Raw genomic sequence first — 288,358 nt, 5'->3', positions numbered from 1 at the left:
GACAACCACAATCGTCTTTGAAGAGACCTAGTCCTGCAGTTAATAGAGAAGGAGATAAACTGAATATCACTCCTTTAGGGGCTAGAAATGAAGTGGGACGGTCCTGTGTTTACATGAATTTTAAAGGGAAAACAAGCATGGTAGGCTACACACTTTGTCATTCTTTTTATGGGGCACAAGTTGTGAACTTGATTCACTACTTTTGATGTTTTTTTGGCAGTTTGACTGTGGCATTCATCCAGCTTACTCAGGCATGTCTGCGTTGCCCTATTTTGATGAAATTGATCCTTCAACTATTGATGTTCTTCTTGTTACCCAGTAAGTTTTCTGTGGCAGATTTTCAGTGCTATGATGCTCGTTTTATTGTTTGGAAATTGGAAGATTGTATCTCAATTTGACACTGTAGCACAAGTTATTTTATGACTGGTACCAATTTTTTTTTTTGGTTTTGTTTTTTCTCTTGGTGGACAGTTTTAAATGTCGAGTGTTAGATACATTTCCATATTCTTTGTACGGATTGCATGAGTTTCTCTATATTAAGACATTTCTCTTATCTCTGCTTCTCTACTTGGCTGTGCGAATTTCTGGGGAAGAGAAGACCTGTTCAGGGAGTAGCTGGCATAGGAATGTGAAACAATATGCTGATTATCCTTTTAATCATTGATCTGAGCCAACCTTTTGTAGATGATAGGACAGCCAATTCTAATTTGTTGTTTTCTTCCAATATTTTTACGCAACTTCTCTCTCCTCCTCGTCTTCTGCTCTCTTACTCTGCTCTCTTTGCTGTATATGGCCATTATGCTGCCAGTATCCTTTTGCTTCTCTTTTACCTTTTCCTCATTCCCTTGTTGGTCTTCCCTTTCTTATCTTATTATTTTTTTTAATTATAAGATGCTTTTTTACCCCGTCTGTTCCAGCTTAAAATATTTGTGGAAGTATAGAAAAGAAGAGGAAGTAAGAAAGAAGGAATTAAAGGAGAAAACAACTTTGCTTAGAGAGGAAATAGGAGGATGTTAAAGCTGAAAATCACTTTCCTTTCTCAAAGATCCAAAGCCAAGTAAAGATAGCTGCTTAATTTGTTAATTCCTCTATCTCCTAAAAAGAGAGAAAAAAAGGTTTTGTGGCCCCTTAGGTGATATTTATTTTTGCGCGTTGCAATTTCATTTGTATTTTCTTCTGTCAAAATAAAGAGGGGACAAAAAGCTTTTTCTGACATCATGTGGAAGAAATTTTCATGAAATGTCTTAAAACCACTCAGAATCAATGCAGACTTAACTTAGAACGGAATGTAATGGAAGCAAGGTGACACCAATTAGTTGGAACTAAATTAGATCTTCTTAAGTGAGTGTGAGATTTAGAAAATCCGTAATTTACCTTCAAAGAACAATTATTTAGTATTGGATTTAAATGAACATGAACAGAAACAAAACTTTACCTTATCCAAAAAAAAAAAAAAAAAAAAAAAGCAAAAAAAGAAAACATGAATCGAAAGAATTATGATTGAATCCGATAATCCAATTGACTTGTGATTATAAGACTGTCACGACCCAACCCCGTGGGCCGTGACTAGTGCCCGAATTGGGCACCCGAACACAATCACAAATCCGAGTGGCAAACAGATGACTTATACCGACACAAATGTCAAACCCTGCCTCAGATTATATCAAACCCATCAAGGTATATAACAGAAGCCGACAAGGCGGTGTTTCAAAGTTATAAGATTTTTAAAGAAAATTTCGGCAGAGTTTCCTTTGTTTTTCGGACTATCCAAAATAACCCTGTACACAGCAAATACCAACAAAGGCTACACAGGGCCAACAGAACAACATATACATGCGCGAGCCGACAAGGCTGCCATAACGAAAGAGATCATAGGGATACAACTGTACAGAAGTAGGCACACACACCCACAAATAAGTCTACAGACCTCTAAACAGACCGAATGAATCATATGGCGGGACAGGGCCCCGCCGTACCCCATAACAAATGTACACATACATAGCGAACAAAAGTATATACCAAAAGTGTATGCTCTGAATAAAAGAGCACTCCAAAATAGCAGAATAAGGTCCTATGCGGGCGGATCAGCAAACCTGTCGTCTGTACCTGCGCGGCATGAAAACGCAGCCCCCGAAGAAAGGGGGTCAGTACGAAATATGTACTGAATATGCAAAGCCTGAAGTACAGAAACAAAATCATAACCGGAAACAGAACGAACAGAAAAGGAATGCAAAATCCAGAATATCAAATGCATATTTTCAAACATAAGAAGTGTGTACAGAAACATATGTCATATCATATCCTGCCCCCGCCAAGGGACTCGGTAGACAGAACGTGGTCACCCTCCCGACACTGGTGCCACTACACATAAGGATCAGAATAGGGGATAACCCGTAACATAATGTATCATATCAGATCATAACATATCATATCAAATGTGTGTACATGGCACATCATACTCCACAACCCATGTACACGTATACCTGCCCCCTCACATCGAGGCACGGCGAACAATGCAGAGAAATACGCTTGACAACATATCCTGGCCCGGGCTCAGTGGGGGAAACATTGAGGCATCCACGAACGGAGTAGTGAGAAACTAAATGCAATAAAAATAACATATATATTTCCAGAGACTCAATGAGGCATATCCAATGACAAATCAAATCAATGAAATCGGACGGAATCATAGTAAATGAATTTCGAATGTCATAATGGGTTACGGAGGCATAATCTTTTCTGAGATCGTTTCCAAGATCCAAAACAGTTTATAAGACTTAACGGAATATTTAAAACAATTTTTGAATAAGAGATAGAGGAGTAGTTCAAACGTTTCCTTTAAAGCAGTTCGAAGACAAGTCATAAATATAAAAGGGTAAAATCGGAAATAGTGGCCCACCTCGGAACAAATGAAGCGGTGGGCTCAAATTACGTATTTTTAGGCTTATGGGGTCACCTACAAAGGTCCTAGGGCATTCCATAAGTTTCTAGGCAATTTGGGGAAATTTGCATAATTCTCCAACAAAGGATACTTAAAGAGTTCAATTCTATTGAACGAAAATGCGACAATTTCAAACGCGGATTCCGATGGACAGAATATTCCCCGAGGCGTAATTCCAACCCTAGTACATCTAGGACATGCCAAGAGAAGAATCGGGATAGCTTTACATACCTTTCAAGCTCCTTACGCCTTCCAAGCTCACTTCCCGTTTCGTCAAAAATCTGCAAATGGTCACATTTACCAAATGTCACCCATAGGGCCTTAGGGCTTAAATCTCAATTCAACACTTTTCTACAGAAATTTGGGCAGCATTTCCCCTATACACATAGCACCCCCGAGAATTCCACTCGGCCAAAACAATCAACAACAACAACAATCACAATATAATGCAACTAGTTCTACTTTCCGACATAGTGCAATAACGTTCATTCCGACTTCACACTTCCAACCCAATCTCAATGTTTTCATATTCATCATTAATCAAGATCATCGCAATGTAATTGGAAGCATTTCATATCATATTTACAAAATATTCGCAAAATAAATATACAAACTTTCCATCAAAATCATATTTCCTTCAAAGCTTCTAATCTATAACAAACATATTCATAACATGTTTCTATCTTCCAACTTCATCAACAATACTCATAATTTGCATCTTAACAACTTCATTTCCATAATGTCATAAAATCGTACTAAAACGACATAAGCTTCTACATTCCATTTCAATACAAACTTACGTCATTTTATCTTCATTACATTGCAAGCATCACAACAACACACTAACATGTTAAACAAACTTAATTCATTGCCATTCCACCAACCCCATACCACACGGCCAAACACCTATTTTTTTCAACTTCAACTAAATTTATTCAACTTTCATTTCCAATGTGAATTCCACCATAACCACAACTAGAATACAACATAATTTCAACTCACCATATATACAAAACATATATACACACGGCCATATACAATATTTCATACCCACTTTACAAACTTCCATTTTTCCATACAATCAACTCATTCCCACATACTACAACACAAACAAGACTTCATAACACAACTAAAAGGGATGAATTCTTACCTTTTTCCCAAGTCTTCTTCACATGAACTGCTCCTTCTTCCGAAACAACTACACCAAGTTGTAGAGGGACCTTAAATTAGTAGGAATTCAACAAGAAAATAATTTTAAAGGTAAGATTTTGAGGGTTGAATTTTCTATGGCCAAACCCGAAATGGGTTAGTTGTTGTTCTTGTTTTGTTTGTTCTTTCTCCTTTTAAGTTTCTTGAATCATCTAAGGGATAATGATCCCTTTATAATTAATATAAGCACATGGGGAAAATATTCATTAAATCGTGGGTTGGGCCAAGTGCTTTGGCCGGCCACCCCTTGAAGTATTGGGCCTCATTTTTCCATTCCATTATTTTGGCCCAATGACTTATAGTCCACGTTTTGTAATTTCCGAAACTAATTTCTGAAATTCCAATTTTTGCCCTTGGCCTTCTCCAACACTTCCTTATTAATATTCTTTCATAAACAACTCATGTGTTAACTAAAATTAATTATGACCTTATTTCTCACAAGTCACAATTATTTCCAATTTTCCAAATATGCGAAAACACGGGATATAACAAAGACCTCGTTGTTATGATATCCCTTCCTTGACCTTTGGTTCCCTACATCCAAAAGAATTTTTTTGTTAGTGTTGAACACCCTTCTGTTTTGGGATTCCTAAAATTTTTGACATATTACTTCTAACAGTAGCATAGTATTAGTTCTTTTAAGGATTAAATTTCCTTGAACATCTCAAATTCAAACTAGGATGAAATGTTTTCGTTTTACAGTTGGTTACAAATTGCCCCAATTAATGTAACATTCTCTCCTACCAATTCAAAATGAAAAATATTAATGAAAGTAATTCTTTAATTATTCTACTCACTTGAAATAGTTCAAACATAATATGGGACAAAGGAAGTAACTTTTGTAATGTTTACTCTGCGCTGCCTCTTAATATTTTCTATTTTCGTGATTACATAGTTATAATAAAAATTAAAAAAATTCCGTTTTCTGATTATACTCTCACATGTTTGGATGTGCACAAATTTCAATTCATTTGAATTACTCAGTAGACTAGTTTATAGATGGTCCAGTCGTACAGATGGTGGACAAAAAAAATGATTGATTAAAAGAAAAATGGCCATAGTCAGAAAAAATCTTTAATCGCAATTCACTATTAAGAGCCCGTTTGGATTGGCTTATAAGTTGACTTATAAGCTGTTTTCAGCTTTTTTGAGTGTTTGGCTGGCCAGCTTAAAGTCATTTTATGCTTAAAATAAGCTCAAAAAAATAATTGGACCCATTTGACTTAGTTTATCTAAAGCAGCTTATAAGCTGAAAACAGCTTATAAGCCAAAAAAAATAAGTTGGACTACCCCAACTTATTTTTTTCAGCTTATAAGCTGCAAACAGCTTTAAGCTGTAAGCCAATCCAAACGGGCTCTAAGTGTTGCGCACCCTTCCAATTGCAAACATATCATTTAGTACGAAGTTGTGGCTTTGGTTATTCTTTTTTTAATTAGTGTTAATATTTTATTAAATACGTAACAGCACTAAGAATATGCTGATGAAGCCTTACAAACAGAGTGAGGCACTGAGCAAATTGATGATATCATTTACAGAAGAAAGTCTGCTCCAAAGCACCCAAGGCTGTAAGCCTAATGGTCAATGATGTGGGTTGAGAATCATGAGGTCTTAGTATCATTTCTCAGTGGAGGCAAAAACACTAGGTGATTTCTTCCCATCTGTCCAAACCTTGGTGAATAGAGTTACCTGGTACCTGTGCTGGTGGGAGGTAGCAGAGGCCCCGTGGAATTAGTCGAGGTGCACGCAAGCTAGCCCAGACACTACGGTTATTGAAAAAAAAAAAATTCTGCACCAAAAGGCTAAAAAAATTAGGTTCTATTCTTAAGGCTAATTACGTCTTCTTGCCTTCCAAAATTCTGCTATTCCTCTCTGTTCCAACAGTCCACCAAATAATAAGAGGAATAGTACTCCATGGCTTTCATTATTTTAGTGGTTGCTGGATAGATTTTTTTTTCCAATATTTATTTTATTGTTTAATGGAGCAGTCGGAGGACTATGGAGTGGGAGCAGTGGACTGGATCAAGTTTCAGTTTATTATCTATTTTATGTGGTTATGGTTTCTAGCAAATCTGTATCCGCTAGTTGTCTCTAGAGTGCCATAGTCCCTTGTCATGTATAATAACTGTTGACCATTTCGTTGGTTATTTGTTTTTATCCTTATTTCATTGGTTTCTATTCCTGTTTGTCTTACTTTGCTGCTCACTATAGCTTGCTCTAATGCATTGCAGTTTTCACTTGGATCATGCTGCATTCCTTCCTTATTTCCTCGAAAAAGTATATTCAGGGGTTCATGGTCTTTTTATTCTGGACATTTTAGTACTTTTGTGCTGATTCATATTGGCTCCTTTTATCTTCAGACTACATTTAAAGGGCGCGTTTTCATGACTCATGCCACAAAGGCCATATACAAGTTGCTTTTGTCAGATTATGTTAAAGTGAGCAAAGTCTCGGTTGAAGATATGTTATTTGATGAACATGACATTCTTCGCTCCATGGACAAAATTGAGGTTTGTTTTCAACATCCCATGCTTGATCTCCAAGCAGTGTATGATTGGTCATTCAGATTATAAAATCATTTCTCTTGTGAGGTCTTAGTTTGAAAACAAGTTCTACGCTGAGCAAAATATTTTCACTCCATTACCTGTTTGTATTAAACATCTGGTCCACATATAGATCTCTTGGACGTTCTGTCTAGGTGACTGTAGATTTGTAGTTTTTCTAGCCTTCTCTTTACAAACTTTTTGGCAGAGACACCCTTTTTTTGTTTAGAGATTTTCTCAAGTCCTGTATTGGTTTTCCCCCTTGAAATAGTGGTTAATAAGGTCTAATTGCTGACGTGTTTATATTGCCAAATTAAAGTTTGGGGGGAGAGAGAATATGGGAAAGATGCGTTGTTCTGGATATTTTTCATAATATTTGCAGATTCCCCTCGTGTTTGCATATCAGATATGGCTTTCTGCAACAGAAAAACTTGTAATCAGGACTTGTGGAGGTTTGCTTGGTCTGAGAATATGATATATGAGAGTAAATGCTATGGGATTAGGGCCTAGGGGTGAATTATCTTATTGTTAGATTTTCTAGTTTGATAGTAAATTGTAGCATTGTTGAATTGGTGATATGACAGACAGTGAGTTGTTGGCAAGGTAATTGTGATTGGGATTTGGGAGTAGATAACTTCATCGATTCATTAGATTAAGAATGTCTCAACATTCATGGTATAATTAAATTTTCAGAATGATTTTTCAATAACTAAAATCTCAGTAGTATCACTTTTCTTTATTTCATTTAGGTTAGAATCCTATATAAAGAGCTTCCGGTACTTTTTTATTTCATTTAGGTTCTTTTTTTTTGTGTTAACAGTGTTAAGGGCATTTCGGTCATTTAACAGAATGGTGCTTATCAACACTTTTTTACCTAACTCATCAACTACTTATTTTCAACTCCAACACTTTATCCATACATGTAGCTGCTTATTAGTAAATTCACCTCCAACACTTAACGTGCTTTACGACACTTGCCACTTGGTGCTTAAAAACTACTTAGAGCCCGTTTAGATTGGCTTATAAGTTGCTTATAAGTTGTTTTCAGCTTTTTTGAGTGTTTGACTAGCCAACTTAAAGCCATTTTGTGCTTAAAATAAGCCCAAAAAATTAATTGTGCCCGTTTGTCTTAGCTTATCTAAAGCAACTTATAAGCCAAAAAAAATAAGTTGGACTATACCAACTTTTTTTTTTGGCTTTTTTAAGCCCATCCAAACAGGCTCTTAAATTCAGCTAAACCAAGTGGACTCTAAGTTCTAAATCGAATCAATAAAAATTTAATTTGCTTAAGTATTTTTTTCTGGTAGGATCTAATTTGCTAAAGTATTCGATTCTGGTGGATGGGTTGCTTGAAATGTGAACACTAACCCTAAAAAGAGTTTTCCTTGGCCTACCGCCTACAAGCTGGAAATTGAAAGCAACTCAATATGTTATGTCTTCATCCAGATAGTATGATTCTGATTGTATTGTTTGATCTCTTTGAATCATAAGAGGTTGTGCTGCACAAAATATAATTCTTTTGGCCACTTTTGGGTTCCCTTTTGTTTACTTGTCCCGAATGAGTGTTAAATGTAACTTACAATCTTTAGAGAATGAGGATGGACAGTGCGTTTCATTTAGCTAAAGGAGTCTCAGACTTATGTGTGTTTTCGCTGCGCCTTCTGTGTGCTTTGGAATGAATAAAGTTAATCTTCTAAGGGATATTAAAAACATTGATATTCTTACTGGAAAACAAGAGGGATATATTGTGCTTTGAATTGGTTTCATGCCTCATTGGACAGCTGCAACCTTGGAGAAATACATGTTTTACGAATGTCATAGAGTGTACACAGTGATTCAACTGCATTTTTAGCCTTGAACTAGTCTTTTCTTGCTCTTTCCTGCTAAATAAAATTCTTTTCCATCCTTAAAAAAAAAAGAACTTAAAACTCTTTTCAGTCTTCTGGAAATGCAATTGACCAATTTGTTGCTGTTGAGCTCATTAGAACTATTGGCTTAGGTGCCCCCAGCTTTGGTCTACTAGTAAGAGTATAGCACGTGACATGCGTGAGACACATGTCATGGGTTCGAACACTACTGCAGACAAAAGCCTGGTATTTTAAGGGGAGAAGGGTGGAGCGGTGGGGCCATTACCAACCGAGTTTAGTACCGTGTCCCATGCCCTCGGGGATTCTCCATTATCACCAAAAAAAAAAAAAAACGTTGGCTTAGGTCCTGTGAGTATTCTTACTTAGGTTGATCTATGAGAGAAAAAACTAAAAAAGGACATTCATGTTATAAATCATGCAACTATTTCTGGAACTGGTCTAATGTGTACATGCTTTGAGTTTTGGTTAGCCCAATTTTATTAGACTAAAATTTTATTTTTATTTTGTGGGGAACCATGTTCCGTGTAGGTTCACTTTTTGTATACCACTTGTATTCTGGAATTTTTCCCACCATATCAATGAATTATTACTTACCATTTTTTAAATTAGGCAACATATTTCGTTAGGCTTATTTTGACAAGTGAAAACTTGTTTTGTAGGTTATCGACTTCCATCCGACTATGGAAGTAAATGGTATTCGCTTTTGGTGTTATACTGCTGGTCATGTACTTGGTGCTGCCATGTTTATGGTTGATATTGCTGGTGTTCGAGTTCTCTATACGGGAGACTACTCCCGTGAAGAAGACAGGCATCTCCGCGCGGCTGAGACCCCACAATTTTCTCCAGATATTTGCATTATAGAATCAACTTATGGTGTTCAACTCCATATGCCACGTCAGATAAGAGAGAAGCTTTTCACTGATGTGATACATTCAACACTCATGCAAGGGGGTCGGGTGCTGATTCCTGCTTTCGCCTTGGGACGTGCACAGGAACTTCTCCTTATCCTGGATGAGTATTGGTCTAACCATCCTGAACTAGCTAATTTCCCCATATATTATGCTTCTCCACTTGCAAGAAGATGCATGGCTGTATATCAGACATACATCAATGCCATGAATGAAAGGATCCGCAATCAATTTGTCAGTTCTAATCCCTTTAATTTCAAGCATATATCTTCCCTGAACAGTATTGAAGATTTTATAGACAACAAGCCATGTGTGGTGATGGCAAGTCTAGGTAGTCTTCAAAGTGGTTTGTCAAGGCAACTGTTCGATAAATGGTGCTCTGACAAGAAAAATGCTTGTGTTATACCTGGGTATGTAGTGGAAGGGACCTTGGCGAAGACTATCATCAATGAGCCGAAGGAGGTCACCCTCACAAATGGCTTGTCTGCTCCACTTAATATGCAGGTGCATTATATATCATTCTCAGCTCACGCAGATTATGCTCAGACAAGTACTTTCTTGAAAGAACTTATGCCTCCCAACATAATTCTAGTCCATGGAGAGGCTAATGAGATGGGAAGGCTCAAGCAGAAACTTACCTCCCTCTTTGCCGATGGGAATACTAAAATTATTACTCCCAAGAACTGTCAGTCAGTTGAAATGTACTTCAACTCTGAGAAAATGGCGAAAACTATTGGAAAGCTGGCTGAAAAAACCCCGGAAGTGGGCGAAATTGTCAGTGGTTTACCTGTGAAGAAAGGTTTCACTTACCAGATCGTGGCACCTGATGATCTCCATGTTTTTTCTCAGCTATCCACTGCAAATATCACACAGAGAATTACTATCCCATATTCAGGTGCTTTTGCTGTTATACAACACAGGCTTAAGCAGATCTATGAAAATGTGGAGTCCTCAACAGATGAGGAATCTGGTGTCCCAACCTTACGGGTGCATGAGCGAGTGACGGTGAAGCAGAAGTCAGAGAATCATCTCTCCCTTCATTGGCCAGCAGATCCAATTAGTGACATGGTATCTGACTCCATTGTGGCATTGGTTCTGAATGCCAGCAGGGAGATGCCTAAAGTATCATTGAGTCGGAAACTTCCATTAACGAGTAGGACGATGCAAAGAAAGCTGAGAAAATAGTCCATGCACTCCTGATTTCTCTGTTTGGTGACGTGAAATTTGGGGAAGATGGTAAGCTGGTAATCAATGTTGATGGGAGTGTGGCTCATCTTAACAAACAAACTGGTGACGTTGAATGTGAAAATGAAGGTCTGAAGGAGAGAGTTAGGACTGCATACCGGCGAATTAGAAGTGTTGTGAAGCCAATACCGCTTTCTGTGTCTTAGCCACTTCTACTTTTTGCTTACCGTGTTAGAGTTTGTATGCAAGAAATATGTTGTTTATTTTCAGCTTCATAGACAGGAAGAAAAATTTATTCTAATCCCCAGTCTTTTCAGTAAATTCTATCTTTCCCTCTAATTTGTTTGATCTGAAAATTCTTCTATTTCAAGTTCTAGATATTGGTGTTATGCATTTGGGTAATTTTGGTACTTCAAGGTACTGTCCCGTACCCCCAGGTCTAAAACTACAAAGGGAAGTTTAAATATACTCATCTTCATACTCAGATTCAGATCTGTCTTTTTTTCCTCTCCCTACCCTATAACTAATGCCAACCTCCCAAACCCCCCTTTTTGCACTTGTGGCTCATGTTCTCAAAATGATAGGAGGTTTTTGTCCACAACCTAATTTTTTATGGTGATGGTGAGGTGGTAGGAAGCTCGTGTAATTGAAGTGTGCTGCAAGCTGACTCATACACTACTCAAGTGCAACGTTTGTTCTCACAACTCAAGTTCAAATTGGTTCAAATTCACGAACTCATCGTTGGTCTCCATGTTAGCAATTTCTGCTAAGATTACTCCCTCGGTTTTAATTTGTTTGACTTACGCGTTCATCTTCATTTGTGTGTCTACAATATTCCTTCTGACTATGTCGATGAAATGGGGCGAAGAAAAACCACCACTAGAGCTAGCTTTGCTCCCTTTTAAGTCCGTTTCAAAAAGACATTTTGGTACATTTCACATACCTTTAGTTTAATACTACAAGATTCAAAAGTCTTTTTTACTTTATTAAATTCCGTATCAAGTCAAAACCATACAAACAAATTGAAACGGAGGGAGTACTACTTACACAAAGGGGATATTTTTGGTTCAGGGACATCAATAAGTTAGGATCATATTGCCATCATATAGAGTTAAATATTTTTTCTTTTGTTTGTAATGGTTAACCAATTTTGCTAGAGTTAAAATCTCTAAAATAACGAATAGACACCAAATCATGACATTTGAACACTCGTGTGGTCTCTGTCTTCTGTGGAACAACTTTCAGGTAACTAATATTTGTTCTGCATTCTTTCTTTACATAGAATCTCTTGTTTTTGATCATGTAAATGATTGTAGATTTTATTGAATCATTACGTCGCAAAGAATAATGGGATGAATTGTTAACTAACTCAACTTTTTTTAAAGCAAACCCGCATAGCATCATGCTTGTGGTATTATATAAATAAAAATTGTCTAAATCATAGTACAGAAAAGTAGAAAAATGTAAAAAAACCAAAACCAAAACAAGCTAAAATCTAAAAAGAAAGCTAAAGCCTAAGTCTATTGAATGCCAACATGTCTCCAACAGACTATGCATAAACGAAACTTAATCTCTAAATGAGAAGATTTCTGCAAAACAAACTCATCTTGCTTTGGTTACATTCCATCATCAATCACCTCCAAGCTCTCACCAGGTGCTAAATAAAAAACCTTTGAAAATTCTTCAGGCAGAAAGATGTTGCAGCTTTCATCTGCTTCTGAGACTTTAGTTTCCTGAAAATCAACACTTGTAACTTGTATATGATCCTTTAGTTTCCTGACATAACTCTGGTTTGTATCCTGTGATTTTGATAACATGTTTCTTGTAAAATTGAACTTAACTGTCTATTGATGTCTTTCCAATACCCTGTTTCCTGACATTACTGTTAGTAGCACACATTGGATAGGAAATCATTAGATAGCTATTCAGTTATATGGCTAGAAATCTGCTCAGATTTTAAGGGATTTATTATTTTGTTGTCCTATAGAATTACAATGAAGACATCTGAATGCTGATGAACATTAATCTAATGTCTAAAGTAAGACATTAGAATTAATGTGATAAGTTTTAGAATCATGTTCTTCAGTTTGGTTCCCTTCTCTTGAAGGATTTGAATCTCAGGTTAGGAATCTGTGCTTTGTCAGTGTTCAGAATCTTCCTTGCTTCTGATGGCATGTCCTGGAATGTTTTGAACTGTATGGTACCTGCAAAATTAGAAACTAGGTTAGCTAAAAAAATCTGCCAGTGCATTGCTCTCAAGATATGGACAAACTGCACTTGACCTTTTTCCCTCCAGAATTTGATTCTATTAATCTCCATACTGATCTTCCAAAGTATCTCCTATATAATATTTCTCATTTTTAGGGAATATGTTTCAATTATCAGATGTTGTAGTTGGTTGTTCATACAGTATTCAATGCCATCTTGTATGGCCCTAGCTTCAGCACGTATCTTTGTTTAACTGCCAATCTTCTTGCACTTGCATACACCAGGTCTCCTCCACTATTTCTAACAAAAAAGGCAGCAAAACATAGGCCAGAGTTGCCTCTGGAAGCCCCATCTGTATTGCATTTGAACAATCGTATAGCGAGTCAACTCCACTGTACTATCTTACATTTTACTTGTAGCCTGTAACCTTCAAGGAATTGAATCAGTTGTGGCCAATTTAATAGTAAATTCTTTAGCCACAGATACTCTTTCTAGTTGATACATATTGTGATTGATTTCATGATTCACTTTCTTCCTTGTCATATTGCCACCATGTATAGAGGTGTTCCTTCTCTTCGATAATTGCCCGAAAATAAGAGCTTGAGCTTAGGAGTTAAGAGGGCACTCAACATTCCACCATTGTATTACAACTTGATGTTTTTGTACAAATGGACCAAGTATACCTGCAACACTCGTGAAGTATTTCCAGATTGATGCATCAAATGAACCTGTAAGAAAAAGGTGTGAAATAGTTTCTTCTTGAGGTTGAACACAACACCTGCACCTCGATACTATAGATATTCTCATCTTGTTAAGCACCTCATCCACATGTAACTTGTATTTCCAAAGCCACCATATATAAAAAAAAAATGAGATTTTAAAAGGAATTTCTTTTATCCACAACTTGGTATAGAACACAGATTTGTGTTCCTTTTGTTTTAGCAACTCCCCGGCACTTCCTACATTAATTTTTTTAGTGCTAGTTGAAATGAAGACTAAGTAGTCTATTTATACTAAGCCTATTACAACAAAGGCCCTAAAGTGGTACTTTGCACAAATTAACCCACACGGGCTCTTCTTTACTTGAGTTGCAATCCTAGCCTCGTATTTGCACTCCTAGCCACGAATTGTATTCCTAGCCACAAATTGCACTCCTTAGCCACAAATTGCACTTCTAGCCATGTTTGCACTTCTAACCGCTTTGGGTGGCTTCTATCAATGGACCTTCATCTCCATGTCTCTCCCAAGCAATCATCCACCCCCTTGTGGCTTGCTCTTCAATGGCCTCCAAAAGCCTCATCTTCCTCTTATAAGGGTGTGTTCTCAACTTGGTCAAATCCATTACTAAATTGAGGTTCATAAAACAGATCGCAAGATTCCTCAATTAGTGGACTATCACTTCAAGCAAGTTGAGCAACACAAGTACTCACACTAGTTGGACTCAAATTGATCTTACTAGATTAGTCAATCCGGTCATCAATAGGATCAACTAGTGGGTGAGAATTCAGATCATATAACAATGCATCAACAATCGAATCACAAGTGTCAACACTAGGTGGACACAAATCGACCTCAAAAGAAGGATCAATTCGGTCATCAAATGGATTAACTAGTGTTGGGACACCTATATCGACTACTTTGTCAACAACCACTAAAGAACTAAGCCCAACACATGGTAAAGATTCATTAAGCTCACATGAAGCTAACAGTGCACGCCGACTAGGCCGTTACATATGTTGTATAACAAAAATAAAATCCAACGAGACTACATAACTTCCCAACTACGTACAACTATCTAAAGACCTCTATGGAACGTAAACTGTATAGGGGACGGGACAAGGACTCGTCATACCCAAATATACAAATCAGAATGGCATACCAAAAGAAACTGCAGCTCCAAACCAAGTGGAGCGCACTGGCTACAGCTGAGTGGATATCCTACTGAGCTGGGCTGCTGGCCTGACTGCCTGAACCTACGGGGATGAACGCAGTATCCATAACAAAATGAAGTCAGTACGAGCAATGTACTGAGTATGTAAGACATGAATAACAACACAATATAGATATGAAAAGTAACATGGAATAAGAAAGAGATAACCTGTACATCTGGATGCCTCTTAAGGCGGGTGTCATGCATGCTTCGCTTTTTTAAAAAAACTTTTTCATACATACATATATATATATATATATATATATATATATATATATATATATATATATATATATATATATATATATATATATATATAATATCATCATCATAACGTATCTGGCTCTTTCGGGACTCGGTGTGTAACATACCCACCCCTTACGGGATTCGGTGTGTAACGTACCCGGCCCATTCGGGACTCGGTGTGTAATACCAACTGATCAGTGGTTGCACAATACGTGTTGTACCCGGCCGACTATAGCACGGCTTGGTGTGAGAAAATACATATATATATATATATATATATATATATATATAAAGCATGCATGAAAGCCAAATACAAGCTATAAATACATCGGAGTGATGTAATGTCAGTAACCTCCGATTTTCATTATGGAATTATCATCATGCATATATCTCACCTTGAAAGAACAAAATCATAAGATGAGATCAACATCAACAAATATAATCAATAATCTTGAAACCAGCTCAGTAATCTCATAATGATATTAAAACCATAACTGTGGAATCTCCAGAAATTGGATCACCATAATCATCATCATGGTCGTTATAGAAAACATTCATCTTTAGCATCATAAAAACTTGGAGAATCATAAACTTTTAACGTGGAAATGAGGATTTTATGGAATTCATGCAAGGGTTCGTAAGAAGAGAATCATGCCTTTAGAAAGAAAAGGGATTAGCCTTACATACCGTTCGGTCTCATTAAGTACTGAATGTTTATCCTTCCACGCTTGTAAATCTACATAATAACCACTCATACTATTGTTAGGCTTATTGTCACATGTTTATCTTAAGCCTTCAATTTAAATCCATTTCGAATCTGCCGAAATTCGGGCAGCATCTCCCCTGTTTATATGCCTAGCTCGAAATCATAATATCAACAACCAATAACAACAATACCAATACCAACATCAACAACATCATTATCAATACCAATATATTCCCTAAAACATCCCACACGATGTTTTCCGAATTTCTCTACTAGCCAACTTGTAATACGTCTATTTAATAACTTTATCTTCTCAAATAAATCGAAATTAATATTAATAAGGAGATATTCATACCTTATTCTCGCTAGATCCGCAAGATCTTCAATATTTTCTTTGAATCCAAGCTGAAATCCACCGAAAGAAAATATTGAAGATCTTGCTGATCTCGCGAGAATAAGGTATGAATATCTCTTTATTAATATTAATTTCTATTTATTTGAGGAAAACATCGAGGCTCGCGAATTTGAGGAAAACATCGAGGCTCGAGAAATTTAGAAAACATCGAGGCTCGCGAATTTCACAACTACACGTTTCCCAAGCCTCGTATATAATCGCGTCACTTGAAATCAGTCGAATCCCTCACTTTTATGTTACACACACACCCATGTATGTTGGCTGAACTTTTGGGTAAAATTATGGGTGCAAATGAGGGCTTTCCCCTTATATAGGGTGTTTAAGTTGGGTTGGCACCGACTTAAATTTACCCTTCACGTTCGCGGCCTTGGGTCACGTTCTTTAAGGGTTAATCCCTTCTCCTTTTTGCGTTCGCGGCCCTTTGGTCGCATTCGCGGCCCTTTGGTCGCGTTCGTGAAGGGTTAATTTATTCTCTGGTGGCCTAACTTGTAACGTCCATAACTCTCTACTCTGATGTCCTATCAATGAACGGTTTCTTGTGTTGGAAACTAGACTTCATGAGCTTCAATTTAGGCTTTTTCTTTGCTCCAAAACTCCTCATATACTAAGTGATATTCTTTCTCTAATTTGGACCAAAATTGCCCCTCATATTTTTTCCAAAATCCGACAAACTTAACTTCCTTGATTCACTTGCCCTCCAATCCTTCCGTAGCTTATTATATGAACTTAAACCCTCATAACTATACAATAAGCGCATAGAGTCGCGTATATCCTTGGAGGTAAATCCAATGTCCATACTTAAAACAACCAACACTTAACGAATCACAACATTCAAAACTACGGGGTGTAACATTCTCCCCCCATTTAAAAACATTCGTCCTCGAATGTTGTAGCTGGGGCTTACAATGTTATCATTGGTTTCTTGAAATGGTTGTCTTTCTTTAGACCCTCATCTCCATACGCTTATAATATGAGCTCATCAGTCTTCTTTCATATTTTCCTATTTCTTGTCAAACTTCTCCATTAGTTTCGGGTCCTCATGTTTTTTTTTTTGTAAGTTGACAGTGGTCAGTCGATGTCCCATTATTGTCCTGCCCCATTAAGATTATCCTAGCTCATGATTACAATGATTTTTCGCCGATCTATGAGTACCTTAGCTGTTGTACCCGTTTTACTTGTTCTTTATTTCTCTACTAATAAACAAACTCTCTTGTTCAGACATGGTACCTTTCCTTGCTTTCTTCTCCAATATTTGTTACATCCTGTATCTTCAAAGAGCACTTATCAAATTTGATACATAAGTACGTTGAGTTGGGGTTAAGCAAAACCATTTTGGAATATAAGGAGCAAGCATTGTTAAGTATATTTAATAAGTGAAGGATGTATATAAGGTATACCGGAAGGTTATAGAAGGAAATAAGTGGAAGCAATAAAGTAGTACGACTTTGGAAAAAGGATGGGTAAAGTTTCATGTGAAATTTTTTGTCCAAATTGAGGGACGAATATATCTTAGCATATGAAGTGTTTTGAAGTGAAATAAAAGCCTAAAATGAAGTTCTTCGAGTCTAGTTTACGACGCAACAAGTTCAGCTGACAGAATAGAAACGTGTGCTACAGTCGCTACAGTACCGACCTGTTACAGTGCTGCTACAGTAAAATGCTACAGTACCCCCCGACCCGAATTTGACCCTTATAAAAAGGGTAAAAACCCCTTTTTTTTCACCAGATTTGCCGAGAAATTTCCAGAAAATTGAAAAGAGAGAGAGATGGGGGATCACAAAGTGAGCAATTTTCAAGCGAGGAGTATTAATCGAAGCTCGGATAAACGCATGAATGTGATTCTAGTATTGTTTTGCGGTGGATTTGAGCGTGGATATTGAGGATATTGCTGTCTTAACAAATAAAGGTATGAATCTTTCTCTTTTGATATTATTTAAGGTTTATTTACGGAGATAAAGTCGTTAAATAATTGTATAGCGAGTTGGTTGGTTGTGGCAATTGGGAAAACATCGTGTGGGATGTTTTATGGTACATATTGGTGTTGAAAATGATGTGATTGTCGTTGTTGTTGTTGTTGTTGTTGTTGTTGTTGTTGTTGGTTGCTGAATTATAATTTCGGGCTAGGCATATAAACAGGGAGATGCTGTCGAAATTTCAGCAGATTCTAGAAAGAGTTAGTTTGAGGGCTTAAGACAGGCCTATGAAGATGATGAGTCTAACAATAGTATAAAATTTCTTGAATATAGATTTATGAGCCTGGGAGGCCAAGCGTTGAACAGTTAGAGTTAAGGCGACCAAAAAGGTATGTTAAGGCTCGTCCCCTTTCTTTCAAAGGCATGGTTCCTATGTTATGATTCCATAAATGTTTCCATAATAGCCTTGTTTTCAAAAGCTCGAAGTTCATGACTCTTAAAGCCTCTTATGATGTTAAATGGAATATGTTCTATGATGACCGTGACGATGATGATGATTCTCTTATTTTGAAACTCCGAAGCTATGATTTGTGGGCATTATGAGATTATTGATCCATTCCATGAATCCCTTAACCGTACTTATTGTTGATGGTCTCGCCTCACGTTACTTGTTCCTTCGAGGTGAGATATAGCGATGATAACGATTCTATTTCCAGTGCTACCTAAGTTCATGATTCTCGAGACTCCCATTACATCATCGATTTCATCTTGTGATGGTTGATCCTTCAAGGATTGATATAATGATAATGGTAATGCTAATGACGATGTTGATTTCATTTATGTATTTTTATGTGTATGTATGTATGTATGCATTGCATCCCACTGATCAGTTGGGGATAACACTGAGTCCCAAAAGGGTCGGGTAAGATGATACCGAGTCTCGAAAGAGCCGGGTAAGATGATACTGAGTCCCGGGGCCGAGTAAGATAACACCGAGTCCCGAAAGGGCCGGGTAAGATGATACCGAGTCCCGAAAGGGCCGGGTAAGATAACACCATGTAAGATGCTATATGTATATAAATATATGTATCTATATATATTACCGCGCTTTAATGACCAGACGAGATATTATATATGTATAGATATGTATGGAAAAATTCTTGAAAAGATAAGCATGCACGATATTCTCCTTAAAAGGGCATTTAGAGGCACAGGTTGATCTCTTTAATATTACTTCATCCCTATACGTCCATTATATTATTTTCCGTGTTCGGTATTTCTTACTATGTCGTTGTTCATGTCTTACATACTCAGTACACTATTCGTACTGACGTCCTTTCTTGTGGACACTGCGTTCATGCCCGCAGGTAGACAGGTAGACGGATCGGACACGTAAGTGATTTATCAGCTGATGCTCAGGAGCGGGAGCCACCAGCAGAAGAAGAAGAGGGTCAGTTTCATAATTATGTCCCATCTCGGACCTCTCCCACCTTGCCCATTTCAGAGGAGCAAGAGGGGGCCTCAGTGTTATATCCCGCATTTTTGTACAATCGGATTATTCAAGGTGATTGCGGGGAGATGCCAAGTAAGGACTTACTTTTATTTTGTTAAGCATATGAGTCGCTTATGAAGAATTTCGAAGTGAAAATATTAAGAAAGGCTAGGGGCGAGAAGGGAAATGCGCAGTATGACCCGTGGAATTATGGAGGAAGACGAAGGGTAAAATGGTAATTTCACAAGTGTTCAAGAAGAATTCTTGGAAAAATTCCAATATGGCCGTGTGGCATGGGTGGCATATGCCCACATTTTTATTAATTAGTGGGGGCTAATTACACACTATAAGGAAATGTGGACTAAATCTTACAAAGGAAGACATTTAGTCTTCTTTATTTATTTTAAGAAAATCCAAGAAAATGGAAGGATCTTCTAGAAAAGGAGAGAGAGGGATCATGTGACCATATTTCTATTTTGGGGGACCTATTTATAAATAATGAAAATTGGTGAAAGACTTGTGGATATATATGTAGGAAGTCATCTTAATTCATAAAATTTTCTAGAGAATTCAAGAAAACAAAGAACAAGAAAAATAAGGAGAAAAACTTGAAGGCCATTCGGCCAACCTCAAGTTCCACAAGAACTTTGGAAAAAGTTTCTCCAAAAAATAATTTCCTACCAATTAAAGGGTCCCTAGAAAGTTGGAGTGTTCATGGGAGCAAGAAATCACATGTTCTTGTGAGTTGCAAGTTGTATTCAAGAAGGAAGATTAGAAGAAAAGGTAAGAATTTATTATCCTTTATATATTTTGGATGTTTATGTATGATGTGGTGTATGAAAATGGATGAAATTCATGTGATGGAAGAGTGTAGGTGTGTGGCCGTGTGTGTGTTGTGTTTTGTTGTGTGTTGGTTATTGTTGTGAATATAGATAATATGGAAATTCATAAAAACATTCATATGCGGTGTGTTGGCCGAATGGTGTAGGTTATGGAAAGGTGTGGTGAATTAATTTTACTTGGCATTGTAATTGTTGTTATGGTAAGTTCCATGATGTAAAATAAGGATTCAATGGTTAAGGAGTGAAATTGCGTTGTTGTGGATACTATGTTGAAAATGAAGGTTGGATGACTTTAGTGAAATGGTTGTAGTTGGAGACTTGTTTTAGAAGTTTATGTAAAATTTAATATAATGTCTTGCATGTATGGAAGATAATGTTGATAGTATGGTGTTGTCGGCATATGAATTATAATGTTGTTAATGTTCTTATGAGAGTTGGAAGGTTTGGAAGGAAGTAGTATATTGATTGAGTTATTATAATGCAACTTGGAATGAATATGGAAATTGTTAGTATGGTCGTTGATATTGTGTTGTTAGTTTGGCCGGGTTGAATTCCCGGATTGTTGTTGATTGAAATTGGCCAAGTTGAACTTGGTGGGATGGAGTATTTACAGAGGAAATGCTGCCGAAATTTCGGTAGCCAAGTATTATCTTAAGATTTCCAATGTTAAAAGTTCTAATAGAAGTTTGGTAAATTTGACCAATTTGTAGATTTTGGCGGATTTGCGACTCGAAATTGGAATAACAAAAAGGGCGGAAAGAGGTATGTAAGGCTTCACCCTTCTTTCTATGGCATGTCTTAGACGTAATAAGTCGGGTACGAGCCTCGAGGACAACCCTATTCCCCGGAATCTGCACTTAAAGTTTTCCCTTTTTCCTTCAGTAGAATTGAACTAGAAATTGAGCAAAATGTTGAAAAACCTTCTTGAACCTCTAGAACTTGCATAAAGAGGACCCGATTACCTTAAAACCCTCACAAGTAACGCCATGACACGTAACATATGAAAATTTAGTATGCCGCCTCATTTGACCCGAGGTGGGCCCATTGATCCCGGATTCTTCCTTAATGTTCAGTTATTACCCGATAAGTGTTACAATTATTCTATAGAGAGTATTCTATGATAAAAATGATAGCGGTGATGTCAAGAAAGAAATATGTCTATGATGAGTATGACAAGAGTGATTCCACGACTAAGAGCCTTAAGTTAAAGACTCAAAATAAGTATGAAAGTGTCAAGCTAGTTATTGATCTTTAATGCTACTCCTTTGTTATGACTCTAATTTCTAAAGACTTCAAGTAAGTGACTTATGATGATGATGACCTTGTCCTATGTTTTCCCTTAACGCTATTCTTCGTTGATAGTCTCGCCTTATATTACTAGTCCCTTCAAGGCGAGGCAAAGTCATGATGATTATTCCATAATGCAATCGGAGGTTTCCGACCTTATGTCACTCCGATAGAGTTGTAGCTTTCACTTGGGCCCACATGCATGCTTTATACTTATGTATTATTTACTTTATGACACCGTGCCGTCCCACGGGCGGCCGGGCAGATATACACACCACTATAGTGGGCAGCTTATACCCCGGACGCGGGAGGCCTGGACGCGGGCTCACACACCGATCCTACATGGACGGGCAGTCTATGCACCGTTCCTATTGGGACGGGCAGCATTACACCGCACCTATATGGTCGGGCAGTTTACTTACAGATTTTTACATATTATTTTTAAAGCTAGCATGCATGGCATCCGCCCTAAGGGGCATTCAGATGAACAACTTATTCCTTTACCCCATGGTATGCTCAGATAAAGTTACACCGTACCTCTATGGTCGGGCAACACTACGCCGTACCAATGGGGTCGGGCAGTATTACACCGTACCTACGCGGTCGGGTAGTGTACTTGAGATGACTATATGTTATTTCTAGAGGTAAAGTTAAATTGCATAAGTATCTGCCTTAAGAGGCAAACAGAGGTACAAATTATATCCCTCCTTCTCTATGCTATGTTTTATGCTTTCTAGTATGATCTTATTTTACTATTCATGCCTTACATACTCGGTACACTATTCGTACTGACGTCCCTTCCTGCGGACGCTGCGTTTCATGCCGCGCAGGTGAGCAGGTTGGCGGACTTGATCCTTAGGAGCTCCACCAGCGGTATATTGAGAGTGCTCCAGTTCTTTCGGGGCTCCAGCTATTCGGTACTACTTTTGTGTACATGTCCGGACTCGGCAGTATCCGGTCCTTTTCGAGATGCTATGTATCATACTTAGAGGCTCGTAGACAGATATGTACAGTCAGGTGTTTTGTGCTTTTGTGGTTCTCATCACTGTATAAGGTTCTAGTAAAGTTTAATGGCCTGTATTTATAATTATGCTGCTAATGCTAATGTTAAGTAACAAAATATATATATATATATATATATATGGTATAGTTCATGTGGCCACCTAGTAATAAGAATATGACACGAGATAAGGGGTGCTCGGTAGAAGTATCGGGTACTCGTCACGGCCCCTAGTCGGGTCGTGACACTCAGGCCCAGCCCCAATATCTCCAGTTCCCTCATCTGATGCCTTGGACCAGGAGATCAAATAGGCCATTCTTTTGCTAACTCAGCGGCAAAGTACGGGACTTGGTGACAGGGCTGTTAGTGCTAGAAACCGTGATTTTATCAGTTTAGACCCTCCAGAGTTCTTTGGGTCGAAACCGGAGGAGGATCCGCAGGGCTTTATAGATGAGATGTCGAGAACGTTACGATTAATGCATGCTTCTGATACTGAGTCAGTAGAATTGGCTTCTTATAGATTGCAGGACGTTGCGGTACATTGGTATGCAGTTTGGATGTCTTCTAGAGGAGTCAATGCTCCTCCACCGGTATGGCAAGAGTTTGTGGATGCTTTTCTTCGACATTACTTGCCGCCAGAGGTTCGGCGGGCCAGAGCTGATGAGTTTTTGAATCTTAAACAAGGTAATACGAGTGCCCGAGAGTACCGTCTTCATTTTAATTCCTTGGAAAGGTATGCCTCGGCTATGGTAGCTGATATGGGGGACCGTGTACATCGGTTTGTGAATGGATTGGGGCCACATCTGATTAGGGAATGCTTGACGGCCTCACTCCATGAAGGAATGAGTATCTCTCGTATTCAGGCCCATGCCAAGAATTTGGAAGAACAACAGCAGTCGGAAAGAGGTGAGCGTGAATATGATAGAGGTTGCACTAAGAAGGCCAGATCTGCAGGCGTCGCCAATGAGTTCAGAGGAAGTCAGGTACTCAGGTCATTCGGTGGCTAGTGTGCCTCCTCGATTTGCAGGTAAGAGGTTCGATCATCCTAATTATTCTGGATGAGGTCGTAACTTTGGAGTTTCGGGTTTCCAGTATGGAGGTGAACTCGGTCAGATAAGACCGCCCTTATTGCGGTGTAATCAATGTGGTAAGTCACGTTTCGGACCGTGCCATTTTGGTTTGGATGTTAGCAATGCCTGTGGTCAGCCAGGCCACATTATGAGTAAGTGTCCATTTCTAGATCGTCAAAGGATAGTGCAGCCTACCAGACCGGCAGCAGGATCGTCGTCATCGGTGTGCCCTCTAGGACGATACACTAAGACATCAGTAGGTCGTGGTGGAGGTAGAGGGAGAGCATCCAACTTAAGTAGCCCTCAAAACCGTATTTACTCATTGACCGGCCAATAGGACTTGGAGTTTTTGCCCGATGTTGTCACAGGTATATCGTCAGTATTTTTTTATGATGTGTATTCATTGCTTGATTCGGGTTCTGCGTTGTTATATATTACTCCTTATATTGCTAGTTGGATTGGGGCAAACCTTGAGTTGATCAAGACATTCAAAGTGCTTGATTAATAAGATGTTAGTATGATTAAATGGGGGATAAGTACATGTTTAAGTACGACCCATGAACATAAATTTATTAATGCCTTACAAAAGGGGTAACAAGGAGTTATGAAGAGGTTGAAGTTTGAAATACGTTGTACGAACGGTGTGGCTCGTTAAGTTATGACGAGAATTATGGGAACAAGCTAGTGACTAAGATAAAGGTCGGGAATATCTGTGAAGCGTAAGAAGGATACACAAAGATCGAAGAGAACGAAGCAATTTGAATTCGCTGCAGGACAAAGACCCTTAGTTAAGAGTTCACTCCTAATTTATTAGCCGAACTAAGGAATCATAAACTTTAAGGGTAAGTTGAAGGAAAGAATCATTAAGGAAGAGATTTGTGATGTTTGATATAAGCACAAAAGCTACCGTCAGCAAGCGCAAGTGCAAGAAATCCAACTAAGAGTAAGAGGAGTTAGGCAAAAATTTCGATGTTAAACTGATTGTTAAATAAGGTATCGCAAGGATTAATTTGACTACTATGGAAAACAAATGATGTTGTGATATGACTAGTTAAGGATATCAAAATGGAAGGAATGAGAATGAAATGTAAGAAACGTGCATGGAGGACAACCTGGTCGTGACATCAGAAAGACAGATGATGGCTCGATGAACGAGAATGGAGAGGGAGTACGTTGTAAGGATTCTGTGCTAAGAGTAAGAAGTAGCAGGACACTCGAAAAACTTGGATGCATAGCTGCAACACAAACGCGTAGTTAAGAAGGATTATGAGTAAGTGAGCTAAGCGAGCGAAAGGACTAGTAGTGGATGGAAGGGTATGGAAATGTTGGAAAAAAATGATGATATAGATATAAATGGAAGAATAAATGGAAGAATAACTCAGGGAAAGAAGTTTTAGATAGGTTATAAGCAAAGTCGGGAAGAAAAACGAGGAGTAAGGTATAATCAAAGACTTCATAAAGGACGTAGTGAATCTCGATGTCCCTATTAACTTGCAGGTCCGGAAAACCATTAGTCATAAAAGACAGAGGTGTGAAGAGACGGAAAAGAAGGCAGCGAAATTGGATCTAACCCTTATAAGTATTCCGATTGGATACAAGACTGTAACTAGCAAGAAGATAGACAAGTCAGACCATACGATGACGGAACCTCGGCCCTAAGAAGATCGTGAAGGACGACAGATAATTATCGAAGGCGACGGTTACTCGAAGGCTATGGACGTATAAGGACCTTCTTAATAAGGGGGGAAGAACATACTAGACTTGAAAGGAGCTATGACGTTTCAAGCCCCAGAAAAGGAGATTTATTAGCTCGGGCTAGAGTTCGAGGCATATCGGGAAGGTAACGGAAAGACGTAGAAACGAATTGACAATAAATGTACCATGATGTAGACATAGTGAGAAAGTATGAAACATAACTCAAGAGAGCGCTTTCCGCCCACATGAACTACGATATTTTTAGACAATGATTTGAATCCCTCGTATTGAACAAAAAAAAATTGCGCCATACCTAAGTATGCAGCGACATAGTTATGCTGGGTAAACAATTGGAATGTAAGGGTAAAAGAGATGGCGACAAGGATGTAAGGAATAGAGAGCCTGACTAATGGACTACAAAGAAAAAAAATCAGTACAGTGTATATCTAAGATCAACGGGTATTAAAAAAGGATAGCCTGAGATGGTACCGAAGAGATAAACGCAAAGAGTGCGCCGTATATGAGCAAGGTAATTTCCCACTAGCAGGGAAACAAGGAGCAAGAAAAAGAGAATACTTACAGGCCGATGAATAGTTGTGGCACGATAAGCAAGACTACAATAATGAAGACAAAACGAGAGCGAGGTGCTAGTTAATTTCCGACCATGTACATGAAGACACAGAAGTGAAAGAAGCCGACTGAAGACAATGAAAGAGTTAAGAGAAGATGAGAAGAGACTGAACCAAGTTATAGTCTAAGCAAACGGTAATCGGACCCTAAGGGAAGAATAACGGTTCTAAGGAATCAAAAATGGTGTCGTGGGTTGGCAATACTACAACATTCGAGGACGAATGTTTCTAAGGGGGGAGGATGTTACACCCCGTATCTTCGAAGAGCACTTATCAAATTTGATACATAAGTACGTTGAGTTGGGGTTAAGTAAAACCACTTTGGAATATAAGGAGCAAGTATTATTAAGTATATTTAATAAGTGAAGGATGTATATAAGGTATACCGGAAGGTTTTATAAGGAAATAAGTGGAAACAATGAAGTAGTACGACTTTGGAAAAAGGATGGGTAAAGTTTCGTGTGAAAATTTTTGTCCAAATTGAGGGACGAATATCTCTTATAATATGAAGTGTTTTGAAGTGAAACAAAAGCCTAAAATGAAGTTCTTCGAGTCTAGGTTCCGACACAACAAACCGCTCATCAATTGGACTTCGAAGTAAAGAATTATGGACGTTACAATTTAGCTGACAGAACAGAAACGCGTGCTACAGTACTGCTACAGTACCGACCTGCTACATGTTACACCTCGGAAATTTCTCCGTGAACGTACAATGAATAGATCAACGAAGAGTATAAGTGTACGATGTTTTACTAAGAAGGGGATGACTACTTATGAGTTTTGAAAATGCTAAAGTTGCAGATTTGCACTTCAGCCCAGTTGGTCGTAAAATAGAATACGGCCCGTAAAGTGGTTTACGGACCGTAAACTGCTATCGTCTTTCAACATTCCAAAACTTCAACTTTCTGCCAAATGTCTAAATGGTTAAATACGACTCAGAATACGGACCGTAAATCGAAATACGGCCCGTAAACAGTGACCGTAAACCCACATGACTCCAGCAAACCTTTCTGGTTCTGTTATGCTTAAATATGGTCGTGAAAGACGGACCGTAAACCAGAATACGGCCCGTAAACTGGGTTTACGGCCACTGTGCACTTCGACTACTGTTCATAAAAAATCAGATTTTAAGTTAAGTATAAGAAACCCTTTTTCATTCCATTCATTTCATTTTCACTCCACACTTCAAGAAACATCTAGAATACTCTCTAATATTCATCCATAAGAGAATCAAAGGAAATTCAATATCAACAACGCTAAAACCATGAAATCAAGAGTGTGAAACTCATCAAAGTTCATCTACACCAAGAAATTGCAAAGGAAGTGAAGTAGGGTTTTTGGCATAGAAGAGCATTGCTACTCAAGGCTCATTCCTACCACATCTAAGGTAAGTTTTATGACTTTCTCATGATGATTGAAGTATTTATACGTTGAAACACTTGGATTATAGAAGAGTGTAGTAAATGGGTCATAAAATGTGAATAGTGCCATAGTTGAATGATAGTTGGATTGAATTATGAATGTTGATGAGTTGGGAGTATAAATATGTTATAAATGACGTGTAGAACATAAAATAGGTGTGATGTATGAGAAAATGTGATGATGAGCTAAAACCCGTAAATGTGGAGAAATTGGAGAAAAATGGTGGAATGTGGTAAATGTAGATAAATGACGATTGTTGATACGATATTGTGAGTGTTGTTGTGAATGTTTGGTAGTTGAAATGAAACATGGGAAAAGTAGTAGAAACAAAGGGAATGCTGCCCAATTTTCCCTAGAAAATAGTCACGCGTTCTTATAGTCGATTAACTGACGTTGATGCGAATTCTCTTGAAGGTAAAGACGCGAATATTGAAGAGGAACGATCAAGCGGTAGAATAGCTAAAGGAAAAGGTATGTAAGGCTTATCTTTTCTTTCAAAAGGCATGAATCCTTCAAGTCTTATATAATCCTTCTACAAAACGAAGCCTATGAGTCCTTCAATATATTGAATTACATACGAATATGATGGTGATGATAATGAGCTAGAGTATAGCGATTCAAGAAATTGTGGCATGATGTTCCTATAAGGCTATTGATGTTATCTTTGTTAACACTCGCCGTATGCTCTATGTCCTTCAAGGCGAGGCAGGATACTCATAAACGTTCATAATATAAGCGGGGGCTCTCGACCTTACGTCACCCCGACGTTGTTATAGATTGTTCATAAGCCTCAATGCATGTCCTATGACCAATGTTTCGAGAAACTACGAGTCTATGTTCATAAAGGATTTCATGTGAGATAAAGATAAGAGATACGCTATAGAAATGATGAGCTTGAGCCCAAAGGTTATAAAGACTATCATACGATATTTATACGAAATTCATGCTACGAATATGATGTGATTTTCATAGATTGTCTTTAAATTTAAATGTGTGCATTAATGAAAGGTTACGATAAGCTTATAAGATGTATGTGATGGCAATGATAATGATGAGATATATTGATCCTTGTATGATGCATGTGATATGGTCGAGCCACTACGTGGCCGAATATGGAAGATATGTATGTGATATTGTCGAGCCACCATGTGGCCGAATACGAATATTGTCGAGCCTTACGTGGCCGAATACGGATAGTGTTTTATGTGTATGAGAAGCTACGACACTACGATGATGAATTATATGACATGATGATGTATACACTATGATGGTTCATGTACGACGATTATGTATATGTGATATATGTATGAAATGTATTCACCCTTAAAGGTCGCGCAGGTTTTGCCTTCACCTCATGACTTATGATTTCTCTATTATGTTTGTTTCATTCATGCCTTACATACTCAGTAAAATATTCGTATTGACGTCCGTTTTCTTTAGACGCTGTGTTCATGCCCATAGGTAAACAGGGAGACGGCGCAGACCTTTATGAGCTATCAGCAGATTTGCAGAAGCACTCCATTATTCCGGAGGTGCTAATCGGGTTTATACTTTTGTGTATATATATATATGTATAAGTATTTTGGGCACGACGACGTCTTGTCCCGTCCATACGTCTAGTACTCTAGTAGAGGCTCGTAGATACGTATGTGTGGGTTATATGGTCTCACAAGGTCACTACTGTATATACGTAGATATGTGTACATTATATTTTGATAGCCAAAGGGCTTATGTATATAAAAGTATTTATGTTCTTTAATGAAAATGACTTTCTTATGATTATAAGTTTATGAACGAAAAAGGAGGCTTAATGAGTATGATGAGTAGTAGAACGAGCGGTGCTCGGTGGTTAGCCCCGAGTACCCGTCACGGCCCATAACTGGGTCGTGACACTACAGTGCTGCTACAGTAAAATGCTACAGTACCCCCGACCCGAATTTGACCCTTATAAAAAGGGTAAAAACCCCTTTTTTTCACCAGATTTGCCTAGAAATTTCTAGAAAATTGAAGAGAGAGAGAGGGGGGATCACAAAGTGAGCAATTTTCAAGCGAGGAGTATTAATCGAAGCTCGGATAAATGCATGAATGTGATTCTAGTATTGTTTAGCGGTGGATTTGTGTTACACCTCGGAAAATTTCCCGTTGGTACGCAAGTAAATGAACTAATGATGTGTGCGAGTGTATAATGTTTCATGGGAAATGTATGTAAAGGGATGTGGATGATTAGAATGAAAATTCGAGAAATGAGAAAAATTGAAAGTTGGCAAAACTGCCCAGTGGTCGTATAGTGCAAAATATGGACCGTAAAGTGCAATACGGTCCGTAAACTTGACGTCGTAAACTGGCATGTCCAACTTCAACTTTCTGCCAGCTGAGGAAATTGCTAAAATACGACCTGGTGGACGGACCGTAAAGTGATTTACGGCCCGTAAACCATGGTCATAAATCACCATGCATGCAGGCCAAAGTTTCTAGTTCTGCTTAAGTTTAAAAACGACCATGAGGGACGGTCCGTAAACTGAAATACGGACGATAAACCTCCATGGACGACCACTGTTCACCCATCACAGATTTTCCAATTCATTAAATATGAGGATCAAGACTTGTCTTATTGCATTTCCACATTACACCACTTCTCTCTAAAACTTCTCTCTACATTTATTATATGAGTTTTCAAGGATTATAAGCCATCAATAACATTAAGACAAGTGAATCAAGGATAAGGGAATCATCAAGGATCATCCAAGTCAAGAAATCCAAATGGAGAAAAAATATGGTTTTGCTCAAAGAAGAGTATTATCAACCAAAGCTTGTTCCTACAACTTCTAAGGTAAGATTCATGATTTTTACAAGATGTTTAAGGTATTGGAGAATTAAAATACATGGATTGTAGAAAATGTGGTCAACTAGGTCATGAATGATGAATAGTGACATTTTGATAAATAGTTTGAATTGAGTTATGAATGTTGTTGGGTTGTGATATGAATGTGTTATAAATGGTATTAAGATCATGAACTAAACACTTTAGACGAATGGACGAAGTTGGGTGTTATGACCATGAATATGGGTGAATTAGAGGCAAATTGAGGAATCTAGATAATGCGGATAATGTGAATGACTAATGGCCATTGTTATGATATTGATGAAGGTATAAACGCTAGCATTGGAAGGGAACGTGCAAGTGTAGAAAAGTTCGACGGAAAGGTATGTAAGGCTAACCCTTCTTTCATAAGGCATGGTTCTTGGACAAATTCCTAAATTCCTCTATATGAGTATGTTGTCTTCGCATGGTTGACATTCCGAGCTCATAAGCTCATGACCCTTGATATGTACTATGATTATACTACGTTCCTCGTATGACGAGTAAGTCTATAATGTAAATGTAACGATAATGATGAGAATAGTAATGATGATGAGAGTAAAATGATACTAGAGATGCTTACGAGCTACGATATATGTGTATGTGTGCCTATGAAGGGCTATGATAAGACCCCGAGCTTATGATGTCGGGTAAAACTATATGTATATAACTATGTATAAAGTATGTATATGATTACGTAACGCGCGCGCACTTCTGCAGAAGGTACGGATAACCCTGATGCCTTGGTAGGGCCAGGTATGTATGATCTTGAGCCTTGGTTGGCTAAGTATGTATGAAACACCGATCCTATCAGGTCGGGTATGCTATGTAAATGCTATGTATGTATATAAGTGTATGGCTATGTATATAATATGAATATGAATGTGATAAGACTATGTATAAGAATACGAATAAGGACATGTATACGAATATGAGCACAAGTATGGTACGAGTATTATTATGGGATACGAACGACGATGTATGCAAGTAAGCGACATGATGATGATGATATTACTGTCTCCCCTCCTATGCTATCTTCATATGATATCTATTATGCTTCTATATTGATGTTAATCATGCTTTACATACTCAGTACATTCTTCGTACTGACGTCCTTTTGTTTGTGGACGCTGCGTCATGCCCGCAGGTGCACAGGGAGACAGACTTGATCCATAGCTGCTTATTCAGAGATTGCATAACAGAGCTCCATTTCTTCCGGAGCCGTAGCTTTTGGGTACTTATTCTTTTGTGTACATAAAATTATGGGCATAGCGGGGTCCTGTCCCGCTCATAAGATATATCATACTCTTAGAGGCTCGTAGACATGTGTGTGTGTGGGTAGATGTGTTTGGCCTTGTCGGCCTATGTTTTGTATATCATTTTGTCGGCCACGTTGGCCCATGTATATTGATGTGGCATAAATGCCTATGATGATATAAATGTGCGGTTGTCCATATGGGACTAGTTGACGAATGAATGGAAATGCATGTATAATTATGCGGATCACCTAGATGTAAGTATAAGAGTAAGCTAAGAGGGTGCTCGGGTGGGTTAGCACCAGGTGCTCGTCGCGGCCCCTAGCCGGGTCGTGACAAAAGTGGTATCAGAGCAGTTCAGTCCTAGGATGTGTCTACGAGCCGTGTCTAGTAGAGTCTTGGTTATGGGTGTGTTGCGTGCCACACTTATAAACGAGAAGCTGCGGACATTTTAGGAATATATGACCTTCTTTCTTCATAAGAATCGTGCGATAGAGCTATGATGTAAGAAATTATTGTTCCTAATTCGTGTGTTGTGTATTTCAGAGATGCCTAAAAAGAAAAAGGCTACAGCATCCCAAAAGGGCAAGACGGTGGCAGAAAAGCAGACTGAAAGAGCACCGCCACCGGTAGTAGAGGAAGATGAGTCCCAGAGTGCGGCTCAATCTCAGTCCTCCCAGACAGTGCCTATTGCTGACGTGGGAGCCTCGGCTCCAGCTCCTCCACCGAATGTTTCGGGCCAAGACGTGAGAGAGGCCATTAATTTGTTGACTCAGTTGGTTGCGGCCCAGACTCAAAGGCCAAGCACAGGGCAAGGTGACAGGGCTGTTAGTGCAAGGGCCCGTGACTTCATTGCTTTGAAACCCCCGGAATTCTTTCGGTCGAAACCGGAGGAGGATCCCCAGGACTTTATTGATGGTATGCTAAGGACGCTCCGGTTGATACATGCTTCAGACACTGAGTCTGTAGAGCTAGCGTCCTATAGATTGAGAGATATCTCGATCCAGTGGTATACAGTATGGCTGGCTTCGCGGGGAGCCAATGCACCTCTGCCGGTATGGCAAGAGTTTGTCGATGCTTTTCTCCGTCACTACATTCCTCCAGAAGTTCGGCGAGCTAGGGCCGATAAATTCTTGAATCTGAGGCAAGGTAGCATGAGTGCTACAGAGTATAGTCTCCGCTTCAATTCCCTGGCTAGGTATGCTTCGGCCATGGTAGCGGATATGGGCGATCGGGTGCACCGGTTTGTGAAAGGCCTAGGGCCACACTTGATGGATAAATGCTTATCTGCGTCCCTTCAGGATGGCATGGATATTGCACGCATTCAGGCACATGCTCAGGAATTAGAGGAACACCTACAGCAGCGGAGAAATGAACGTGAGCAGGATAGGGGCCATAACAAGAGGGCCAGACCTTCGGGTTCGAGGAGCGAGTCCAGGGGCGGACACAGACAGCAGTTTCCCAGCCATTCAGGCTATTCTATGACCAGTACACCTCCACAGTTCACGGGGCAGAGATTCGACAGATCTACTCGTTCCGAGCCGAGTCAGGGTTATTCGGGGTCTCAGTTTATAGGTGATTCAGGCCAGTCAAGGCCACCCGTACCACGATGTTCTCAGTGTGGAAAGTTGCATTGGGGTCAGTGCCGATCAGGTTCAGACGCTTGCTATTCATGTGGTCGGCTAGGCCATATTATGCGTGATTTCCCCTCAGTACATGGTAGAGGTAGGACCCACCCATCAGGGTCTGTAGCCGGATCTTCGGCATCTGTACGCCCTACGGGGCCAGGCTCACATGCGCCAGTCGGCCATGGTAGAGGTAGAGGCAGAGCTCCCAGTACTAGCGGTCCTCAGCACCGTATTTATGCTTTGGCTGGACGCCAAGATCTTGAGTCTTCTCCTGATGTGGTCACAGGTATATTATCGGTATTCTCTCATGATGTATATGCTTTGATTGATCCGGGCTCCACATTATCATATGTTACTCCATATATTGCGGGTCGATTTATAATTGAGCCGAAGTCTATCAAACCTTTTGAGGTGTCTACACCCGTGGGTGACTCGGTAATAGCTAGCCGAGAATATAGGAATTGTGTGATTGTGATTTGTGATCATCGTACCATGATTGATTTGCATGAGCTAGAAATGGTAGATTTTGACGTTATTATGGGCATGGATTGGTTGGCTTCTTGTTACGCCAATGTTGATTGCCGAATGAAGATGGTTCGTTTCCAGTTTCCGGGAGAACCAGTCTTAGAATGGAAAGGGAATCCGGCATCACCAAAAGGTAGGTTTATTTCCTATCTAAAGGCAAGGAGAATGATCACGAAAGGGTGCATTTATCACCTAGTACGAGTTCAAGATGTAGAAGCTGAGTCGCCGACTCTTCAGTCAGTTCCGGTAGTGAACGAATTTTCGGATGTGTTCCCGGAAGAGCTTCCAGGCCTTCCTCCCGAGCGAGAGATAGATTTTGCGATTAATGTGCTGCCAGACACTAATCCCATATCTATTCCTCCCTATAGGATGGCACCCACAGAGTTGAAAGAGTTGAAGGAGCAATTAAAAGACTTGCTTGAAAAAAACTTCATTAGGCCTAGTTCATCCCCGTGGGGAGTACCCGTATTGTTCGTCCGGAAGAAGGAGGGCTCTTTGAGAATGTGCATTGATTATCGGCAATTGAATAAAGTGACAATTAAGAACAAGTATCCCCTCCCGAGGATTGATGATTTTTTTGATCAATTGCAAGGTGCCAAATGGTTTTCAAAGATTGATTTGAGGTCCGGGTATCACCAAGTAAGAGTTAGGGAGAAAGATATCCCTAAGACAGCTTTCAGAACAAGATATGGCCATTTCGAGTTCCGAGTAATGTCTTTTGGGCTAACTAATGCACCGGCAGTGTTTATGGACTTAATGTACAATGTATTCAGGCCTTTTCTGGATTTATTCATGATTGTATTCATCGATGATATCCTAGTGTATTCTAGATCCGAGGCAGAACATGCGGATCACTTGCGTGTTGTCCTTGGAGTTCATCGAACTCGAGAGTTATTCGTGAAGTTTTCCAAATGCGAGTTTTGGTTGAACTCAGTGGCATTTATGGGCCACATTGTTGCAGCTGACGGTATTCGAGTGGATAGCCAAAAGATTGAGGCAGTGAAGACTTGGCCAAGGCCCACGACCCCTACGGAGGTTCGTAGCTTTTTGGGCTTAGCCGGTTATTACAGAAGATTTGTTGAGGGTTTCTCTTCTATTTTTGGACCGCTCACCAAGTTGACTCAATAGTCAGCTAAGTTTCAATGGACAGATGCTTGCGAGCGTAGTTTCCAAGAGTTGAAAGACCGACTGACTTCAGCCCCAGTCTTGACACTTCCAGAGGGATTGGAAGGATATGTTATTTATTGTGATGCTTCAGGCGTCGGGCTAGGCTGTGTATTGATGCAAAATGGTAAGGTGATTGCGTATGCTTCAAGACAATTACGGAAACATGAGCAGAATTATCCTACCCATGACTTAGAATTTGCCGCGGTGGTCCATGCTTTAAAGATATGGAGACATTACTTATATGGTGTCCACGTGGATATTTATACAGATCATAAGAGTCTCCAGTACATCTTCAAGCAGAAAGAGTTGAATTTGCGGCAACGACGATGGCTAGAGTTGCTAAAAAACTATGATGTTGAAATCCTATACCACCCCAGAAAGGAAAATGTTGTGGCCGATGCTCTTAGCCGTAGGTCGATGGGAAGTCTAAGTGAGGTACGACCAGAAAAGAAAGAGATGGCCCGTGATCTTCAGCAGTTAGCTAGCCTAGGAGTCCGAGTGGTGACCTCAGGTAGCAGCGGAGCTACTATTCAGAATTCAGCAGTTTCATCGGTAGTAGCGGAAGTAAAAGAGCGACAATACGAGGATCCCATGCTAATGCAGTACAGAGATACACTCCCTCAGAAGGAGGGGTCATCATTTGACATTTCGGAAGATGGAGTTCTCCGATGTTGAGGCAGGTTATGTGTTCCCGATGTGGCAGGTCTACGCCATCAGATTTTGAGAGAAGCTCATTGTTCCCGTTACTCCGTTCACCCCGGAGCGACGAAAATGTATCATGATCTTAAGACTATATATTGGTGGAATGGGATGAAGAAAGACGTAGCAGAATTTGTAGCTCAGTGTCCTAATTGCCAACAAGTGAAGATAGAACACCAAAAGCCGGGTGGCTTATTGCAAGCTATAGAAGTCCCAACTTGGAAGTGGGAAGTGATTAATATGGATTTCATTACAGGGTTACCCCGTTCTTGACGTAAATATGATTCTATATGGGTGATCGTTGATAGGCTCACAAAGTCAGTGCATTTCTTACCAGTCAGAACGACCTATATGGCAGAAGATTATGCCAAGCTTTATCTTAAAGAGATAGTGAGACTCCACGGCGTTCCGGTATCTATTATCTCCGATAGAGGGACCCAGTTTACAGCCAAGTTTTGGGGGTCTTTCCAAGAAGGTTTAGGGACCCAAGTGCGCCTAAGCACGACATTTCACCCACAGACCGATGGGCAAGCTGAGCGTACTATTCAGACTCTTGAAGATATGTTACGGGCATGTATGATAGATTTTGGAGGAAATTGGGATGACCATTTGCCACTCATTGAGTTTTCTTACAATAACAGTTACCATTCTAGCATTCAAATGGCACCGTATGAGGCCCTATATGGGCGAAAGTGTAGATCCCCAATTGGGTGGTTTGAAACCGGAGAAGCTAAGTTGATAGGGCCAGACTTGGTCCAACAAGCAATAGAGAAAGTTAAGCTCATACAAGATCGGTTACTAGCGGCTCAAAGTCGTCAGAAGTCCTATGCGGATAATCGTCGAAGAGACTTAGAGTTCGAAGTGAAAGATTGGGTATTCTTGAAAGTGTCGCCAATGAAGGGCGTGATGAGATTTGGCAAAAAGGGGAAGCTCAGTCCCCGGTATATTGGGCCATACGAAATTGTGCGCAAAATAGGCAAAGTGGCCTATGAGCTAGATCTACCTCTAGATTTGGAGTCAGTCCATCCAGTATTTCATGTCTCGATGCTTCGGAAGTGTGTTGGAGATCCTACGAGGATCGTCCCAGTGAATGAGATCAACTGACAGAAAAGTTAACTTATGATGAAATACCCATTGCCATATTAGATAGGCAAGTACGGAGGCTTAGAAACAAAGAAGTGGCCTCAATTAAAGTTTTGTGGAGAAATAACAATCGAGAGGAAATGACATGGGAAGCAGAAGAGAATATGCGATCCAAATACCCACATTTATTTCAGCCCTTGGAAGACGTCCAAGATGAGACGTCAAAATCATAAGGTATGCATGTTTTCCTTTTATACATTCAGGTCGTGTGTGGCCAAATTTCTTGTGTTGTTGTATTATTGCCCTGTGAGGCATTGTTATTGTGGATTGTTGTGACAGGGTGGTAGTGCCACATTACAGAGGAAACTCTGGCGAAATTTTTATAGAATTCCCCAAGCCTTTAACATTCGAGGACGAATGTTCCTAAGGGGGGTAGAATGTTACACCTCAGAAAATTTCCCGTTGGTACGCAAGTAAATGAACTAATGATGTGTGCGAGGAGTGCGAGTGTATAATGTTTCATGGGAAATGTATGTAAAGGGATGTGGATGATTAGAATGAAAAGTCGAGAAATGAGAAAAATTGAAAGTTGGCAAAACTGCCCAGTGGTCGTATAGTGCAAAATACAGACCGTAAAGTGCAATATGGTCCGTGAACTTGACGTCGTAAACTGGCATGTCCAACTTCAACTTTTTGCCAGCTGAGGAGATGGCTAAAATACGACCTGGTGGACGGACCGTAAAGTGATTTACGGCCCGTAAACCATGGTCGTAAATCACCATGCATGCAGGCCAAAGTTTCTAGTTCTGCTTAAGTTTAAAAACGACCACGAGGGACGGTCCGTAAACTGAAATACGGACCATAAACCTCCATGGACGACCACTGTTCACCCAGCACAGATTTTCCAATTCATTAAATATGAGGATCAAGACTTGTCTTATTTCATTTCCACATTACACCACTTCTCTCTAAAACTTCTCTCTACATTTATTATATGAGTTTTCAAGGATTATAAGCCATCAATAACATTAAGACAAGTGAATCAAGGATAAGGGAATCATCAAGGATCATCCAAGTCAAGAAATCCAAATGGAGAAAAACTAGGGTTTTGCTCAAAGAAGAGTATTATCAACCAAAGCTTGTTCCTACAACTTCTAAGGTACGATTCATGATTTTTACAAGATGTTTAAGGTATTGGAGAATTAAAATACATGGATTGTAGAAAATGTGGTCAACTAGGTCACGAATGATAAATAGCGACATTTTGAGAAATAGTTTGAATTGAGTTATGAATGTTGTTGTGTTGTGATATGAATGTGTTATAAATGGTATTAAGATCATGAACTAAACACTTTAGACGAATGGACGAAGTTGGGTGTTATGACCATGAATGTGAGTGAATTAGAGGCAAATTGAGGAATCTAGATAATGCGGATAATGTGAATGACTAATGGCCATTGTTATGATATTGATGAAGGTATAAACGCTAGCATTGGAAGGGAACGTGCAAGTGTAGAATAGTTCAACGGAAAGGTATGTAAGGCTAACCCTTCTTTCATAAGGCATGGTTCTTGGCCAAATTCCTAAATTCCTCTATATGAGTATGTTGTCTTCACATGGTTGACATTCCGAGCTCATAAGCTCACGACCCTTGATATGTACTATGATTATACTACGTTCCTCGTATGACGCATAAGTCTATAATGTAAATGTAACGATAATGATGAGGATAGTAATGATGATGAGAGTAAAATGAGACTAGAGATGCTTATGAGCTACGATATATGTGTATGTGTGCCTATGAAGGGCTATGATAAGACCCCGAGCTTATGATGCCCGGTAAGACTATATGTATATAACTATGTATAAAGTATGTATATGATTATGTAACACGCGCGCACTTCTGCAGAAGGTACGGATAACCCTGATGCCTTGGTAGGGCCAGGTATGTATGATCTTAAGCCTTGGTTGGCTAAGTATGTATGAAACACCGATCCTATCAGGTCGGGTATGCTATGTAAATGCTATGTATGTATATAAGTGTATGGCTATGTATATAATATGAATATGAATGTGATAAGACTATGTATAAGAATACGAATAAGGACATGTATACGAATATGAGCACAAGTATGGTACGAGTATTATTATGGGATACGAACGACGATGTATGCAAGTAAGCGACATGATGATGATGATATTACTGTCTCCCCTCCTATGCTATCTTCATATGATATCAATTATGCTTCTATATTGATGTTGATCATGCTTTACATACTCAATACATTCTTCGTACTGACGTCCTTTTGTTTGTGGACACTGCGTCATGCCCGCAGGTGCACAGGGAGACAGACTTGATCCATAGCTTCTTATTCAGAGATTGCATAGCAGAGCTCCATTTATTCCGGAGCCGTAGCTTTTGGGTACTTATTCTTTTGTGTACATAAAATTATTGGCATAGCGAGGTCCTGTCCCGCTCATACGATATGTCATACTCTTAGAGGCTCGTAGACATGTGTGTGTGTGGGTAGATGTGTTTGGCTTTGTCGACCTATGTTTTGTATATCATTTTGTCGGCCACGTTGGCCCATGTATATTGATGTGGCATAAATGCCTATGATGATATAAATGTGCGGTTGTCCATATGGGACTAGTTGACGAATGAATGGAAATGCATGTATAATTATGCGGATCACCTTGATGTAAGTATAAGAGTAAGCTAAGAGGGTGCTCGGGTGGGTTAGCATCGGGTGCTCGTCACGGCCCCTAGCCGGGTCGTGATAATTTGAGCGTGGATATTGAGGATATTGCTATCTTAACAAAAAAAGGTATGAATCTTTCTCTTTTGGTATTATTTAAGGTTTATTTACGGAGATAAAGTCGTTAAATAATTGTATAGCGAGTTGGTTGGTTGTGGAAATTGGGAAAACATCGTGTGGGATGTTTTATGGTACATATTGGTGTTTGAAATGATGTGATTGTCGTTGTTGTTGTTGTTGTTGTTGTTGTTGGTTGCTGAATTATAATTTCGGGCTAGGCATATAAACAGGGGCGATGCTGCCGAAATTTTAGCAGATTCTAGAAAGAGTTAGTTTGAGGGCTTAAGACAGGCCTATGAAGATGAGTCTAACAACAGTATGAAATTTCTTGAATATAGATTTACGAGCAAGCTTTGAACAGTTATAGTTAAGGCGAACAAAAAGGTATGTTAAGGCTCGTCCCCTTTCTTTCAAAGGCATGATTCCATAAATGTTTCCATAATAGCCTTGTTTTTAAAAGCTCGAAGTTCATGACTCTTAAAGCCTCTTATGATGTTAAATGGAATATGTTCTATGATGACCGTGACGATGATGATGATTCTCTTCTTTTGAAACTCCGAAGCTATGATTTGAGGGCATTATGAGATTATTGAGCCATTCCATGAATCCCTTAACCGTACTTATTGTGGATGGTCTCACCTCATGTTACTTGTTCCTTCGAGGTGAGATATAGCGATGATAACGATTTTATTTCCAGTGCTACCTAAGTTCATGATTCTCGAGACTCCCGTGACATCATCGATTTCACCTTGCGATGGTTGATCCTTCAAGGATTGATATAATGATAATGGTAATGCTAATGACGATGTTGATTTCATTTATGTATTTTTATGTGTATGCATGTATGCATGCATTCCATCCCACTGATCAGTTGGGGATAACACCGAGTCCGAAAGGGCCGGGTAAGATGATACCGAGTCCCGAAAGGGCCGGGTAAGATGATAGCGAGTCCCGGAAGAGCCGGGTAAGATAACACCGAGTCCCGAAAGGGCCGGGTAAGATGATACCGAGTCCCGAAAGGGCCGGGTAAGGTAACACCATGTGAGATGCTATATGTATATAACTATATGTATCTATATATATTACCACGCTTTAACGACCGGACGAGATATTATATATGTATAGATATGTATGGAAAAATTCTTAAAAAGCTAAGCATGCATGATATTCGCCTTAAAAGGGCATTCAGAGGCACAGGTTGATCTCTTTAATATTACTTTATCCCTATACGTCCATTATATTATTTTCCGTGTTTGGTATTTCTTACTATGTCGTTGTTCATGCCTTACATAATCAGTACACTATTCGTACTGACGTCCTTTCTTGTGGACGCTGCGTTCATGCCCGCAGGTAGACAGGTAGACGGATCAGACTCGTAGGTGATTTATCAGCAGATGCTCAGGAGCACTCCACTTACTTCGGAGCTGCAATATATGGGTATTGGTCATTATAGTCACATGTATTCTATGTAGAGGCTCGTAGACGTGTGTGTACAGTAGATGTTTCATAACTTTGTTAGTCCATATTGATGAATAATATTTTAGTAGCCATGTCGGCTGGTGATGATGAATATCATTGTTGAAGATTATCTAGAGAGGTGTTGTTATGTTGTGATATATATATATATATATATATATATATCCTTACAGATTATGATATCCATGAGTTATCTTTATGGTCCACCCAAAAGGTGATTATAAGATGTATATTTAGAGGTGCTCGGTGTGTTAGCTCCGGGTGTCCGTCATGGCCCTCTAGTTGGGTCGTGACAGTATTAGTTTGGATTATCCCTTTTTTGTACTAGTTGGCCTTATATGTTTACATACCATATCATCTCCTTTTTATTCCTTGGTCGGGCTTCTTAATTTCTTACAATATCATCATAGTTCCACGTATGGCAGTGCCCGGATGATTCGCAATAGCATTTCCTTGCTGATGAATTATTATTCTCAGTGATCATTTTACTTTAGATTGTCCATCCAATAGATCAACATTACCATAGCCAAGATATTTATATTCAAATCGGACTCAAACCAGACCAGACTACTTTCCATAGTTAGTCTATAAAAACAATCGCAACACTATATCTCGTACGCTTGTGTACGATGCTTACTCGTCATTATTATTATTATTTCTCATAGCAGAATTATATTCATAACATACTAATAATTACAACTTAAGCTAATTTACCACTCAAAATACCTTCCAATTCATTTTTGGACTTTTCCTCCAATTTTCTCTCCCCAAACCTTGACATGATTACAAAATAAGCCCATAAGCATGGAATTAAGATAAAATCTTACTTAATCATAACTTCCTTTCCATACAGCCCTTGATCCTCTTGTACCGATAGTCATTTGATACTTAAATTAGTCCCTATTTTTTTAACGCATTATCCTTGTCCTTACCTTATTTTGCTGATCGTTTCATCACGACGACTGTTTATATGGTTCTATAACATATGTTCTTACATTTGACATAACTGGTGACTGGTGAGGTACTTTCTAATCCCTGGTAGCACTGCTGTTTTGTTATCCATAGGCACATTATCTTCGTTTCCTTTGGGGATTACTAAACCTCCTGTAAACACTCTTCTTGTTAAAACTTTCGTCTCTTCTTATACTAAGATTTATCTTTTTAATACCTTAGAATTCACCCTACCTATTGATGAAAAAATGGGATTTGAGAGGAGCTGACAGCTACTTAACTTGAAGGAGAGGACCACCAGCTAGCGGATTGGAAAGAAAATCCAATTTATCCTTTGTACTTATCTTTGGTCAGCTTGCATGCTCTTCTTATTTCTTCTGTTACCTTTCTGGAGTACTCTACTGCATGTTTAAATGTAACCGTTTTCTCCGGTGTGAGAGATTCGAACCATAGCCTGAAAGCATAATGTATTTTATTGACAAAAACACTTTGTTTTGTTAATTCTTCGTCATCTTGTCATGCCTCCTGTTCCATCTTTGTCCTACAATATACTTGCATTTAGTCCATTCTTACTTTTCTTTAGCACCTCCTTGATATATCGGTTCGTCTCGAATTTTGGCTCCTTCGAGTCAGTACATTTTCCTCTTTTGAACTCGGGAATATTGTAGTTCACCTCGGAACTGCATCTGTTCTTCCCCCTAGGGATATTCTTATATACTAGTAACATTAGCGTAATAACCGTCTCTGATATTCATCTGGCTAGCTTTAGCGATCCTCTAATTCTTTTATTCCATATAATACTGGAATTCCTTTCTTCGCATGGTTTAACTTATTTCCTTTTTACTAGCTGAACTTTTGTACTAAGTCAAAGGTTTACACATATTGCATACAATTCAGACCATTTCTTCTTTTTAATGATTATTAATCCTCTAGGCTAATGTATTAATGGTGACATCGAAATTCGTCAGGCTCTTTGTGGAGTTCCTCCCCATGCAATGCTCCTTTCCTCCCCATGCAATGCCCCTTCCGCCGCAATCTTCATTCGTAACTACCTTTTTACGAAGATCCTTGATATTCTTCTTGCTCTTAATTCCCGATTTATATCTATACTATACCATTCATTCTCGCGATTCCTTCATTACCTTAGCTTATGTTGTCTCGTAGTCCTTCTTAAAATTTTGCATCACAATCATGCATCATAGTGCTTCTAATTCTCTGCCAATTCTTGTTCTCGTCCTGTAATGTTAGTAAAGTACACTCTTTTCTTTCTTCCTTCATCAATTTTTTTATTTTCTTAATGCTACTACAACCTTTTCATGTTTATACATATCCCTCATACATTCTTCTATTTCCTTTATGATCTAATTTCTGTACTTCTTATTATGACTCTTATCTCCGGTCGTCGATGTCGCATCTCTTAGCCAGACTTATTAACTTATTATCACTCCTCTTGTCCTTAATGGTTGCATAATTTCCTCTTGCCCAGTCCATTATTTCACTTTCTTACTTTTGTCCTTAGAACTTTGCTTAATTTTCCTTACTCATAAAGCACTCTTCCCCACCTTGCCATTTTACCACTTTGGCCCCGAAATTTTGTAGAATACTCTATTGGAAGTACGAATCCGTTCCCTAGACGAACGTATCAATATCGCCTCATACCTATCCTCTCAGACGTTCCTTAAGAGTCATAAATCCCTTGACATTTTTTGTAAAATTTAATTATTCCATCCCGGATTACATCCATACCCATCGTTGTTATACTTTAACCCTGTTTATCTAGATCTGTTTCCAAGATCTTCACATTTTCCCTCTATCACATTTTTCCATACTCTATGCTTTCCGCTTACTTACTTTAGAAATTTATCTGAATGGCTCTTCGCTGCTACCACCGCCTTGATCCTTTTCTCAAAAATTCCACTTAACCCTACTAGAAACATACTTCTCTTGCTCACGCTTCTCTTCTCCTCATGACATCATAATCTTCCTACTCTTATATACATATATTCTTCTTTTCCCTATTACTTTTATATCATAATTATCCTACTTTAACATTCGGAGAAAACAATGTCAATCTGCCCTGTAGCAATTGCTGCCTTAACTTCAATACCCAGCTCAATCAATACCCTTAGCACCTCGCAAGATAAATCATAAGGGCACACATACTATTTAATATGGCCACACGTAAGTTATTATTTACATCATTTGTCAAGGTCTTGCTTACAAAATATCCCCATGCTATTTAAAATTTATCTGAATCTGTAGTTTTAATACATCTTCTCTCTCTCTTTGACTAGTTAGCCACACTCATATCACACGATCATTTAAAAATTACATTCGTAAGGCTCATATGCTGCTAATTTCCCTTGGGCGATTTTGGCTCCTCATATTTTCGTACGTCTGAATTTGTAGGACTTCTTAACACATTTTCCAAGTCCTTGGTTAGGAACCCCTGGCAATATAGACTTAATAATGATCTCCACTCGGATTTCTACTTTCCATTCCCTTTTATTCATAAGCCGACATCACTCCTATTATTTTCAAGTGGCCTTCACCACGTCTGTCTGAGAAAAATCAAGATACTTCTTATAAAAACCCCATCCATCCCTTTTTACTACTTCCTGGTCTCTTTGCACCTATCATTAAAAATCAATTTGAAGTTCTTATGGGGAACCCAAATAAAACTCTATAATGTCTTTCCCCCACGGATGGAAAAGTCCTTGACTTCCCTAGTTGGGTAAATACTATCATAACCTCTGAAATTTCCAACATCTAGAAAATTATCGTAGTCACAAATCAACACACGTGACTGCTTTTCATCCCTAGTCTCGGGGCTGTTAATGGTAACAAAGTGTCTTAGTCATAATTATCCATAATTACTTTAGTGATTAGCTTCCTCAAAATCCTTATTTGTCAACAATTAGATACTATCCCATAATAATCACACATAAGATAAGAAGTGTTAATAAAAGGGCCCATGTACCTGCAGTCTGCCCATCCTGATCCCGGTCTGGGGAGCTATGTAGTGAAACATCTCCTTCATCATCCCCCCGCCATCTACTAGTCTGCTCCTCCTCGTCTTCCTCGTCATAGTCCGTAGGGTATGAGTACTCTTGTAACTCCTGATTGACCGAAGGCCAAGAACGAGGGCTAGAATATGCTGTAACACTCACACTAATAGCTTCTCTAACAAAATGCTCAATCACAGCAGAAACTGAAGGAGCCAAATCTGGTATAACCTCAGGAGCCTCTTGCTCCACTGGGATATCGTACGAACCCTCAGATGGATCCGTGTCATAGCTAGCCTCTGATGGATCTTCCTCTATAGAGGTCATAGACTCTAGGGGAATCGTCTCAATGTCCTCAGTGGGATCAATCTCCATAGAATAATTAAGGCTCCTCCTAATCTGCCCGGGGGTGATGCTGGTCTAGCATCTACCCTGGGGGCCTTCCCTGCACCCCTATCATCTGAATCGTCCCTTTCATCTAAATCAATCTGCCCAAAAGAGAGTCAGAAACGATCTTGCGTAAACTTTGTCTCTATCGCACGATCTAAGATGAGAAGAAAGGTCAATCATTCCTAAATGCCCCGCAGCCTCTTGTTTATAAGTGTGGCGCGCTTCACACCCATAAACAAGACTCTACTGGACACGGTCTGCTAACACACCCTAAGATTGAACTACTCTGATACCATTTTGTCCCGCCCCAAACTGGAGAGTCGTGACGAGTGCCTAACCTCTTCTGATCAAGCACCCTTACATTCGTACCTGTACTGAACAACATGATGGCCTATATCGGACTTTTAACTGTATTATACATCTCTGTACTAACAATATAACCGACTATGCGCCAAGAACTCATAACCAACATATATATATATATATATATATATATATATATATATATATATATATATATATATCTGTGCAGAAGCTAACAGTGCACGCCGACTAGGCCGCTACATACTGTATGACAAAAATAAGAGCCAACAAGACTACATAACTTCCCAACTACGTACAGCTGTCTACAGAGCTCAATGAACATAAACTGTAGAGGGGACGGGACAAGTCCTCGTTATAACCATATGTGCAAATCAGAATGGCATACTAAAAGAAACTGCAGCTCCGAACCAAGTGGAGCGCACTGACTGCAGCTGAGTGGATATCCTACTGTGCTGGGCTGCTGGCCTGACTACCTGAACCTGCGAGCATGAACACAGAGTCCATAACAAAAGGACATCAGTACAAGCAATGTACTGAGTATGTAAGGCATGAATAACAGCATAATATAGATCTGAAAAGTAACATGGAATAAGAAAGAGATAACCTGTACATCTGGATGCCTCTTAAGGCGGGTGTCATGCATGCTTAGCTTTTTTTTAAGAACTTTTTCATACATACGTATATATATAATATCATCATCATAATGTACCCGGCCCTTTCAGGACTCGGTGTGTAACGTACCCGGCCCTTTCGGGACTCGGTGTGTAATACCAACTAATCAGTGGTTGCATAATAGGTGTCGTACCTGGCCGAATATACCGAGGCTCGGTGTGAGAAAATACATACATACATACATACATACATACATATATATATATATATATATATATATATATATATATATATATATATATATACATATGTGTATGTGTGTGTGTGTGTAAAGCATGCATGAGAGCCAAATAAAAGCTATAATACATCGGAGTGACGTAAGGTCGGTAACCTCCGATTTTCATTGTGGAATTATCATCATGCATATATCTCACCTTGAAAGAACAAAATTATAAGATGAGATCAACATCAACAAATATAATCAATAATCTTGAAATCAGCTGAGTAATCTCATAATGACATTAAAACCATAACTTTGGAATCTCCAGAAATGGGATAACCATAATCATCATCATGGTCGTTATAGAAAACATTAGTCTTTAGCATCCTAAAAACTTGGAGAATCATAAACTTTTAACATTCTTGGAAATGAGGATTTTATGGAATTCATGCAAGGGTTTGTAAGAAGAGAATCATGCCTATTAGCCTTACATACCTTTCGATCTCCTTAACTACTCAACGTTTATCCTTCCACGCTCGTAAATCTACATATAAACCATTCATACTATTCTTAGGCTCATTGTCGCATTCTTATCTTAAGCCTTCAATTTAAATCCATTTAGAATCTGCCGATATTCAGGCAGCATCTCCCCAATTTATATGCCTAGCCCGAAATCATAATATCAACAACCAACAACAATACCAATACCCACATCAACAACATCATTATCAATACCAATATATTCCCTAAAACATCCCACACGATGTTTTCCAACTTTCTCAACTATCCAACTTGTAATATGACTATTTAATAACTTTATCTCGGCAAATAAACCGAAACTGATATTAATAAGAAGAGATTCATACCTTATTCTCACTAGATCCGCAAGATCTTTGATATTTTCTTTGAATCCAAGCTGAGATCCTGTCACGACCCGACTAGGGGGCCGCAACGAGCACCCGGTGCTAGCCCACCCGGGCACCCCTTAGCTTACACTTAGGCTTGCTTCTAGGTGAGCCACATCATTAATCATACATTTCCAAACATCAATCATACTAGTCCCATTGGACGACAACATCTTTAATCATCATAGGCATCTATGCCACAACAATGTACATGGGCCGACGATGCCAACAAAATGATATACAAAAAAATATAGGCCGACAAGGCCAGACATGACTAACCACATACACGTGACTACGAGCCTCTAAGAGTATAACATATCACATGAGCGGGACAGGACCCCGCTATGCCCATAATTATATACACAAAATAATAAGTACCCGAAAGCTATGGCTCCGAATGAGATGGAGCTCTGCTATGCAATCTCTGAATAAGCAACTATGAGTCCAGTCTGTCTCCTTGTGCACCTGTGGGCATGACGCAGCGTCCACAAACAAAAAGACGTCAGTACGAAGAATGTACTGAGTATGTAAAGCATGATCAACATCAATATAGGGGCATAATAGACAACATAGGCAGTAACATAGGAGGGGAGACAACAATATCATCATTGTGGCACTTACTTGCGTTCCATAGGGGCATTCCGTTTCTATTGCGTATCCGTATACATACATCCACATGCGTACTTAATTACTCTCATAATGATTTACATCTCATATACATAACATATTCACATATATAAATACATATACATAACATGCCCGACCATGAAGGTTCGGTGTTTCATACATACTTGGCCAACCAAGGCTCAAGGTCATACATACCTGGCCCTACCAAGGCATCAGGGTTATCCGTACTATCTGCAGAGGTGTGCGTGCGTTACGTAATCATATACATACTTTATACATATTCATATACATATATTCTTACCCGGCATCATAAGTTTGGGGTTATATTATAGCCCTTCATAGGCACACGAACATGTGATAGCTCATAAGCATCTCTAGCATCATTTCTATCGTCATCATTATCGTTACATCTATGTCATAGGCTTACTAGCTCAGAAGGTCAATCATTTGAAGGAATCGTAGACTTATAGAGGATTTAGACTTTTGGCCAAAGAATCATGCCTTATGAAAGAAGGGTTAGCCTTACATACCTTTTCCGTCGAACTATTCTACACTTGCACATACTCCTTCGATGCTCACGTTTCTACCTTCATTAAGGTCATACTATCATTAGAATAGATAACTAGCATATATGGCTAAAGCTAGAGAAAATCGGACATCATCTCCTTTATTTATACGGCATTCCTCCATATCATAATTCAATTCCCAAACGTCAACAATACATTCACAATATCATAACAATAGCCATTAATAACCTACATTATCCACATTCTCAATTCACTTCCATTCATCCATATTCATGGTCACAACACCCAACTTCGTCCGTTCATTTACAAAGTCTATTTCATAGTCTTAAAGTCATTTATAATGCATTCATATCACAACACAACAACAATCGTAATTTAATTCAAACTATTTCTCAAACACGTCACTATTCATCATTCATAACCCATTTTGCTATTCTCTTCTAATGACCAAGCATTTCAACTTTCAAATACCTCAAACAACATGTAAATATCATGAATCTTACCTTAGAAGTTGTAGGAACAAGCCTTAGTTGATAATAGTCCACTTGAGGAAAAACCCTAGTTTTCCTCCATTTGGTTTTCTTGACTTTAGATGATCTTTGATGGGTTCTTACTCTTGATTCACTTCTTTAATGTTGTTGATGGCTTATAATCCTTGAAAACTTGTAAAATAAATGTATAGATATTTTTTTAGAGAGAAGGGGTGTCAAAGGAAATGAAATGAAATCAACTTAGTCCCTTACATTTATTGAGAAAAAGCTGCCCCGACCAAATATACGGACCAACATACGGTCCGTATAAAATCTACGGACCGTATGTCCTGGCTGTATGTTTGGTCCAGAGAGTTTGGCCAAGATGGGTTGGTTATACGGTCCAGACATACGGACCGTATAAATTATACGGCCAGTATGTTTGGCCGTATAATCCCTAGTGATTTTGGAACTTCGATTCGCCGTTTCGTTTGGTCTCCGATCCTTATGGAACCTTCTTAACACTTGTTCAACACTTCAATACCAATCTAAGGGACGTTATTACTCCTCTACAAGACATCATGAAGTCCTTGCTAACTCGTTACTCGTAATTCCTTTCCGATACTTATCAATTACTTTGCCTTCTCTTTGGAAATCCTCTCCCCCCATCTCTAACATCTTTGAAACCTTTTCTAGAGTTCGTCGAGCGCCATCGCTTACTCATGAACATGTCGCATACTCGTACTCCTTACTAGTTCATTCACTTGCGTACCAACGGAGGATTTTTTGAGGTGTAACAGATCCACCGTAAAATGATACTATAATCACAACTACACATTTCCCGAGCCTTGTATATAATCCGGTCATTTGAAGTCACTCCAATCCCTCACTTTTATGTTACACACACCCCCATGTATGTTAGCTGAACTTTTGGGGAAAATTATGGGTGAAAAATGAGGGCTTTGCTCCTTATATAGGGTGTTTAGTCGGTTTGGCACCGACTTAAAATTTACTCTTCGCATTCGCGGCCTTGGGTCACATTCGCAAAGGGTTAATCCCTTCTCTTCTTCGCGTTTGCGACCCTTTGTTCGCGTTTGCGAAGGGTTAATTTCTGCTCTGGCAGCCTAACTTGTAACGTCCATAACTCTCTACTCCGATGTTATATTGACGAACAGTTTATTGCGTTGGAAACTAGACTTCATGAACTTCAATTTGGGCTTTTGCTTTGCTCCAAAACTCCTCATATACTAAAAGATATTCTTTCTCCAAGTTGGACCAAAATTGCCCCTCATATTTTCTCGAAAATCCAACAAACTTAATTTCCTTGATTCACTTGCTCGCCAATCCTTCCGTAGCTTATTATATGAACTTAAACCTTCATAACCATAAGATAAGAGCATAGAATCTCATATATCCTTGGAGGTAACTCCAATGTCCATACTTAAAACAACCAACACCTAACGAATCAAAACATTCAAAACTATGGGGTGTAACACAAATGACGATAAACAAGCTCAAAACATGACAATTATATGGCGTTTCTCCACATCATTCACTCTTTCGAACTCCATAACATCAACAACACAATTTAGGCAGCCCAACAATAACTCGTACAACTACTAATAAGCTTAAAGAGAATAACAACTTCCGGTCACCATCCCATGAGTCCTAGATAATAAACGTACCAATACATCCTTATGAATCCTTCTACAAGGATAGAAGCAACTTACATACCTTAAACACGAAGAAATCAACCTGCTCTGCCTATAATCTTCACAAAACAATCAACTACTATAACCACGAGAGAGAGAGAACGTGATGAGTACAGGTGAAATTAGAAGAGGATAGGTCGAGAGAAAACCGATCAAAACTCACCTTAAAGCTCCTTGGAAAGCTATGAAGTGTTGGGAGTGTTTTTAGGAATTTTCGTTCTTGAAGAGTGAGAAAATGAGCTAAAAGATTTGATCCTTATCTTATATAGTGAGCCACTGACTCAACAAGCTTGCTGGGCGAGCCTCAAGGCGAGCAACACTCTCGCTACGGAGCTCACTCAGCGAGGTCCAATTCCTGCCCAGATAGTTCGTCATAAATTCTCATAACATCCTACTCCGATGTTATATCGACAAATGGCATGCTACGTTAGAAAATAGACTCGTAAGCCTTCGATTTTGTGCGTGGATCACCCCACAAATCCATGTATAATGGGAGAAAAGCTCAGTGGCATCTGACCCAAATGTCAGTGAACTTATAAACGTAACTTGCGAAAATCTTTGTCGTTTTCAATTTATAAATAGATTGACTTCAAAACTTAACATATGATACGACTATTATACAATTCAAATACCTTATGACATGACCTTGTGTCAAGCACTCCTAGTCTTACTACGATAGTATGAGCTATAAAAACTTGGTCATCACCATTTTGAAATTGGAGCACCGTCACGTCGCAGAGTCATGAGTAGGCTAGAACTATCACGCATGACTGATGCATCTATGCCATAGGCCAAGCACACAAATGGCATTATCTCACGCAACAGGCCCAATCACATGAGGAGCTAGCGCATTGTTCGGGCGGTATCATTATGATTAATTCTTCCACCTTAGGTACAGTTGCATTGAGGTAGAGTGACAACGCTATAGCCCGTGTTAGGTATAAAAATGAGTAGAAATGAGATATTTCAGGATATTTCACTATTGTTGAGTTTGAGGAGCTCAGATTTGTGCGACTAAAAGGGGGAGATTCATCATCAAAGCTTGCGTAAGTGATATAAACTTGATTTCATTAAGTCACAAAAAATTACCCATTGAATTTTACGCCTCGTTTATGAATTTAGAAGTAGAAATTGGGGGGTTTCTCCCTAGATTTAAGAGAGTGAAATTTAAGTACCGATTTGCAGTAGGACATGAAATCTAAGGATAAATTCGAACTTGTAGGGTTATGGGTTACTCAAAGACATAATAAATTTTGGATTTTTACCATAGAGCCTGACTTTGACTTTTTAGGGTTGACATTTATTGATTTTTTTTTAATTTGACCTAACCGCATATTAAATTATTGGAATTGGTTCCTAAGCTTTGGTTGATGTTGTTGAGTATTCTTATGACAACAGATGCACTTGGACATGGAAAGACAGTCATGAGAGGTTGAAACTCACTTGATTCTAGGTAAGTCAAGACTTTGACCTCAATTGGATAATTTTTCCAACTTCCTGTGTTTTATGTGCTTTGTAATGTGGGGATAGCGTATATACGACTATAGAGTATTAAAAGGGGAATACTTAAATTTCTACTTTGTGGCCTTATTTATAGTATTCGTGTTTTGATGAGTTCAGAATAATATCTATTCCTTGTTGAAGAATTTGGACTAGTTATAGACTAGAAGCACATGATTTCTCCCTCCCTATATTTGTTGAAATTCATGATTTAATAACTATTTCTATACCTGCTCCTTAATTGTTAATATGATATTGTTGTGTAGCTTTGAAATGGAGATTTGGGGACCCTGTGAGTCTGACTCTGATATTGACATAGTGATGGGGTCGCGTAAGATCTGATGATGATATAGTAATAAGGACCGTGTGAGTCCCACTTGATATATAGATGTGGACTATTGAGTCTGGTTGTGAAATTGAGATACAGGGACCGTGTGAGATCATTAATATGATTGATATGTGTCTGTAGATATGGTTCCATTCCTCACAACTCACTAAATTGGTACCTTCCTTGCAGTGTGCATACTGATTGTGAAAGAGTTGGCCCACTGAGTTAAAAAGTGATTTCTGTTGATAAAGATTCAATCTTTATTGTTTTCCTTAACAATTACTTGCTTTTAATTGATTACTTGAATTGTAATTGTCAATTATTTTCCCTTCACTAAGTTAGTTCTTAATCAGTACACATTACTCATCAAATTGCCTATGTTTCCTGTTTCTCCTCCCTTTTCTCCCGTTATTTCTCTTAATATACTGCATAGGTTAAAGGTAGTGATTGTCCTTCATAGTATAAGACTCACCAGTGCTCTATTGCAAACGATCGGTGAAACTTACTGCTACATATTGATGTACTTTTAATACACTTCTACACATTTTAGAGCGGGTTCAAATCCTAGTACTAGCAGAGACAGTGATTGAGTTCATGCTTTAGTGGTGAGCTGCTTGCATTGTGTCGTAGTGGTCACAATGTCTGTCTTATTCTAATTTGTTGTATGTTTATTCTGTCAAACTATGTACTTTTCTTTTCAGACTCAGATGTTTTTTCCGTTCTTAGTTTTCTAAGGACAAGCATAACTAGTCCATGGGGTTATTTGGGAGTTTTCATTTCGCATTGTAAATGAATTATGGTTCCAATTATGATATTTTCTACTTAATTCTTAGTTTGAGTTTTTATTTAATCGCTTTTGAATGCTTTGGTTCACCTGACTTGGCATAGTCACTTGTTATCACAACTTTAAGGGGATTTAGGTCGCGATATTAATCATATCAATCTATCTATCTATCTAACTATCTATCTATATATACTATATTAAAAGTATGAACTCCTAAACTTAAAAGTTAAATTACTTAAATACCCCTCTCATTAATTTAATAAGTAATAATTACTTAATTTATTTTCTTAAAATAAATAATTATGAAAAGACGCTTGCTTCCCAGTAGATACCTCCCTCCAAGCCAAAAATCACTTCTGATGTTATTCCTTATTTATTGGGGCGTAGTTGTATCTTTTTTCCAACATGGGGTGTAGTTTCATTGACTATTGGTTTAATAATTTTCTGTTATTTTCCATCCAAATGTTAGAGAATTGTCATGTACTGCGTAATTTATGAGACTTAGGCCTCATTTGTTTTCATTCAGATTAAGACGTCTGAATCTAAATACACATCTGAAAGATTAAAATGTTGTCTCTAGGTCTAAACACTGAATGATTAAGACTGTTTATTTTTCAACATCTGAATATGCATAATGTATTTATTTAAACATAATAAATATACAATTCAAATAAAAAAGTAACTAAATAATAGAAGATAAATACAGACTTAATAAAATAAAATATTATTTGATAAAAAAATTAAACATTTATTTTCATTAGTAATGGTGGAGATGTTTTGTAGTGGTGGTGGGGGTGAGTAGGGGTGGTAGTGGTTTGAGGTGCAGTGGGTGGGTGGTGGAGGTGGGGTGAGGTGGGGTTGGAGTGGAAGATGGGTGGGTTAAAGTGGAGAGGTGGGGTTGGAGTGGAGGGTGGATGGTGGGGATGGGGTGGGGTTGGGTTGAGGTGGAGGGGTAGGGTTGGGGTGGGGTGGAGCTAGTGGTAAAAATTATCCATACAAAAATACCTCGTAATGATATTAAGACTTGGTTCAAGATCTTAATGATTAAGACCTATTCAGACCAAATAAGTGCTTAGATCTTAATGCAAACAAATGCACTTAATGGCCTAAGGTTTGAACCATTCATATTCAGACCTCCATTAAGTGCAAACAAATGAGGCCTAAGCCATCATGAACTAGATTCACAAAGTCCAAGCAATTGATTACTACCACAATGAACTAGATGGTGGGGGTCCTGATGACCTATTTTTGAAGAACTGTCTGCCTCCACCTCCCCCATGGTTGAAATTACCTATAGACTCTGCTCTTTTGTTGAATTATCTGTCCATCTCTTCCGGGAGTGCCTCTTCTTCCTTAATTCTGTCCTTGTTACCATGTACAAAAGCGACCATGTTGGTAGTAATCATGTCTTTATTCTGAGCAGCGATATTAGCATCACCGTACAAGCCGGGTATAAGACCCAACACAAATTGCCTAACTCTGGCCCTTATATCATGGATCATATGCAGAGCATACTTAGCTAATGAAACAAACTTGAGGTAGTACTCATTCACACTCATATTATTTTACTCGAGCCTCTCGAATTCGAAGGCCTTTGCCTCTCTCTAGTGGCTTGTAACGACTCGGTCGGTCATTTTCAGAAACGGTGCTCCAGTGTGCGTGTTATCTATTCTAAAAGCTCTGTTATAATTATTTTGACTTGCTAGCCAAATTTGAAGTCAAACGAATATCATTTGGTTCACTTTGAGAGAAGGTTTCACTTTGAAAATTTCGGCATTCAATTATTTGGTAAATTTTTTAATTTGGGAAAACATGCCCTGATTATCAATCTGAATATTTTGATAGATTTGAAATATTAGTTATGATTTGTGAAAATTGACAGGGCTAATTTTAGAGTTCGTCTGGTTGGTTTTTGACAATTAAGTCGGTTAATGTTTAATATGTCTAGTTATGGTGGAAAGATGCTCACAGAAAGAAATTAGACCTGGATCTGAGATTTGTTGTTTCTGTTAGCTTTGTTGTGATGTTTATAACTTATGAGGATGGGTGACTCCATTCCTGAGGCGATCGGATGAAAATCAAAGAAGAAAATCTAAGTTTTGAAATTTTGAAGGCTTAAGTTTGAGAAGTTTGACCAAAAGTTAACTTTTGGGTAAACGTGTCTATAATTGAATTCCGACAGTTCTATTAGGTCCAGAATGTCATTTATGAATTAGTTGAGTTGTTGGTTCAGTTCCCGAGAGGTTCGGGTGTGAATTGGGTGGTTGGTTGAGAAACTAGCTTTTGGTATGATTTGGAGTTGACCGCGATCAACATCGGGTGAATACGGTCCCGTTTGGATGTTTTGAGAGTTTGATCATGTTCGTATGAGGATTTAGGACTTGTCCACAAATCTTGATTAGATATCGATGAGTTTCGGATGTGTTTGGGTTGTATGATGTTTATTTTTGGTTTCGACGCCGTTTTGAGCAAAAAGGGTACCATAATGAGCAAACGAGCTTTGATTTGTGTTTCTATTGAACCGTTAGATCCGTATCGTAATTTCAGAGTTGTAGCAACAAGAATCGTCGTGTTTCGCCATCGTATGACGGAGATATGGGCATTTTACTAAAATTTTGCTGTGCAGATTTTTCTAGTGTGATTTCCTGAAAATTATGAAATTGCAACTGAGATCATTCTTTAAATTTCTGACTTCTTCCAAAAATTGAAACCATCATATCTCACTAATTTTAAGGCCAAATGACGTAATTAAAAAGCCTAACTTGAGGGAAATTTCGCAAGGAATCTATTGAAGTTATCAAAAGTAAGCTTTGGGATCATTCTAGCACCAGATATGAGTCTGACAGCTGGGCGTTTTCATTTTTATTATTTGCTTGGGGTTTCTAACAATCTTAGAAGCTCGATTTTGGGAGACTTGAAGAGACTCTTTTAAGAATTATCATTTGGGTAAGATTCCAAACACCTTTTTATGATTATTCCATCATTTAGTAGGATTTTTCATGCTAAGATTCTTGAATTAAGGGAGGTAAATTGGGGATTTGAAACCTTAGGATTGAACTTGGTTTTTCTTCAATTAAACATGAATTAGTGGATGGATTTCACTTGTTTTTGGTATCTAGGGTCCATAAGTAATGGGTAAACTGATTTTGAACTAAATTTTTGATTTTTCCCTTCGAGGCTCGGATTCCTATTTTTGGAGACTTTTTGGGTGCGGATTTAAAGTACGTCAATATTTTTACACTTTGGAAAATTTCGCGTTGTTCGCATTATAAGTAAACTAACTGTCACGACCCAACCCCGTGGGACATGACTAGTGTCCGACCTGGACACTCGTATACGTACCTATTGGATATAGTCAAACTGAATCTAAGAACAATATGGAAACTTGCAAAAGAATTCCAAGGTTCATAACGTCGTCACGTATATATATATATATCCAGATAAATTGTCTCCTGAGGAGTCACAACTAACCAAATCATAAAATGATACGCAAGCCGACAAGGCTGCCACAACATATCAATATCATATGCAAGTCGACAAGGCTGCTACCACAGACGTACATCATATCATAGCACATCGTATAGACACAGCTGAACAGAACTTATACACAACCCACACATATGTCTACAGACCTCTAAGAGTACTAACAATGAAATATGACGGGACAGGGCCCCGTCGTACCCCTGGATAAACATATATATATATATATATATATATATATATATATACATCATAAGATCTGTACCCAAAGTCTAAACTCCGGAACAACGGAGCTCTCCAAGACAGTTGAGTAGGAGTCCTATGCTGAAGGGTCACCAAACCGACTATCTGTACCTGCGGGCATGAAACGCAGCCCCCCGAAGAAAGGGGGTCAGTACGGAATATGTACTGAGTATATAAATCATGAAATACAGTAAAAAGGATCATAACTGAAATAGGGATTTCCAAAAACAAGGATGACTTTTAAAACATCACTACACTTGCCTTATAAAATGAAAATCATGCATATCAATATCATATATCATATCCGGCCCATTATGGGACTCGGTGAATAAGGTCGCCACATACTATCCTTGGCGCCATAAACACATCATAACTCCGTAAACACATCATAACGCCATAAACACATCACAACTCCGTAAACACATCATAACTCCGTAAACACATCATAACTCCATCATATATATATATATATATACCGTACCCGGCCCTCTAGTGAGGGACTCGGTGAACAATACAGTGAAACTGTGCACGACAATGTGTCCTGGCCCGGGACTCAGTGAAAGATATGTTGAGGCACGCACGAGCAGAGTAGTGAGCAACCATATGCAAATTAAATCATATTTGAGATTCAATAGAATAATCAAAACGAACTATCATTTGAAAATAAAGACAATAGTTATATCAAGTACCTTTTGAATATCACTATGGATTTTATCAAAATAGAACTTCTGGAATCACATACACGTATCAAGACATAATGACATAACTTCTGGAAATCAAGAACATTAGCCATCCTAGTGGCTCTAATAATAGGAACTTCTTTTGGAATCATATACACATCGTCTGTTCGTTTCATAAAGATCATGCCAAAAAGAAAGAAGGGTTAACTTTAAATACCTGTTAAAGGTTAATCGTAATCTCGTTCGCTTCGTCGCCCCTTTAGCCTATTTAATATGAAAGTAACTGTCACGACCCAACCCCGTAGGCCGTGACTAGTGCCCGATCTGGGCACTCAATCACATTCTAGTATATAGCAGAAGCCGACAAGGCTTTAGTTCCAATTTAGATAATCTCCAGAAAAATTTCGGCAGAGTTTCCTTTGTTTTACGGACTATCCCATATACCCTGCACGCAGAAAATACCAACAAAGGCCACACAGGGCCAACAGAGTAACATTTAAATATATGCGGACCGGCCGCCGCGGCGAATGGGATCGCCCAAACACAACATATACACACAGCTGTACAGAAAGATCCCAACCCACAAACATGTCCACAGACCTCTAACAGACCGACAGAATCATATGACGGGACAGGGCCCCGCCATACCCATGAACGAGAATATACATATATAGAAGTGACAGACTATACCAAAAGATGGCTCTGAATAAAAGAGCGCTCCAAAAATAGCAGAATGAGATCCTAAGCAGACGGATCAGCAAACCTATCGTCGGTACCTGCGCGGAATGAAAACGCAGCCCCCGAAGAAAGGGGGTCAGTACGAAATATGTACTGAATATGTAAAGCCTGAGTTGCAGAAACAAAATCATAACTGGTGCAGAACATACAGAAAGTAAACGGAAAATCCAAAGTATCAGATACATATTTCCAAAACATGCAGAGTGTGTACAGAACATATGTCATATCAAATCCGGCCCCTGCCAAGGGACTCGGCAGACAGAACGTGGCCACCCTCCCGACGCTGGTGCCACAACACAGAAGAATCAGAATAGGGGCATAACCCCGTAACATAACATATCATATCAGATGGCCATAGTAAATCATATCAGAACAAGCGTACATGGCACAGCATACTCCACAGACCCATGTACGCGTATACCTGCCCCCTCACATCGAGGCACGGCGAACAATGCAGAGGATCACGCTTGACAACATATCCTGGCCCGGGCTCAGTGTGGGAAACATTGGGGCATCCACGAATGGAGTAGTGAGAGACTAATGCAATTAACATATCATGAATGTTTCCATAGACTCGATGAGGCATATCAAAGACAAACCGATCCAATGAAGTCGGAAGGAATCATAGTAAATGAGTTTCGAGTATCAAAACAATTTATCAGACTTAATGGAATATCTAAAACAACGTTTGTTAGGTAATTAGAATGGTAGTCAAAACGTTTCTTTTAAGAACTATTCGAAAAGAAGACTTAAGTACATTAAGGGCAAAACCGGGAATAGTGGGCCCACCTTGGGACAAGCAAGGCGATGGGTCCAAATTACTCCTTTTAAGCTTATGGGATCACCTATAAAGGTTCTACGGACATTCTGTAGCTTTCCAAGGAGTTTAGAGAAGGTTTGCATAATTTCCAAGAAAACATACCAAAAGAGTTCAATCTTACTGAAAGAAAAAGTGATATTTTCACTTGCGGATTCCGAGGGGCAGAAAGTCTTTCGAGGCCCGAATTCGATCCTAATACACTTCGGCATGCCAAAAGAAGGATCGGGGTAGCTTTACATACCTTTTGAGCTTTTTAAGCCTATCCAAGCTCACTCTCCGTTTCGTCGAAAATCTGCAAATGGTCACATTTACCAAATTGTAAGCTATAGGTGCTACGAATTCAATTCAACTCATATTTGTCTACCGAAATTTCGGCAGCACTTCCCCTATACATATAGCACCCCCGAGAATTCAACTCGGCTCACAATCATCAACAACAACCCAAACAACAACATCAACATCAACAACAAACACTAGAAACACAATATGGCACAACTAGTTCTACTTGCCGACATAATGCCATAACCTTTACTTTAACCTTAACTTTCAAACTAATCTCAACGATTTCACATTCATTATCAATCTAGATCACCACAACATAGTTTAGAAGCATTTCATATCGTTTTCCTCAAATTATACCCACGATATACATAATATACAAACTTTCCGCCAAAGTCATAACGCATTCGAAACTTCTAATCTTTGACTTACATATTCATAACATGATTCCATCTTCCAAATTCATCAATACCCATCATAATTTGCAACCTAATAACTTCATTTTCATAATGTCGTAAAATCATACTTAAGCGACATAAGTTTCTACATTCCATTTCAAAGCAAACTCATATTGTTTTACTTTCATTAACATTGCAAACATCACAATAACACACTAACACACCAAGAAAACTTAATTCATTTCCATTCCAACTCCAACACACCACACGGCCATGTGCTCCTTTTATCACTCCAACTCAATTCATTCCACTTTCATTTCCAATATGCATTTCACCACAATCACAACTAGAATATAACACAAATTCAACACATTATGGCTATACAACATATACATACACACGGCCATACACTAATAACACACACCCACTTTGCAAACTTCCATTTCTCCATACAATCAACACATTTCTACATACTACAACACAAACAAGACTCCAAAACACAATAATAAGGGATGAATTCTTACCTTCTTACTCAATCTTCTTCACTTGACTATATGATCAAGTTGATGAACCAAGGGCTCCTTCCTCCAAGACAACTACACCAAGTTGAGAAGGGACCTTGAATTAGTAGGAATTCAACAAGAGAAAAAAATTTGGAGCAAGATTTTTGGTGGTCAATTTCTATGGCCAAACCCGAAACCCCTTATTTTTTTGCTCTTGCTTTGCTTTGTTCTTTCTCTTCTAAGCTTCTTGAATATTCCCAAGAGTATGCCTCATATATTAATTCCAACACATGGGAATTATTCATTAACTAGGTGGGTTTGGGCCTACTTGGCCGGCCACCCCTTAATGTTGGGCCTTAATTCTTCATTCAATTATTTTGGCCCAATGATTTATAGATCCCGTTTGTAATTCCCGAAATTCCAATTTTTGCCCTTGGTCTTCTTCACCACTTTCACCTTAATATTCTTTAATGAATAACTCATGTGTTAACTAAAATCAATTATGACCTTATTTCTTACAAGTCAAGATTATTTCCAATTTTCCAAATGTGCGAAAACACGGGATATAACATCCTCCCCCCCTTTAGAACATTCGTCCTCGAATGTTAAATTAATCTTATGGGATTTGAAAAGGCTCCGGGGGAGTTTCTGTTTATAGACAGCACATTCGTTATTGAAATGGAATTTAACAAAGATTCGAGATTACCTGAGGGCATAGGGAACAAATGAGGGTATTTCTTCTTCATCTCCTCTTCGGCCTCCCTGGTCATTTCCTCCCTATTATCGTTCCGCCACAGCACCTTAACAGAGGCTACATCTTTGTTCCAGAGCTTTCTTACCTGGCGGTCCAAAATAGCTACGGGCTGCTCCTCATAAGATAACTGCTCAGTCACCTGAATATCATCCGCAGGAAATATTCTGGAGGGATCACCAATGCATTTGCGGAGCATAGACACATGGAATACCGGATGTACCGCTTCCAAATCAGATGGCAGATCTAACTCATAGGCGACATTTCCAATTTTCCGCACAATCAGATAAGGCCCAATATAACGCGGACTGAGCTTACCCTTTCTGCCAAACCGCATCACGCCTTTCATAGGCGATACCTTCAGGAATACCCAATCACCAACCTGGAATTCCAAAGGACGACGCCGTTTATCCGCGTATGATTTCTGTCGACTCTGGGCTGCCAATAGTCGTTCCCGGATAAGTTTCACCTTATCAACTGCCTGCTGAATCATATCTGGGCCAATTAACTCTGTCTCGCCAATATCAAACCAGCCGATAGGTGACCTGCATTTCCTACCATATAAAGCCTCGTATGGAGCCATCTGGATGCTGGAATGGTAGCTGTTATTATAAGAAAATTCAATCAATGGCAAGTGATCCTCCCAGCTACCTCTGAAATCAATAACGCAGGCCCGCAACATATCTTCAAGCGTCTGGATAGTGCGCTCGGCCTGTCCGTCACTCTGAGGATGGAAAGCTGTGCTCAGGCTCAGCTGAGTCCCTAATCCTTCCTGAAAAGATCTCCAGAAGTTCACTGTGAACTGAGCACCTCTGTCAGTGATAATAGATGTAGGAACTCCATGCAGCTTCACTATTTCTTTAATATAAAGCCTGGCATAATCCTCGGCGGAATAAGTAGTTCTGACGGGGAGAAAATGGGCTGATTTTGTCAGCCTGTCAACAATAACCCAGATGGAATCATACTTCCGTGGAGTGCGAGGCAAACCTGTAATAAAGTCCATATTAATGATCTCCCACTTCCATGTCGGAATTTCCATTTCCTGCAACAGTCCACCCAGTTTCTGATGTTCAATTTTGACCTGTTGACAATTGGGACACTGGGCGACGAACTCTGCGATATCCCGTTTCATGCCATCCTACCAGTATAAGCATCGGAGATCATGGTACATCTTCGTAGACCCAGGATGGACCGAATAGCGAGCATAATGTGCCTCGCTCATAACCTGCTGCCGAAGTCCTGCAATATCGGGTACACATAACCTGCCCCTGAATAATAAAGTCCCGTCCGGAGTGAACTCGAACGGAGTCTTCTCCTTATCATAGGCTGTGTCTCTGTATCGTGCCAAAACAGGATCTTCATATTGATGCCGTTTGATATCTTCCCTAATAGATGATTCAGAAACCCCTCGGACAGAAATCCGTGTACCTCCAGATTCGGCCAGACGAACCCCAAGATTAGCCAACTGATGAAGGTCACGCACTATCTCTCTCCTGTCTGGCTGTAAATCTGCCAAGCTGCCCATAGATTTCCGGCTAAGCGCATCTGCCACAACATTAGCCTTTCCCGGATGATACAGAATATCCACATCATAGTACTTCAGGAGCTCCAGCCACCTCCGCTGCCGCAAATTAAGCTCTTTCTGCTTGAAAATATACTGGAGACTCTTATGATCTGTATAGATATCAACATGAACGCCATATAAATAATGTCTCCATATCTTCAGGGCATGGATCACCGCTGCAAGCTCCAGATCGTGAGTAGGATAATTCTTTTCATGCTTTTTCAATTGCCGAGAAGCATAAGCTATAACTCTGCCGTGCTGCATCAATACACAGCCCAATCCCACGCCAGAAGCGTCACAATAAATAACATATCCATCGGGTCCCTCTGGAAGAGTCAGAACTGGGGCTGTAGTCAGCTTCTCTTTCAGCAACTGGAAGCTTCGTTCACAAGCATCAGTCCACTGGAACTTGGCTCCCTTCTGAGTTAGCCTTGTCAAAGGCGCTGAAATCGAAGCAAACTTTTCCACAAATCTTCTGTAATAGCCAGCTAACCCGAGGAAACTACGTACCTCTGTGGGCATCGTGGGTCTGGGCTAATTTTTCACGGCCTCAATCTTCTGTGTATCCACCCGGACACCATCAGCTGCAATAATATGCCCCAGAAATGCCACTGAAGCCAGCCAGAATTCACATTTAGAAAATTTTGCATATAATTCCTGATGCCGAAGTACCCCCAATACCTCTCTCAGATGATCTACGTGCTCTGTCTCGGACCGAGAATAAACCAGAATATCATCGATAAATACAATTACGAACATATCCAAGAATGGCCTGAATACCCGGTTCATTAAATCCATAAATACTGCAGGAGCATTAGTCAGCCCAAAAGACATAACTCTGAATTCATAATGCCCATATCTGGTCCGGAATGCTGTCTTAGGAATATCGGCCTCCTGTACCCGTACCTGATGATAGCCAGACCGAAGATCTATCTTCGAAAAATACTTGGCGCCCTGCAACTGATCAAACAAATCGTCAATTCTGGGGAGGGGGTATTTATTCTTTATGGTTACCTTATTCAGCTGTCGATAATCAATACACATACGCAACGACCCATCTTTCTTACGCACAAATAATACCGGGGCTCCCCAAGGCGAAGTACTGGGTCTAATGAAGCCTTTTTCTAACAGATCCTTCAACTGCTCTTTCAGTTCTTTCAATTCTGCCGGTGCCATTCTGTACGGGGGAATAGATATCGGCTGAGTATCTGGAAGCAAATCAATAGTAAAATCTATCTCCCGCTCTGGAGGAAGGCCTGGAAGATCTTCTGGGAACACGTCTGGAAATTCATTAACTACGGGAACTGACTGAAGAGTCGGCGTTTCTACTGTCAAGTCTTGTACCCGAACGAGATGATAACAATAACCCTTCCTGATCATTTTCTTCGCCTTAAGGTATGAAATAAACTTACCTTTCGGCGACGCTGTATTACCGGCCCATTCTATAACTGACTCCCCGGGAAACTGGAAACGAACTACCTTATTTTGGCAGTCAACATTAGCATAACAGGAGGCTAGCCAGTCCATTCCCATAATAACATCGAACTCGACCATATCTAACTCCACCAGATCTGCCTTAGTGTCACGGCCACATACAATTACAGAATAGTTTTTATATACCTGATTTGCTACAATAAAGTCCCCAATCGGTGTGGCTACCTCAAACGGCTCTATAGGTTCAGACGTTATACCAATTTTGCTAGCAACCAGAGGCGAAATATATGACAAGGTCGAACCTGGATCAATCAATGCATACACAGACCGAGAGAAAACCAATAATGTACCTGTAACGACATTAGGCGATGCCTCCTGATCCTGGCGGCTGGACAGAGCATAAATGCGGTTTGAAGGACCGCTAGTACCAGAAGCTCCACCACGGCCTCTGCCGCGACCCGCTGGTGCTGAAGTACCTGGCCCCGCAGGGCGCATAGCCACTGATAAAGATGAAGACCCGGCGGCTGATCCGGTAGGCTGCGCTGCACCACCCGAACTACCCTTATACGGGCAATCTCTCACAGAATGGCCCTGACGGCCACAAGAAAAACATGCACCGGTGGCTCTGTAGCACTCCCCAGGATGGTATCTGCCACAGTAAGAACACTGAGGCCTAGGTGGCCTCGTCTGACCAGAACCCCTGTCTGTCTGCGAACCTGAAGCCCTGGAGCTCTGACCTGCTCCTGAATAACCTGGGCTATCAAATCTGCGACCTGTAGGATGTAGAGGTGCGCTCTGTGCCGGCTGGGATAGATGTCTGCTAGGCTGCTGCGGCTGCTGAGGCTGCTGAGGCTGCCTGCCCCGAAAATCTCCAGAATACCCAGATGATCTGGCCCTCTTGGGCTGTCTCCGATCTTGGCTCCTATCAGGCTGACGCTCCCTATGCCGGTCCTCCATGCCCTGGGCGTGGGCCTGAATCCGGGCAATATCCATGCCGGGCTGAGCAGCCAATACCAAACAGCTGTCGACAAAATAACGGTCCAGCCCCATAATATACCTGTGCATCCTGTCAGCCATAGTAGCTACCACAGCAGGTGCGTATCGGGCCAATGAGTCGAACTCCATACTGTATTCTCGAACACTGCGACCCCTCTGTCTCAGCAATAAGAATCTGTCAGCCTTGGCCCGCCGTAACTCCGGAGGCAGAAAATGGCTAAGAAAAGCCTGAGAAAAATCATCCCAAACTGCTGGGGGAGCGCCGTCGCCTCTGGATAACTCCCATGACTCGTACCAATTTGCCGCTACATCATACAACCGGTACGAAGCCAATGTGACTAACTCTGTCGCGGAAGCATTAACAAAATGTAAGGTGCGCCGCATCTTCCTGATAAACTCCTCGGGATCCTCCTCGGGCTTTGTCCCGAAGAACTCTGGAGGGCCACAAGGCAAGAACTCACGAGCTCTCGAACTGTCGCGCCTATATGCTCGGTCACCTCCCAATCCGTGCCCCTGAACCTGTCCCGCCACAAGTCTGGTCAATAGCTGGACTGCCTCTCTCATAGTCTGATCCTCAGTCCCTGGCCGTGGAGCTGGAGGCTCAGGTACTGGGATCTCGGGAGCTGGCGGTGGAGCCGCCCCTCGACCTGCAGCTGCTGCTGCTCCAATATCCTCTACGTGTGGCGGTGTGGAAGAGCCCTCTGCCGGGGGAAAAATATCAGGAGCAATATGAGCATGGGCCCTGGTAACCCTCTGGGCCCGACTAGTCTCTCCCACAGCTGCTGCCTTGGCCTTTTGGGCCGCTGTCGCCTCTTTTGGAGGCATAACTGCAAATGTAACAATTCGTTAGGGAGGAATCATCCTGATAACACAGCTCTATCGCACGATCTAAGACAGAAAGAAGGGTAATATCCTAAATGCCCTGTAGCCTCCTGTTTATAGGTGTGGTGCACAACACATCGATAAACAAGACTCTACTAGACACGGTCTGTAGACATTCCGAGGACGAACCGCTTTGATACCACTTTTGTCACGACCCAACCCCGTAGGCCGTGACTAGTGCCCGATCTGGGCACTCAATCACATTCTAGTATATAGCAGAAGCCGACAAGGCTTTAGTTCCAATTTAGATAATCTCCAGAAAAATTTCGGCAGAGTTTCCTTTGTTTTACGGACTATCCCATATACCCTGCACGCAGAAAATACCAACAAAGGCCACACAGGGCCAACAGAGTAACATTTAAATATATGCGGACCGGCCGCCGCGGCGAATGGGATCGCCCAAACACAACATATACACACAGCTGTACAGAAAGATCCCAACACACAAACATGTCCACAGACCTCTAACAGACCGACAGAATCATATGACGGGACAGGGCCCCGCCATACCCATGAACGAGAATATACATATATAGAAGTGACAGACTATACCAAAAGATGGCTCTGAATAAAAGAGCGCTCCAAAAATAGCAGAATGAGATCCTAAGCAGACGGATCAGCAAACCTATCGTCGGTACCTGCGCGGAATGAAAACGCAGCCCCCGAAGAAAGGGGGTCAGTACGAAATATGTACTGAATATGTAAAGCCTGAGTTGCAGAAACAAAATCATAACTGGTGCAGAACATACAGAAAGTAAACGGAAAATCCAAAGTATCAGATACATATTTCCAAAACATGCAGAGTGTGTACAGAACATATGTCATATCAAATCCGGCCCCTGCCAAGGGACTCGGCAGACAGAACGTGGCCACCCTCCCGACGCTGGTGCCACAACACAGAAGAATCAGAATAGGGGCATAACCCCGTAACATAACATATCATATCAGATGGCCATAGTAAATCATATCAGAACAAGCGTACATGGCACAGCATACTCCACAGACCCATGTACGCGTATACCTGCCCCCTCACATCGAGGCACGGCGAACAATGCAGAGGATCACGCTTGACAACATATCCTGGCCCGGGCTCAGTGTGGGAAACATTGGGGCATCCACGAATGGAGTAGTGAGAGACTAATGCAATTAACATATCATGAATGTTTCCATAGACTCGATGAGGCATATCAAAGACAAACCGATCCAATGAAGTCGGAAGGAATCATAGTAAATGAGTTTCGAGTATCAAAACAATTTATCAGACTTAATGGAATATCTAAAACAACGTTTGTTAGGTAATTAGAATGGTAGTCAAAACGTTTCTTTTAAGAACTATTCGAAAAGAAGACTTAAGTACATTAAGGGCAAAACCGGGAATAGTGGGCCCACCTTGGGACAAGCAAGGCGATGGGTCCAAATTACTCCCTTTAAGCTTATGGGATCACCTATAAAGGTTCTACGGACATTCTGTAGCTTTCCAAGGAGTTTAGAGAAGGTTTGCATAATTTCCAAGAAAACATACCAAAAGAGTTCAATCTTACTGAAAGAAAAAGTGATATTTTCACTTGCGGATTCCGAGGGGCAGAAAGTCTTTCGAGGCCCGAATTCGATCCTAATACACTTCGGCATGCCAAAAGAAGGATCGGGGTAGCTTTACATACCTTTTGAGCTTTTTAAGCCTATCCAAGCTCACTCTCCGTTTCGTCGAAAATCTGCAAATGGTCACATTTACCAAATTGTAAGCTATAGGTGCTACGAATTCAATTCAACTCATATTTGTCTACCGAAATTTCGGCAGCACTTCCCCTATACATATAGCACCCCCGAGAATTCAACTCGGCTCACAATCATCAACAACAACCCAAACAACAACATCAACATCAACAACAAACACTAGAAACACAATATGGCACAACTAGTTCTACTTGCCGACATAATGCCATAACCTTTACTTTAACCTTAACTTTCAAACTAATCTCAACGATTTCACATTCATTATCAATCTAGATCACCACAACATAGTTTAGAAGCATTTCATATCGTTTTCCTCAAATTATACACACGATATACATAATATACAAACTTTCCGCCAAAGTCATAACGCATTCGAAACTTCTAATCTTTGACTTACATATTCATAACATGATTCCATCTTCCAAATTCATCAATACCCATCATAATTTGCAACCTAATAACTTCATTTTCATAATGTCGTAAAATCATACTTAAGCGACATAAGTTTCTACATTCCATTTCAAAGCAAACTCATATTGTTTTACTTTCATTAACATTGCAAACATCACAATAACACACTAACACACCAAGAAAACTTAATTCATTTCCATTCCAACTCCAACACACCACACGACCATGTGCTCCTTTTATCACTCCAACTCAATTCATTCCACTTTCATTTCCAATATGCATTTCACCACAATCACAACTAGAATATAACACAAATTCAACACATTATGGCTATACAACATATACATACACACGGCCATACACTAATAACACACACCCACTTTGCAAACTTCCATTTCTCCATACAATCAACACATTTCTACATACTACAACACAAACAAGACTCCAAAACACAATAATAAGGGATGAATTCTTACCTTCTTACTCAATCTTCTTCACTTGACTATATGATCAAGTTGATGAACCAAGGGCTCCTTCCTCCAAGACAACTACACCAAGTTGAGAAGGGACCTTGAATTAGTAGGAATTCAACAAGAGAAAAAAATTTGGAGCAAGATTTTTGGTGGTCAATTTCTATGGCCAAACCCGAAACCCCTTATTTTTTTGCTCTTGCTTTGCTTTGTTCTTTCTCTTCTAAGCTTCTTGAATATTCCCAAGAGTATGCCTCATATATTAATTCCAACACATGGGAATTATTCATTAACTAGGTGGGTTTGGGCCTACTTGGCCGGCCACCCCTTAATGTTGGGCCTTAATTCTTCATTCAATTATTTTGGCCCAATGATTTATAGATCCCGTTTGTAATTCCCGAAATTCCAATTTTTGCCCTTGGTCTTCTTCACCACTTTCACCTTAATATTCTTTAATGAATAACTCATGTGTTAACTAAAATCAATTATGACCTTATTTCTTACAAGTCAAGATTATTTCCAATTTTCCAAATGTGCGAAAACACGGGATATAACAATAACGCTATCGTTAGTAAACTATACTTCCTAGCTCATAAATCTGTAACCAATCGCCTATAGGACTCATTCTTTAACTTAGACTTTCTTTATTAGGGTTTTCATTAGTTAAGGGCTTAACGGAAATCAGGTAGCATTTCCCCATTATATTCGCCTAACCCGAATTCCCAATTATCCTCCTGTTATCACAGAAATACCAACAACAACATATGAACATAATCATACCTTCAATCCTTTCAATTCAACAAGGATAACAACATGTCCATAAAACAACATAACTTTAACTTTAACCATTTAATTCCTTCATTTTTACCATATCACCCATGATAAAAACAACCATAATGCTACTTAAAATCAATTCACCATTCGTAATCAAAACAGCCCCCTACTTGGCTCAATCTACACTTCAATATCCACATACATAACCCTTTACATTCAACACACATCTACCAAATTATACAAGTTTAAACTACCTCCAAAACATGTAGAAAAAGATTGAATCTTACCTTAACGATCTTGGTTCCTTAACGTTGCCACCTTCAATGATTCAATTCACGTTGCAATTACTTTGAACACTTATAACTCCTTAGAATTCAAGCTTCCCAAACCCTCTTTCACTTGAGCTTCACTTGAGCTCATTCTCGGCCAAAAATGGCCATGGCCGAGAGCTTCATTCTCCTCCCCCTTTCAATTTCTCGCTTTCAATCTAATTGTAATATTGAAATGGTAATCCATGAGTCATCTTGGTGGCTTATATATGAACCCCCCTAGGCCCTACACGTGCCCACCTAATGTGTCATGTATTATCTCTTTTTTTTAAATTAAAACGGGTGGGGCCCACACATAATAATTAAGTTAATTAATCACTAAATTTTACTTAATAATCTAGTCACAATTAATTAGTCCCTAATCTCTAATAATATTTCTACACTAAATAAAATTTATAAACAATTTTTGTTCTAATTAAAATTGAAAATTAAAAGTTCCTATTTCGTATCCGAAAATGATCTCATCCTTAACTTAAGTCGGTTAGCTTGCGAATAATCTCGACGTATAAGAATATGGGATATAACACTAACACAAGCCCAAAGTGAACATGAAGCCCTTACAAGGTTAAGGAGGATATCTAACAATTCTAAATATGTACCTTAAGGTTCCAGAGTTAAATGAATTAGTGGAAGTAAGTTCGTTAAAGGTTGGAATTGGAGTCATGATTTGGGGAGAGTTTTTATCATTTGAGCTATACATTGCGTAGAATAACCTTGAGAGGGAGTTATAGGGCTCCTTATATGGTTAATGAAGTTTTATAAAAGTGCCAAGAAGGTCTCGTAAGGATTGGAGATCAAACAAATCGAAAAGAACGCATTTTCACAAAAATTAGAGTTTGTGGACAGTTTGCGGAAGCAAACTAAGTTTGTTGTGCAGCATACTGGCTGTAAACTCCCAATTTTAGGGCACCTCACTGCCCAGAACCACCCCAAGGAGAGGAGGGGAGATGCGGCCTCAAGTTGCAACTTGCTGGGCCGCATCTCCATCACAAGTCGAGAGGGAGGGGCGGTTTTAAATCCTTTTGGAAACACCAAAAGACCCCATTTTTCACATTCAGATCCCACACTTATCTCCACATATTATTATAGAGTTCTGAAGGTTCTCTAACTTTCCAAAACCTTCCACACAATCCAAAGCGAAGATCAAACTCAAAAACCTCAAGATAATCCATGGAAGATGATTATTCTTGCTTCTACTCAATGTTGTGATGAATTTAGTCTTGGGAGAAGCTGAGTGAGGTGAAGTTCTTCTATTATAAGGTATGTTCTTCATCTTCTTTATAAGATTGAGTTGACTTAAAGGTTTATCAAGTCTTGAAGAGGAAAGAATCACAGTTGAGAAGTCACAAAGTATTAAGTTGAAGTTGATGGTTATGGGTTGAATTTTAAAGGAGATTTTGGATTGATTTAAGATTAATTTGAATATAATGCTGTCACGACCCGGCTAGGGGGCCGCGACGAGCACCCGGTGCTGACCTACCCGATCACCCTCTTAGCTTACTCTTATACTTACATCTAGGTGATCCACATAATTATACATGCATTTCCATTCATTCGTCATCTAGTCCCATATGGACAACCACACATTTATATCATCATAGGCATTTATGCCACGTCAATATACATGGGCCAACGTGGCCGACAAAATGATATACAAAACATAGGCCGACAAGGCCAAACACATCTACCCACACACACACCTGTCTACGAGCCTCTAAGAGTATAACATATCACATTAGCGGGAGAGGACCCCGCTATGCCCATAATTATATACACAAAAAATGAGTACCCAAAAGATATGGCTCCGAAGGAAATGGAGCTCTCTATGAAATCTCCAAATAGGCAGCTAAGGATCAAATCTGTCTCCCTGTACACCTGCGGGCATGACGCAGCGTCCACAAACAAAAGGACGTCAGTACGAAGAATTTACTGAGTATGTAAAGCATGATCAACATCAATATAGAAGCATAATAGATATCATATGAAAATAGCATAGAAGGGGAGACAGTAATATCATCATCATGTCGCTTACTTGCATACATCGTCGTTCGTATCCCATAGTAATACTCGTACCATACTTGTGCTCATATTCGTATACATGTCCTTATTCGTATTCCTATACATAGTCTTTTCACATTCATGTTCATATTATATACATAGTCATTTCATATACATAGCATTTACATAGCATACCCGACCTCATCGAATCGGTGTCTTATACATACTTGGCCAACCAAGGCTCAAGGTCATACATACCTGGCCCTACCAAGGCATCAGGGTTATCCGTACCCTCTGCAGAGGTGTGCGCGCGTTTCGTAATCGTATACATACTTTATACATAGTCATATACATATAGTCTTACCCGGCATCATAAGCTCGGGGTCTTATTATAGCCCTTCATAGGCACACATACACATATATCATAGCTCGTAAGCATCTCTAGTCTCATTTTACTCTTATCATCATTACTATCCTCATCATTATCGTTACATTTACATTATAGACTTACTCATCATACGAGGAACGTAGTATAAGCATAGTACATATCAAGGGTCGTGAGCTTATGAGCTCGGAATGTCAACCATGTGAAGACAACATACTCATATAGAGAAATTTAGGAATTTGGCCAAGAACCATGCCTTATGAAAGAAGGGTTAGCCTTACATACCTTTCCGTCGAACTATTCTATGCTTGCACGTTCCCTTCCAATGTTAGCGTTTATACCTTCATTAATATCATAACAATGGCCATTAGTCATTCACATTATCCACATTATCTAGAATTCCTCAATTTGCCTCCAATTTACCCACATTCATGATTATAACACCCATCTTCGTCCATTCGTCTAAAGTGTTTGGTTCATGATCTTAATACCATTTATAACACATTCATATCACAACACAACAACATTCATAACTCAATTCAAACTATTTCTCAAAATGTCACTATTCATCATTCATGACCCAGTTGACCACATTTTCTACAATCCATGTATTTTAATTCTCCAATACCTCAAACATCTTGTAAAAATCATGAATCTTACCTTAGAAGTTGTAGGAACAAGCTTTGGTTGATAATACTCTTCTTTGAGCAAAACCCTAGTTTTTCTCCATTTGGATTTCATGAATTGGATGATCCTTGATGATTCCCTTATCCTTGATTTACTTGTCTTAATGTTATGGATGACTTATGATCCTTGAAAACTCATAAAATAAATGTAGAGAGAAGTTCTAGAGAGAAGTGGTGTAATGTTGTAAATGAAATAAGACAAGTCTTGATCCTCATATTTAATGAATTGAAAAATCTGTGCTGGGTGAACAGTGGTCGTCCATGGAGGTTTACGGTCCGTATTTCAGTTTACGGACCGTCCCTCGTGGTCATTTTTAAGCTTAAGCAGAACCAGAAACTTTGGCCTGCATGCATGGTGATTTACGACCATGGTTTATGGGCCGTAAATCACTTTACGGTCCGTCCACCAGGTCGTATTTTAGCTATTTCCTCAGCTGGCAGAAAGTTGAAGTTGGACAGGCCAGTTTACGACGTCAAGTTTACGGACCCGTATTGCACTTTACGGTCCGTATTTTGCACTATACGACCACTGGGCAGTTTTGCCAACTTTCAATTTTTCTCATTTCTCGACTTTTCATTCTAATCATCCATATCCCTTTACATGCATTTCCCATGAAACATTATACACTCGCACTCCTCGCACACATCATTAGTTCATTTACTTGCGTACCAACGGGAAATTTTTCCGAGGTGTAACATTCTACCCCCCTTAGGAACATTCGTCCTCGAATGTTAAAGGCTTGGGGAATTCTATAAAAATTTCGCCAGAGTTTACTCTGTAATGTGGCACTACCACCCTGTCACAACAACCCACAATAACAATGCCTCACAGGGCAATAATACAACAACACTAGAAATTTGGCCACACACGACCTGAATGTATAAAAGGAAAACATGCATACCTTATGATTTTGACGTCTCATCTTGGACTTCTTCCAAGGGCTGAAATAAATGTGGGTATTTGGATCGCATATTCTCTTCTGCTTCCCATGTGATTTCCTCTCGATTGTTATTTCTCCACAGAACTTTAATTGAGGCCACTTCTTTATTTCTAAGCCTCCGTACTTGCCTATCTAATATGGCAATGGGTATTTCATCACAAGTTAACTTTTCTGTCACTTGAATATCATTCACTGGGACGATCCTCGTAGGATCTCCAACATACTTCCGAAGCATCGAGACATGAAATACTGGATGGACTGACTCCAAATCTGGAGGTAGATCTAGCTCATAGGCCACCTTGCCTATTTTGCGCACAATTTCGTATGGCCCAATATACCGGGGACTGAGCTTCCCCTTTTTGCCGAATCTCATCACTCCATTCATCGGCGACACTTTCAAGAATACCCAATCTTTCACTTCGAACTCTAAGTCTCTTCGACGATTATCCGCATAGGACTTCTGACGACTTTGAGCCGCTAGCAACCGATCTTGTATGAGCTTACCTTTCTCTATTGCTTGCTGGACCAAGTCTGGCCCTATCAACTTAGCTTCGCCGGTTTCAAACCACCCAATTGGGGATCTACACTTTCTCCCATATAGAGCCTCATACGGTGCCATTTGAATGCTAGAATGGTAACTGTTATTGTAAGTAAACTCAATGAGTGGCAAATGGTCATCCCAATTTCCTCCAAAATCTATCATACATGCCCGTAACATATCTTTAAGAGTCTGAATAGTACGTTCAGCTTGCCCATCGGTCTGTGGGTGAAACGTCGTGCTTAGGCGCACTTGGGTCCCTAAACCTTCTTGGAAAGACCCCCAAAATGTGGCTGTAAACTGAGTTCCTCTATCGGAGATAATAGATACCGGAACGCCATGGAGTCTCACTATCTCTTTAAGATAAAGCTTGGCATAATCTTCTGCCACATAGGTTGTCCTGACCGGTAAGAAATAAGCTGACTTTGTGAGTCTATCCACAATCACCCATATGGAATCATACTTACGTCGAGAACGGGGTAACCCTGTAATGAAATCCATATTAATCACTTCCCACTTCCAAGTTGGGATTTCTATAGCTTGCAATAAGCTACCCAGCTTTTGGTGTTCTATCTTCACTTGTTGGCAATTAGGACACTGAGCTACGAAGTCTCCTATGTCTTTCTTCATCCCATTCCACCAATATATAGTCTTAAGATCATGATACATTTTCGTCGCTCCGGGGTGAACGGAGTAACGGGAACAATGAGCTTCTCTTAAAATCTGATGGCGTAGACCTGCCACATCGGGAACACATAACCTGCCTTGACATCGGAGAACTCCGTCTTCCGAAATGTCAAATGATGACTCCTCCTTCTGAGGGAGTGTATCTCTGTACTGCATTAGCATAGGATCCTCATATTGTCGCTCTTTTACTTCCGCTACTAATGATGAAACTGCTGAATTCTGAATAGTAGCTCCGCTGCTACCTGAGTCCACCACTCGGACTCCTAGGCTAGCTAACTGCTGAAGATCAAGGGCCATCTCTTTCTTTTGTGGTCGTACCTCACTTAGACTTCCCATCGACCTACGGCTAAGAGCATCAGTCACAACATTTGCCTTTCCGGGGTGGTATAGGATTTCAGCATCATAGTCTTTTAGCAACTCTAGCCATCGTCGTTGCCGCAAATTCAACTCTTTCTGCTTGAAGATGTACTGGAGACTCTTATGATCTGTATAAATATCCACGTGGACACCATATAAGTAATGTCTCCATATCTTTAAAGCATGGACCATCGCGGCCAATTCTAAGTCATGGGTAAGATAATTCTGCTCATGTTTCCGTAATTGTCTAGAAGCATACGCAATCACCTTACCATTTTGCATCAATACACAGCCTAGCCCGACGCCTGAAGCATCACAATAAATAACATATCCTTCCAATCCTTCTGGAAGTGTCAAGACGGGGGCCGAAGCCAGTCGGTCTTTCAACTCTTGGAAACTACGCTCGCAAGCATCTGTCCATTGAAACTTAGCTGACTTTTGAGTCAACTTGGTGAGCGGTGCAGAAATAGAAGAGAAACCCTCAACAAATCTTCTGTAATAACCCGCTAAGCCCAAAAAGCTACGAACCTCCGTAGGGGTCGTGGGCCTTGGCCAGGTCTTCACGGCCTCAATCTTTTGGCTATCCACTCGAATACCGTCAGCTGCAACAATGTGGCCCAGAAATGCCACTGAGATCAACCAAAACTCGCATTTGGAAAACTTCGCGAATAACACTCGAGTTCGAAGAACTCCGGACAACACGCAAGTGATTCGCATGTTCTGCCTCGGATCTAGAATATACTAGGATATCATCGATGAATACAATCACGAATAAATCCAGAAAAGGCCTGAATACATTGTTCATTAAGTCCATAAACACTGCCGGTGCATTAGTTAGCCCAAACGACATTACTCGGAACTCGAAATGGCCATATCTTGTTCTGAAAGCTGTCTTAGGGATATCTTTCTCCCTAACTCTTACTTGGTGATACCCGGACCTCAAATCAATCTTTGAAAACCATTTGGCACCTTGCAATTGATCAAATAAATCATCAATCCTCAAGAGGGGATACTTGTTCTTAATTGTCACTTTATTCAATTGCCGATAATCAATGCACATTCTCAAAGAGCCATCCTTCTTCCGGACAAACAATACGGGTGCTCCCCATGGGGATGAACTAGGCCTAATGAGGCCTTTTTCAAGCAAGTCTTTTAATTGCTCCTTCAACTCTTTCAACTCTGCGGGTGCCATCCTATAGGGAGGAATAGATATGGGTTTAGTGTCTGGCAACACATCAATCGCAAAATCTATCTCTCGCTCGGGAGGAAGGCCTGGAAGCTCTTCCGGGAACACATCCGGAAATTCGTTCACTACCGGAACTGACTGAAGAGTCGGCGACTCAGCTTCTACATCTTCAACTCGCACTAGGTGATAAATACACCCTTTCGTGATCATCTTCCTTGCCTTTAGATAGGAAATAAACCTACTTTTTGGTGATGCCGCATTCCCTTTCCATTCTAAGACTGGTTCTCCCGGAAACTGGAAACGAACCATCTTCATTCGGCAATCAACATTGGCGTAACAAGAAGCCAACCAATCCATGCCCATAATAACATCAAAATCTACCATTTCTAGCTCATGCAAATCAATCATGGTACGACGATCACAAATCACAATCACACAATTCCTATATACTCGGCTAGCTATTACCGATTCACCCACGGGTGTAGACACCTCAAAAGGTTTGATAGACTCCGGCTCAATTATAAATCGACCCGCAATATATGGAGTAACATATGATAATATGGAGCCCGGATCAATCAAAGCATATACATCATGAGAAAATACCGATAATATACCTGTGGCCACATCAGGAGAAGACTCAAGATCTTGGCGTCCAGCCAAAGCATAAATACGGTGCTGAGGACCGCTAGTACTGGGAGCTCTGCCTCTACCTCTACCATGGCCGACTGGCGCATGTGAACCTGGCCCCGTAGGGCGTACAGATGCCGAAGATCCGGCTGCCGACCCTCATGGCTGGGTCCTACCTCTACCATGTACTGAGGGGCAATCACGCATAATATGGCCTGGCCGACCACATGAATAGCAAGCGTCTGAACCTGATCAGCACTGACCCCAATGAAACTTTCCACACTGAGAACATCGTGGTACAGGTGGCCTTGGCTGGCCTGAATCACCTCTAAACTGAGACCTCGAATAACCCTGACTTGGCTCGGAATGAGTAGATCTGTCAAATCTCTGCCCCGTGAACTGTGGAGGTGTAATGGTCATAGAATAGCCTGAATGGCTGGGAAAATGCTGTCTGTTTCCGCCTCTGGACTCGCTCCTCGAACCCGAAGGTCTGGCCCTCTTGTTATGGCCCCTATCCTGCTCACGTTCATTTCTCCGCTGCTGTAGGTGTTCCTCTAATTCCTGAGCATGTGCCTGAATGCGTGCAATATCCATGCCATCCTGAAGGGACGCAGTCAAACATTTATCCATCAGGTGTGGCTTTCACAAACCGGTGCACCCAATCGCCTATATCCACTACCATGGCCGAAGCATACCTAGCCAAGGAATTGAAGCGGAGACTATACTCTGTAGCACTCATGCTACCTTGCCTCAGATTCAAGAATTTATCGGCCCTAGCTCGCCCAACTTCTGGAGGAATGTAGTGACGGAGAAAAGCATCGACAAACTCTTGCCATACCGGCGGAGGTGCATTGGCTCCCCGCGAAGCCATCCAAATCGTATACCACTGGATTGAGACATCCCTCAATCTGTATGACGCTAGCTCCACCGATTCGGTGTCTGAAGCATGTATCAACCGAAGAGTCCTTAGCATACCATCGATAAAGTCCTGGGGATCCTCCTCCAGTTTCAACCCAAAGAATTCCGGGGGTTTCAAAGCAATGAAGTCACGGGCCCTTGCACTAACAGTCCTGTCACCTTGCCCTGCGCTTGGCCTCTGAGTCTGGGCCACAACCAACTGAGTCAACAAATTAATGGCCTCTCTTACGTCTTGGCCCGAAGCATTCGGTGGAAGAGCTGGAGCTGGGGCTGAGGCTCCCACGTGCTCCTCAGTATTAGGCACTGTCTGGGAGGACTGAGATTGAGCCGCACTCTGGGACTCATCTTCCTCTACTACCGGTGGCGGTGCTCTTTCAGCCCGCTTTTGTGCCACCGTTTTGCCCTTTTGGGCTGCTGTAGCCTTTTTCTTTTTAGGCATCTCTGAAATACACAACACACGATTTAGGAACAAGAATTTCTTACATGATAGCTCTATCGCACGATTCTTATGAAGAAAGAAGGTCATATATTCCTAAGATGTCCGCAGCTTCTCGTTTATAAGTGTGGCGCGCAACACACCCATAACCAAGACTCTACTAGACACGGCTCGTAGACACATCCTAGGACTGAACTGCTCTGATACCACTTTTGTCACGACCCGGCTAGGGGGCCGCGACGAGCACCCGGTGCTGACCCACCCGAGCACCCTCTTAGCTTACTCTTATACTTACATCTAGGTGATCCACATAATTATACATGCATTTCCATTCATTCGTCAACTAGTCCCATATGGACAACCGCACATTTATATCATCATAGGCATTTATGCCATGTCAATATACATGGGCCAACGTGGCCGACAAAATGATATACAAAACATAGGCCGACAAGTCCAAACACATCTACCCACACACACACCTGTCTACGAGCCTCTAAGAGTAGAACATATCACATTAGCGGGACAGGACCCCGCTATGCCCATAATTATATACACAAAAGAATGAGTACCCAAAAGATATGGCTCCGAAGGAAATGGAGCTCTCTATGAAATCTCCAAATAGGCAGCTAAGGATCAAATCTGTCTCCCTGTGCACCTGCGGGCATGACGCAGCGTCCACAAACAAAAGGACGTCAGTACGAAGAATGTACTGAGTATGTAAAGCATGATCAACATCAATATAGAAGCATAATAGATATCATACGAAAATAGCATAGGAGGGGAGACAGTAATATCATCATCATGTCGCTTACTTGCATACATCGTCGTTCGTATCCTATAGTAATACTCGTACCATACTTGTGCTCATATTCGTATACATGTCCTTATTCGTATTCCTATACATAGTCTTTTAACATTCATGTTCATATTATATACATAGTCAATTCATATACATAGCATTTACATAGCATACCCGACCTCATCGAATCGGTGTCTTATACATACTTGGCCAACCAAGGCTCAAGGTCATACATACCTGGCCCTACCAAGGCATCAGGGTTATCCGTACCCTCTGCAGAGGTGTGCGCGCGTTTCGTAATCGTATACATACTTTATACATAGTCATATACATATAGTCTTACCCGGCATCATAAGCTCGGGGTCTTATTATAGCCCTTCATAGGCACACATACACATATATCATAGCTCGTAAGCATCTCTAGTCTCATTTTACTCTCATCATCATTACTATCCTCGTCATTATCGTTACATTTACATTATAGACTTACTCATCATACGAGGAACGTAGTATAAGCATAGTACATATCAAGGGTCGTGAGCTTATGAGCTCGGAATGTCAACCATGTGAAGACAACATACTCATATAGAGAAATTTAGGAATTTGGCCAAGAACCATGCCTTATGAAAGAAGGGTTAGCCTTACCTACCTTTCCGTTGAACTATTCTATGCTTGCACGTTCCCTTCCAATGTTAGCGTTTATACCTTCATTAATATCATAACAATGGCCATTAGTCATTCACATTATCTAGAATTCCTCAATTTGCGTCCAATTCACCCACATTCATGATTATAACACCTATCTTCGTCCATTCGTCTAAAGTGTTTGGTTCATGATCTTAATACCATTTATAACACATTCATATCACAACACAACAACATTCATAACTCAATTCAAACTATTTCTCAAAATGTCACTATTCATCATTCATGACCTAGTTGACCACATTTTCTACAATCCATGTATTTTAATTCTCCAATACCTCAAACATCTTGTAAAAATCATGAATCTTACCTTAGAAGTTGTAGGAACAAGCTTTGGTTGATAATACTCTTCTTTGAGCAAAACCCTAGTTTTTCTCCATTTGGATTTCATGAATTGGATGATCCTTGATGATTCCCTTATCCTTGATTTACTTGTCTTAATGTTATGGATGACTTATGATCCTTGAAAACTCATAAAATAAATGTAGAGAGAAGTTCTAGAGAGAAGTGGTGTAATGTTGTAAATGAAATAAGGCAAGTCTTGATCCTCATATTTAATGAATTGAAAAATCTGTGCTGGGTGAACAGTGGTCGTCCATGGAGGTTTACGGTCTGTATTTCAGTTTACGGACCGTCCCTCGTGGTCGTTTTTAAGCTTAAGCAGAACCAGAAACTTTGGCCTGCATGCATGGTGATTTACGACCATGGTTTACGGGACGTAAATCACTTTACGGTCCGTCCACCAGGTCGTATTTTAGCTATTTCCTCAGCTGGCAGAAAGTTGAAGTTGGACAAGCCAGTTTACGACGTCAAGTTTACGGACCGTATTGCACTTTACGGTCCGTATTTTGCACTATACGACCACTGGGCAGTTTTGCCAACTTTCAATTTTTCTCATTTCTCAACTTTTCATTCTAATCATCCATATCCCTTTACATGCATTTCCCATGAAATATTATACACTCGCACTCCTCGCACACATCATTAGTTCATTTACTTGCGTACCAACGGGAAATTTTTCTGAGGTGTAACAAATGCCTTGACTATGGTATTGTTAGTATTGTTATTGTTGTTTGGGTGTTGTTTTGGAATTTGGTGGAAGTCGATAAAATAAGGGAAGTGTTGCCCAAATTCCGCTAGCTTGCTAATTACTCTAGTTTGAACTTATGATTATTTTCAAGGCTTAACTCTAGTATAAATCCTCTTGAATGTAGATTTGCGAGCTTGGAAGGAAAATTTTAAGTAGTTAACGAGACGAAAAGGTATGTTTAGGCTAACCCTTTCCTTCCTATGGCATGATCACTTCAATACGAGCATATCTACAAATGTCCTCCATGATGACTCCATTTCTAGAAATACCAAAGCTTATAGTTCTTGATGTTCTTATGATATTATTGATCTTTGTTTCATGACTATTGATCTTGTTCATTGTTGTTAATCTCATCTTATGGTAATTGTTCCTTTAAGGTGAGTATATAGCGATGATGATGATTCCATAATGGCAAATCAGAGGTTTACCGACTTTACGTCACTCCGATAAGAGTTATAGCTTTCATTTGGGCTCTCATGCATGCTTTATATAAATGTATGCATTATGCATTTTCTCACACCACGCTGCGTTATAGTCGGCCGGGCAGGCAGTAGATGTGCACACCACTGCAGTGGGCAAGTTATGATGTTACCCCGGATGCGGGACGATGATAACATCGAGCCTAAATAGCCGGGAAGGATATTATATATATGTAGATATGAAAATGTTTTTTTTAAAGCTAAGCATGCATGATATCCGCCTTAAGAGGCATACAAAGGTACAAAGTAATCTCTTTATCTTATGTTATCTTCACAGTTTCCTTATTTTGTTACTCATGCCTTACATACTCCGTACATTATTCGTACTGACGTCTTTTGTTGTAGACGTTGTGAGCCCACAGGTAGATAGGGAGATGGACCAAACCCCTAGGCTGCTTCATCAGCGATTGTATAGGAGCGCTCTATTTGTTTCGGAGTGGTGGTTCAACTAGTATTATTCTTATGTGTACATATATAGGAATAGCAGGGTCCTGTCCCGTCTTTATGATGTTATGCACCCTATATAGAGACTCATAGATAGATGTGTATAGTTAGATACTCTATAACCTCGTCGGTTCGTATTTTGTATATCATTTTTGGCAGCCTTGTCGGCTTGCATATATGGGCATAGTTTGATGATAAGTATATAGATGTGTATATATTTCTTGGACTCGTGTCCCTTGCAGATTATGATATTTATGAGTTATCTTTATGGTTGACCGAGATATAATTATGAGTTGTATGTCAAAAGGTTCTCGGTAGGTTAGCTTCGGGTACCCGTCATGGACTCTGACGGGGTCGTGACAAATGTGGTATCAGAGCAGTTCGGTATAGGTTTTGTGTATGAGCCGTATCCAGTAGAGTCTTGTTTATGGGTGTGAAGCGCGCCACACTTATAAATAGGAGGCTGCGGGGCATTTAGGAATGACTGACCTTTCTTTCTTATCTTAGATCGTGCGATAGAGCCATGTTATAAAGGTTCCCTTTTTCCTGACCATGTGTTATGATTTTAATGATGCCTGTGAAGAGAAAAGCTACAGCAGCCTAGAAGGGTAAGTCAGTGGCAGGAAGGAGAACTAGACGGGTACTACCTATAGATGTGGAGGAGGGCGAGTCTCAGAATGAGGTTCCATCTCGGTCCTCTCACACTTTGCCCGCTCCAGAGGAGCATAGAGGAGTTCTAGCTCCAGCACCCCCAGTTCCTCTGCCGGATGCCTCAGCCCAGGAGATGAGAGAGGCTATTCAGTTGCTGACTCAGTTAATAGCCACTCAGGCTCAGTGGCAGGGTACAGGTCATGGTGATAGGGCTGTTAGTGCCAGAGTTCGTGATTTCATTAATCTACACCCTCTAGAATTCTTTGGGTCAAAACCAGATGAGGGCCCGCAGAACTTTAGATATCGAGTCAGTAGAGTTGGCCTCTTATAGATTACGGGATGTGGTTGTTCATTGGTATAATACCTGGGTGTCTTTTAAAGGGGTTAATGCACCTCCACCTGTGCGGCAAGACCTTGTAAATGCTTTCTTTCGATATTATTTTCCACCAAAAATTCGATGGACCAGAGCTGATAGGTTCTTGAACCTTAGATAGGGGGAACATGAGTTCTCGGGAGTATAGTCCTCATTTTAATTCACTGGCTAGGTATGCTCCAGCTATGGTAGCTGATATGGGAGATCGTTTCCATTGATTTGTGAGTGGTCTGGGACCATATTTGATTGATGATTGCTTGATGGCCTCACTTCAGGAAGGTATGGATATTTCTTGTATTCGGGCTCACACTCAGAATCTTAAGGAGCGTCAGCAGCAGCAGAGGGTTGAGCGTGAGCATGATAGGGATTATAGTGAGAGAGCCAGATTCTCAGGTGCTGTTAGTGAGTTCAGAGGGGGCCAGAGGCAGCAGTATTCGAGGCACTCAGGCCATTCAGCGACTAGTGCACCTTCGCAATGTGCAGGCCAGAGATTTGATCGACCTATTTACTCAGGACTAGGTCAGAGTTCTAGAGCCTCGGGTTCCCAGTATAGGGGTGATTCAGGCCAGATGAGGCCACATTTACCACGATGTACTCAATGTGGTAAGCTACATATGGGACAGTTCCGCTTGGGCTCAGAAGCTTGTTATGCCTGCAGTCAGATAGGCCATATGATGTGTGACTGTACATCGAGAGGTGGTAGAGGTGCAGTTTAACCTATAGGGTCCATAGTTGGTTTTTTTTCATCTGTATGCCCTTTGGGGAAAATCTCACATTTATCAGCAGGTCGTGGTAGAGGTAGAGGGGAAGCATCCAGTTAGAGCGGTCCTCAGAATCGTATTCATGCATTTGCTGGTTGACAGCATCTTGAGTCTTCGCCTAATGTTATTACAGTTTTATTATCAGTATCTTCTCATGACGTATATGTATTGATTGACGCATGTTCTATAGTGTCATATGTTACTCCTTATATTACCGATCGGTTTGGGGTGAAACCTGAGTCGATTATACCTTTTGAAGTATCTACACTCGTTGGTGACCCAGGGATAGCTAGATGAGTATATATAAATTGTGTGGTTATAGTATGTGACCGTCATACCATGGATGATTTGATTGAGCTAAATATGGTAGATTATTATAGGTATGGATTGGTTGGCTTCTTGTTATGCCAATGTTGATTGCAGAACGAAAATGGTTCGTCTCCAGTTTCTGGAAGAACCAGTTCTAGAGTGGAAGGGTAATACAACATCTCCAAGGGGTAGGTTTATTTCTTATCTCAAAGAAAGAAAGATAATTGCCAAAGGGTACATTTATCATTTAGTCCGGGTTCAAGATACAGAAGCAAAGTCGCCGACTCTTCAGTTTATCCCAGTAGTTAATGAGTTTCCGGATGTATTCTCGGACGAGCTTCCAGGCCTTCCACCCGAATGGGAGATTGATTTTGCCATTGATGTGTTACCAGATACTAAGCCAGTATTTATTCCTCCTTATAGAATGGCTCCTACAGAATTGAAAGAGTTGAAGGAGCAGCTGAAGGATTTGCTTGAGAAAGGTTTTATCAGGCCCAGTACGTCGCCGTGGGGAGCACCAGTGTTATTTGTGAGGAAAAAAGATGGATCCTTGCGAATGTGTACCGATTGCAGACAACTGAATAAGTTTACTATAAAGAACAAATATCCACTTCCAAGAATTGATGATTAGTTTGATCAGTTGCAGGGTGCCAAATGATTTTCAAAGATAGATTTGAGATCAGGGTACTACCAGGTGAGAGTCAGAGAGAAAGACATTCCGAAAACGGCCTTCAGAACTAGATACGGTCATTTCGAATTTCGGGTAATGTCATTCGGATTGACTAATGCACCGGCGGTATTTATGGATTTAATAAATAATGTATTCAGGCCTTTCCTAGATTCGTTTGTGATCGTGTTTATCAATGATATTCTGGTATATTCTCAATTCGAGGCGGAGCATGCAGATCAATTACGTATTGTCCTTAGAGTTCTTCAAGCTCGGAAGTTATATGCGAAATTCTCAAAATGTGAGTATTTGTTGAATTCTGTGACTTTTTTGGGGCACATTATTTCAGCTGATGGTATCCGAGTGGATACCCAAAAGATTGAATCCGTGAAGACTTGGCCAAGGCTTAGGTCTCCTACGGAGGTTCGTAGTTCTCTAGGCTTGGCAGGTTATTACAGAAGATTTTTAGAAGGTTTTTATTCTATCTCTACACCACTGATGAAGCTGACTCATAAATAAGCTAAGTTTCAATGGACGGATGCTTGTGAGCGCAGTTTTCAGGAGTTGAAGAATAGATTGACTTCAGCCCTGGTTCTAACACTTTCAAAAGGATTGAACGGCTATGTTATCTATTGTAATGCTTCAAGTATTGGTCTAGGTTGTTTATTGATGCAGCACGGAAAAAGTATGGCTTATGCTTCAGGGCAATTACAGAAACACGAGCAGAACTACCCAACCCATGATCTAGAGTTAGCTGCGGTGATTCATGCATTAAAGATATGGAGGCACTATTTGTATGGCGTCCGTGTTGATATTTATACAGACCATAAGAGTCTCCAGTATATTTTCAAATAGATAGAATTACATTTGCGTTAAAGGCGATAGTTGGAGCTATTGAAAGATTATGATATTAATATTTTGTATCATCCTCGAAAGGCGAACGTGGTAGCCGATGCCCTTAGCCGTAGATCCATGGGTAGCTTATATGATGTCTAGCCAGAGAAAAGGGTGTTGGCTCATGAGCTTCAGTAGTTAGCTAGCCTAGGAGTTCGATTATTGGAATCGAGTGATACAGGAGTTACTATTCAGAATTCAGCTGTTTCGTCTTTAGTAGTTGAGGTGAAAGAGCTCCAGTATGAGGATCCCATGTTAGTTCATTATAGAGATACATCTCCTTGGAAGAAAAAGTCACCATTTGAGATTTCTACAGATGGAGTTCTCACGTACCGAGGCAGACTATGCAATCCAGATGTTGCAGGATTAAGTCGCCAGATCTTGGGGGAGGCTCATTGCTCCCATTATTCTATTCATTCGGGAACGATGAAAATATATCATGATATTAAGGCAGTTTATTGGTGGGATAGAATGAAGAAAGACATATCATAATTTGTAGCTCAATGCCCTAACTATCAACAGGTAAAGATCGAGCATCAGAAGCCCGGTGGATTGTTGCAAACTATTGAGATTCCGTCTTGGAAATGGGAAGTAATTAATATGGATTTCATTACAGCCTTTCCTCGTTCTCAGCATAAGTATGATTCCATATGGGTAATTGTGGATAGACTTACAAAATCAACTCATTTTCTGCCTGTCAGGACTAAGTATTCAGCTGAAGACTATGCAAAGCTCTATATCATGGAGATAGTACGAATCCATGGTGTTCTAGTAGCCATTATGTGCGCAGTTTACAACAAATTTCTAGAAGTCCTTCCAAAAGGGTTTGGGGACTCAGGTGAGCCTTAGCGCAGCCTTTCTCTCCCAGACTAATGGACAAGCTGAGTGTACCATTCAGACTCCCGAGGATATACTACGGCCATGTGTATTAGATTTGGTGGTAGTTGGGATGATGACTTGCCGCTTATTGAGTTCGCGTATAATAATAGTTATCATTCTAGTATCCAGATGGCCCCGTATGAGGTTTTATATGGGCGCAAGTATAGATCATCAATTGGATGGTTCGAAGTAGGGGCGACTAAGTTAGTAGGGCCAGAATTGATCTAACAGGCCGTAGAGAAGGTCAAGCTTATTCAGGACTGATTATTGACAGCCTAGAGTCGTCAGAAGTCTTATGTCGATAATCATCGACGAGACTTAGAATTCCAAGTTGATGACTGGGTATTCTTGAAGGTCTCACCTATAAAAGGTGTCATGAGATTTGGTAAAAAGGGTAAGCTTAGTCCGCGACACATTGGGCCTTATAGGATTGTTCGCAGAGTGGGCTAGGTTGGCCTATGAGTTAGATTTACCTTCAGATTTAGAGTCAGTCCATCCGGTTTTCCATGTATCAATGCTTCGTAAGTGTATTGGAGATCCTTCCAGAGTTGTACCCGTAGATGATGTTTAAGTTGCTGAGCAATTATCTTACGAAGAAGTTCCCATTGCTATCCTAAATAGGCAGGTTCGGAGATTGAGGACTAAAGATGTAGCTTCAGTGAAGGTCCTTTGAAGGAATATGAATAAGGAAGAAATGACTTTAGAAGCTGAAGAAAATATGAGGTCTAGGTATCCACACTTGTTTCCACTCCCATAGGAGTTTCAGACAGAGACACTATTGTCTTCAGGAGCATAATGCTTTCTTTTTGTAATTTCTTGGTCGTGTGGGCCATTATTATTGTTATTGTTGTGGCCCTGTGAGGTGTTGTATATTTTGGGTTGTTGTGACAGGATGTTAGTGGTATAGTTATAGGGGAAACTCTGTCCGAATTTATGTAAAATCCCTAAGAGCCTAACATTCGAGGACGAATGTTCCTAAGGGAGGAAGGATGTTACACCTTGGAAAATTTCGCGTTGTTCGCATTATAAGTAAATAAACATAAGTGTCCCGACCCAACTAGGGGGAAATGACGGGTGCCCGGAACTGACTACCGAGCACCACCCATCAGACTTATCATCAACTCAACCAGAACATATATATAAAATTTCGCAAATCATGACTTATTATTAGTGATCACCAAATACCTCCCGAAAACATATATATAAACATAGGCCCATAAGGCTACAAAAATAATGTATAAGACATACACTAAGGAGGTCACATAACATCTATTACCCACACGTAAGTATCTACGACCCTGTAACTGGAACACTGTGATCATAAAGATGGGACAGGACCCCGCCATGCCCCAACATGTACACAAAAGAATATACTGATAAGCTGCAACTTCGGAGCAGTGGAGTGCTCCTGCAAGTTTGCTGAAATAAGATCTTAAGCATCTGTGTCGTATCCTTGTCTACCTGCAGGCATGAACGCAGCGTCCATAAAAGAAAGGACGTCAGTACGAACAATGTACTGAGTATGTAAGGCATGCATATCAACATAATGTAGAAATGAGAGAACATAAAGTGAAGGAATAACCTGTAACTGATTGCCACTTAAGACGGAATCATGCATGCTACTTTTACAATAAACATCATCATATCATGTATACATATATAAACTGCCCGATCATATAGGTACGGTGTGATTATCACAAGCCCGCGACCGGGGTAAATATCTCAAGCAGCCCACTAGTGGTGTATGCCCGGCCACATAGGCACGGCGTAATCATTATCATAGCTGCCCACTACGCCTATCGTAGTGGTAACTGCCCAACCAACTAGGCATGGTGTAATATTACATATACATAGTATGATGCATGCATGAAAGCTCAGTAACAACTATAACTCTATCGGAGTGACGTAAGGTTGGGAACCTTTGATTACATTATGGTATAATCATCATCACTCTGCCTCACCTTGGAAGAACTAATACCATGAGGTGAGACAACAACAAGAAGTAACATTAATGAAATCATAAAGATAGGATTATCCAACCCATGAAAACATCATTATCATCATCATTATCATAAAACATATCTCATCTTTATCTCATAAGAAGCTCTTACGAATCTTTAGCTTTCATCATTCGGGATGTAAGAAGATCATGGGAATATAGAAAGGAAATCATAATATAGGAGTCATGCCTTTGAAAGAAGGGGACTAGCCTTACATACCTCTATGTCTCCTTAACGACTAACGTTCTCCTTCCAAGCTCATAACTCTACATTCAAGAGATTTCATACTTCATTAGATCATTTTCATACTTAAGTCTAATCTAAAACGACTAAAAGGCTAACGAAAATTGGGCAGCATTTCCTTTGTCTCAACAACTTTCTCCATATAATATAACAATTCCCAAACATCAATAGGGACACTCATAATATCATAATCAATAGAGTTCTCAAGTTAAATATTGTTCACTTCTTAAATTCCCTCCAAACTATCCATAACTGAGAGTACAATACAACATCATATTCGTTCTTCACATAACACTTCCTCAACGTTATTAGCATAATTCATAACAAGATTATACTCATATCATACTAAGAATCATGACTCAATTTAGCTAACTATTCAAAATGCCCTTTTTTCCATATTTGAGCTCATATTCTACACTCTTCTGTGATCCAAGTCTTTCAACCACTCAATACCTTTAATAACATGAAATAAGTGTAAAACTCATCTTTGATTATGTAGGAATAATCTTTGGATGAAGGTACTCCACTAGAGAAAACCCCTAACTTCAATTCCAAAGGAAACTTGACTTCTATTAACCCTAGTGAGCATCCACACACTTGATTCTACTAATTCTTGGTGTTTAATCTTTGATTTCTCTTGAATATGTGTTAATATGGTGTATGGAATATTCTATAGGTCTCATGAAGTACGGAGAACGTGGAAAATGAGAAATAAGGACTTGGGTCTTATATTTATAAAAATTTAGAAGCTGCCCGTAATGGATTATACAGACTCTTATACGGTCCATATAATTTTATACGGTCCGTATAAGTGACCGTGTAATATTTCCAGTTATGACCCTTCACTGTGACTATTATACGTACCATTATACGGACCGTATAAAGTTATAAGGACCGTATAATTGGTCGTATAACTCACCCGCTTCCGAAATTGTTCTCGTTGATTCGTTTGATCTTCAATCCTTATGGAACCTTCTTAACACTTATTTAATACTTCATTAACCATCTAAGGAGCCCTATAACTTCTTCCCAAGACATTACTAAGTAATCATCAACTAGTTACTTGCAAAAGCCTCTCCAAACACGACTTACACTTTACTTCCTTCGACGAACTTAGTTTCACCGATTCATATAGCTTTAAAATCTCGATGCATATGATTTTAAAATACCACATACTCTCCTTATTTTCATAAGAACTTCTTGCTCACCTTACATTCTCATTAGTCTATTTATAGCACAACGACATGAAATTTTCGAGGTGTAACACTCTCCCCCCTTTAAGAATATCCGTCCTTGAATGTTATGTTCTGGGGAATTCTACAAAAATTTCGCCAGAGTTTCCCTTTTAATATGGCACTACCATCCTATCACAGCAACCCAAAATAACATCACCTCATAGGGCTACAATAACAACAGTAAGAAAACATGGCCACACGCGACCAGAGCGTTAAGAGAAAGCATTACATACCTGGAAACAATGGTGTCTCATTTTGTGCCTCTTTTGGGGGTGGAAACAAGTGTGGATATCGGGACTTCATATCTTCTTATGCTTCCCATGTCATCTCTTCTTTATTATTGTTTCTCCACAAGACCTTAACGGAGGCTACCTCCTTGTTTCTCAGTTTCCGTACTTGCCTATCTAGTATAGCAATGGGTACTTTCTCATAAGCCAATTTCTTAGTAATTTGAACATCATCCACCAGCACAACTCTAGAAGGATCTCCAACACATTTGCGGAGCATTGACACATGAAAAACTGGATGGACTGATTCAAGTTCCGGAGGTAAATCTAGTCCATAAGCCACCTGGCCCACATTGCGTACAATCTTATACGGCCCAATATACCGGGGACTGAGCTTGCCATTCTTGCTGAATCTCATTACACCTTTCATCGGCGATACTTTTAGGAATACCCAATCATTAATTTGGAATTTCATGTTCCGTCGATGATTGTCCGCATAAGACTTTTGGCGACTTTGAGATGTCAACAATCGGTCTCGGATGAGATTGATCTTTTCCATCACTTGCTGAATCAATTCAGGACCTATTAATTGCTCCTCTCCTACTTCAAACCATCCAATTGGTGATCTACACCTCCTTCCATATAGATCTTTATACGGGGCCATCTGGATATTGGAATGATAACTGTTGTTATAGGCAAATTCAATAAGTGGCAAATGATTGTCCCAATTGCCTCCGGAATCCAATACACATGCCCGCAACATATTTTCCAAGGTCTGAATAGTGCGTTCAGCTTGTCCATCGGTCTGTGGATGAAACGTTGTGCTGAGTCTCACTTGAGTTCCCAAACCTTCTTGAAAGGATTTTCGGAATTTAGTTGTAAATTGTGCTCCCCTATCTGTGATAATGGATACTGGAAAACCATGAAGTCACACTATCTCCTTAAGATACAACCTTGCATAATATTCTGCTGAATATGTAGTTTTGATCGAAATAAAATGGGTTGATTTTGTAAGACTATCTACGATTACCCATATGGAGTCATACTTACGCTGAGAACGAGGTAGGCCTATAATAAAATCCATATTGATCACTTCCCATATCCAGGTTGGAGTTTCCATAGCATGTAACAATCCTCCTGGCTTTTTTGATTTTCAATTTTCACTTGTTGACAATTTGGGCATTGAGCTACAAACTCTGCTATATCTTTCTTCATCCCGTCCTACCAATACATTGATTTGAGGTCATGGTACATCTTTGTCGCTCCTGGGTGAATGGAATAACGGGAGTAATGAGCTTCTTCCAGAATCTGGTGGCGTAATCTCGCAACATCCGGAACACATAGCCTGCCTTGATACCTGAGAATTCCATATGCAAAAATCTCAAATGGTGACTTTTTCTTCCAAGGAGATGTATCTCTATAATGAACTAACATAGAATCCTCATACTGGAGCTCTTTCACTTCCATATCTAAGGATGAAACAGCTGGGTTGTGAATATCACCTCCTGCATTGCCTGAATCGATTAAACGAACTCCTAGGCTAGCTAGCTGATGGAGCTCACAGACTAATTCTTTCTTATCCGGTTGAATATCACATAAACTGCCCATGAATTTGCGGCTAAGAGCATCGGCCACCACATTTGCTTTTCCTAGATGATATAATATACTCACATCATAGTCTTTCAATAACTCCAACCATCGCCTCTGCCGAAGATTCAACTCCTTTTGCTTGAAAATATATTGAAAGCTCTTGTGATCTATATAGATATCCACATGAACACCGTACAGATAGTGTCTCTACATCTTTAGTGCATGAATAACCGCAGCTAGTTCAAGATCATGGGTTAGATAGTTCTTCTCGTGTTTTCGCAACTGCCTGGAGGCATAGGCAATGACCTTATCGTGCTACATCAACACACAGCCTAAGTCGAAACCGAAGGCATCACAATAAACAACATAGCCTTCTGATCCTTCTGGAAGTATCAGAACTGGGCTGAGGTTAATCTATCCTTCAATTCCTGGAAGCTGCGTTCACAAGCATCAGTCCACTGAAATTTTACTAATTTCTGAGCTAACTTCGTCAATGGTGCAGAAATACAAGAAAAACCATCCACAAATATTCTATAATAGCCTATTAATCCCAAAAGGCTACGGACCTCTGTAGGCGCTGTAGGCCTTGGCCAAGTCTTCACGGCTTCAATTTTCTGAGTATCTACCCGGATGCCATCAGCTGAGATAATATGGCCTAGAAAAGTCATAGAATTCAACCATAACTCACATTTTGAAAATTTTGCATACAACTCACGAGTCTGAAGAATTCCAAGGACAATACGCAAATGATATGCATGCTCTGTTTCTAACCGAGAATATACCAGAATGTCGTCGATGAACACAATTATGAATAGATCTAGGAAAGGCCTGAATACATCATTCATCAAATTCATGAACACTCCTGGGGCGTTAGTCAAGCCAAACGACATAACCCGAAATTCATAATGACCATATTTAGTTCTGAAAGCCGTCTTCGGAATGTCTTTTTCTCTACCTCTCACTTGATGATATCCCGATCTCAAATCAATCTTTGAAAATCACTTAGCACCCCGAAATTGATCAAATAAATCATTGATTCTCGGAAGTGGATATTTATTCTTGATTGTCACCTTCTTCAACTGTCTTAGTCAATGCACATTCGTAGGGAGCCATCTTTCTTTCTTACAAACAAGACAGGTCCTCGCCATGGTGATGAACTGGGCCTAATAAATCCCTTCTCGAGCAAATCCTTCAGTTGTGCCTTTAACTCTTTCAATTATACTGGAGCCATTCTCTAAGGAGGAATAGATATGGGTTCAGTGTCCGGCAACACATCAATAGTAAAATCAATCTCCCATTCTAGTGGAAGACCTGTAAGTTCATCTGGGAACACATCCGGAAACTCATTTACTACCCGAACGGATTGAAGAGTTGGCAGGTTTGTTTCAGTGTCATGAACTCAGACTAGATGATAAATGTAGCCCTTAGCAATCATCTTCCTTGCCTTGAGATAGGAAATAAACCTACCTCTTGAAGATTCTGTGTTACCTTTCCATTCAAGCACCGGTTCTCCCAGAAATTGAAATCAAACCATTTTCGTTTTATAATCCACATTAGCATAATAAGAAGCCAACGATTCCATGCCTATAATGACATCAAAGTCCAACATTTCCAGTTTAATCAAATCAGCTACTGTGTGTCAATCACACACCACAATCACATAATTTCTATACACCTGTCTAGCTATTACCGGGTCACCGACAAGAGTAGATACTTCAAAAACCTTGATTGGCTCAGGTTTCACCCAATACGACCAGCCATATAAGGAGTGATATACGACAACGTAGATCCTGGATCGATCAATGCATAAATGCCATGAGAGAATATGGATAGTATACCTCTGACCACATCAGGGGAGGACTCAAGATCCTGGCGTCCAGCTAAAACATAAATACGGGGCTGCTGAGGGCCACTCAAACTAGATGCTCTCCCTCTACCCCTGCCACGGCCTGCTGAAGTCTGGGGAGTCTACCCTACAGGGCGTACGGACGAGGAAGAACCAGCTACTGATCTTGTAGGCTGGGCCCTAACTCTGCCACCCATCGAGAGACAATCACGCATCATATGCCCAGTCAGGCATAGCAAGCATCTGAGCCTTGGCGACACTGACCCGAATATAATCTACCACACTGGCTGCATCGTGGTACCGGTGGTCTCCTCTGAATGGGATCACCTCCAAACTGGAAACCTGAAACTCTCGAGCTCTGACCCAGTCCAGAATAAATAAGGCGGTCAAATCTCCTGCCTGCTAACCAAGGAGGTACACTAGTTGTAGAATGACCTGAATATCTGGAATATAACTGTCTCCGACCCCCTCTATAATCGCTATTAGCACCCGCAGATCTGGCCCTCTTACTATGCCCTCTATCAACATCATGCTCACCTCGGTGTGGCTGCTACTGCTCTTCTAGATTCTGAGCATGAGCCTGAATATGGGAGATGTTCATCCCCTCCTGTAGTGAAGCTGCCAGGCAATCCTTGATCAAATGTGGCCCTAAGACACTCACAAATCGATGTACTCGATCTCCCATATTGTCCACCATGGTCGGAGCATACCGGGCCAATGAATTGAAACGAAGACTATACTTCCGAGTACTCATATTCCCTTTCTTTATATTCAGAAACCTATCAGCTTGAGCTCGACGGACTTCGGGTGGAAAATAATGGTGAATAAAAGCGTCTACAAACTCATGCCAAACTAGGGGAGGTGCATTTTCCCCTCTTCAAGAAAGCCAGTTATTATATTAAAGAACGGCTATATCCCACAATCTATAGGAAGCCAACTCCACTGACTCCGTATCGAAAGCATGTATTATTCTCAGTGTCCTCAGCATCTCATCTATAAAACCCTGCGGGTCTTCATCCGGCTTTGACCCAAAAAATTCTGGCGAGTTCAGACTCATAAAATCACGGGCACTAGCACTAGTCGCTCTATCACTGGGACCCGCACCCTGTCGCTGAGCCTGGGCAGCAGCTAGCTATGTCAACAACTGAATAGCCTCAATCATCTGCTAACCTGAAGCACCTGGCGGAGGAATTGGAGGCATTGGAGCCGAAGCTGAGGCCCCTTCATGCTCCTCTGAAATTGGTGGGGTATGAGTCGTACGAGATGGAGCCTCATCATGCGACTCACCCTCCTCTATATGTACCGGGGACTCCTGTTCAGTCCGCTTTCCTGCCGCTGTCTTACCCTTCTGGGTAGTTGTCGCTTTCTTCTTCACTGACATAGCTGAAATCATGACGCACAATTAGATAGAAAGAGGAATCTTACATTATGGCTCTAGCACACGATCTATGAAGAAAAAGGACGGTCATTATTCCTAAATGCCCCGCAGCCTCTAGTTTATAAGTGTTGCGTGCTTCACACCCATAAATAAGACTCTACTGGACACGGCTCGTAGACACACCCTATGACGGAACTACTCTGATACCACTTTTGTCACGACCAAACTAGAGGGCCATGACGAGTACCCGGAGCTGGCTACCGAGTACCACCCATCATACTTATCATTAACTTAACCTGAACATATATATAAAATTTCGCAAATCATGACTTACTATTAATGATCACCAAATACCTCCCGAAAACATATCTATAAACATAGGCCCATAAGGCTACAAAACTAATGGACAAGACATACACTAAGGAGGTCACATAACATCTATTACCCACACGTAAGTATCTACGAGCCTCTAACTGGAACACTATGATCATAAAGACAGGACAGGACCCCGCCATGCCCTAATATGTACATAAACGAATATACCGATAAGCTGCAACTTCGGAGTAGTAGAGTGCTACTGCAAGTTTGCTGAAATAAGATCCTAAGCGTTTGTGCTGTATCCCTATCTACCTACAGACATGAACGCAGAGTCCATAAAAGAAAGGATGCCAGTACGAACAATGTACTGAGTATGTAAGGCATGCATATCAACATAATATAGAAATGAGAGAACATAAAGTGAAGGAATAACCTGTAATTGATTGCCACTTAAGACGGCATCATGAATTCTACTTTTACAATAAACATCATCATATCATGTATACATATATAAACTGCTCGATCATATAGGTACGGTTTGATCATCACTAGCCCGCAACCGAGGTAAATATCTCAAGCAACCCACTAGTGGTGTATGCCCGGCCACATAGGCATGGTGTAATCATTATCATAGCTGCCCACTACGCCTATCGTAGTGGTGACTGCTCTGCCAACTAGGCACGGTGTTATCTTACATATACATAGTATGATTACTATGTATGCATGAGAGCTCAAGTAACAGCTATAACTCTATCGGAGTGATGTAAGGTCAGGAACCTCCGATTACATTATGGAATAATCATCATCGCTATGCCTCACCTTGGAAGAACTAATATCATGAGGTGAGACAACAACAAGAAGTAACATCAATGAAATCATAAAGATAGGATTATCAAACTCATGAAAACATCATTATCATCATCATTATCATAGAACATATCTCATCTCTATCTCATAAGAAGCTCTTACGAATCTTTAGCTTTCAGCTTTTGGGATGTAAGAAGATCATGGGAATATAGAAAGGAAATCATAATATAGGAGTCATGCCTTTGAAAGAAGGGTACTAGCCTTACATACCTGTATGTCTCCTTAACGACTAAACGTTCTCCTTCCAAGCACATAACTCTACATTCAAGAGAATTCATACTTCATTAGATCATTTGAATCATACTTAAGTCTAATCTAAAGCGACAAAAATGCTAACGAAAATTGGGCAGCATTTCCTTTGTTTCAACAACTTTCTCCATATAATATAACAATTCCCAAACATCAATAGCGACACTCATAATATCATAATCAATAGATTTCTCAAGTTAAATATTGTTCACTTCTCAAATTCTCTTGAAACCATCCATAAATATGAGTACAATACAACATCATATTCGTTCTTCACATAACACTTCCTCAATTTCATTAGCATAATTCATAACAAGATTATACTTATCTCATACTAAGAATCATGACTCAATTTAGCTAACTTCTTAAAATGCCCTTATTTCCATATTTGAGCTCATATTCTACATTCTTCTCTAATCCAAGTCTTTCAACCACTCAATACCTTTAATAACATGAAATAAGTGTAAAAATCACCTTTTATTATGTAGGAATAGTCTTTGGATGAAGGTATTCCACTTGAGAAAACCCCTAACTTCAATTCCAAAGGAAACCTTGACTTCTATTAACCCTAGTGAGCATCCACAGACTTGATTCTACTAATTCTTGGTGTTTAATCTTTGATTTCTCTTGAATATGTGTTAATATGGTGTATGAAATATTCTAGAGGTCTCATGAAGTATGGAGAAAGTGGAAAATGAGAAATAAGGACTTAGGTCTTATATTTATAAAAAATTAGAAAATGTCCGAAATGGATTATACGGACACTTATACTGTTCATATAATTTATACGGTCTGTATAAGTGACCGTATAATACATCCAGTGATGACACTTCACTGTGACTGTTATACAGTCTATTATACGGACTGTATAATTGGTCGTATAACTCACCCTCTTTCGAAATTGTTCTCATTGATTCGTTTGATCTCCAATCCATATGAAACCTTATTAACACACATTTAATACTTCATTAACCATCTAAGGAGCACTATAACTTCTTCCCAAGACATTACTAAGTAATCATCAACTCGTTACTTGTAAAAGCCTCTCCAAACACGACTTACACTTTACTTCCTCCGACGAACTTAGTTTCACCGATTCACATAGCTTTAACATCTTGTTGGATACGCTTTGAAGCTACCACATACTCTTCTTAATGTCATAAGAACTTTATGTTCACCTTACGTTCGCGTTAGTCTATTTACAGCACAACGACATAAAATTTTTGAGGTCTAACAGTAAGCCCAAAGTGAATATAAATCCCTTACAAGGTTAAGAAGGATATCTAACAATTCTAAGTATGTGCCTTAAGGTTCCGGAGTTAAATGAATCAGCGGAAGTAAGTTCATTGAAGGTTGGAATTGGAGTCATGATTTGGGAAGATTTTGCATCATTTGAGCTATACATTGATTAGAATTACCTTGACAGGGAGTTATAGAGCTCCTTAGATGGTTAATGAAATTTTATACAAGTGCCAAGAAGGTCTTATAAGGATTGAAGGTCAAACGAATCGAAAAGAATGCATTTTCGCGAAAATTGGAGTTTGTGGGTAGTTTGCGGCGGAAAACTAAGTTTGTGTGATGAATACTGGCCACAAACTCCCAATTTTAGGGCACCTCACTGCCCAGAACCTCCCGAAGGAGAGGAGGGAAGATGCGGCCGCAAGTTGCAATTTGTTGGGCCGCATCTCTATCGCAAATCGAGATGGAGGGGCGGTTTTAAATCCTTTTTAAACCCCAAAAGACCCCATTTTTAGCATTCACATCCCACACTTGTCTCCCTATATTATTAGAGAGTTCTTGAATGTTCTTTAACTTTTCGAAACCTTCCACACCATCCAAAGAGAAGATCAAACTCCAAAACCTAAAGATAATCCATGAAAGATGATTATTCTTGCTTCTACTCAATGTTGTGACGAATTTGTTCTTGGGAGAAGCTGAGCGAGGTGAAGTTCTTCTATTATAAGGTATGATCTTCATCTTATTTACAAGATTTAGTTGGCTTAAAGGTTTAGCAAGTCTTGAAGAGGAAAGAATCACAGTAGAGAAGTCAAAATATATTAAGTTGAAGTTGATGGTTGTGGGTTGAATTTGATAGGATATTTTGGATTGAAGATTAATTTGAATATAGTTCCTTGACTTTGGTATTTTTAGTATTGTTATTGTCGTTTGGGCATTGTTTTGGAATTTGGTGGAAGTAGATAAAATAAGGGAGGTGCTGCCCAAATTCTGCTAGCTTGCTAATTACTCTAGCTGGAACTTATGAGTATTTTCGAGGCTTAACTCTAGTATAAATCCTCTTGAATGTAGATTTGTGAGCTTGGGAAGAAAACGTTATGTAGTTAAGGAGATGAAAATGTATGTTAAAGCTAACCATTTCCTTCTTATGGTATGACCACTTTGATATGAACATATTGTTATACCCCGCGTTTTATGTAATTGGATAATTCAAGACAATCGCGGGAAAACGACAAGCGAGGCTACATTTTATTGTGTTTGGCACTTGAGTTGTTTATGAAGAGTCTAGGAGTGGAAATAATGAGAAAGGTCAAGAGCATGAAGGGGAGTTCACGACATGACTCGTGGAAATACGGAGGAAGACGAAGGGCAAAATTGGAAGTTGGAAAAATTGCCTTCAAGAATTTCAAGTAGTAGCCCAAAATATAAATGGGCTTGAAGGTTTTCTTTGGGAATTTATAGGCCCAACCGGCCTTGGAGAGGGTCCAAGCCCAATATGAAATAAGACTTAGTCAATATAAGGGATGACTAAGTCATCTTCATCCATTAAGTGTCTAGAAATTTCAAGAACTCAAAAGAAAGAAAGAAGGGGAGAAACCCCAAGGCCTTTCGGCCAAGAACAAAATTTCCAAGAAAAATTGAAAAAAATCTCTCCAAAAATTATTTTCTATCAAGTAGAGGGTGCACAACAAGGTGAAGTTGTTGTTGGAGCAAGAAAAATTCAAAATCATATAGGTTTCCAAGAGATAAGCAAGTGAGAAGTTGAAGAATAAAGGTAAAATTCTAACCTTGCTTTATGTGTTATACATGGTTTATATGTGTTGTAGTATGCTAAAATGGATGAAATTTATGAAGGAGAGAAATATAGTACATGGCCGTGTGTATGTATATATGTGTATGAGCCATGCTTCAATTATTTTAATTAATGTTTGGTTGTTATTGTTGTGAATGATATATGGAAAAAAAAATGGAAGTTGAATGAATATTGAGAAGTTGTAGTGTGTATGTTGGTGTTGGCCGTGTGGTTATGGAAAAAATGGAAGAGAATGAGTCAATTTTATTTAGTATGATGTTGTTGGAATATAGATTATGAGGTTGTCATTGTTTTCATAAAAGTTAGAAAGTTTTGGAAGGAGTAGTAAGTTGATTGAATATGGAAGTTGTTAGTATTGTTGTTGTTGGAATTGTGGTTGATATTTTGGCCGGGTTGAATTCCCGGGATTGTTGTTGATTGAAATTAGCCAAGTTGAACTTGGTGGGATGGAGTATTTATAGGGGAAGTGCTGTCGAAATTTCGGTAGCCAAATGTTTCCTTAAGATTCTAACTCAAAGTATACTAATGAAAGTTTTGGTAAACTTGACCAAATTGCAGATTTTGACGAGATTGTGACGCGATTTTGGAGTAGCTAAAGGAGCGGAGAGAGGTATGTAAGGCTTCACCCTTCTTTCTATGGCATGTCTTGGTTGTAAGAAGTCGGGCACAAGCCTCGGGGACGACCTCAATCCCCGGAATCCGCACCTAAAGTTTTCAACTTTTCATTCAATTGAATTGAAGTAGAAAGTGCGCAAAATGATAGAAAGACCTCCTAGACCTCTATGACGTGCGTAAATGGGACCCGATCACCCTAGAACCCTCACAAGTAATGACATGACCTGTAGTATATGTAAATAATATACGCCACCTCATCCGGCCCGAGGTGGGCCCGCTACCCCCGGACTTTCCTATAGTATTGGTTGATGTACTTCAAGTGAACCCGAAGGGAACCTTTGATCCCGATCTTGTTACCATGAGATAAGTGCTATGATTCCTCTAACGAGGATGCCTCTGTGATGACAAGGATGACCATGATGTTAGATAAGCGGGAATGCCTATAATACGTACCACCGGAATGACCCTATGACTAAGACGACTAAGCTAAGCATCTTATACGAACATGAAAGTGACAAACTAATTCTTGAAACTTATTTATATTCCCTAGCCATGATTTTATTTTCTAGAAGATTTCAAAGCCTATGAAATGACATCTATAATACCCCGATTTTATTTTACGTCCATTATAATATTATCCTCCATTGATACTCTCATCTTAAATACTTGTTTTCTTTCCGAGGTAAGACAAAACGATCACTATCCTTTCATAAAATAATCGGAGGTCACCGACCTTACGTCACTCCGATGGATACATGATTCTCCTTGGCCCCCTTGTACGCTTATACACTATATGTATATGTAGATAATGTAAGTAAATGTATGTAAAACACATATGTATGTACAAGCTGTGTATATAATCAAAGATCTAGAGCGCTATAGTCGCCGACATCCATACATGATACCAGAGTATGTCTATAATCAAAGATTCAGAGCGCTATAGACGCTGACATATAAGCATGATGTATGTACACGTATACGGGGAAGATGGGGATAAGGGCAGAGCGTTATACACGCATTTCCACCTGATCAGTTGGCATTACACGACATGATATCGTCCCGGACGCGGGATGCCCGGACGCGGGAAGTACATTTATGGCTAAATGGATCGGCTGCCGACGCCTCGGCAATATGAGACATCTTATTTTTACATATATGTATAAGAAGAGATTTTCAAAGGAAAGCTATGTAATAAGATGATATACTATGACACGAAATGCTATGATATGATAAGATAGGATATGATAAGCTAGACTATATTGTGGCAAGCCACACTATGACATGATACGCTAGAATATAAAATACCGTGAGGTGATAAGCTACGATATGACCGGATACGACATACTATGATAGTGCAGAGCGTAATGTGACAAAATGCAACATGATACTAACCCTAGTTCCTAAGTCTACGAAAAAGAAACGTTGCAGAAGGAAAAAAAAAAAAAAAAAAAAAAAAAAAAAAAAAAAAAAAAAGGGGGACAAGTCCATATGAAAGCCGGCCCGAGAAGGGGCCTCGCTACGTGCAGGTTATTTTCTTGCTGCATTATCGATCCTATGATTCCCTGATATTGTTAATCATGCTCTATATTACTGCTTCTATTATTTTCCATGCCTTACATACTCGGTACACTATTCGTACTGACGTCCCTTCTTGTGGACGCTGCGTTTCATGCCGCGCAGGTCAGCAGGCTGGTGGACGTGATCTATAGGAGCTTATCAGCAGTACTCTACAGTGCTCCAGTTGTTCCGGAGCTTTACTTCAGCGGTACTATTTTGTATATGTATATTCGGGCACGATAGTACTCGGCCCTTTCTATGTGTAATTACACTATGTCTAGAGGCTCGTAGACAGATATGTACAGTTAGGCAGGTTCAGTAGATATACGATGTTTGGGCATTGTGATGTTGTTGTATAAAGTATTAACGACGTTTGCAAGTCTATGTTTCAAAAAAAATATGGCACTGTTTATACGAGATAGATAAGGGGTGCTCGGTACAAGTATCGGGTACTCGTCACGGCCCCTAGACAGAAGTGGTATCAAAGCAGTTCGGTCCTAGGGGTTTGTCTACGAGCCGTGTCCAGTAGAGTCTTGTTTATGGGTGTGTAGCGCGCCACACTAATAGACGGGAGGCTACTGGGCATTTAGGAAATGTGACCTTCTTTGCATTCTAAGATCGTGCGATAGAGCTATGCTACCAGGCTTCCACATTCCTTTCCTAATCCTATGTTATGGTTTCAGTAATGCCGCCGAAGAAAAAGGCTACGATGGCTGAGAAAGCCAAGAGAGTGGCGGCCAGCAGAGTTGAACGGGAGCTAGAAGAAGAAGAATCTCATAATGAGGCTCCCCCTCAGACTGTTCCTATCCCCCCTGCACCGGCAGAGCAGGGAAGAGTTCCAGCTCCAGCCCCCGCACCCCCAGTTCCACCGCCAGTAGCTCCGGGCCAGCAGATGGCAGAGGCCATCCAGTTATTGACCCAGTTAGTTGCCGCACAAGCTCAGCGGCAAGATATAGACACGGGAGACAGGGCGGTAAGCGCAAGGGCCCGAGACTTTATTACCCTGAAGCCGCCAGAGTTCTATGGATCAAAACCAGAGGAGGACCCGCAGAGTTTCATAGACGAGATGCTGAGGACTCTGAGAATTATACATGCTTCGGATACGGAGTCCGTGGAGTTGGCTTCATACAGGCTGCGGGATGTGGCAGTTCTGTGGTACGGTAACTGGATATCATCGAGGGGAGCAAATGCACCCCCTCCGGTTTGGCAGGAGTTCACTGAGGCATTCCTACGACATTTCCTACCGCCAGAGGTTCGACGGGCTCGAGCCGATATGTTCTTGAACCTGAGACAGGGAAATATGAGCGTTCGAGAATACAGCCTCCGTTTTAACTCATTAGCCAGGTATGCCCCAGCCATGATAGCTGATAGGGGAGATCATGTACACCGATTTGTGAGTGGGCTAGGGCCACATTTGGTTAAGGAATGCTTGACGGCTTCACTCCAGGACGGGATGACTATTACCCGTATCCAGGCCCACGCCCAAAATTTGGAAGAACAATATCAGCCACGGAGGGAGGAGCGCTATCCAGACAGGGGTTCCCGAAAGAGAGGCCGGTTTTCCAGGACTAGAAGTGAGTACAGAGGGGGACAGACACAGGGGCAATTCGGGTACTCAGACCAACCGGCGGCCAGTGCACCTCCTCGATTTGCTGATAGGGGGTTTGACCGTTCTACTCACTCGAGACCGGATCAAGGTACCCGAGCCTCAGAATCTCAGTTTAGGGCTGATGCTGGCAGGATAATGTCACCCCCGCCACGATGTGCTCGATGCGGCAGGCCACACTCGGGAGAGTGCCGCGCAGGTACGGGTGCTTGCTATACTTGTGGGCGGGTTGGCCATTTGATGCGTGATTGCCCATTGAGAGATGACGGAGACCGAGCCCAGCCTACCGGGTCCGCAGTTGGTTCATCGTCGACCGTACGCCCTCAGGGACAGGCCTCCCAGGCTCCAGCAGGTCGTGGCCGAGGCAGAGGAGGGATACCCAGCGCAGCCGGTCCCCCACACCGTATATATGCACTGACAGGACGACAGGACCCTGAGCCTCCCGCTGATGCGGCCACAGGTACTTTTTTTGTTGGTATTTTCTATAATATGTGCATTAATTGATTCAGATTCTATCTTATCCAACCCTGCCCTTTTGTATTGCTAAACATACTAAGAATTTGGATATTAGAGTGAGGAATAGTCACCCGCACAGGTAAAAAGTGAATCTTTGTGATTGCGAAGGCTAAAATAGTCATTAAAAGAGAAATATTCGCTGCGAGGGTGTTCAAACATTGCTGAGACCCCAACTTACCCCATATTATATAATATAGGTAGTACGGGGAAGCGGAAGTAAAAATACTAACACCGTGACGCTGAAATGCATCAGAGTTTCAAGGTTAAGCGTGCTCAGGTGGGAGTAATTTCATGATGGGTGACCCCCTGGGAAATATGCCGAAAATTTCGTAAATGCAGAAATAAGAAACGAATGTAAAATTAGGTAGCCCAGAGTAAATTGGGGTGTGGAAAGTGGTTAGAAACCCCACACGAGTCACATAGGCCGAGCTGGACGGAACTAACGGAAAAAGGGGAAGCCGTGACAACAGAAAGCTTTGGGAATGAAGGAGGAAAGTACAGAGGTCACAGGGTGAGACCAATATTGAGTCCACACTGACTAAGGCAAGGAATTCCTAAGGTGGCGATGTATAGGGACATGTCTAGTGAAGGGATAGACGCAGCAGACTCCACGAAGAAGGAAGCGCTATTGTAAAGATCGTAAAGGGCAATCTAAGCCTCTAAGATGGACATGCTAAGGGACATGAGGCATCTACAACGGAGACCTCCCCGAAATGATGTGTTACGCTATGAGGCGAGTTTAACATTCGAGGACGAATGTTCTAAAGGGGGGGAGGATGTTATACCCCGCGTTTTATGTAATTGGATAATTCAAGACAATCGCGGGAAAACGACAAGCGAGGCTACATTTTATTGTGTTTGGCACTTGAGTTGTTTATGAAGAGTCTAGGAGTGGAAATAATGAGAAAGGTCAAGAGCATGAAGGGGAGTTCACGACATGACTCGTGGAAATACGGAGGAAGACGAAGGGCAAAATTGGAAGTTGGAAAAATTGCCTTCAAGAATTTCAAGTAGTAGCCCAAAATATAAATGGGCTTGAAGGTTTTCTTTGGGAATTTATAGGCCCAACCGGCCTTGGAGAGGGTCCAAGCCCAATATGAAATAAGACTTAGTCAATATAAGGGATGACTAAGTCATCTTCATCCATTAAGTGTCTAGAAATTTCAAGAACTCAAAAGAAAGAAAGAAGGGGAGAAACCCCAAGGCCTTTCGGCCAAGAACAAAATTTCCAAGAAAAATTGAAAAAAATCTCTCCAAAAATTATTTTCTATCAAGTAGAGGGTGCACAACAAGGTGAAGTTGTTGTTGGAGCAAGAAAAATTCAAAATCATATAGGTTTCCAAGAGATAAGCAAGTGAGAAGTTGAAGAATAAAGGTAAAATTCTAACCTTGCTTTATGTGTTATACATGGTTTATATGTGTTGTAGTATGCTAAAATGGATGAAATTTATGAAGGAGAGAAATATAGTACATGGCCGTGTGTATGTATATATGTGTATGAGCCATGCTTCAATTATTTTAATTAATGTTTGGTTGTTATTGTTGTGAATGATATATGGAAAAAAAAATGGAAGTTGAATGAATATTGAGAAGTTGTAGTGTGTATGTTGGTGTTGGCCGTGTGGTTATGGAAAAAATGGAAGAGAATGAGTCAATTTTATTTAGTATGATGTTGTTGGAATATAGATTATGAGGTTGTCATTGTTTTCATAAAAGTTAGAAAGTTTTGGAAGGAGTAGTAAGTTGATTGAATATGGAAGTTGTTAGTATTGTTGTTGTTGGAATTGTGGTTGATATTTTGGCCGGGTTGAATTCCCGGGATTGTTGTTGATTGAAATTAGCCAAGTTGAACTTGGTGGGATGGAGTATTTATAGGGGAAGTGCTGTCGAAATTTCGGTAGCCAAATGTTTCCTTAAGATTCTAACTCAAAGTATACTAATGAAAGTTTTGGTAAACTTGACCAAATTGCAGATTTTGACGAGATTGTGACGCGATTTTGGAGTAGCTAAAGGAGCGGAGAGAGGTATGTAAGGCTTCACCCTTCTTTCTATGGCATGTCTTGGTTGTAAGAAGTCGGGCACAAGCCTCGGGGACGACCTCAATCCCCGGAATCCGCACCTAAAGTTTTCAACTTTTCATTCAATTGAATTGAAGTAGAAAGTGCGCAAAATGATAGAAAGACCTCCTAGACCTCTATGACGTGCGTAAATGGGACCCGATCACCCTAGAACCCTCACAAGTAATGACATGACCTGTAGTATATGTAAATAATATACGCCACCTCATCCGGCCCGAGGTGGGCCCGCTACCCCCGGACTTTCCTATAGTATTGGTTGATGTACTTCAAGTGAACCCGAAGGGAACCTTTGATCCCGATCTTGTTACCATGCGATAAGTGCTATGATTCCTCTAACGAGGATGCCTCTGTGATGACAAGGATGACCATGATGTTAGATAAGCGGGAATGCCTATAATACGTACCACCGGAATGACCCTATGACTAAGACGACTAAGCTAAGCATCTTATACGAACATGAAAGTGACAAACTAATTCTTGAAACTTATTTATATTCCCTAGCCATGATTTTATTTTCTAGAAGATTTCAAAGCCTATGAAATGACATCTATAATACCCCGATTTTATTTTACGTCCATTATAATATTATCCTCCATTGATACTCTCATCTTAAATACTTGTTTTCTTTCCGAGGTACGACAAAACGATCACTATCCTTTCATAAGATAATCGGAGGTCACCGACCTTACGTCACTCCGATGGATACATGATTCTCCTTGGCCCCCTTGTACGCTTATACACTATATGTATATGTAGATAATGTAAGTAAATGTATGTAAAACACATATGTATGTACAAGCTGTGTATATAATCAAAGATCTAGAGCGCTATAGTCGCCGACATCCATACATGATACCAGAGTATGTCTATAATCAAAGATTCAGAGCGCTATAGACGCTGACATATAAGCATGATGTATGTACACGTATACGGGGAAGATGGGGATAAGGGCAGAGCGTTATACACGCATTTCCACCTGATCAGTTGGCATTACACGACATGATATCGTCCCGGACGCGGGATGCCCGGACGCGGGAAGTACATTTATGGCTAAATGGATCGGTTGCCGACGCCTCGGCAATATGAGACATCTTATTTTTACATATATGTATAAGAAGAGATTTTCAAAGGAAAGCTATGTAATAAGATGATATACTATGACACGAAATGCTATGATATGATAAGATAGGATATGATGAGCTAGACTATATTGTGGCAAGCCACACTATGACATGATACGCTAGAATATAAAATACCGTGAGGTGATAAGCTACGATATGACCGGATACGACATACTATGATAGTGCAGAGCGTAATGTGACAAAATGCAACATGATACTAACCCTAGTTCCTAAGTCTACGAAAAAGAAACGTTGCAGAAGGAAAAAAAAAAAAAAAAAAGGGGGACAAGTCCATATGAAAGCCGGCCCGAGAAGGGGCCTCGCTACGTGCAGGTTATTTTCTTGCTGCATTATCGATCCTATGATTCCCTGATATTGTTAATCATGCTCTATATTACTGCTTCTATTATTTTCCATGCCTTACATACTCGGTACACTATTCGTACTGACGTCCCTTCTTGTGGACGCTGCGTTTCATGCCGCGCAGGTCAGCAGGCTGGTGGACGTGATCTATAGGAGCTTATCAGCAGTACTCTACAGTGCTCCAGTTGTTCCGGAGCTTTACTTCAGCGGTACTATTTTGTATATGTATATTCGGGCACGATAGTACTCGGCCCTTTCTATGTGTAATTACACTATGTCTAGAGGCTCGTAGACAGATATGTACAGTTAGGCAGGTTCAGTAGATATACGATGTTTGGGCATTGTGATGTTGTTGTATAAAGTATTAACGACGTTTGCAAGTCTATGTTTCAAAAAAAATATGGCACTGTTTATACGAGATAGATAAGGGGTGCTCGGTACAAGTATCGGGTACTCGTCACGGCCCCTAGTTGGGTCGTGACACATATATACAAATGTCCTCCATGATGACTCCATTTCTAGAAATACCAAAGCTTATAGTTCTTGATGTTCTTATGATATTATTAATCTTTGTTTCATGACTATTGATCTTGTTCATTGTTGTTGATCTCATCTTATGGTAATTGTTCCTTCAAGGTGAGTATATAGAGATGATGATGGTAATTTACCGATCTTATGTCACTCTGATAAGAGTTATAGCTTTCCTTTGGGCCCTCGTACATTCTTTATTTATATGTATGTATTTTCTCACATCGCGTCGTGCTATAGCCGGCCGAGCAGGCACGTAGATATACATACCACTGCAGTGGGCAGGTTATGATGTTAGCCCGGACGCGGGATGATGATGAGATGATGATAACACTGAGCCTAAACGACTGGGCAGGATATTACATATATGTATGTATGAAAATGTTTCTTTTAAAAAAAGCTAAGCATGCATGGCATCCGCCTTAAGAGGCATTCAGAGATGCAGATTAATCTCTTTATCTTATGTTATCTTCATACTTTCCTTATTTTGTTACTCATGTCTTACATACTCGGTACATTATTCGTACTGATGTCCTTTTGTTATGGACGTTGCATTCATGCCCTCAGGTAGACAGGAAGACAGACGAGACCCCTAGGCTGCTTTATCAGCGATTGTATAGGAGCGCTCCATTTGTTTCAAAGCTGCGGTTCAGCTGGTATTATTCTTTTGTGTACATATACGGGGTCCAGTCCCGTCTTTATGATGTTATTCACTCCATATAACGGCTCGTTGATAGATGTGTATAGTTAAATGCTCTATAACCTCGTCGGTTCATATTTTGTATATCATTTTTGGCAGCCTTGTCCGCTTGCATATATGGGCAAAGTTTGATGATAAGTATATATACATGTATAGATTTCTTGGACTCATGTCCCTTGTCGATTAAGATATTTATGAGTTATATTTGTGGCCCACCGAGATATGATTATGAGTTGTATGTCAAAAGGTGTTCGGTAGGTTAGGTCCAGGTGCCCATCCTGGCCTCTAGCGGGATCGTGACAAATATGGGTACCGTTGGATTCGTATGACTTCCTAGATTAATGATTTGACCTTATTGAGCAAGATTTTCTTATGAAATGACCATTTTGCCCCTTGAAGTTGGGAATGGGTTTTTGAACTAACTTTTTGATCCGAAATTCTTCTAAGACTAATATGGGTATCCTTTGAATTCCCTCATTTTCCTCATTCCATAGGTTGGGGATTTGGGTCGTGTTTAGATGTAAGGTTAGATCGATGTTCTTCTTGATTCTAATTTCTTGATTCGAATATGCTTAAACTTTCTTTATCTCGAGGCTCAGAGGAAAGGGAAGACTAAGGTGTGACTGAGGAGACCTTGTTGTTCGGCCTTCCAGGTAAGTTACGGTTTATACTATAGTGAGACTTCGTTGAGCCAAGCATATATTTAGACGATTTTGTCGGAGAATGTACGTAAACCTTAGGGTATGAAGTTGGGATGGATATTATGTTAGGTTGGACCCTGTTGTGTGATTGGGCAAGCCACCCCCTTGTGTTGTGACTCATCTTGTTCTATTGTTGTTGGCTCGATGCCACGTGGAGATAGTAGATATTGGAGACTATTGATATATCTTGATTATGATATTGTGGTATCTTATTTGTTGTTGTTTGTGACGAGGATAGTGATTCTATTATGGCTTATTGTGTAACCTTTTCATGATATTGTTGGTGTGCCCATGCATGATACTTTGATATTGATTTGATTATTGACATTGAACTCATACATTGCACGCATTCTCATCCTTCATGATATATTGCTGATACATTGACGATACTTAAGGAAACACTGTTATGAGCTGGGCTTAGTTGGATTAGAGTGACGTGAGGTCCGATATCTTATGTTTATCCCAGAATCAAGGATGAGTGGTAGCGATTGGCGAGGTTGTTGCTAGAATCGTGAGGTAGCGATTGTCGAGGTTGTTACCGGAATCATGAGGTATAAGAACTTTGTGGGTCCCCCATGGGTTGTGCTGCCGAGATATGATGTTCCATCATCGAAGTATATGTGTACGGTGCATATGAATTGCATTTACATTTCATACATTATTGTATTGCATTGTATCATTTTGCTTCCTATGATATTCCTGTGATTTATTATGATACCACTGTGATATACGGATTCGGTGTTGATATACTGAGACCTGGAACATTTGGGCTTAGACCTGTGGTAGGTATTATGATATACAGATTCGGCAATGATATACTGAGACTTGGCCCAATTGGGCGTTATATGCGTTATATGTATTGCGATTGATGGATTCAGATTGGATATACTGAAACTTGGCACAGTTGGGTTTAGATGCTCTAACATAGGTGATGACTTGTGTTTGGTTACTGGCTCGTGATTGACTTATACCTTGTTAATTTTCCTGTTTATCTTACTTTATTGTCTTGGTATATGTTAGCTAATCTTAGTTGGCCGAGGATGCCTACCAGTACGCGTTGTTTGTACTGACCTGCACTTGCTGTATTCCTTTATTAATGCAGAGTATCAGGTGGGATTGACGTCTAATCCTTGTGACTGAGAGTTCGAGGCTGCTGATTCGAATCTGTTGCGGTGAGCATGTGGATGCTTCGCCACCCGAAGACTCTTATTCCATTAGGTCTTACTTTATTATTCTGAGATATTATTGAGACTATTGATGTATTATTATTACTTCCAGATTTATAGATTTTAGTTAGCTGCTCTTGTATGACCAGACCAGATACTGGGGTAGTTTTTGATTTAGTTCCGCATTTATTATATATTCATATCACAGACTTCGTTACTCATCTTCTTTCGCTGTTTATAATGTGTTTGTGAATGTTGGGTTAAGGGTTCGCCTATCGAGGTGGGATAGGTAGGTGCCCGTGTAACTTTTTGAGATTGGGTCGTGACAAGTTGGTATCAGAGTACTAGGTTACCCGGTCTATAATATAAGAGCGTGTCTAGTAGAGTCTTGTAGATCGGTATGATGAGCTCCGTACTTATATGCGAGAGGCTATAAGACATCTAGGAAACTTCCAATTCTCTCATTCTCTCGTGCTACTTCATTCAAATTAGTATCTAGTCAATTCCAATTGGTATCCGAACTTTCTTATCTTAATCACCCATAGAGGGTGGAAACTTTTCCTCGAACTCTTATGCGAATGGTCGATCTATAACATGTTTTAGAATGCTACGAGATGTGTGATTCTGATTCGAATACGTGATCCAGTTTAGTCTCTTATGTCCTAAGGATTCTCTTGTGTGGAGTCGCGATTAGACTCGGTGGTTTTGTCGAATCGCGATTAGACTCGTTTATGGTAGGAGTTTGTGATAAATGGGAAAGATAGTTCAGAGGGTTACATGGTCTCCACATTTCAGTATTGGGTTTCTCAAAAGTGACAAAGTGCATTGATGGCTTAACAATAGTGGGTTGCTCGATGATATGATCGGTTTGGCTTTACCTTCATCAAGGATTTATGATATTGTCCGTGACACTGGTGTACATATGGCGGGTCGATGATTCAGCAGCGGTAGAGTATTTGACTTCGGTATGTAAGAACAAGTGTAAGTTCGGTAATCACTATCGAATTGGGAAAACTTTTTATGATCACCTGTAATAAAGAAAAACAAATGACAATAAGGTCATAAAGGGAGACTTTTGTGAAAAGCGTGTAACGAAGTGAGACTTCATGGAACGTCTTAGACATGAGTATTTTTTGTGAGATTGGGAAGAAAAGAAATTGGTATCTGTCATGCTTGTTAGTATAAGGCTGCAAATGGGTATGAGAGTGGATTTCGTATTTGGTCGTGAAAAGTTAAGTTGGACTTCGACGTGACTATATGCTAGTGGTTCTGGGTTCCTTTAGGGAAAGGATTATCGGTTCTAGAGAAGAAAGAAAGGTTAATTGTGACAAGTGAAAACTTGAGATGTCGGGTAGCTGTGGTCCTGGTCTTTCAGTTAAAGGTGTGACCGATGAGGTTGATTGGCGTCTTTGAGGTTAAGGGCAAAAAGGGATTATTAAATCAAGAGCTAGTTGATTTGAGAGTTATGTTGCGGTCATACATGGTAGAATAGACATAAGGTTTCAGTGTTGAGTTAGTATGTTTGGTTATGTTGTGGGCCAATGGGAGCCAGTGGTTGACTAATAGAATGACGCTAGTGTTGGATAGGTGCGAAGTGTTAGTATTCAAGGAGCTATCGGGTGTTCTGGTTCGACAATTAGGACATTCTAAGTGGTAATACAATGATAGGTTGAATTAATTTGAGTTGTGAAGAACATTTAGGAATTTGATTTAATGGAATTTGAGCAAAGGCACCTTGGTGGAGATACGTGGGGGCATTAGTAGGACTGTGTATGTGATACGTTGGATTTAGAATAATTAGTTTTAGAGTTGAGCGAGTTAAGGGAACTCTAGGGTGTAGAGTATGTGGAATACTACTGAGTGGGTTCGAGAAATAATCAGACGATGGTGGTGTATGTGAACTGATAGAAATTGAGGAATTGAAGAGTCAAGAAAAGGTATTGTTGATTGAGAATCGATAAGTATAAGGTACATCTTGGGTCAGTATGGATTGTGGTGTTGTTTTCTTGCATATTTCAGATGTGGTGTGATTGTTGAGTAGCTAAAGAAGGAAGTCTATAGAAATGGACTAAGTGATATGATAGAGTTCCGTGAGCTTTCGTGATCAGTGACTAGTGAGAAGGAAACTTCAGGCAACCGACATCTTAAGGCTTATGGAAGTGGCTTGTGTGGTACATAGTTGAAATTTTTTGTAATGCTCTTCAGTAGATAAGTTAGTGTGGTTTAAGGGAAAGGAATTGTGGAAATCCCTATTATGTGAAGGCTAGAGTTATATTTTTGAGATGAGACCATATTCGTGGTGGTGTATTATGTTGCAAGTAATATTGACTGGATAACTTGGGTGAGCACTTTGGATATTAAGGACTTAGGAGTAATTGCGTGAGGTTTAGAGCGGTAGTTGTAAGATTTTATACTTTCAGAATTGTTATGGGCAAATCGAGGTGTTACAACGAGATATTCTATGGTTAAATGGGTATTATATGAGGCTATAGGTTTTGGGTCCAAAAGTTCGGGGTTGTATCGAATTTGCGTATCGGGTAAAGGTTGAGAAACATGAATATTGAAATCATAAGGTATATTTCTTCGGTACTAAGTTAACAACTTTGGTAGGACTCAGCTTTTGGAGTCGAGGATGACAGACATGATTGATTATGCGTAAGGAAAAGACTAGAATTGGCCGCCACAGATGTGTGATAGGACTGTGATTGGTTTCGAAAATTTGGAGTCAATTCGAGTGACTATCGGTGGTATTCAGGGGTTGTGCATTCATTTCGGGTCAGGATTGTTAGATTAGAGCTTAATGGACTATGTTTATATTCCCAGAAGGACTTATGGGTCTCCTAGCAAAGCACGCTCACAGATTCGATGAGTTTCAGTTCAGATTTGATGTATGACAGGCTTTACCGAGCTTTATCAAGGTTGCGAGTGGACTTAATGATAATTTATCAAGAGAAGCTACTCGGACAGATGTAATGGTTACATCTGCACTTGGTAATGATTTGAGGAGCTACCACGGTTGCGAGAGGTCTTTAGAGTGGTCAGATGGTTACCTATGAACTTGGCTCGATCAGTGGTATGTTTTTTTTTTGTATTGTGATTTGAAGGTCTAAGAAGACTTGAAACTAGCGAAGTCGGCTATGAGTAAAATTAATTTGATGGAATTTCTTAGAGTTGCTCCGTTAAAGCAAAAATTATGTTCTATCAAGAGTAAGTCATGGTTAAGGGATTATGTTTATGAGTTTTGAAGAAATTGTGGTTCGAAGAACGACTTTAGATGGGTGAAAGAAAGGTTAGCAGAATCATAATATTTTACCGATTCAGAGTGGGCTACGATTGTGTCTATTTTAAAAGGGTTGTGTTGTTTTGAGGAATGTTTGTGGGACCTATCGATCGCGTTTAGAGGTATGGCTATATCGAATTAGAGAATTTCAGCAGAAGTAGTTCTCGTATGGGGATCATCGGTGAAAGAAATTTCGAGTGTGGGAAATATGAAAAATTGGGTCTTTTAGCTAAGTTAGAGAAAGTTTTGACCAATAAGATGAACAAGCAGTGATTTTGGCTTAGTTCGTGCCGTAGAGGCTTCCGTATTGTTATGTTAGAGATTCCTTGGTTACCGTCGGCTTTCGTACTCTTCTTTATCGTTCGAGAACGAACGATTGTTTAATTGGTATTTGATATAACGACCCGGTCGGTTATTTTGAGAACCGGTGCTCCAGTTTGCGTGTCATCTATTCCAGAAGCTCCGTTATAATTATTTTGAGTTGCTAGCCAAATTTGAAGTCAAACGAATATCATTTGGTTCACTTCGAGAGAAGGTTTCACTTTGGAAATTTCAGCATTCAATTATTTGGATAAATTGATTACTTTGGGAAAACGTGCTCTGATTATCAATCTGAAGATTCCGTTAGATTTGAAATATTAGTTATGATTTTGTAAGAATTGACGGGGCTAATTTTAGAGTTCGTTTGGTTGGTTTTTGACACTTAAGTCAGTTAATATTTAATATGACTGTTTATGATGAAAAGATGATCACAGGAAGAAATTAGACCTGGATCCGAGATTTGTTGTTTCCGTTAGCTTTGTTGTGACTGTATGACTTGTGGGGATGGGTGACTCCATTCTTGAGGTAATCGGATGAGAATCAAACAAGAAAATCTAAGTTGAAGGCTCAAGTTTTAGAAGTTTGATCAAAAGTTAACTTTTGGATAAACGCGCCCATAATCGAATTCCAGCAGTTCCATTCCGTCCAGAATGTCATTTATGACTTAGTCTAGTCACTGGTTCGGTTCCTGAGAGATTCGGGTGTGATTTGGATGGTTGGTTGACAAACTAGCTTTTGGTATGATTTGGAGTTGACCATGGTCAACATTGGGTCAAGACTGTCCCGTTTGGATGTTTTGAGAGTTCGAGCAGGTTCGTATAATTATTTTGGACTTGTCCACAAATCTTGGTTAGATTTCGATGAGTTTCGGATGTGTTTGGGTTGTATGATGTTTGTTTTTAGTTTCGACACCGTTTTGACCAAAAAGGGTACCAAAATGACGAAACGAGATTCGATTTGTGCTTTGATTGATCTGTTAGATCCGTATCGTAATTTCAAAGCTGTAGCAACAAGAATCGTCATGTTTCTCCATAGTATGAGGGAGATATGGGCATTTTACTAAAATTTTGCTGTGCAGATTTTTCTAGTGTGATTTGCTAAAAATTACGAAATTGCCACTGAGATCGTCCTTTAAATTTCTGACTTCTTCCAAAAATTGAAACCATCATATCTCACTAATTTTAAGGCCAAATGAGGTGATTCAAAAGCCTAACTTGAGTGAAATTTTGCAAGGAATCTATTGAAGTTATCAAAAGTGAGCTTTGAGATCATTCTAGCACCAGATATGGGTCGGACAGCTGGGCGTTTTCATTTTTATTATTTGCTTCGGGTTTCTCACAATCTTAGAAGCTCGATTTTGGGAGACTTGAAGAGACTTTTTTAGGAATTTTCATTTAGGTAAGATTCCAAACACCTTTTTATGATTATTCCATCGTTTAGTATGATTTTTCATGCTAAGAATCTTGAATTAAAGAGAGGTAAATTGGGGATTTGAAACCTTGGGCTTGAACTTGATTTTTCTTCAATTAAACATGAATTGTTGAATGGATTTCACTCATTTGTGGCATTTTGGCTCCATAAGTAATGGGTAAACCGTTTTTGAACTAAATTTCCTATTTTTCCCCTCGTGTCTCGGATTCCTATTTTTGGAGACTTTTTGGGTTCGGATTTAAAGTAAGTCAGTATGGGTACCATTGGATTTGTATGACTTCCTAGATTAATAATTTGATCTTATTGAACCCGATTTATTTATGAAATGACCATTTTGCCCCTTGGGTTGGGAATGGGTTTTTGAACTAACTTTTTGATTCGAAATTCTTCTAAGACTATTATGGGTATCCTTCGAATTCCCTTATTTTCCTTATTCCATAGGTTGGGGATTTGGGTCTTGTTTAGAAGTAAGGTTTGATCGATGTTCTTCTTGATTCTAATTTCTTGATTCTAATATGCTTAAACTTTCTTTATCTCGAGGCTCAAAGGAAAGGGAAGACTAAGGTGTGATTGAGGAGACCTTGCTGTTCGGCCTTCCAGGTAAGTTACGGTTTATACTATGGTGAGACTTCATTTAGCGAAGCATATATTTAGACGATTTTGTCGGAGAATACATGTAAACCTTAGGTATGAAGTTGGGTTGGATATTATGTTAGGTTGGGCCCTGTTGTGTGATTGGGGTTAGCCACCCCTTGTGCTGTGACTCATCTTGTTCTATGACTCATCTTGTTCTATTGTTGTTTGCTCGATGCCACGTGGAGATAGTAGATATTGGAGACTATTGATATATCTTGATTATGATATTATAGTATCTTACTTGTTGTTATGATATTGTAGTATCTTACTTGTTGTTGTTTGAGACGAGGATAGTGATTCTATTATGCCTTATTGTGTAGCCTTTTCATGATATTATTGGTGTGCCCATGAGTGGTACTTTGATATTGATTTGATTATTCACATTGAACTCATATATTGCACGCATTCTCAACCTTCATGATATATTGTTGATACATAAGGAAATACTGTTATGAGCTGGGCTCAGTTGGATTAGAGTGACGTGAGGACCGATGTTTATCCCGAAATCGAGGATGAGTGGTAGAGATTTTTGAGGTTGTTGCCAGAATCATGAGGTAGCGATTGCTGAGGTTGTTGCCCGAATCATGAGGTACATGGACTTTGTAGGTCCCCCATGGGTTGTGCTGCCGAGATATGATGTTCCATCATCAGAGTACATGTGCACGGTGCATATGCATTGCATTCACATTCCATACATTATTGTATTGCATTGTATCATTTGGCATCCTATGATATTCCTGTGATTTATTATGATACCACTGTGATATACGGATTCAGTGTTGATATACGGATTTGGTGTTGATATACTGAGACCTGGAACATTTGGGCTTAGACCTGTGGTAGGTATTATGATATACAGATTCGGCAATGATATACTGAGACTTGGCCCAATTGGGCGTTATATGCGTTATATGTATTGCGATTGATGGATTCAGATTGGATATACTGAAACTTGGCACAGTTGGGTTTAGATGCTCTAACATAGGTGATGACTTGTGTTTGGTTACTGGCTCGTGATTGACTTATACCTTGTTAATTTTCCTGTTTATCTTACTTTATTGGCTTGGTATATGTTAGCTAATCTTAGTCGGCCTAGGATGCCTACCAGTACGCGTTGTTTGTACTGACCTGCACTTGCTGTATTCCTTTATTAATGCAGAGTATCAGGTGGGATTGACGTCTAATCCTTGTGACTGAGAGTTCGAGGCTGCTGATTCGAATCTGTTGCGGTGAGCATGTGGATGCTTCGCCACCCGAAGACTCTTATTCCATTAGGTCTTACTTTATTATTCTGAGATATTATTGAGACTATTGATGTATTATTATTACTTCCAGACTTATAGATTTTAGTTAGATGCTCTTGTATGACCAGACCAGATACTATGGTGGTTTCTGATTTACTTCTGCATTTATTATATATTCTTATGACAGACTTCGTTACTTATCTTCTTCCGCTATTTATACTATGTTTGTGAATGTTGGGTTAACGGTTCGCCTACCGAGGTGGGATAGTTAGGTGCCCGCACGACTTTGTCAGATTAGGTCGTGACACGACTGGAAGTGATCAATAAAAACATGTACAAATTCATCCCAAATTGCAGAAGACACACCTTCTCGTCGAGACTATTCCCATGACTCATACCAAATATGAGCAATATCCTGCAACTGATAAGCTGCCAACTCCCCTGCTTCTATCTCGATAGCATGCATAACACGAAAAATGTTCAAAAGTCCGTCAATGAAATTTTGCAGATCCTCCTTCTTAACAGACCCTGTGAACATTAGAGGCTTCATACGTAGAAATTCCTAGCTCCTAGAACTATACGACCCCTCATTAGCACCTGCGCTAGGAGTCGTTTCCTGACACTAAGCTTGCATAGCTACAATCTCGGTAAGGAACTTGATAGCTCCCCTAGCATCCATATCTGAAGCACTGCGTGGCGGAATAACAGTAGGATGGGCCTCCACAGGCCTCTCGGTAGGTGGGGGTGCAGTCAGGGGTATAACGGTTTGCACTTACGCGAGTGTATAAAAGCTATTATGAACTTGTTGGTGCTCTGTCAGACTTTGTTTTAAAAGAGCCGCCACCTAATTTTTAGGAAATTAGGAAAACCGAGGGTGAAGGGTTTATTCAAATACAGTGAAAAATTCTTCATAATCCAGAGGTCAAGGTAAGGGTTCTGATGATCCCCTGGGGAAGGTGTTAGGCACCCCAGTATTAAGGATCCGTACTATACGGTTGACCTTCGAATTCCAATGTATGAGTATTTGCATTAACTCTTTGTTTAGTGTTTATTCTCGCAAAAATCTTTGTCATTTGCATATCACTTTTTGTGAAAAAAAAGTTTTTGAACATGTTCCCTTTATATATAGGGTACTTAAATTTGGATTTATAATATCCGGGTGAAATAGTCTCCCTTTATATATAAGGGTGGTATATTTTGTTTGTAAACAGAGTACAAAAGTTGTCATTTTTTTATATATATGTCGTTTATTAGAAAATACAAAATTGTCATGGTTTAAGCACATAATTTTGTCCATGCTTAACTCATCCTTTGGTCGACCCGTTTAATATGTTTGGAGCGCCTTATCTAAGAACTTATATATATGAAGGTTTTGGTTTGACGCGTATTTTATATTTAAAGATTGTACATCCTTTATAAATCTAAAATCGGTCTCGGGTTTATAGCCAAAATTATAGTTTCCCCGTTAAAGAGGTCTGTCCATTTTCTCGGCTTAGCCCAAACAAACGCATGTGTGAAAATTTTGTTTAATAAGCTTAATGTTACAAACCCCTTTTTACGTCTCAGTGGGATTTGGCCCAAAAAGTCTTTTTTATTATTTTTTTGGTTGGACTTGGCCCATTCATGGGTCCTTATCATCTTTTTTTGAAAAGAGAGGAAGTCAGCGGGATCAGCCTAAAAACTGTTTGCCAGTTTTGTTATTTGGACTAGGTCCAAAAAACTTTATCCTTATTCTTTGTTTGGATTCTGAGAACTTTGTTTAATTTTGAGAAAATGAGTGTGCTTTGTTTTCAAAACCCAGTCCGCTTTGCTTAAGAAAAAGCCATTTACAACCTTTTGGTTCTGAAAATTCCTAATTTCTTGTTAGCCTGTGTTAAAAAAAATAGTTTGGCTGATTATTCATTTGATTTTGATGAAATCGTTATGCTAAATCCGGATTTTGAAAGTGGTTTTGGGGACTTAAAGTCAATATAAACGGCACAAGTACCGTTATCCTAAGACGACTAGTTCATACAATAAGGATTCCACTATATGAGTTTTTTACAAGTTTTGTACAAATACACACAAAGCTCAACTGAAGGAAATGGAAATAATATAAAGGAAAGAGAAAGACTAGGGGCGTCAAGTCAAGCCCCTAGTTGGCCATTTTCACCCATGGCTGGGCTTTCTGCACGCCAAGCTACTCAATTCTACCTTTGCGGACTCGATATCTTCGGAGAAAGAATTTTCCTTATTGGGCCTCAAGCTAATCTTGATCCGAGCAGTCATGGGATGAAGGGGAGAAAGGAAAAGAGATCCAGTTAGTTTATAATTTTCTGAACTTATCATATGTATAACCATGCACATATATATCAAACTCTTGCAAGTTACATAATTATGGCATTTTTTATTATGCTATTGGTTTTACTGGTCGAGACCTTCACAAAACAAAGGGAAAAACAGTCGTCGCCACCCGTATTCCCGATACCACACAAGTTCCAAGGGGTTTCATGAACCCCAGGCATGGCTGGACATCGGGGATTGGCTAAGACCTATCCCCAAATCACCTCGACTCCTCAGACCAGTACTGCCAAAGAATAAATCAAGGTCCCATAATTATGCTCAAGTATCACTATATGTGGAAATAATTTGATTTACAAACACACTGAAAATAAACTTAAGGCCATAGTAGGGGGACCAAACAAATATTACAATATGATTATATAAGATAACAAAATAACTCCCAAAAAGAGAAATACTTAATCGTAAAAAGGACCAAAACAGAACTGTCCCCTTTTTCATTTGTATATGCCTTGTATGAGACTGATTTGTTTACTCATATACACCTAATACATCCAGGATATACCCATATGAGGTGTATATCAAGTTTATATCATATGTATACCTTTCCCCATTTCCACTAACCTGTCCATGCCTTATGTATCTAGCCTGTGAGCCCCTATCCCTAAAGCCCATTGTTACACCTCGGAAATTTTTTCGTACTTGTGTGATGAGTAGAACAATGAAGGGCTTGAGTGTATGATGTTTTACTAAGTCGGGAATGGCTAATTATGAATTTTTGGAAATAAGAAGGGTGCGGAATTTTTTTAGCTCAGTGGTCGTAAAGGGCACTATACGGCCCGTAAAGTGATTTACGGACCGTATAGTGCAATCGTCCTCCAGCTGTCCAAAAATGTCAAGTTCTGTCAAAATGTTGAAATGGCTAAAAACGACTTGGAGGACGGCCCGTAAACCTCGGTCGTAAACTGCCATGTCCCTTAGCCAAACTTTCTGTTTCTGGGATGATTAAAAACGATCATGCAGGACGGACCGTAAACCACAATACGGTCCGTAAACTGTGGTTTACGACCACTGTTCATCCCGACAATTTTTCATTAAAGATCAGTTTTGTGATTATTAAAAGGAACTTAGGCTTCATTTCATTTCATTCTTCTTCCATACAACTCAAGAATGGTCTAGAACTCTCCAAATATTTCCTCCATAAGAATTCAAGAGAATCAAAGGGAACATCAAGATCAACACCACTGAATTCATTAAAACAAGTGTAAGAACACATCAAAGGATCATCTAAGTCAAGAAATCCTAAAAAAGGGTGGAACTAGGGTTTTGGCTAAGTGAAGTATTTCAACTCAAGGCCTGTTCAATCATCATTTAAGGTATGTTTCATGACTATACCACGTGATTCAAGGTATTGGAAGGCTTAGATACTTAAAATGTAGAAGAACATAGGAATGGGTCATTATTGAGTGAATAGTGACATAAATGAATGATAGTGGAATTGAATCATGAATGTTGAAGTGTGTGAGTACAAATACGATATAAATGATGTTTATAACGTGAAACAAGTAGTAAATGCACGAAAGCACTAAGGTGAGCTATAGGGAGAAATATGGGGAAATTGGAGGAAAATGGTGGATTTTGCTAATGGTGCATAAATGATGATTTTGATTGCGATATTGCGAATAGCATTGTGAACGTTGGGGGTAAATATACAACATGGGAAAAGTGGTATAAACGAAGGAAGTACTGCCCAAATTTTCCTAGAACTAGCGATCCGTTTTTGTAGTTAATTAACTAATGAAGTACGAATTCTCTCATGAAGGTGACGACGTGGTATCGAAGGAAAATAAGTGGACAACAACTTAGCTAAACGGCAAGGTATGTGAGGCTAGTCCTTTCTTTCCAATGGCATGAATCTTATAGTCCGAATTACCATCTTTCCATGAGCTCCTACATTCCAAAAAGTTAAATGCCTACATGAGATGAGTTATACGATATGATGATGCTAGGATGATGATGATGTTAGTCCTTGCCTACACTCACCTTATGTACTAGTCCTTTCAAGGTGAGGCAGAATGTCCGTAATTGCTCCATAGAGTAATCGGGGGGTCACGACCTTACGTCACCCCGATAGAGCAAAGTTGTTCTCAAACCTTACGCATGTGCTATGATAAGATAAGTATTTTACAATGAGTACATTATTATGATTATTTTATGATAAGCATGGCATGAGCATTTCATACCGGGCCTAGTTGGCCGGCAGACACTGCTTCGGCGGGTAGCGGTACGGATACACCACGACCTTCGGGCGTCGGCAGACACCACTAGTGGGCGGCATGAGATGGTACCCCGGACGCGGGAGGCCTAGACTCGGGCTTATATTATTGATTATCACACCGTTCCGACATGGGCGGTGTTATGTCACGTGTTTCGTATAATTGGAAATCGAGAAATAATTACGACGTGTGTATTATAAGGACATATTTCGATTTTGGTGAATATGACTATGTTGGTTATGGGATCATTTATGTTAAGACATCGGGGAAGGCCGAGGGTAAATTTGGAATTTCGGAAATTAGTTTCGGGAATTACAAAACGGGACTTTTAATGAATTGGGCCAAGAATAATTAGAACAAAATTGAGGCCCAAAGTTTATGGGGTGGCCGGCCAAAGGCAAGGCCCAAGACCCTTTTTAATGGTCATGTGATGTTCATGTGACCATATAAGTGATATATATCCATATCTCCCCTTAGAAGGATCAAGAACAATTGAATAAACCTTGGGAGCTCAATAATACCCCTCTCGGCCGAACTTGGAGAAAGAGAGAAAGAAAATTTTTCTAGCCTTGTCTTTGATCCAAAAATCTTGTTCTTTCCGTATTTATGGTGTATGCAAGACGCTCTCCGTTGTGGTACAATTAGTTTGGCGAAGGGTGCGCTTTTGCGACAAGTCGGAAATTCAAGTAAAGGTATGAATTTTGTCACTTTTGAGTTATGGAACTTGTATGAATGTGATGGTGATTAGAATTTCATGAAAATTATGGGATTTTGGGTGAAGATGCAGGGCGTGTGTGTGCGTGAAAGAGTGTAGTTGGCCGTGAGCCCTAGGAAGAAGAAAGTGATGTGAATTGATCTTGTTTAGTTTGTATAATGTGTCGTTGTGACCTTTGTGTCGTAAATTATTGATTGATGACTTGGATTGGCGTTGGAAAATGATTTCGGAACGTTATCGGAAAGTGTATACCTTTGGTATAATTGTGTATATCATTGTATATCTAGGGTGCTAAAGACTTTAAATGTGATTTATGGTTGATGTTAATGAATTCGGAATGAAACGACGCAAGTTAGAATGTTCGTCGTGACTTTTGGTGTTTTGAATGGAATATGGAAAATAATGAATTTCGGGAACTTTCGTATATGGTTTGGAATGTATTTGGGATGTGATTGAATAATCTTGAATGAGTAAATGAATACAATAATATGGATATAGATTTGCAATTTTGAAATTTGAATGAAAGATTTCCAACTTGTGTAGTAAGGTAGGCTTTTGAAGTTTGAATATGGTTTATATTGTTTGATGATGTTTAGGTTGTTGTTGTTGATGTATTTTGAGCCGAGCTAAGTCTCGGGGGTGTTAGATTTATAGGGGAAATGCTGCCGAAATTTCGGTAGACAAAAATGAAGTTAAAGGCATTTTTAAGCCTAAGAATCTCAATTGGTAACTTTGACCATTTGCAGATTTCAGACGAAACGGGACTTGACTTTTGGGAGAGCGTAAGACGTCTGTAAGGTATGTAAAGCTTCCCACTTCTTCGTTTGGCATATCTTAGTGTGATAGGCGAATATGGGAACTTCCGGAGCATTTCTGCTCCTCGAAACCCGATCCACAGAAAAGTTACTATTCATTCAATTCAATTGAAGCCTAAGGGCTCTATTTTGGCTAGAATGCCACCACTCGTCCGAAACCTATCGAAATGTGGTCGGGTAACTTAGAAATGATTATTATGACCCTTTGGCCTATAAATGTTCGTAAAATATGTTCGCCACCTCAATTTGACTCGAGGTGGGCCCGCTAACCCCGAGACGCCCTATTTGTCTTATTGGGCTGTCCTTTTGAATAAAGTTTGAAATGATACCTTCGATTTTGGAACTTCCTCCTACGGGATGTGTTTTGAATATTACGATACGCTAAGTTACGTTTTGAGCTATACGTACTATTTTGAAAACGTTTTGTGAAATGAAACCTTGTATCGACTAAGTATTCGACTACTTTGTATTATGAAATGACTTATGGGATTACTCTGTTTTGAAAGACTATTTTGAAGTATGATTTGCATTTGTTTGCTCACGACTCCGCTCGTGCCTTATTATGACTTCGTTCACCGGTTCCCGGGCTAGTTTTGATTCGTGCGCCTTATAATAATTCGGCCGTATGCTGTGTTACGGTTCCCGAGGCTTCGCCATAGGGCTGGGTTCCATTTGGAGTTATGCTGTGATACGGCTCGTGATGCGATACGCTCACCTCTGATTATGTTTGTGTTCGGGGATGTACGGAGATTTGAAACCTTCTGGTGTTATGCTGTGTGTGGCGCCAGCGTCGGAGTGGCGACCACGTTCCTAAGCGTTTGCATGATTTCGTTTGCATTATGTATACGTATATGATTTCGATACGGATTTTGACATACCGATTTGTACTCCATTTTGTATCTAGTTTGCTTTCGGTTTTGATCCATATTTCTGTACTCCGTGCTTTGCATACTCAGTACATATTTCGTACTGACCCCCTTTCTTCGGGGGCTACGTTTTATGCCCGCAGGTGCAGATATCGGTGATCCTCCACAGTAGGTTTCACTCTTTGCTATTCCGGAGTACTCCTCTTTGATCCGGAGTCCACTTTTGGTACAGACTCCTTTTGCTTTGTATATATTCAGTATATTTGACTATTTGGGTACGGCGGGGCCCTGTCTCGCCATATGTCTTTGTTTTGAATTTCGTAGAGGCCTGTAGTCATATATGTGGGGTGAGGGTCCTGTATATGTTGGTTTGATTTCGTTTTCTGGTCTAAAAGCGGTCTGTCTGTTATGATGGCCCCAAATGGCCCTTATGCTTATGTTTCCACTTTTGACCGGCGATGTCTATTCCGCCGCTCAGTTTGTATTTGATTTGGTGCGACCGCTTAAGACATATTTTGATATAAATTCTGTTGATATGACTTTTATGAATTTTTGGAATATGCTCGGACTTGATAGATGAATATGTGATTTGGTCTGGGTACCCAGGTAGGGTGCCAGTCGCGGCCCACGGGGCTGGGTCGTGACAAAAGTGGTATCAGAGCGGTTTGTCCTCGGAATGTCTACAGGCCGTGTCTCGTAGAGTCTTGTTTATCGATGTGTTGTGCACCACATCTATCAACAGGAAGCTACAGGGCATTTAGGATGTTACTTTCTTTGGAATCTTAGATCGTGCGATAGAGCTGTGCTGTTAGGGCTATTTTGATCTGACTCGCTATTGTGCTTGCAGTGATGCCTCCGAAGAAGGCAACGGCGGCCCAGAAGGGCAAAGCGAGGATGGGAGAGACTAGCCAGGTACAGCGAGCTACCCGGGCTCGTGTTTATGATTTGCCTGAGGATGTGCCTCATTCTGAGGGGTCTGCTACACACCCACTAGTACAGCCTGGAGTAGGACCTTCAGCAGCTCCAGAGGTCCGTGTACCCGCTCCTGAGACTCCAGCTCCTCAGCCAGGGGCGGAGGATAGGACCCTGAGGGAGGCTGTACAGCTGTTGACTACACTAGTAGCAGGTCAGGCTCGCAGACGCGGGCGGAGGGACGATGATGACGATGACAGGCGGGACAGCCTGAGAGTTCGGGAGTTTCTGTTATGTGGCCCTCCAGAGTTTTTCGGGTCTAAGCCCGATGAGGACCCCCATGATTTTATTCGGGGGATGCGACGCTCACTGGACTTGGTCAGGGCTTCAGAGACCGAGTCGGTCGAGCTGGCTTCGCACAGACTTCGAGATGTGGCTACCCACTGGTACGAGACCTGGGAGCTATCTAGGGGAGAGGGTGCCCCTCCAGCCACTTGGGATCAGTTTGTGACAGCATTCACCCGCCACTTTCTGCCCCCAGAGTTACGACGGGAGCGAGCTGATCGGTTTCTACATTTGCAGCAGAGGGGTCGAAGCGTTCGTGAATATAATTTGGGCTGTCCTTTTGAATAAAGTTTGAAATGATACCTTCGATTTTGGAACTTCCTCCTACGGGATGTGTTTTGAATATTACGATACGCTAAGTTACGTTTTGAGCTATACGTACTATTTTGAAAACGTTTTGTGAAATGAAACCTTGTATCGACTAAGTATTCGACTACTTTGTATTATGAAATGACTTATGGGATTACTCTGTTTTGAAAGACTATTTTGAAGTATGATTTGCATTTGTTTGCTCACGACTCCGCTCGTGCCTTATTATGACTTCGTTCACCTGTTCCCGGGCCGGTTTTGATTCGTGCGCCTTATAATAATTCGGTCGTATGCTGTGTTATGGTTCCCGAGGCTTCGCCATAGGGCCGGGTTCCGTTTGGAGTTATGTTGTGATATGGCTCGTGATGCGATACGCTCACCTCTGATTATGTTTGTGTTCGGGGATGTATGGAGATTTGAAACCTTCTGGTGTTATGCTGTGTGGGGTGAGGGTCCTGTATATGTTGGTTTGATTTCGTTTTCTGGTCTTATGTTTGCACTTTTGACCGGCGATGTCTATTCCGCCGCTCAGTTTGTATTTGATATGGCATTTTGATTTGGTGCGACCGCTTAAGACATATTTTGATATAAATTCTGTTGATATGACTTTTATGATTTTTTGAAATATGCTCGGACTTGGTAGATGAATATGTGATTTGGTCTGGGTACCCAGGTAGGGTGCCAGTCGCGGCCCACGGGGCTGGGTCGTGACAGGCGGGCAGCTTGCATATGATGCGTACATGTTACGATGATAAGTATGAGTAAGACAGCATGCATTATTCCATTCATGAGTATTGGTCAGATCCATATGCTTTATATTGATGCTCTCATTATATTGTTTATGCCTTCCTTCATTGTTCATGCCTCTCATACTCAGTATAATACTCGTACTGACGTCCCTTCCTTGGACGCTGTGTTCATGCCCACAGGTAGACAGGGAGGCGAGCTTGATCCAGATACTTAGGAGCTGTCGGTTGTTGAGAGCACTCCATTGTTCGGAGGTGCTTATGATTTCTCCTTGGTATATATGTATATGTATTTTTGGCACGACGGAGTCTTGTTCCATCTATGTATTCATTATGACAGTAAAGGCTCGTAGATACGTAATGTGGGTCAGGTGGTCTCAAAAGATGCTATTATTCTGTATATATTATTTTGATGGCCGAGAGACATATGTATATAAAGTACTTATGTTTGATACAAATTATGTTTCCTATACTTTCATGCGTAAAACTGGCAAAAGATCATTAAATGAGTAAAATGAGTAGTAGAGTGAGCGGTGCTCGGTATCTAGCTCCGGGTACCCGTCGCGGCCCCTAGTTGGGTCGTGACACCCATGGCCCAATTAGTCATTTAATTACACTAACATTTCATTAAAGGTCTGAAATTTAGAAGTCCTCTGTTTCCATCTCTCCTGAGTCCCCCCATATATACCTATGGTAAATCAGGTAGTATATTACTTGTACACCTCTACCATTACACTTACCCTCCTAACTCTCTTCATATTTCCTAACCAAAGCATTTCAAACCTAAATTAAGGCACACTCAAGTCCAAACTAATCAGCTGAGCATCTTGTGAGTTATTCTCATAAGTTGGTATGAACTCCAATTTCTGGCAATTTATAGAACAAGTACTAAAGTTCACCTAGACAACTTCATTGCTCACATTGTTAGACACTGCCAGATAGAAAAGGCACATTCACAAATAAAGAAGGGCCATAGGAAAGGGTTGCCCAAATCAATCAAGAGGCAACAATGTAGAAAGGTTGAAACCATAATTCAAAGCAATTGAGTACAACATAAGCTGAAACAGGATGTAAACAAACTCCAATGTTTAAGGACAGTACAGAGGCAACTTTTAAATCCTAGTCAAACCTCACAGGAGGAGAAAATTCACAGACGGGCATATAGAATTTTTATGCACTATAGTTCAGGACATGAGGAAAAGGCAGAGACTAGTTGTGTTGTCTAATAAAAAGCTTCAAATGGTTCAAACGGCCTTTTAGTAATTTGGCTTATAGTTTAGAACTTACTCCAATTAAGTTATCCTCCTTTGTAGCTAAGACAGTCAATTGTATACACAGATTTATCACTCAGTTTAAGTAAGTCATTGTGTCAAATTGATTTTGGTTCCAACCTGTGCCCCCCCCCCCCCCTGGTCTAATGGTAAAGTCTGTAAGATCATAAGGTATCCATGTAGTAAGCATGTGCCTCCATTGGCTTAGAGAAGTGTCATGGTTCCTTTTATGTGGAGGAGAGGTTTTATGGACCAAGCTATGCTTGGCCCTCCCCTTTGATCCTCTCTCTAAGACACTCTTTAAAAGGCTCCTCTATGCCATGTGGCTTGGCCTACCCATAAATCCTGTTGACCATGCCAAACCTTACCATTGAAACCATTTCTTAACCAAGTACTCAAATAAGTTCATATACACGCATGCTTAGACAGACAAAACTGTTCAGAGGGAGAGGTTTGAGTCATTTTTCATTAACAAGGCCTAATCAGGCTCTTATAGAGTCATAGAATGAGTCAATTTGTCATTAGTAGGTTTCTAAAGGTTACCCTTTATTTTACCTAAGCATCATAAAATGGTCTAAACATTAACAGGTCGTGTCATGATGGAAATTATTCCTAACTAAATCACAGAGGAGAAAGTAGGCTAACATGACCAGGCAAATGCATTTGAACACACAGATAAGTCATCAAAATTCCAAGTCTCTCAGAAGAAATTTTATAACATAATCCGGTTCCCACAATCAAACACTCAATCAGTATCACAAGAGGCAAGTTTTGAGAAAGCTAGGTGCAGATGCACAGGTTAAGGAAAACAGGAGGCACATGATCATAAGTAAAGTTAGGCAACCAACATTTAAGGTCATTACTCAGTCCCCCAATGGTACGGACTTGTATCATTATTAGTATATTCCCTAATCCTGCTTCATTAATAGACACCTAACTTAAAAAACATAGCACATGCAACCAACCACCTCAGCTTAAAAACCTTTTAGAAGACAAACACATGACTCAAGTTTTCAGAGGCTAGCAGGTTGTTATTTAGTTCTAGATGTATCTTTTTCCCAAATGTAGCTAAGTTTCTAATACACTTGAGGTCCTTGTGTGTACCAGGACCATGAGAAAAAGTTCAAAAAAAAATAATGGAAAGGAGCCTCAGGGTCCTGAAAGGGAAGCAGGACAGGGTGGGGTCATCACCTCCCCATCTCCTTTTCTTAAATCTCCTTTTAGTAAAAAGGGATCATGGTTTCCACTGGTTACCATCTCCAGTTCATGCCCAGGCTCACCTTTTACTCTCCCAAGACCTCTTCCCCCCTCTATGGACTCATACTCATACCCCAGTGACAACACTAAGAGCCTTGGGAAGTTTTGGAGCAGCTTATCACTATCTTAAGTCTACCACAGTTAAATTATTAAACCCTACTTAACCCCCTTAAAGTCTAATGGTCAAGTTACTAACATGATCAAAGATTTACCTAAGTCAATCAATCCCACAGAAGTGTCAACATATTAAGAAAGGCAAACAATCAACTAATGATTCATGTTGGCATCCTACAGAGTTTACTTAAGTTCTAGTTAGCCTTACTCATGGAACATATGAAAGAAATCAGCAACCAATCCATCACACAAAGCTTGCATTAATCAATTAGTTAACTAGACAAGGATTAAACTCAAATGTGTATGATGTGATAGTCCACCCCAACTTCAAACCAATGGTCAAATAATGGAAGAGAATACACCACATAGAAATGCTAACTCACAACATCAAGCCCAATGCATTAGATTTCCCAATCAACTCAGAGTAGAGTATTTTGAGATACATATATAAAAAAAAAAAAAAGTGAAATCAACTTAGGACATCATGTGCATACAAGGCAGACTTTAAACAAACAAGGTAAGGCTAAGAGGTGTAATGATACTAGACCCTTTCTACCTCATTCCTTGTTACACCTTGGAAATTTGATGATATTTGTCCTATAAATGAACCAACGCAAGCCTAAAGTGCACATGAAGCCCATGTAAGGTTAATAAAGGTATTTGATAACTTTAAGTATATACCTTAAAGTTTCATAGTTATATGATACAATGGAAGCAAGTTCGTCGGAGAAAGTAGATGTTGAATCATGTTTGGAGGGAGTTCATATCATTTGAGTTACACATTGCCTAGCATCACTTTGAGGGAGAGATATAGATCCCCTTATATGGTTAATGAAGTTTTATAGAAGTTCCAAGGAGGTTCCATAAGGATTGGAGGTCAAACGAATAAAAAAAAACACGATTTCGTGAAAACGGAGAAATTGGGGCAGTGTGCGGTCGCACATTGAGGGTGCTGAGCCGTATACCAAACGCCAACTCCAAATTTTGGGTGTCTTCACTTCCCAAGATCATCCCCAAGCTGAGGATGGAGTGTGCGGTCGCACACTCAGTGTACTAGGTCGCATACTCTTCGCCAAGTGGATCGGGGGGGGGGGGGGGGGGGGGGGGCGAGGGGGCGGGGGGTGATTTTGCCAACTTTTTAAATCCCAAATGACCCCAAACATATTTCCCACTTTCCACACTTATTTCCCCACCTCTTTAGAAACTTCCTAAGAGTTCTTGAAGGTTTCCAAACACTTCATACCTTTCCATATCATCCAAAGAGAGAATCAACATCAAAACCTCAAGGTAATCTAAGGAAGGTGATTGTTTTTTATTCCTTTCAAAGTTGTGGTGAACCTAATCTTGGAGGGAGTTAGGTGAGGTAAAGTTCCTTGATTATAAGGTATGTTATTCATATATATATATGGTTGGATTGATGTAAAGGTGTAGTGAACCCTTAGAAAGGAAAAGAATTAAAGGGGAGAAACCATGAGTGTTGTAAGGAAAAAGATGACTATGAGGTGAACTCAAAAGGGGATTTGGTTAAATTTGGGATTAAATTGAATATAATTCATTGATTATGATATTATGGATGTTGTTATTTATGTTTGGGAGATATTTTATAATATGGTGGAAGTTGGTGAAATAAGGGAAGTGCTGCCCAAATTCCGTTAGCCTTTTAGTTGCTTTAGTTTGAACTTAAGCATGTTTTCAAGACCTAACATTGGTTACGAATCCTCTTGAATGTAGAGTTTGCGAGCTTTGGAGGAAAAATTTTAGTCGTTAAGAAGACGTGAAGGGATGTAAGGTTAACCCATTTTTTCAAAGGCATGATTCTTATGTTATGATCTCACACATGCTTTCCATGTTACCCTTACTCCTAGAAATGCTAGAAGTCATTAATTCTCAAGACTCTTATGATTAATCCATATTTAGTGGTACCAAAGCCTAAAGTTCTAGATGTTCCCATGATATGATTGAGATTACCATATAATTCTTGATTACATTCATGATAGTTGGCCTCATCTTATGTTATTGTTCCTTTAAAGTGAGACAAGATAGTGATGATGATTATGACGATGATTATGATGATGATTTTCATTCTAGAAAGGCCAAAGCTTAAAATTCTCCATGTGTTCATGATATTATTGAGCTTGTCACATGATTACCAATTTTATTCATTATTGTTGATCTCATCTTATGATAGTTGTTCCTTCAAGGTGAGATATAGCGATGGTGATGATTCCATAATGACACATCGGAGGTTACCGACCTTACGTCACTCCGATAGAGTAGAAATGTTTCATTGGGATCTCATACATGCTAAATGTATTTATATATATATTTAATTCATACTGCGCCGCCCTATAGCCTGTCGGGCAGACACATCGCTGCAGTGGGCAGCTTACACCGCTGCAATGGGCAGCTTACACCTCTACAGTAGGCAGCTTATGATATCATCTTGGACGCGGGATGCCTGGACGCGAGATAATGATGATAACCGTGCCTATATGGCCGTACAGCATAACACCATACCTATATGGTCGGGCAGTTTACTTGTATATATTTATGGATGTTGTTTTAAAAGTAAAAGTTAGCATGCATGGTATCCGCTTTAAGAGGCAATCAGATATACAGGTTATCTCTTTATCTCATGCTTTTTTATTTCTTGATTATGTTGTTACTCATGCCTTACATACTCAGTACATTATTCGTACTGATGTCCTTTCTTGTGGACACTGCGTTCATGCCCGCAGGTAGACGGGGAGGCGGATCTGATCCCTAGGAGCTTCATCAGCGGAGATTCAGGAGCGCTGCCCTTATTTTGGAGCCGCGGTCTATTGGTATTCTCCTTTTGTGTTTATATATGAGGCATGGCGGGGTCCTGTCCCGTCCTTATGATTTCCAATACTCTATATAGAGGCTCGTAGACATGTGTGGATAGTTAGAAGTTTCATAACCTCACTAGTGTACATCTTGTATATCATTTTTGTAGCATTATGGGCTTGTATATATGTATATGAGGCGAAGTTGATGATTATCATGTAAATGAGTTCTACTTGAGAATCTGTGCTCGTTCAGGCTATGCTAATTGTGAGTTAGATATGTGGTCCACCGAGACAAGATTGGAAGAAGCATGCTAGGTGGTGCTCGTTAGGCTAGCTCGGGGTACCCGTCATGGACCTTGGGTTGGGTCGTGACAAAAGTGGTATCAGAGCAGTTCGTCCTATGGTGTGTCTGCGAGCCGTTTCCAGTAGAGTCTTGCTTATGGGTGTGAAGCGTGCCACACACTTATAAATAGGATGTTGCGGGACAGCTAGGAATGATTGACCTTTCTTTCTCATAATAGATCGTGCGATAGAGACATGATATAAGAATTCTCTTTTCTTAACCGTGCGTTATGTTTTCAGCGATGCCTGTGAAGAGGAAAGCTACAACAGCCCAAAAGGGTTAGACAGTGACAGGAAGGCGGAATGAACGAGAGCCGCCGGCAGATATAAAGGAGGGTGAGTCCGATAATGAGGTTCCATCTCGGACCTCTCCTACTCTACCCCTTTCGGAGGAGCACGAAAGGGCCTCAGCTCCACCTCCAATACCTCCAGTTCCTCCACCAGATGCCTCAGGTCGGGAGATGAGAGAGGCCATTTAATTGCTGACTCAGTTAGTTGCTGCTCAGGCTCAGTGGCAGGGTGCGTGCCATGGTGATAGAGCCGTCAGTGCTAGGGCCCATTATTTCATTAGTTTGAATCCTCCAGAATTCTTCGAGTCAAAGCCAGATGAGGACCCACAGCATTTTATAGATGAGATGCTGAAGACGTTGCGGATAATACATGCTTCTGTTGTCAATTCGGTAGAGCTGGCCTCCTATAGATTGCGGGATGTGGCCGTTCAGTGGTACAACTCCTGGATATATTTGAAAGAGGTAAATGTGCCTCGCCGGTATGGCAAGAGTTCGTAGATGCCTTCCTCCGACATTATTTTCCACTGGAGGTTTGACGGGCCCGAGCTAATAGATTTTTGAATCTTAGACAGGGGAATATGAGCGCTCGAGAGTATATCCTCCGCTTTAATTCTTTGGATAGGTATGCCCCAGCCATGGTAGCCGATATGGGAGACCGTGTACACCAGTTTGTGAGTGGGTTGGGGCCACATTTGATTAAGGAGTGTTTGACGGCCTCACTCTAGGAAGGGATGGATATCTCTCGTATTCAGGCCTATGCCCAGCATCAGCCGCAAAGAGGTGAGCGTGATTCTGATAGAGGGTATAGTAAGAGGGTCAGGTCTTCCGATGCTGCTAGTGAGTTCAGAGGGGGTCAAAGGCAGCAATATTCTAGGCATTCAGTCCAATCCGCGGCGAGTGCACCTCCTCGATTTGCAGGCAAGAGATTTGATTGCTCTATTTATTCTAGATCGGGTCAGAGCTCCAGGGTTTCGGGTTCCGAGTATGGAGATGATTTCAGTCAGGCGTGACCGCCCTTACCACAATGCAATCAATGTGATAGGCCGTATTCGGGACAGTGCCGCTTAGTCTCAGATGTCTGCTATGCCTGCGGTCAGACTAGGCATATGATGTGTAATTGTCCATCGATAGCTAGCAGAGGTAGGGTCTAACCCACAGGATCAGTAGTTGGTTCTTCATCGTCCGTACACCCTTTGGGCTAGAGCTCACAGACACCAGCAGGCCGTGGTAGAGGCAGAGAAGAAGTGATGTGGCGTGATTTTACCCCACAAATCGATGCTTTTCTGCTATAATTTTTAATTTTTTTTAAGCAAGTCTATGTGATTTTACGTGGTTTTTAGTGTTTTTCAGGAAACGGAGCAGAGTTGGAATGAAAATAGTTGGAAGTACAGAAGTGGTCGTAAACTCAGTTTACGGGCCGTATTCTAAAATACGGGCCGTATTCCATGGTCGTATTAAAGAATAACAGAACTAGAAAGGCAGGTTGAGAACATGGTGATTTACGAACTCAGTTTACGGACCGTATTTCAGTTTACGGTCCGTATTTTAACACGTACTTAACCATTCGAGCATTTGGCAGAAAGTCTGAGTTTTGGAGGTTGAAAGTCGACCGGGCAGTTTACGGGCCGTAAACCACTTTACGGTCCGTATTTCAAAAGATGGAAGTTGCTCACAACTGGAAGGACGATTTGGTCGTAAACTGATTTACGATCCGTATTTCACTTTATGGACCGTATTTCGTGTCGACGGGACCAAAGTGCAAATCTGTAACTTTCATGTTTTCAAAACCTATAAATAGTCATTGTAGGGTTTATAATAGGGAGTAGTTGATATATTTTTGTCTCTTGACTTAGAACATTAAATACTCTCTAGTTTTTGAAGGTTCAAACATCAATTCAAGTTTTATCAATTCCTCTTTTCTTTCAAAGTAAGCAATTATGAATTCTTCAATTTCTTATTTCTTGTTCTTTGTCATGAGTAGCTAAATTCCCTTACTATGGTTATGAACCCAATGATGGGTGTTTTGTGATTGGGTTTGTGATTGATATACACATAATGGATTAGTAGGGTTTAGTTATTCTTCATTCTTCATTGATAATTAATGGTTGCAAACATTGATTAAAGCCATAAACCTTGATTTATTTGGGAAAATAATTAGGGTTGGTAAGAATAACTAACAAGGACTCAAAGCTTTAAACTTTGTTTAATAAATTCACTTAGGAATAAGAAGAATTTACTTGGCATGATTAATCGTTCTTCATAGTTACTTTCTTATATTTGGGAAAATCATAGAAAAACATAATCTTTATTTATTGGGAAATAGTAGAGATTCACATAGAGATTAAGTGCATTCATGTAATGATCCATTATAAGTATATCAAGATCAATACCCATGATCATACATCCTATCTAGCAGGGACACAACCTTAGTTTCTTTTACCATAAATTTCCACCAATGCAAGTAAATAGCAATTAGTTGTAGAAAAACCAACTTTTACCAAAAACATCGGATTAAGACATTAGACCTAGAACTTAGCATCCTACGACTTTAGTAACATTTTCACACCATATTCCTTGTGGGATTCGACCCCAACCTTGTTGGGTTACTATATTTGACAACGTCCGCGTTATACCATTAATAGGTGTAATTTGAGCGTATCAAATTTTGGCGCCGTTGCCGGGGAATACGGTTTTGAAATTACTAAATAGTGTTTGCTTTGATTAAAGTCTTTTGCTTGTTCCATCACACCTTGTTTGCTACTCTATGTAAACCAGGTGAACATGAATCAAAATCAGCAAAATCAACGTGCTGGTAACCAGGGGAATCGGTTGAACAATCAAGCGAATGAATCAGATGATGAGAATATTTTCGCTGAACTTATTCCAGAGGAAGACTATGCGTCTACTATTGTTCAACCTCGAGTTGGAGTTGCTACTGTGAAAATTGACTCCTCTCTATACCAGCTGTTGAAACTTGAGGGATACTTTTAGAACTCTACCGAGAATGACCCTCAACGTCATTTGCAGAATTTTGTGGATGTGTGTGCTAATCACATCTAGAACAACGTTCCATAAGATGCTATTCGGTTGAGGTTATTCAAACATTCCTTAGCTGGAGAGGCAAGAACATGGTTTGAGAAGCTACCCCGAAATTCGATTACTTCATGGGCAGAGATTGTAGCTGCTTTTCTCACAAAGTGGTACCCTCCTAGCAAAAAGGCTGAAATTTGTGAAAAGATATATGAATTTAAGCAGCGACCGGGGGAACAACTATATGAAGCCTGGGAGAGATTCAAGGAGTATTTGCAGAAGAGCCCGAATCATGGTTTTCCGGAACATATATTGATGGAGAAGTTCTACCGAGGGTTAGATCCAGTGACACAGTCAGTAGCTAATAATGCAGCTGATGGTTGTTTCATGAACAAGACCTTTCGACGAGTGACCACCATACTTACAAAGCTGACGACTCATAATCAGGCTTGGTACTCAAACAATGCTGATGTGGTACCGTATGGTAGTGCTATGATCCAGAATATAATGAAGGAGAATCAAGAGACCCAGCAAACTTTGGCAGAACTTGCAACAAATATTTCCTTGCTAACGAAGAAGTTTGATGAATCCCAAATCAAGAAGGTAAATGTTTGTGAGGATGATACAGTTTTGCCAAAAGGGATGTACCATGCTCAAGATGGACCATTCCATGATGGGCCACCGATGCAGGTTGAAGATGCTAATTATGTTAATAACTCTCAAGGGGGTTACCTAAAACAGAATTACCAGGGTGGATCAGAATCAATAGAGACCTCAGCAAGGTCAAGGTGCTTACAACAACTCTGGGAACTACAACAATAATTATGGTGGTGCAAACCAAGGGAGCTACAACAACAGCAACAATTTCGAGAACAAGAGTTCCAATCCTTATATACCACCGAAAGGGCAGTCAACAGAGCAAGGTAGTTCGAAGGTTGAAGCAATGCTTCAGAAGATTCTGGCAAATCAATCTAAGTCTAAAAGGACTTTATCTGGGCTGACAGAAATAGTGGGTTCCCATACAACGGCTATTCAGAAGCTTGAGTTGCAGATGAGGGATATTTCTAGAGAGCAGCACCCTTCTAAAAGGGGAGGACTTCCAAGTGACACTATTCCAAATCCCAAGAATGGGGGAGGCGGTATAGACCGTGTGTTTGCCATCACTACTAAAAGTGGTAAAATACTCCAGAGGGCTGCTGAGAAGGTGATTGATCTTGAGCCGATAGATGAAGAGGATGAGGTGCAGTCTAAAACACCCATTATTGCTGATGAGATTCTCACTGACAAGAAGGTTGCTGATATTCCAGAGAGGGTGAAAGAAGCTGATAAAACAAGCAAGCAGGCTGTAAAAGGGGCTCTCCGCCCTTTGACGCAGCTGTTCAAATCTAAACCTCCCTTTCCTCAGAGGTTGGTAAAGAAGAAGGAAGATGCTAAGTTCGAGAAGTTTTATGATCAGCTGAAGTAGTTATCTCTGAATTTTCCCTTCTTGGAAGTTGTCAAGGAGATTCCCGGTTTTGCTAAATATTTGAAGGATGTGCTGACCAAGAAGAAAACGGTGCAACATGAAACCGTGAGTTTGACTCACACTGTGAGTTCCATCATTTCAACTACAACTGTTCAAAAAAGGGGGGATCCTGGGGCGTTCACCATTCCTTGTTCTATTTGGCACCATGATTTTGCTCGTGCTTTGTGTGATAATGGGGCAAGTATTAATTTGATGCCCCTTGCTATATATAAACAATCAGGTTTGGGGATGCCAAGGCTGACTACGATGAGGTTGTAAATGGCTGATAGGTCTATCAAAAGACCTGTTAGGGTGGTTGATGATGTAATTGTGCGGGTTGGTGATTTTATGTTGCCTGCTGATTTCGTGATTCTTGACTGTGCTGTTGATCGGGACATTCCTATCATTTTGGGGAGACCTTTCCTTGCTACAGGGAGAGCTCTGATGGATTCGGAGAAAAATGAAATCAAGTTCCGAGTCAACAATGAAGAAGTAATTTTTTAGGCTAGCAAAGGGATGAAGTTACCAAGTGCTTACTAGAGTATTTCGGTAATTGATTCGTTTAATGTTGTCGATGAAGCAGTGGAGTTCAAGATGGAAGAAGAAAGTTTGGGTGAAGCTCTAGCTGGTATTCTTATTAATTTCGATGCTGAAGACATGAAAGGCTATGTGGAGACAGTTAATTCACTTGTTGGGTTGGGTTCATATTCATACCACCCAAAGAAGCTAAATCTTGATCTGGAAAATAGAACAACTCCTCCAGCAAAGCCTTCGATCATTGAGCCGCCTAAGTTGGAGCTTAAGCAGCTCCCATCCCATCTAAAATATGAGTTCCTTGGTCCAGACAATACATTACCCGTGATTGTTTCAGCCCTATTGACTGAGGAGCAGATTTTACAGCTTTTGGAGGTGTTGAGGGAATATAGGCGTGCTATTGGTTGGACCATAGCAGACATTCGAGGTATCCCATCTGGGATCTGTGAGCACAAAATCCAGTTGGAGGAGGATAGCAAACCGAGTATAGAGCATCAAAGGCGACTGAACGAGAATATGCAAGAGGTCGTCAAGAAAGAGATCATCAAATGGCTGGATGCCGGCGTGGTTTACACAATTGCGGATAGTAAATGGGTGAGCCCAGTCCAATGTGTTCCTAAGAAGGGCAGCATTATTGTTGTGCCGAATGCAAAGAATGAGTTGATCCCGACCAGAACTGTCACCGGATGTAGAGTTTGCATGGACTATCGCAAGCTCAACACAGCCACTTGCAAGGACCACTTCCCTATGCCTTTCATTGATCAGATGCTCGATAGGCTAGCAGGGCGTTCCGACTATTGCTTCCTTGATGGTTATTCAGGCTACAATCAGATCAACATTGCTTTGGAAGATCAGGAGAAGACCACTTTTACTTGTCCTTATGGGACATTTGCATTCAGCCGGATGCCGTTTGGTTTGTGTAATGCGCCAGCCACTTTTCAGAGGTGCATGATGTCAATCTTCTCTGACATGGTAGAGGATTTCTTGGAAGTGTTCATGGATGACTTTTCCGTAGTGGGTGATTCATTTGAAGATTGTCTTGGCCATCTGGGTCAAGTGCTAAAAAGGTGTGAGGAGACCAATCTGGTGCTAAATTGGGAGAAGTGCCATTTATGGTGAAGGAAGGAATCGTCCTCGGTTACAAAATCTCTGAAAAAGGAATCGAGGTCGATCAAGCGAAAATTGATGTGATTGCAAAACTTCCACCACCTATCTCAGTCAAAGGTGTCCGAAGTTTCTTGGGATATGCTGGATTCTACAGGCGCTTCATCAAAGATTTCTCCAAGATTGCCAATCTGATGTGCAAGCTTCTAGAAAAAGAGGCTAAATTTGTGTTTGATGATAAGTGTCAAAAGGCGTTTGAGGAGTTAAAAGAGCGTCTCACTACTGCTCCTATTATTGTTGCTCCTGACTGGTCCTTGCCATTTGAACTGATGTGTGATGCTAGTGCTTTCGCAATAGGTGCTGTGCTTGGGCATAGGCACAATAAAATCATGCACCCGATCTATTATGCAAGCAGAACACTGAATGCTGCTTAGATGAATTACACAATGACGGAGCAAGAGCTGCTTGCCATTGTGTTTGCTTTTGAGAAATTTCGGGCCTACTTGTTGGGGTCCAAAGTAGTAGTTTACACTGATCATGCAGCCTTGAGATACCTCATGGCAAAGAAGGAAGCAAAGCCGCGACTGATCAGATGGGTGCTATTGCTGCAAGAGTTTGATTTTGAGGTAAAGGACCGCAAGGGTACTGAAAACCAGGTTGCTGACCATCTCTCTCGGCTTGAAGAGGCTGGAAGACCTTCTGATGAGCTTGATATAGATGATGCTTTTCTAGATGAGAGGGTGTTGGCTGTGTCAAATGAGGTGGCACCGTGGTATGCTGACATTGCCAATTATTTGGTAACAGACCTAGTTCCAGAAGATATCAAAGCCTACCAAAAGAAGAAATTCTTGCGGGATGCTCGGCAGTACTATTGGGACGAGCCTTATTTGTTCCGAACATACGCTGATAACATCATTCGGTGTTGTGTTCCGGAAAGTGAAGTGATGGCGATTCTAAAGGCATGCTATGACTCTCCTGTTGGGGGTCATCATAGCGGAAACCGAACTGCGGCTAAGGTACTTGAGTGCGGCTATTACTGGCCGACTATTTTTCATGATGCTAATCTATTGGTGTGATCCTGTGATCAATGTCAGAGGCAAGAAAATATCAGCAGAAGGCAAGAGATGCCTATGAATTTTGTTATGGAGGTAGAAGTGTTCGATGTCTAGGGGATTGACTTTATGGGACCCTTTGTGAGTTCGGGTGTCATGAAATACATCTTGGTTGCTGTGGACTATGTGTCAAAATGGGTAGAAGCGGTGGATTTACCTAATAATGAGGCCAAGAGTGTTATGGGGTTCATCAAGAAGAACATATTTACTCGTTTTGGTACTCCGAGGGCTATAATCAGCGATGGTGGATTCCACTTTTGTAATAGAGCTTTCGCGGGACTGATGGAGAAATATGGTGTAAAACATAGGGTGGCAATGCCTTATCACCCTCAGACAAGTGGACAGGTTGAAGTGTCCAATAGGGAGATCAAGAGTATTCTAGCAAAAACAGTGAATGCAAATAGAACTGATTGGGCCCGCAAACTCGATGATGCTCTGTTATATCCCGTGTTTTCGCATAATTGGAAATCGTGAAAATAATTAAGACTTGTGGGTTACAAGGCAATAAATTGATTTTGGTTAATATGCCTATGTCGTTTGTGAAATTATTGGTGTAAATACATTGGGGAAGGCTGAGGGTAAATTTGGAATTTTGGAAATTAGTTTCGGGAATTTGCAAAATGGGATTTCAACAAATTGGGCCAAGAAAAATTGAACAAACGTTTAGGCCCAAGTCCTTGGGGTGGCCGGCCAAGAGGCCTAGGCCCAAGCCCCTTTAATGGTCATGTGAGTTCCATGTGCCCACTAATTGACCAAATATTTATCCATGTATATCTATAGAAGAATCAAGAAGCAAGACAAAACTCAACTTTGAGCTTATATTCCCTCTCTCGGCCGAACCCCTACTTAGAGAAAGAAAAAAAATTTGCAAGCTTGTTTCCAATCTTAAAAATCTTGTTCTTCTTGTATTGTAGTAAGTTCAAGACGCGCTCCGACGGGATACAATTAGTTTAGCGAGAGAGCGACGTTTGCGGCAAGTCGGAACCTCAAGAAAAAGGTAAGATTTCTATGTTTTTATGTTATAGAATGGATATATATGCTATAGTGATTAGAGTGGCATGAAGATTTTGAAATTGTGTTGTGGTTGAGCATGGCCGTGTGTGTGTGTGAAGGGTGTGTTTGGCCGTGAACCATGTTGGTGTGGAAGGGGAGTGAATTGGATTTTGTTTAGTTGTTAGTTGCCTCGTTGTGACCTTTATAACGTAAATGAATGTTTAACGAATTGAGTTGGTGTTGAAAATGATTACGGATTATTATGGGAAAGTATATAATTTCGGTATATTTGTGTATATCGTTGTATAATTATGATATTAAAACTTCAAATGTGACCTATGGTTGTTGTGAATGAAGTTGGAATGAAACAATGCGAGTTAGTACGTTCGTCGTAAGTGTTGATGTTTTGGATGAAATATGGAAAGTAAGGAACTTTTTGAAATTATGTATAGTGTTTGGAACATAATTGGGATGTGATTGAATAATCTTGAATGATTGAATGAATACAATAACGTGGACATAAGTTTGGAATTGTGAAGTTTGAATGAAAGTTGCCAACTTTTATAGTAAAGAAGAATATTGAAGTTAGAATGATTTAGTTGTGGTTTATGTTGTTTGTGATATTTGGGTTGTTGTTGTTGATGTTTATTGAGCCGAACTAAGTCTCGGGGGTGTTAGATATATAGGGGAAATGCTGCCGAAATTTCGGTAGACAAAAATGAGTTAATGGAATTTTTAAGCTTAAGAATCTCTAATAGGTAACTTTGACCATTTGCAGATTCTGGACGAAACTGGATTTGATTTTGGGGTGAGCATAAGACGTTTCTAAGGTATGTAAAGCTTCCCACTCCTTCGTTTGGCATGTCTTAGTATGTTAGGTTGATATCGGAACCCCCGGAGTAATTCTGCTCCTCGAAATCCGATCTATAGAACGGCTACTATTCATTCAATCCCATTGAAGCCCTATGACCTTATTTTAGCTAGAAAGCAACCTTTCGTCCGAAACTTATGCAAATGCAATCGGATTACTTTGAAATCTTTATGTATGATCTTATAGACCCGAAATGTTCATAAATTATGTTCGCCACCTCAACTTGACCCGAGGTGGGCCCGCTAACCCCGAGATGCCTTATTTGTCCTACTAGGCTCTCTTTTTGGATAAGCTTCGACACAGAATCTTCGATTTTGAAATTGTCCTCTATGAAATAATGTTCGGAACACTATGATGTAACAAACTATGTTTTGAGCCATACGTACCACTTTGGAAACATTTTGTGAAATGAACTTTTGGACCAACTAATTATTTGACTATTTTGGGTAATGAACTGACTTATGAAGTAATCAAGTTTTGAAAGGCTATTTTGATATAAAAATTGCATTATTTGCTCACGACTCCGCTCGTGCCTTATTATGATTTCGTTAACTGGTTCCCGGGCCGGTTATGATTTGTGCGCTCTATGATGATTCGGCCGTATGCTGTGTTACGGTTCCCCGAGGCCTCGCCATAGGGCCGGGTTCCGTTTGGAGTTATGCTGTGATATGGCTGTGATTTGATACGCTCATATGTGTGTGTTCGGGGATGTACGGAGATGTGAACCTTCTGGTGTTATGCTGTGTGTGGCACCAGCGTCGGAGTGGTGACCACGTTCCTGAGCTTTGCATGATTTTGTTTGCATTATGTATATATGTTTTTGATAAACATTTGATATACTGTTCGGTATTTCTCTCTTTTGTATTCTGTTTGCTTTCAGTTGTGGCCTATATTTTTGTACTCCATGCTTTACATACTCAGTACATCTTTCGTACTGACCCCCTTTCTTCGGGGGGCTGCGTTTCATGCCCGCAGGTACAGACGCCGGTGATCCACCACTGTAGGCTCCACTTCTGCTATTTCGGAGTACTCCCTTGATTCGGAGTCCACTTTTGGTATATATATCTTTCGCCATGTATATATTTCTGCATATCTGACTATTTGGGTACGGCGGGGCCCTGTCCCGTCATATGATTCTGTCGGTCAGCTTAGAGGTCGGTGGACATGTCTATGGGTTATGGTCAGTCTGTATGCTTATGTGTATATGTTGTTTGGGCGATCCCATACGCCGAGGCGGCCGGTCTGCATATATTTATACGTTGCCTTGTTAGCCCTGTGTGGCCTTTGCTGGTGTTTGCTGTGTGCAGGATCATTCTGGATAGTCCGAAAAACAAAGGAGACTCTGCCGAAATTTTTCGGGAAATTGTCTAAATTTGGAATATAGCCTTGTCGGCTTCTGCTATACATTTGAATACGTTTGATAGATGGGTTTGGGTGCCCAGATCGGGCACTAGTCACGGCCTACGGGGTTGGGTCGTGACAAAAGTGGTATCAGAGCGGTTTGTCCTCGGAATGTCCACAGGCCGTGTCTTGTAGAGTCTTTTTTATCGGTGTGTTGTGCACCATATCTATAAACAGGAGGCTCAGGGCATTTAGGGTGTTACTTTTCTTTGGAATCTTAGATCGTGCGATAGAGCTGTGCTATTAGGACGATTCTGATCTGTTTCGTTATTGTGTTTGCAGTGATGCCTCCGAAGAAGGCAACGGCGGCCCAGAAGGGCAAGGCGAGGATGGGAGGGACCAGTCAGGCACAGCGAGCTACCCGGGCTCGTGTTTATGATTTGCCTGAGGTCGTGCCTCGTTCTGAGGGGTCCGCTACACCACCATTGGTACAACCTGGAGCAGGTCCTTCAGCAGCTCCAGAGGCCCGAGTACCCGCTCCTGGGACTCCAGCTCCTCAGCCAGGGGCAGAGGACAGGACCCTGAGGGAGGCTGTACAGTTGCTGACCACATTGGTAGCGGGGCAGGCTCGCAGACGCGGGCGGAGGGACGATGATGATGATGACAGGCGTAACAGCCTGCGGGTTCGAGAGTTCTTATTGTGTGGCCCTCCAGAGTTTTTCGGGTCTAAGCCCGATGAGGACCCCCATGACTTTATTCCAGGGATGCGGCGCTCACTAGACTTGGTCAGGGCTTCAGAGACCGAGTCGGTCGAGTTGGCCTCGCATAGACTTCGGGATGTTGCTGCTCACTGGTATGAGTCCTGGGAGCTATCTAGCGGCGAGGGTGCTCCTCCAGCTACTTGGGACGAGTTTGTGACTGCTTTCACCCACCACTTTCTGCTCCTAGAGTTGCGACGGGCGCGGGCTGATCGATTTTTACATCGCAGCAGAGGGGTCGGAGCGTTCGTGAATATAATCTGGAGTTTGATTCCCTGGCCCGGTATGCACCTGCCGTAGTAGCAGATATGTCCGATCGGATGCACAGATATGTTATGGGGTTGGATCGCTATTTGATCGACGGTTGTATGGCAGTGTCATTGCAGACAGATATGGATATTGCCCGACTTCAGGCTTACGCGCTGGGTATGGAGGACCGTCACAGGTCTGATTATTCTAGCAGAGATCGAGACAGGAGGCCGCCCAAGAGGGCTAGGTCCGCGGGATATTCTGGAGATTCTCGAGGCGGACAGCCTCAGCAGCAGCAGACAGGCAGACAGCTTCCTCCGTCCGGCCGGAGTACTCAGTCAGGTGGCAGGAGATTTGATAGTGCAGGACCGTCTGGGGCTGGTCAGGGCTCCAGGGCGGAAGGTTCACAGGTGTCTAGAGGCCCCAGCCAGGCCAGACCACCCAGGCCCCGTTGTTCTCATTGCGGGAAGTCTTATCCTGGGGAGTGCTATCGAGCCACTGGAGCTTGTTTTTCGTGCGGTGGTCAGGGCCATTTTATGCGAGATTGTCCGTTGGCTAGCGGTTCTGGTAGTGTGGCTCAGCCGACAGGGTCAGCCGCCGGTTCATCATCTGCTCCATCTGTTGCACGCCCTGCAGGACGAGGTGCGCCCACACCGGCGGGACGCGGTCGAGGCCGCGGTGGTGTTTCAGGTTCTAGCGGTCCCTCGAACCGCATATACACATTGGCCAGCTGCCAGGATCAGGAGGCTTCGCCGAATGTCGTCACAGGTACACTACTGGTTTTCTCCAGATCTGTATATGCATTGATTGACCCGGGTTCTACTTTATCATATATTTCCCCGCTCGTTGCTAGTAAAATTGGGATAGTGTCTGAGCTTATAGAGCCATTTGAGGTAGCCACGCCGGTTGGGGATTTTGTTGTAGCGAGGCAGATCTATAGGGATTGTTCTGTGACTATTTATGATCGTTGCACTAAAGCTGATTTGATAGAGTTAGACATGCTTGAGTTTGATGTCATTATGGGTATGGACTGGTTATCTTCCTGTTATGCTAATGTTGACTGCCAGAAAAAGGTAGTCCGTTTTCAGTTTCCAGGGGAACCAGTTATAGAGTGGTTCGGATCTACAGCATCGCCGAGGGGTAAGTTTATTTCATACCTCAAGGCTAAGAAGATGATCCAGAAGGGTTATATCTATCATTTGGTTCGTGTGCACGATACTGCAGCTGAGACACCTACCCTTCAGTCTGTTCCGGTCGTTAATGAATTCCCAGATGTATTTCCTGACGAGCTTCTTGGCCTTCCGCCTGAGCGGGAGATTGATTTTACTATAGAGTTGATGCCGGATACGCAGCCTATATCTATTCCTCCGTACAGAATGGCACCGGCTGAGTTGAAGGAGTTGAAGGAGCAGCTGAAAGATTTGTTGGATAAGGGCTTTATTAGACCCAGCACATCACCCTGGGGAGCGCCTGTATTATTTGTGAGAAAGAAAGATGGGTCACTGCGCATGTGTATCGATTACCGACAATTAAATAAGGTGACTATAAAGAATAAATATCCCCTCCCCCGGATTGATGACTTGTTTGGTCAGCTGTAGGGTGATAAGTATTTTTCGAAGGTAGATCTGCGCTCAGGTTATCATCAGGTGCGAGTGCGGGAGTCAGATATCCCGAAGACTGCTTTCAGGACCCGGTACGGGCATTATGAGTTCAGGGTTATGTCTTTCGGGCTGACTAATGCTCCAGCGGTATTTATGGATCTGATGAATCGGGTATTTCGGCCTTTTCTGGATATGTTCGTTATTGTGTTTATTGATGACATTCTGATTTAGTCGCGATCAGCCGAGGAGCATTCAGATCATTTGAGGACGGTGCTTGGTATTCTCCGTCAACAGAAGTTATACGCTAAATTCTCCAAATGTGAATTCTGGTTAACTTCTGTGACATTCTTGGGCCATATTGGCGGCGCAGATGGTATTCGGGTCGATACGCAGAAGATTGAGGTTGTACAGAACTGGCCCAGGCCTACTACACCGATAGAGGTGCGCAGTTTTCTGGGATTAGCCGGATATTATCGCAGGTTCGTAGAGGACTTTTCTTCTATTGCAGCACCACTGACGAAGCTTACTCAGAAAGCAGCGAAATTTCTGTGGACCGATGCCTGCGAGCGCAGCTTCCAGATGTTGAAAGAAAGGTTAGTTTCAGCACCAGTTTTGACTCTTCCAGAGGGATCAGATGGGTATGTGGTCTATTGTGACGCCTCTGGTATTGGGATAGGTTGTGTGTTGATGCAGCACGGTCGAGTCATAGCCTATGCTTCCCGGCAGCTCAGACCGCACGAGAAGAATTATCCCACTCATGATCTTGAGTTGGCCGCAGTGATTCATGCTTTGAAGATTTGGCGGCATTATTTATATGGGGTCCATGTCGATATTTATACGGACCATAAGAGTCTCCAGTACATCTTTAAGCAGAAAGAATTGAATTTGCGGCAGCGGAGATGGCTGGAGCTACTGAAGGATTCTGACGTTGATATTCTGTACCATCCTGGGAAAGCCAATGTGGTAGCGGATGCACTTAGCCACAAGTTCATGGGCAGCTTGGCTGATGTACCATCTGGTAAGAAAGATTTGGTTCGTGATATTCATCAGCTGGCCAGCCTTGGAGTTCGTTTGGCGGATTCTGGAGATTCTGGGATTTCTGTTCGTGCAGTTGCTGAATCATCTATTATGGCAGAGGTAAAGCAGCGTCAGTTCGAAGATCCTATTCTGGTTCAGTACAGAGATGTGGCCCTTAGTAAAGCAAAGACTCCGTTTGAAATTTCGCCTGAAGGGGTATTATTATATGACGGCAGACTCTGTGTACTGGACGTTGCAGGCTTACGGCGGCAGATTATGGGCGAGGCGCATAATGCACGGTATTCTGTTCATCCTGGTTCCACTAAAATGTATCATGATCTCAGGTGTTTGTATTGGTGGGACGGTATGAAGAAAGATATTGCCGAGTTCGTTAGTCAGTGCCCGAATTGTCAGCAAGTTAAAATCGAACACCAGAAGCCCGGTGGGTTATTACAGGAGATGGAAATTCCAGCCTGGAAATGGGAGATGATTAATATGTATTTCGTTGTTGGGTTACCGCGCACTCCACGCAGGTATGATTCTATTTGGGTTATTGTTGACAGATTGACGAAATCAGCCCACTTTCTCCCAGTCCGGACTACGTATTCGGCTGAGGACTATGCTAGATTGTATATCAGAGAGATAGTCAGACTTCACGGAGTCCCTATATCTATTATTACCGACCGAGGTGCCCAGTTTACGGAAAATTTCTGGAGGTCATTTCAGGAGGGATTGGGGACTCAGGTGAGCCTCAGTACAGCTTTTCATCCTCAGTCCGACGGGCAGGCCGAGCGCACTATTCAGACGCTGGAAGATATGTTACGGGCCTGCGTTATTGATTTCAGGGGCAGCGGGGATGATCATTTGCCGCTTATTGAGTTTGCCTATAATAACAGTTATCACTCCAGCATTCAGATGGCACCGTATGAAGCCCTTTATGGTAGAAAATGCAGATCTCCTATTGGTTGGTTCGACGTGGGCGAGACTAAGTTAATCGGGCCAGATGTGATCCAGGAAGCAGTAGATAAGGTAACGCTTATTCGGGAGCGATTATTGGCTGCACAGAGTCGGCAGAAAGCATATGCAGACAGACGACGTCGACCACTGGAGTTCCAGATTGGCGACTGGGTATTTCTAAAGATGTCGCCTATGAAGGGTGTTATGAGATTCGGTAAAAAGGGTAAGTTAAGCCCGCGGTATATCGGGCCGTGTCAAATCATTTGGAAGATAGGCGAGGTCGCCTATGAGCTAGACTTACCATCCGATTTGGAGGTCGTACACCCGGTATTTCATGTGTCTATGCTGCGAAAATGTATTGGTGATCCTTCCAGGATATTCCCAGTGGATGATATTCAGGTAACGGAGCATTTATCTTATGAAGAGCAGCCTGTAACTATTCTGGATCGGCAGGTCAGGAGACTACGCACTAAGGAAGTGCCTTCTGTTAATGTCCTGTGGCGCAACAACAATCGGGAAGAGATGACTTGGGAGGCGGAGGACGAGATGAAGAAGAAATACCCCCACTTGTTTCCTGCACCCACAGGTAATTTAAACCTTCAAATTTGTTGTATTGATTGATGAATGAATTGTGTGTGCTAACTATAAAGGGAGACTCCCCCGTTATATTATAAGACTAATCTAACATTCGGGGACGAATGTTCTTAAGCGGGGGGAGAATGTTATATCCTGTGTTTTCGCATAATTGGAAATCGTGAAAATAATTAAGACTTGTGGGTTACAAGGCAATAAATTGATTTTGGTTAATATGCCTATGTCGTTTGTGAAATTATTGGTGTAAATACATTGGGGAAGGCCGAGGGTAAATTTGGAATTTCGGAAATTAGTTTCGGGAATTTGCAAAACGGGATTTCAACAAATTGGGCCAAGACAAATTGAACAAAAGTTTAGGCCCAAGTCCTTGGGGTGGCCGGCCAAGAGGCCTAGGCCTAAGCCCCTTTAATGGTCATGTGAGTTCCATGTGCCCACTAATTGACCAAGTATTTATCCATGTATATCTATAGAAGAATCAAGAAGCAAGACAAAACTCAACTTTGAGCTTATATTCCCTCTCTCGGCCGAACCCCTACTTAGAGAAAGAAAATTTTTTGCAAGCTTGTTTCCAATCTTAAAAATCTTGTTCTTCTTGTATTGTAGTAAGTTCAAGACGCGCTCCGACGGGATACAATTAGTTTAGCGAGAGAGCGACGTTTGCGGCAAGTCGGAACCTCAAGAAAAAGGTAAGATTTCTATGTTTTTATGTTATGGAATGGATATATATGCTATAGTGATTAGAGTGGCATGAAGATTTTGGAATTGTGTTGTGGTTGAGCATGGCCGTGTGTGTGTGTGAAGGGTGTGTTTGGCCGTGAGCCATGTTGGTGTGGAAGGGGAGTGAATTGGATTTTGTTTAGTTGTTAGTTGCCTCGTTGTGACCTTTATAACGTAAATGAATGTTTAACGAATTGAGTTGGTGTTGAAAATGATTACGGATTATTATGGGAAAGTATATAATTTCGGTATATTTGTGTATATCGTTGTATAATTATGATATTAAAACATCAAATGTGACCTATGGTTGTTGTGAATGAAGTTGGAATGAAACAATGCGAGTTAGTACGTTCGTCGTAAGTGTTGATGTTTTGGATGAAATATGGAAAGTAAGGAACTTCTTGAAATTATGTATAGTGTTTGGAACATAATTGGGATGTGATTGAATAATCTTGAATGATTGAATGAATACAATAACGTGGACATAAGTTTGGAATTGTGAAGTTTGAATGAAAGTTGCCAACTTTTATAGTAAAGAAGAATATTGAAGTTAGAATGATTTAGTTGTGGTTTATGTTGTTTGTGACGTTTGGGTTGTTGTTGTTGATGTTTATTGAGCCGAGCTAAGTCTCGGGGGTGTTAGATATATAGGGGAAATGCTGCCGAAATTTCGGTAGACAAAAATGAGTTAATGGAATTTTTAAGCTTAAGAATCTCTAATAGCTAACTTTGACCATTTGCAGATTCTGGACGAAACGGGATTTGATTTTGGGGTGAGCATAAGACGTTTCTAAGGTATGTAAAGCTTCCCACTCCTTCGTTTGGCATGTATTAGTATGTTAGGTTGATATCGGAACCCCCGGAGTAATTCTGCTCCTCGAAATCCGATCTATAGAACGGCTACTATTCATCCAAGCCCATTGAAGCCCTATGACCTTATTTTAGCTAGAAAGCAACCTTTCGTCCGAAACTTATGCAAATGCAATCGGATTACTTTGAAATCTTTATGTATGATCTTATAGACCCGAAATGTTCATAAATTATGTTCGCCACCTCAACTTGACCCGAGGTGGGCCCGCTAACCCCGAGATGCCTTATTTGTCCTACTAGGCTCTCTTTTTGGATAAGCTTCGACACAGAATCTTCGATTTTGAAATTGTCCTCTATGAAATAATGTTCGGAACACTATGATGTAACAAACTATGTTTTGAGCCATACGTACCACTTTGGAAACATTTTGTGAAATGAACTTTTGTACCAACTAATTATTTGACTATTTTGGTTAATGAACTGACTTATGAAGTAATCAAGTTTTGAAAGGCTATTTTGATATAAAAATTGCATTATTTGCTCACGACTCCGCTCGTGCCTTATTATGATTTCGTTAACCGGTTCCCGGGCCGGTTATGATTCGTGCGCTCTATGATGATTCGGCCGTATGCTGTGTTACGGTTCCCCGAGGCCTCGCCATAGGGCCGGGTTCCGTTTGGAGTTATGCTGTGATATGGCTGTGATGTGATACGCTCATATGTGTGTGTTCGGGGATGTACGGAGATGTGAACCTTCTGGTGTTATGCTGTGTGTGGCACCAGCGTCGGAGTGGTGACCACGTTCCTGAGCTTTGTATGATTTTGTTTGCATTATGTATATATGTTTTTGATAAACATTTGATATACTGTTCGGCATTTCTCTCTTTTGTATTCTGTTTGCTTTCAGTTGTGGCCTATATTTTTGTACTCCATGCTTTACATACTCAGTACATCTTTCGTACTGACCCCCTTTCTTTGGGGGGCTACGTTTCATGCCCGCAGGTACAGACGCCGGTGATCCACCACTGTAGGCTCCACTTCTGCTATTTCGGAGTACTCCCTTGATTCGGAGTCCACTTTTGGTATATATATCTTTCGCCATGTATATATTTCTGCATATCTGACTATTTGGGTACGGCGGGGCCCTGTCCCGTCATATGATTCTGTCGGTCAGCTTAGAGGTCGGTGGACATGTCTGTGGGTTATGGTCAGTCTGTATGCTTATGTGTATATGTTGTTTGGGCGATCCCATACGCCGAGGCGGCCAGTCCGCATATGTTTATACGTTGCCTTGATAGCCCTGTGTGGCCTTTGCTGGTGTTTTCTGTGTGCAGGATCATTCTGGATAGTCCGAAAAACAAAAGGAGACTCTGTCGAAATTTTTCGGGAAATTGTCTAAATTTGGAATATAGCCTTGTCGGCTTCTGCTATACATTTGAATACGTTTGATAGATGGGTTTGGGTGCCCAGATCGGGCACTAGTCACGGCCTACGGGGTTGGGTCGTGACATGCTCTATGGGCATACCGGACTGCTTTCAAGACTCCGATTGGAACTTCACCCTTCAAGCTTGTATTCGGAAAAGCTTGTCACTTGCCGGTTGAACTTGAGCACAAGGCTATGTGGGTGCTGAAGAAACTAAATATGGATTGGGAGGAAGCAACCAAGCTCAGGTTGTTTCAACTAAATGAGATGGATGAGTTTCGGTACCAGGCATATGAGAGTGCAGCACTTTATAAAGAAAGGATGAAGCAATACCATGACAAGAAGATCCTGAAGCGAGAGTTCTACAAGGGTGACCCTGTATTGTTGTTTAAATCTCGGTTGAAGTTGCTGCCTGGTAAGCTTAAATCAAGGTGGTCTGGTCCGTTTGAGGTGGTAGGTGTTTCACCCCATGGAGCAATTGAGTTATAGTCCGGAGACGGAACTTGGACATTTAAGGTGAATGGGCAGAGATTGAAGCACTATCACAGAATGGTTTCGGAGGATAGGATTGTTGATCGCTACAGGTTAAAGCACCTCGGAACGAACAATGATCTGGTGTACCAAGATAAGGAGTAAATGGTCACCACCGTCGTGCCGCGACGTTAAATCAAGCACTTCTTGGGAGGCAACCCAAGTGTAATGTTTATTTTGCTTTTTGTTGTTTTTTGATTACATCTAGGGTAATGGTTGTTTTGGTACAGGAACATATTGCAGAAAATATTGCTAAATAGCAGGTAAGTTCAGTAGTAAGAAACTGTCTCGCAACATTGCAAAATACGCCTGCAGTTTACGGACCGTATTTCACAATACGACTCGTAAAACAGGGCGTATTTAACAATGTCACAAAACAGTAAGCACTGTAATGTAACATGTCAGTTTACGACCATGGAGGACAGACTGTATTTCAGATTACGGTCCGCAAATCTGATCGTAATCTATCATGAGGCAATACAGTGTACTGCCCACATCAACATCTCTAAATACGGGTCGTAAACCACTTTACAGACCGTATTTAGAATATAAAAAATAAAAAAAATAATAAAAAAAAACAACGCGATTTAAATATAACAGAGGGCAGAAATTTAAATCAAAGGGCAGAGAACCCCCACGATTTCCCACTCCATCGACTTTCAACTTCCCCCTCCATAAATTTCCCTCCTTAACTCCCCTCATTCCCACTATTTCTCACCATAACCCATCATCTTCCATCTTTCTAAACTCCATAAATACACAACTAAAACCCAAAAACAAACCCACTCTCACTAAAATTCGTAATCTCTTTGCCCTAGGTTTAAATTTGGTTGTGATTGAAGTTGTGTTCTCCAAGTCTTGTTGATTGTGATCTGTTGGTTCATAATGAAAAGGTATGATTGACATTCTCTACTCTTATTTTCCAGCAGTGAGTTTGAACTTGATGGTAAGCATTGATTAAGCTAGGTTTTGTGAAATTGAGTGTTTGCTTACCTTGGTTAATGATCTTGTGAGGGGATAGATATGCTAATTTCTTGTAATTCTCTTGGGAGATTGTTAATAAAACCCAAATGGGTTGGAGGGTATTCCATACTTTAATATCAAAAATTTGAAGTTTTGGTCTGCCCACCAATATCTTGACTCTTGAGGGAAGTATGAAAAACAAAATTGGTAGAAAGTTGGGTGAAGTCTGAGTAGCCTAATCCCCAAAACAATGTGAAACCGAGATGTGCAAAGAAATCCTGAAATCAGAACATGTCTCTGTCTGTGATGCGAAACACGATCATACCTTACGGATCGTATTTCAGTTTACAGTCCGTATTTAAGCATGTCTCGAAGGGACAGAATAGTCTCCAAGAAGATGAGCAATTTACGATCGTACTTTACAGACCGTATTTCAGTTTACGGTCCGTATTTAAGCATGTCACGAAGGGACAGAATGTTCTCCAAGAAAATGAGCAATTTACGATCGTACTTTATGGACCGTATTTCAGTTTACGGTCCGTCTTTTGAGTTTACGGTCACAGACAGAACACATATTTTGTGCACAGTCAAGTTGTCTTATCTTTGATCGGATGTTCCATGGTAACTAATATGATGTGTCTTTTGCAGGAATGGGTCAGAAAAGGAATGCAAAGAAAGCGGGGGCCAAAAGCACTGGCACGAGAAAGAAAGCGCGCTCGGATTCGAGGTTGATAGATGAACCCTCCAATTCGGAAGGGGAACAATCAGGATCCGAGTGCGCAGAGGTTATACCACCACCAAAGGTCAGGGGGGCCCCCACACAAGGCACATCAGCAAGGCCATCACGGCCCCCACCTATGACCCCGTCCAAGTCTGTGTCGGAAGCCTCCCAGTCTGAACGGATCTGGAGAGTGACTCAGTAGGGCCTAGTGATGGTAATGATCTGGATGATGGTATGCTGCCAAAGGGTCGTAAACTGGCCGTCAGGACCAAACGGCTGGAGGAAGAAAAACTTCGATTCTCGGTCAAAGGGTCAAAGAAATTGTATGACCAATGGATGGCCGGGACAGAAACTAGGGGACAGCCGCCGCGGAAAATATTTGAAGAACGGCGACTGATTTTCGATGGTATTTCGGCTCATCCACAACTGGATGATACCATCAAAGGGTACAAGTTAGATGTGTTCACTCATGAGCCGGGAGAGTATGCTCCGCACATTGTGCGGGAGTTCTATGCATCATATGGGGCTGTATTGATGTCGACGAAGAAGCCGAGTCGTGCTTGGCATGAGATACCCATGCTGGAGAATGTGACATTCCGGAACTCACTGGTTGATATTTCCTCCAAAGCCATCAATAGAGTCCTGTTTGGTAATGATTTTGTGGCTCCCACTGATCTGAGCTTGTTCCTAGACAAACGAGACAGGAAAGACAAGAAATCTGTGAGGGAATGGACTGCTGCAATTATCACATTTGAGCCACATGAGAAAAAATGGACTAATGATGGGAAAATCAAGATTGCTAAAAGTTGTTTGTCCACAAAGGCTAAGTTTGGGTGGACGTTGCTTCGGTACAGGATCACGCCAACCCAGGCAGATAATACCCTCTCCACCAGTCAGGCAGTCACTATTGCCTCATTGATGTCAAGGTACCCGATGAATATTGGGGAGCTAATAGCTGAGGAGCTGCATGTGCGGGCACACAAGCCCAACCAGAACATGGTATTTCCGTGTCTTATCATGGAATTGTGTAGACGGGCAAGGATATTTCAGCTTCCAGAATGGGACGGCACCATCACATCTGCTCATGTGGGGGATTGGAGGAAGAATAAGGTGAAGAGCAAGAAGGACCAAGAGGCAGATCAGTCCGGTGATGACGACGACACTCAGCTAGAGTTGGGTCCGAGCCGTGCTTATGGGACTGATCCAGTAGAGTCTGAGATTGGTGCTGCTACTACTGGGACTGATGCTCCCACGAAAAACAGGTGTTCCAGATACTGTCGATACACAGGCTTTTGCAGCCACGCTGGGTGTTTCTGAGGCAAGACCTCCACCACCACCTCCGGCCACACAGGGCCCTCCTTCGGGGTCTGCCACTGTCGCTGCGACAGCCGAGCCTACTGATCCAGAGCTGGAGTTGCTGCACTTCAGCCATGCTAATTACAGCCAGATTGCAGTCAAAGCAGTGAGGACTGAAAGGCAAGTAGGAAAAATCTTGCAACAATTTAAGCCGAAAGTGGTGAAAATAGTGCAGCAGTTGGTTACAGAGGCGACCACAGAAATCCGTGCGGATTTTGAGAAAAAGCATGAAGTGTATCAAGCTAGACTAGACAGTTTTGAGGCGAAATTGTTGACTCGAGAGCAGACCACACCCGGTGGGGAGTCTAGCTCATTGAGGAGTGAGTTAGAGAAGCTGAAGAAGGAGCTTGAGGCACTCAAAGTGCAAGGTATGGTAGCCGCACCAGTGCCAGCACCACGTGCCATTTTGCCTAGTACGTTTAAGGTGCTAGATCTGCTGGATTCTGAGGAGGAGGCGGAAGATGCCGAACCTTTTGTTAGCGATACGGGAAAGAGGATCCGTGAGCCATCTGAGGACCCAGAGGAGTTGGACAAGAGATTGAAGAAGACAGAGAAGAAGGAAATGCAGCAGGCAATCCTTCAGTCGTTGGTTGAGCCGCAGCGCCAACCGGGAGAGTCCACGAGTCAACCGCCGGATGTAGCGGGCTAGTCATGAGTTTTGCACAGCACCAAGGGCACCAATGTACCACTTCTTTTCCCCTCGTTCTTATAAGTGAAGCACTGGGACAGTGCTTGGTTCTTTAATTGGGGGTGGGCCTATTTGAAAGTAGTGTAGTGTAAATATATGTTTAGGAACCCCCTCAGCTTTTCTTTGCCAGAGTTTTTTTCCTGAGGGGGGTTTATTTTGTTGAAACTGGCATGTTTAGGATGTTGCTTAGGTTGAGTAGAGTAATTTTGACATAGTTGGTGTTACTTTGTAACTGATGGCATGTGTTATGGTTTGTTGGAAATTTTGGACCCCTCGAAAATTGAAAAATGCATACTTAGAACAGTTATTGGTTGACATGATTGATTCTTTATATGACATTGGAATTATTGGGGTATTGTGTGTGATAAATGACTACTTAGGAGGTCACAAGTGTAAAAATAATTGTCCTTATGCCAATGTGTGTGTGAGTTGTTAGTTTAATTCTGTTTAAGCATGTTTAATCTAGAACTTGCCTGGTTGGTCTTGTTTGAAATCCGAAAGTTAGTTTTCTTGTGAAATGATCTTAGGCTTTCTTTGTGTAAATAGTCACTTTGCCTAAATAAGCCTTACCAAAAGCTGAAAATATCACTAGTTTCCCTTTTTGAGCCGTTTTGACCTTTTTCTTGGCTAGCCGAATGAAACCTCACCCGTTGTGCAATTTATCCATCTTCGCACCCGTTCCCTCCTTGATGCTACTAGATAGATGAGGCAAAGCGCCTAAGTTGGGGGTGAATTAAATGTGAAGTAGATGTTAAAAACATATGTTGGGGTGGTGGAGTTTGCTAGTAGAGAGTCAATGTGGTAGTTACATATATATATATATAAAATAAAATAAAAAGAACAGAAAAATGTGACACAAAAAGAATTGCTAGTTGGATAGGAATAAAACCACATCGAGGTCGAAAACTTGAAAGAAAATAAAGGGGTTGGAAAGAAATGAGGCGAATCAAGGTGAAGAGATGTTGTAGTGTTCAAGGAGGGTGAGTCACTAATATCCAAAAGTATCTTACCCGTCCCTAAGCCTACATTACAAGCCGAAACAAGTCCTAATGTGATCACAACCGAACAAGGATGAGAACATAGAAAATAAGGGCAAGCCTATGATATTTGCATGTGTAGATATGAATTTCTTTGTGAGTGTGAGTGTTTTTCTCTTCTCTTTCATCTTGGTCCCATTCTTGTTGTATATATGTGTGTTGGGACATTCTTTGGTCTATGTGAGGGCATAAGGATGAGAATTGAACAAAATAAAGTGACCACTTAAAGTAGCGTTTGTGTGCATCATAATAGGCTCGATAAGGTAATGTCATGCATTGAAGCTTCATTGTTAGTCATAGCGTTCTTGAGTTGTGTATATTGCTTTAGAATAGAAAGTTGGGGTGGTACTTTAAAGAAAAACATGCATGCCAGTAGTTCAGAGTCAAAACCAATGTAGACATTGTTATTCTATGAGATTTAGGTGTTAGATTGAGTCGTTGTTTTGTATGGCTGGCTTGAGGACAAGCAAAGACTTTAAGTTGGGGGTGTTGATGTGGCGTTATTTTACTCCACAAATCGATGCTTTTCTGCTATAAGTTTTACTTGTTTTTAAGCAAGTCTATGTGATTTTACGTGGTTTTTAGTGTTTTTCAGGAAACGGAGCAGAGTTGGAATGAAAACAGTTGGAAGTACAGAAGTGGTCGTAAACTCAATTTACGGGTATGTCATTTATTGTGATGCTTCGGGTGTTGGGGTAGGTTGTGTGCTGATGCAGCATGGCAAAGTTATAGCTTATGCCTCCCGACAGCTCAGAAAGCACGAAAGAAATCATCCCACCCATGATCTGGAGTTAGCAGCGGTGATTCATGCTCTAAAAATATGGAGACATTATTTATATGGTGTGCATGTTGACATATATACAGATCATAAGAGTCTCCAGTACATCTTTAAGCAGAAGGACCTGAATTTGCGGCAGCGGCGGTGGTTAGAGTTGCTGAAGGACTATGATGTTGACATTCTATACCACCCAGGGAAAGCAAATGTTGTAGCAGATGCACTCATCCGTAGATCTATGGGTAGTTTTGCAGACGTACAACCAGAGCAGAAGGAGATAGTCCGTGAGATTCGCCAACTAGCTAATTTGGGAGTCCGTTTGGCCGATTATGATAATAACAGGGTTTCTATTCGGGGAGTTGCTGAGTCCTCTATCATAGAAGAGATAAAGAGACACCAGTACGAGGACCCTATTCTTGTACGTCATAGGGATACAGCTCTTCAAAAAGAAGAGACCCCATTTAAGGTGGCACCTGACGGGGTACTGCGATACAAAGATAGATTATGTGTACCTGAGGTTGCAGGATTACGACAACAAGTGATGGGAGAGGCACACTGTGCCCTCTATTCTATTCATCCAGGGTCAACGAAGATGTATCATGACCTCAGATGCTTGTATTGGTTGGATGGCATGAAGAAGGATATAGCAGAGTTTTTTGCCCAGTGTCCGAATTGTTAGCAGGTTAAGGTCGAGCACCAGAAGCCTGGAGGATTATTACAGGAGATGGAGATTCCGACCTGGAAGTGGGAGGTGATCAATATGGACTTCGTCATAGGTTTACCTCGCACTCTGCGAAAATATGACTCTGTTTGGGTCATCGTTGATAGGTTGACAAAGTCAGCTCATTTCCTTCCAGTCAGGACTACATATTGAGCTGAGTATTATGCCAGATTGCGGGGCTGCGGCGACAAGTTATGGGAGAAGCACATTATGCCCGTTATTCCGTCCATCCGGGATCAACAAAGATGTATCATGACCTCAGATACTTATATTGGTGGGATGGTATGAAAAGGGACATAGCAGAGTTTGTTGCTTAGTGCCCAAATTGCCAACAGGTTAAGATCGAGCATCAGAAGCCTGGTGGATTGTTACAGGAGATGGAGATTCCGACTTGGAAGTGGGAAGCAATTAACATGGATTTCATCACAGGCTTACCACGCACTCCACGGAAGTATGACTCCATATGGGTTATTGTTGATAGGCTGACAAAATCAGCCTATTTTCTTCCAGTCAGGACTACCTACTCAGCTGAAGACTATGCAAGGTTATATATATTAAAGAGATAGTAAGACTTCACGGAGTTCCCACAGCTATTATATCCGACAGAGGTGCTCAGTTTACAGCTAACTTCTGGAGATCATTTCAAAAAGGATTGGGGACCCAGGTAAGTCTTAGTACCGCATTCCACCCGCAGTCTGATGGACAGGCCGAGCGTACTATTCAGACGCTAGAAGATATGCTGCGGGCCTGTGTTATTGACTTCAAGGGTAGCTGGGATGATCATTTGCCACTTATTGATTTTGCTTATAATAATAGCTACCATTCCAGCATCCAGATGGCACCGTATGAGGCTCTATATGGTAGGAAGTGCAGGTCACCAATTGGTTGGTTCGACGTTGGCGAAACCAAGTTAATTGGCCCGGACATGGTTCAGCAAGCAGTTGATAAAGTGAAGCTCATTCAAGAACGGTTACTGGCAGCCCAAAGTCGACAGAAATCATATGCCGATAATCGACGTCGACACTTAGAGTTCCAGATTGGCGATTGGGTATTTTTTAAAGTGTCACCCATAAAAGGTATAATGAGATTCGGCAGGAAGGGAAAGCTCAGTCCAAGGTATATTGGACCTTATCCGATCATCCGTAAGATAGGTAAGGTTGCCTATGAATTGGACCTACCATCTGATTTGGAAGCAGTGCATCCAGTCTTCCACGTGTCAATGCTTCGCAAATGTATAGGCGATCCTTCCAGAATATTTCCCCTAGAGGATATCCGAGTAACAGAAGAGTTATCCTATGAGGAACAACATATAGCCATACTGGATCGTCAGGTGAGAAGGTTACGTACCAAAGACGTGGCTTCTGTTAAGGTACCGTGGCGAAACGATAACAGAGAGAAGGTGACCTGGGAAGCCGAAGAAGAGATGAAAAAGAAGTACCCCTACTTATTTCCTACACCTACAGGTAATCTAAATTTCTAAAACGGATATGTTGAATGAACTGTATGTGATAGCTATAAAAGAGATCTCCCCGAAGTGTTATAAGACCCTATAAGACCAGTTCAACATTCGAGGACGAATGTTCTAAAGGAGGGAGAATGTTATATCCCGTATTTTGTACATTCGGATGTTTCAAGATAATCACGATAAGTTAAGGGCAAGGCTATTATTTTCCTTCTAATTTTATTTTAATACACCAGTTGGTTATTAGTGGTTTGGAAATATTGAGAAAGGCTAGGGGTTAAAAGGAAAATTCAAAAGAGGGTTCATGATAAGGCCACCTATGGCCGTATGGGTCCCACCCGTGGCCTGGCCAATTAACTCAAGCCATGAGTAGGGGCATGTGTCCACTTTTTATTAGTAGGAGCTATGTATATATATGGACAAGTGATGACATAGCAAGACAATTATTCATATTTTTAATTCAAGAAGCTTGGAGAAGGAAAAAACAAGAAGAAGTATTCGGCCATGGTTGGCCGAATTTGATGCTCTTGGAGTTGATAAAAAAAAAATAATTTTTCTTCTAGCATTTCAACCAATTGGAAGGCCCTTATTAACGTTGAGTAGTTGTTGGAAGAAGCAAACCATTCATTTGTGCAATTTACAACTCTAGCCAAGTGAGAAGATAAGTGGAAAAAGGTAAGGTTTAATCTCCTTTTCTATGTGTTAGGGATGATTTGTGAGTGTTGTAGTATGTAGAAATGGATGAAATTCATGAAATATGTGTGTGTGGGTTGTGGCCGTATAGGGCCTACCTTGGTAAGATGTGGTGAATTGATTTTATTTAATATTTTTGGTTGTTGTTGTTGTGGATTCCATGATGAAAATGAAGGTTTGATGGCTTAAAATGAAGTTGTAATTGTTGTAGGTTGTTGTAGAAGTTAATGTGACGTTAGCATGGTTTCTTATATTTGTATGAATGATGTTGTTAACGTGTGGTTGTGGGTATAATTCATGAACTTGGAAGCGAGGAATGTGTTGTTGTTGTTCTTATTGAGTTTGGAAGATTGTAAGTTGGGTTGTTGTGGTTAACTTGAATGTAAATGAAATGTCGTCGAATTATGTAAAAAGGTTTACTAACGTTAGAATGCAATTCGAACTAATTGTTGAAGTGGTCAATATGGTTGTTGGTATTGTTGTTGACGATTTGGCCGAGTTGCATTCTCAGGAATGGTTGAATTTATAGGGGAAATGCTGCCCAAATTTCTGTAGGTGGATTGCTAGTTTAGAACCGGATTCCTAAATACCTATAGCTAATGTTTGATATCTTTTGACGTTGTTGTAGATCTTGTGAAAGCCGAGACTTATGTTCGGATTAGCTTAGGAAGCGGGCAAGGTATGTAAGGCTTACCCTTTCCTTCTTTTGGCATGCCCTAGAGCTAAGTAAGGTATGACACGCGTCTTGGGGTAACTCTATTCTTTAGTCCCGAGCTTGTTTACGATTCTTATTCACTTCTGGACACTAGCCTACTTAGTATAGTCAAGCTTATTGTATGATTGAATAACGAGCAAAGCATAGAGAGTCCCTATTCCAAAAAGGGTTCTACAAGGGTTAACGTCCATAACTTTCTTATGCTAACTCGGATTGACTCGAAACGTGTTTATGATCCTTCAAGTGTCGATTAGTGTACTTACCTATCGAGTCTTAAAAATTGATTTATTTTCATATAGTTTCTCACTACTCTACTCGTGCATGCCTCAATATGTCCTTCACTGAGTCCCGGGCCAGGACACGTTCTCATGCGTCCTCCACTGCATTGTTCACCACGTCCCTCACTAGAGGGCCGGGGCACGTTATATATATATATATATATATATATATATATATATATATGATATGATGATACGGGGGTGGCGGCCAGGATGGCATATGATGACTCTATTAATCGAGTCCCTCACTAGAGGGCCGGGACACGTTATATGTATATATGATATATGATGTTGACATGCATGATTTTCATTTCAAAAGGCAAGTGTATTGATGTTCTTAACAGTCATACCTGTTTCTGGTAATTCTCCGTTTTAGTTATGATCCTTTTTACTGTATTTCCTGCCTTACATGCTCAGTACATATTCCGTACTGACCCCCTTTCTTCGGGGGATGCGTTTCATGCCCGCAGGTACAGACGCTCGTTGCGGTGACCCGTCAGCCTAGGACATCCATTCTGCTACTTTGAAGTGCTCCCTTGTTCCGGAGCCTATACTTTTGGTACAGATCCTTCTGTTGTATATATATATGTCTAATTAGGGTACGGTGGGGCCCTGTCCCGCCATATGACACTGCTGTTACTCTTAGAGGCCTGTAGACATGTACGTGGGTCATGGGTGGTTAATGTCCAGTTATGTTAGTATGGTTTACGTTTGGCATTTCCCTACACTACGAAAGCTTGACCGGCTTGTGTGTGATATTATACATGACAGATTTAGACAACGTTTTGTCTTGCATTTATAAAAGCCCTTAATACGCTAAATGCAATTATGATAAGTGTCCATCTGATTGAGTCGTGACAGTACAGGTTGAACGATAGAGAGTATGATAAGGGGTGCTCGGTAGCCAATACTGGGTACCTGTCATGGCCCTCGGGTTAGGTCGTGACAGTCGTAATAGAAGAATTGCTGTAGTCCTATGCTTCTGGGGATTGTATCGATAGATGTGAGGGAAGAAAGTAAAGAAAAGGTTGCAGCAGGAGCTCAAAGATGTTGTGAGCTATGAAATTAGTTGAACTTGGAATATGAGTTGACATAAGTGTAACTGTACTGTGAAGGATAGTAAAGGGTGAAGAACTATTATGTATATGCATATCTTGGATATTAATATAAATGGTCTTGGAAAGAAACTGGGAGGAATAGTTTAAGGAACATAGCCATTATGCTCAGTAACGACAAAGTAATGTTGGATAGACATTTGGAGTGTAAGGGTAAGAGAGATGGCGACAAGGATGTAAGGACGAGGGAGCCTGACTAACGAACTACAAAAGTTGATACAGTGTATATCTAAGATCAACAGATATCAAAAAGAATAGCCAAGATGGCACCGAAGGAGTAAACGCAAAGAGGACACCGTATATGAGAGAGATAATTGCCCACTAACAGGGAAGCAAGAAGCGAGAAAAACGAATACTTAACTTATCGAACGATGAATTGTTACGGCACGGCAAGTCAAGACTACAATAATGGAGACAGCATAAGAACGAGATACTAGTTAAATTCCGATCATGTACAGGAGGGCAAAGAAGTGAAAGAAGCTGATTGAAGGCAATAATAGAATTAAGGAAGAATGAGAAGAGGCTGCTCGAAGTTATAGTTTAAGCATATGGTAATCGGACCCTAAGAGGAGAATAACCACTATGGTGAATCAAAGAAGGTGTCTTGAGTTTACAAGCTGCAACATTCGAGGATGAATGTTTCTAAGGGGGCCCACACATCGGGATTTTTATAAAGGACATATGAAACATCATATGAGTAGTACATGGGAAGTTGAGCAAGTCCTAAGAAGGAACCTTAAGCCAAATATGGGCATAAGCCCTCCAAAAGGACGATTTAAGGGAACATTTTCGGATGATCTGACTTTAAGAGGACAAAACGCCATTATAAGTTTGGAATTTGGAAAAACACGAAAAATGAAAGTTGTAGATAATTGAATTAGTTTCCAACCATAGGTCGTGGGAACTCATACCATATCGAGATCAAGAGTTATGACCTTTAAACTGAATGAACGCGCAGTCAAAAAAATTAAGGCTGCGTGAACGCGCCCAAAGGGGGCGCGAACGCGCTGAAGGAATTTTAAGTCGGTCCAGGCAGACCCTGGACCGCTATTTAAAGGGAGAGACCCCTCATTTTCGTCCCAAACCACCCCAAACTCTCTCTAACCTTCCAGAATATTTCCCAACTTTTCACCATCAACTTTTTACCCCGAAACCAGGTATAATTCCCAAATCCCGATCCAGACGGTGTATAGTTGTGACTACAAAATTGTGTATTGAGGCGTTGTGGCTTAAGCTCAAGGTGGAGGAGTGAATATATAGCAATATTACCAAGAGAAAGGTATGGATCTTTTCCTGTTTATGTTAATACTGGCTTATTTATGAAGATAGCGTGGTTAAATAATTGTATAACGGGTTGGTTAGTTATGGAAGTTGGAAAGCAGCGTGTGGGCTGTTCCATGGAATACTTTGGTGTTGGAAATAATGCTATTGATGTTGGTATTGTTGTTGTTGTTGTTGTTGTTGTTGGTTATTGAATTGAGAATTCGGGCTAGGCATATAAACAGAGAGATGCTATCCGATTTTTGGCAGAATATAAAATAGTTTGATTTGAAACTTGGAACAAGTGTGCAATAAAGAGGCTAATGTTAGTGTAAATCCTCTTAAATGTGGACTTGCGATCTCGGGCGAATAAGCATAGCTAATAGGTGTTACACCTCGGAAAATCCTCCGTCGTTGCACAAGTGAATGGACAAGCGAGGAGTACGAGTATTCGATATTTCTACGAGTAAGAAACAACATTTGATGGCCTTAAGCAAGATTCCAAAGGCAATTACAATAAAAGATAGGTCAGGCTCCATAATGACTAGCTATAGATTCTAAAAATGTGAAAAGTTGCAGATTTGCACTTTGGCCAGTTGATCGTAAAATGAAATACGGACCGTAAAGTGGTATACGGCCCGTAAACTGACATGTCGTATTTCAACTTCCAAAACTTTAACTTTCTATCAAATGCTTGAATGGTTAAAGACGACTTGAAATACGGACCATAAACTGAAATACGGCCCGTAAACTGTATTCGTAAATCACCAGGTCTCAGCCTGACTTTCTGGTTCTGTTATGCTTAAATACGCCCACAGAATACGGACCGTAAACTGGAATACGGCCCGTAAACTGGGTTTACGACCACTGTGCACTTTCGACAACTGTTCATTTCAGATCAGATTTTGGGTTATTAAAAAGGGGACCAAGTTTATTATTTCATTTCCACATTTTACCCCCTTCTCTCTAAAAACATCTCTCTACATTTATTCCACAAGGATTCAAGAGATATTAATGATCAACTACATCAAGTTAAGTGAATCAAGCGTAAGGAAACCCATTAAAGTTCATCTAAAGCAAGAAATCCAAGTGAAGGTGAAACTAGGGTTTTTCTCAAGTGAAGTGTTTGCACCCAAGGTTCATTCCTACACCATCTAAGGTAAGTTTTATGACATTTCCTTGTTGTTTAAGGTACTTGAAAGCTAAAACACTTGGATTATATGAGGAAATAGGAAATGAGTCATGAATGAGGAAATAGTGTCACCTTTGAGAAGATGTTTGGATTGATGTATGATTCTTGATACATTATGATTATAATCATGTTATAAATGACATTGACAGCATGGAATAGACCTTGTATATGAATGAACGAAATTATGTGAATTGAGAATATGGACAATGTAGATGATTAAGGGCTATTGTTGCGATATTGTGAATGCATTAATGACGTTTGAGAGTTGATATACGTTATGGAGGAATGTCGTATAAATAAAGGAGATGCTATTCGATTTTCTGTAGTTTTAGTCATATATGCTAGCTATCGATTCTAATGATAGTATGACTTTAAAGAAGGTAGAAACGCGATCGTTGAAGGGGAACGAACAAGCAATAAATAGTCGAACGGAAAGGTATGTAAGGCTAACCCTTCTTTCATAAGGCATGGTTCTTTGGCCAAACATCTAAATCTTCTATAAGACTATGATTCCTTCTGATGATTTGATCTTCCGAGCTGGTAAGCTCACGATGCTCGATACGCTACGATTGTACTAAATTCTTCGTATGACAAGTAAGTCTAGAAAGGTAGATGTGATGAATGACGATAGTAGTATTAATGATATAGATGACGATAATAATGGTAATAGCGATAACGATAACGATGACGCTGATGATATAGATGATAATAGTAAAGATGCTTATGAGCTATTATGTATATGTATCGATGTATGACTATTATAGAACCCCGAGCTTATGAGGCCGGGTAAGATATGTAAGTATGTATGTATATGATTATGTAATACGCGCGCACCTCTGCAGATGGTACGGATAACCCTGACGCCTTGGTAGGGCCAGGTAGATGCATCCCGGAAGCCTTGGTAGGGCTAGGTATGTGTGACCTTGAGCTTTGGTTGGCCAAGTATGTATGAAACACCGATCCTGCATGGTCGGGTATGCTATGTATATGATATGACGATATAGGTATAAGAATTAATGCGAATATGATATGAGTACGAAATAGAGTATGTACATGATATGAATGTGAATAACGATACGTAAATGGATACGGATATGATTATGGGTACGGATATGGATGTATGTACACGAATACGCATTAGAAGTGAAAAGTTCTTATTTAAGGCAAGTAAGTGCTTATGACGGTGATGTTCCTATCTCCCATCCTATGCTATCTCATATGATTGTATATTATGCTTCTATGTTGATATTGATCATGCTTTACATACTCAGTACATTCTTCGTGCTGACGTCCTTTTGTTTGTGGACGCTGCGTCATGCCCGCAGGTGCACAGGGAGACAGACTTGATCCATAGCCACGTTCTCGGAGATTACATAGCAGAGCTCCATCTCATTCGGAGCCATAGCTTTGGGGTACTTAATTTTTGTGTACATAATTATGGGCATAGTGGGGTCCTGTCCCGCCTATATGATATGTTATACACTCCTTAGAGGCTCGTCGACATGTGTATATGGTTAGATATGTCTGGCCTAGTCGGCCTATATTTTGTATATTATTTTGTTTGACCTTGTCAGATTATGTATGTTGATGGGGTATAGATGCCAACGATGATATAAAAGTATTGTTGTCCAACGGGACTAGCTCTGCGAATGAATAGAATTACATGTTTAATGATGTGGCTCACCTAGATGTAAGCGTAAGTATAAGTCAAGGGGTGCCCAGGTGGGTTAGCACCGGGTGCTCGTCGCGGCCCTAGTCGGGTCGTGACAAAAGTGGTATCAGAGCAGTTCTATCCTAGGGTGTGTCTACGAGCCGTGTCTAGTAGAGTCTTGGTTATGGGTGTGTTGCACGCCACACTTATAAACAAGAAGCTACAGACATTTTAGGAATGACTGACCTTCTTTCTTCATAAGAATCGTGCGATAGAGCTATGATATAAGAATTTCTTGTTCCTTAACCGTGTGTTGTGTATTTCAAAAATGCCTATAAAGAGAAAGGCTACGGCAGCCCAAAAGGGCAAGACGGTGGCAGAAAAGCGGGCTAAAAAAGCGCCGCCACCGGTAGTAGAGGAAAGTGAGTCCCAGAATGCAACTCAATCTCAGTCCTCCCGATCAGTACCTATATCAGAGGAGCGTGAGGGAGCTTCAGCCCCAACTCCAGCACCTCCAGCTCCTCCACCGGATGCTTCAGGCCAAGATGTGAAAGAGGCCATCCATTTGCTTACTCAGTTGGTTGCGGCCTAGACCCAGCGGCAAGGTGCAGGGCAAGGTGATAGGGCTGTTAGTGCAAGAGCCCGTGACTTCATTACTTTGAACCCACCGAAATTCTTTGGATCAAAGCCGGAGGAGGACCCTCAAGATTTCATTGATGGTATGTTGAGGACGCTTCGATTGATACATGCTTCGGACACCGAATCGGTGGATTTAGTGTCGTATAGATTGAGAGATGTCTCGATCCAATGGTATACGGTTTGGATGGCCTCACGGGGAGCCAATGCACCTCCCCCGGTATGGCAAGAGTTTGTCGATGCCTTCCTCCGACACTATAGGCCTCCAGAGGTTCGGCGAGCTAGGGCTGATAAATTCCTGGACTTGAGGCAAGGGTAGCATGAGTGCTTTAGAGTACAGCCTACGCTTCAATTCCTTGGCTAGGTATGCTTCGGCCATGGTAGCGGATATGGGTGACCGAGTGCACCGCTTCGTTAAAGGCCTAGGGCCGCATTTGATGGATAGATGTTTGACTGCGTCCCTTCAGGACGGTATGGATATTGCACGCATTCCGGATCATTGTCAGAACTTAGAAGAAAGCTTACAACAGTAGAGAAGTGAACGCGAGCAGGATAGGGGTCATAGCAAGAGAGCCAGATCTTCAGGTCCGGTGAGCGAGTTCAGAGGTGGGCACAGGCAACAGTTTCCCAAGCATTCAGGCTATTCCATGACTAGTGCGCCTCCATGGTTTACAGGCCAGAGATTCGATAGATCTACTCGTTCCGGGCCGAGTCAGAGTTATTCGGGGTCTCAGTTTAGAGATGATTCGGGTAAGGCAAGGCCACCCGTACTACGATGTTCCCAGTGTGGGAAGTTGCATTGGGGCCGATGCCGATTGGGTTTAGATGTTTGCTATTCATGTGGTTGACCAGGGCATATCATGCGTGATTGCCCCTCAGTTCATAGTAGAGGTAGGACCCAGCCTTCAGGGTCGGTAGCCGAATCTTCAGCATCTGCACGCCCTATGGGGCTAGGTCCACATGCGCCCGTCGGCCATGGTAGAGGCAGAGGGAGAGTTCCCAGTTCTAGCGGTCCTCAGCACCGTGTTTATGCTTTGGCTGGACGCCAAGATCTTGAGTCTTCTCCTGACGTGGTCACAGGTATATTATCGGTATTCTCTCATGATGTATATGCTTTGATTGATTCGGGCTCCACATTGTCATATGTTACTCCGTATATTACGGGTCGATTTAGAGTCGAACCGGAGTTGATCAAGCCTTTTGAGGTGTCTACACCCGTGGGTGAATCGGTAATAGCTAGCCGAGTATATAGAAATTGTGTAATTGTGATTTGTGATTGTCGTACCATGATTGACTTGTATGAGTTAGAAATGGTGTATTTTGATGTTATTATGGGCATGGATTGGTTGGCTTCTTGCTACGCCAATGTTGATTGTAGAATGAAAGTGGTTCGTTTCCAATTTCCGGGAGAACCAGTTTTAGAATGGAAAGGAAATACTGCATCAGCAAAAGGTAGGTTCATTTCCTATCTAAAGGCAAGGAAAATGATCACAAAAGGTTGTATTTACCATCTATTTCGGGTTCAAGATGTAGAAGCTGAATCACCGACTCTTCAATCAGTTCCCGTAGTAAATGAATTCCTGGATGTGTTCCCGGAAGAACTTCCAGGCCTTCCTCCCGAGCGGGAGATTGATTTTGATATTGATGTGTTGCCAGGCACTAAGCCCATATCGATTCCTCCCTGTAGAATGACACCCGCAGAATTGAAAGAGTTGAAGGAGCAGTTGAAAGACTTGCTTGATAAAGGCTTTATTAGGCCTAGTTCGTCCCCGTGGGGAGCCCCCGTATTATTTGTCTGAAAGAAAGATGGCTCCTTGAGAATGTGCATTGATTATCGGCAATTGAATAAGGTAACTATTAAGAACAAATATCCTCTCATGAGTATTGATGACTTATTTGATCAATTGCAAGGCGTCAAATGGTTTTCAAAGATAGACTTGAGGTCCGGGTATCATCAAGTGAGAGTTAGGGAGAGAGATATCCCTAAGACAGCCTTCAGAACGAGATATGGTCATTTTGAGTTTCGGGTAATGTCATTTGGGCTAACTAATGCACCTGCAGTGTTTATGGATTTGATGAACAACGTGTTCAGACCCTTCCTGGATTTATTTGTAATCATATTCATCGACGATATCTTGGTGTATTCTAGATCCGAGGCAGAACATGCAGATCATTTGCGTACTTCCTTGGAGTTCTTCGAACTTGAGAGTTGTTTGCTAAGTTTTCCAAGTGTGAGTTTTGGTTTAATTCAGTGACATTTCTGGGACATATTGTTGCAGCCGATGGTATTCGGGTAGATGGTCAAAAGATTGAGGCCGTGAAGACTTGGCCTAGGCCCACAACTCCTACGGAGGTTCGTAGCTTTCTGGGATTAGCAGGTTATTACAGGAGGTTCGTTGAAGGTTTTTCTTCCATTTCTGCACCACTCACGAAGTTGACCCAGAAATCAGCAAAGTTTCAATGGACAGATGCTTGTGAACGTAGCTTCCAAGAGTTGAAAGATAGATTGACTTCCGCCCCGGTCTTGACACTTCCAGAGGAATCGAAAGGATATGTTGTTTATTGCGATGCTTCAGGTGTTGGGCTAGACTGTGTATTGATGCAACATGGTAAAGTGATTGCGTATGCTTCAAGGGAATTGCGAAAACATGAGCAGAATTATCCAACCCATGACCTAGAATTGACCGCAGTGGTTCATGCATTAAAGATATGGAGACATTATTTATATGGTGTCCATGTAGATATTTATACAGATCATAAGAGCCTTCAATATATCTTCAAGAAGAAAGAGTTAAATTTGCGGCAATGACGATGGTTAGAGTTGCTAAAAGACTATGATGTTGATATCTTGTATCACCCTGGAAAGGAAAATGTTGTAGATGATGCTCTTAGCCGCAGATCTATGGGAAGTTTATGTGATGTACGACCAGGGAAAAGAGAAATGGCTCGTGAGCTCCAGTAGTTAGCTAGCCTAGGAGTTCGAATAGTGGACTCAGGTAGCAAGGGAGCTACTATTTAGAATTCAGCAGTCTCGTCGCTAGTAGCGGAAGTGAAAGAGCGACAATACGGAGATTCCACGCTAATGTAGTACAAAGATACACTCCCTCAGAAAGAGGAGTCATCATTTGATATTTCAGGAGATGGAGTTCTCCGATGCCGAGGCAGATTATGTGTTCCCAATGTGGCAGGTCTACACCACCAGATATTGAGGGAAACTCATTGTTCCCGTTATTCTGTTCACCCCGGTGCGACAAAAATGTATCATGATCTTAAGTCTATATACTGGTGGAATGGAATGAAGAAAGATATAGCGAAATTCGTAGCTCAATGTCCCAATTGTCAACAAGTGAAAATCGAGCATCAAAATCCGGGTGGATTGTTGCAAGCTATAGAAATCCCAACTTGGAAATGGGAAGTGATTAACATGGACTTCATTTCAGGCTTACCCCGTTCTCAACGCAAGTATGATTCTATGTGGGTGATTGTGGATAGACTCACCAAGTCAGCGCACTTCTTACCGGTCAGGACGACCTATGTGGCAGAAGATTATGCAAGACTTTATCTTAAAGAGGTAGTGAGGCTCCATGGTGTTCCAGTATCTATTATCTCCGATAGAGGGACGCAGTTTACAGCCAATTTTTGGAAGTCTTTCCAAGAGGGTCTAGGGACCCAAGTGAGCCTTAGCACGGCATTTCACCCGCAGACCGATGGGCAAGCTGAACGCACCATTCAGACTCTTGAAGATATGTTACGGGCATGTATGATAGATTTTGGAGGTAATTGGGATGATCATTTGCCACTCATTGAATATTCTTACAATAATAGTTATCATTCTAGCATTCAAATGGCATCGTATGAGGCTTTATATGGGCGAAAGTGTAGATCCCCGATCGGGTGGTTCGAAACAGGAGAGACTAAATTGATAGGGCCAGACTTGGTCCAGCAAGCCATAGAGAAGGTCAAGCTCATACAAGATCGGTTTTTAGCAGCCCAAAGTCGTCAAAAGTCCTATGCGGATAATTGTCGAAGGGACTTAGAGTTTCAAGTGAAAGATTGGGTATTCTTGAAAGTGTCACCGATGAAGGGTGTAATGAGATTTGGCAAAAAGGGTAAGCTTAGTCCCTGATACATTAGGCCTTATGAAATTGTACGAAAGATAGGCAAAGTGGCCTATGAGCTAGATTTACCTCCGGAATTGGAGTCAGTCCATCCAGTTTTCCACGTCTCGATGCTTCGAAAATGTGTTGGAGATCCTACTAGGATCGTGCCAATAAGTTATGTGCAAGTGACATAGAAGTTGACTTATGAATAGGTACCCATTGCCATACCAGATAGGCAAGTACGGAGGCTTAGAAACAAAGAAGTGGCCTCAGTTAAGGTTTTATGGAGAAGCAATAAACGAGAAGAAATGACATGGGAAGCGGAAGAATGTATGCGATCCAGATACCCGCACTTATTTCAGCCCTAGAAGAAATTCAAGATGAGATATCAAGATCATCAGGTATGTACGTCTTCCTTTTATGCTTTTGGTCGTGTGTGGCCAAATTTTATTGCTATTATGTTGTGGCCCTGTGAGGCCTTGTTATTATGGGTTGTTGTGGTAGGATGGTAGTGTCATATTATAGGGAAAACTGTGGCAAAATTTTTATAGAATCCCCGAAGACTTTAACATTCGAGGACGAATGTTCTTAAGGGGGGGAGAATGTTACACCTCGGAAAATCCTCGTTCGTTGCACAAGTGAATGGACTAGGGAGGAGTATGAGTATCCGATATTTCTACGAGTAAGAAACAACATTTGATGGCCTTAAGCAAGATTCCAAAGGCAATTGCAATAAGAGATAGGTCATGCTCCATAATGACTAGCTATAGATTCTGAAAATGTGGAAAGTTGCAGATTTACACTTTGGCACGTTGATCGTAAAATGAAATACGGACCGTAAAGTGGTATACCGCCCGTAAACTGCCATGTCGTATTTCAACTTCCATAACTTCAACTTTCTGTCAAATGCTTGAATGGTTAAAGACGACTTGAAATACGGACCGTAAACTGAAATACGGCCCGTAAACAGTGTTCGTAAATCACCAGGTCTCAGCCTGACTTTCTGGTTCTGTTATGCTTAAATATGCCCACAGATTACGGACCGTAAACTGGAATACGGCCCCTAAACTGGGTTTACGACCACTGTGCACTTTCGACAACTGTTCATTTCAGATCAGATTTTGGGTTATTAAAAAGGGGACCAAGTTTATTATTTCATTTCCATATTTCACCCCCTTCTCTCTAAAAACATCTCTCTACATTTATTCCACAAGGATTCAAGAGATATTATTGATCAACTACATCAAGTTAAGTAAATCAAGCGTAAGGAAACCCATTAAAGTTCATCTAAAGCAAGAAATCCAAGTGAAGGTGAAACTAGGGTTTTTCTCAAGTGAAGTGTTTGCACCCAAGGTTCATTCCTACACCATCTAAGGTAAGTTTTATGACATTTCCTTGTTGTTTAAGGTACTTGAAAGCTGAAACACTTGGATTATATGAGGAAATAGGAAATGAGTCATGAATGAGGAAATAGTGTCACCTTTGAGAAGATGTTTGGATTGATGTATGATTCTTGATACATTATGATTATAATCATGCTATAAATGACATTGAGAGCATGGAATAGACCTTGTGTATGAATGAACAAAATTATGTGAATTGAGAATATGGACAATGTAGATGATTAAGGGCTATTGTTGCGATATTGTGAATGCATTAATGACGTTTGAGAGTTGATATACGTTATGGAAGAATGTCCTATAAATAAAGGAGATGCTGTCCGATTTTCTCTAGTTTTAATCATATATGCTAGCTATCGATTCTAATGATAGTATGACTTTAATGAAGGTAGAAACGCGATCGTTGAAGGGGAACGTACAAGCGATAAATAGTCGAACGGAAAGGTATGTAAGGCTAACCCTTCTTTCATAAGGCATGGTTCTTTGGCCAAACGTCTAAATCTTCTATAAGACTATGATTCCTTCTGATGATTTGATCTTCCGAGCTAGTAAGCTCACGATGCTCGATACGCTACGATTGTTCTAAATTCCTCGTATGACAAGTAAGTCTAGAAAGGTAGATGTGATGAATGACGATAGTAGTATTAATGATATAGATGACGATAATAATGGTAATAGCGATAACGATAACGATGAAAGTGATGATATAGATGATAATAGTAAAGATGCTTATGAGCTATTATGTATATGTATCGATGTATGACTATTATAGAACCCCGAGCTTATGAGGCCGGGTAAGATATGTAAGTATGTATGTATATGATTATGTAATGCGCGCACACCTCTGCAGATGGTACGGATAACCCTGACGCCTTGGTAGGGCTAGGTAGATGCAACCCTGAAGCCTTGGTAGCGCCAGGTATGTGTGACCTTGAGCCTTGGTTGCCCAAGTATGTATGAAACACCGATCCTGCATGGTCGGGTATGCTATGTATATGATATGACGATATAGGTATAAGAATGAATGCGAATATGATATGAGTACGAAATAAAGTATATACATGATATGAATGTGAATAACGATACGTAAATGGATACGGATATGATTATGGGTACGGATATGGATGTATGTACATGAATACGCATTAGAAGTGAAAAGTTCCTATTTAAGGAAAGTAAGTGCTTATGACGGTGATGTTCCTATCTCCCATCCAATGCTATCTCATATGATTGTATATTATGCTTCTATGTTGATATTGATCATGCTTTACATACTCAGTACATTCTTCATACTGACGTCCTTTTGTTTGTGGACGCTGCGTTATGCCCGCAGGTGCACAGGGAGACAGACTTGATCCATAGCCACATTCTCGGAGATTACATAGCAGAGCTCCATCTCATTCAGAGCCATAGCTTTGAGGTACTTATTCTTTTGTGTACATAATTATGAGTATAGCGGGGTCCTGTCTCGCCTATATGATATGTTATACACTCCTTAGAGGCTCGTAGACATGTGTATATAGTTAGATATGTCTGGCCTAGTCGGCCTATATTTTGTATATTATTTTGTTAGCCTTGTCGGCTTATGTATGTTGATGGGGTATAGATGCCAACGATAACATAAAAGTATTGTTGTCCAACGGGACTAGCTCGGCGAATGAATAGAATTACATGTTTAATGATGTGGCTCACCTAGATGTAAGCGTAAGTATAAGTCAAGGGGTGCCCGGGTGGTTTAGCACCAGGTGCTCGTCGCGGCCCTAGTCGGGTCGTGACAATAGGAGACCGATCAGGTATGTTAAGGCTAAACCCTTTCTTTTTAAAGGCATGATTCTTTTGTTATAAACCTATGTGCCATATCCATAATATCCTTGCTTCCACAAATGCTAGAAGTCTATGAATCTCATGATCCTTACGATGTTATTGAGCTTATTCATGATCTTGAGTCTATTCTTTGTGATTGATCTCACCTCATAATACTTCTTCTTTCGAGGTGAGATATAACAATGACGATTCTATTTCTAATTCTATCTAAGTTCATGGTTCTTGATACTCTCATGACATTATCGGCTTCTCCTTACGATAGTTGATCTTCTAAGGAAGGATATAGTGAGAATGATAATGCTAATGATGATGTCGATTTCATTTATGCAGTTTTATGTATATGTATGTATGTATGCATTGCATCGCACTGATCAGTTGGTTATAACAATGACTCCCGAAAGGGCCATGTACGGATAACAACGAGTCCCGAAAGGGCCGTGTACGGATGACATTTGGTCCCGAAAGGGCCGAGTACGGATGACACCGAGTCCCGAAAGGGCTGGGTATGGATATGATAGATGTATGTATAGTAAATGTATGTGAATGCATATGTATGTATGTTGTGTATGGATGTGTATGAAATGTTTTTTTTCTGTAGACGAGTAGTGTACATGACAGAGTTCTTAAGAAGAGTACGAGGTATAATTACTTACTTTATCTTATGTTATCTTCACTCTGATATCATACTACTATTCATGTCTTACATACTCAGTACATTGTTCATACTGACGTCGCTTCTTGTGAACGCTGCGTTCATGCCCACAGGTGCAAGTAGACGAGACGAAGATCTTCTGCAGTAGCCGGCTTCCAGGTAAAAGTTTTGATCGGTGGGCTCCACTATTCCTGTAGCATCGCCGAGTCTGAGTTGTATATGTTTTTTTTTCTGACAAAAGGGTATGTCGGGGGCCCTGTCCTGACTTGTGTGCTTCAGTCATGTTCATAGAGGCTTTGCAGATAGATTCCTGTGTACAGCTCAGTTATGTCTTGTTAGTTTATATGTGGACGCCGCAGACCCATTAAGCATATACGTGTGCATGATTTTATATTCATTGTTGGCCTTCTTGGCCTTATTTTTCCATTTGAGACATAGAGGATGCGAGTTATCAGTTGGTTCGCTCAGTTTTCGTAAGGTGTCGGGTGCCAATCACGCCTCACCAAGGTTGGGGTGTGACATATACATACATGTATATTGGTATATAATATCAGGCCCCCCTCTTTCATTTTTTTTATGGCTAAGCCTAGTCCGTTAAGGACCAGACCCGGTCCAAGAGAGAATTAAAAGGGGCAACCCGATTGTCAATTGGCATTATTGCCATCAGCAGTCAAACGAGGCTTTAAAGAGAGGAAAGGGTTTCCTCTCTCAAACCCAAGCGCTACCCCATGTTCGTTTGCCTTCCTTGCATCATACCTTGCTAGAAATGGCAAAAATGAAGGGCCTGCGTGTTTGCTTTAGTATTTGCAAGGTCGAGAATGGCAAGAGCATTTATTGCTCTGCTATTTCTCACCTGTTTCCTCTAAGATCCAACCCAAACATGGTATATTTTATTTTTTTATTTGTTTTTTGCGAATCAACGATCAAAAGCTCTGAAAATCGTTAATGTATTTTGTTTGCATGCGATTTGAACTTCGTATTTTCATTGATTCTTGAGAAAATGAACGGATTGATACATGTTTGGGTCGATTATGACCCTTGATGCATTTTGTGGGTGAATCCTAACCCTTGATATGTTGAAAAACAAGGTTTATTCATGAGAACTTTGGTTTTTCCCACATTGGGGAGATGAGGATTTTGCTTGCAATTTGGGGTTCTATAAAATCCCATTGTTAATAATCAATCGAATATCAGGCTTCACGACATATTCATTTGAACTCGAAATACTTAAGGTTTTTTTCATACATTTGAAAACCTTTAAATTTTCTGAGTTGAGTAAAATCTTAAACTACTTCTGTGCTTGTTCTTGTGTGGTTGGGGTTGAGCGTGGAGCAAAAAGGAGCATAGAATCTACCAAGTCCATTCTGAACCAAGGCTGCGCATCAAAAAGGTATTTTTTGCCTCCCCTTGGTTAATTTTTGTTTTAGTTATGTGTTAATCATTACTTGTTTTGTGCGATCGTGCTTTAGGTAATTTAATTAGTTTAATGTTGCTTAGTTTAGGATTTGCTTATATTTATTGGTTATGTCCTGTAATTGTGTTAGCTTATTTATGTGGTTAAGTCATATTTAGTTATTTAGCTTAAAATAAATAACTTATGCCTATCCTATTTTTTTAGATAGCATTAGGAATAGGAGTTTTACTAAATCTTACCTATATGCTTAACTAGGACTAGGTGTTGATATTCCTTGATAATCATGTCCATGTACTTAGTTAAGATCATGAATTTATAATTTCTGTTGATCATATCTAGTTGCTCACTCCTTTTTTAGATTAAGTTGGTTTACAGTTTCTTTGATCATGTCAAAAGTGATTACGTGCTTAAAGATCATGTGACTCACAGTCTGTTAACAATGTTGAGGTTGATTGACTTATAACCCTTTTATAACCATGCTCCCATATTTTGGTTGATTTCTTACGATTATTTAGATCATGCTTTTTTCATTCAAATTTGATGCATTATGTTTTGTAGAAGATCTCTGTGTGGGAATAAAATCATGTTCTCTGGTTTGAGCTTATAATTGTGCTTAAAAGATGTCATACCTATTTCACTTAATTAACTACAAACTTGTAGCTTATTGATTATATCTCTTGTGTGTGTGTTTCACTGGTGTCTTTTCCTCTATATATTAGTAAATATCTTGATTAAACCTTGTAAACCAACAGTGCACTATTGTTTTCCTTTAGAATCTGGACTAACTAAAAATAAGACTAATGTCCTGTCTCACTTTGTCAAGTATTGGGGATGAGATTTTGTTTACATTTACGGGTGATCTGTCAAAATATTCATGCTCTTTCCTGTTTAAAATTTTATGTAATTTTTCCTTGAGAATCTATTTGTTGTCTGCTCCACATTACGTTTGAACACAGTCAAGTCTGTTTACACCTGAGTAAAAACAAAGTAGGATCTAAAGGTTATTAAACAAGAGGTATGTCACTTAAAGTATGAAGGGTTATAGGTGTGACTTACCTAGGACTAAGAAGGGAGGGAACAAGACTTAGAGTTTCTAGCCAAATTCAGCCAAGTCCCTTTCCATTTTGGTTGTTGGGGTTCCCCTATATGAAATCATATATTATGGGACCCTCTAGGTTAATTAAAAAGGATTAATATGCTTAGATAAGTCATTTTTGTTGGAACCATCCTTTAAAGTTAAATTTTCACCTCAAAAAGTATAGAAATATATGGCTTTCCCTTTTCAATCTAAACTCTGCATTTAAAATTGTAAGTGTTGCCTTTGCTGGGTTAGCTGCCATGGAAATCCCACTCCCTTTTCCTTTGTTTTGTTGCTGATATACCTGCTGTGTATTGAATGTATACGAAATATGCATGACTTGTTTACATCATGATGTATACAGAAAAGTATACTTTGTATACCTCATAAACAAATCTTGAAGCTTGTTTTATTATACTAAGTGTTGGGCCATTTCTACCCCTTCTTAAGTGTAGCTATATGGGCTTGTATTAAACCTGCATTTTTATTTATACTGGGTCTCATTTAGCCATGATCTATTTCCTTGTATTTTGGGCCATTTATTTACACTTATTATTGAAGATTAAAATTTAGGCTCCATTTTCTCCGTATAATTTAAATTAGGGTATGTTCTTTTTTTTGTTCATTTTATGCCTTGTTTGTTTGTGCACACGAATTGTATATATTCCATTAGTTTTCTTTTTTTTTTTAACTTAGTATAAAAAGCCATTAATCCTTATTATTTTATGATGCATGTGAAATGCCCTGATCCATTTGGGCCTTCTCTGCATTGAACCTTGTTGGGCCTTAGGCCCAACACTCTTCCTTGATCGAGTCTGATGGGTGATAGTGGAAGCTAATACATTGAAGGCCCAGTCATGGGTAAAAATGGCACTAATGGGTTTGGGTAGACCCATTAGTTAAAATTTACTTTGGCTCTCTCTTCTCTTGTTTCATATGTATTTTGTATGTGTATATTCGAAATAGATGTGTAGTATATTGAAATCCATGTGGATGTAGAACTTTGGAACACACTTAGTATTTAGGGAAGTCTCTTAAAACATTTTCAAACTCGGTTAATTCTAGCTTTGCATGACCAAAATTGGTGCTCAATCTGATTTTGCTAAGTTTAACAATTAACTCAATGTTTTTTGGGGGTAAATTAAATGGTTTTCTCAAATGATTAAGTAGTAAGTTTTGGGCCTTTGGAAAAAATCTGGAAAAGATTTACTCGAAAGAGGTGGAAATGGTTTTGGGCCTTAAGCCCGTCGGCTTTTATTATTTGTAAGTATGATGTTCAGTTAAGGAATGAAATAAAAAAAAATGAATATAGGATCATCAAAACCCTTACCTCGAACTTTGATCCAAAAAGATTTTTACTTATTTTGCAAAAAAATCTTAAAACCCAGTTTTCCTAGTTTTTCATAATAAATTAGGTGGCGACTCTAAAAAAAATACTAAAATCCAATTAGAGCACCAACAACCTCGTAGTAATTTTTATGCCTTACCTGCGTAAAAACGAACAATAACAGATGGCGACTTTGCTGGGGATTCCTAGGTTCTATTCATAAAGATTCCAATATAATGTGATCTTTAACTGTATTTATTTGTTTATGTGTTTAAATTCCATAATCATAACTGTCATTCATTTCATATCATCAACTCCCCACTCCTGGCAAAAAGCATGGTTTCAAAAGGGACACGCGGGATCACGGTCTTTCCTTTAGTAAAAAATCGAAACAACCCTTATTTGGAACATGTTGTACGTTAAGTTGGTGTGCGATCACTGAACGGCCAACAACGGTTCACCCCGAGTAGCCCGCTCGGGTCCAAGGTCAATTCGAAAAACCCATTCTTGCATATGCCTAGGTTAGAGCTAAGCGAAATCCAAATGTGAAGTAGACTGAGTGGTTTGGATATTTTAGACGTATCCAAATCCGATAGGGAGACTACCCCATGTCAAGTACGGTCTATGAACCGAAAAACACTGCATATCATATTATGTGCTATTTGGAAACGTGTAAGTATGCCTATGAATGAAACCATTGCCTAGTGAACAAGGGGGGGGGGGGGGGGAGGGGGATTAACTTTGGTTTATGTTATGTAGATGTCGATCAATTTAAGTTTTGATACGGTCCTAACTACACCTAAGTTGCTGCGGATCTGGTGGGGCCAAATGTCTCTAGAGGAGAAAAAGGGAATTTCATGTCATTTAGGGAACTTAACATCCATTATGACTATGACCGATTGCAAGGAATTGATAAAGGTAATTACCAGATTTTGGGATAGAGATCGGATGGTCTTCAAATTCGGGGATGACATCGAAATGACGCCAAACTATGGAGGAGTTTAGGGATGTGTTGACTAGCGTAGGCTCAAGGTTGAAAAGAAAAAAGAAACCCGACCAAAACGCTTTAATCCTGGAAAAATCCACCTACTCCCAAATTTGTAGAAAGATTTCTTTGAATTACGCCAATTGGGCTCACGGCCCCACCATACCCTTCAGAGAGCTATACAGAAGGTTTGGAAGCCCAGATGGATTTGTGGAGCATCCCGGGGAATTCAAGACTTATGCCGAATGGACGACCACTAGACCTCTGGCTTTCACCATTTGGTTTCTAGGAACTATGGTTTACCCCAAGGATTTGTCCTTAGTCATAGATACTCGAGTCATCTCAGTCACCCATTCCATCTTCTACAGCATAAACCAAAAAGAAGAAATCAAATACTTTGACATAACCCTAATAATTTTAGCCAATTTGTACCGAGCCTTGAGTCTCTGCTAGAATCACTACAAATATTTCCAAGGCTGTAACTTGGCATATGGTCAAGGTCAGGGGTGAACAACACCTGAGTGAGCCGGCTGAAAGGGATAGTCTTCAGGATTTTTGCCCAAACTTCGGCGAACAAAACAGATAGAGCTGGAAATTCACTTTTTCTAGATTAAAGGAGGAAAGCATTCAATGGATATTCCATGACTTCGTGTCTGCCGAAGCAGTGGTTAAAGGAAGAAAGTGTCCATTCCTACCACTTATGGGAATTCGAGGGATACACCCTTATGAACCTGCCAGGGTCTTGAGACAATTTGGGAGAATCTAAGTCATACCCCAGATTGGAGGCATGGGGAATTTCATCATTGACTACGACATTGATAGACTGCCGAGAGCTTTGGATTGCATACGAGAATTGAAGGATCGCATGATTTGGGGTCCCGATACCTTAGCCGAAGATAGGTTTCGTCCGAGTTGTGTCGTGGAATACAAGGATTGGTTAAGGGCCGACTTACAAGGCACGCTTCCTCCTAGACCTATTCTCTACAACTATGTCCGAGACAAGGATTTGCAAGCTGAGATCCGAGCTCGTTTGGTTCAGAAGAGAGCCGGCGACAGAGATGCTAAATATTTGGAAAAATTTGAGCATGACAAAGCCGTCATAGAAAGTCTGAGACATAAGTTGGAGCTTACTAATGATTGTTTGATTGAGCTAGATGATCGAATGAAGAAGACTTTAGATGATTTTGCTCCATTCACTTTCACACAGAAAGGATTTCTGATGGAGGCCACTTTGACATCGGTCCACCTTCATATCCAGACTACCCTCTGAAAACTAAAGAAGGCCAAGACTGATAGGGATCGGGCTTTGTCATCCACCACTGGATGACACTTTTGCTGATTTATTTTATGCACTGTCTTTACTTTATCTTTTGTACCCCTTCGGGAAGAATATTATTATTAATGATTATGGGGCAATGGTTTGATTCAAATGGCACATATATGTTTCAAGCGATTAATATGCTTAGGAGCGCGTGTAGCATAATCTTATAAACAGCTTTGTGTGACTTATTTGCTTTCGTATGTTTCTCTTAAATGCTTAATTGATCTCGAATACCGTCCACTCACCTAAAGAAAAACAATTAACAAAACTACCCGTACTAAGTTTAACGACTTTCTCAAAATCTGAAGATGAACAACAAAAAGGCACCCGAGCTCGAGGTCATGAGAAAGAATGAGATCTCGCTGCACCGAAAGAATCAAGTTCTCAAAAAACAGATCTGAGTGGTCATAGCCAATATTAAAGAGGCGAATGAGTTAATGGATTCAGCGGAGAGTTTGCTCGAGAAACCTATTGAAGCTCAAGGAGAGATTGTCCTGGACAAAGGAAAGGGTATTTTTTCCGAATACATCCTAATAATGGAGGAGTCCGAGGAAGAAGAAATAGAGTCAGACCCACAGGAGCCCACATGGCCATCAAAGGGGGCTGCCTCCACTACACCGTCAAGCACAAAAAGGGAAGAAACTTCCACTGCATCTTCAAGCCTAAAAGAGGAAGAGGCTTCTCCTACGCTATCAAGCCCTAGGGAAGAGCCCGTAGAGCGAATATGGTATGTATGACCAGCTTAGCCCAAATGGTGGGCTTTCGCAATCAAGGCATGGATTACCCCTACCGCGTCTCGCCTAAGTACATTACAAGCGAGAAAATGATGATCAAGTTTCGAAGCAAAGGAATAGTCAGTGTTTGCTTCGACAGGTTGTCACCATGTGCTCCGGTCTTTACACACAAGAGGTGCCCTTATCACCAGGACTGGGTAGGGCACACTATCAATAAATGCTTAGCCTTCAAGAAGAGAATCATTAGGCTGATAGATAAGAAAAGCATCACTAAGACGTGGGGCCTACATTCACTTTTGGTCCACCACAATATTGTCCCGACTGAAGGGATTACACTGAATACCTGTATTTGGCGTTATGAATTCATAGTATTTAGGGACTCTTATGCCAGCATCTTCAAGAAATTGGTCAGCATTGGGAATATTAGGCCCATCAGAACCAGAAGGACTCAAACCGAAGGAGTTGGCCGCTGCAAAATGTTCCTATACCATTCAGGAACTTGGGGCACGACATAGAAGAGTGCAATGCATTCAAGTTTGAATTGGAGAATTTGGTCCACAAGGGCACCATTTGGTTGGTGCTCCCCTCTCAGTATTAGGATCTGGGGCCGTTAGGGCCAAAAAGGGCTGAATGGACAAACAACTTGTTGACCTCAAAAGAAAGGTCACCTTTGGGGTAGTTTTTAGGGGATCCCATTTTTTGTACTTATTTTATGTAAATGGAACTGCGCCGACCTGATGTCCTAAGGAAGGATATGCAGGAAGCCCCTATCGGGCCTGGTCATGGGTAGGTTTTAAGATAGGGAGTTTTATCTTATGTAAATCGAACTACGGAAGGGCCTGACTTCCCGGAAAGGGATACGTAGGCAGTCTACGTAAGACTCGGTCCCTATATATTATATATATATATTATATTTCCCTCACTCGACAAAAACCCAAGTACCTAAAATCCAGTACAAGAGATCAATTGAGCATTTAAATCAAACATATGATTATTTATGTGCTAAGTGTTTTAAACTGCCATCTATATGTAATATCTTGACTTTCTTTTCATTATCTGACTGACTAACTTTGTTTGCCTTTGAGTTATTCTTTTCTTATAGAAAGAGAAGTTGATTCATGCACACTGGCATACTTCACAAGATTCAAAGCTGCAATAGCATCCTTATCCCAACAAGATAGAGGCAAAGAAAACATGACTGGTACTTTACAGGACGAAACTACCCCTACTGACATTGCTCTCAGAGAATTGCCTCTGCGCGAACTCCTTGAGTTATCACCTACTGAAGACGTTATGAAAATGATATTTGAAAAAATCGTCCAATTTCAAGAGGAAGTGGCGCGAAACAATGCTGCTAATGCTGCTCGAGAGGCCTCTGCTGGAGAAAGAAGGCCTCCGCCATTTTTTCCATCTCTGAATTCACCATTACCTGATCACTTCCCCACCAGGCCCGTTATGACCACCATGGTATTTACCCCAATCGATGGGCACATTGGTGCCTCGAACCACACCCCACCACCATTTAACACTAACCAAATTCCCGGGACTGCTCACTCTATCCCTTCTTACCCGACACCACAAAATACTATACAACCAAGCGTCATCCCACTACCAACCGACAAAAGCACCCCTATTACTCGAACTCGTCCTGTTGTTTCTTTCCACACACTTGTCACACCAGGCACCTTTTCACCTGATCAAGAAATTGACCACTATAAGGAGATGGAAAAGGAATGAAAGGTTGAGCAGGAAAAACAGGAAGAGAGGCTTAAGCAAAGAACGACCGCAATGTTGGAATGGTCCATGAGGACTACCCTCACTGGTACAGGCCTAAGCTATGATGACTTGTGTATGCATCCCAACTTGAATTTACCCGAGGGCTTCAAAGTACCCCGTTTTGGGTTGTTCAACGGGACGAGCAATCCAAAAGCACATCTACGATCCTACTGTGACCAATTGGTCGGCGTCCGAGACAACCAAGCGCTAATTATGAGGTTGTTCAGCCGAAGTTTGACCGGAGAAGCCTCAGAATAGTTCATGACGTAAGACATACACCATTGGATCACATAGGAAGACATGGTTGTGGATTTCATGGAAAGGTTTCGCTTTAATATGGATGGTACTGGATAGATACTATTTGGAGAAATTAAAACAAAAGTCCATCGAAAACTTTCGCGAGTATGCGAGCAGGTGGAGAGCAGAGGATGCCCGAGTACAACCCTCTATGGGCGAAGAAGAACTTGTGTTGATTTTCATTCGTTCACAAGAAACAGATTTATATGATAGAATGCTTTCAAAGGCAGAAAGACCTTTCTCTAAACTGGTCAAAATGGGCAATGCTGTAGAAGATGGTCTCAAGACTGGCCGAATCATAAGTATGACCGGAAAATCCACTAGTTCAAGCTCAACCAGGTTCGTACGCAAGAAGAAGGAACACGTGGCTAGCATATCCCACGCTCCTAGACCCAAACCCAAAAGAAGGGAAGATTTCCCGATGGAAGCATACAGTTTACCTCCCCAAATACCTACGTTCCCACCCCTTACAACACGGTGCCTGTATATTACGCTCAACCAACTTTCCAATCACCACCCCAAAATTACAAAGCTCCACTAAATTCTCTCTAATCAACTCCCCCAAATTACCAAGCTCCATAGCAAAATTATCAAACTCCCCCACTCATTTACCGCACTCCACAAAATAACCAACCCAATACCTACTAGAATCAACCACTACCAAATACCTATAATACGCCATGTCAAAATTTTGAAAAGAAACCACCTCGGATATTCACCCCACTGATAGAATCTCAAACTGATTTATTCAAAAGATTAAGTGCGGCTGGGATGATCCAAGCACTTCTCCCAAAGGTTGTCGACCCAAAAAACTGGATTTACCGAGCTGATCAAACATGTGCCTATCATTCCTATGGCATAGGACACAGTACTGAAGATTGTATTAATCTTAAGTACAAAATACATGACTTGATTGACCGAAAGGAAATTGTATTCCAAACAACCCCTCTAAATGTGAACACCAACCCTTTAACAAACCAAGGCAACAATGTGATTCACATGATTGAGAGAGAGCAAGACTGGGTCGCAGGAAGGCCCTCAATCCGCGATTCTACAAAAGAACTTGAGCGCACAGTAACATCATTGTCCTTCCAAGAATGCCCACAATCCACAATTCAAAGTATTGACCCCTGCACCAGTGACGGTGCATATAGCTCAAGTGACTCCAGCACCGCTTCGTAAAACTTTCATAGTCCAAGTTACTGCCGTACATAGCATTACAAGATCAGGGAGATGCTACACTCCCAAAGACCTGGCCGAAGGGGCACCCCAAAGGGAGGAAAATCAGAAAATGACTATCACCAAAGGAGAAGCTAAAGATTTCTGGCGCCGAATGCAGCCAAAGGAATACTCCATTGTTGAGCATTTAAAGAAAACCCCAGCCCAAATCTCGGTACTGGCATTGCTGTAAAGTTTACCTCAATAACGCCTGGCTTTAATGAAGGTGTTGGAAGAGCTCATGACCCAGCTAGAACAAACAGTGAAAATTTGGCCGAAATGGTCGCTCATGTTATGAAGGAACATCAAATTGCCTTCACAGAGAAAGAGTTTCCCAAAGAAGGCACAAATCACAACAAAGCGTTGCACATCACTATCATGTGCTGCAACAAAGTGGTAACCCGGGTATTAGTTGACAATGGAGCAGGGTTTAACATTTATCCCGAGTCGACCCTGACTCAGCTAGGATATGACCTTGGAAAGGTTCGTCAGACCTACACTAACATAAGAGCATCGACGGGGTCGTTGTGACGCCAATGGAGTTGTTGATTTGGACATTCAAATAGGACTAGCTGAGTTCACCACTAAATTCCAAGTCATTGAAATACCCGCCAATTATAATTTGCTTCTGGGAAGACCATGGATCCACATGGAAGGAGCAGTACCATCCTCGCTTCATCAATCTGTAAAGTTTGTATGGGAAGGGGAAGAAGTGGTGATCCACGGAGAAGCCAACATGCACAATTAGCTAGACAACTCTGTACCTGTCATTGAAGCTGCACCTAAAGAAACAGATTTCCATGTCATGGAGTTAGTGGGAGCAGCCCACAAGATATATTCCTTGGAAGCTTCTATGCCAGCGGTTTACAAAATGATTGCTTTCACTATGATCCTGTATGGGTTTGAACCTGGGAGGGGTCTGGGAAAAAACCTGCAGGGCATCACCGAGCCCATTCCCATTCTCCAAGATAATTTTTGCTTTGGGCTTGGTTACGTCCCAGCAGAAGAAGAGATACCTACCAAGAAGAAACAAGAGGTTGCAGTCTTTGCAAACCCATTCCAAACCTGCACCAGTCATTTCCCCACAAAATGCCTATGCCTGGAGACGCTGACATTGAAGAAGGGATAAGGATGCTATTCCAAGAAGAAGATTGCTCCATGATTCTGGAAGAATGTGCTAAAGCGCCTACCATCAGAGAGGCAGAACCGAAAAAGTAGTTGTCCAACTGGACCTCTACCCCGCTACTGGTTCTTCGGTAGAGAAAGATGAATTTATTTTTAAAATAGGGAGAATCGGTCGAAGCCCGATTGCTCACCCTTTTGTCACTTACATACCTCGTAATGTTTTCAAAAATGAAAATGGCTTGATCCAATCCAGGACCACAGTCTATACTTCTGAATATTTTTAAATTAATGAAAGCTTCGATTTATAAAAACGGTTTTATCTATTTTGTTGCACGCATGTTTTATACTAACATATTTTGCCTTGAATTTCTTTTCAGTAATAAAAAAATTTTGTTCAGTAATAAAAATAATAAAGAAACCTTAAATGTCATAACATGTTGCGAAACGAATGAGCCAGGCAGCATAGAGGACGAAGAGTATGAGTAATATGATTAGACCACAATGCTACCCGAGGTTCTCGCAGAGGAAGTAGAATAACTAAAGAATGAGAAGAAGCCATAAATATAGGTGATGAAGAGGATGTCAAAGAAACAAGGATAAGTGCACACGTAGGGACTCCTTTTAAAGAATAATTGATAAGTTTACTAAGGGAGTATGTGGATATCTTCGCATGGTCATACCCGGACTTGCCAGGACTAAGCATCAGCATAGTATCCCACAGGTTACCCATCAATGAGGGTTTTGCTCCAGTAAAGCAAAAAATTCGACAATTCAAACCGGATCTTGGAATCCGAATCAAAGACGAGGTGGAGAAACAGATTAAGTCGGGAGTGGTGGAACTGACCTCATACCCTACATGGCTAGGAAACATAGTTCCGATACCCAAGAAAGACGTTAAGATAAAAATTTGTGCAGATTACCGAGATCTTAACAAGGCTAGCCCAAAGGATAATTTTCCACTCCCTAACATCTACTTAGTCATAGATAATTGTGCCAAACACGAGCTACAATCGTTTGTGGATTGTTTTGCTGGCTACCACCAGATCTTAATGGATAGAGAAGATGCCAAGAAACAGCATTCATCACTCCATGGGGAGTGTACCATTACAGGGTAATGCCTTTCGGCCTCAAGAATGCTGGCGCAACATACAGGAGAGCAATAACTATCATTTTCCATGACATGATCCATAGAGAGATTGAAGTCTATGTAGACGATGTCATTATCAAGTCAAGGGAAAGTTCGGAGCACACCACACATTTGAGGACATTCTTCAACAGGCTCTGAAAGTTTAACATGAAATTGAACCCGGCCAAATGTACGTTCGGAGTACCGGTCGGAAAGTTACTGTGGTTCATAGTCAGCCGAGAGGCATAGAGATAGACCCAAAAAAGATCAAAGCAATCCAAGAATTACTACTCCCAAAAATAAGAAAGAAGTCATAAGTTTCTTGGGAAGGCTGAATTACATTGGGCGATTCATAGCTCAATCCACCATCATTGTGGAGCCCATCCTCAAGCTCTTGAAAAAGGACGCTTCTACAAAATGGACAGAGGAGTGTCAAGAGGCATTCAACACTATCAAGAAATACCTGTCCAATCCGCCAATCTTGGTACCACCAAGGCCCGAGAGCCCATTGCAGCTATACTTGTCAGTTGCTGAAAAGGCCTTCGACTGCGTGCTAGGGCAACATGATGAAGAAGGGAAAAACAAGCGTGCTATTTACTAACTGAGCAAGAAGTTCACAACCTGTGAGGCAAGATATACGCTAGTGGAGAAAACCTGTTGTGCCTTGACTTGGGTGGCTCAAAAATTGAGGCATTTTTGTCCTCGTACACCACTTACCTTATATCTAAAATGGACCCATTGAGGTACATATTCCGCCAGCCCATGCCTATCGGAAAGTTGGCCAAATGACATATGTTTTTAAGTGAATGTGACATTGTGTACATAGCCTAGAAAGCCGTAAAAGGACAGGCTTTGGCTGGCTTACTAGCTGCAAGCCCGGTGGATGAAGAACTCGAACCACTTCGCACCCTTTTCTCAGACGAAGGGGTGTTGGCCATAGAAGAAGGACCAAAAGAAAATTATACTGGCTAGAAACTGTTCTTTGACGGAGCAGTGAACTACAAAGGTTCCGGAATCAGAGCAGTTCTGATATCAGGAAATGGGCATCACTACCCCATGGCCGCAATGCTCAAATTCTGTTGTACCAACAACATGGTTGAATACGAGGCCTGCATCCTAGGTCTCCGAACGGTACTGGATATGGACATCAATGAATTATTGGTCATTGGAGATTCCGACCTGCTGATTCATCAAGTACAGGGCGAATGGGCCACCAAGAATGCAAAGATCTTGCCATATGTAAACTTGGCACAAAGATTGTGAAAGAAATTCAGAAAGATTGAATTTCGACATATGCCGAGGGCATAGAATGAATTTGCCGATGCACTGGCCACAATAGCGTCAATGATCCAGCATCCTGAAAGCTATCACATCGACCCGCTAAGGATAATCTTGAAAGAAAAGCCTGCCAACTGTTGCCACGTGGAAGCTGAGCAGGATGGCAAGCCCTAGTACAACGACATCAAAATGTATTTGTAAAGATGGGAATATCCTGAAAGCATTACAAATGGACAAAAGAAGACCATCCGAAGAATGGCCAATGGTTTCTTCCTAAACAAAGAAGTGTTGTACAAACGGACGCCGGATTTGGGTCTGCTTCGATGTATAGATGCCAACGAAGCCTCCAAACATATAGAAGAGGTACATGTTGGGACATATGGACCCAATATGAATGGAATTTTACTGGCGAAGAAGATTTTACGAGCTGGATAATATTGGATGACCATGGAGAGGGATTGCTGCAAATCTGTGCAAAGGTGCCATCAATGCCAAATCCTTGGTGATCTAATCAAGGTCCCTCCAAGTGAGCATAATGCTATAAGTTTTCCATGGCCTTTCATTGCTTGGGGCATGGATGTAATTGGACCCATTGAACCCACAACTTCAAATGGCCACCGATTCATCTTAGTTGCTATTGACTACTTCACTAAGTGGGTTAAAGCAACATCTCACAAATCAGTAACAAAGAAAGTGGTAGCTGACTTCGTGCGAAACCAAATCATATGTCGATTCGGTATACCAGAGTCCATCATAACAGACAATGAAGAAAATCTAAATAGCAACCTGATGAATGATATCTATGAGCAATTCAAGATCACTCACCGAAACTCAACAGCCTACCGACCACAAATAAACGGAGCCGTAGAAGCAGCCAACAAAAATATCAAGAGGATATTGAGAAAAATGACTGATAATTATAAAGGTTGGCACGAAATAGTTGCCTTATGCTTTACTAGGATACCGTACTTCGGACAGAACTTCAACAGGAGCAACTCCATATCTGCTAGTCTACGATACTAAAGCGGTCATACCAGCCGAAGTTGAGATACCTTCTTTGAGAATCATTCAGGACGCATAATTAGACAATGCTGAATGGGTCCAAGCTCGATATGAGAAATTGGCTCTAATTGACGAGAAAAGGATGGTTGCCGTATCAATTAGATGCATCAAGATGAAGTTTTTCAGTTTGTAATAGCACCTTGTGCTTGTAATTGTTTTTCTATTTGCTTGTGTTAAGTCATTTCCTTTTTCCTGTAATCGTTTGTAATAGATAGGAAAGACCAAAACATCTTGTATAATCTAAACTACGCAACGACAAGACTTCCCCACAGTTGGGATACGTAGACAGTCCATTTGGGACCCGGTCACACTATTAGTAAAAACCAAAAACTCTCTTACTTTTATTTTTGAATTACGTTCGACCAGAATTCCTACTGCGACAGGATATGTAGGCGCTTTTTAAGCTCGGTTGCACCAAAAGAAAAAACCAAGAAACCCCTAGGGAGCCTCAGACACAAGACTTCAGAAAGGACGCAAAGATTGCTGAACACCCAACTGGGGCAAAATTTTTAAGAAGATCTCAAAAATTCGCTTCGTCAATCCGCTACAAAATTCAACTAACCCAGAGTTTTAAACCAGGTTAGAAACTTTGAGGAGCTCTCAAGATTCCTCATTTATTCAATACTGTAAACTGGGGCAGAAATTTTGAGGAGACCTCAAAATTTCCCGCAACTCGAAAGATCGGCATGAGAATCCGTCAATCGAGACTTAAACTGGGGCAGAATTTTTGAGAGAAGGTCTCAAAAATTCTGCGCGAGGAAGCAAAGAAACCCAGTCACGAAAGAGGGCATCTCCCTCATTCAAAGCACATGTCATGAAAATTAACCTTATAGCCTTCAGAACAACGCATTTATCTCCCCACAAATAGATATTTTTATAATAGCTTTACACAAAATGATTTTCTGCATGATGAAAATAAATTTGTCTTTCGAACACCGGAGCTGAAGGGGTTTGCTAGTCCAGAAAGTCGAAGATGCGGCAACGCTGGCAACACGAATCATCTTTAGATAGGAAAAAACTAATCTGTTTCTGATGCAGGTCCCAGGACGTCGAAAGACGATCCTTTTTTTAACTTTGCTTCATGTGCAGAAAATGATTCGCCACAAGAAAATCAAGACCACTACTCGGATCAGGCTTTTAAAATATATATATCCAGCCACAAGGGCCATAGGGTTTTGAATGCCACCAAGGAAAAAATAGCTAGCCACAAGGGCTAGGAAAGATTGGAATGACATGAAGGTTAAACATCTGGCCACAAAGGCTATGAATGACTTTGAATGCCAAAAGGATAAATATCTAGCCTTAAGGGCTATAAAAGGATGAAAATGCCACAAGGGAAAAATATTAAGCCCACAAAGGCTAAGAAATGACAAAAATTGTCGCAAAGGCAAATGTTTGGCCAAAGGGTCGCAACAAGAACGAATGGCATACTTGACCAAAAGGGTCACCGCCGACATAAAGGACGAAAGAAAGACGATTTAGCCAAAGGGGACATATCTGTCAATTGCATCAATTCTTTTTATTTGCCAAGAGGGCCATTGCATATCTATTTTTCTTGCTGCCGGGAGGGCCATCACTTCTTCTTATCTGCCAAGAGGGCCCTTGCATGTCTATTTTTCCTGCTGCCAAGAGGGTCATTCATACATGCAAAGAGGGCCATTCATGCAAACATTCCAAGAGGGCCATTCATATATGCCAAGAGGGCCATTTATACAAACATGCCAAGAGGGACATTCATACAAACATGTCAGGAGAGTCGTTCATTTCAATTATCGAAAGGGCCATGCATATAAACCACTGGATATAGCAAGGCGACAAAGCGATTTAAAACCGATCATGAGACTGTAGTATTCGCCCCAAAAAGACAAAATGATATAAAACCGATCATGAGACCGCAGTATTCGCCCAAAAAGACAAAGCGATTTAAAATCGGTCAGAGACCGCAATATTTGCTAAAAAAGACAAGACGATGTAAACCCGGTCAGATGACCGCAGTATTCGTCACCCAAAAATCAACGTTACTCAGCAGATGGAAGCAGATTTGTAGCCACCAAATAGAGCAGGTTGATCAAGTCAAATCAAGACAGATTGCGGAGTAAACATGAAACATTTTCTTACGCATCCGGTCGAGATAAGGTGCCCATGAGATTCGAGCTCTCCAGCCAGGACTTGGAAGATCACTCCTCACCATGCTCAGCCACACAAGATTGCATGTTTGCTTATGTGTTTTATCTATTTTATTATTCCGCTACCGGTCATACACACACCAACACACATAAAGGCACTCCCACATAAGGGATGACCTTTTTTCTCCTATCGAGTCGAACTACAAGTGACTTGATTCCCCAGAATAGGGATATGTAGGTGATATGCTCAAATTACACCTATTAGTGGCGTAAAGTGGACATTGTCAAATATAGTAAACCAAAAAGGTTGGGGTCAAATCCCACAAGGAATATGGAGAGAAAAGTGTACTAATTGTATGCGATACTAGTCTTTAAAGGCTTTAATCCTATTCCGAATTGTTTGAAATATTTGTTGTGTAATGTAAACGAATACTTTGACTTGAATTGTCATTAATGCGAGAGAGACACTAAGGTTGTGTTCCCAGCTTTGATTAGATATTATGCTTCAGGTTTCAATGTCATATACTTCTAATGGTTCTTCTAAGGGTATGCAATCGATCTCTTAAGGACTTCCTAATGTTTCCCAATAGTTAGGCCGTATTTCCTCTTTATGATTTTTCCAAATACGAAAGAGTTGAAATCGAAGAGCGACCAATAATACCAATTAGACTTGTTCTTATTCCTAAGTTAGTCTATTAAACGAGGGTTAACGCCCCGAGTCATTGTTATTAAATCTTACCAATGCTAACTCTCTTTTCCAAGAAAACGAGGGTTAACGCCCCGAGTCATTGTTATTCAATCTTACCAATGCTAACTCTCTTTTCCAAGAAAAGTTAGTATAATGGCTTAGGTTAATGCTTGCAATCATTACCTAATGCTAAAACACAAAGATTAAATGAATACCAACAACCATTATGCATATATCAATAGTAGAAACCGATTCACATAATACCCATGATGGGGTCCATAACCTTAAAACTAAAATTAGCTACTCATCATTTTGTTCAACAACGAAAGCTTAAAAGGTAACATAATATACTTACACTAGTAATACAATGTGGAATGAGGGTGAAGTTGATGCCTTAAATTCCCCAACAACTTCACAAATATCAAAGGCTTAAAGTTAATGCTCTCAAGATGCTGAATATTTGCTAAAACACCTAGACTTAAGTATGTATAAGGCCAAAAATCGCACCAAAGTTTTGGACAAAAACACCCTTTGCGGCATCGTTACGGACCGTAACACGGGTTATGGTCCGTCCTTCGATTTCGTCCTTTGTCAGCTTGCTATTAAGTCAACCGTTACGGCTTCTTTCGACGGACCCTAACACAGGTTACGGTCCGTATCTTCCAGCGGATCATGACTTCAGTCTACAGTGGCCAATGCGTTACGCCCCGTAACCTGCGTTACAGACAGTCCTTCTGGTCGTAACAGTTGACAACACTTAGGCCTCTTACTGGAATTCCCCTTCACATTACGGTACACGTTACGACCCTTAACATGAGTTACGGACCGTCCTTTTGAGCCGCCATGTATCTGGATTTTCCTCTCAGGTTACGGATCACGTTATGGTCCGTAACTCGAGTTACGGACCGTCCTTTTTCTCTAAGTTGTCCATTTTTCAGCAATTATCATCATTTTCGTTCCTTAGTCAACCAACCCTACAAAACATCAAAATAACATATGAAACGATGTAAAAACACTTAAAAACAAGTAACACTTCTAGTGAAAAGACATCAAATGTGCTGAAATTCACGACCCATCAACACCCCAACTTAAGCTTTTGCTTGTCCTCAAGCAACTTCAACAAGACTCACTACTAACACACGACATCTAGCAAACTAAGAATGCCTACGGTGGTTTTGGCACATATTTCTAGCACAGAATCCTCAATCCAAGAAAAATATTGGGCTCTTATCCACGTCCTATTTGTGACACAAGACGCACATTTTAGAACAATTGCAATTCACTATGCAGCCTCAATTAATGACATAATCATAGTATGGGAGTCTCTATGCATATGAACTTCAACTTCCGGAAAGTCACTTAATTCGCAATCTACAATCCTTACGCCCTCACATAGACCAAAGAATGTCCCAACACATATATTTACAAAATAAATGGGACAAGAGACTAAAGAGAACAGAAGGACACTCACACTCACAAAGAAATTTGCATACCATACTTACACATACCATAGGCTTGCCTTTATTTTCAATGCCTTCAACTTTGAGCAGTTCGATTGTGATCACATTAGGACTTTTGCGGCTTGTAAAGTTGGCTTAGGGACGGGTAGGATAAATATTTGGATAGTGGTGACTCACCCTCCTTGACACTACAATTGACTTCATTCACCTTTCTTCCTTTTATTATTAACCCTGCAGCTCCGGCGTGGATTTATTTACGACTTATTAAATCTTTTTTTTTAAAATATATATATTCTAACCACACCGAATCATGCTCCGCATTACTCACGATCACCCCCAACTTAGGCTTTTGACCTCATTTTTCGCATTTTTCACTTATCACCCCCAACCTAGGCTTTTAGCCTCTTTTGTCATTCTTTAGAGTCAAGGAGGGACTTGATGCCAAATGGGTTTATTCACAGAAGGGATGGAGGTTAGTTAACGGCTAATCAAAGAAAAAGTCTATAGGCTCAAAATGGGAGACTAGGGATCATTTTCTGTACAGGTTAGGCTCATTTAAGATAAACAGGCTCTAGAGTCAATACAAAGAAATCCTAAGATCACTTCACAACCAAACATTCCTTAGAATTCACGCACGACCAACGGGGCAAGTTCTAGATTACAAGCATTATACACAAATGGAAACTAAGAACTCACAACACAATGACATAAGGATTGTTTTACTACTCTGACTTGACTTCCGTTAAAAAATTGCACACACATGGACACCCTTTATTTGAAATGTCATTAAAAGAACCGTACATGTCAATATCAATAAACCATTCTTGATGTACATCACAATTTTTTTGGAGGGATATCATTGACTTGTAAAACACTTTTATGTATGCTAGAAAACACGGACCACCACCACTTAAGTCATCCTTACTTTACTTTAACTAAACAGCCTAAACATGCTAAGTTCAACATAAATAAAACCCCTCGGGAAAAGAACACATGGCAAAGAACAGCCGAGGAGGGTCCTAAACACATACATAATATCACAATTTAAAATAAAAACAATCTTCAGACCAAAACAGGTCCTAAACACATACTTAGTATCACGATTTAAAACAAAAAAATACCAAAAAACACCCTACTCCCCCAACTTAGAAACATGCATTGCCCTCAAGGCATGTATATAATCCATCAACAGAATGTAGGGCCTCCCTGAAGCGCACTAGGCACTTGGATCTGCTGCAGCATCATGAGGTTGGATAACCTCGGAGGTAGCGGCAATGGTGGTGTGCTCAGTCGTGGTCCCCGTATCAGGCTTGCCAACACTAGCAGTCCCAGGCTCAGTCTGTAGAGCAGAAGTATGGTGAGCCGGTTGAATGGGATGGGCTGAGCTGGAAGGTGCTCCTGTGGTGTCAGAACTCAACTGGGACTCAAGTCGGATCTTCTTCAGTGTTTTCCGCTCCTCCTCCTCATTCTGAGGGCGTAAGGCATCAAACGGATCAAGACTCTTGAGAATGGGATCAAGGTTTTCATCATCAAGCTCGACTCTCTTGCGCTTCCCTTTAGCCAAAGAGTGGGTATCCTCTTCCAACTCCTCCTCATGGACCATTTTCTCAATCTCATCATCCCTATGTAAACTCTCAACCGGCTGATACAAGCTCTGTACCAGCTCGGTGTGTACTTTCGGAATCTGGTATGTCACAGCAGCCACTTCCTGTGCCTTCAATTTCTGCACATAATCCTTTAGTGTCTGCAACTCACTCCGAACAGTCCCCAATTCCACAGCGGGGTGTGTCTTAGTCAGGTCTATCATTCTGTTCTCAATACCATCTATTTGAGAGTGGATCTGTAGGTGGTCATCAGCCATCTTCTCTTTGATCGGCCTTAAAGTTGCATCAATAGCCTTTTTTGTATACAAATTCAGCTCTTTCATGATCTGCTTGACCTGCCTGTCTATTCTATTTGCTTGCAGGACCACGGCCCCAAAATTTTCTCGATTGAAAATCATCTTCCTCGTAAGTATTGTTGGGACTCCCGATATGGGCTGAGCCGGTGCCGGACTCGCTCCAGTGGAAAAGGTGGAACCAACCAAAGTAGGTGGAGCTGGAGCTGGAGCTGGCATAGGATATGGAGCAGAGTCAGTCGGTAGAGCATCAAAATCTGTGGGCTGACCCGCATGAGTGGCCTCATCACCCATAATAGCTAATGGTAGAACATATGATCCCGTTGGCCCCTCAAGTACATCAGAAGATGAGGCAGATGGCATTGTACCCTAGCCCAACATATCATCTCTGGCCTTTGTGATGTCATAGATACTCTTGGCTACTATACTGTGGTTGATAAAGGGGAGGGGTTCTTTTCCCTCTCGCAAGCATAAGAGCGTGAGCAACCATGGATGAATCAGGGAAGTGGCTGGTTGTGGGGCTCTTTCCCGGATATCTACGGCTATCAGTCTTCCGATGTTGATCTTATACTTTGACATAAGGGCAACCACAAAAACTGCTCTGTCCGGGGTCAAGTAATTATCTGCCTGGGTAGGACGGATTCGGAACAAAACAACCTGCCACCAAAACTTTACCTCACGTGTGAGGGTGTTTTTCCAAATCCTCGTAGTGGCTGTCAACTTTGGCACTATTTCCAATTCGGGATCTGCCGACCGTGCAATCAATGAGGCCACCTATTTTCTGACCGGGATTGTATCTTTCTATGCAATTTTGTAGACAAACACTCTTTCTTCCACCGCTGTAGGCGCAATATAATCATCTCCAAATAGTACTTTATTGATGGCCATCGGAGAAACATCAATCTTCTTCTTGCGCACTATTACCTCATTCATGGCCGGCACTTGAGTTGTGCGCTGCCCTTTTTTCTATGTCTTGAATACAGCAGCCCCATAAGAAGCGTAGAATTCTCGAACAAGAGCCAGGAAGCAGAGAGTGTCAAGGATGCCCGGATACCCATCGAGACCATCGAAGCTGACGTTCCGTTCCTCAAAAATATTTCTCTTTGGGTCCTGCTCCTCATGCTTTGCTAGCTCATACCCTTTGTTGTACAAATATTCAGACCCTCTATAGAAAATCGGTGGTCCTGCTCATATATATCCCTCATCCGGATGTCAGTCTCTCTTCTTTCTTGTTCGTGCTCCTCCGCAGTAGGCTGGCTAATGGGTGGTTGTGGCCGGTGTGGTGGTGTGACAGCCTCCCTGGGTCTACTATGGCTCAACGAACTAAAAGAACCCTCCTCATCAGACGAGGAGGAACTTTCGGATAGTGAGGCTGGCCTGCTAGGTACAGCTAGTTTCTTTGTAGCCCTTGTTTCTTTAGGTTGATCTTCATCGCGCAACTACGAGGTTACTTTGCTTACACCGCGACCTTTTCCTCTGCCGGCAACCTTGGGTGCAACCCTCTTTCCTACCTTGGGTTACCCATACCTGTTGAGGGGTAAAGTTAGCTATGATACACAAGAAGCTCATGTGTTGTTTTTCTGAATTCATCATGAAAGAAACTACAACATGGTATGTATATAACTTATTGGCTGAAGCTTAGGACTCAAATTAGATCATGGACCGTAACACGTTCGATGAACCGTCGAATGGTATTACGGGTTGTATCTCTAACCGTAACTCATTTTGTTCATTTATAACACAGGGACCGTAACACGTTCGACGGACCGTCAAACGTGTTACGGTCCGTTACATCTTACCGTAACGTCACCCAACTTTCCAAAAAGTTTATGGAAATCACAGGTGTTACGGTGTGATGTTATGGTCCGTCAAACGTGTTACGGTTCGGAACACTGAGCGTCGGGCAACATTTCAACAGATTTTCACACGTAGCCAAAAAATTTCGTTTAAGCACGAGGCCAAGATTTTTAAGCTTACGATCCTTGGGTTATGGTATAAAACACCTATTGATCCCCTCACATACCTCTGGTTACTCAGACTTCACCCGGATTTCTCAAAGTTTTCTTTGAAACAATTTATTTAACAATTGGCGGGCAAACGAATTTACTAGTTTCACAAGTGAAATTTTCGATCCAGATGCCCTCCGACTCAGTGGGAAACAATGTCCTTGTGCCCACGAGTCTCACAACTAGCAATCATACCAAACCCAACCCCCACCTTTGTTAATTCCCGCTCAATATTCAATGAAACTTCAAAATCTTAATACACTACATGGTATACAGATTTAATCATGGAAGAACATACCAATCCTATGGATAGATGGACGAGTAGAGAGAGTCAACACATTATCATACCTGATTGTGGATGAAAATGGATGAAAAACTTGAGACTTAACAAATGGTTGACAGCGATGGAGTAAAGAGAACAACAAAACAGCGATTGTAAGGTAATAGTGGAGAGATGGTGAGGGAGAGATGAAGAGAGGATGAGGGGAATAATGAGGGTGAAGGAAAGTTAAAAAGAGCGGAAGTGTCGTTTGAAAATAAAGAGTAACCATCGGGCGAGGTATTTAATCTTTTCGGACCGTTACGCTTCTAATTACGGACCGTAACACAAGGTACGAGACGTAACTCGTGTTACGGTCGAACCAAACGACCCCCTTTACATGCTTCATTAATAACATATCAATATTCAGCCGACGTACCGTAACTCGTGTTACGGTCTGAATACCTAGTGTAACGAGTGCATATTTTCCAGTGGTTGCTCAGGTTTCACTCAATGTTACGTTCATCCGTTACGGTCTGTAACGCAATTTGACGGTCCATGTTACGGACCGTAACACTTGTCTCTTATCCTTCAGTGATTTTTGCATTTTTACAATCTTGTTACTCTCCATGTTACGAACCGTAACATGATTTACGGGGCGTAACGTGGAGCGTCCTTTCGGTGCAAACTCCAGCACTTACTTTCTTTTTGCCTCCTCTTTCTTCAGAATCCTAACACATCAGCAAACATAAAAAACACAACAGAAACAAAGGAAATACGATATTTAAAATAATCATAAAGCAGTAAATGTGGGTTGCCTCCCACACAGCGTTCGGTTTAACGTCGCGGCTCGACGTGATACCTTAATTTTCAGTTCGGGAACCATATTTCAAACGATACTGATCAACCACTTTACCATCATCGATGCACCAATGATAGTGTTTCACTCTTTGTGCATTCACTTTAAAAGTCCGAGTGCCATCCTCGATTTTCAGCTCAATGATGCTTCCATTTGGGGAAACACTGATAATCTTAAACGGACCGGAGCATCGAGACTTTAGCTTACCCGGAAAGAACTTTAGCCGCGAATTGTACAACATGACCAAGTCATTTGGCTGAAAATCCCTTTTGAGGATCTTCGAGTCGTGATAGTATTTTATTTTTTTCTTGTACAATGTTGCACTTTCATAGGCGTTGTACCTAAATTCATCCATCTCGTTGATTTGAAACAACCTCAGCTTGGTTTGCTTCATGCCAATCCATGTTCAGCTTTTTCAATGCCCAAAGGGACTTATGTTCAAGCTCAATGGGTAAATGACATGCCTTCCCAAATACCAACTTATACGGTGAAGTCCCAATAGGCGTTTTGAACGTTGTGCGATATGCCCATAGAGCATCATCAAACTTTTTGGACCAGTCAATGCGATTCACATTGACTGTCTTTGCTAAGATACTCTTTATCTCTCTATTGAAGACTTCAACCTGACCACTCGTCTGAGGATGATATGGAGTGGAAACCCTGTGATGCACGCCATATTTTTCAAGAAGATCAGCGAATGATTTGTTGCAGAAATAAGAACCACCATCACTAATAATGGCTCTAGGAGTGCCAAATCTGGTAAGATGTTCTTCTTTAGGAAGGTAATTACTCTCCTCCCATTATTGTTAGGCAAGGCCACCGCTTTCACCCACTTGGAGACATAATCCACTGCAACAAGAATATATTTCAGGCCGTATGAGCTCAAAAATGGCCCCATAAAATCAATGTCCCACACATCAAAGGGCTCCACCTCAAGCACAAAATTCATTGGTGTTTCATGCTTTCAACCTTTTGTGCCTTGGCGCTAGCATTTATCACAAGAACGTGCCAGCATATTCGCATCACGATAGATGGCTGGCCAATAGTAGCCACACTCTAGCACCTTGGCTGTAGTTCTATTTCAACTGTGATGCCCACCAACCGGAGAATCATGACAAGCCTTCAAGATCTCCATCACCTCAGACTCAACCGCACATCTTCTGATCATAGTGTCTGTACAAGTCCAGAATAAGTAAGGCTCATCCCAAAAATATTGTCGGCAATTTCTCAAGAATTTCTTCTTTTGATATACCTTCAAATATTTAGGAACAATGCCGGTTACCAAATAATTGGCAATATCGGCATACCATGCTGCCACATCACTGGAGACTACCAAGACTCTTTTATCCAGAAAAGTGTCATCAATATCCAACACATCAATCGGTCTCCCTGCTGCTTCAAGTCTGAAGAGATGGTTAGCCACTTGATTTTCTGACCCTTTCCGGTCTTTGACTTCAAAATAAAATTATTGTAGCAACATCACCCATCTTATCAATCGTGGCTTAGCATCTTTTTTAGCCATCAAATACCGAAGGGTAGCATGGTCAGTGTGAACCACTACCTTGGCACCCAATAAATAGGCCCAGAGCTTTTCAAAAGCATAAACAATAGCAAGTAGTTGTTGCTCTGTCACTGTATAGTTAATTTGAGCTCCATTTAGTGTTTTGCTTGCATAATAAATTGGGTGCAAGATTTTGTTGAGCCGCTGACCAAGCACAACGCCAATAGCAAGACCACTGGCATCACACATCAATTCTAAAGGTAAAGATCAATCCAGAGACACAACAATAGGGGTTGAGGTCAATTTTAACTTCAACTCGTCAAATGCCTTGATGCACTTCTCATCAAAATTGAATTTGGACTCCTTTTCCAAAAGTTTGCACATTGGATTTGCAATTTTGGAGAATTCTTTGATAAATCTTTTATAAAATCCAGCGTGCCCTAAGAAACTCCGAACTATCACATTGATGTTGGCTTAGTCAACTTCAATCCCTTTTTCAAAAATCTTATGGCCAAGGACAATTCCCTCCTTTACCATAAAATGACACTTTTTCCAGTTAAGAACGAGGTTTGTCTCCTCACACCTTTGTAGCACCCGATAAAGATGTTCTAAAGATTCATTAAATGAATCTCCCACAACAAAGAAATCATCCATGAATACTTCAAGAAATGTTTCAACCATATCAGAGTATATGGACATCATGCATCGCTGGAAAGTAGCTGGGGCATTGCACAGACCAAATGGCATTCGACTGAAAGTGAATGTCCCATAGGGACAAGTGAAAGTAGTCTTTTCTTCATATTCCAATGCAATATTGATTTGATAGTAACCTGAGTACCCATATAAGAGACAATAATAAGACTTTCCAGCTAGCCGATCAAGCATTTGATCAATAAAGGCATAGGGATCCTTACAAGATGCAGTGTTCATCTTTCTGTAGTCCATGCAAACTCTCCAACTGGTGACAGTTCTTGTAGGGATCAACTCATTTTTAGAATTAGGGACAACAGTGATGCCTCCCTTCTTTGGCACATATTGTACTGGACTTACCCATGGACTATTGGCAATCGGGTAAACCACCCCAGCATCTAGACACTTAATAATCTCTTTCTTTACCACCTTTTGCCTCGTCGGATTCAATATTCTCTGATTCTCAACACTTGGTGAACTTTCCTCTTCCAATTGAATTCGGTGCTCACAAATTCCGGAGGGAATCCCCCGGATGTCTACAATAGTCCAACCCAAAGCCCTCAAATGTTTCCTCAAAACTGCAAGGAGTCTTTGAGTCTGGCCCTCATTTTGAAGTAATGACACAATAACTGGAAGAATAACATTTTCTTCAAGAAACTCATATCTAAGATGGGATGGAAGTTGCTTGAGGTCGAACTTTGGCGGTTCAATAATTGAAGGTTTTGCTGGAGGAGTTATTCGCTTCTCTTGATCAAGAGACAATTTCTTGGACTCATAAGAGTAAGAACCCAAACTGGTGAGTGAGTTTACTGTCTTAATATATCACTCCATTTCTTCTACATCAAAATTTACCAAGATAGCTGATAATGCTTCACCCAAGAATTCTTTTACCATCTTAAACTCCACCGCTTTATCCACCACATCAAAAGAATTAATGACCGAAATACTTTGATAAAGACTAGGCAATTTCATACCCTTGCTGGCATGAAAAGTCGCCTCCTCATCGTTAACCCGAAACTTGATTTCATTATTTTATGAATCCATAAGAGCCCTCCTTGTATCAAGGAAAGGTCTCCCCAGAATAATAGGAATTTCTTGATCAACAGCACAATCAAGAATCACGAAATCTGCCGGAAGTAGGAATTCCCCAATTCGAACAAGAACATCATCAACTACCCCAACTGGCCTTTTGATCGATCTGTCAGGCATTTGCAACCTCATGGTAGTGGGCCTTGGCATCCCCAAACATGATTTGTTAAAAATTTCAAGTGTCATAAGATTTATGCTAGCTTCGTTATCACACAACGCCTTGGCAAAATCCTACGGCCCTATAGTGCATAAAATGGTGAATGCTCCAGGATCTTTCTTTTTTTGCACTGTGGTCTTGGAAATAATAGAACTGATGCGATGAGTGATACCCACAGTGTCATGCTTTAATGAATTCTTCTTCTTTGTTAAGAAATCCTTCAAATACTTAGCAAACCTAAGAATTTCTTGGACAGCGTCTATGAAAGGAATGTTCATCGTCAATTGCTTGAGTTGATCATAAAATCGCAAGCACTTGTCACCTTATGTTTTTCTCTCTAACCTTTGAGGGAAAGGCGTTGAAGATTTAAACAATTGAGTCACAAGGCGAAGAGCACCAGAAAGTTTTGCCTTCCCCTTTTCATGTTTTTCTCCTTGTGCCTTAGGATTCTCAAGATTTTGCTCCTCTTCAGCTATAATAGGGACTTCCTCCTCTGTTTCTTCGTCCATAATAACATCAGACACATTAGGTTGTACCTTTTATTGAAAATCGGCTCAAGATCAATCACCTTTTTATCAGCATCTAGAAGTATTTTTCCACTTTGGGTGATAATAGCAGCTACATGCTCCACAGAGTTTACCCTACTACTTTTCGGATTTGGAATTGTATCACTTGGTAGTTGTCCACGTTGAGGAGTATGGACTTCTCTGGAAAGGTCTCTGAATTGCGATTCAAGCTTCTGAATGGTAGCTGAATGAGATAGTTGAAACTGAGACATTCCTTTTATTATACTTTCAGTTCTGTCCTGGTTCATTAGCATTTTCTACATCATACTTTTCAGCTCCGCAGAATCATTAGCGGCATTGTTAGCAGAGTTGCTAGCTAAATTGTCTCTCCACTGTTGAGAATTTGATGCTTGCCCCCTTGGTGGAATGTAGGGGTTGGAGCTCTTATTGCCATATTGTTGTTTTTTTAATTCCCTTGATTGGGGTTTCCCTGATCATTTCTGCTATAATTGTTCCCTTAAAATTGGTGTTGAGGTTTCTGCCACAGGTGATGGCCAGGACCTTGATAATTTTACCTCTGATAACCCCCTTGGGAGTTGTTGACATAATTAGCATCTTCATAATGTTGTTGCCCTTCTTGGTACATCCCCTTAGGGACTTGATACATCTCTGGTGGAGGAGGTGGTAACTTCTCAATAGCATTTACCCCCTGTGCATCCTTCTCTGCTAACTTCTTTGATAATAGATCCACCGTTGTTTGCAATTGAGCAAAGGCATGATCCCTCTCGTGGTTCTCCTTTGCAATAGTGGCTAGTGATGGACTACCATAATATAAGCTCTCGTTATCATTTTAATGCCAAGCTTAATTGTGGGTGGTGAGCTTATCGAGCAACCGGGTGATGTTAACAAATGACTTGTCCATGAAGCATCCACCAGCGGCAGTATTGACAGCAATCTGATTCATTGTGTCTAACCCCTTGTAGAACTTCTCGGTGAGAATAGCATCCGGAAACCCTTGAGTTGGAGAGAGTGCTAGATAGTACTTGAACATCTCCCATGCAGAATATAATTGTTCCCTCGGAAGCGGTTTAAACTCAAAGATCTTGTCTTGAAGTTCAGCCTTCTTGCTCGGTAGAAACCATTTTTTTAAAAATGTATTGGCTAGCTCGCTCCAAGTGTGAATAGAATTGCTGGGAAACTTTTCATACCATTGCCTTGCTTGGCCAGCCTAGGAGTATTTGAATACCCGTAACCGAAGTACATCAGCAGAAATAGCACCTTGGGATTGTTGAGCATACACGTGCAGGAAGTTCTTCAAATGTCGGAGTGGACAATCCTCTGAAGAATTTCAGAAATAACCTTCAAGTTTCAGCAGCTGATAGATAGAGCTATCGATTTTGAAAGTAGCATTTCCAGCCCTAGGAGGGACCACAACAGAAACATAATCTGCTTCATTAAAGAATTCCGCAAGTATATTCTCATCATCCTCCTCTTCCGGTGCAGGTGGGTTCATTTGGAGCCCACCTTGGTTTCCTTGATTTCGATTGTGTCTCCCTGCCATTTTCACTTGATTCACCAGAAACAGCAAATAAGGTGTGATGGAATAGAAAAAGTTTTAAAGAAAAGTACACAACAATCAGTAATTTCAAAACCGTATTCCCCGGCAACGGCGCCAAAATTTGATACGCTCAAATTACATCTATTAGTGGCGAAAGCGGATATTGTCAAATATAGTAACCCAAACAAAGTTGGGGTCGAATCCCACAGGGAATATGGAGAGAAAAGGGTACTAATTGTATGCGATACTAGTCTTTAAAGACTTTAATCCTAGTCCGAATACTTTGACTTGAATTATAATTAATGCGAGAGAGAGACTAAGGTTGTGTTCCCAGCTTTGATTAGATATTATGCTTCAGGTTTCAATGTGGTATACTTCTAATGGTTGTTCTAGGGGCATGCAATCGATCTCTTAAGGACTTCTTAATGTTTCCCAACAGTTAGGCCGTATTTCCTCTTTATGATTTTTCCAAAATACGAAAGAGTTGAAATCGAAGAGCGACCAATAATGCCAATTAGACTTGTTCTTAATCCTAAGTTAGTCTATTAACTGAGGGTTAATGCCCTGAGTCATTGCTATTCAATCTTACCAATGCTAACTCTCTTTTCCAAGAAAATTTAGTATAATGGCTTAGGCTAATGCTTGCAATCATTACCCAATGCTAAAACACAAAGATTGAATGAATACCAACAACCATTATGCATATATCAATAGTAGAAACCCATTCACATAATACCCATGATGGGGTCCACAACCTTAGAACTAAAATTAGCTACTCATCATTTTGTTCAACAAAGAAAGCTTAAAAGGTAACATAATATACTTACAATAGTAATACAATGTGGAATAAGTGTGAAGTTGATGCCTTAAATGCCCAAACAACTTCACAAATATCAAAGGCTTAAAGTTAATGCTCTCAAGATGCTAAATATTTGCTAAAAAACCTAGACTTAAGTATTTATAGGGCCAAAAATCGCACCAAAGTTCTGGACAAAAACACCCTTCGGGGCATTGTTACGGACCGTAACAAGGGTTATGGTCCGTCCTTCGGTTTCGTCCTTTGTCAGCTTGCTATTAAGTCAACCGTTACGGCTTCTTTCGATGGACCCTAACATAGCTTACGGTCCGTATCATCCAACAGATCATGGCGTCAGTCATCAGTGGCCAATGCCTTACTCCACGTAACCTGCGTTACGGACCGTCCTTCTGGTTGTAACAGTTGACAATACTTAGGCCTCTTATTGGAATTCCCCTTCAGATTACGATACACGTTACGACCCTTAACATGAGTTACATACCGTCCTTTTGAGACGGCATGTATCTGGACCTTCCTTTCAGGTTACGGATCACGTTACGATCCGTAATGTTACACCCCGAAAAATTTCGTGCTACTAATATCGTAGACGGCTTAGTATGGGCTCAAAGAAGAGTAAAGTCATATAAGTATTAAGGAGGAAGGTTATATTATAAGAGGGTAATAATAATATACATATGACATTTGGAGACCATGTGGGGTGAATTAGCTCATGCATTACTTGATGAAAAGCCCTCGTTACTGTAAGCTAAGTGGAGCCCACACGCCGGAGTTTTATAAAGGACATGTGAAAGATATATGAGTAGTATATGGGAAGTTGAGCAAGTCCTAAGAAGGACCCTTAAGCCAAATATGGACATAAGCCCTTCATATGGATTATTTAAGTAAATGTATTCAGATGATCTGAATTGAAGAGGCCAAAACGTCGTTATAAATTTGGAATTTGGAAAAACACCAACAATCCAAGTTGTATATAATTGAAAGATCTTTCCAACCATAGGTCGTGGGCCCTCATACGATATCGGGATCAAACGTTATGCGCGTTTTAAGATCGATTGTCTGGGCAGGAAAATAACCCAGCACGAACACGCCAGAAGGTGGCGCGAACGTGCAGGGCAGGACCTGGTAACTCAGCACGAACGCGCCACGTGGCAGTGCGATCGCGCTGAGCCATTTTTAAGTCGGTCCAGGCAGAACAAGGACCGTTATAAAAAGGGGTTGCCCCCTCATTTTTCGACCAAACACACCCAAAACCTCATGAAATATTCCAGAAATTTTCCAAACCTTCCAACCATCAACCTTTTAGCCCAAAACCAGGTATAATTCCCAAACCCCAATCTAGACGGCGTATAGTTGCAACTACAAAACTGTATAGTAGCGCGTTATGGTTTAGGCTCAGGGCGAAGAAGTGAAGATATAGCAAAATTACCAAGAGAAAGGTATGAATCTCTTCCTACTTACGTTAATACTGGCTTATTCACGAAGATAGCATGGTCAAATAATTGTATAATATGTTGATTAGTTATGGAAGTTAGAAAACAGTGTGTGGCTGTTCAATGAAGTATTTTGGTATTGGAAATATTATGGTTAATGTTGGTATTGTTGTAGTTGTTGTTGGTTGTTGAATTGAGAATTCGGGATAGGCATATAAGCAGAGGAGATGCTGCCGAAATTTCAGCAGACTTTGGAAGGACTTATTTAAAGGCTTAGGAAAAAAGTATAACAACGGGCCTAATCATAGTATGAATGGTCTTATATGTAGACTTGCAGGATCGGACGGATAAACGTAGATAGTTGGAGGCAGAACAGGTATGTTAAGGCTCGTCCCTTTCTTTCAGAGGCATGATTCCTATGTTATGACTTCATAAATGTTTCCACATCTTCCTTATTTTTAAAAGCTAGATGTTTATGACTCCAAGGCGTAATTCCTTTCCTAATAATGCATAAAGTTTTTCCAAAATGCTCATATTTTCCACACCAAAATTTGTGATTATGTGAGCTTTTATGATAACAACGATGGATATGTTTTACAATGACAACGATGATGTCAAAAATGAGAATATTACTATGATAGCTATGATGAGAATGATTTTATGTTTAAAGGTTTCAAGTTTATGATTTCAATGACGATATGAGAATATTGAGCTATCGTTTGACCTTTCTCAATTTTATTCATTGTTGTTGGTCGCACCTTATAATAATTGTTCCTTCAAGGTGAGATAAAGCTATGATGATTGTTCCATAATATAATCGGAGGTTACCGACCTTTCGTCACACCGATAGAGTTATAGCTTCCTTTGGGCTCTCATGCATGCTGCTTATATGATATATGAATATGATATATGTATATGTATATGGGGAATATGGGAAAAAGCGCGAGGCGCTATAGACGCATGGACACCTGATCAGTTGGTATAATATGACATGTTATCATCCCAGACGCGGGGTATATGTGGTTAAATGGATCGAAGCCGACGTTCCTCGGCACAATGATATGTTCTATTTTATGTATACATGTATAAGAAATGTTTTTCAAAGAAAGATAAGCATGCATGGTATTCGACTTAAGAGGCATCCAAATGTACAGGTTATTCCCCTATCTCATATTATGTTCCATATGTCTTATTATACTACTATTCATGCCTTACATACTCAGTACTCTGTTCGTACTGACGTCCCTTCTTGTGGACGCGGCGTTCATGCCCGCAGGATCAGGTAGCCAGCCAGACGATCCACAGCAGTAGGGCCTCCCCTCAGCGGCAGTCAGTACGCTCTATTGATCCAAAGCTGCAGCCTTTTTGGTATGCTATCTTGTTATGTACATATATGAGTATAGTAGGGCCTTGTCCTGCCCTTTCTATAGTCTGTTTTCCATAGAGGTCTGTAGACAGTGATATGTAGTGGTGATGTTATGCTGCCTCGTCGGTGCTTATTTTGTTGTACAGTATATGTATATGTATAGCGGCCTAATCGGCTTGCGTCGTTACTCTCAGTATTCATGTGTATATGTAAACGTTGGTTGTGAGTTTCAGATATGATATCCCTTGTGTGGATTGTCCTGGAGATAGTACAGCTCAGATACAGATTGTGTGCGGGCCCAGGATAGTCAGAGAGAAATAAATGCAAACATAGGAGTGCTTGGCCAGTAGTGGTCGGTCACTTTTTACGGCCCATCGGTTTGGGTCGTGACAAAAGTGGTATCAGAGCAGTTCGTCCTAGGGATTGTCTGCAGACCGTGTCTGGTAGAGTCTTGTTTATGGGTGTGAAGCCGGCCACACTTATAAACAGGAGGCTGCAAGACATTTAGGAATCATTGCCCTTTCTTTCTATCTTAGATCGTGCGATAGAGCCAGAGTCTAAGAAAGACCGCTTCTGACCCTTTTTCCTGTAGGTAAGTGCAGACTGACGAAAGATGAAGAGATCAACCTCGGGTAGTGGTGGTGCTAAGAAGGCCCCTAGAGTAGTTCGAGGACCCCAGGCTCCAGGACCGAGCAGGAGGATCCTTAGTTACTCCATTGAGACTGATCCCTCGTAGGACCCAGCGACGATTCTTCTAGAGTTTTTGACTCCCAGGGAGGAGGACCCCCAGAGGACAATTATGACACGGATCCGTCCGAGTATTCATCTGGGACACCAGAGGAGAAGATCCCCGAGGCTGTACCAGCGGCTCCTATGGTAGAGCACTACGTCAGACTAGCCTCCCCGATGAGTGTTACGGATTACTCTAGCCCCCTATCCTGGCCATCGGTAAACTAGAAATTGCCCAGTTATCTATATCCCTCAGACTCAGATGAGAGAGATGATGAAGGCCAGACGAGCAGATGAGTACACTTCACCTTATAGTCCACCAGATCAGACTAGAGACCGATCAGCTACAGGTATATGAGCCTTTATTAGAATTTTCTATGTATGTGTATTTGCTGTAGATTATTACTTAATAGCGGCGAGCGGAAATCCAAAAGCGCTGATAACCAAGTATTTATAAGTAACGGCGACCAAGGTGTTTTCGCCACCATTGGGAATTTGGAAATCTAGGACGGAAAGTAGCCATACACATAGGTGAAGGGTGAATATTGAGGATTGAAAAGGCCAAAATAGTAATTGTGTAGTTGGAAGAGTAAGAGACCCTTTCTAATTCGGAGGGAGATGCGTTACGAGAATGTTTTGGAATTTGTTAAGACCTCAACTTACTCTAGATAATATGATGAAGGTCATGCAGTAAGATGTGTGCGGCCAAACCAGCATTAACGCACCGAATTTCATCAGAGTTACAAGGTTAAGGGTGCTGGGGTGAGATAAATACTAGGATGGGTGACCCCCTGGAAAGTTTACTAAAAGTCCTATAAATTCAGACATAAGATAGCCTAAGGGAAATTGGAGTATGTGGAGTGGTTGGAAACCTTAGGAGGTCACGTAGGACGAGGCGGACTAGACCGGTGAAGAGAAAGAAGGTGCATCATAGCTTTAGAACTAGGATGAGGTTAAGTAGCGTTTGGAAATACCTTGTAAGCGAGGCGTTAGAAAAAATATAGATGAATGCGTATGATATCCTGTATGCGATTGTATCAACGGGTATGTGTATCACAGCAACTGACGTTGTGGTCTATTAAAGGCATTGATCGAACAAGGCAATAAAGTTCAAGTGACAAACGTTACTAGGTAAGCTGATGTTATTTTCATTACAGGTTAGGTTTGGAGAGTTCTAATGCAATGACATATGGAAAGGAAAGAAAGTGACTATATGGAAGGTAAGGAGATCAAAATGTCGAAAAAGTAAGAAGTAAGACATAAGTGAATAAAGCCTCCAAGAGAGACGACGGGCAAAGCACGGGACTATTTGGGTAAAAATTCGAAGGTAGGCATGTGAAAGGGATAAAGTGTGCTAGTACGGGACAAGAGGGGAAAGTGCGGGGTCATAGAACGGACTTCGATAGGTGGGACTAAAAGAATAGTGACCACAACGAGGAATGTGAAGTAAGAGAAAGAATGATAAGGTCTTGCAAAGATGCTAAGAGATTTCCAGCTCTCAAAAGGTATATATAAAGGGACAAATAGGTAGTCATATTGATACGGTTGCCTCGGACATGGAGAAGCTTTCTTAAAAGATGACTTAAGAACATAACGGATTTGTACGTTTTAAAGGAATATTTCACAAACTTTAGAGCCGATACTATAAATAACAAGATAAGAAGGGCGCTCGAGGAGGAAGGAACTCAAGGAAGGTTAAGGGTGAAAGTAGGGAAGGTATACTAATGGGCTGATCGAAGGAAGAGGAGATCATTTAGGAGTAAAGTAATTGGAAACCTTTAACTATGGGAGTATGAAGGATACTTTAACGAGTTGGCGGTAGGAAACCGATCAATCACCGAGATAAGAATGGGGATGATGGAGCAACACACATGATTAGAAGATTAATGATATGAGGCAAGAATTCCTGTAAAGACCGAGAGATTCGATTGTAGAGGAAATAGGGTGAAATGTAAGGAACGTGCATGGAAGACAACCTGGCCGTGACATCAGAATGGCGGATGAAGGCTTGATGAACGAGGATGGAGAGAGTGTCAATTGTAAGAATCCCGTGCTAATAGCAAGAAGTAGCAGGACACTCGAAAAACTTGGATGCACACCTGCAACACAAACACGTAGTTAAGAAGAATTATGGGTAAGTGAGCTAAATGGGCGAAAGGACTAGTAGTGGATGGAAGGGTATGGAAATATTGGCAAAACAAAAGATGATATAGACATAAATGGAAGAAGAACTCAGGTTAAGAAGTTTTAGATATGTTATAAGCAAAGTCGGGAAGAAAGATAAGGATTAAGGTATAATTGAAGACTTCATAAAGGACGTGGTGAATCTGGACGTCCTCATTAACTTGCGGGTCCGGAAAACCGTTAGTCATAAAAGACAGAGGTGTGAAAAGACGGAAAAGAAGGCATCAGAATTGGATCTAATCCTTATAAGTATTCAGATTGGATACAAGACTGTAACTAGCAAAAAGATAGATTAGTCAGACTATACGAGGAAGAAACTCCAGCCTTAAGGAGATCGTGAAGGGCGGCAGATAATTATCGAAGACGATAGATGCTTGAAAGCTATTGGTGTACAAGGAACAACTTTAAAAGGGGAAGAGTATATTAGACTTAAAAGGAGCTATAACGTTCTCAAGCTCTAGAAGAAGAAATTTATTAGTTCGAGGCCAAGCTCGGGGAATATTGACATATCAAGAAGGTATCAGAAGAAAGCAAAAACAAATTGAAAATAAGTGTGCCATGAGGTAAGTATAGAAAGAAAGTATGGAAAACAACTCAAAAGAACGTATCACGCCGACATGAATTAGAATATTTCTAGACCATGGTTTGAATCCCTCATATCGGGAAAAGATTTGCGCCGTACCTAAGCATGCAGCGACATGTCCGAAGGGGTAATAAAGAGGGCAAGAAAGTTCTACAAGCTAAGTTCATAAAGGGTGATGGAGAGGATAACGAATCCAACAGACATTTAGGACAACAGAGAGTTTTAACGCCAGAAGGAATAACAGTTGAAGCAAAAAGGAACAACGATTGGTAATTTGGCAATTTTCGAAGAAAGGATGAACGCTGCTCTTATGAATGGAAATAAAAGAGAGCTGTACCACCGGATATTAGAAAACATCTCACGGATCACTAATTATACTGAACATGAGGGCGCATATACTATGGAATTATATGAACCACCAACGTAAAGTTATGCCTAACTACAATTGTAAGAAAGTCACACCAGAAAGTCAACATGGAATAATGACTGACGAAGTGATCGCCGGTACGAGGGAATCGAAGACAAATATATTTACATTGCACGGTATGGAGTAAGAATTGTCGTAGTCCTATGCTTCTGGGTTGTATTGTGAGATTTGAGGGAAGAAGATTAAAGAAACAGTTATGGCAGGAGCTCAAAGAGGTTGTGAGCTACAATTTAGTGCAAACTCGAATTATGAGGTTGCCATAAGTGTAACTGTACTGCGAAGGATAGTAAATGGTGAAGAAATATTACGTATACGTATTTCGGATATTGGTATAACTGGCCTTGGAAAGGAACAAAACTATTATGCTCACTAGCGACAAAGTAATGTTGGATAAATATTCGGAGTGTAAGGATAAAAGAGATGGCGAAAAGGATGTAAGGATTAGAGAGCCCGACTAATGGACTACAAAGAATCGGTACAGTGTATATATAAGATCAACGGGTACAGAAAGGATAGCCCGAGTTGGCACCGAAGAAGTAAACGCAAAGAGGGCACCGTAAAGAGAGAAAGGTAACTGCCCACTAACAGGGAAGCAAGGAGTGAGAAAAATAAAAAAAAAGAGTACATACAGAACGATGAATAGTTATGGCACGACAAGTCAAAATTACAAAATTGGAGACAAAACGAGAGCAAGGTGCTAATTAAATTCCGATCATGTACATAAGGACAAAGAAGTGAAAGAAGCTGAATGAAGGCAATAAAAGAGCTAAGGAAGAATAAGGAGAGACTGACCCAAGTTATAGTCTAAGCACATGGTAATCGGACCCTAAGAGGAAAATAACCGCTCTGAGGAATCAAAGATGATGTCGTAGGTTTACAAACTGCAACATTCGAGGACGAATGTTTCTAAGGGGGGAAGCATGTTACACCTAGGAAAATTTCGCGCTACCAAGATCGTAGACGGCTTAGTATGGGCTCAAAGAAGAGTAAAGTCATACAAGGATTGAGGAGGAAGGTTATATTATAAGAGGGTAATAATAATACACATGACATTTGGAGACCATATGGGGTGAATCAGCTCATGCATTACTTGATGAAAAGCCCTCGTTGCCGTAAGCTAAGTGGGGCCCACACACCAGAGTTTTATAGAGGACATGTGAAGAGAAATATGAGTCGTATATGGGAAGTTGAGCAAGTCCTAAGAAGGACCCTTAAGCCAAATATGGACATAAGCCCTTCAAAGGGATGATTTAAGTAAATGTTTTCGGAGGAACTGACTTAATGAAGCCAAAACGTCGTTATAAGTTTGGAATTTGGAAAAACACCAAGAATGAAAGTTGTAGATAATTGAACAATCTTTCCAACCATAGGTCTTGGGCCCTCATACAATATTGGGCTCAAAAGTTATGCCCGTTTTAAGATCGGCTGTTCTGGGCAGGAAAATAACCCTGCGCGAACGCGCCAGAAGGTCGCGCGAACGCGCAGGGTAGGACCTGGTAACTCAGTGCGAAACGTGCCACGTGGCAGCGCGATCGCGTTGAGCAATTTTTAAGTCAGTCCAGGTTATAAAAAGAGGTTGCCCCCTCATTTTTCGAGCAAACACACCCAAAACCTCCTCAGATATTCCAGAAATTTTCCAAACCTTCCAACCATCAATGTTTTAGCCCAAAACCAGGTATAATTCCCAAACCCCAGTCTAGACGATGTATAGTTGCAAGTACAAAACTGTATAGTAGCGCGTTATGGTTTAAGCTCAGGGCGAAGAAGTGAAGATATAGCAAAATTACCAAGAGAAAGGTATGAATCTCTTCCTACTTACGTTAATACTGGCTTATTCACGAAGATAGCATGGTCAAATAATTGTATAATATGTTGATTAGTTATGGAAGTTAGAAAACAGTGTGTGGCTGTTCAATGAAGTATTTTGGTATTGGAAATATTATGGTTAATGTTGGTATTGTTGTGGTTGTTGTTGGTTGTTGAATTGAGAATTCGGGATAGGCATATAAGCAGAGGAGATGCTGCCGAAATTTCGGCAGACTTTGGAAGGACTTATTTAAAGGCTTAGGAAAAATGTATAACAACGGGCCTAATCATAGTATGAATGGTCTTATATGTAGACTTGCAGGATCGGACGGATAAACGTAGATAGTTGGAGGCAGAACAGGTATGTTAAGGCTCGTCCCTTTCTTTCAGAGGCATGATTCCTATGTTATGACTTCATAAATGTTTCCACATCTTCCTTATTTTCGAAAGCTAGATGTTTATGACTCCAAGGCGTAATTCCTTTCCTAATAATGCATAAAGTTTTTCCAAAATGCTCATATTTTCCACACCAAAAGTTGTGATTATGTGAGCTCTTATGATAACAACGATGGATATGTTTTACAATGACAACAATGATGTCAAAAATGAGAATATTACTATGATAGCTATGATGAGAACGATTTTATGTTTAAAGGTTCCAAGTTTATGATTTTAATGACGATATGAGAATATTGAGCTATCGTTTGACCTTTCTCAATTTTATTCGTTGTTGTTGGTCGCACCTTATAATAATTGTTCCTTCAAGGTGAGATAAAGCGATGATGATTTTTCCATAATATAATCGGAGGTTACCGAGCTTACGTCACTCCGATAGAGTTATAGCTTCCTTTGGGCTCTCATGCATGCTGCTTATATGATATATGAATATGATATATGTATATGTATATTTGGAATATGGGAAAAAGGGCGAGGCGCTATAGACGCATGGCCACCTGATCAGTTGGTATAATATGACATGATATCATCCCGGACGCGAGATATATGTGGTTAAATGGATCAGAGCCGACGTTCCTTGGCACTATGATATGTTCTATTTTATGTATACATGTATAAGAAATGTTTTTCAAAGAAAGATAAGCATGCATGGTATCCGCCCTAAGAGGCATCCAAATGTACATGTTATTCCCCTATCTCATGTTATGTTCCATATGTCTTATTATACTACTGTTCATTCCTTACATACTCAGTACTCTGTTCTTACTGACGTCCCTTCTTGTGGACGCTATGTTCCTGCCCACAGGATTAGGTAGCCAGCCAGACGATCCATAGCAGTAGGACCTCCCTTCAGTGGCAGTCAGTATGCTCCATTGATCCGGAGTTGCAGCCTTTTTGGTATGCTATCTTGTTATGTACATATATGGGTATGGCAGGGCCTTGTCCTGCCCTTTCTACAGTTTGTCTTCCATAGAGGTCTGTAGACAGTGATATGTAGTCGTGATGTTATGATGCCTCGTCGGCGCTTATTTTGTTGTATAGTATATGTATATGTATAGCAGCCTAATCGGCTTGTGCCGTTACTCTCAATATGCATGTGTATATGTAAACGTTGGCCGTGAGTTTTCGATATGGTATCCCTTGTGTAGATTGTCCGGGAGACAGTACAGCTTAGATACAGATTGTGTGTCGGCCTAGGATAGTCAGAGAGCAATAAATGCAACCATAGGAGTGCTTGGCCAGTAGTGGTCGGGCACTTGTTATGGCCCATCGGTTTGGGTCGTGACACGTAACTCGAATTACGAACCGTCCTTTTGCTCCAAGTTGTCCATTTTTCAGCAATTCTCATCATTTTCGTTCCTTAGTCAACCAACCCTACAAAACATCAAAATAACATAAGAAATGATGTAAAAACACTTAAAAGCAAGTAACACTTCTAGTGAAAAGACATCAAATGTGCTGAAATTCACGGCACATCAGTAGGCAGACTCAATGGCAGAGAGTCAGTCGCAACTTCAACCAATCACTCCAGATTTCCCAGTTTAATAACCCAAAAAATCTGAGATTTCTTTAAATTTGCATTTAGAAGTCATAATGGAGTCGAACGACAAACGACCTGAATTAACATAAAACCTGAGATATGTAGGAAACCCAGAAACCAGGGTCTGACCGTATATTTTGAAAGAAATTGCATGAAAATGAGAGGTGATATAAGTTGGGTCAGTCAAAAATCAGGGTTAGTCAAATTTCGTTGCTCAAGGATGGTCTCGCCATCCCCGAACACTAAAGGGGCAATTGTTGACACCTAATTTTTGTTCTCCCATAATTTATTGTAATCATCTAGAGTCCTTGAATATTAAACGGAGTGAAAAATGTATTTTATTAGAAGCCAAAATGATTTTATAAAATTATTTAGATTATACTTTACCATTCTCACTTGGCGAAATAATCTCTATAAATATTATAAGTCATTTTGACATTAATTTACATATTATTAGAATCATATTGGTATTTTCCAGAAAAATTAAATCAATTTAGTAAGTATTCACTTCTTTTAATTCAAGGAAATTGGTTATTTAAAATAGATTTTCAATTTTGCCACTTAAATTTAAATTTTTGCACAAATAGGTCATTATGGTAAAAATAGGATTACAATTGAAATAATCAATTGAATAATCTAATTTTAACTTTAATTAAAATGGCCAAATTTATGGTTTATTTTAATTAGGGCCATATTTGCAAAGTAGAGAATTAATTAGCATGTTAATTTAAAAGTGGTCTTAACTGCAAAAATGTTCAATTAGTGGACATTCCTTTAAATACGACTTTTGTTTAAAATAAAGCTCCTCCCAATATATATGTATACATGGATATACACATGAATGTACATATACATATGCATATCTCATGTATACATATGACTAAATGGGCTGCCCCTTTTTTTTTTTTTTTTTAAATGGCCGAGTCCAGTCCATTAAGGACCAACCCGGCCCAATGGCTTAAAAATATAAAGGGTCAAGCCTTTATGTATATATACTTGTCTATACACGGATATACACGCATATATATACATGTATATTGGTATATAATATCAGGCCCCCCTCTTTCATTTTTTTAAGGCCAGGCCCAGTCCTTTAAGGACCAGACCCAGCCCAAGAGAGAATTAAAAGGGCCAACCCCGTTGTCATTTGGCATTATTGCCATCAACAACCAAACTAGGCTTTAGAGAGAGGAAAGGGTTTCCTCTCTCAAACCCTAGCACCACCCCATGTTCTTTTGCCCTCCTCGCATCATACCTTGCCAAAAATGGCAGAAATGAAGGGCTAGCGTGTTTGCTTTAGTATTTGCAGGGTCGAGAATGGCAAGAGCATTTATTGCTTTGCCATTTCTCAACCGTTTCCTCCAAGATCCAACCCAAACACGGTATAGTTCCTTTTTTTATTTGCTTTTTGCTAATCAACGGTCAAAAGCTCTGAAATCCTTAATGGATTTTGTTTGCATGTGATTTGAACCTCGTATTTTTGTTGCTTCTTGAGGAAATGAATGGATTGATACATGTTTGGGTCTATTCTGACCCTTGATGCATTTTGTGGGTAAATCCTAACCCTTGATGGGTTGAAAAACAAGGCTTATTCACGAGAACTTAGCTTTGTCCCACATCGGGGAGATGAGGATTTTGCTTGTAATTTGGGTTCTATAAATAGAACCCCCAAATCATATTGTTGATAATCAATCGAATATCAGGCTTCACGACATATTCATTTGAACTCGAAATACTTAAGGTTTTTTTTCATACATTTGAAAACCATTAAATTTTTTCTGAGTTGATTAAAATTTTAAATTACTTTTGTGCTTGTTCTTGTGTGGTTGGGGCTGAGCGTGGAGAACAAAAGAGCATAGAATCTCCCAAGTCCATTCTCAGCCAAGGCTGCGCATCAAAAATGTATTCTTTTCCTCCCCTTCGTTAATTTTTGTTTTAATTATGTGTTAATCATTACTTCTTTTGTGCGATCATGCTTTAGGAAATTTAATTAGTTTAATGTTGCTTAGTTTAGGATTTTCTTATATTTATTCGCTATGTCCTGTAATTGTGTTAGCTTATTCATGTGGTTAAGTCATATTTAGTTACTTAGCTTGAAATAAAAAACTTATGCCTATCCTGTTTTTTAGATAGCATTAGAAATAGGAGTTTTACTAAATCTTACCTATATGCTTAACTAGGACTAGGTGTTGATAGTCCTTGATAATCCTATCCATGTGCTTAGTTAAGATCTTGAATTTATAATTTCTGTTGATCATATCTAGTTGCTCACCCCTTTTTAGTTTAAGTTGGTTTATAGTTTCTTTGATCATGTCAGAAGTGATTACCTGCTTAAAGATAATGTGGCTCGCAGTTTGTTAACTATGTTGAGGTTGATTAACTTATAATCCTTTTATAACCATGCTCCCATATTTTGGCTGATTGCTTAGGACTATTTAGACCATGCTTGTTTCATTCAAATCTGATGCATTATGGTTTGTAGAAGATCTCTGCGAGGGAATAAAATCATGTTCTCTGGTTTGAGCTTATAATTGTGCTTAAAAGATGTCATACCTATTTCATTTAATTAACTACAAACTTTTAGCTTATTGATTATATCTCTTGTGTGTATATTTTGCTGGTGTCTTTTCCTATATACATTAGTAAATATCCTGATTACACCTTGTAAACCAATAGTGCACTATTGTTTTCCTTTGGAATATGGACTAACTAAAAATAAGACTAATGTCTTGTCTCACTTTGTCAAGTATTGGGGATGAGCTTTTGTTTACATTTACTGGTGATCTGTCAAAATATTCATGCCCTTTCCTGTTTAAAATTTTATGTAATTTTTCCTTGAGAATTTGTTTGTTGTCTGCTCCACACTAAGTTTGAACACAGTCAAATCTGTTTACACCTGAGTAAAAACAAAGTAGGGTCTAAAGGTTATTAAACAATAGGTATGTCACATAAAGTATGAAGGGTTATAGGTGTGACTTACCTAGGACTAAGAAAGGAGGGAACAAGACTTAGACTTTCTAGCCAAATTCAGTCAAGTCCCTTTCAATTTTGGTTGCTGGGGTTCCCCTATATGAAATCATACATTATGGGACCCTCTAGGTAAATTAAAAGGGATTAATATGCTCAGATAAGTCATTTTTGTTGAAACCATCTTTTAAAGTTAAGTTTTCACCTCAATAAGTATGGACATCTATGGCTTTCCCTTTTCAATCTAAACTGTGCATTTAAAATTGTTAAGTGTTGCCTTTGCTGGGTTAGCTACCATGGAAATCCCACTCCCTTTTCCTTTGTTTTGTTGCTGATATACCTGCTGTGTATTAAAAGTATACGAAATATACATGACTTATTTACCTCATGATGTATACAGAGAAGTATACTTTGTATACCTCATAAACAAATCTTGAAGCCTATTTTATTATACAAAGTGTTAGGCCATTTCTACCCTTCTCTAAGTGTAGCTATATGGGCTTATATTAAACCTGCATTTTCATTTATACTGGGCCTCATTTAGCCATGATCTGTTTCCTTGTATTTTGGGCCATTTATTTACACTTATTATAGAAGATTAAAATTTAGGTTCTGTTTGCTCTGTATAATTTAAATTAGGGCCTTTTGTTTTTTTATTTTATTCCTTGTTTGTTTGTGCACACGAATTATATATATTCCACTAGTTTTTTTTTTTTTTACTTAGTATAAACAACCTCTAATGCTTATTATTTTATGATGTATGTGAAATGCCCCGAGCCATTTGGGCCTCCTCTGCATTGAACCTTGTTGGGCCTGAGACCCAACACTCTTCCTTGATCGAGTCTAATGGGTGATAGTGGAAGTTAATACATTGAAGGCCCAACCATGGATAAAAATGACACTAATAAGTTTGGGTAGACCCATTAGTTAAAATTTACTTTGGCTCTTTCTTCTCTTGTTTCATATGTATTTTGTATGTGTATATTTGAAACAAATGTGTATTATATTGAAATCCATATGGATGTATAACTTAGGAACACACTTAGTATTTAGGGAAGTCGCTCAAAACATTTTCAAACTCGGTTAATTCTAGCTTTGCATGACCAAAATTGGTGCTCAATTTGATTTTGCTAAGTTTAACAATTAACTCAACGTTTTTTTTGGGGGGGTGAATTAAATGGTTTTCTCAAATGACTAAGTAGTAAGTTTCGGGCCTTTGGCAAAAATCTGGAAATGATTTACTCGAAAGAGGTGGAAATAGTTTTGGGCTTTAAGCCTGTTGGCTTTTCTTATTTGTTAGTATGATGTTGTGTTAAGGAATGAAATAAATAAAAAGTTAATTTAGGATGAAAAAATGGAAAATATGGCTTGAGGATTATTTTAATGGCAAACTGGTCTTGAGACATTTTAAATATTTGGGTAAAATTCTGGAAATGGCCTAAATCCTGGAAACTGGAGGATTAAGAAATTCTGGTTTGTGGAAATGGACTATTTTCGACTCAAATGTTTTGACCATTGGGCTAAACACCCAAAACTTTACTGGACTGAAATAAAAGACTCTGTTGGGCCAAAGTTTGGGATGAGACGGTTTGGACTTAGAATACGAATGCCATTATGAGCTTCAAATAAGAAAAGTTGTATTTACTTATATATAAGTATAAATAATAGGAGAATACTCCATATTTTTTTATATAAAATAAAAACCCGTAAGAACTAAACTCATCTTATTAGGACTAGAATAGTAGCGACTCTATTCGGGAGAAATCCTGGGTGTGCCCTAGTCCAACAATAAAGTGAGTTGAACACTTAAGTGGATTTTCAAACCCAAAAACCCCTTTTACAAGGGGGGCCTTTTGCCCAATTTTTTCAAAAATTATGATATGAACAAAAAATGACATTTTACGGAAAGCTAAACACTTTTTAACAAATAAATACAGTTAAATCACACATTAAAGCTCGTAGGTCAACCGTATTCTACGGATCTTTAATACTAGGGTGCGTAAAACCTTCCCAAGGGGATCACCAGAACCCTTACCTCGAACTTTGGTCCAATTTGTTTTTTTTACTTATTTTGAAAAAAATTTCTTTAAACCCGATTTTCCTAGTTTTCCATAAAAAAGTAGGTGGCGACTCTAAAAAATACTAAAATACAATTAGAGCACCAACAACCTCGTAGTAACTTTTATGCCTTACCCGCATAAAAGAGAACCGTGAAAGCCGGAATAAGGCCCTGCCATACCCAGCAAATGCATATGCAATCATGCTGACTTACAGAGCAAATTTGATGTAAGTGGAGTGCCACGACTCTGCCTGCTGAGCTGGTATCCTACTGAAAGATCCATCAACCTGTATCTCAAGACCTATGGGCATGAAATGCAGGCCCCCAGTAAAGAGACGTCAGTACGAATAATGTACCGAGTATGTAAGGCGGAAAATGTAACCAAGTAATCAAAAACTGAAGAGAAAAAGGATAAGAATCAACCTAGCTTTTTCTGACTTTCCAATGAGAATCTAGCATCTATGTGTCTCTACACTCTCATGTGCTTAGCTACATCTATGTACAATACTGTATCTCTAACTTACTTATCATCCTGGTGCTAACTGCCCAACTGATCAGTGGTAATTGCCCGACCGGCCGTAGCACTGCGGTAACTGCCCATCCGATTATCTCTCAATGGTAAAGCGCGACTGCCAGACTGGTCAGTGGTAACTGGTCAACCGGCCGTAGCTAGGTGGTAATAACTACCCAACCAACCGTAGCATGGTGGTAAATATATATCTTCCCAACCGGTCGTAGCTCGGTGGTAATAACTGCCCAATTGGCTGTAGACCAGGGGTAAATATGAATGCATATGCTGCGGAACGTGCAGCCCAATCCAAATATGAATACATATGTTGCGGAATGTGCAGTCGATCCAAAGATGAATGCATATGCTGCAGAACTTGTAGCCCGATCCAAATATCCCCTATAAGTACCCTTTATATCTTCTAGTACTCATTCTTTACCTATTAGCTTCTAAGTTCTTCTCATGGTCATCACTTATCTGTTAATGCCTACATGATCACATAAGATTTATAAGTTGATTTCTAGGCCATTATGATTTCTTCCCGATTAACTGAACCTTAACCAAATCCTGAGATACATCATAAACCTCTCTTTTAGCATTAAATACCTTGTTAGGGATCTCATAACTAGCATACTATTCATGTCTTACAAAACATTCCCTGAGAACACATTTCTAAATTCATCAGAGTGACGTAAGGTCATTATACCTCCGATTTCCATTATGGAGCTAACATCATTGGCATATGTCAGCTTGAACGAGCAATAATCATATGGTGTGACCAACATCAATAATATTGTAAGAACATCAATAATGTAAGCTTCTAGCATTTGTATGAGAGGAATCATTATGGGCATCATTTGTGAAAGTTCATAACAACAGGATCATGCCGTAAGAAGGAAAGGGACAGCCTTAACATACCTTGTCGTCTCCTTACATACTTAACGCTTATCCTCCCGAACTTGCAAATCTGCATTCAAGATGATTCGCACCAAGGTTAAGTAGTTGAAACACTTATAAGATCAAACAACTTTAATTGGTAAGCTAACAAAAATCGGACAACATTTCCCCTATATCATCTACTTCCTCCAATATCCAAAATAGATCCCAAACATCAATAACAACATCAACATTAATAACAACATCAAAAACAATATAATCAAGATACTACATGACAAACATATACAAATCCATCTGAAGCTTCCTTCGAAAATCAGTCCATAGGCCAACAACATCAATATATCAAATTACGACTTTTATGCCATGTTTTCCTTTACTTTAAACCATTAAAATCCTCCAAAAATAGCTCAATATCAAAGTCAAGATGAAGAACATACCTTATACTTGAAGAACTTCAACCCACACAACTTTCTTCAAGACCAAACTCACCACCACATCAAGTAGAAGCAAGAACAATCACTTTTCATGAACTAGTTTAGCGTAATCTTGTTGAATTCTTGATCAATTGGGCTATAAGTGCTTAGGGGATGTGTTGAGAGGTTTCTAGAGCTCTTGGAAGTATAGAATTATTAAAAAATGGGGTTTATCGGGTATTTATACCCCTTTAAAGTCGGTTCCACCGACTCTAAGTTTCGCCTTTACGGAGAAGCCTCTGGCAACCCAACTTGAAACGCCATAACTTTCTACTCCGTTGTCGTATCTACGAACGGTTTGTTGCATTGGAAACTAGACTCAGTGAAATTAAATTTACATAGGTTATGGATTTCCATAACTCTTCATATTCTAGGAGATACACCTCCCTCAAGTTGGACCAGAATTTCCTGTCCAAAATTCTGCCAAGTTTTCCAAAATTTCGACATACTTAATTTTTTCGATTCTCTTGATCCCGAAACCTTTAGATTCTTTCTTAGCACGTGTTAAAAGTATTCCTTACCCTTATAAGGGTTCCATGACCTTTCCTAGCTTACGTTAGTTTACTTACAATACAAACGGTGGAAAATATTTTGAGGTGTAACATTCTCCCCCCTTTTAAAACATTCGTCCTCGAATATTAAAGTCTCAGAGATCTTATGGAAATTTCAGCAGAGCTCCTCTGTAATTGTAGTATTACCAACCTGTCATACAGTAAACCAAATTATACAACACCACATAGTGCCACAACAAGCAATAGCAACAATAGCCTCACACGACTCATGGTCATAAGGAATGGAACATTATGCACCTGAAGACACTGATGTCTCTGTCTGGACCTCCTCTGGGGGGTAGAAATAAGTGCACATACCTGAACCTTATACCTTCTTAACTTCTCAAGTCATCTCCTTATACTATACTATCTCCTCTTACCTACAAGTCATTCATATCTTACTGATTCCTTTTAATACCCATCATTTGTAATTCTGTAGATATAGACTCTTCATCAAACTATGTTCACCAAACATGCCCTTCCTGATTAATCATACTTTTGCCTTATTTCCACAACATACCTTTTTCCACCGTACTATCAATAAATTCACAATTTTAACCCATTATCTAATCACAGATTCCCCTCTAAGTTCCTCTTTAATATTACTCCTTCTCTTTTCCCCCGTCATCATTTCAATCCTCGAATAACCCGTGGTCCTTTCTGAAGGAGTCCTCGTCAAACTATAAAACAATAGAGGGCAGGGTTGAAAATTTATACCCTATGACTCAGCTCTATAGCACTATCTAAGTTATAAAGAAGGGTAACCATCCTAAATGCCCTGCAACCTCCTGTTTATAAGTGTGGCAAGCTTCACACCTATAAACAAGACTCTACTAGACACGGCTCGTAGACAACTTTTAGGACAGAATTGCTCTGATACAACATCTATCACGACCTAATCGGAGGGCCATGACGGGCACCCCGAGCTAACCTACCAAGCACCACCTACATGCATCTCATAGTCATACCTAAGTGGTCCATCATGCTAACTCATAAATATCATAAACTGTAGGGGACACAAGCCCAAAAGATAATATACTTACGTCATCAAGCTAATCCCAAGTACATATGTGAGTAAGGCTATCCATAATAATGATACAACAAAATATAAATCGAGATGATCATAAGACATCTAACTGTGCATATCTATCTATGAGCCTCTACTGGAGTACATGACTAATGTGGCTGGAACAGGGTGTCATGACCCAACTAGTGGGCCATGACGGGTACCCGAAGCTGGCTTCCAAGCATCACTCACCATGCTAACTATCATACCCAACCTGAACATATATATGAAATTTCGCAAATCACGACTTACTTGAATGATCACCAAATACCTCCCGAAAACGTATATATAAACATAGGCCCATAAGACTACAAAAATGATGTACAAGACATACACTAAGGAGGTCACATAACATATATTACCCATATATAAGTATCCACGAGCCCCTAACTAGAGTACTGAAATCATAAGGATGGGACAGGACCTTGCCATGCCCCAAATATGTACACAAAAGAATATACCAATAGGCTGCACCTCCGGAGTAGTGGGGTGCTCCGGTACAACTGCTGATAAGGCTCCTAAGCGTTTGTGTTGTCTACCTGTCTACCTGTGGGCGCGAACACAACATCTATAAAAGAAAGGATGTCAGTACGAACAATGTACTAAGTATGTAAGCCATGTATATCAACATAATAAAGAAGTAAGAGAACATGAGATGAAGAGATAACCTGTAACTGATTGCCTTTTAAGGCAGAATCATGCATGCTAACAAGAAAAACAACATATCATGCATACATATATATAAGTTGTCGGACCATATAGGTACGGTGTAATCATCATTAGCCCGCGTCTGGGGAAAACATCTCAAGCATCCCACTAGTGGTGTCTGCCCGGCCATATAGGCACGGTGTAATCATCATCATAGCTACCCACAACGCCCATCGTAGTGGTGACTGCCCGACCAAATAGGCGCGGTGTAATCTTACATATACATAATATGAAGTATGCATGAGAGCTCAAGTAAAAGTTGTAACCCTATCGGAGTGACGTAAGGTCGGGAACCTCTGATTACATTATGGAATAATCCTCATCACTATGTCTCACCTTGAAGGAACTAATATCATGAGGTGAGGTAACAACAAGAAATGACATCAATGGAATCATAAAGATAAGAATATCAAGCTCATCATAGCATCATTATCATGGAACATATCTCATCTCTACCTCATAAAAAGCTCTTAAGAATCTTTAACTTTCATCTTTTGGGATGTAAGAAGGTCATGGAAATATAGAGAAGAAATCATAATATAGAAATCATGCCTTTGAAAGAAGGGGGCTAGCCTTACATACCTTTTCGTCTCTTTACTTTATCAACTAAACACTTTCCTTCCAAGCTCACAATTCTACATACAAGAGAATTCGTACCAAGATTAGATAATTTGAAGCATACTTAGGTCTCAACTAAAGCGATTAAGAGCTAACAATAATTGGGCAGCATTTCCTTTGTTTCGACAACTTTCTCCATATAATAAACAACTCCCAAATAGCAACAAAAACACCCATAATATCATGATAAATAAATTTCTCAAGTTAAACATTGTTCACTTCTCAAATTCACTTTCAAAGTCATCCATAACCATGGCTACAATACAACACCATACTCATTCTCCACATAATACTTCCTTAATGTCATTTGCATCATTAATAACAAGATTATGCTCATCTCATACTAAGAATCATGACTCAAATTAACTTACTACTCAAAATACCATTATTTCCATATTTGAGCTCATGTTCTACTTTTTTCTCTAATCCCATTCTTTCAACCACTCAATAATTTTAATAACATGGAATGGATGTAAAACTCACCTTTGATTATGTAGAAATGGTCTTTGGTGGAAGATACTTCACTAGAGAAAACCCCAACTTTAACACAAAAGGAATTCTTGTCTTCCATAAACCCTAGTGAGCTTATCTACACTTGATTCTCTTGGGTCTTGGTGATTAATCCTTGATTCCTCTTAGATTAGTGTGGATATGATGTGGGGAATGTTCTAGAGCTTGCAAGAGGTGTAGAAGATGTGGGAAATGATTTAAATGGTCACGGGTCATATATATAGAAAAAGAGAAATATCTAAAAAAAAAGTGACCCGATTGAGTTATACGGACACTCATACGGTCCGTATAACATTATACGGTCCGTATAAGTGGTCGTATAATACTGTCAGGGATTTGCCTTTTCTATAAAGGTTATACCAACCCTTATACGGACTGTATAAGTGGTCGTATAACTCCACTTTTCTGAAATTATTCTCGTCGATTCGTTTGATCTCAAATCCCTATGGAGCCTCCTCGGCACTTATATAACACTACATTAACCATCCAAGGGGACCTATAAATCCTTCCCAAGACATTACTAAATAATTTTTAACTCGATACTTGCAAAAACCTCTCCAACCACAACTTATACTTTACTTCCTTCGACGAACTTAGTTTCACCGATTCATATAACATTAAAATGTTGTCGTATACACTTTAAAGCTACCAAATACCCTCCTTAAGGTCTTATAAACTTCATGTTCACCTTAGTCTTGCGTTAGTCCATTCACAGCACAACAACACAAAATGTCCGAGGTGCAACATTCTCCCTCCCTTAAGAACATTCGTCCTCGAATGTTAAGTTCTCAGGAATTCAACAAAAAAAAATTCCAGAGTTTCCCCTATAATATGGCACTACAGTCTTGTCACATCAACTCAAAATAACATCGCCTCATAGGGATATATCAACAACATTAACAAAACATGGCCACACACGACCAAAAGGATTAAGAGAAAGCATTACATACCTGAGAGCAATGGAGTTTCATCTTGTACCTCTCCTGGGGTGGAATAAGGGCGGATACCTAGACTTCATGTCTTTTTATGCTTCCCAAATCATCTCTTCCCTATTATTGTTTCTCCATAGAACCTTAACTGAAATTACGTCCTTGGTTTTGAGTTTCCGCACTTGCCTATCTAGTATGGCAATGGGTATCTCTTCATAAGCTAACTTCTTCGTGACTTGAATTTCATCTACAGGCATGACTCTGGAAGGATCTCCTACGCACTTACGGAGCATCGACACATGAAAAACTAGATGGATTGACTCAAGTGCTGAAGGTAGATCTAGTTCATAAGCCCTTCTTGTCGAATCTCATCACATCTTTCATCGGTGACACCTTTAGGAATACCCAATCATTAACTTGGAATTTCAAGTCTCGTCGACGGTTGTTTGCATAAGATTTCTGACAACTCTGGGCTATCAATAACCAGTCTCGAATAAGCTTGATCTTTTCCACCGCTTGCTAAATCAATTCAAGAACTATCAATTGCGCCTCTCCTACTTCAAAACATCCAATTGGCGATCTACATTTCCTTCCATATAGAGCTTCATACGGGGCCATCTGGATACTGGAATGATAACTGTTATTATATGCAAATTCGATAAGTGGAAGATTTTCATCCCAATTACCTTCGAAGTCTAATACACATGCCCGCAACATATCTTCTAAGGTCTGAATAGTGCGTTCAGCTTGTCCATCAATCTGTGGATGAAATGTTGTGCTGAATCTCACTTGAGTTCCCAAACCTTCTTGAATGCCCATATCTAGAATTTAGCTATAAATTGTGCTCCTTTATCTGTGATAATAGATACTGGAACACCATGAAGTCGCACTATCTCTCTAAGGTACAACTTTGCATAATCTTCTGTTGAGTATGTAGTCCTGACTGGAAGAAAATGAGCTGATTTCATGAGTCTGCCCACGATCACCCATATGGAGTCATATTTACGCTGAGAACGGGGCAAACCTACGATAAAATCCATGTTGATCACTTCCCATTTCCAGGTTGGAATTTCCATAGCCTACAATAATCCTCCTAGCTTTTGATACTCAATTTTCACTTGTTGGCAATTTGGGCATTGAGCTACAAACTCTGCTATATCTTTCTTTATCCCGTCCCACCAATACATTGATTTAAGGTCATGGTACATCTTTATTGCTCCTGGGTGAATGGAATAACGGGAGTAATGAGCTTCTCCCAGAATCTGGTGGCGTAATCCAGTAACATCTGGGACACATAGCCTGCTTCGATACCTGAAAATCCCATCTATATAAATCTCAAATTATGACTTTTCCTTATGATGAAGTGCATCTCTGTAGTAACTCAAATGGGGATCTTCATATTGACACTTTTTCACTTCCATATCTAGAGATAAAACAGCTGTGTTGTGAACAGCAACTCCTGCATTGCCCGAGTCCATTAAGCGGATTCCTAGGCTAGCTAGCTGGTGGAGCTCACGGACTAATTCTTTCTTCTCCGGCTGAACATCACATAGACTACCCATAGGCTTACGGCTAAGTGCGTCGGCCACCACATTTGCCTTTCCGGGATGATATAAAATACTCACATCATAGTCTTTCAATAGCTCTAACTATCGCCTCTACCGTAGATTTAGCTCGCTTTGCTTGAACATGTACTGGAGACTCTTGTGATTGGTATAAATATTAACATGTACACCATACAAATAATTTCTCCACATCTTTAGTGTATGAATAACCGCAGCTAATTTAAGATCATGGGTTGGGTAATTCTTCTCATGTTTCCTCAACTGCCTGGAAGCATAGGTTATAACCTTACCATGCTGCATTAACACACAGTCTAACCCAACACCAGAGGCATTACAATAAACAACATAACCTTCTAATCCTTCTGGAGTGTCAAAACTGAGGCTGAAGTCAATCTATCTTTTAATTACTGAAAACGGTGCTCACAGGCATCAGTCCATTGAAATTTTGCTGATTTCTGAGTTAGCCTCTTCAATGGTGCTGAAATAAAAGAAAATCCTTCCATAAATCTTCTGTAATAACCTGCTAGTCCCAGAAAGCTACGGACCTCCGTAGGTGTTATAGGCCTTGGCCAAGTCTTTACGACCTCAATTTTATGCGTATCAACCTGAATGCCGTCAGCTAAGATAATATGGCCCAGAAAGGTTACAGAATTTAACCAGAACTCGCATTTTGAAAATTTTGTATATAATTCTCGAGTCCGAAGCAATTCTAAGGACAGTACATAGATGATCTGCATGCTCTGTTTCTGACCGAGAATATACCAAAATGTCATCGATGAACACGATCACAAATAGATCTAGAAAAGGCCTGAATACATTATTCATCAAATTCATAAACACTGCCGGAGCGTTAGTCAACCCAAAAGACATTACCTGAAATTCATAATGCCCATATCTAGTTTTGAAAGCCGTTTTCAGAATGTTTTCTTCCTTGACTCTCACTTGGTGGTATCTCATCTTAGATCTAATTTTTGAAAACCACTTAGCACTCGGCAATTGATCAAAAAAATCGTCAATTCTTGGAAGCGAATATTTATTCTTTATCGTCACCTTGTTCAACTGCCTATAGTCAATGTACATTTGTAAAGAACCAATTTTCTTTCTTACGAATAAGACAGCTGATACCTATGGCGATGAATTGGGTCTAATGTGTTACACCTCCCATTTTATTGCAAGGAGATTTTGGCTTATTGGTGGTTTGTACCTTCGGTTTGGTAATACGCACCAGAGTTTTGGACATGAGATATCTTGCCTTGTATGTGTACAGGAGTATTAAGTATGCATTCTTGACATTACGAGGGAATTAGAAGTGAAATGAATCGAATCGGAGCAAATTGGAGCAGTTCAGAAAACCGCTGAAACTAGTCAGCATCGACGGCCCAAGGGATGACCGTTGACACGTTGACGAGCCATCATCCGGCACCATCGATGAGGTTCTGCAATCATACATCTCAGGCGGCAGTTTGACGAGGCATGTCGACGGACCGTCGACCCTGCTAGTCGACCCGCAGATCTATAACTTTCCAGCCCTGGTCAAAAATATAAGATTACACATTTTATTCCATTATTTCTCCCAAAAATACAAATCCTATATCTCTCTAGAATCCTCTAAAACCCTCCCTCTATTTTCTACAACAAATGTATACCAAGAAACCAAGATCAAAAGCAAAGAGTAAGAGATTCATGTACTAGGAAGCCTATTAGGGTTTGTGAAGAGTAAGAATTTCTTTGGCATGCAAGTGGAGGATTTTATTCTAATGGAGTAGAGTAACTCAAGGCTTATTCCCAAGTGATTAAGGTGAGTTTTATGTTTATTTCATATTATTGAGAGTATTGAGGGGTTGAAAGACTTGGATTATGGAAAGGGGGAGAATATGGAGTGCAAATATGAAAATAATGATATTCTTGAATAATGACTTGACTTGAATCATAGTTCTTGATATGTAATGAGTATAATCTTGCTATAAATAGTATTAAAGATGTTGTAGAGGCATTGGATGAGGACGGATAAGGTATGGTGCTATAGTTAAGGTTATAAAGGAGTTTGATAAGGAATGTTGAGCATTTAATAATGTCTAGCTTGATGAAGTTGTTGATTAAGATATTGTGGGTGTTGTTATTCATATTGGGAGTTGCTTATTATATGGGAGAAAGTCATCGAAATAAAGGAGATGTTACCCAATTTTCGTTAGCCCTAGCCTAAGCTTAAGAATGTTTTCGATCATCTAATTTTTGTACGAACTCTCTTGAATGTAGGAACGTGAATATTGGAGGGAAGCGTTCAAGTGATAAAGTTAGCAAAACGTAAAGGTATATAAGGATAATCCCTTCTTTTCGAAGGCATGATTATTATGACATGACTATCCTTATTCTTCATGACCTTCTTACATTTCGGAAAATACGAGTCAAAGTTTATAAAGATTCTAAGGCTTATGCTATGTTACGAATATGATAATGATGATGATGAGTCTCAGCCTAAAGACCCTAAAGCTTACGATATGATATTTCCACGAAGCTAATGTTCCTTGAGGTTATTCATTGTTGCTAGACCCACTCTATGATGCTAGAGTTAAGGATGCAACTATCTAATCTTTTCTGTTTAATTTTCAGCAATGCCTTTGAGAAAGAAGAAAAAATTCAGCACAATACTAGGCGCTGCGGGAGAAGGCACCAGCCGAGAGCCCCCGGTTGAGCTAGGACATAGTGAGTCTCAGAGTGCCACTCCCTCGCATGCTACCTCTATTCCTCCAGTAGCAGAAGATCATAAAGAGGTCTCCACTCCAGCTCCAGTGCATCCAGTCCCTCCACCGGCTTCGGGTCAACAAGTGACCGAGGCCATCCATTTACTGACACAGTTGGTTGCCGCCCAGGCATAGCGGTAGAATGTGAGTTCAAGTGATCGGTCAGCTAGTACCAGAGCTCGTGATTTTATGACCTTAAATCCTCCGGAGTTCTTTGGGTCGAAGCCGGATGAAGATCCGCAAAGCTTTATTGATGAAATGTTGAGGACCTTAAAGATTATTCATGCATCCGAGACCGAATCTGTGGAGTTGGCCTCTTATAGAGTCCGGGATGTGGCGGTGTTATGGTACAATAATTGGGTGTTATCAAGAGGGGAGAATGCACCTTATCCTGTTTGGCAAGAGTTTGTTAACGCCTTTATTCGTCATTATTTTTCGCCCGAGGTCCGCCAAGCTAAAGCAGACAGGTTCTTGAATCTAAAGAAAGGAAGCATGAGTGCCCGGGAATATAGCTTGCAATTTAATTCTTTGGCCAGGTATGCTCCAACTATGGTGGCTGACATGGGGGATCGAGTGCACCGGTTTGTGAGTGGTCTGGGATCACATTTATTTAAAGATTGCTTGACAGCCTCATTGCAGGACGGGATGGACATCTCCCGTATACAAGCCCATGCCCAGAATTTAGAGGGACGACAGCCGCAAAGAAGTGGGCGTGATATTGACAGAAGACAAGGTAAGAGGGCTAGATCTCTGGGAGCAAGCAGTGAGTATAGAGGGGGACCGAGACAGATGCATTCTAGGCATTCAGGCCAGTCAGTGACTAGTGCGCCTCCCAGATTCTCAGATAGGAGGTTTGATCGTTCTTTTCAGTCAGGACAGGGCCAGAGTTCGAGGGCCTCAGATTTTCAGCTTAGGCGAGATTTTAGTCAGAGGAGACCCTCAGTACCGCGGTGCAGTCAGTGCGGTAGACTACATTCCGGATAGTGTCGCCAAGGTTCGGATGCATGTTATGCCTGCGGGCAAGTTGGCCACAAGATGAGAGATTGTCCTTCAGCGAGAGGTAGAGTTGGGACTCAGCCAACTGGATCAGTAGCTGGGTCTTCTTCAGTACGCCCGATAGCACAGACTTCTCAGACTACCGCAGGCAGAGGCAGAGGCAGAGGGGGAGCATCTACTTCCGGTGCTATCCAGCCTCGCGTTTATACTTTAGCCGGGAGACAGGATCTTGAGTCCTCCCCAGATGTTGTTACAGTTATATTGACTATATTCTCTCGTGATGTGTATGCGTTGATAGATCCGGGTTATACTTTTTCTTATATCACCCCATATGTTGCTGGTTGTATTGGGGTGAAACCCGAGCCAATTAGCCCTTTCGAGGTGTTCACTCCGGTTGGTGATCCAGTAATAGCAAGGAAAGTGTAAAAAAGTTGTGTTATTGTTATATGTGACCGTCAGACCAGAGCCAAATTGATCGAACTGGAAATGATAGATTTCGATGTAATTATGGGTATGGATTGATTGGCCTCGTGCTATGCTAATGTCGATTGCCGGACGAAAATGGTTCGATTTCAGTTTCCAAGAGAGCCCGTACTTGAATGGAAGGGTAATACGGCATCCCCAAAGGGTAGGTATATTTCCTATCTCAAGGCGAGGAAGATGATAGCTAAAGGTTATATTTATCATCTAGTTCGGGTTCATGATATCGAGGCAAAGCCGCTAACTTTCCAATCTGTTCCAGTGGTGAATGAATTCCCAGATGTATTTCCAGACGAACTTCCGGGTCTTCCTCCAGAAAGGGAGATTGATTTCGCTATCGATGTATTACCAGACACCGAGCCTATTTCTATTCCTCCGTATCGAATGGCTCTGGCAGAATTAAAAGAGCTAAAAGTACAATTGAAAGATTTGCTTGAAAAGGGGGTTATAAGGCCCAGTTCATCACCATGGGGAGCACTAGTCTTGTTCGTGAAAAAGAAAGATGGTTCCCTACGAATGTGTGTTGATTATAGTCAACTTAACAAGGTGACGATAAAGAACAAATATCCTCTCCCCAGGATTGATGATTTATTTGATCAACTATAGGGTGCCAAGTGGTTTTCTAAAATAGACTTGAGATCGGGCTATCATCAAGTGAGGGTTAAAGAAGAAGATATTCCTAAAACAACTTTCAGAACGAGATATGGCCATTATGAGTTTCGGGTGATGTCGTTTGGGTTGACTAATGCTCCGGCAGTATTTATGAATTTGATGAATAATGTATTTAGGCCACTCTTGGACTTATTCGTGATAGTATTCATTGATCACATTTTGGTATACTCTCGCACAGAATCAGAACATGCAGATTATTTACGTATCGTTCTTGGAATTCTTCGAGCCCGAGAATTATATGCAAAATTTTCAAAGTGCGAGTTTTGGCTGAATTCTGTGACATTTTTGGGCCATGTCATTTTAGATTATGGCATTCGAGTCGACACTCAGAAAATTGAAGCGGTGAAGACTTGGCCAAGACCTACAACGCCTACGGAAGTTCGTAGTTTTCTTGGACTGGCAGGTTACTATAGAAGGTTCGTAGAAGGGTTTTCGTCTATTTCAGCACCATTAACGAAGCTAACCCAGAAGTCAGTTAAATTTCAATGGAATGATGCTTGTGAACACAACTTCCAAGAGTTGAAGGACAGATTAACCTCAGCTCCAGTCTTGACACTCCCAGAAGGGCCAGATGGTTATGTCGTGTATTGTGCTGCTTCTGGCGTTGGGTTAGGGTGTGTATTGATGCAGTATGGTAGAGTTATTGCTTATGCTTCGAGACAGCTACGGAAACATAAAAAGAACTATCCAACTCATGATCTCGAATTGGCTGCGGTTATTCATGCATTAAAAGTGTGGAGACATTACTTGTATGGCGTGCATGTCGATATCTACATAGATCACAGGAGTCTTCAATACATTTTCAAACAAAAAGAGTTAAATCTACGGCAGAGGCGGTGGTTAGAGTTATTGAAAGATTACGATGTGAATATTTTATACCACCCCGGAAAAGCAAATGTAGTAGCTGATGCGCTTAGCCGCCGATCAATGGGCAGCCTATGTGGAATTCCTCCGGAAAAGAAAAAGAAATGGTTTATGAGCTCCACCAACTAGCTAATCTTGGAGTACGTGTAATTGATTCGGGTAGTGCAGGGATTGGTATTTATGATCCCACAGTTTCATCTCTGAACATAGAAGTGAAAGAGCGTCAGTATGATGATCCTCAACTGTGTCATTACAAAGACACATCTTATGGAAAAGAGAAGTCCCCATTTGATGTTTTCACTGATGGAATTCTTAGATACCGAGGCAGGCTATGTGTGCCGAATGTTGCAGAATTGCGCCGACGAATTTTAGAAGAAGCCCATTATTCTCAGTATTCTATTCACCCAGGTGCGACAAAGATGTATCATGATCTCAAGTTGATATATTGGTGGGATGGCATGAAGAGAGACATAGCAGAATTTGTAGCACAGTGTCCGAATTGCCAACAAGTAAAGATCGAACATCAAAAGCCGAGAGGATTATTGCAAGCAATGGAAATCCCTACTTGGAAATGGGAAGTGATTAATATGGATTTTATTGTGGGGTTACCTCGTTCTCGAGGCAAGTATGATTCCATATGGGTGATTGTGGACAGACTCACGAAAGCAGCTCATTTTCTTCTAGTCAGAACCACATACTCAGCGGAAGACTATGAAAGGTTGTATCTCAAAGAAATTGTGCGACTCCATGGTATTCCACTATCCATTATCACAGATAGAGGAGCACATTTTACAGCCAAGTTCTGGAAGTCCTTTCAAGAAGGTCTAGGTACCCAGGTGAAGCTTAGAACGGCATTCCATCCGCAAACTGATGGGCAGGCCGAGCGTACTATTCAGACCTTAGAAGATATGCTCCGAGCATGTGTGCTGGATTTCGATGGTAGTTGGAATGATCACTTACCCCTTATTGAGTTTGCATACAACAATAGCTACCATTCCAGTATTCAAATGGCTCCGTATGAAGCTTTATATGGAAGGAAATGCAGGTCCCCAATCGGATGGTTTGAAATAGGAGAAGTACAGCTAATAGGCCCTGAATTGATTCAGCAAGCGGTAGAAAAAGTCAAGGTGATCCGAGATCGATTGTTGACAGCCCAAAGCCGCCAAAAGTCTTACGCGGACAATCGCCAACGAGACTTGGAATTTCAAGTTGATGATTGGGTATTTTTTAAAGTGTCTCCCATGAAAGGGGTGATGAGATTTGGTAAGAAAAGGAAGTTGAGTCCCCGATACATTGGACCCTATAGAATTATCCGCAAGGTGGGTCATGTAGCCTATGAATTGGACTTGCCTTCAAAGCTTGAATCAGTTCATCCAGTCTTTCATATCTCAATGCTCCGTAAATGTGTTGGAGATCCTATGAGGATTGTTCCAATCGATGATGTGCAAGTGACAGAAAAGCTAGCATATGAAAAGGTGCCTATTACCATCTTAGACAGGCAAATACGAAGACTTCGAAATAAGGAAGTAGCTTCAGTCAAAGTGTTGTAGCGAAATAACAACCGGGAAGAAATGACTTGCGAAGCGGAAGATAAAATGAAATCCACATATCCACACTTATTTCAACCCCCAGAAGAGGTTCAAGATGAAACACCAAGATTATGAGGTATGTACACTTTCTTGTTTATGCATATTGGTCGTGTGTGGCCAAATTCTGTTGCTATTATATTATGGCCCTATGTGGCATAGTTATTATGGGTTGTTGTGACAGGATGGTAGTACCATATTACAGGGGAATCTCTGGCAAAAGTTTTGTGAAATTCCCGGATAGTTCAACATTCGAGGACGAATGTTCCAAAGGGGGGAAGGATGTTATATCCCGTATTTTCGTACGTTGGATTATTCATAAGCTGAGGTGGGGTCCACATGTCTAGATTTTTTTGTAGGACATATGACAAGTTATATGAATAATATATGCGAAGTTAAACACAACCCAAGAAGGACCATTGAGACAAATCAAAGTGAAAGCCCTCCAAAACAATATTTTTAAGATACGTTTTCGGGTGATTTTACTTCGGGAGGTCATAACCCTATCAGAATTTGGGAATATGGGAAAACTCCCAGAATGAAAGTTGTATATAATTGAACTATCTTTCCAACCATAGGTCGTGGGTCTGCATGTGACATCGGGATAAGGAGATATGGACATTTTAAGGCAGAAAGGTCGAGCTGAACAGTGAATTCGGCCCAACCCGATTCCAACTCGGGTCAAGCCCATTACCCATGATATTTAATGAAAATTTTCAGCTTTCTCCTTCATTTTTCAGACCAAAATTTCCATAATTTTCAGAGATAGAGAGAGAGAGGAGAGGTAGAGAGAGAAACCAAATTTTGACCATAATCTAAGCCCCGAATCGCAAAGCTCATGAAGAGAAAAGTGTTGTACGTCGTGTTGCCTTCAATTTGAGCTAAAAATCAGCCAATAAGGAGACGGTGGAAGTGGTTGTTGCATACTTAAGGTAAGATTAAGGTCCATTTTTCATGGTTAACAAGTTTATTTTGAGTTTTAACGGATTAGAACGGAGAAAATAGCATCATAAACTCGTTTGTTGTTTTGTTGGGATCTATGGATTAAGGGGTTGTTTTAGGTGGATTAAATGGATGGAATTAGCTGAGTTATGATGTATAATAATTGTTGATACTGTTGTTGATGTTGTTGATAAGTTGTTGTTCTTGAATTTGGGAGAATAAAGTGTATAAAGATATTGTATACAAAGCGTATACCGGACTGTTTTGTGCCGATATTTGGGGCTGTTTTATGTAATTTTCGTGGCTGTTTTGTGAAAATATTTTGGGGTTGTTTTATATAATTTTTGTGGCTATTTTGTGACTATATTTTGCAGCTGTTTGGTATAATATTTGTGGTTGTTTTGCGATGATATTTTGGGGACTGTTTTATGGTCGTTATGGACTGTTTTGTGGGCTGGAATATCGGGGGATTGGCTGTAGTTGTTTCTGTTATATTATGGATATACGGAAATAAACAAGTGTATACAAGCATTGGCATCCGAATGTATATTGGGCTGTTTTGGGAGTAATTTAAGAATGGATTTAATTCTAGTTTGATATGAAACTATTGGTATTGTTGTTGTTGGTATTTTTATTGATGTTTGGCTAAGTTGGAATTTTGAGGATTGTTAAGTTTACAGGGGAAATGCTGCCCGAATTTTGTTAAGTTTCATTCGTACTTGGATTGGTTAGTAAGTGATGTGGATAATCTAACTGTGGCCTATGTTATCTTAATTTTAGACCTGCGAGCTCGAGAAGTAGACGTTGGACATTAGATAGAGTTCAAGGTATGTGAGGCTAGTCCTTTCTTTCTATGGCATGAATCTTATAGCTTAACTCTCTTTTTATCCATGAGTTCCCTTAAGTTCCGGAAAATATGAGTCTATGTCCATAATTATCCACACAAGGTAATGAGTAAAGTATAGAAATCCCAATACTCATGTTGTGATGATAATGATGCTATTTATTGCTTACACTCACCTTATATGCTAATTCCTTCAAGGTGAGGCAGGATGTCAATGAATGTTCCATAATGACGTCGGAAGCCACCGACCTTACGTCACTCCGATATAGTTATGGCTTTTGATTGGGCTCTTATGCATGCTTTATATATATATATATATATATACCGCGCTATAGTCGGCCGGGCAGGCACGTAGATGTGCACACCACTATAGTGGGCAGCTTATACCCCGGACGCGGGAGGCCTGGACGCAGGATATGATTATCACACTGCTCCTACATGGACGGGCAACTTATACATTATCACACCGTACCTATATGGACGGGCAGCTTATATATGTATACATACACGACATGATAATGATTATAAGTAAGTCAGCATGTATTATTTCAGTTATATATTTGATAGCCAGTACAGATTGCTCTTTCTTGATGCCTCTATCTTATTGATGCCTTCATATTTCATTGAAATATTGTTACTGTTTATGCCTCTCATACTCAGTACAATATTCGTACTGACGTCCGTTTTCTTCGGACGCTGTGTTCAAGCCCACAGGTAGACAGGGAGGTGAGCTTGATCCAGATTCTTAGTAGCTGTCAGCTGATTGAGAGCACTCCATTGTTCGGAGGTGCTTATGTTTATTCTTTTGGTTCCTTTATGTATTTCGCGTACGACGGAGTCTTGTTCCGTCTATATGTATAATATTTCAGTAGAGGCTCGTAGACGCGCAGTGTGGGTTAGATGGTCTCACAAGATTACTATGTTATATTTGTATATGTTATTTTGATAGCCTAAGGGGCACATGTATATAAAATCATTCGTGTTTTTTTAAATGAAAAATGGTTGTCTTATGATTATGAGATTATGAATGATAAAGAAATTTAAAATGGTTATGACGAGTGAGGAAACGAGCGGTGCTCGGTGGTTAGCCCCGGGTACCCGTCGCGGCCCTAGTCGGGTCGTGACAGATGAAGAGCTAACAAAAATTGGGAAGCATTTCCTCTGTTTCGACAACTTTCTCCATATAATAAACAACTCCCAAATAGCAACAACAACACCCATAATATCATGATCAATAAATTTCTCAAGTTAAACATTGTGCACTTCTCAAATTCACTTTCAAAGTCATCTATAACTATGGCTACAATACAACGCCATACTCATTCTCCACATAATACTTACTTAACGACATTAGCATCATTCATAACAAGATTATGCTCATCTCGTACTAAGAATCATGAATCAAATTAACTTACTACTCAAAATACCATTATTTCCATATTTGAGCTCATGTTCTACTTTCTTCTCTAATCCAGTCTTCCAACCACTCAATACTTTCAATAACATGGAATGGATGTAAAACTCACCTTTGATTATGTAGGAATGGTCTTTGGTGGAAGATACTTCACTTGAGAAAACCCCAACTTCAACACAAAAGGAATTATTGACTTCCACAAACCCTAGTGAGCTTATCTACACTTGATTCTCTTGGGTCTTGGTGATTAATCCTTGATTCCTCTTAGATTAGTGTGGATATGATGTGGGGAATATTCTAGAGCTTTCAAGAGGTGTAGAAGATGTGGGAAATTATTTAAATGGTCATGGGTCATATATATAGAAAATGAGAAAAATCTAGAAAAAATTGACCCGATTGAGTTATACGGACACTCATACGGTCTGTATAACTTTATACGGTCCGTATAAGTGGATGTGTAATACTATCAGGGATTTTCCTTTTCTGTAATACTGTCAGGGATTTTCCTTTTCTGTAATACTGTCAGGGATTTCAAATCCCTATGGAACCTCCTTGGCACTTGTATAACACTTCATTAACCATCCAAGAGGCCCTATAACTCCTTCCCAAGACATTACTAAATAATCGTTAACTCGATACTTGGAAAAACCTCTCCAACCACGACTTATACTTTACTTCCTTCGACTAACTTAGTTTCACCGATTCATATAACATTAAAATCCTGTCGTATACACTTTAAAGCTGCCAAATACCCTTCTTAAGGTCTTATAAACTTCGTGTTCACCTTAGGCCTGCGTTAGTCCATTCACAACACAATAACCTAAAATGTCCGAGATGTAACACAGGGCCCCGCTATACCCATACAAATACATATGCAATCATGCGGACTCACAAAGCAACTCCGAAGCAAGTGGAGTACCATGACTTTGCCTACTGAGCTGGTATCGTACTGAGAGATCCGTCAACCTATATCTCAAGACCTGTGGGCATAAAACGTAGCGCCCCCAACAAAGGAACATCAATACGAATAATGTACCGAGTTTGTAAGGCGAAAAATGTACAAAATAATCATATACTGAAGGGAAGAAGGATAAGACTCAACCTGGCATTTCTAACTTTCCAATGAGAATCTAGCATCTATATCTCTCTATACTCTCATGTGCTTAGCTACATCTATGTACAATACTGTATCTCTAACTTACTTATCATCCTGGTGCTAACTGCCTAACTGATCTGTGGTAACTGCCCGAAACAACATCATAAGAGTAGACATTCTGAAAGCAATACTATTAGGACATGAAACAACATCGATAGATCTAACTACTAAGAGAGAAGTCGTTATGGTGAAGCATTTCGGTTACATCTCATTTCACATAGATCATGCCAAAAGAAGAAGGGTTAGCCTTAACATACCTTGATCCCACTGAGTCGTATATAAATCTCAAGTAATTCTCCAAACAACTCAACCCAATCTACAATAGCATAAAGGAGTCCATGATCAATACTAAGTCAAAGTAAAGTCCATACTTAAGCTAGTAGCTCGTTTACGTAAATTCGGGAAGCATTTCCCCTATAATAAGGGCTTCCTCCAATACCACATACCAACAGTAACAACCAGAGCGATCCAGCAAGCATAAACATCAACAACAAGACACAATGTAACAAGAATAAGTTATCAATATCTCATGACAAGCAGCAAGCTCGAATTGAAACCCATATAACCTATGTCACCCCTTAAGAATCTCTTACTTTGACTCAAATTTACTCATATCATGATAACAAGCATGTTCATCAAGTTTTCCAACTTTAAACCGTACAAAAATGACAAGAAAATAGTCCACAAGGCTCAACAACTTTAGCCAGTATTTCTAGGCACTAGTGCATGTTCCTCCAATCATTTACACTAACTAACATCGATTTGAACTCAAGCACAAGAAATATGATAGTATTCTTACCTTATACAGTATCATCAACTCATAATCCAAGCCCTTGATAGCTTAAAATAACCCTGAATGTAAAAACAAATCCTAGAAGTGTTTTTCCGTACATTAGCAGATCTTTTATGTTGGTCTAGGATAAAAGGCTTGAGTTTCACCTTAGATTTCTTCAAGAACTAGTATAGAGAGTTTAGGGGAGTATGTGGACGAAATATGGGGTGTAAATTATGAAAAGTGAACCCTTAAACGCATTTAAATCACCAAATGTCGGCCACTGCCTCCACTTCTACGGTGGCTTTTACGCCCCGTTTAACCATTCTACGGTGGCTCTACCACCATGAAAGATTTTCACGAGCCTTCAAAGGACACCGTGAAATATCCCCAAAATTTAAACTTTTTTCCACCATTTCCACGATGGAGCCTCCACCTTTTACAGGCCGTAAAACTATTCTACGGTTTGGGAAAATGACACCAATATCCAATTTTTCGACGAACTTATATCCTTCGATTCATTTAACTCCGAATCTTACGATACATACTAAACACTTGTTAAAAGTATGCCTTAACCTTATAAGGGTTTCATAGCCTTTCTGGGTTTACATTAGTTTACTTACGACGCAACCGTCGTGAATTTTTACAAGGTGTAACATCCTTCCCCCCTTGGGAATGTTCGTCCTCGAATGTTAAAGCATAAATCATACAACATATCATATATATAGTCTCATGCAAAAACTACATAGTTATTATGTTAAGAACTCACCTTAGGTATTAGAAGTTCCTTCTTAGCCCGCGTTATCTTCGGGATCATCGTCTAACATGATTTATCAATTTACTATCATTTCGAACATATTGAAAGGGGAAATTACTTTAGTATCAAAATCATATAGAACTTTCAGTCTTGAATAGGTGTGGATACTTTGACATCATTGCCTCTTCCACCTCCCATGTAATCTCTTCGACATTCTTATTACGCTACAGAACTTTTACAGAGGCAAACTCTTTAGTCCATAACTTACGGACCTGTCTATCTAGTATAATTACTGGGACTTCCTCGTATGACAGGTCTTCCATCACCTGCACATCATCAACTAGAACTCCCCGTGTAGGGTCTCTAATGCACTTTCTCAACATAGAAATATGGAAAACTAGATGGACAGACTCTAACTCTGGAGGAAACTTCAGTTCATACACCACGTGACATACTCGTCGAACAATACGATAGGGCCAATGTATCTCGGGCTAAGCTTTCCCTTCTTGCCGAATCTCATTACGCCTTTCATAGGAGAGATATTTAGAAACACCTAATCATCTACCTGGAAATCTAAATTCCTTCATTGAACATCAGCATATGACTTTTGACGACTTTGGGCAGCTAACATATGATCCTGAATAACTTTCACTTTCTCTATGGCTAATGCACCAAATCTAGTCTGTATAGTTCTGACTCTCCAACCTCAACCACCCTACAAAAGGCCTATATCTTCTCCTGTACAACTCTTCATAAGGAGTCATCTTAATGCTGACATGATAGCTATTATTATATGTGAATTCAATCAGCGGTAAATGGTCATCACAACTTCCTTTAAAATCCAGCACACAAGCCCGTAACATTTCTTCGAGCATCTGAATAGTGCGCTCTGCTTGCACATCTATTTAAGGAAGAAAGGCACTTTTGAGATTAACCTGTGTACCCAGACTTCTCTAAAAGGATCTCCAGAAGTTAGCTGTAAACTGGGCACCTCTGTCAGATATAATAGAAAAATGAGTGCCTTGTAATCAAACAATCTCCCTGATATAAAGCTTTGCATAGTCCTCTACTGTATACATGGTCTTTACAGGTAAGAAATGTGCTGACTTTGTCAACCGGTCCATGATCACCCATATGGAGTCATACTTGTGATAAGAGCGAGCCAAACCTGTTACAAAATCCATATTAATCATCTCCCATTTCCACATTAGAAACTCTATATGCTATAATAGTCCACCTAGCTTCTGATGCTCAATCTTCACCAGTTGGTGAAGTTTTTTCATTAATTCTTTCTTCTCAGGTGGTATATTCACTCCGCTGCCTGTAGACTTGCGACTTCAAGCATGTTTTCAGAGAAGGCAATCAACTAGTAGATTTTTGGCTAACACTGCTTTTCAACATGATGAGTTGCTGGAGTTTCATAGTTTTCAGGAGCTACCATCTATGGAAAGGAAGATTATAAACATGGACAAGTCACAAATTCCATCATTGAGGATCAAAACAAGGAAGATTTAGTATGCTTAGAAGGATATATAACTATATTGGTATTTTCTTTATCATAGTGTAAAACCATCTTGTTTGAGCCATTCATCAAGATGGTTCAAGTTCTATATTCTATTTTCTCATGTAGAAGACTCTTTTGATTACTAAAAAACCAGAAGGCATGCCTTCTGGAAATTTAAACTAAAAAAAAAATAAAAAAAATAAAAAACTTGCGACTAAGTGCATCTTCTACAATATTTGCCTTGCAGGGATGATATAAAATATCCACATCGCAGTCTTTCAATCCAACCACCTTGTTTGTCTCGAGTTCAACTCTTTTTGCTTAAATATATATTGTAGACTTTTGTGCTCAGTGAAGATGCCTACATGAGCACTGTATAGATAATGCTACCAAATCTTCAGTGTGTATACTACGGCATCTAACTCTAAATCATGGGTAGGGTAGTTCTTTTCATGCTTCCTCAACTGCCTCGAAGCTAGGTAATTACTTTCCCGTGCTGCATTAATATACATCCCAAGCCTGTACCTGAAGCATCACAATAAACCACATAGCCTTCTATACTGTCTGGAAGATTAAAGACAGGTGTAGTCGTCAATTGATTCTTCAACTCCTGGAAACTACGCTTACAAGTGTCAGGCCACTGAAACTTAGCCCCCTTATGAGTTAATCTTGTCAGTGGGGCTGATATGGTAGCAAACCCTTCTACGAACTGCCGATAGTAGCCGGCTAAGCCCAAAAAGCTACGAACCTCTCATGGATTCGTGGGCCTTGGCCAATTCTTTATGTTTCAATCTTCTGAGTATCTACCTGAATACCTTCATCGGAGATAATGTGACCAAGCAACGCCATTGAATTTAGCCAGAAGTCACATTTAGAGAAATTAGCATACAACTTCCTATCCTGGAGTATCTGTAATACCTTCCGTAAATGATCTACATGCTCTGCTTCTGAATAGGAGTAAGCCAGAATGTCATCAATAAATATAATTACGAACACATCCCGAAAGGGATGGAATGCACTGTTCATCAGTTCCATAAATGTTGTTGGGGAATTTGTTAGCCCAAATGACATCACTAAGAACTTAAAATGCTCATACCTCGTTCTGAAGGCCGTCTTAGGAATATCCTTCTTTTTAACCCTCAGCTGATGGTAACCCGACCTTAAGTCGATCTTCAAAAAACATTTAGCACCCTGACACTTATCGAACAAGTCGTCAATTAGGGGAATGGGATACTTATTCTTGATAGTAACCTCTTTTAGCTGCCGGTAGTCAATGCACATACGCAACGAGCCATATTTCTTACGTACAAATAATAGCGGCGCACCCCAAGGCGAAGTGTTGGGGGTGATAAAACCCTTCTCCAATAAGTCTTTCAATTGCTCCTTCAATTCTTTCAGTTCTGCTAGAGCCATCTTATAAGAAGGAATGGATATCGACTAACTATCTGGCAATACATCAATACCAAACTCATTCTCTCTTTCGGGAGAAAGACCTAGAAGTTCGTCTGCAAATACATTAGGAAATTCATAAATTACTGGGACTGACTAAAGAGTTAGTGGGTCAGCCTCGGCGTCTCTGACACGAACAATATGATAAATATAGCCTTTGGAGATCATTTTCCTTACCTTCAGATCGGAAATAAACCTACCCTTAGGCGTAGCAGTGTTACCTTTCCATTCAAGGACTGGCTCACCTGAAAATTGGAATTTAACCATCTTTGTTCTATAATCAACATTTGCATAACAAAAGGCCAACCAGTCCATACCCATAATAACGTCAAAATCTACCATATCTAACTTAATCAAGTCTGCTATTGTATGGCAATTACAAATCATATACACACAATCTCAATAAACTCATCTACCTGTAGCCGAATGACCAACACGTATATACACCTCAAATGGCTTAATCAACTCTGGTTCTATCCCAAACTTACCAGCAATAAAAGGAATAACATATTATAAAGTAGAACTTGGATATATCAATGCATATAGGAAACTGATAGTATACCTGTAATGACACCGAGTGATGACTCAAGATCCTGCCGACCTGCTAATGCATATATGCGGTTCTGAGGACCGCTCGAGCTAGATGCTCAACCTCTGCCTCTACCACGTCTGGTTGATTTCTGAGAACTTTGCCCAGGAGGGCGTACAGATGAATAAGAACTGGTTACAGACCATGTCGGATGAGCCATACCTCCACCACCCCTCATTGGACATTCTTGCATAATATGGCCTGGATAGCCGCAAGTATAGCACACATCTGACCCCAACTGGCACTGCCCGGCATGCAACTTACCATACTGAGCAAACCGTGGCAAGGGCGGCCTGATCTGGCCAGAATCATCCTTGTACTATAAACCGAAAGATCCAGAACCCTGGCCTGCTTCGAAATAAGTAGATCAATCAGATGTCGACCCTGGAAGTTGTGGAGGGGCACTAGTGTCACGACCCAACCCCGTAGGCCGTGACTAGTGCCCGATCTGGGCACCCGAACGCATCTATCAAATGCTATCTCAAATTGTATCAAACGCATTCTAGTATATAGCAGAAGCCGACAAGGCTTTATTTCAAATTTAGTTAATTTCCAGAAAAATTTCGGCAGAGTTTCCTTTGTTTTACGGACTATCCAATATACCCTGCACGCAGAAAATACCAACAAAGGCCACACAAGGCCGACAAAAGCAGCATTTAACATATGCGGACCGGCCGCCGCGGCGAATGGAATCTCCCAAACACAACATATACATACATCTGTACAGAAAGACTCCAACCCACAAACATGTCCACAGACCTCTAAACAGACCGACAGAATCATATGACGGGACAGGGCCCCGCCGTACCCATGAACGAGAATATACATATATAGAAGTGACAGACTATACCAAAAGATGGCTCTGAATAAAAGAGCGCTCCAAAATAGCAGAATAAGATCCTAAGCGGACGGATCAGCAAACCTGTCGTCGGTACCTGCGCGGCATGAAAATGCAGCCCCCGAAGAAAGGGGGTCAGTACGAAATATGTACTGAATATGTAAAGCCTGAATTACAGAAACAAGATCATAACTGGTACAGAACGTACAGAAAGTGAGCAGAAAATCCAAAGTATCAAACACATATTTTCAAAACATGCAGAGTGTGTACAGAAACATATGTCATATCAAATCCGACCCCTGCCAAGGGACTCGGCAGACAGAACGTGGCCACTCTCCCGACGCTGGTGCCACAACACAGAAGAATCAGAATAGGGCATAACCCCGTAACATAATATATCATATCAGATGGCCATAGCAAATCATATCAGAACATGTGTACATGGCACAACATACTCCACAAACCCATGTACACGTATACTTGCCCCCTCACATCGAGGCACGGCGAACAATGCAGGGGATTACGCTTGACAACATATCCTGGCCCGGGCTCAGTGTGGGAAACATTGGGGCATCCACAAATGGAGTAGTGAGAGACTAATGCAATTAAAATATCACGAATGTTTCCATAGACTCGATGAGGCATATCAAAGACAAACCGATCCAATAAAGTCGGAAGGAATCATAGTAAATGAGTTTCGAGTATCAAAACAATTTATCAGACTTAATGGAATATTTAAAACAACGTTTGTTAGGTAATTAGAATGGTAGTCAAAACATTTCTTTCAAAGACCGCTCGAAAGCAAGACTTGAGTACAATAAGGGCAAAATCGGGAATAGTGGGCCCACCTCGGAACAAGCAAGGCGGTGGGCTCAAATTACATGTTTTAAGCTTATGGGGTCACCTACAAAGGTTCTACGGACGTTCTATAGCTTTCCATGGAGTTTAGAGAAAGTTTGCATAATTTTCAAGAAAGCATACCAAAAGAGTTTAATCATACTGAAAGGAAAAGTGATATTTTCACTTGCGGATTCCGATGGGCAGAAAGTCTTTCGAGGACCGAATCCGATTCTAATACACTTAGGCATGCCAAAAGAAGGATCGGGGTAGCTTTACATACCTTTCAAGCTCCTTACGCCTCTCCAAACTCACTTCCCGTTTTGTCAAAAATCTACAAATGGTCAAGTTTACCAATTGTAAGTTATAGATGCTACGAATTCAATTCAACTCATATTTGTCTACCGAAATTTCGGCAGCACTTCCCCTATACATATAGCATCCCCGAGAATTCAAATCGGCTCAACACCATCAACAACAACCCAAACAACAACATCAACATCAACAACAAACATTAGAAACACAATATGGCACCACTAGTTCTACTTGCCGACATAATGCCATCATCTTCATTTCAACTTCAATTTCCAAACCAATTTCAATGATTTCACATTCATTATCAAACTAGTTCATCACAACATAGTTTAGAAGCGTTTCATATCATTTCCTCAAGTTATACACACGATATACATAATATACAAACTTTCCGTCAAAGTCATAATTCGCTCAAAACTTCTAATCTTTGGCATACATATTCATAACATGTTTCCAATTTCCAAATTCATCAACACCCATCATAATTTACAACCTAATAACTTCATTCCCATAATATCGTAAAATCATTCTAAAACGACATAAACTTCTATGCTCCATTTCATAGCAAACTTATATCATTTTACTTTCATTTACATTACAAGCATCACAATAACACAACTAACACACTAAACAACTTAATCCATTTCCATTCCAACTCTAACATACCATACGGCCATATGCTCCCTTTATCAACTTCAACTAAATTCATTCCATTTCCAATTCCAATATGCATTTCATCACAACTACAACTAGAATATAACATGAATTCAACACATTATGGCTATACAACATGTACATACACACGGCTACACATATACATCACACACCCACTTTGCAAACTTCCATTTTTTCCATACAATCAACACATTTCTACATACTATAACACAAACAAGACTTTACAACACAAGAATAAGGAATGAATTCTTACCTTATCCTCTAGTCCTCTTTACTTGAACAAGTGATCAAATTGAGGAACCAAGTGCTTCTTCCTCCAAGACAACTACACCAAGTTGAAGAGGCTACTCAATTTAGTAGGAAAACCACAAAAGAAAAATTTTAGGAGCAATATTTTTGGGAGGCAAATTTCCAAGCCAAACCCGAAACCCTTCTCTTCTTTCTCTCTTGTTTGCTTTGTTTCTTGTCTTCTAATTTCTTAAGTATTCTAATGAATATAATAAGAAGACTTGGTCACATGACCAAGCACATGACCAAGTAAGTGGACTTGGATCATGGCCCTATTGGCCGGCCATGCTCCTAACTTTGGGCCTCAATTTCATTTCATTTTTTTTAGCCCAATGATTTATAGTTCACGTTTTGTAATTCCCGAAACTAATTTCCAAAATTCCAACATTGCCCTTAGCCTTATCCCACACTTCCACGACACTATTCTTTCATGCGCAACTCCTATGTTCAATAAAAATCAACTATGACCTTATTTCTTACAAGTCAAGATTATTTCTAAATTTTTCCAACGTGTGAAAACACGGGATATAACAACTAGCCACTGGATGGTCTGAACGCCTTAGAAACTGTGATCTATAACAACCCCAAAATCACCGTAAGAATATGTCGATGTAGCCCTTTTATTCTGAACTCTATCATGATTTCGATCGGCTCATTGCTATTGCTTATGCTTCTCTAAGGCCTGAGCATATGCCTGAATATGAGCAATATCCATACCCTCCTTAAGTGAGACTGTCATGCAATCATAATCAAACGCGACCAAGTCCAATCACAAATATGTGTACCCGATCCTCCATAACAGCTACAATCATGGGAGCATACCTGGCTACTGAGTCAAAGCGAACACAGTAATCCTGAACACTCATGTCCCCATAGTGTAGATTCAGAAATTCATCAACTCGAGCCCGTAGAATTTGCACTGGTAGATAGTGTCGGAGAAAAGCCTCTGTGAACTCCTGCCACATTGCTTGAGGTATATTCGTGCAACTCCCAAGTCTCATACCACTGAACGACAATATCCCGCAACCAGTAGAAAGATAACTCTACTCACTCAGTGTCAGAAGCATTTATTTCCCTCAATGTCCTCTGCATTGAATCTGTAAAGTTCTGCGGGCCCTCATCTGGATCTGATCCTGTAAATACTTGAAGGTCCAAATTGATGAAGTCTTGAACCCAGGCACTACAGCCCTATCAACATAACCAGCACTTATACCCTGCCGCTAGGCCTAAGCGGCCACTAACCGAGTCAATAATCGTATAACATCTCGCATTTCCTGGCCCAATGCATCAGGTGGAGGAACTGGGGTACCGCAACCCCCCTTAGCTCCTCTGGAGCAGGCGGAGTCTGAGAAGTTCGAGGTGGGGCCTTACTCTGAGACTCACCCTGGCCCACATGTACATGTGGCACCCTACTGGTACCCTCATCTGCCACAACTTAGCCTCTCTGGCTTGCTGAAGCTTTCCTCGTCACAGGCATTACTGTAATAAAAACACGTTATTAGAAAATGAATTCTTACGACATATCTTTATCCCATGATCTAAGATAAGAAGAAAGGACAGCCACCCTAAATGCCTTGTAGCCTCCTGTTTATAAGTGCGGTGCCCAACACACATAAACAAGACTCTACTAGACATGGCTTGTAGACGACGCTACAAACAGACCTGCTCTGATACCAAGTTTGTCATGACCCAAATTAGAGGGCCATGACAGGCACCCGAGCCTTACTTGCTGAGCACCTCAATAACTTGCTTTCAAAACATAATCATAGATAAAGGGGAGACCACGAGGGTCACCATACGACAACCTACTAACTAATAGGAGAAATAAGCTAAAAGGAGACAAGTCCGAAATGACATACATATATAAATATACTGGACCCAATAGAACGAGCCGACAAGGCTCTCAGGAATATATGTACAGAAAAACACCGGCCAACAAGTCCCTACAACATCTATCTACATCATAATTGTCTACAAGCCTGTATTGGAGTACATGACTATCATAAGGTTGGGAGAGGGCCCCGCCATACCCATATGTGCATAAAAAATATCGTACCAAGTCTAGACAGAAACTTCGATGCAAGTGGAGTTCCTCAATACCAAGCTGAATAAGCGTCTTACTGATGCAAACTGTCACCCTATTTATCAGAACCTGCAGACATGAAACACAACATCCCCAGGCAAAAAGGACGTCATTACGAATAAAGTACTGAGTATGAAAGGCACGAAAATAGCATAAGAAAGACATGAAAGTAATATGAGATAATAGAAGTTAACTTGTAAATCTAAAATGCCTCTAAGGGATATGGTATGCATAAGTACTGCAAATATGCTTATATAACGTCGTTCATACATATATATATATATATATGCTTATATAACGCCATCAAGCCTCTATGGGCATCATCACCATGGCTAACTGATCAGTGGTGTGCATATAACGCCATTTGTACATATAGATATATATATATATATATTGCCATCAGCCTCTGTAGGCATCATTATAATAATATCGTATATATGTAAATGCATAAGTATGATAAGAGTCCTTTGTGAATTTGTTGGAGTGACATAAGATCGTTACACCTGCGAACATCATTATGAGACTAACATCATTATCGTTACATGACTCTACAGAACTCATGAATCACAAGAGTTGACTTTATGAAAACAATACTATTAGGACATGAAACAACATGGATAGGTCTACCTACTAAGAGCGGAGTCGTTATGGCGTAGCATTTTTGTTACGTCTTGTTTCATATAGATCATCCTAAAACAAGAAGGATTAACCTTAACATACCTTGATCCCACTGAGTCGTATATACCTCTCAAGTAATTCTCCAAACAATTCAACCCAATCTACAATAGCATGAAGGAGTCCATGATCAATACTAAGTCAAAGTTAAGTCCGTACATAAACTAGTAGCTCGTTTACATAAATTCGGGCAGCATTTCCCCTGTAACAAGGGCTTCCTCCAATACCACATACCAACAACAACAACTAGAGCAATCCAGCAAGCATAAATATCAATAACAAGCCATAATGTAATAAGAACAAGTTATCAATATCTCACGACGAGCAGCAAGCTCAGATTGGAACCCATATAACCTATGTCACCCTTAAGAATCTCTTACTTTGAGTCAACTTTACTCATATCATGATAACAAGAATGTTCATAAAAAACAACAAGAAAACAGTCCACAAGACTTTAGCTAGTATTTCTAGGCACTAGTTCATGTTCCTTCCATTCATTTTCTCCAACAAACATCGATTTGAACTCAAGCACAAGCAATACCTCAACTCATAATCTAAGCCTTTGATAGCTTACAATAACATTCAACATTACAACAACATCTTAGAAGTGCTTTTCCGTACTTTAGCCAATCTTTTATGTTGGTTTAGGATAAAAGGGTTGAGTTTCACCTTAGATTTCTTCAAGAACTAATAAAGAGAGTTTGGGGGAGTATATGGACGAAATATGGGGTGAAATGATGAAAAATGGCCAGTTAAACTCATTTAAAACACCAAATGTCAGCCACTTCCTCCACTTCTACGGTGGCTTTACGCCCCGCAGAAACATTCTACAGTGGCTTTGCAACTGTGAAATGTTTCACGGGCCATCAAAGGTCACTGTGAAACAGCCCCCAAATTTGAAGTTTCTACCACCAATTCCATGGTGAGCCTCAATCTTTCACGGGTCGTAAAACCATTCTACGGTCCATGAAAATGACACCAACATCCAACTTTTTGACGAACTCATATCCTTCAATTTGTTTAACTCTGAAACCTTAAGATACATACAAAACACTTATTAAAAGTCTTCTTAACCATATAGGGGTTTAATGGCCTCTCCGGGCTTACATTAGTTTTTTTACGACGCAACCAACGCGAACTTTTACAAGGTGTAACATTAGGCAACTGCACCAAATTGGTATGTGTTATAGGTTTGGGAAGAGTATAGCCTTAAAAAAAGCTTTGACTACATTAAATACATCCACTTTTATCACTTCCCAACACTTCTGATATAAAAATAGCAGAAAAACCATCTGGACCACATGAACTATCTCCTAATAACTCAAAAACAACCCTTTTCATTTCTTCCATGGTTAGAAGCTTTTCCACCAAAACATTGTCTTCTTATCTAAACATTTCAGGAATATGGTTGAGAATAGAATAGTCCTTAAACTACCTCGACTGAGTGAATTGCTTGTGATAAAATGAAACTGCCTCATTTGCAATTTTATCTGCTTCTTCTAGCCAAACACCTTCAGAATTCTGAATTCTTTTAACCTGAATTTTTTTCCCCTGCCCTTAACCAAACTATTAAAAAATATGGTATTTTTATCACCTTCTAAGAAACAATCCAGTCCTTCTTTCTATCTACAAAATTCTTCTTTATAATGTAGATAAAGTTTTAGTTTAGCTTGTGCTATTTGTAGAACCATTTTGTTCTGATCTATAGATTCTTCTTCAAACAACTGTTCTTTGATTCTAACAATACCTTCCCTCATAGTAAGCTGTTTAAAAATATCTCCAAAAGTATCCATGCTCCACCTACTCAATGCTATCTTAACATTCTTCAGTTTGAGTTTGAATGTTAGAAAAGCATCTTCTGAGAAGTCTGATACCCAGTGTTTTCTGATCAAGTCAAGGAAATATTCATGCTCCTTCCAAAATTTTAAGAACCAGAATGGTTTAGCAATAGGCTGAACATTATCTCCACCAGATAATAACAAAGGAGCATGATCTGAACCTGTTCTTCTCAAACCATTTCTGAAAGAGATCATTATATAGCAATCTATATAGTTTCTTAAAAATACTGTCACTTTCTGCCCTCCCATCCCACCATGTGAAGGAACTCCCTTTAAAAGGGATCTCATGCAGTTCACAAGAATACATGCAGAAAGCAAAATCCTCTTATTCTTGAGGGAATACTGGTAAGACACCTATCTTTTCCTCCTCATTCATAATAACATTGAAATCACCCCCAGCTAACCAAGGAAAAGACATATAACTAGCCAAACCATACAGATTGTCCCAAAGATGCAATCTTTCCATTTCATCACATTTGGCATATACCATAGAGATAATCGTTGTCTTATTGAATTGTTGAAAGAACAGTTTAATAGTTATTAGTTGTTCAGTATCTAGTAACACTTCTATATCCACCTTGTTTTCAACAAAAAACCAGATTTTACCATTACAATTAAAATTAGCGTAAGGCATGCATAGTTTCCTTCGATATTTTTGAATTTGTCTATGACGTTGAAAAGGTTCCATTAGAGCAATCAAGAAAAATCTATGATTGCTATGCAGCATTTGAACTCTATGGAAAGCTTGTTGAGTATTTACAAATCTGATGTTCCAAAAAAGTGTTTTAACTATCATTTAAAACTATTTTTGGAAGAGCCCCTCTTTAGCAAATTCCTTATTACTTGTTGAATTTCTGCTTTCCCTTGTATCTTTCCTTTTGTAGGCCTTTTGCTTAAGACTTAGGAGAAATTCCTGCTTCTCTACTGACTTTTTCTAAAACCTTATCCAGTTGTGCATAATCAGCATCTTCTTTGTTAGCATTAACTTGAATCATATTTTCTTTCCTTTCTTCACCAGCAAACTCTAAACAATGTGAAACAACATCATGCAATGCTTTGTTTGGTGAAAACTTCTTTCCTACATTTAGAGGTTGATACCTCCTGAATGACAGCCAAGGGCAAGTTCACCTCCTAAATATCTTTATCTCTCATAGGAAGGTAAGTTGCAACATTCTGCACGTTCCTCTTTTTATATCTATCATCAGGTTCATCTTCTATTTTCTCCTTCCCATTCTCCTAATCAATTTCCTCCCCATCTATTTGTGAACTTCTGAAAATACCATGGGAGTCTGATTCTTAACCCCTGCAAATGAAACTTCGGAATTTTCCTCTTCTTTGTTTACTACCATAGGAGAACTATCTTTTCCCATCTGCTTTTTATCACTAACTTCAGCCTCTGTCTTCTCAATATCCATTATGTCCTCTACATCCAATACTGATTATGATTGGTTACTATCAGCCATGACTGATTGAACTTCTGAGATTGTAGCTTCTTTATTTGCAACTTCCTCCTCAACTACTACAATCTTTTGACATGTGGCTATGACACCTTCGACTGGTGAATCATCTCCGGTTTCCACTCAGGTAAGATCATCTGCTAAAGATTCTGCTACATTCATCTCCACTTTAATCTCATCCCTATCAGCCTCTTTTTGATGTCTCGACATATTCTTTGTTTGCATATCCTGCACCTGGTGTTCTTCTACTGTTTCATTAATCCCATCATCATCTCCTTCGTTATCATCCTTGTTGTCTTCCTTGTCATTGTTCAAAGTAGGATCTTGTAATACATCAAAAATGTTTTGAACGGTCACCATTGTAACCTTACTATCATTTGTGCTTGGCTTTCCCATTGATGAATCATCATTCCCTTGATTAGGACCATGGTAAACTCTATTGTCCTTTACTGCATTTTAATTTCCTGGATCACCGATCACCCTTCCACTGGATAATAACCTTACATTATATCTTGTCCTACTATGCTGAAACTTTATCTTCTGAACATGAGATGCTTGAACCTCCTCCCTCACCATTATTTCCTTTCCTTTCTCTGAAGGCTTTGCTAATTCTTTCACTTCTTCTTCCTTATGGACAACTAGTTCAGGATGAATGTTCAACATTCACTTTCATTATGCCCTTGTAATATACATTCACTATAATATTTTGGTAAGTAATCATAATGAATTTTCACTTTCTCAATTCTCACCTCCTTTGTATCCTCATCTTCTATCTCCATATCAACATATTTTGGGAGATCCGATAGTAGATTCATTAAGAGTTTAACCTTGGAAAAACTTTGTCTTGTTCGATTGATAGTAGCTAGATCAACTTGTAAAGGAATCCCAATAGCAGATGAAAGAGAGAACAAGGATTCCTTGCAAACAAAGTAGGTAAAAGATAAGAAAAGTAGATCAATGAGATAACCTTAAATGTTTCTTCATCCACTTTGAATTTAGAATCATATACCAAAGGTATCATTTGATATGAAAACCCATTCCTCGATTGCAAATAATAAATGCCTTTTGAGCATAGATTTATAAAATCCTCCATACAAGACAGTCTAATGAGAACATGCACTATCACGAAATAAACTTATTTGGCACTTTCCTTTCATTCCACATGGTATAGAATAATTGTCCTGAGCTCCTCCAACTGTGGCCATCCATAAGAGAATTTGCCAACAACTACATGTTTTAGGTTCTCCAATGGTTCAATATGATCGACCTCCTTCTGCCTCCAACGGAGAACAGGAACACCATTATGATAAGTAATCTTCTTCAATGGAATAGTTGACGTAGGGTTTTGCATGGGGTTTGGATTTTTTGGTTGGAAAAATTTTCTGTAATCAAGTTTGGGAGATTTCGTGTCATTGCGGTTGATGTCAGCGGTAGAGAGAGATGGATTAGAAGTCTGGCCAGCCAACAGAGTAGGCTGGCCAGCGGCCAAGGCAACCATGTTATTGGTGACGATGTATTAGAAGGTAGCATTTTGCATGGAAGTCGCTAGGATTTTGCGAGCGTTTTTTCTCTTTATTTGTGTACTGGGAACAAATCACGCCCTTCTTAATTTACCCTCTGAAAGCTTTTGTACCTATGAAACAAGGTACAACAAAACAAATAACAAAAAACCCAGTGTAATCCCGCAAGTGAGGTTTGGGGAGTGTATGATGTACACAGACCTTACCCCAACCTTTGTGAGGTAGAGAGGTTGTTTTCGATAGACCCTCGGCTCAATTTCCAATGAAATAAGGTGAGGTAGGAAATACGTTTTTCCGATGATGTATGATATAATTTCTTAGATATATTATAATTTTGAGACTTATATTTAAATAAATCTAAATGAAATGAAAGACATTGCTGAGTTTTATGCTTTCTTGGAGCAACCTAGAAGATGAGTATAAAAAGTCTTTGGAGGGTAAAATAGGAGAGGGGGGGGGGGGGGGCGGGGGGGGGTTCCAAAAATGTATCAAAAAAGGGTCAAATTTGCTCTTGTACTCTCACATAAGCTATGTTTGCCCTTCGTTATAATTCTTCCACATATTTGTCGTTGTCATCCAATTTTAGAGCCATATTTACCCTTGTACTCTAAAAGAAGTCATATTTATTCTTACTTCGTTAGATCCCTATATTTCACCTTAATTATTCTATGTAACGTCTATGTGACTTCTTCTTCTTTCAATTGAATCTACTCACTCATTTCTCATGTATATACGTCATGGATATGACTTACTCATTTTGATGTCTGATCAACAAGCAAAAGTTTGGGTCCCATGAAAGTTAAATAGTCAATCTCCCTTTTCGTTTTGATATATACTCCCTCCGTTCACTTTTACTTGTCCACTTTAGATTTTTCACGCTGTTTAAAAAAATAATAAATACATAATTACCAATGTATTCACATTAATTGATGCATATTTTTATTGATTTGAAAAATAAAAATCTTCCCTGTAATCCCCAGGAATAAAAAGTCGTTGAAGTTAGTGAAAACTAATGTAGACCCAATACTGGGAAAATGATGTCTTCTAGAGGTGGCCAGCTGAAGTAGTTTGCTCATTATAGTACAAAGCTATATTATACTCATAGTAGCTTTTCCTAATTTTAATTTACTAAAATTTCAGGCATATTTCTTTGAGTAATGAATAGTATTCGGAGTTTGCGTTGAGTCTACTTTTTAATTTTGTTCATTTTGTTTTTCATACGATACCACAATTTGTTTTTAATTTATTATCTTTTCACAATTTTGTCAGATGATTCTAGAGTAATGAAAAAGTATTAAATCATGGTTTGTGTTTTTGCTTTTTTAATTTTTTTTTAAAGGGCATTAAGCATTGACGGGGGATTGTTATTTATTTCAAAAAAAGGGTAGGGTTCACATGTAATAATTTCTAGTCCCTTGCACAAAAATATGTTTAACAAAATCGTAATTCTTTAAAGTAAAATAGTAGATAGAACTGTTCAGATGGAAATAATGTTGCAATATTTTTCTTTTTGGAGAGAGATTTAATTGGGAAAAAAATCAAATAGGAGTCACATAGGAAAATTAAGATGAGACATGAGAATTTAACGGAGTAAGGATAAATATGATTGTTTTAGGATATGAGGGCAAATATGGCCATAAAGTTGCATAACAAGAGCAAATATGACCCTAAAGTTGCATAACAAGAGCAAATATGTTGAAAAGATATAATGAAGGGCAAATATAACTTATTTGTGAGAGTACAATAGCAAATCTCATTGTTTTCCGAAAAATCTGTAGTGTATATTATAATTGTGGTTTATAGGATGATGATACGGCATAATTCCTTAGCCAAGATTCTTCTCTTTTGGTCTTTTTTCCTCCTTTCTCCTTTTCAATCAATATTTATTTTCATCATACTAATTACAATTAATCTCACTTCGAACGCCACAAAGTCATGAACAAAAGGCTATAAATTCACCTAACATTGAAGCAACCTGTACTTAAAAGTCTCACATGTAACTGCTCAAACTTAGAGAAATAAATCAGGTAATTAACCGTTTTGGTTTTGGCAAGGAACACCCGAAAAAAAAAATTAAAAGTTTTTCTCCTTTCTTATAGTAATTAATTAGTATCATTAGTTTTTGTTTGTATCCTTTTATATCTCATAGTATTTAAGTATTATCATTTCCCTTCTTTTGATAGTAAATTCATCGTATATGATAATGACATCAATTACTGCCATTACTTCCTTTCATTTTTTTTTATTTGCATTTGTTGAGACCTGATGTGACCAGATCAGTTTGTCCGGTAATGTCTGAGTCGGTGAAACCCACGTCAATGGAACCATATTTTAGTCTAATTGTAATAGTTTTAGTCTATTTATAGTGAAATTGTAATTATGGTAATATATGATGTGTAGTTCTATTAAAATAGGGTTACCTATTAAACTAGGGTAAGGAGGACCTTCCTTTTATATAAGGAGGTCATCTTGATAAATACAAAACAGAAAGAATTCTCCCATTATTCTTGTCTCTCCAAATTCTCGTTGTTGTCTTGATTTTAATATAGTATCAGAGTCACATTAGAAAGAACACAAAAACTCTAAAATAATGGCAGGTGACGGTAAAGAAACCACCGATAACGGCTAAGGAATCGCCGACGAAGAAAACAAAACTCAAAGAAAAAACATCTCTCCCTACGATATTACGTCGAATGATAACCCTAGAATTGTGGTGAGACAAGTCCAATTGAAGGGTGAAAATTATGAATAATGAGCTAGATCCATGAGGACAACCCAAAGAGCAAGAAAGAAGTTCGGCTTCGTCCATGGTACAATCAAGAAGGCGGATGAAGAGTCGCCGAACTTGGAACATTGGTGGACTATAAACTCACTGTTGGTGTCATAGATAAGAACCAACACTTCGCTCAATGATTTTACATAAAGAGCGGTTCACCGTTATTAACAGACCTCGGATGCAACAACAATAGGAGGAACTTGTGGAGTGTAAGCAGAAGGACAGGACCATAGTGAATTACAATGGAAAACTCACTATGTTGTGGGAGGAATTGGCGAATTACGAATAGATTCCAACTTGTACGTGCAATCTAGAAACAGTCCTAGAAGCTAAAAGAGAAGAAGATAAAATATCTTTTCCTCATGGGATTGGATGGGGGCAATGTATGGAATGGTCAAGTTGAACATGCTGGCCCAGGAATCGTTTCCATCAATGAACAAGGTCTATTCGAAGCGGTACAAAAGGAGCGCGTGAGAGGAATCACACCGAAAATGAAGGACCAGAGTGAAGCCATCGCTTTTGGCGTACAAAGGAGAAACCTTTACCATGACCATGGTGAAGGGAAAGACCGTGGTTCATTATGCACATATTGCAAGAGATCCAGAAACGTTGTGGATGGAGAGATCCAGACACGTTGTGGACTAATGGTTTCGACTCATTGGTTATCCAGATTGGTGGCCGGAAAAAAAAAAAAGATTAAAAAACTAGACAAAGAGGACGAGGACAACAACAGCAGCAGAGGGGTGGACCGGGATCCAGTCATGGAAGAGGCAACATTGAGCTAACGATATGGTTGCCAAAGAAGGAACTTAGGCAGAGAAAGGACTGGTGAGCGCAGGCGGGACAGGACCTCACAATTGAGCGGTGAGATCCGAAAGACTGTGACTCAGGTTTTGAATTCCCAAGGAATAAACCTAAATGACAAGATGGATGGGAAGGCCGAAAACTCATCTTGGATGATTGATTCCGAAGCTACCAACCATTTGACAGTTAATCCGGAGGAATTGAGCGATTAGTGGTACATTCCTAGGTGTCCGGTTGGGCTTCTAGATGGAAGCAGCTCAAAGGACACGAGAGAAGGAACAACCAGGCTATATAATAGGATCTGGTTGAAAGATGTCCGTTACGTTCCGGAATTAACATGAGATTTATTTTATGTGTCACAACTGTTGATCATTTAGATTGTGAAGTAAAATTTAACAAAATTATGTGAGCTATAAAGGACCCTACCACGAAAAAGCTGCCTGGAATGCGTGAACATCGAGGCAGACTTTACTATTTTTGGAATGTACCGTTGATACAAGCTATGAAGACGGAGGTAGTCGATTGTTTCAATCTTTGGCACGAACGGTTAGGTCATCCTTCCACACATGTAACGAAGTCCATTACGACATTAGGTCTAAAAGAGAGTAGTATTAGATTAGATAAAGAATGTGATGTATGCCAAAGGGCAAAGAAAACAATAAGTGTTTTTCTTTTAAGTGATAATATAGATTCAGGTATTTTTGAAATGATTCATTGTGATTTATGGGGACCGAACAAAACCATTTTTTCTTATGGTGCTTCGTATTTTTTTACTGTTGTGGATGGTCATTCGCTAGCGATGTGGATTTTTGTTTTTGTCGATAAGAAAGAAGTGTCCCAAACCTTGAAGAATTTCTCGCCTTGGTGGATAAGAAGTTTGGTAAGAGGGTGAAGATTGTTAGAAGTGATAACGGAACTGAGTTCACATGTATGAAGACTTACTTCTTCGAACATAAAATTCTTTTTCAAACATCTTGCATAGGGACACCAAAGTAGAATAGAACAGTCGAATAGAACACCGTCACATTCTTAATATGGCACGAGCATTGACATTTCAGGGTCATCTTACGGTCAAATTTCGGAAAGAATGTGTTTTGACTGTGGGGTGTTTAATCAATAGAACACCATCTTCAGTTTTGAATGGGAAACCCCCTATGAAATTTTATACATGGAGGCGCCCCAGTATGATCATTTAAAGGTGATAAGGTCACTATGCTATGCACACACAAAAGAAAGAATGAGGGACATGCTTGAGAGTCGGAGTCGTAGATGTGTCTTCATGGGATACCCCTATGGAAAGAAGAATTGAAGATTGTATGACTTAGAGAAGGATGAATATTTAGTCTCAAGAAATGTGGACTTCTATGAGACTAAGTTCCCCTTTGCTGCAGGATCAAGTAACTTGGTCGACAACATAGAAGTGATCTGGGCTGAAAGGGAGGGAGAAAGAAATCAGCATAACTTCGAAAAAGACCGGACTGACAATGTAGGTACGAATAAAACTCGGTTGGATGAAGTACAGACACCGGATACTGAACCTACGAATCAGTCAAAATTAGACAAGACATATGCCGATCTATACATAGAAAACATAGAGGAAGTAAAGACGAAAGGTGTCCGGACCAACGAAATGTCCTCAGATGAACAATTGGGTCGGGGGAAACGTCAGAAGCATGAATCGATTAGGTTGTGCGACTGCGTCACTGAATCATTTTGAAAACAAAGTCCATCAATTCGTCCACCTGATCCTCAGCAACCCTTAGGTGCACTTTATCATTTGGTTCACTATATATCTTGTGATAATTTTTCCTCGCAACTCAAAATCTTCCTTGCAGCAATCACAGCAGGAACCGAGCCAAAAACCTTCTTGAATGACAATGGAACATGGACATTAGAAACATTGCCACCGGATAAGAAAGCGCTCAGATGTAGATGGGTGTAAAAGATCAACTACAACTCTAACTGCACAATCGAGCAATATAAAGCTCGATTAGTCATTTTCAGAAATAAACAGAAGGAAGCATTTGATTACAATGAAACGTTTGCTCCGGCTGTCACGCCTTGAACCATGGCCTGAGAATAACACGACACTTGGTACATGACTGCATGTGACCGAGCGAACCAGCTGGCTGGCTGGATCAACATGTGGTATAATTGTAAGCGGAATGTAAACACACAACATGGTGATCTACTAAAGAGTCTTCCTGATATATGATAAATCTGGAAAGTACTGAAAAGTTTGCAAGTATAAACGAGTAGCCGACAAGGCTAACACATAAGAACCTACTAACATCTGACTGACTGGATGATAGTCTACGAAGCCTCTAAAGAATACTAAAATGCTAACTATTTATTGGGACAAGGCCTCTGGCATACCTTACTAACAGAAATAGTATAAAGAGTAAAACAAAAGGGATAATGCCCTAAAAGACTGGGTCTCACCAATATATGATGCGAGATATCCTAGCAAGAAGAATCATCAACCTGTAAATCATTACCTGCATCTCGGGAAAAAAGGGATGTCAGTACATTTGAATTGCACCGGTATGTAAAACACTGAAAGAAAGAATTGTAAATACTAAAACTGAAACTGAACTAATAACTGATAACTGAATTGAACGAAGAAGTAAAGATACGAATACTCGCTATTTTGAATGAGGAACCACTTGGTTATCTGATTAAATAATCTACGGCCTCAGGCCCAATATATATGTGCACAAACTACAGCCTCATGCCCATGTATATTTATACATAACTACGGCCTCAGGCCCAATGACATAGGTGTTCAATATTAAACAATTTATGTAAAAGAACTAAGAATCATGCTGAAAGATACAACACTGACATATTGAGCAATGACCCACTGAGACATGCATTCTTGAACTAATTATAAGACTTGAAGCTTTAACTATTTATAAACGTGTTGAGTATTCTAGACTGAGACTCACAAGGGTTAAACACAAGTCTATATTGATTACGTACTGAATTGACAATATTCAGAATGATAATCATGAACAACTACGAAACTATATTCTCAACATATAGAAGTCTTGAACTTTTCATGAACTAAGGTATAATATTTATTTCTGATAAAATTCATAACAATCGTGAAGAACGAGGCATGGGGAAGATTAATAACATTCCCACATGTAGATAGTTAGCCTTACATACCTGTGAACGTTCCAAGTCCAATGAACTAGTGCACTTTTCTGACGAAAAACACTCAAACCCTAGCTTGAATCACTTGAGAAGAATTACCTTGGAAATCCTATGTTTTGCTTAAGAATCATGTTTAGAATTATGTATTTAGTGCTAGGATTGATTAAAAATCGAAGAGGTGTTCTTACCTTGATGTGAGGGGTTTGAGAGGAGAGAAAAATCATCCTTGAGGGGTTTTCTACGAAGTTGGAATGTCTGATATACGAAATTTTGAGTTAACTGTTGAGTTTCTATCACTGGGCATTTGGACCACCTGGCTCGCCGAGTGCAATGCAAAGCAAGGGGTGACCTCGATATGGGCCTCGCTCAGCGAGGTCGTACCTCACTTTGAGCTTCGCTCAGCGAGCTCACCCTGTCAAAATTGACTTAGTCGATTTTTTTCACTTTTGGATCCCCTACCTCGCTGAGCATGGGCTCTGGATGAGCGAGCACCCCTGTCCATTTCATACTTAGCCAAAATTTTATGTTTTTCGACTTGTCGACAACGTTTAGTAAATTGGTAGCACAGAGCTCCGTTTGAGCTTCATAATATATCGTTGGAAAGGTATTTCAAAGGGCTACAACTTTTATGTTTTGAGTTTTCTCACATACCCAACGAATCAATGAATCAGGCTGGGAGACAGACTTATCAAAAACTTAGTCGATTCTATCGAATCTTATGCACCTCACTATCCGTCTTGATTCCAAAACGTCTATTTCCACCCAAACTCATACCGATGGGATTTCACATGTATAAGATGTCACATTAACACTCATTTAACGTATCCACACCTAATCCAAATTTACCGAGTGTTACATTATCTCCCTCTTGGGATCATTCATCCTCGAATGATTGTCTTGGCTATAAGTGGGATCATTCCCCCTTGGTTGCAAACTCTGAGACTCTACGAAAACTTTGGCAGAGTTTACTCTGTAAGTAAGCTACCTAAAACTGACTAGCTGAAACACGTGATCACTGAACTAACATGAACACACGCATACTTAACTGAGTGAATACATGATTACTCAACTACTGAGCTACTGAACTGAATAGGTACTGATTTGAATGACTACAGAACTGAATGACTATTGTCTAACTGAATACTGGATGAATGAATACTTGAAAGACATGGAGATCATAACATAAGGTCTGAATGAAAAGGTTAGTTACCTTCAACATTTTCTGCTTTCTCTTCAAAGAGATGGGGATATCTGGACATGTCCTCTTCGGCTTCCCACGTAGCCTCTTCAACTTTCTGATTTCTCCATATTGCTTTCACTAAAGCAATATCTTTAGTTCTCAACTTGCGGATTTGACGATCAAGAATTGCCATTGGATTCTCTTCGTAAGATAGGCTATTTATAACTCCTGTGATCTCTATAGGAACAAATAGAGACGAGTCTCCCATGAGCTTCATCAACATAGACACATGAAATACTGGGTGTACAATAGCTAATTCTTGTGGAAATTCTAATTCATAAGCCACTTTCCCGATCCTTCGTAGGATTCTATATGACCTAATGTAGCAGGGGATGAGTTTCCTCTTCTTTACAAATCTCATAACGCCTTCCATAGGCGACACTTTCAGAAACAACGAATCATCAACTTGGAATTATAGGTCACTACACTGCACGTCTGCATAGGACTTTTGGCGACTCTGAGTCGTCTTCAAACGCTCTTGAATAAACTTGAATTTATCCATAGCTTGATAGACCAAGTCTAGTCCCAACAACTCTGTTTCGCCAACTTCGAACCAACTAATTGGTGATCTACACCTTCTCCCATAAAAAGCTTCGTACGATGCCATCTTGATACTAGAGTGGTAGTTGTTATTATAGGCAAACTCAATGAACAGTAGATGTTCATCCTAATTACCTTTAAAATCGATAGCTCACGCCCTCAACATATCCTTAAGAGTCTGAATAGTGTGCTCTGCCTTGCCATCTGTCTGAGGATGAAAAGTTGTGCAGAGGTTCACCCTTGTGCCCAATCATTTCTGAAAGGATTTCCAAAAGTTCGCTGTGAACTGTCCTATTCAATTGGACAATTTCTTGGATATACAACTTGAAATAATCCTCTGCTGAATCTGTAGTCTTAACTAGCAAGAAGTGAGCTAACTTGGTAAGTAGGTCTACAATCACCCAAATCGAATCATGCTTCCGAAACAATCAAGGCAACACATGTTATGAAGTCTATGTTTATCATCTCCCATTTCTAAACGGGAATTTCTATACTCTAAGCCGAACCACCAGGCCTCTAGTGTTCGACTTTCACCTGATGACAATTTGGACACTTTGCCATAAAATGTGCTATGTTTTTTTTTATGTCGTTCCATCAATAAATCTCCTTAAGATCATGATACATCTTTGTGGAATCTGGGTGAATAGAATATCTGGAATAGTGGGCTTCAGACATAATTTGCTCTCTGAGCCCATCTATATCTGGACCACATAGTTTGCCTCTATACCTCAAAGTGCCATCATCTCCCCTTTGTTCAAAAGCCATAGTATTATGCTTGTGAATTCCTTCTTTCAACTACAACTAGTGGGGATCACTGAACTGTTTTTCCTTTACTTCGGCTACTAAGGAGGATTCAACCCTGTTCTGAACCGCAACGCCACCATCTTTGGAGTCCAGAAGTTGAACTCCTAGACTTGCTAAGTGGTGGACTTCCTTCGTCATAGTTCGCTTGTCTGCCTCAATATGAGCTAAGCTTCCCATAGAATGCCGACTGATAGCATCGTCTATAATATTTGATAGAGGATATCCATATCATAATCCTTGAGCAATTCGAGCCACCTTCTCTGACGAAGATTCATCTCTCTTTGGTTGAAGATGTACGGGAGACTCCTGTGATCTGTGAAAATATCAATAGGCACTCCATACAAATATTGGCTTCAGACCTTTAGCGCGAATACCACGACTGCTAACTCACGATCACGAATTGGATAATTCTTCTCATGAGCCTTGAGCTATTTGGATACATAGTCTATTACTTTACCGTGATGCATTAAATGCACCCAAGACCAACCCATGAAGCATCACAATAAACAACAAACCCTTTGGTTCCATCCGGTAGCGTCAAGATTGGAGTTGAAGTCAACCTCTTCTTCAACTCCTCAAAACTTTTCTCGCAAGCGTCTGACCACTGAAACTTGACATTCTTTTGAGTCAGTCTAGTCAAAGGGGATGAGATAGAGGAAAATCCCTCTACAAAATGCCTGTAATAGCCTGCTAGACCCATGAAACTTCTTATATCGAATACTGAGGTGGCTTTAGGCTATTTTTTTTTTCAAGAAAAGTCCACTAGGCTTTTTGGGCCTAGGGCTAGTTTTATTAATTTTCTAAAAGGGGAAAAAAAAAACCCAAAGGTAAAGTACAAGTAAGGGGGACTCCTTACTAATCCTATGAGGCAAACTAACTCTACCTAGCAAGCATGTAAAAAATATGAACTTGATAAAGCCAAGTATGTGATGATCATCACAGAGTTTATAACACACTCTGTGATGATATTCCAAATGATGATACTAAAGTAATGAGAAAATAATACAAGTACAAAGATAGAATTAAAACCCTTGCTCTGTGAACTCATAAAATCTTTTAAGCTCTGTAACTCTTCCTTGTTGTCTTGATCTTCTAACCTGTCCAATAATTCTTGCAAATTCATCATTTCTTCTTGGATTTTGTTGAAGTGCTAGGAGCTGCCACATTTTTCTTTGCCTGTCTCATTGGTAATTGCCTTGGAACAAATTCCTCAGACATTTTACCATTCCAACTACCCTTCCTTGTATGAGTTTTGTGTCTTTTAACACTTTCCATATGTCTAGGAGATATGTCCCCATCCCTTGCCACATTCATGAAATTTTGAGTAGTAGATTCTTCATCCATGTCAATTCTGACTTCTTCACAAATAGGAACTACAACTTGCATAGCATCAGTACCTTTGGATTTTTGGACTACTACCTGATTATTCTTCTTACTGTTGGCCTCTGGATCATGTTGTACTATTTGATTGTGTTTAGCTCCTGAACCACCTTTATTTTTCTTCTGCTGAATTTTTTGGTTGTTTGCAATCTCTTTTCCGCCTAAAGAGCCATGGGCAGTATTTGGTTGTCATTGCAATGTTGGTAGATTATTGTATGTCCCCTGGTGTCTCATTCTCCCTTGCGTGTTTCTGCTGTTTATGGACAATGGTGCTTGGCTTGTGAACACTAGCACTTGGAGTCACATGTTCATCACTTTCAAGTTTGTTGTACCCTCTCTGAACTGCTCCAGTATCTGCTAGTGCAGTTTGCTGCTGTTTGTGAACTATTTTTCCTGGAGTATTATCAGGAAGTTTGTCCACTTCTTCACTATTTGCTTTCAAACTTTCCATTGGAAACTGCACATCCGCATTATCCACTTCATTTTTATCAAACATATCATTAATATCTTGTGAAGAAAGAATTGAGTCAAGAGATTGCTCCTAATCCCTTGGTTTACCACCTGATATCTCACAATCTTCCACATCTTCCTCCACCTGGTTACTCCATAATTTCCTATCTCCACTATTGCCATTTTCATTAGCATAGGTGGTAGAAGGAACTTCAACACAAGCTTCATTGGTAGGAACTAAATTCTCAACTGGTTTGGGATAAGATGATGCCATCCATTGTTTAGTGTTAACAGGTGACTTAAACTTTTTCCCGGGTATGTATATTGGGGCATGTACATTCAGAGGCTTCTCAACAATTTTCTCCACAATTGGCACTGTTTCTTGATATTGTTGATTTCCATCAGATTAGATGAAAAATTAGTTGCAGCCCCTTGTCCATTCAATGCATGAATAGGATTAGTTCGCTCCAAGATTTCAATCCCGTACTCATTAACTCGAAATGTAGGAGAATGAGATGATTCGTGCCCGACTTCTTCCACATTTTGCTGCTGTCCAGTAGTTATTTCAATTGCATTTTCTTCATCAATCACACTCAGAGCAGCTTCTCCAAGTTTAGCAAACTTTTTCATTGCATGAATCGGATCCAAGTTCTCCAAAATTTGAATCCCAATGGATTTTACATTTTCATTAGCTACTGTTACGGACTGAGATGGTGCAGCAATTTCAGTAGCAATCAAAGAGAATTTGTTATTATCCTCCAAAACTCCTTCAATATCTCTGTGTTGCTTAGATCCCAGATTCTACTCAACACAATTAATTGGAGAACCAATTCGAGTCCCTCCGGATTTCCTCTTTGTAACCACTATCTAGCCATGATTTCCATTACCGTCATAGCTCGAATTTTCTACTTGCTGCATTATCTCATGTTCAACCTCCTTCTCATGACTCCCATTGACATTTTGCACTAGGCTATCTTGTTTTATCAACTCCAACTCGCCGATTATTGCAAACACCTGAAGCATTCCCATTTTTTTTGTTGCAATTTCTCTCCAGTAGCGGCAGTATTAATAGATGGCAATTTTTCTACTGTAGCATCAACTGGTTGGGAGGTTAAAACAGTAGCCAAGTCCGCCGATTTCAAAATTGCAAGTTACGACAATTCCTTCTCAACGTGACCAGCAGCTATATTAATGTGAGCTATAGCATTTTTCTGTTTATTAGCTTTATGTTCAACAGTTTTATTGCCTACATATAGATCAGCAAATTCATCTCGACTATTGGAAGGCTCACCATCTTTCTTTCCAAGCACAACAGAATTGGTTTTGGCTATTTTCTGTTCATTCTTTGTCGTTAAATCACCTTCATACGGATTTTTATCCTTGTCCCCGTCATATTCATTCCCAACGTTCAATCGACATGTCTCATTTGTATGACCTTGATGCTTACAAGTAGTACAATATGATGGTAAGTAATTTTTTGGTACACTACCTTTAGTTCACCAGATTCTTGGTCCTTTATAACCAGCCTAACACGATCAGGTAAAGCAGCAAGCAAGTCAGCCCCCACTTTCACTCTAGCTGTACCGGGCCTTCTCTTCTCAGTGGTAGCGCGATCGACAAGTAACGGTTTCCCGACTGCCGACGCCATTGAGAACAGAGCCTCCTGAGCAAAAAATTGAACTGGTATATTTTGAAAGGAAATCCACACCAAAGCCAATGATGATTCCTCATTGGGATTAAACCATGGAGTCCAATGGAATATTCTAAATAAATATTCCACCTCTTCAATTTTTTCTTTGACAATAATTGAAGACGTAGTAGTAGAATATAAGGACACGAAATCCTCATGTAGCTTCAAATGTATCAGAACATGTCTTGCATCTAAATGGCCTAAGGGACACTCACCTTTTACCTTCATTTGTTGTGGAAAAACTTTCCTCAAATCTGCCATTGATGGCCTCCCATAAGAGAACTTGATGACAAGTGCATATTGCAAGTTTTCCTCGTGAATATATCTTTGAATATCTATTGAATCAAATTCGATGGTGTGGTCTCCATTAACTACTTTCACTGGTTTCAGTTTTGGTATTGTACTAATTGACGATGGAGTTGGTTTAAGAAGAGACGCATAAGATTGAGTGGTTGGTGGGTCGTTTTCTATGTTTTCTCTAGTACTAGTATTGTTTTGCATATTTGGTGGATCTCCGGCTGGGGTAAAGCAGCCGCAGCCATGGAGATAGCTACACCTCCATTGGGTCGCTTGGAGAAGAGAGAGAAAATAGCGTCTCTTAAGTTGGGGTTTTCACTTCAACTGCCTTTATCTTTTTTTTTTTTTTTTTTTTTGGTAAATAAAAAATTTTATTGACGAAAGTAAGAATTACAAAACAAAACAAATGCAGACCACCTATTTTCTCAAAATAAAAGACAAGCTCAACTAGCTAAGAAACTAACTAGAAGCTATGTGCTACTCTATGCTCTTCTGTCAAAAATGAATTACATCAGTTCAAAAACAAGAAAAACCAGAAACTACAGTAACTACAACAGCTTGCGATCATGGAACGGAATTAAGGAGAGCCAAAGGGCCATGCCAGTTTTGATGAGATCTTCCTCGTATGTGCACATGAATGGCAATTTTCTTGCATATCTCTCACAGTTGTAGGTAGTTTGCTGGAACCTGATACCAATTCTCTCCCCCAAAATGGAAGACACTACCATGGCAAACACACTGCAAATGATGCCTCCCTTACCAAACTTCCTCTTAGCCCATTTACAAATCCAGTCCAGTTTCTCTGCCCAGCTCATTACAGTTCTATGAAACTCTAACCATTGAAGCAACCTGCACCAAAGTGTTCTAGCGACAGGACAATTGAACAGATGATCAAAAGTTTCTATAGGGGCACAACAAAACTCACATGGCAAAGGAACATGTATACCAAACTTTAACAATCTCTTCACAGTTGCTCGCCTTCTCTGAATCTAGCCACAGGTTAAACCTATGTCTAGGATGGATATGTTTCTGCAAAGCTAAGCTCTTCCAATGGACTTTCACATGGACAGGAACAAAAGCAACATACATATGCTTTATAAGAAACTTCTGTCCTGTGACCACAGTAGCCAACCTAGTTGATAAATCACCCTGCAAATTAGATGATTGCAAAACATACTTCTAGGCCTCTATGATCTTTCTAATTACCCAAGTAGTAGATTTTGGGACTGGAAAAGAGTCCACAACATCATTATTATGTAATAGAAATGCACCCACTAATCCATAGGCAGACTTTCTTCTCCGAGATAGCCCATAGCTGTTTAATAACAGCAGCCTTGTTCCATAGACATATATTCTTCACATTTTGACCCCCATTAGCTTTAGTAAGACAAGTTTTGGCCCAAGAAACCAAAGCTTTCTTTGAGATAGCAGCATGTCCTGACCATAAGAAGGATCTACAAGTTGTTTCCACAAGTTTCAGGATCCTCTTAGGTAGTAGGAAGATTTGAGCCCAATAACTTTGTATTCCAAACAAGACAGAGTTAATCAATTTCAATCTACCTGCATAAGATAATAGCTTTGCTGCCCAGCACCTCACTCTTTCTATGATTCTTTCAACAAGTGGTACATATTGAGCTATGGTTAGTTTCTTTGACGAAAAAGGCACCTCCAAGTACTTGAAAGAGAGATTCCCTTCCAAGAAACCAAGATCAGCCAATATTGCTTGCTTAAGTTCAGGTTTTACCCCTGACATATAGATGGAGTTTATATCAATTTGGCCTGTAATCTAGGTGTAGCAAAAAACCTCTTAAAGGCATCTTAAATCAACTGGAGGGCCATGACGGGTACCATGTGCTAACCCACCCGGGCACCTCTTATCGTACATTCGCATTTACATCTAGGTGAGTCACATAGCTTAATCATACTTTCTATCCATTGTTCATGCTAATCTCATTGGGAAACAATACATTTATATCATCATCAACACAATGCCCATATCCAAGTACACTAGCCGACGAGGCTATCAAGATAATATACAAAATATAAGCCGACAAGGCTAAAGACATCTAATCATACACAACTGTCTACGAGCCTCTAAGAAGGGTAGGTAATATCATATAGGCAGGACAGGACCCCGCCATGCCCATGTATGTACACAAAGGAATAATACCAAAAGCTGTAGCTCCGGATGAAATGGAGCTCCTCTATGTAGTCCTTGAATAAGAAACTATGGATCAAGCCTGTCTCCCTGGCCACCTGCGGGCATGACACAGCGTCCACAAACAAAAGGACATCAGTATGAATAATGTACTGAGTATGTAAAGCATAATTTACATCATAATAGGAGCACAAAACACAGCATGAGAAACAACGTAAGATAGGAGAATCGGGAGATAGGAGAATCGGGAGATAGTCGAGCAGTCATCACAATTACTTACTTATCTTTCATAGGGACCTTCCATTTCTAATGCGTGCCCATGTACATACATACAAACATATACATATATCTATATCCGTGTCCATATTCGTATCCGTATCCATATACATATTCATATCCATAGCATACTTGACCATGAAGGTTCGGTGGTTTCACATACCCGGCCATGACAAGGCTCGGTGATTATACATACCTGGCCCTACCAAGGCTCAGTGTTATCCGTACCCAACTGCAGTGGTGTGCGCGCAATAGGTATCATACCTGGCCATATAAGCTCGGTGTTACATAATAGTCATACATACTTAGTCAAGTATACCTAAGAGCCCATAAGTATCGTCAACATCATTACTATCATCCTTTCATTACATCTATCCTTAGAGGATCAACCATCATATAAGGAAAGTAGTAGAATCGTAAAAGTATCGAGAATCATGAGCTTTAGTAGCTTTAGAGATGGAATCATTTGGAGGACATTATAGAACTCATAAAAGGATATATATATATGTATAGCCAAGGAACCATGCCTTATTGAAAGAAGGGTAAGCCTTACATACCTCTTTGTCTTCTTAACAATTTACGATCATCGTCGAAGCTCGAATAATCTACATTTAGAAGAATTCATACCATGGTTAAACCTTAATGATACTATTAAACTCAAACTAGGATCATTCATGATCTAATGAAACTTGGGTAGCATTTCCCCTATTTCGTCAACTTCCACCATTTTACAAAACAACTCCCAACAACCACAATAACATCCATAATACACTCATAATATCATAATCAAGTAATCACACTACATTAGCCATCAACAATTCATCCTTATGATCAACTCATGCCAACAACTTCACACCCATTTAGCACATTTTCATATAATACTTCTTCATCACCATTATTACCTCCCATAACATGATTATATCCGCATCATGCTACAAATCATGACTCATTTTAGTTTACTACTCACAAGCATCACAAAAGCTACATTTAGACTTTATTTTCTACTTTCTTCTTCTACCCAAGTTTTGCTACAACCAAACATTTTCATTAACATAAAATAAGCATGAAAACTAACCTTTTTATCCTATAGAAACAAGCTTTGGAGCAACTATCAACTTGTGCCAAAAACCCTAGCTACAATGCCCAAGTTTTCTTGAAATCCACCAACCCTAGAAAGCCTTTTAACATATGAACACTTGATTCTTGCTATTTAATCTTTATAATCTCTTGGGTTTGAGTAAAATATGTTTGGAGAAGGGTTTTGGAGCTTTGGAGAGTTTTGATGAAATATGGGAAATGAAAAATGAGTAAGGGTCGTTCCCTTTTTGAAACAAAAATCGAACCCGACCCGATTATATGGCCTTATTATACGGGCCGTACAATTTATATGGTCCGTATAATTGGACCGTATAATCATACCAGGGATCACCCTTCTCTGGACAAAACCTACGGACCATTATACGGGCCGTATAATTTACACGGTTCGTACATATGGCCGTATAACTGGAAAATTTTTGATTTTCGTTCTCGTCAACTCGTTTGAATTCCAATCCTCGTGGAACCTTCTTGACACTTATATAACACTTCGTTAACCATACAATAGGACCTATAGCATCCCGTCAACATATTACTAAATAAACATTAACTCAATTGTAGCGGAAACCTTTCCGAACACGACTTACATTTCACTTCTTTCAACATACTAAACATCACATATTTGTATAACTTCGAAATCTTATGGTATGAACCTTAAGCTATCTAATACTTCCCGTAATCTCATAAGGATTTCGTAATCACCTTAATCTCACATTAGCCTATCCACAAGGAAACACATACAGAATTTTTGAGGTGTAACATTCTTCCCCCCTTAAGAACATTCGTCCTCGAATGTTAGGTTCTTGGGAATTCTATAAAAATTTCGCCAGAGTTTCCCTTATAAAATGGCACTACCATCCTACACAGCAACCCAAAATACATCACCTCACAGGGCTACAACAACAACGACAATAACCATGGCCACACATGACCAAGAAAACATCAAGAAAAGCATTACATACCTGAGGATAATGGCATCTTTGTCTGAGTCTCCTCTGAAGGTGAAAATAAATGTGGGTACTGGAATTTCATGTCTTCTTCGGCTTCCCAAGTCATTTCCTCTCTATTATTATTCTTCCATAAAACTTTAACTGAAGCTACCTCTTTGGTCCAAAGCTTTCGTACTTGCCTGTCTAAAATGGCAATAGGGACTTCTTCATACGACAATTGTTTAATAACTTGAACATCATCTATCGGTACAAATCTAGAAGGATCTCCAATGCACTTACGAAGCATTGATACATGGAAAACTGAGTGAACTAACTCCAAATCAGGAGGTAGGTATAATCTGTAAGCCACTTTGCCTACCCTGCGTATAACCTCATAAGGTCCAATGTAGCGGGGGCTAAGCTTGCCCTTTTTGCCAAATCTCATAACGCCCTTCATTGGCGATACTTTCAAGAATACCCAGTCTTTCACTTGGAACTCTAAGTCCCTTCGACGATTATCCGCATAGGACTTCTAACGACTCTGAGCAGTCAATAATCGATCCCGTATAATCTTGACTTTCTCTATAGCTTGTTGGACCAAGTCTGGCCCTATCAATTTGGCCTCTCCTACTTCGAACCACCCAATTGGGGATCTGCACTTTCGCCCATATAAAGCCTCATACGGGGCCATTTAGATACTAGAATGGTAGCTATTGTTATAAGCAAAGGTAAGTGATCATCCCAACCACCTCCAAAATCCAATGTACATGCCCGTAACATATCCTCAAGAGTCTGAATTGTACGTTCAGCTTGCCCATTCGTCTGAGGGTGGAATGCCGTGCTAAGACTCACCTGAGTCCCCAAACCTTCTTGGAAAGATTTCCAAAAATTAGCTATAAACTGAGTTCCTCTATCGGAGATAATAGAAACCGGAACACCGTGAAGTCGCACTATCTCTTTAGCATAAAGCTTTGCATAATCTTCTACTACATATGTAGTTCTAACCGGTAAGAAATGAGCTAACTTCGTGAGTCTATCCACAATCACCCATATAGAATCATACTTACGTCGGGAACGGGGTAATCCTGTAATGAAGTCCATGATACTTACTTTCCACTTCCAAGTTAGGATTTCCATAGCTTGCAATAATCCGCTTGGCTTTTGGTGCTCAATTTTCACTTGCTGACAATTTGGACATTAGGCTATGTATTCAGCTATATCTTTCTTCATCCCATTCCACCAATATATAGATTTAAGATCATGATACATCTTTATTGCTCCGGGGTGGACAAAATAACGGGAACAATGGGCTTCCTTCAATATTTGGTAGCCCAATCCTGCAACATCAGGAACACATAACCTGCCTTGACATCGGAGAACTCCGTCTCCCGAAATCTCGAATGATGACTTCTCCTTCTGAGGGAGTGCATTTCTGTAATGAATTAGCATGGATCCTCATACTGGCGCTCCTTCACTTCAACCACTAGTGATGAGACCGCTGAATTCTGAATGGTAGCTCCCATACTGCCTGAGTCCACTACTCGAACTCCTAGGCTAGCTAACTGCGGAAGCTCACAAGCTATCTCTCTTTACTCTGGCTGAACATCACATAAACTTCTCATAGATCTACGGCTAAGAGCATCAGCCACAACATTTGCTTTCCCGGGATGATATAGGATGTCAACATCATAATCTTTCAACAATTCTAACCATCGCCGTTGCCGTAAATTCAGTTCTTTCTGCTTGAAGATATACTGAAGGCTCTTATTATCTGTATAAATATCAACGTGGACGCCATACAAATAATGTCTCCACATCTTCAATGCATGAATCACCGCAGCCAATTCAAGATCATGGGTCGGATAATTTTTCTCATGTTTTCATAACTGCCTTGAAGCATACGCAATCACTTTACCATGTTGCATCAACACACAGCCTAGCCCAACGCCTGAAGCGTCACAATAAAAAACATAACCTTTCAATCCCTCTAGAAGTGTCAGGACTGGGGCAGAAGTTAATCTATCCTTTAGCTCTTGGAAACTACGTTCGCAAGCATCTACCCATTGAAACTTAGCTGATTTCTGGGTCAGCTTTGTGAGTGGTGCAGAAATAGAAGAAAAGCCTTCTACAAATCTCCTGTAATAACCTGTTAAACCCAGAAAACTACGAACTTTCGTAGGAGTTGTGGGCCTTGGCCAAGTCTTCACGGCCTCAATATTTTGGTTATCTACCCGAATACCATCGGCTGAAACAATATGCCCCAAAAAGGTCACTGAGTTCAACCAAAACTCACATTTAGAAAATTTGGCAAATAACTCCCAAGCTTGAAGAACTCTAAGAACAATGCGCAAATGATCCGTATGCTCTGCCTCGGACCTAGAATATACCAGGATATCGTCGATGAATACAATCACAAATAAATCCAGGAAAGGCCTGAACACATTGTTCATCAAATCCATAAATACTGTCGGGGCATTAGTCAGCCCAAATGACATTACCCGAAACTCAAAATGGCCATATCTTGTTCTGAAGGCTGTCTTAGGGATATCTTTCTCCCTAACTCTCACTTGATGATACCCGAATCTCAAATCTATCTTTGAAAACCATATGGCGCCTTGTAATAGATCAAATAAGTCGTCAATCCTCGGAAGAGGGTATTTGTTCTTAATCGTCACTTTATTTAGCTGCTGATAATCAATGCACATTCGCAAGGAACCATCTTTCTTTCGCACAAACAACACAGGTGCTCCCCACGGGGATGAACTAGGCGTAATAAAGCCTTTCTCAAGCAAGTCCTTCAATTTCTCCTTCAATTCTTTCAACTCTGTAGGAGCCATTCTATAAGGAGGAATGGATATGGGTTTTGTATCCGGTACTACATCAATAGCAAAATCAATCTCCCGCTCTGGAGGGAGACATGGAAGCTCTTCCGGGAGCTCATTCACCATGGGGACAGACTGAAGAGTTGGTGGTTCAGCTTCTACATCTTGAACCCGAACTAGATGGTAAATACAACCTTTTGTGATCATTTTCCTTGCCTTTAGATAGGAAATAAACCTACCTTTTGGTGACGCGGTATTTCCCTTCCATTCTAAAACTGGTTCTACTGGAAATTGGAAGCGAACCATTTTCATTCTACAATCAACATTGGGATAGCAAGAAGTCAACCAATCCATACCCATGATAACATCAAAATCCACCATTTTTAACTCATGTAAGTCAACCATAGTACGATGGTAAAAAATCACAACTACGCAATTTCGATATACTCGACTAGCTATTACCGTTTCACCAACGGGTGTAGATACCTCAAAAGGTTTGATCGACTCCGGTTTGATCCCAAACTGACCCGCAATATATGGAGTAACATATGACAATGTGGAGCCCGGATCTATCAAAGCATATACATCATGAGAAAATATCGATAATATACCTGTGACAACATCAGGAGAAGACTCAAGATCTTGGCGTCCAGCCAAAGCATAAATTCGGTGCTGAGGACCACTAGAACTGGGAACTCTCCATCTGCCTCAACCATGGCTAACTGGCGCATGTGAACCTGGCCCCATAGGGCGTATAGATGATGAAGACCCGGCTACCGATCCTGAAGGCTGGGTCCTACCCCTACTACCAACCGAGGGGCAATTGCGCATAATATGGCCTGGCTGACCACATGCATAGCAAACCTCTGAACCTAGTCGAAACTGGCCCCAATGTAACTTCCCACACTGGGAACATCATGACATAGGTGGCTTTGCTTGACCCGAATCACCCCTAAACTGAGAACCTGAAGCCCTGAAACTCTGACTAGGCTCAGAATAAGTAGATTTATCAAATCTCTGGCTTGTAAACCGTGGAGGCGCACTAGTAATAGCATGGCCTGAATGCCTAGAAAACTGCTGTCTCGGCCTGCCTCTAAACTCACTCGTCGGGCCCGAAGATCTGGCCCTTCTGTTATACCCTCTATTATGCTCACGCTCAATTCTTTCCTGTTGTTGGATTTCTTCCAAATTCTGGGCGTGGGCTTGAATGCGTGAGATATCCATGTTGTCCTGAAGGGAAGCAGTCAAGCACCTATCCATCAAATATGGCCCTAGGCCTCTCACAAATCGGTGCACTCGATCACCCATATCCGCTACCATGGCCGAAGCATACCTAGCCAAAGAATTGAAGCGGAGACTATACTCTAAAGCACTCATACTCCCTTTCCTAAGATTCAGGAATTTATCGGCTCTAGCCCACCGAACCTCCGGAGGCAAGTAATGTCGGAGAAAGGCATCCACAAATTCTTTCCATACCGGGGGAGGTGCATTGACTCCCCATGAAGCCATCCAAACCGTATACCAATGAACCGCGACATCCCTCAATCTATAGGATGCTAACTCCACCGATTCAATGTCTGAAGCATGTATTAACTGAAGTGTCCTCAACATCCCATCAATGAAATTTTGTGGGTCCTCTTCCGGCTTTGACCCGAAGAATTTCGAAGGGTTCAAGCTAATAAAATCACGGGCCCTTGCACTAACAACCCTATCACCTCGCCCTGTACCTTGCCGCTGAGTCTGGGCGGCAACTAACTGAGTAAGTAAATGAATAGCCTCTTTTACATCTTGGCCTGAAGCATCCGGTGAAGGAGCTGGAGTTGTTGGAGCTGGGGCTGAGGCTCCCTCATGCTCCCCAGAAATAGGCAATTCTCAGAGATCGAGCCGCATTCTGGGACTCACCCACCTCAATATCCGTTGGAGGTGATCTTTCAGCCGGCTTTCCTGCTACTGTCTTGCCCTTTTGGGCTGCCATAGCTTTTCTCTTTAACAAGCATCTATGAAATACATAACACACTGTTAAGGAAAGAGAAGTCCCCATATCATAGCTCTATCACACGATCTTACAAAGAAAGAAGGTCATTCATTCCTAAAATGCCCGCAGCCTCCTGTTTATAAGTGTGGCGTGCAACACACCCATAAACAAGACTCAACTGGATACTTCTCGTAGACACACCCTAGGACAGAACTACTCCAACACCACTTTTGTCACGACCCAACCGGAGAGCCATGATGCGTACCCGGTGCTAACCCACCCGGACACCTCTTATCGTACATTCACATTTACATCTAGGTGAGCCACATAGCTTAATCATACTTTCTATCCATTGTTCATGCTAATCTTATTGGGAAACAATACATTTATATCATCATCAACACAATGCCCATATCTATGTACACTAGCCGACGAGACTATCAAGAAAATATACAAAATATAAGCTGACAGGGCTAAAGATATCTAATCATACACAATTGTCTACGACCCTATAAAAAGGATAGGTAATATCATATAGGCGGGACAGGACCCCGCCGTGCCCATGTATGTACACAAAATAATAATACCAAAAGTTGTAGCTCCGGATGAAATGAAGCTCCTCTATGTAGTTCCTCAATAAGAAAGCTATGGATCAAGCCTGTCTCCCTGGCCACCTGCGGGCATGACGCAGCGTCCATAAACAAAAGGACATCAGCACAAATAATGTACTGAGTATGTAAAGCATAATTAACATCATAATAGGAGCATAAGAGACAGCATGAGAAACAACATAAGTTGGGAGAATCGGGAGATAGTAGAGCCGTCATCACAATTACTTACTTGTCTTTCATAGGGACCTTCCATTTCTAATGCGTGCTCGTGTACATACATACAAACATATACAAATATCTATATCCGTGTCCATATTTGTATCCGTATCCATATACATATTCATATCCATAGCATACCCGACTATGAAAGTTCGGTGGTTTCACATACCCGGCCATGACAAGGCTCGGCGATTATACATACCTGGCCCTACCAACGATCAGTGTTATCTGTACCCAACTGTAATGGTGTGCGCGCAACAGGTATCATACCCGTCCATATAAGCTCGGTGTTACATAATAGTCATACATACTTAGTCAAGTATACCTAAGAGCCCATAAGTATCTTCAACATCATTACTATCTTCGTTTCATTACATCTATCCTTAGAGAATCAACCATCATATAAGAAAAGTAGTAGAATCGTAAAAGTATCGAGAATCATGAGCTTTAGTAGCTTTAGAGATAGAATCATTTCGAGGACATTATAGAACTCATGAAAGGATATATATATATATATATATATATATATATATATAGCCAAGAAACCATGCCTTATTGAAAGAAGGGTTAGCCATACATACCTCTTTGTCTTCTTAACTATTTACGATCACCGTCGAAGCTCGAATAATCTACATTTAGAAGAATTCATACCATGGTTAAACCTTAATGATACTATTAAACTCAAACTAGGATCATTCATGATCTAATGAAAATTGGGCAGCATTTCCCCTATTTCGTCAACTTCCACCATTCTACAAAACAACTCCCTACAACCACAATAACATCCATAATACACTCAAAATAACATAATTAAGTAATCACACTACATTAGCCATCAACAATTCATCTATATGATCAACTCTTGCCAACAACTTCACACCCATTTAGCACATTTTCATATAATACTTCTTCATCACCATTATTACCTCCCATAATATCATTATATATGTATCTTGCTAAGAATCATGACTCATTTTAGTTTACTACTCACAAGCATCACCAAAGCTACATTTAGACTTCATTTTATACTTTTTTCTTCTACCCAAGTTTTGCTACAACCAAACATTCTCATTAACATGAAATGAGCATGGAAACTAACCTTTTTATCCCATAGAAACATGCTTTGGAGAAGCTATCAACTTGTGCCAAAAACCCCCAAGTTTTCTTGAAATCCACCAACCCTAGAAAGCCTTCTAACACATGAGCACTTGATTCTTGCTATTCAATCTTTATAATCTCTTGGGTTTGAGTAAAATATGTTTGGAGAAGGGGTTTGGAGCTTTGGAGAGTTTGGATGAAATGTGGGAAATGAAAAATGAGTTAGGGTCGTTCCCCTTTTAAAATAAATATCTGACCCGACCCGATTATACGGCCTATTATACGGGCCGTACAATTTATACGGTCCGTATAATTGGACCGTATAATCATACCAGGGATCACCCTTCTCTGGACAAAACCTACAGACCATTATACGTGCTGTATAATTTATACGGTCCGTACATATGGCCGTATAACTGGAAAATTCTGATTTTCGTTCTCGTCGACTCGTTTGACTTCCAATCCTCGTGGAACCTTCTTGACACTTATATAACACTTCGTTAACCATACAATAGGCCCTATAGCAGCCCTGCAAGGTATTACTAAATAAACATTAACTCAATTGTAGCGGAAACCTTTCCGAACACGACTTACATTTCACTTCCTTCAACATACTAAACTTCACATATTCGTATAACTTTGAAATCTTATGGTATGAAACTTAAGCTATCTAATACTTCCCATAATCTCATAAGGATTTCATAATCACCTTAAGCTCACATTAGCCTATCCACAAGGTAACACATACGGAATTTTCGAGGTGTAACAAAAAGCCTAACTCAGTCATCATTCTTTGCACAAAACACCACCCTATTGAGTCATAGGACTTTCTAAGATCAACCTTCATCACATATCTAGGAGACAACCCTTTCCTTGTGTACCATTTGAACAATTCATGGCTGAAAAGAATATTGTCTATAATAGATCTTCCTTCTACAAAAGCTGATTGAGAAGGACTAATGATAGTATTGACAATATCTTTAATTCTATTGGTCAAGACCTTTGCAATATTCTAGTAGAATGTAGAGCAACAAACAATGGGTCTGTAATCCTTTACAGTGGTAGGGGAGGAAGTTTTAGGAATTAAGGTAACAGCAGTTCCACTAAATGCCTTAAGGATCTTGCCAGATGTAAAGAATTCATGTACACCAGGCAATACATCTATTTTCACAACTTCCTAGTTCTTAGCAAAAAATTCCACAGGGAATCCATCAATACTTGGTGATTTGTGAGAAGGCATGCCCTTGATAGCAATAAGAATCTCCTCATCATTCACCTCTCTAATCAAAGCACACTGTTGCTGGTAAGATAGATAAGGCCCCTGCTTAATAGTTTCAGAGTTTGGATAAGGCATCTCATCTGCTGCAGTACCAATGAATTGAGCAAAGAATGAAATAAACTCACTCTCCACTTGTACAGGATTAGTTAACTTAGTACCAACAGCATCATACACTAAAGTAATGATATTTCTACTAGCCCTCAACTTACGTTGGGCATGGAAATAGCTTGAGTTTTTATCTCCACAATTAATCCAGGTAGCTCTAAACTTCTTTCTTAAAGACATCTCCTCCACTTTGCTCTATTTGGTAATTTCAAGCTGAATACCCTTCTCTTGCTCAATCAACTGTTGGTCCAAAGGTTGGATCATCAAAGAAGCTTGTACAAATTCCAAAGATTGTCTAGCTTGTTGCAGCTTTTGACCATAAGAAGCAAGATAGGAATTCAAACCCTTTACCACCTTCTTCACTGCCTTTAATTTCATGCACGGATTAAACATTTTAGTGCCTCTAAAGTTGTGACTCCAAGTTGTGGCTAGAATAGTGGAAAAGTCAAGGTGGAAAAGGACAATATTAAAAAATTTAAATGGTTTAGGATGAGTATGAATTTGAGTCAAACACTAGATAATTATAGAAGAGTGTTCAGACATCCCAGGGCTCAAGACATCAGCTTCCACATGCCCACATAACTGTAGCCAATGGAAATTTCCTAAAGCCCAATCAATTCTAGAATAGACTCGGCTAGCAGCTCGCTGTTTATTGCAAAAAGTGAAAAACCACCTCTTAGACTTTAGAGGAGTAAGATGCAAAACATCAATGCAGTCCCTAAAATCTTGTGTTTTAGCTGGCATAACAGGTGAACCCAATCTATCATCAGAAGATAGCATATTGTCAAATAACCACTCAAAAGCCAAGGCCCCTAAACAATCCTGCCTAACTGAATAAGATCATTCCATAGAGTTTTCCTTTGTGAGGCCTCATTGTTAACACCCAATTTTCACCTCATAAAATGCGTATTTTGATTTTTAAGTTTTCCGAGTCCAAGACGGAGCAAGGATGCCCTTTAAAATTCTGAAAATTTAAAAAATTTAAGAATCCTGAGAAAAGTTGCAAGGATTGACGTTTAATTATTATTTTTCTAAAAAATCAACAATTAAAAGAAATTACGAGTTATTTACTTTCATGAATACGTATCCCGCTCTGTCTAGCTCAAAAAAATTGTTAATCAAGACGACGTGTGAATTACAGCTTATTTTGGACCGCGTTTTTACATTCTTAGATATCCCCAGGAACTATATCAAAATTAGGCTCGTTTTGAAGCTAATTTTTCAAATGTGCAAGTTTTAAAATTTATTTGCCTAAATAACTTTTTATACGCGTATTTTAAATACTTAGTTTTATTTTTACTTAAAATGAAAGGGGGGGGGGGGAGTCTAACAAAATAAACATTCCACCACCCCCCCCCCCCCCCCCAATTTTATTTTCTCCACTCGACTTCCCTTCTCCGTCTCTATTAGAGGCGACAATTTTGTCCTACAGTTTCTATCGCGGTTCGATCGTAGCTCTCCATGGCCATTTTGGGTTTTACTTTTTGGAGGTTTTTATCCCCATCTCTTGTTCTATTGATTACCAGGTTTAATTCGATTAAAATTCGTATTTTGTTCCTAAAATCAGTTGGTTCTAGGGTGTTACTCAGGCCCTGTTCGTAGTAGGGTTTCCATGGGCGGGACCTCGAGTCCTTGGCCATCTTGTGCACCCTACTACATATGAACATGACCTAGGGGAAATTCCCTAGAAACCCCATCCCATGCGAGTACGATTTTTTAGGATTCTTATCTGTTTTAGTGCTATTTATTACCGTTTGGCTTGTTTTTATTTGTCCTATGTGTATTATTCGTTTACTTTTTAAAATTTAGGGATTTTAAGTTGGATATGTGGCACAATCTGGCTGGATTTTTGTTTATATGTGTGAGGTGTATAATTTCTGATTCGATAATGGTACTATTTGTACAATGTTGTTGCGAAATTCCCTGGCCCTATGCTGGATTTTCAAAAAAATTGAATTTAAGGGGGGGAAATCTGCTTTGATAGGGGAGATATACCTTTTTATCCCTAAAACCTATTGGTATTGATATAAATAGGAGGTCTTGTGACCATTAGGGGGTCGAAAAAAAATTCTCTCTTTTGCTCAAACAATTCTAAGCACAAAAACCTACTAACCCTACTACACTAAGGGATATTCATATACTATACACATTACATACACTACACTGATATAAAAAACGAGATTAGATACTATTCCAATGAATACGACTACTTTCACTAAATATTGCAAAAAAAAAAAAGGGTGTCACGACCCAGCTAGGGGCCGCGACGGGTACCCGGGGCTAACCACCGAGCACCGCTCGTTCTATTACTCATCTTACTCATTTAATGCTATTTTATCAATTTTATACTCAAAGCATAAGAAAATCATCTTTCATTGGGAAACATAAATACTTTTATATGCATAAGCCTATCGGCCATCAAAATAATACATATACATAGTAGCAATCTCGTGAGACCATCTAACCCACACTGCATATCTACAAGCCTCTACTAGAGTACTAGACATATGGACGGGACAGGACCCCATCGTGACCAACATATACAAATGTACACAAAAGAATAATCATAAGCACCTCCGGAACAAGGGAGTGCTTCTCAAATAAGCTGACAGCTACTACGAATCTGGATCAAGATCACCTCCCTGTCTACCTGTGGGCATGAACACAACGTCCAAAGGAAACGGATGTCAGTACGAACATTGTACTGAGTATGAGAGGCATAAACAATAATGATACGTCAATGAAATAGAAGAGTAACAATAAGGAACATCTGTATTTGACTGTCAACTATTAAGGAAATAAATCATGCCATCTTACTCGTACTTATCATCACATCATATATGCATAAAGGCATAAGTGTAAGTTGCCCGTCCATATGGGTACGGTGTGATAATAATTAACCTGCGTCCAGGCCTTCCGAGTCCGGGGTATAAGCTGCCAACTATAGTGGTATGTATATCTGCCCGACTATATAGGTACAGTGCAATATCATCATCATATGCTCATCATAATACATGCATGAAGACTCAAGGACAACTATACTTTATCGGGGTGACGTAAGGTCGTGATCCCCCAATTTCGTTATGAAGCATTCACAGGCATTCTGTCTCACCTTGAAGGAAGTAGTATATAAGGTGAGGGTGTACAATGCATAACATCATCGACTTTATGGTACTCTGCCTCAACTTGAAGGGACAATACATAAGGTGAGTGTATACAATACATGACTTACTTAGCTTAATGGCATTCTGCCTCACCTCGAAGGGAATAATGTATGAGGTGAGTGTTTACAACATACTACATCATTAGCGTTATAGAAACGTCATAGCGTGAACTCTAAGATTATTAGACTCAAGCTTATCATCATCATCATTGGACTCATAACATATCTCTTATGTAAAGAGAATTCATGGAGAGAAAGGAGAATCACACCATCGGATTCATGCCATAGAAAGAAAAGACTAGCCTCACATACCTTTTCGTCTAGATACTCAATCGCTTGAACGTTCCTCTTCAATATGCACGTTTCTACCTTCAAGAGGATTCACATTAATGTTAGTTAATCGACTATAAGAACGTGTTACTATTTCTAGGGAAAATTGGGCAGCATTTCCTTTGTGTATATGACTTTCCCCATATTCCATATCAACTCCGAAACATCCGTAACATCATTCATAATGTCATAAATAACAATCATCATTTATCTACATCATTCTCATTTCACAATTTCACTTCATTTCCCCATAATCATGGTCATCGTTTACTATTACGTTCTTTTATATATAGTACTCATCCCATGTTCTAAATGTCATTCATAACCTATTTACAGTCTCAACATATCTACATTCATGATTCATTCCAACCACTACTCAACAATGATACTATTCACACACTTATGACCCATTTTCTATATGCTTCCACAATCCAAGTGTTTCAACTTATCAATACTTCAAACATCATAAAACTTACCTTAGATATTGTAGGAATAAGCCTTGAGTGGTATTACTCTCCTTGCACCAAAACTCTAGTTCACTTCTCTTGAAATTTCTTGGCTTAAATAAACTTTAATGTGTTTCTCACACTTAGTTTTGTTGATTTGATAAGGTTGATCATCAATTTTTCATGAATTCTTGTATATGAAATGTGTGGAAGCTTCTAGAGAAGTCTTGAGTTGTGGAGAATGAAAAATGGAAATGAAATAAATGAACTTGGGTCTCTTATTTAAAACTTGAAATATGTCCCGACGTCATTATACGGTCCGTATAAATTTATACGGTCCGTATAATTGACCGTAAAACTGATCCAGTGACCATCCCTCTCTTTGTCAATTTGACGGCACATTATACGGGCCGTATAATTTTATACGGTCCGTATAATTGACCGTGAAATCAACCCTTCCGCAACTTCATTATGTGACACCTCTACGGTCCATTATACGGGCCGTATAACATTATACGGTCTGTATAATTGACCGTGAAATAAACCCTTCAGCAACTTCATTCTGTGACACTTCTACGGTCCATTATACGGGCCGTATAACATTATACGATCTGTATAATCGACCGTATAACCCATCTTTTTACTGATCTTTTTCTTGTCACTTCGTTTGATCTCCGATCCTTGTGGGACCTTCTTAACACGTTTTTAGCACTTCATTAAAAATATAAGGGATGTCATTACTCGTCTCTAAGACATCATTATGCCATCATTAACTCATCGTCCATAATTCTTACCCGACACATAACATATCCTTTACTTTCTTGGCCAAACTTGTTCCTTTTAGTCAAATGTCTTTGAATCTCGATTAGGATCATCAAATGTCATTTCTTACTTATCCAAATAACCATATTCCTCGTGTTCCTCGCTAGCCTATTCATTTTATATAAATGGGAATTTTCCAAGGTGTAACATTCTTCCCCCCTTTTAGAACATTCGTCCTCGAATGTTAAACACTCGGGAATTCTGCGAAAATTTCGCCAGAGTTTCCCCTGTAATATAGCACTACCATCCTGTCACAACAACCCATAATATCACTGCCTCATAGGGCCACAACATAATATCAAAATATCTATGGCCACACACGACCAAAAGCATGAAAAGTAAGCGTACATACCTCATAATGTTGGGGCTTCATCTTGAATCTCCTCTGGGGGTTGGAATAAATGTGGATATATGGATTTCATTTTCTCTTCCACTCCCAAGTCATTTATTCCCGGTTGTTGTTTTGCCACAAAACCTTGACTGAAGCTACTTCCTTATTTCGAAGTCTTCGCACTTGTCTATCCAAGATGGCAATGGGTACTTCTTCATACATTAGCTTTTCTGTCAGTTCCACATCATCAATTGGGACAATCTTCGTGGGATCTCCAATACACTTGCGGAGCATTGAGACATGAAAGACTGGATGGACTGATTCAAGCTCCGAAGGCAAGTCCAATTCATAGGCTACATGACCCACATTGCGGATAATTTTATAGGGTACAATATATCTAGGACTTAGCTTCCCTTTCTTGCCAAATCTCATCACCCCTTTCATTGGAGATACTTTTAAAAATACCCCATCATCAACCTGAAATTCCAAGTCTCATCGGCGATTGTCCGCATAAGACTTTTGGCGACTTTGGGCTGTCAACAATCGATCTCAGATCACCTTGACTTTTTCTACCGCTTGCTGAATCAATTCAGGGCCTATTAGCTGTACTTCTCCTATTTCAAACCATCCAATTGGGGACCTGCATTTCCTTCCATATAAAGCTTCATACAGAGCCATTTGAATATTGAAATGATAACTATTGTTGTATGAAAATTCAATAAGGGGTAAGTGATCATCCCAACTACCACCGAAATCCAGCACGCATGCTTGTAGCATATCTTCCAAGGTCTGAATAGTACGCTCGGCTTGTCCATCGGTCTGCGGATGAAATGTTGTGCTAAGCTTCATTTGGGTGCCTAGAACTTCTTGAAAAGACCTCCAAAACTTAGCTGTAAACCGTGCTCCTCTATCTGTGATAATGGATAGTGGAATACCATGAAGTCGCACAATTTCCTTGAGATACAACCTCGCATAATCTTCAGCCGAGTAGGTAGTTCTAACCGGAAGAAAATGGGCTGATTTCGTGAGTCTGTCCACAATCACTCATATAGAATCATACTTGCCTCGGGAATGAGGTAACCCCACAATAAAGTCCATATTGATCACTTCCCATTTCTAAGTAGGGATTTCCATTGCTTACAATAATCCTCCTGGCTTTTGATGTTCGATCTTTACTTGTTGGCAATTTGGACACTGTGCTACAAATTCTGCTATGTCCCTCTTCATGCCGTCCCACCAATATATTAATTTAAGATCGTGATACATCTT

At 40.3% G+C, this 288,358-nt stretch overlaps 1 protein-coding gene and 1 non-coding gene across 2 annotated transcripts in view; one reads left to right on the top strand and one right to left on the bottom strand.

The window, feature by feature from the left end:
* LOC132628730 (cleavage and polyadenylation specificity factor subunit 3-I-like) overlaps positions 1-10,980 on the top strand; it is a 10,993-nt gene extending 13 nt beyond the window's left edge. Inside the window, exons 1-5 of the mRNA XM_060344492.1 lie at positions 1-100; positions 181-318; positions 6,380-6,425; positions 6,509-6,658; positions 9,219-10,980. The exon at positions 1-100 is cut by the window's left edge and continues 13 nt beyond it. Of these exons, the coding sequence (XP_060200475.1) occupies positions 1-100; positions 181-318; positions 6,380-6,425; positions 6,509-6,658; positions 9,219-10,652 (1,868 nt within the window). The 3' untranslated portion in view covers positions 10,653-10,980. The remainder of the gene's footprint in view (positions 101-180; positions 319-6,379; positions 6,426-6,508; positions 6,659-9,218) is intronic.
* A 125,129-nt stretch (positions 10,981-136,109) lies between these two features.
* Positions 136,110-136,216, bottom strand: LOC132629564 (small nucleolar RNA R71). Its single transcript, XR_009578333.1, has one exon. It is a non-coding gene; the product is annotated as a small nucleolar RNA R71 (small nucleolar RNA).
* Between the last annotated feature and the right edge of the window lie 152,142 nt (positions 136,217-288,358).

The sequence above is a fragment of the Lycium barbarum genome, chromosome 2, assembly GCF_019175385.1.
Source record: "Lycium barbarum isolate Lr01 chromosome 2, ASM1917538v2, whole genome shotgun sequence".
Classification (NCBI taxonomy): domain Eukaryota; kingdom Viridiplantae; phylum Streptophyta; class Magnoliopsida; order Solanales; family Solanaceae; genus Lycium; species Lycium barbarum.
This window is presented reverse-complemented; position numbering and strand designations above follow the sequence as displayed.